General features: G+C 44.8%; 1 protein-coding gene, 1 non-coding gene and 1 pseudogene across 2 annotated transcripts; all 3 read right to left on the bottom strand.

Annotated features, from left to right (window-relative positions):
* Positions 1-7441: 7441 nt before the first annotated feature.
* ANKH (ANKH inorganic pyrophosphate transport regulator) lies at positions 7442-169463 on the bottom strand. Its single transcript, XM_043887771.1, has 12 exons — positions 168966-169463; positions 78069-78285; positions 63297-63415; positions 59076-59159; positions 52277-52447; positions 49942-50076; positions 46605-46697; positions 43264-43359; positions 12928-13057; positions 10620-10743; positions 9864-9963; positions 7442-9480 (listed from the first exon to the last, which is right to left on the bottom strand). Exons 1-12 carry the CDS (start codon positions 169059-169061, stop codon positions 9367-9369), a joined length of 1479 nt encoding a protein of 492 aa, XP_043743706.1. The 5' UTR covers positions 169062-169463; the 3' UTR covers positions 7442-9366.
* Positions 169464-204788: 35325 nt separating this feature from the next.
* Positions 204789-204891, bottom strand: LOC122683974. Its single transcript, XR_006337884.1, has one exon. It is a non-coding gene; the product is annotated as a U6 spliceosomal RNA (small nuclear RNA).
* Positions 204892-235618: 30727 nt separating this feature from the next.
* LOC122683663 lies at positions 235619-235960 on the bottom strand (annotated as a pseudogene).
* Between the last annotated feature and the right edge of the window lie 13088 nt (positions 235961-249048).

Here is a 249048-nt window from a genome sequence, read left to right as displayed (position 1 = left end):
CTAGTGAGAGAGAGGGAGGGCCAGCCTGGAGGAGCAGGGTTTGATGGGGCAGGAGGAGGTGGGCAGGCTGCTGGGAACGGTTGTGCAGGTTGCACACTGCCAAACTGGATGCCATTCATGGTCCAGGAGGACACGTGAGCTTGGAGAAGGAAAACTATTTTGGAGGCTTTTAGCATCCAGGCCTTAGTTGACCAGGAGCCCCTGAACTAAGCAGTGAAACTGCAGAGGAAGCAAGAGATGTGAGAGATGGGGGAGAGAGAATCACAGGGTGAGTGACTTGACTGAGGGAGGGGCAAGACGCAGTGTGGGTTGGTTTCTGGGTGGGTGCTCATGTGATTCATCTAGTCTGGAGACAGCGTGGGAGGGGTGGTGGGGGAAGGGTGCCAAGGCCCCTGGGGGACCCCTCTGAGGATGGGTTAAGTGGTGACTGGACTGCAGCTCTGGAACAAGTCAGGGCTAGCAAAAGAGCCCCGGGGATCCCCAGCGTGCCCTTGGAGTTGGAAGCAGGCCCAAGTTAGGTCACCCAGGGCATGCATGTAGGACTAGATTCCAACTGAGAAGGGAACCGGTCTGGGGCCCAGGCTGTGGACGCCACTTCGAGTCTTTTTAAGGAATTAGATGGAGTTAGGTAGCTTTGAAGAAACAGGTGGAGAGTGAAGAAGGCAGTTGACATCTGCTCAGTGGCTGCACTGGGGGAGAGGCAGAAGTATAGAGCTGAGCTAGGACGTGGCATTGCCAGGCATTGGGCAGAAATTGCTTTTTGACTCCATCACCCATGAACCTGGGAGCATCTGTTCTGACAGGGCCCCAGGACTGGGGGAGACCGGAGCTGACCACAGCCAGCTCTCGTCAGCCATTTACCTTTAAAGCAAGAGAGCCTGGTACGTGAAGCAAATGAAAAGCATTTTAATATGTAGTATAATGTGAAGTTAGATGAGAACTGTTTTATTTGTTCATTCTATTTTTTGGTCTTTGAATTCAATGGTTCTGAACCTGAAATGGGCTTCCCACTTGGCTCTAGTGATAAAGGACCCACTGGTCAAAGCAGGAGGCCTAAAAGACACAGGTTTGATCTCTAGGTCAGGAAGATCCCCTGGAGGAGGGCATGGCAACCCACTCCAGTGTTCTTGCCTGGAGAATCCCATGGACCGAGGAGCCGTAGCGTCCATAGGGTCACAAGGAGTCGGATGCGACTGAAGCGACTTAGCACACACAAACCTAAGATTAGTCTTTGTTTTGTTCTATCAAGCTCTAGTAGTTTTTCTTTTTTGAAAGCGGCTGGCCTGACTTTCATAGATTTCTTGGCTTGGGCACTTCCAAACTGTTTGGAAGCTCAGCAGACGTGCACCCTCGTCTTCATGTGCCACCGCTGACGGCTCTGCAAATCCTGATGTCACAGCGGATGAGAACTAGAGAAGATCTCGTTCTGTCAGTAGGGCAGAAGAGGCCGATCCAGAGTCACCCAGGAACTTGCCTGGTTCACAGCTGATAAGCAGCAGAGATAGAACTAGGACTCTTGGCTCCTCATTTCTTTTGTTCCTTTTGTGCAAAGACCAGTGTAGTGAACTGTGAAATGAGCATGGTATTTACTGGCTTGCATTGTCCAGGCAGAAGCCTGGAGCTTGTTGGGGGCAGAATGTAATGAAGACAAGTAGGGACACTAGAAGGACGTCGCTGCTGGCTCAGTGGTAAAGAACCTGTCTGCCAATGCAGGAGATGCAGGTTCAATCCCTGGGTTGGGAAGATCCCATGGAGGAGGAAATGGCAGCCACTCCAGTACTGTTGCCTGGGAAATCCCATGGACAAAAGAACCTGGTGGGCTACATACAGTCCATGGGGTCGCAAAGAGTTGGACACGACTGAGCGACTAAACAACAGCGTGGACACTGGAGGTCCTCTGCCATGTGAGGTGGGCAGGGGAGGCAGGCGTGGGCAGGCTGCTGGGAATGGTTGTACAGGTTTGCACTGCAGAACTCTGGGAAGTGTCGTTTACATCATTGCCCAGGGGGACTCGTGAGCCTGGAGAAGGGAAACAGTTTCCTTAGGTGACAAGAGTCCCTGAGCTGAGCCAGTGGGACTAAAGAAGATGCAGGGAGAGGAATGACTGTGCGAGAAACTAGGAGGGAAACTGATCGGGGTTAGGGGGATCCCCCTGGCAGGAGATGGGGGGACTGTGGAGTAGGTTTCTGGGAGAATGACAATGTGATTCACCTGGGGCATCGGGAGAAAGAATGAGAAGGGACAGATTTGTCCCTTGTGGTAGGACTGCTCCCCGTGGGGAAAACTGACAGTGCTTAGGCCAGCACGGCTCCACACCCTGACATCACAGCCAGGCAGGAAGCCACGCTGCATCCCGTGTGTGGGTGGAAAAAAGCATGACCTCTTAGACTTCGGGTCACATTAGAGGCGGTTGTGGGGAAGCGTGCTAGAGGTCACAGTGAGATCTGGGATCTAACTCAAAGAAGTGATGAAACAGTGAAAATACGTGATCTCAAGCAAGTTGGTAGCAGGCTGGCATTCTTGCTGATTCCAGGCAGCTAACAAAGCATTCTCGGGACTTCCCTGGCGGTCCAGTGGCTGAGGCTCCGTGCTCCCAGTGCAGGGGATCCAGGGTTCAATCCCTGGCCAGGGAACTAGATCTTCCCTCAGGCCTCCACTGAAGAGCCCACATGCCACAGCTAAGACCCAGTGCAGACAAATAAATAAATACATATTTAAAGCAAAAACTCGTACTCTATATAATCTTTCATAGGTTAAAAACACGAGAGCCTTCATTCTTTGAGGTTAAGACGTTAGGGTTGAAAGAAGAGAATTGCTTTACACATAAAGACTGCTAAGAGCAGGATTCCTTAGATGTGGGCAGGAAGGGTTTTCACCTTCTGTTCCTAAAGCCCGGCCATCTGGTATCCCCGTTCTAGAAGGGGTGGGGAGAAGCCAGGCCTCAGAGAAGAGCTTTCAATATTAATGCCATGATGGGAAGTAAAAATTCATTTTAATACAGATTAAAATTTGAAGAAATAGGTCATATTTAAATAAGACATAGAGTTTGGGGAAATATCCCAGTGGGCAGAGGTTTCAGCTACCAAGGCAAAGGGTGAAATTTGAATATCTCCTGTACGTTTGGCAAAAAAGGGAAATTGTAGTCAGGATTAGGAAACCACATACTCTGGGGTATGTAAACAGACTAATGGTCAGATTAAGAAAATCAAGAAACTGAAAGCAATCTCAATCATATGCCGACCGTTTAAGTTTTACTTGAAGTAAAAATTATTTGAAAGCTATTTGACAGTATATGTGCACAGATCTCTCCCAAAAAAGTACCCCTCCCCCAAGAAAAGCACATATAAACTCTCTTAACAATGCAAAAACTGACATCTATTTAATACATACACAGCACTTGTTTAAATGCAACATATATTTTACACTGACCTCTACAATCAGTTTTAATCAAAGCTGCGCAAATATTTTAATGTGATTGGTTTCAACAGTTTAAATTAAATCCCCAGTTTTGATAAAAAACTGAAAAGCCTATAAACTGACAGCCATATTTAGAAAAATGACTCCTAGTACATTTGGTTTCATTAAAAAAAATTCTGGATTGCTGCTAATGTTCGGATCTGAAACAAAGAAAGAGGTAATTGTATTTTTCCATTGCAGGACCCTGTACCATGGTCTCCACCACAGATCCGACACAGACTGTTAGACCAGGAAGGAACCTTAGCAAGAGCGGCCTGAGCCTCTCATTATCCGGGTGACCAACATGTGGCTGGAGAGGGGTGAGTGATGTGATTTGGAAGGTCTCCTTAAATGAACAAGCACAGGCTTGTCAGTATTGAACAGAACCCCATTTGTGGCTCTGTCAAGGTTGCTGAAGCTGTATGACTGGTTTCTTGGTTGTTCTAGCTTTAGATACTTGCCTTCCGAATACATCACTAAACAAGCCAAATATAGCCCTGACTCAACTGTATTTGCCCGCAAGCCTTGCGAATGTGGTGCCCCTGGGGGTGTGGCCTGCTTCCTGGTGACTGGTCCATGCGGCAGGTGCTGGTAGGCTAGAGTTGATGTGAACTCTGGGTTCCAGCAGGGTGGCTTGAACTTCTTCAGTATCCAGTTCATCCAAACCGTGGGTCCCCCACATTCATGGCCCCACAACTTCAGGGAACCAGAGTCCACCTGGGCATAGTGTTTTCCACCCCTAAGGCACAATTTCCTGTCCCTAGTCCATGGCTGATGCACATCTGCCTCTAAATCTTATAGTAACGACCGATCTCCATACATCAGTGAATTTCCATGAAGCCAGACGGTTCACAGTAAAAGCATTTTTAGCAGGTTTCTCCCCATCTCCCCCTTCTTTAACCTAAGGAAACCATGTATCCTGGAGAGAGAAAGGCATTCTGGCTCTTGTGAGTTTCTGTTTTACATACACAGATTGCAGACGCTGATGCCACATCTTGCTAGTAAAGTGCACTTTAGGTTAATCTCCTAATTTAAAAAGAGGCCCCAAACAGAAACATGAGCTGAAGCTGTGGGTAGCTGACAGCCATTTATAAAAGTGCATGGATCTCATACAGTCTTTCAGAGACCCTGCTTGATTGCAAAGAAGCAGAAAAAAAATATTCTTCTGGAACCCCTTGTACTGGATGAAGATGATTTGAAAAAAAATAGACTTCGGACACGCATCTTTGGTGCTCTTCTTTGCTCAGAGTACGAGAGATGATGACAACCTTAATAGCCTCCTGTCTGGAGGAGAAAGTGAAGTGTCCAAATGAGATCTCACCATCTCCTCTTCCCTTGTGAGATCAGACAGCAAACTGTAATTCACTACATGTTTTCTGACTTCGGAGTGGGGTGTGGGCTATTCTGATTATGTAATTACATGTTTATTATTGTGCACATTTAGGTAGTTAATTTTAGACATTTACCCTTTAAAAGGGCAGAAGGGTCTTTTCGTGTATTTTTCTTCGATTTTTTCTCGACATCCTGTTTCATGTGTGGTTAGATCAGCTGATGAGTCATGTGATGTTTTGCTGCTTCAAAGGACAGAAATAGAGACCCCAGATAACCCCCCTGAGGAGCATCCTGAATGTTCACCAGACACGTTGCTCAAAAACATGCTTTCCTACTGTTCAAGTGCTTTTTATGAAAGAGCCGAGTGGGGGCCGTGCTTGGGGGTGCGTGTCTCAGAAGGGGCAGGCAGGAGCCTACTTTTAGGGATGGGCTACACGTGAACCCAGACATCTCAACACTTACAAATCGCCACGAGCTATAAAGCCTTGCTTCTAGCAATTTTGGTTATATTCTTAAAAAAAAAAAAAAAAGATTTAGAACTTAGAACATGACAGCCCCTTTCCTGGACCGTGCATTGCTTTGATTGATGAAAACTTCATCCTAAGTTTAGAGGTCAGCTCACTTGCAAAGGGGCGTCCCCAATGGCTCAGAAAACATAAGAGACATGGGTTCGATCCCTGGGTCAGGAAAATGCCCTGGAGGAGGACATGGCAATCTATTTCAGTATTCTTGCCTGGAGAATCCCATGGACAGAGGAGCCAGGCGGGCTACAGTTCATAGGGTTGCAGAGTCGGGATGACTGAAGTGCCTGAGCATGCATGGACCTGCAAAGAGGCCAGAAACCTGGGTAATTGGTACATACCAGTTCATGCTGTCTTAGGCACTGGTCTGCATAGAGAGTTACAGATGGAGAAAAAAATGTTTAAATATAAGAAAATATTTTTCAAGGTAATGTCATTTGATACAACAATATAAATACTTGCTCAGTCTCTCTCCCACTTCAGTTTGAAGTAAGAAAAAGAATCCAGTCAGAGAACTGTTGAGTGTTTAAACAGATGTGTTTCTGGGAATTAAGGGTATAAAAATGTGCATCTCCCCCTACCCCTTCCTTCCAAAAGACCCCCAAATGAGGAGGATGAGTCAGGAGGGTAGGAAGCCATTAAGTTTTACACTTCTTGCTCTAAAGTGTCATTGAATAACTTTTCTGATGTTAGGGACATGCAGTAATTATCCTAACCCCAAGAGAGACCAGACAAGGCTGCCGGGAGGACCACAGAGCTGGCCCTTGGCTGGGAAGTGCCCTGGACTACTCTGTAGAGCTGGACCAGAGTGGACCCCCTGGGCCTATCTCCTCGTGGGCCTCCTGTGGTTATATATTGGGAGAACTCAGGGAGTGATAAAGTCTACTGTAGCCATGTTTACATGGTCCCACTTGACGTATTTTAAACCAACGCTGAAAATTTCTGAGAGTAATTGGCTGTCTCTGGACATTGCCAGAGCCAAATCACCTGCTAGAGCTAAAATTAAAAAAAAAAAAAAAAAAGCAAAACAAAACATACATGCAAAATCGAGAAGATGGACTCTGGAACAAGAGCAGCCGAGGCAGGCGTTGAATGGGCACCCCCTGGCTTTTAAACACGGTGACGTAAACCGGCGGCCTTCGTGCCCACATTAGAGTGCCAAGCAGGCGAGGGGCCCCAGCCATCGTGCAAACCGGGTGTGCAGACCTCTCGGGGAGCCCTAAGCTGAGTGGTGGCTGGCAGGTCCCGCCCCGTCCTGACTTTCCTGGAGCAAGCCCGGACGGCTTCCTCCTGGCTCAGATCTTAGTGTTTCATCGACACCTGGGACGCTGAGGTCCCGCTTGGAGTCCACCGAGATGCCTTGAGAATGACCTCAGTGGTGCCCCCCCAGAAAGCAGAGGCCACATGACCAGCTGCTCTTGACCCGAGCTGGCCCAGAGAAGGCCTTCAAGATGGGGAGACCACTGTGAGTGGTCCGTGCTCACTTCTTAGCATCTAAATAAAAGCAGCTGTGTGTCTACAGGCATGGGTCCCCCACTGAGAAAGCCACTTCTGGTCTTTTCATGATCCTTGACCTGAGACTCTCCAGGTAGGGCGCCCCCTGTCAGCTGAGTCACGTGCATGAGAAAAGAAACCTGTGTGGGGGGGAATGTTTCTTTGGGGGAGCCAAGTCAAAGGGGTGCCCCACCGTCCCCCTGAAATGTGGGAAGGAGACTCATCCCCATTCCTCTCCTGCCTGTCTTGGTTAGAACAGCTGCAGAAGAACCTGCTGGTGGTAGGTTTTGCTTTATGAGCTAAGGTGTGTGCTTGGGAGCCCAAGCTGTGACGTGAATGACTTAAGCAGCCCAAGCAAATGGAGGAAGGGCCGTGCACCTCAGGAGAAAGATTTGTACAACTGTTGCCCTGTCGTTGTGGCCTGGGTCTGGGCGTCCTTCCTGTGTTTTCTGAAACACTAACAAAATACCACAGTCCGTCCTTCCTTATCACCGAAGACGTCTCCTGTTGTTAATGCCGTGTTCTAGCTGCATAATGAAGACTCTAGCTGGTCTGCCCCGATCTGGAGGGAACGGATTGCTTTTTCAAGGTACTCTTTAGGTTCCAACCCCACAAGCATGAAATACTAGTCACACATGTTAAAAAATACTGCCGTTTAATTTTCTAGTCACGTATTTTAAAAAAGCCGATACAATTAGATTTTCTCCCCCATCTTCTCAGATCTGCCCCCTGCAACCACCCCAAAGTGATGCGTCTTAATTCTAAGCGGAAAAACCACTCAGAGGAAGCCCATGAGAATTTGTCCCCCAGTGGTCACCGGGTGTCCAGACGTGTGAACGAACCCTGTGAATGTTCATGGCTGACTCTGAGCCCTTACATTCTTTTTTTCTATGAGGAATGATATGATTACATGGCACTGAAAGCAATAAACGCAAAAGGCTTGACTTTTTCTTCTTTGCCCTGTGAGCGTATATTTCTATTCCCACTACGGTCTACATCAGCTGACCCATTTACATCCCTGTTACTCATAATGAAAAATAGTTCTCTTGTCACTGACTGACCCTTACATTTGTATACAAATGACAGAGTGTAAAACCACTGCAAACAAGACATACTGTTCATCGATACAACACGTTTCCACTGCAGGTATGTTGAGCACACAGGCAATCACTGTATTGTATTAGAGACGTTTTATTGAAAATGCGAAAATAGGAAATGTATTATAGCCTAAAATAAATTACATAACATATACAGTATATATTTATATCTTTAAAATATTTTTGTGTTTAGGTTCTTTCCGTCTAGGAATTTTGACTAAATCAAGAATTAAGTGAACCGTGTCCATAATTTTTTAAAGAAAAAACCCGCTTTCCAAAACTTAGAAAAATATACTGCACTGAATGGATTTCAAATGTGTCATTTCAGGGAATATCACATAGTGACTTTGCTGTTGTTTATAAAATGTCTTGCTGTCTCATGTGACGTGAGAGGCGAGTACAGAAGAACACTTGGAATTACCTGTACCCCAGGGTTAGGACTAACAATGGCAGAACCAGGTCATAAATCTACTTCCAAAGCGACGACATAGCAACCTGGCATTAGAATGCTAGATTATGATTTAAAGCTTCAGTTCACTTTATAAAGACTAAAATGTAAAGTTAGAATGCTCCTTCTCCCTCGCTTTAGTGCCATCTTCAGGAAAGGTGAGTGAAAAACAAGCCTTCGGGGAAACTCATGCCCAGGGACGCGGTGATGGGGGGACAGGCTTTGGGACAACTTTGACAAGGCAGCTCTCGTATGTACACGGCTGGTGTGACAGCGAGCGCACACGCAGGTCCACGAAGCGGCCAGGTGAATGCTGTCGTTGGCGTGTTGTGGGTGTGCTGCTCCGGGGGCACCTCTAACCTTCCCGCCGGAGATTATTTCCGGCCGTCCATCGGTCCAGCGCGTTTGCACATCCATTCCTCAGCGCGGACGGCCACCTCGGGCAGCAGCCGGACCCCGCCCTCAGCCCGGGTGTGGCAGGCGGTTTCAGGACGCCACGGTGGGAGGCCTCTGGGCCACAGCCCTTGGCACAGCCACGTGACCGGGAAGCCAATCAAAGAAAGCCGAGGGGTCACCTGGTGATTCTTGAGCGATGCGAGGGGACAGGGTGAGCCTGCGGCCTGCCAGGCGGTGGTGGCTGAGGGGGCGCTGGACGGCACAGCCGCGGTCCTTTGGTTCCAAGTGGAGATTGTCCGAGGACGGGTGGGGGGGTGGGGGGCGACTACAAGGCGGCTATGTCTTTGGGGTTTTCACGAAGCGGGGGCATGAAGTCAGTTGTTTTGTTTCCACAAAGCAGTGGTGAGACCGTTCCACAGGTCCCCTCATCAGCATGGGCACACCCGGTATGCCAGAGTGTCCGTGAAACCTTTAGATCAAGGCCTCTTTTGTTACCCAAACAGGAAACCAAAAAAAAAAAAAAAAAAAGTGGAAGAAAACACGTCGGGGAGGAGCAGATGGCGGCGCTGGGGCATCACCTGGGCTGTCCCTGCGGCGCCCGGTCGGGGGGTGGGGGGCGGCCTCATTCCTGCTCCTCCCGCATCTCCACGATGTCCGTGCCCTCCTCCGCCGGAGGTATGTCCGTCATCGCCGAGTCCTCCCCCTCGGCGGCCGACTCGTTCTCCATCTTCTTTTTCTAGACCAGAGAAGACGCATCAGCGGGGGCTGGGGCTGGGGCGGGGGGGACACAGCGTGGCAGAGGTCTCAGGGGACCCCTCTCCATGGACTTGGATTTTGTTTATGGTTGGGGGCGACCTCGTCAAGCCTGCAGTTTTAGGTCCGCGGGTGCTCCTTTCAGCAGGCTGACTCGGGACTTGGCTGTGTGCCTGGGTTAGTGAGGCACCGGCGGGGGTGGGGGGCTTCCTGTCTCCCATCTCCCCTCCCATCATCTGTGGAGACCTGGCACTGCCCGAGGACGCCACCTCCCGATGCCCTCCCCTCTCTTCCTCGTCATGGCCACGGGCAGCCTCCTACACCAGGGGCGAGCCAGGCCGGGGTGCGGTTCTGTCGCCCTCTCACCTGTTTCCGATAGACGTAGCATGCTGCTATGGCGACCATGGTGGATTCTCCCACAAACCCCGCGAGGAGGGAGCCCACGCCCAGGGTGGCTCCGTGTACCCTGGGAACGAGAACGCAAAGGGCATCTGTCTGTTAGAGCCCCGCGGAAGCACAGAGAACCAAAATCCAGAAAAGGTGTAGGCGACAGATGGGTCGGACGATTGCCTTCGAGATCCGCCTGTTAGCGGTGCACCTAATAAATATTCCATCTGGGTGGGAGAGCGCCCTGGGACCCCCCTCCGGGCTCTGAGACTCCCACTCCTGCTCCAGGTCTCAGCTCAGCATCTGCTGCGGGAGGGGCACGTCTCCCCGCCCGCCCCGTGCGCCTGCAGCATCCCGCCCCTCCTCCCTGTGGAGTGCAGTTTCCCAATAGACGGGGTCCCAGGAGAGTGGGGATCCCTGAGAACAAGGGCAACACCCTCGCTCGCTCCCTTGCCTTTTTCACCTTGCCCCTGACCGCCACACCACAGTGGATGCTCAGTGCTGACCGTGTGTGGGTGGGCCTGACCCCCGAAAGTGCTTTTCTAGAATGGATCTCAACGGCCTCTAACCTGGTCTCCCTGGCAGAGAAACAAGGCATCACTCAGCATTTCTAACTCGAGACATGCTTGGGGATTTCCCATGAAAAAAAGCTGATTTGATCTTCTGGACAGAGTGCCTCGGTGAGAGCAGGATCCCATAGCTCCCCCCGCCCCCCCGCCCCCCCTTCACACGTACCCCAGGTAGGGCAGGACCACGAGGCTGGTGATGAGAACAATGATCCGCAGCACGGAGCTGGGCGCCAGGACGAAGGTCTTTTTCAGGGTCATCAGCCACCCGGTCAGATGGGCCCTCACGGTGACTGGAGGGAGAGCCAAGGACTGGTCCGCAATGTCCCCCCACCCCCCGAGCCCAACCGCGGCAGCACATCCCGGGTCCCCGGAGCGGCGGGGTGGGACCCAGGCCCTGCGGCTGCCGCCCTGGGCCCACCTTCCTGCCGGGTTCCTGATCCTCTGGGTTTGGAGGAGCCCCGCCCCCCGCCCCCACCCAACCTACCCTCCAGCCCCCGACCCTGCTCCGGGCGCAGCATAGGTCTTTAAGTGTCCTTTTCCCACTGTGATCACCACCCCTGGGCCGGGGTTGGGGGATGGAGGGGTGGTGCTCCCACCCCCTCATCCCCACCCAGCCTCAAGCTCCCATAACGCCTGTCTCGGAAAACTCAAGAGAAGAGCGGCGACTTGACGGTGGTCCAGTTTGATTCCCGAGCGGGGAAGCTGGACTGGTCGCCGGGTTTCCCAGCGCATGTGGGCGGGGCGAAGAAGGGGCGGGGCGAAGGAGGCCCGGCTCACTTCCGGGTTTCTTTCCCAGCCTCCAGACTGCCGGCTCAGGTCGGCTCCATCTGTCCACACCTCACAAAGACCTCACAGCGGGTTCCCCGTACCCCATCTCCCCAGCCTGATCTGTGAGCTTCGGGAGCCAGGCAGGGCACCGGCCCTAGAGCCCAGGAGGGGCTCCACGGAGGGTGTGTCAGTGACCACCGGCTGATCTTGGTGGACATTTCAGTTCAGTTGCTCAGTCGTGTCCGACTCTGCGACCCCATGGATTGCAGCACGCCAGGCCAGTGTCCATCACCAACTACCGGAGTTTACTCAAACTCATGTCCACAGTTTACTCGACTCATGTCCATTGAGTCGGTGATGCCATCCAACCATCTCATCCTCTGTTGTCCCCTTCTCCTGCCTTCTTTCCCAGCATCAAGGTCTTTTTCAATGAGTCAGTTCTTCGCATCAGGGGGCTAAAGTATTGGAATTTCAGCTTCAGCATCAGTCCTTTCAATGAATATTCAGGACTGATTTCCTTTAGGATGGACTGGTTTGTTCTCCTTGCAGTCCAAGGGACTCTCAAGAGTCTTCTCCAACACCACAGTTCAAAAGCATCAGTTCTTCAGTGCTCAGCTTTCTTTGTGAATCAACTCTCACATCCATACAGGACTACTGGAAAAACCATAGCTTTGACTAGACGGACCTTGGCAGACCTTTAGGTTTAATCTGAAACTGGGCAGGGTTTGAGGAAAGAGGAGGTCTGGTCCTTTATCCCAGGTAGGGGCAGCAGGAGGCACAGACCTATGGAGGGGGAGGAAGCGCTCACTCCTGGGGTAAACGCTCGTGTCCAGTTTGGAGGAAGAATTTGCAGTCTGACGTCGTGCTCCTCCAGCTCCTGGTGGAAGAGTTGAATTTTGAGGTCCAGGCGCTCACTTGGGTTTGGCTGCACAGGCAGGATGCTAACCTGACGGGCCCAAAGCCAGCAGGTTGCAAAGATAGGTGGAGTCGGCTGTCTTCAAGCCCTTGGTTTGACAGATGAGGAAGGGGCGTGAAGAGGAGATTCAGAGTCCTACCCCAGTCCTAGCTCCTAGGGACCTCCAGCCCCTCCTCAGTTCCAGACTGGGGAGTCCAGTCAACAGCTCCTGCCTTGATCTCCAGGTGGTGCCAACCCTCGGGTCCCTCAGTGTCCCGCCCCAACCCCAAAGACCAGGCAACACCCCAGGCAGCCGCCAGGAATGCTTGACATCTAGGAGCAGGGGCAGTTCCTGGTCTGACTTGGGAACAACTCAGGATGGCAGGTGAGCTATCAGCCCCGGTGTCGACTGGCCCCACGGCCCATTTCTGACCACAGCTTTGCCCCTGGATTCTTTTCTCCAGCAGTCCTTTTAGAATTTCAATAGGTGCATAGATTTGTGTCACCAGTCGCCACAGTGAAGACAGGGAATGGTTCCACTGCCCCTGAAACGACTCATGCTGTCCCTTCATGTTCTTTCTACTGAGTCTGCAACCACTGTCCTTTAAGAAACAAATTATGCCTGTTCGACTAGCTTCTCAAACTTTCGACCTGCTGGATAATATCCTTGCATCTTTTTAATCCACTGTGAAACTTAACAGTGTATACATTTAATTTGCTTGGCACAGAACTGGTAATGTTTCTAAAGAAAGAAAACTGAATTAGGTGTGAGAGTGATTAGGAATTTTTCTTTCATTCTGTTTTCCTTTACCTGGAACGGGGAAGAAGGAGAAGATACGCAAGGGAACAACGCAGAGTTCTGCAAAGGCAAAGTCCACGCCGATGATGTCTATCAGAATCTTCTCGGAAACGTTGGGAGTCCAGAACATCACAAAACAGAGCTGCCAGGGGAAAAAGGGCAGGAAGCAAGGTATTATTAGAAAAAGGTGTAAAGGAGTGAAATGTGACAGGTATTACATGGTCCCTGAGGAGCTAGGAAAGTGAACGTGCCCAACCGGGGGGCTGGCACATGGGTCCTCAAGTGCCACTGCCTTGCTCTCTTCTTACCTGACACAGGTAAGACCCTGGCCCATTCATCACACCTGCCCCACAGGGAGCCTGGCAGGGGGACCCAGGTGGGAGGCAGGCATCTGAGCATGTAGCCACACCAATGTGGAAAGTTTACATAGGCTGCTGGACAACTCAGTTCAGGGTGAACATGTGTATTAACATAATTTTTACAACTTTAACCAAATAATAAAAAGTGATCTGAAAGTATCTGCATGCATGCAGAACTCCACTGAATCAGATCTGGGAGTAGGAGAAGGGGTGGGGCAGGCTGGGAGAAAAGCCACTACTGGGGGCCAGCCCCTAGGGGACTAACTTTTTAAGCTTTAGGTAGGTATAATCGATAGAAAAACTGAATTTAAAAATGTAACGATATAACTTTGGAAGAGAGTGTTAGACAAATGCCAATTTGTCTAACACTTGGCCAAGTTAAATGCCAATTTCATAAAATACTTCTCTGCTTTTCTTAAGATGCAAGTGATTCTTCTCTAAGATGAAAGTGAATACATTATAAAGTGAATTGCAGTCTTTCGCTGGTGGCTCAGCAGTGAAGAATCTGCCTGCCAATGCAGGAGATACAAGAGACTCGAGTTAGATCCCTGGGTCAGGAAGATCCCCTGGAGAAGGAAATGGCAACCCACTCCAGTATTCTTGCTGGGAAATCGCCTGGACAGAGGCGCCTTGGCGGGCCATAGTCCATGGGGTTGCGAAGTGTTGGACACGATACAACAACAGAAATAGAGCTCTGAAGTTTTAGAATATGGGCTCCTCTGTCCGTGGAATTTTCCAGGCAAGAATACTGGAGTGGGCTGCCATTTCCTCCTCCGGGGCATCTTCCTGACCCAGGGATCGAACCACGTCTCCTGCAGGTGTGTTGGAGGAGGTGTTGGCAGGTGTGTTCCTTTCCACTGGCACCACCTGGGAAGCCCATAATAACGATCAGGCTTTGGGTAAATTAAGTTTCGTGAAATTAGACTGGTCCTATTACCATGGAGAAGGAAATGGCAACCCACTCCAGTGTTCTTGCCTGGAGAATCCCATGGATAGAGGAGCCTGGTGGGCTACAGTCCACGGGGTCGCGAAGAGTCGGACACGACTGAGCGACTTCACTTTATTACCATGTCATGTTGAAATTCATCAAAAAGCACCTTGGTGGATCTATTATAAACATGTTTCACTTTTATAAATGCAATGGAACTTTTATTCTATCTTGTATTTTTCAACATCTGCGAAAATATTCCATTTGATTTTCAAGGATGACGGACATACTATCATTTAATCCTATTGCTTGATGCCAGTACTTCCACTGCATATTTGACAAGAAGGGAAAAATACCTCCTTAGATCTAACAACTCAGAGCTCAGAGGCTTTATTACTGAGTGGCCTGGACAAGTGGCCCTGCCATCTTTTCCCACTGCAAAGCTGGTTACCAGTTAGGCATTCATGCCTACAGCCGAGGTGTGGTGGCAATTTCACAGGACACCTTCATAACCACACTGAGCACAGCGCTGGGACTCAGCTCCTATTCTTGACTGGTAGCTAGATCGTCCCTCCTTCCAAATATTTCCCACAGCTATAAAGCATTAAGTGCTAAGTGAATATCACCCAACTCTGGACTTGATCAGGACTTATGGAGGATAAGCTATCCGGGCTTTCCTCACTGGCTGGAGTGAGCTCTCTAGGCTGCATTCTGCTAAAAAAAAATTTAAACTTCCAGGAAAGTCATAGGCAGGCTTTACTTAGTTTGTAACCAATGATTATTTGAATATGAGATAATGCAGTCTCTCTGTGCCTTGCAAAATCACTGTAAAGTGGCTTTTAAATGACAACAAGCTGAGGAAATAGAAGGGGGGAACTGCATGTCAGAAGGAAGGTGTGAGCGAGCACCTGCGACCAAGGTTAGTTCCTCCCACCAGCTTCTCGGCACCGATAATGTCCACCTGGAGGCTTTCCGCTGCCCTGGAGGAGGAAGTCCAACCTCAGGCCTCAAGATACTGAGTGCATCCATATGACCGGAGACACTGCCATAAGTACCCTGAGCAGGTGACTCTAGTTCTGGTCCCTTGAGAGCAAAGCAGTAAGGCTTGATGGATCTCTAATAGAGCTTCTCAGGAGGGAGGCTTGTTGTTAGACCTAAGGAGGTATTTTTCCCTTCTTGTCAAATATGCAGTGGAAGTACTAGCATCAGGCAATAGGATTAAATGATAGTACGTCCATCAACCTTGAAAATCAAATGGAATATTTCCCCAGATGTTGAAAAATACAAGATAGAATAAAAGTTCCATTGCATTTATTGATACATCATTTCTAAAATTCACAGTGTGGTTTAACTTGGTACCAGTAAGCCCCTCTCTTCTCCACGTGGTACCCGTCTGTGCCAAGCACACCCTACAAGCCCCTATCAAGGCCATGTGCCATCCAGATGCTTCTTCAGAGTTTTCAGCCCCATGCACCTCCAGCCTAGGTTGGATCTTTCTGTTTAGTCGCTCAGTCGTGTCCGACTCTTTATGACACCATGGACTGTAGCCCACCAGGCTCCCCTGTCTGTAGAATTTTCCAGGCCAGATTACTGGAGTGGGTTGCCGTTCTAGAGCAAAGTAACTGAATACTCTCAGTCTGATCTGGGCCTCAGCAATCACAGGTTTAAAGAGAAGAAATACCACATGGATCAATGCTTCCTTTCCTTATCTCCCTAAAGTCTCTCAATTTGACTCTTAGCCTTCGCCAATCTGACCCATGCTTCCATTGTGAAAATGCTCCTTGCCTTCCAGCTTGCTTCTTAAAAAAAAAAAAAAAAAAGACTGGTTCCAGTCTTTTGCCCAGAAAGGAATACATGCAACTCAGAATTAGGTATACTGTTGGTTACAAGCTGCAACACCTATTTGCAGGTCAAAATTTTCCAAGAAATGTACTGAGCCCTAGCATTGTAATCAGATGAGATTTAACCAGTCTGTTTGAGAGAACAGGAAACTCTAGAAGGTAACCTAACAAAGACTATTTCAGGAAAAGTGTCTTTCTGATGCATTCACTAGAGTAGTTTCAACTTAGCTTATGCCCTCTGAGTTGACCAGAACATGCTGTGTTCTTCAAATATTTGCAGAGCCTAATGACATTGACTTTTCCAAACCAGAACACAAACCTAATAAACTGCTGACAGTGAAGACGATTTGTTTCTTGGAGTCGCTGCAGGGTTAGGTTTTCTGCTGCTGAGTTTGCAGTCAACATTATCTCATTAGGAAGCAGCCAGCAAAACAGAACAACCCACTCCATGCCCAGATCTTGGTTTTTCTGTTTATTCTCTAATAAAAAGAACCAGGGCTCCTTGGAGAAACAACTTATTCTAGGACTAGGGTGGGAAATGTACAAGATGATCAGCTTGAAATACAGGAACCCAGAAGAGAGAGATCCCAATAGCAAAGCTGGAGGTGTCAGAACAACTAAAAATGATGGAGTTGTGACCACAGCACACGATAAACACTCATATACAGATACAACTTTCCTGGGGCCACAGTGGTAAAGAATCCGCCTGCCAGTGCTGGAGATGCAGGTTCAATTCCTGGGTCGGGAAGATCCCCTGGAGAAGGAAATGGCAACCCACTCCAGTATTCTTGTCTGGGAAATCCCATGGACAGAGGAGCCTGGTGGGCTACAGTCCACGGGGTTGCACAGAGTCGGACATGAGTTAGCGACTAAACAACAACGAAGAACTATACTGATATAAGTAAACAAATGGGGAGACTTACCTGGTGGTCCAGTGGTTAAGAATCCAGCAGGGAACATGGGTTTGATCCCTGGTCTGGGAACTAAGATCCCATATGCCTCGGAGCAGCTAAGCACATGAACCACAACGAAAGATCCCACGTGATCCAATAAAGATCCCAAGCACCACAACTAACACCCAGCGCAGCCAAATAGTAACAAATTAAGTAAACAAATAGGGACAGATCTCTAGCACAGAATTCCAAGTAATGTATGGAGCTACTTCCCTGGTGGCTCAGACGGTAAAGCGTCTGCCTGCAATGTGGGAGACCTGGGTTCAATCCCTAGGTCAGAAAGATCCCCTGGAGAAGGGAATGGCAACCCACTCCAGTACTCTTGCCTGGAAAATTCCATGGACAGAGGAGCCTGATAGGCTACAGTCCATGGAGTCGCAAAGGGTCGGCCATGACTGAGCGACTTCACTTTCACTCTCCTCTCAGGGAGGTGGGGCATATCACCCCACTTCTGAAGTGTGAGCTGATGACTGTAACTTCCCTCTAGAAAGAGGACAGGGAGAAAACCTGGCAAATATGGTCTTGGCCGTCAAAATTACATCATCAGTGACAAGTCACATTGATAGCATGCTCTCCTGATAAGATGGGATGAGAATGGCCATTTACCTCTGTGGTTTTCCCCTGGAAAGCCTATAAGCCCAGTCTAACCATGAGAAAAACCCCGGACAAACCCAAATTGAGGACCTAACCAGCAGTCCTTGAAACTAACAAGGCCACAAAGACCAGCCAAGTCTGAGGAACTCTCACAGACCAGACAAGGGTAAGGAGACATGGTAACATGGATAGGATCCTAGAACAGACAAAGGACGTGAAGAAAAAGCTTGTGAAATCTGAATAAACTGGCATGCATGCATGCTCAGCCTTGTCCGACTCTCTGCCATCTTTTGGACAGTAGCCCACCAGGCTCCTCTGTCCAGGGAAGTTTTCCAGGCAAGAATACTGGAATACCCCATTCCTTCTTCAGGGGCTCTTCCTGACCCAGGGGTTGAACCCCTGTCTCATGCATTGACAGGCAGATTCTTTACCACTTGGCCACCTGGGAAGCCTGAATAAACTGTGTGGTTTAGTTGATTATAATGTACAGGGGTTGGTTCCTTAGTTGTGACAAATGTACCATAGCAGTGTAAGACCAAGTGTGGGGTGAAGGGTCTGTGCTATCTTCACAAGGCTTCTGTAAGTCTAAAATAATTCTAGGCAATTCTCTGCCAGTCCACCTGGTCTTCCCAGGTGGTGCTAGTGGTAAAGAACCTGCCTGGCAATGCAGGAGACCCAAGAGACCCAGGTTCGATCTCCAAGTCAAGAAGATCCCCTGGAGAAGGGATAGGGATTCAGTATTCTTGGGCTATCCTGGTGGCTCAGATGGTAAAGAGTCCGCCTGCAATGCGGGAGACCTGGGTTCGATCCCTGGGTTGGGAAGATCCCCTGGAAGGGGGCAGGGCAGCTCACTCCAGTATTCTTGCCTGGAGAATCCCATGGACAGAGGAACCTGGCGGGCTACAGTCCATGGGGTCACAAAGAGTTGGACATGACCGAGCGACTAAGCACAGCAGAGCTAGGTTCCCAAATAGGTGAGAGTGTGCAGGAAGAGTGAAGGAAGCCCCGACAGAAATAACACTTCTGGGCCTAAGATGCTACACTCTGACTCAACATGACTGGAATCACACAAGGGGCATCTCTCTCAAGATCTTCCTCATCTGGAGTCAGTCCCTGACCACCCTTGGACTGAGTCTCCTTTCCAAGAACTCGGGATTGGAATTCGAAGAAGCTAATGGTCTCCATCAGCATTTGAACTCAGAGAACAACCAAACCCAGCATGTTGGGACATCCGTTCCCACACGTCCAGAGAGGACTCCTTTCCATGAAAGAGCACTACCAAGGACTCAGGTTTTCACTTAATTTCCAGAAGCTGTTGGCCATGCTTTTGAGGAACTCACAAAGCTGTCTCCATTACCCTAAGTAATCAGGATTAGCACTGTCAGACATTCTGATGCCCTGCAGTTAGAAGAAGTGAACTACACTGCAGCTGTTTTGAATTAAAATAGTCCGCCCTGGGCATCAGTTTTATTTGGAGGTTTTACTGAGAAAGAAGGGTTCAACTTATGTTTAATTAGGTTTAAGTCTCCACTGGGTAAACCAGTGGTTAACTCTCAACAATGCCACATGCAAGGTGGTGGTTACAGGCCTGGCTCAGGATTGTGCGCTAGATAAAAAAGTTGATTTACACTCTGGCGCCAGCTCCTTAGTGCACCTCGGATGACCAGATTACAGCATGTCTGTGGCCCAGGCTGAGGGGCCCGAGATCTGTACAAAATGCTCCCATCAGTGCCAAGCACAGCGTAGGTGATCGATCTTAGCTGTCATCATCGTAAAAGGCTTCCTGGGACCACAATATAGCGCTCATTGTGGGGTCATCGGCGGGTGTTGAGCTTAGCATCGATTTTATTTTCCTCTTTGTGCTTTTTCATTTTCCACAAAAACCGTGTCTTCTTTTTCTGGTTCAGAAAATATTTTAGAATAAAAGAGAACCCTCTTACTGTCTTTACAGATTAAGTCAATCAGGGCTTCCCTGGTGGATCAGACAGTGAAGAATCTGCCCGCAGTGCGGGAGACCCAGGTTTGATCCTTGGGTCAGGAAGACCTGCTGGAGAAGATCCACTCCAGCATTCTTGCCTGGAAAATCCCATGGACAGAGGAGCCTGGTGGACTACACAGTCCACGCGGCCGCAAAGAGTCAGACACACCTAAGCAACTAACACTTTCCCTTCACTTTTCATCCGCGCTGCTGACAGGGACGGGAGCAGTCTTACTTCCGAGGGAGGAGCACCTTTCAGAGGTGGCTGACGGCTCAACGTTTACAGCGAGGGTCTCGGAAGTGCCTCTAATGTCTGATTTGATTTACTTGGGGATGGGGGTGGAGGGCAAAACAAGGCTGGACACTGTCGGATACCCACACGCCTGTCTGGCCTGTTCTCAGAGAGAGCTGACGGAGGCCAGAGGAATGCCATCGGGCCTTCTGACTCTCAGCTGCACTTCGTGTTGTCTGTCCTCATGGGGGTGGAGGGTGGGGTGGGGGCGTTTCTGAAGGGTTTTGTAGGTCATGGTTGTGACTCTGGGAGCCTTGGGACATTGTGGATTGGAAGAGTGATATGATTGGATTGTTACTTTGACAGGCTCTCCAACCCGGAAGACTCATTGGAAGGACGGATGCTGAAGCTGACGCTCCAATCCTTTGGCCACTTGATGCGAAGAGACAACTCATTGGAAAAGACCCTGATCCTGGGAAAGATTGAAGGCAGGAGGAGAAGGGGATGCCAGAGGATGAGATGGTTGGATGGCATCACTGACTCAATGGACCACTGACCCAGCCTCTGAAACGGTGAACAGTCACGTGGGCATGGAGACAAAGGGGCATCATTGGAGCAGGTGATGGAAAAAAATACTTCAGTGCACGAGGTAGGACCGTGAGTATTACAACAGGGTACAGTGAGGAGCTACATATAAAGGGGGACTTTTAATGTCAGGTCAGGCCAATAAAAATTTTAGTAAACTGAAACAGATGGAGTAAACCACATCTATTACTGAGAGAAACAGAGCTTGGTTTTCGGTTAAGCCGGAGAGCATGGCAAGGCTTTTTAGAAAGTGTTTGTGTACTCCCTAATATTCTCGGTGTGGCTAGTTGATAGCTACAGTTATTATTATACATCTACCTGGAATACTTTCTCACAGGGGGGCTGATGCAACCATCAATGGTTACAGCACATTTCTGATAAAAATACATTTTCAGATTTAAAAAATCTATTTAAGAGTATGAAAATGAAATCATCTGTCATCATTTAGACTTAGTGAAACTGCCATATACACATAAGAGCAGTTGGTGCACCTTTCAGATATAAGATGATTAAAATTCTTGGTAACACTAACTAACACTTGGTAAGTGTTAGTTGCTCAGTCATGTCTGACTCTTTGTGACCCCATGTATGGTGTGTAGCCCGCCAGGCTCCTCTGTCCATGGAATTCTCCATGCAAGAATACTGGAGCGGGTAGCCATTCTCTTCTCCAGGGGATCTTCCCAGCCCAGGGACTGAACCCCGGTCTCCTGCACTGCAGGCAGATTCTCTACCATCTGAGCCACCAGGAAAGAACTGATTGGTAGGAGTTGGTGGAAAGAAACAATATGCTTCAAACAGCAGGGGGCGCCCTGCACCAAGCCCGCAGATGGAGCTCTGGTTGTTCACTTGTGCCCATCCCATCTCTGCAGAATGTTCTTCCCTTACACGATTTGAAGAATGTCTAGAGAGTTCCAACCTTAGCTTATGCTGAGCCTTTACTTTTTTGACTGTTAACAGTCAAATTGGAGCTTGCTAGAGGCTGGGAGTGGGGATGAGGGGATGGAGAATTATTGTTTAACGGGTAGAGAGTTTCACTTTCCCAAGATGCAGAGTTCTGGGGACGGATGGCAGTGACAGGTGCAGTACTGAACTTAAGCAGGGGCTAAGTTCAGTGCTAAGTTATATGTGAGGTGTTTTTTTTTTTTTAACCACAGTTTCTATTGGAACCTCTTTATAACAACCCAATATGCTTGTTCATCTGCTAATTATTTTAAAAATGCACTGTGGACTGTTTGTGGGAATGTAAACTATGACAAAGACTATGGAGAACAGTATGGATGTTCCTCAAAACACTAGAGTTGCATATGATCCTGCGATTCCACTCCTGAGCACATATCTGGACAAAACTATAATTTGAAAAGATACATGCATCCCTATGTTCATGGCAGCACTGTCTACAACAGCCAAGACATGGAGACAACCTGAATGTCCATGAACAGATGAATGCATAAAGAAGCTGTGGTGTGTATATATATTAGAATACTACTCAGCCATAAGAAGGATGCCATTTGCAGCAACATGGATGGGCCTAGAAGTTATCATGCTAAACGAAAAGAAAGAAAGAAAGTGCAGCCGCTCAGTCGTGTCCGACTCTTTGTGACCCCATGGACTGTAGCCCGCCAGATTCCTCTGTCCATGGAATTCTCCGGGGAAGAATACTGGAGTGCATTGCCATTCCCTTCTCCATATAGTAAGTGAAGTAAGTCAGAAGGAGAAAGACAAATACCACATGATATCATTTATATGTGGAATCTAAACCATGACACAAATGAACTGATCTAGGAAACAGAAACAGACTCACAGACGTAAAGAACCGACCTGTGGGTGCCAAGGGGGAGGAGGGGTGGAGAAGGGATGGATTGGGAGTTTGGGATTAGCAGATGCGAACTATTATATATAAAATGAATAAACTACAGGGTCCTACTACTGTATAGCACAAGGAACTACATTCAATATCCTGTGATAAACCACAATGGAAAAGAATGTGAAAATGTGTGTGTGTGTATATATATACATACATACATAAATATATATATATATAATGACTGAATTGCTCTACTCCAATACTTTGACCACCTGATGTGAAGAGCTGACTCATTGGAAAAGACCCTGATGCTGGGAAAGACTGAAGGCAGGAGGAGAAGGGGATGACAGAGGATGAGATGGTTGGATGGCATCACTGACTCGACGGACATGAGTTTGGGTAGACTCCGGGAGTTGGTGATGGACAGGGAGGCCTGGTGTGCTGCAGTCCATGGAGTCGCAAAGAGTCGGACACGACTGAGTGACTGAACTAACTGTAAATCAACTATACATCAATAAAATAAATGTTAAGAAAAGAATGCACGTGTGGATTTGTACTGTCATTCTATTACAAGATAGAGATTTGGGGACAAGTCTCAACTTTTTGTCTCCCCCAAACAGGCTAACTGATCCCTCAAATCTCCAACTAATGATGACTTAAAAAGTGAACGCTGGACTACTGAAGTTTTGGAGAGAAGCGTGAAGGTGGGCAGAGGTGGAGTTCAGGGGAAAAGCACTTACTCTTATCAGCAATTTACTGTATGCCAAGAGCTTTCCTTTGATGTTGTTCAGTCACTAAGTCATGTCTGACTGTTTGTGACCCCATGAACTGCAGCACGCCAGGCTCTTCTGTCCTCCACTATGTCCCACATTTGCTCAAATTCATATCCGTTGAGTCAGTGATGCTATTCCACCATCTCATCCTCTGCTGCCCCCTTCTCCTTTCACCTTCAATCCTTCCCAACATCAGGCTCTTTTCCAATGATGTCATTCAACCCTTAGCCCAACCCTAGGATCGTGGTATTGTTGAGTGGGGCCAGGAGTTCGACCCTGGCCGTGGGGACTCAGAAGCCTTGCTCCCCCATGTTTCTGGGGTGTCTGAAGGTGCTCAGCTGGCCAATGGCACCCAGTACCCAGAGACTGAGAGGGGCACCAGATGAGAAAGTCTTCACTTCAGCACCTTCGGTCCTTTTCGTCCTTACCCCACCCCGCCCCCATCCACAAGAGGTCCTTCTCTTCTCCTGGATAATCTGAACAATGAGAAAGCAGTCTCGGGGCACGGGGGTGGGGCGGCCAGCAGAAACAAAGCCGCAAACAGGCCGTCCTTGTTGGCGACACAGACAGGACCAGCATGGTACCACGGCTGGAATAAGGCTCGTAGTGTTCACCACCCCGGCGGCTGAGGGACAGCTCGTGGGTCCAGTGCAGTCACAGGAGTGAGCCTGGGTCACCCTCAAGAACTAATCATTTTTTTTTTGGTTTTTGAAGATTTTTTGATGTGGATCATTTTTGAAGTCTTTACTGAATTTTTTATAATATTGCTTCTCTTTAGGTTTTGCTTTTCGGCCCTGAGACATGTAGACTCTTAGCTTCCTGACCAGGGATCCAGCTGGTACCCCCTGCGTTGGAAGGCAAAGTCTTAGCCACTGAACGACCAGGGAAGTCCCGCAGTGACCTTTTAACTCTGAGCACAGGAGGTGGTCCTATGGGATGGTGGCTTTTGCTCTTCCTTAGCTCAGATTTTGGGCCTTTCCAGCACCTATGAGAAGGACTCAAGGCTGAATGCTTGGCTGAGATGCAGCTATGACTAGAGTGATGCAACTAATTAAAGGGGATTCTTGCTGTGCTCGTTGGATGCTGACGTGTGGACGCAGACACATCCTATCCTGTGACGCATCAACAGAGGCGAAGTAATGTGCAGACCAGAGCACGTGAGACTGTCCATTATATTTGTTGTTGTTCAGTCACTTGGTCATGTCTGACTCTTTGCGATCCCATGGACTTCTGCACGCGAGGCTTCCCTGTCCTTCACCTCTCCTGGAACCTACTCAAACTCATGTCCATTGAGTCAGTGATGCCCTCCAATCACCTCATCCTCTGTTGTCCCCTTCCCCTCCTGCCTTCAGTCTTTTCCAGCATCAGGGTCTTTTCCAATGAGTCGGCTCTTCGCATCAGGTGGTGGAAGTATTGGAGCTTCAGCTTCAACACAATATGGACATGGAAATAGTGGGGCTCACCTTGAACTGCAAGATGCAACACTGATCCTTTTTAAAAAAACCTTTTTCACTGGAGCAGAGTCGCTTTACAATGCCGTGTTGGTTTCTGCTGTATAGCAAACTGAATCAGCTCTATAATCCCCTCTTTTTTGGATTTTTCTTCCCATACAGGTCACCATGGAGCACCGAGTGGAAAAACTGATCCTTACGTGATGAACAAGTCCCCTAGCTGCGGGAAACTGAGGCTGTGACAGGCAGGGCTGGACGAGCCTCCTGTGACTGGTAGGCCGGGCATTTTCTGGTGTTTTCTACCGGCAGCCGCCCTTAGCTCAGCTGCGCAGGCCTCGCGGGGAGCAGGTGGCCGGAGCTGGCCTGGCGGGATTAGAGGTGCTATAAATACTACCACCGTCAGTGAGCTCGCTGCCTTTCAAAGGTGGTGGCCACTCGGTGGGAGGTGGGGCAGAGGGGACGCGGCAGAGCGGAGTCGTCTGCATCTGTGGGATTTGTGCTTCCCAGGACTCACCTAATGTGAACAGCAGAAGCAGCATTTCAAGATTAGCTGAATCTCCCCCCAAGGGATTATCTCAGTGTGTCCCAGAGGAAGACGCTGATGGAGTAGATTTTTTTTTTGACTGCTTCCTTCTCTGATAGAAAGCCTTTTTGCTTTCTTTCCCTGAGGGAGGGTCCCTCTGAGGCCCTGAAGTTCTGAAGCTTTAGGACACAAATGTTTTAAACGTGAAACCTCAGCCCTTTATGTTCTGCAGTGGCCACCATCTCCTGGACGGCATGTGATTTCCGTGCTGGCCTTGGCAAGACGAGACAGGCACCTAACGGTGTTGCAATTCCAAGCTCGGTTATTACAGAGCACACGCTCACCTCCTCCCTCTCCGGCAACCTGCCAGCTAACCCCTCCCCGATGAGGCTGAGCTCGGAGGCCGGGGACCAAGACGAAGAACAGTCTCATTGGATGGGATCACAGCCATCAGGGAGGGGATGGCCACTCACGTGGGAGTGACCACGTCCTGTTAAGCTCACAATAACCAGGGAAATTGAAAAAAAAATGAAATATAGCGATTTCAAAATTGGTGAGAAAGAGGCAAGGAAGATCAAATAAAACCAGAGTTTCTGAAAGGAGCTGGAATGCTCTCGGAAGAGAAATTCCTGCCTACCTGCCACAACTAGAAAGAACAGGTGGTCCCCAGGCTGCTCTTGGGGGTGGGGAGGGAATGTGCCAGGTGGGGAGGAGGTATCTGCCATCTCCCTGCCTTGGTCTGCCAGCTCACAGGCTCTCTCTTCCCCAGTTCCTGGGAGGTGAGCCCAGATGAAGTCTAAGAACTACCACCTCCAAGGGCTTGCAATCTTGTGGACGAATAAAGTCAGGAGGGTGAAGCCCAGATGGGTGCAAGTGCTGAGATCCAGAAAAGAGCTTTAAACAATATGTTCAAGGTAAGAAAAAGAAAGGGAAAGAACCACTAGGGTCCAAGGATACATTCCAAGCCCCCCAGCTCTGAGTTTGCCTTTTCCATGAAGGAGGGTCACCTTAAAACAGGTAAGCAAACATGGTTAAAAGGAATTTGAAGACCAAAAGTAATGAGAGGGAGCAAAGCACTTTGTCTGTGCAAGTCCTAGATAGCTAACAGCATCTGTACTGAAAACACTTGTAGACGTGGCAGAAAAAGTGACTGCAGAGATTCTAGGAGCTCGAGGTGGGCAAACCCCCTGAAGATGGATTCGAGAAGGGGCCAGCCCCCGACCACCATAGGAATATGGACAACCGGGTCTTACCAGCTCTTGTGTTCCACCTTCTAACTGGCCTATATGGCTAAATGAAAAGGCCCATGTAGCCTTAGGCTGCACTGATGAGAATTATAAAGTCAAAACCAGACCAATTCACTCCATTAGCTCAGGTCAGACCTGATTCGGAGTTTGTGCTCCATGTTCTCAGAGGAGAATCAACAGGAACAATTCAAAGAGCGGAACCGAAACACCACAGGGTCTGGAAGCCAGGCTGTTAAAAGGTATCGAAATAGGCTCTGGCTATTTGAAGGGCTGCCACTGAAAGGTGGATTAGATGGACTCTGTGGCAAACGGCGGGCTTCCCTGGTGGCTCAGCAGGTTAAAGAATCTGCCTGCAAGGCAGGAGCCACAGGAGACATGGGTTCGACCCCTGGGTGGGGAAGATCCCCTGTAGAAGGGCATGACAACCCACTCCAGTGTTCTTGCCTGGAGAATCCCATGGACAGAGGAGCCTGGTGGGCCACAGTCCACGGGGTCATACAGAGTCGGGCACAACTGAGTGACTGAGCATGCAGGCATGTGGCAAAGGACAGAAAGACGAGGATGACGCCCCATCAGCCCTTCATCCGGGGGACATCATGTCACCACCTCCTCCCTGCTTCCTAGGTGGTCGGATTCTAATTACTTCTACAGTTTTGATTCTACAGGGACCTACTGGTTTCCGCAGCAATCAGTTTGTTATTATGACAGTGTGCTTTATACGTGTATTCGGTCAAAAAATAATTACTGGGCACCTGTCCCATGCCAGGCACTGGGTATATATTGGATTGGTTAAAAAGTTTGTTCAGGTGTTTCCATCGGACGTCATGGAAAAACCTGAATGTACTTTTTGGCCAACTCGACACAACAGCACACAGGGCGGAGGTGATGCCAGCCTCACGGTGTCCCTGCAACGACAGAGCGTGGCGTCGTGATGGGGGGCTCGGGGACAGCAGCGGCCGCAGGGTGTGGGAGGCCGGCTGACCATGTCCAGTCCCAGTCCCAGGTGCTGGCCGAGGAGGTGGGGAGCGGGTTTCAGGCAAAAGAGACGACGTGGGCAGAAGCTTGGGCAAGAGAACACACAACGTGATCCTGCAGTCCCAAGCGCTCTGTGCGGCTGGAATGGGGAGCAGGACGTTGAGATGGGCCTGGTGTTGTGTGCTTCAGGTCTGGGTTTACGTTGGTACCAGGGAGCCAGTGGAGGGGCCGTATGCCGTCCGCTCCACGAGGGCTGGTTTGGACGCGGTGTGCGCGGAGCCCCCCTGGGAGTTGTGGTCCCAGAGGAGGGGGAGCTATATGAGCAGAAACAAGGGTGTGCTTAGTCGCTCAGTCGTGTCCGACTCTTTGCGACCCCATGGACTGCAGCCTGCCAGGCTCCTCTGTCTATGGGGATTCTCCAGGCAAGAATACCAGAGTGGGTTGCCATGCCCTCCTCCAGGGGATCTTCCCAACCTAGGGATCGAACCCAGGTCTTCATCATTGCAGGCAGATTCTTTACCAGCTGAGCCACCAGGGATCCAAGGAGTGGATCGCCAAGAATCCTGGAGTGGGTAGCCTATCCCTTCTCCAGGGAATCTTCCCGACCCAGGAATCGGGGTCTCCTGCATCACAGGTGAATTCTTTACCAGCTGAGCTACCTGGGAAGCCCAGAAAGAGGGATACAAGGTGGCAAATGCAGAAGAGGGAGGTCCCAGGGGTGTTTAGGAGGAGGCCAAGACAGGGTTCTGTGCCCAAGTGGACCTCAGGGTGAGGAAAAGGGCCAAGCCCGGGAGGAGCCCAGGCTTCTGGTTCTGGCAACTCCAGGCAGAAGTCCATGCTGGTCTCTGAAACACGGTATGCAGAGGGGAAAGAGTGCCAGCCATAAGCACCCTTTGGGACAGGATGGGCGGGCGCCTGAGGGAAATCAAAGCACATCTCTGCGAAGGAGGCAGTTAGTGTTTGGGTGAGAAGCTCGGGAGAGAGATGGGAGGCAAAGATGCTGCTTCAGGAAATCAGCCAGACGGGCAGCCAGAGTCACATTCTGCAGAAGGAGGGCTGAGGAGGGAGGAGGCTGTTTGGACAGAGGGAGGTGTCCACCTAGAGTGAGGAAGAGGAATGTTCCAGCCAGGAGCCTGTGAAGGGATACTCAGAAAAGAAAGTGAAAGTGAAGTTGCTCAGTTGTGTCTGACTCTTTGCAACCCCATGGATTGTAGCGCATGGAATTTTCCAGGCAAGAGAACTGGAGTAGGTTGCCATTTCCTTCTCCAGGGGATCTTCCTGACTCAGGGATTGAACCCGGGTCTCCTGCATTGCAGGCAGAGGCTTTACCTCTGAGCCACCAGGGAAGATAGAAAGGAAGACGGCAAAGCAGCTGAGTGGAGAGCCGCCAAAGCTGCGGGAGATGAGCCAAGGTTGTGGACGGCGGCCGCCCCAAGACATGGGGCATGAGAACCGGATGCTGTCCGTGGGAGCCGAGGCCTGAGCGCGTGGGGGCCGGGGCCAGCTCTCTAGGGGGACACCGGCAAACAGGGGCAAGAACGCAGCCCAGAGGGACGACTAAGGAAGGAACAGGTGTCCCCCGCTCCCGAAGGAGGAGGCAGGTGGGCTGCAGTGGGGACCACAGATGGCCCAGGTGGGGAGCACAGATGGGGGCCCGCAGCGGTGGGAGGGGTGGACGAGAGGTGCTTCTGCGTAATTCTCTCGAGGAGCTTGGATGCCACAGAGAAGAGAAATGTAGGGGCCTGCTGGATAAAGGTTTTCATGGTTTCTTTAAGATTTTTTCAAAAGTTGGGAGCCTTGAGCATATTTAAACACAGAAACGAAGGAGCGATTTGGGAGAGGCTGACATCGGAGAGAGGGAGACACTGAGACAGAGTCCCTGGCCAGGAAGAATGGGTGAGATTGTGCAGGTGGGCACACGCGGAGGTGTCTTTCAGATGGGGGGCGTCGGGTGGGGGTGGTGTGTGTTCACGCCTCCAAGGCTGCAAACACACAGGGGGTCCTGGGCTTCAGGACATCCTGATTGCTGTAAATGTGACCCCTCAGTCCAAAACAGCATCTCCCTCCTCCTCTCTGCCTTTACTTCATTTTTTCTCCCGAGCAGCTGAGACTACTGTAGAAGGCTGCGTGCATGCATGCGTGTGCAGTCACTTCAGCTGCGTTCGACTCTTTGCGACCCTATGGACTCAAGCTCCCCTCCAGGCTCCTCTGTCCATGGGATTCTCCAGGCAAGAATACTGGAGTGGGTTGCCATTCCCTTCTCCAGGGGATCTTCCTGACCCAGGGGTCAAACCTGAGTCTCCTGTACTGCAGGCAGATTCTTTACCATCTGAGCCACCAGGGAAGAACTAAAGTGAAAGTCAAAGTGAAGTCGCTCAGTCATGTCTGACTCTTTGCGACCCCATGGCCTGTAGCCTACCAGGCTTCTCCGTCCATGGGATTCTCCAGGCAAGAATACTGGAGTGGGCTACCATTTCCTTCTCCAGGAGATCTTCCCAACCCAGGGGTTGAACTCGGGTCTCCCACATTGTAGGCAGACACTTTACCGTCTGAGCCACCAGGGAAGTTGGGAAGAACTAAGGCCCACCCAAATAATCCAGGATGATTTTGTCATCAGGAGATCCTTAGTCACATCTTCAGGGTCTCTTTTGCCATGGCAGGTAACACATTCTTGGGTTCTGGGGATTAGAAGATGGATGTCTTTGGGGACCATCATTCTGTGGGCCCGTCACCTCTGAGTTCACAGGCTGGACCTTCGTCCCGGAGCTCACTCTCTCAGGCTTCTTCGTCAGCACACATGCGACGAATGTGCATTAAGTGCTAAGTCGCTTGAGTCGTGTCTGACTCTTTTCGACCCCATGGGCTGTAGCCCGCCAGGCTCCTCTGTCCATGGGATTCTCCAGGCAAGAATCCTGGAGGGAGTTGCCATGCCCTCCTCCAGAGGATCTTCCCGACCCAGGGATCCAACCCACCTCTCTTATGTCTCCAGCACTGCCGGCATTTCTTTACCGCCGAGCCACTGGGGAAGCCCAGAAGGCTGCATAATGGGCCCTCAAAGAGATGCTCCCACCCTCATCACCAGAACAAGGATTCATCACTGTATATGGTAACAGAGATGATGAAATTAAGGCCCTGGCGCTAAGAGTGCCTGGGCAGGCCCTAAATACCATCACAAGTGTCCTGATGCTAGAAAGAATGGCATGTAGAGGAGGAGGTGATAAGAAGATCAAGGATGAGACTAATTCGGCCAAGGAATGCCAGCCGCCACCAGGAGCTACAAGAGGCAAGGCCTGGATTCTTTTCTAAACCTGCCGGAGGGAGTCTGCCCTGCTAGCGCCTCGAATTCAGCCCAGTGAACTGAATTTCAACTTCCGGCCTCCAGAACTAGGAGGGAATACATTTCTGTTGTTCTAAGCCATCAGGTTTGTGGCCATTTGTTACAGAAGCCACAGGGAACTAACACACTATGCAACACCGCCGTATGTGTCAATTGCCTGTCTTCTCCATGAGATTACAAACCCCTCTAATAAAAGAGACAGTGTGTGTCTGTTTCACTGGGGTAGCCGTGGAGCCTGGTGTGGAGCAGGGGCTCAGGCATTTGCTTCGAACGACCGCATGAATAAACATGCACATGCTCTTTCTCTGGGGAGCTGTGTTGTAAATGGAAAAACTCTAAGCCAGGGCTCCCCAACCTGATGATCTGAGGTGGGGCTGATGCAATAATAACAGAAATAAAGTGCATGATACATGTAAAGGGCCCGAATCATCCTGAGACCATCCCAACTCACCCCACACCAGTCTGTGGAAAAACTGCCTTCCATGAAACTGATCTCTAGTGCCAAAGATGCTGGGGACCACTGCTCTAAGTGTCATCCATCCCACTGGAAGTGTTCCATCATCCAGGCTTTAGACAAGTTTGACAATGCTTCCGTGAGGGCTCAAAAAATCTTTCCTACTGGCATTTCTAATATTTGGTTGGTGTGTACAGATTTATCAGATCTAAGCCAAAGGACGAAATACATCAATTTCTCTCTTTCAGAGCTCACTAAAGCTTGTGGGTAATGGCATGAATGTGTGCTCAGTCACTCAGTTTTCCTTGTGACCCTATAGACTAGTCCCCCAGGCTCCTCCATCCATGTGACTCTCCAGGCAAGAATACCATTTCCTCCTCCAGGGGATCTTCCCAACCTAAGGACTGAACCTGCATCTCCCGTGTCTCTTGCATTAGCAGGTAGATTTTTCACCACTGAGCCTCCTGGGAAGCCCCGTCGGTAAGGGACATTTCTGAATTAGCAGGACAACCAAAGCTTAGAAAGAGCAGTGTCAACACCTGGCATTGGAGACTGTAAACAGGAAGGACATGGGGACATCAGAAGAGCTTTCCCAAGTTCTCAGGGAGAAAAACATGCAATATGCGTCTCATGTGTGGGTGAAGTCTGTCTAGAGAAAGAAAGTATGAATCTATCAAGAGGTTAAATTTATTTTAAACACCGCAAAGAAAAAACACATCCCACATAAATTTGGAAGGGTATTATAGGTATCACTAGAAGAATTCACAAAATTATTCACTGGCATTGGATATACCAGTAGCTGTTTATTTACACGCAGCCCTCCTTCCGTTTCATGGGAGCCATTGTGTCTGGGGACCACAGAGGAGGGAGCTGGCCTTCTCTGCTTCCAGCGTGCCAGGCGTGATGCTAAGCTATTACTCCTCTGAAAAGTCTCAGAAGGTGGGTATTCTTATCATGCCTGCATGGCAGCTGGGGAAGTCGAGGCTTGCAGTATTCAGTGACCTCCCAGTGGGTGAGTGGTGGGGTCAGGGTTTGAACCCAGGCCCGGGGGCCCCTAGACCCACACTCATATGAGCGCTGAGCCTTGTGGCCCCAAATTCAAGCCTAAGCTAACCCCTCCCTGGCTCTCTGCCCCCTCCCCAACCCATCCCTTTTAAATCCAAATCCACAAAGAGGGCAGTCAAGTGTCACAAGAGCCCAGGGCCACTTGGCACAACTCACAGCCCTGCCTTTGAACCCGTCTCCGGTTCAGAGGGGCTGGCTCTCCAAACCTTCTTGTTTTCTGTTTGTTTTGGTAAGGGCCAATTCATTCCTCAAGCCACATGGGTTAAGAGCCGTGTCTGTGGGAGGATTAAAGGCAGGCCTTTGAGAGCTGTCTGGTTTCTGATTAACGATGAGCAGCTTTCCCAGGCACTATTATTTGCCACACGTGTTTTTTCTCAGCATCACACTACGGTTCTTTGAGGTTCACCCTGGGCTCAGAAGGTACAAAAGGACTCCCAGAATAATCTCCTGAAGCAACGTAATCATGTTTCCTTCACTGCCTGAACAAGCAGGCACTCCCACCCAGAGCTGGGAACAGAGCGAAACTCTTTAAGCTAAAACTTTATTTAAGATAAAATAAAAGAACATGTTCAGCAAAGGCCATGGATCAGTTAGCTAAAGGCAACTGTACTTCCCTGTTCACTCTCTCAGTCTGAATGCAGATACAAGACACCTAAGCTCTGGGAGAGGTTATCAGTTCAGTTCAGTTGCTCAGTCGTGTCCGACTCTTTGTGATCCTATGAATTGCAGCACGCCAGGCCTCCCTGTCCATCACCAACTCCCAGAGTTTACTCAGACTCATGTCCATCGAGTCGGTGATGCCATCCACCCATCTCATCCGCTGTTGTCCCCTTCTCCTCCATAGGTATAGCAGGTGTTAAATTCTCCACTGACTGTTTTCTTAAGACATCTCTGTTCTTGTGTATTTCCAGCTTCTCCAGGTGAGAACTTGAATCCCAGGTTTGCTTAGAAATATTGTTTGTGCAGGTCAGCACTGTTCCCAAATTTCTGCGCTTAATTATGTCTTTGCGGATGGGGCTTGTGGGTGGGGAGGGGAGAGGGTGGGAGGGTGTTGGTATCATAGCATCCCATAGAAGTACCAGTGTGTGATTTATTCCTTTGAGCAAACTCCGGGAGATGGTGAAGGACAGGGAAACCTGGCGTGCTATAGTCCATGGGACCGAAGAGAGTTGGACACAACTCAGTGAACAACAACCATGCTTCTGGGAAATACTTCTGTGTAACCAGGACGATACCTGATTGTTTTCTCTTATTTCTGGGTCCAGCGGTCTCTAGCCTCACTCAACACAAAATGACCACTGAGCACGCCAATCAGCATTTTCTGTCCTCTCGCGCTCATTTCAGTAAGTCTATTCAGTGTTTCTTGAGATAATTTACCAAAAAAAGTGTTTGAAATATTTCACATCGGCTCTGCTGACTCCCCGCATGTCCTTGTCAGCATGGATGGACAGGACATCAGAGTTCCAGGTCACCAGGAAGGTGCTCATGTTCATCGCCCAAAGCACCAGGGAGTGAGAGCAGACGCTGAAATCAGAAAACCATTCGGCTACCAACAGCACGGCCTCATTTTGTCCACACATCAGCCGATGTCTGGGTCCTGTATGCTATAATGGGACCATCAGATAAGAAGAAAAATACTCCCTACTTCTGTTATCTTTAAACTGTAAGTGCATGTATCCATGCTAAGTCATTTCAGTCGTGTCTGACTCTGTGCGACCCTATGGACTGTAGCCCACCAGGCTCCTCTGTCCATGGGATTCTCCAGGCAAGAATACTGGAGTGGGTCACTCTGCCCTCCTCCAGGGGATCTTCCTGACCCAGGGATCAAACCCATGTCTCTTATGTCTCCTGCTTTGGCAGGCAGGTTCTTTACTACTAGCGCCACCTGCGAAGCCCAGGCATCTCAGTCTTTAAGTTGAGATGAATAAAAAACGATTTAAAAAAAGCCACAGACAGACATAAAATACAATTCCTGGAAGTCTGAGTTGATCCCCACTGGGTTATTCGGCCACTGGGTGGAATGATTCCTGACTGCTGTCTTTCTCTGATAAATCTGCTTTTGCACGGGGAAAGCCTGGGAGTGGAGCCTGGGAACCACATCCTCGATGTGAGGCTGGGGTCTGGCAGGCAGCACGTGCAGAAGCCGGAGAAGAACGCACTTGTCTTCCCCTTGGTTCCCAAGCCCTTGCAGGTGGCGGGTCTGCACCCTGTTCTTTGCAGAACCCAGGTGTGTACTGATAGGTAAAACTGAAACTAAGTAATTTTTACAATTTCGTGCCAAATCAGATACTACTGTTTATGCAGGAAGCAGCAGAAGCCATCAAGATCTTGAGACAATTTTCAGGGTGGGGGTGGGGGGGGTGGGGGGGGGATAAACACAACAGGATAAAATACTAGCAACTTAATTTCTTCCCTGAAAATTGTAAACGTGTTTCAACTTTTCAGGGTTAGTGATGCTGGGTCTGCAGGGTGTGGGTGAGCCAGCACTGGATTGTTCAACTAATAGTAAGCAGAATAAAACCAAAAAGCAAAGAGACCCAACTTGAATACTGGTACTTCTACTGGATACTACGATGCCAACAACCACACCCTCCCAAAAGCCCCATCAGCAAGGATGTAACTAAGCACATAAATCTTGACAAGTGTGTTAGTCACTCAGTCGTGCCCGACTCTTCACAACCCCATGGACTGTAGCCCACCAAGCTACTCAGTCCATGGGATTTCCCAGGCAAGAATAATGGAGTGGGTTGCCATTTCCTTCTCCAGGGGATCTTCCCGACCCAGGAATCGAACCTGGGTCTCCCGCATTGCCGGCGGACTCTACTGCCTGAGCTTGGGACAGTGCTAACCTGCAAGAAGAATATTTCTAAGCAATTCCTACACTCAGATCCTTACTTCAAGAAGCTGGAAACACAAGAATACAGATGTCCTGTGGAAATAGAAAGTGGGGAATTTCAAAAGAAAGCAAATGAGTTGGATAGTTTGTTGTTTAGTCACTAAACCGTGTCCAACTCTTGGGACCCCATGGGCTGTAGCCTGTCAGGCTCCTCAGGTTCCTCCAGGCAAGAATACTGGAGTGGGTTGCCATTTCCTTCTCCAGGGAATCTTTCCAACCCAGGGATCAAGCCCGTATCTCTTGCATTGGCAGGTGGAGTCTGTACCACTGGGCCACCAGGGAAGCCCCTAGTTGACTAGTTAGGTCTGGTCAACCAATCCCCGTGGCCTTAAATGACACGACGGTGCCTCTCTTTCAGAAACATCAGTGTATGAGTTTGCTAGAGCTGCTGTAACAAAGAACTACAAACTGGGCCGCCTAACAGCACGTTATCGTCTCTCAGGCCGGGAGTGACGCCAAAGTCAAGGTGTCGGCAGGGCCACGCTCCCTCTGAAGGCCCAGGGAAGGGTCTGCTCCAGGCCTCCCAGCTTCCAGCAGCTTCCAGCATCACTCCGGTCTCCATATGGCACCCTCCTTGTGCCTGTGTATCCACATCCCACCCCCCAAGAACACCAGTCAGATGGAACAGGGGTCCTCACCTGAACCCTATTTCCAAATAAGGTCTCATTCCAAGGTGATGGAGCTAGAACTTCAATATAGGACTTTGGAGTGGACACAATTCAACACATAACCATCAGAATAGAACACTTGGGATTGAGTACAGAGTCATACTTTCCCTTTTTACCACCCACTGACGTCAAAAAGCAAGGCTCAGGGTGGATCCAGAGTAAAAACCTATTTTAAATGTTTTAAAAAAAATAACCAGATCCTTAAGTTGTAACACCAACTGGCCTCAGATACCCCTGTATCCTACTGTGAGGTGCTTTGGTTGGATGCTGAAGCTGAAGCTCCAATACTTTGGCCACTGGATGCGAAGAGCTGGAAAAGATCCCGATGCTGGGAAAGATTGAAGGCGGGAGGAGAGGGGGACGACAGAGGATGAGATGGTTGGATGGCATCACCAACTCAATGGACATGAGTTTGAGCAAACTCCAGGAAATGGTGAAAGACAAGGAAGCCTCATGTGTTGCAGTCCGTGGGGTTGCAAAGAGTCAGACACGACTGAGCAACTGGACAACGACAGCAACAACATGGTTGGATGGCAAGGCTGCCTCTCTCTCTGCCCTAAGTGACAGCCACACACACGTGCACACACACACATACACACACACACCCCACCCCACCCCACCACCCCCACCACCACCCCCATCAAACAGCCTCCATTTGTTGAAGCTGGGGGAGGCCAGTGGGGTGCAGCCTGGAGGCCTTGGCACGGCCCCACGACCTCAGCAGGATCTGAACCTGGGGCCAGGAAGCTCACCCTGGAGCGGCCTAGCGAGAGACCCCCTTCACACCCGCCTTCCTGAAACAGCCGAGTTCACCCACATCAGCTGTTGGAAACAGTCTATTCAGGCCACGGACAATTCGTCGCAGTTACTCATTTCTTAAGAACCTGCCTCTTTTAAACTCTTCTAAAGTTTACAGAGGGCTTCCCAGGCTGTGGTAAAGAACCTGCCTACCAATGCAGGAGACGTAAGAGCCTCAGGTTCGATCCCTGGGTCAGGAAGATTCCCCTGGAGGAGGGCATGGCAACCCACCCCAGTATTCTTGCCTGGAGAATCCCACAGACAGAGGAGCCTGGCAGGCTACAGTCCATGGGGTCTCAGAGAGTCGGACATGAGTGAAGCGACTTAGCACACACATGGTTTATAGCAATTGCTATTGGAAGGACTGGCGAGGCCTGGGGTGGGGGGGTGGGGTGGCACTGGGGGGTCTCTGGGGCCTTCCCATCCTCCCCGCTGTCTGCTGAACTCACCTCCGTCACTCTGCTCCGTCTCCTCTGATGTTCCAGCGCCCCTTTCTCTTCCAGACCCCGAGGTCCCTCCCCTTCTCCTGCTGACCTCACTCTCCGTCTCTCTGACACTGTCTCTCCCTCTCCTCTGCTCCTAGCTCTTCCCCTCCGGCCTTTCCAAGTCCGACATCCAGGGGTGCTGAGTGTCACTGTGTAGGTCGTTCACTGCATACAAGTGCTTTGGGGGCTCTTCCTGCCAACATCCCTCTGCGTGGACGCTGTTCCCCTTTTGTGTGAAGGGGGTTGGGGAGGTTCAGCAGCAGCCAAGCCAGTGCTTTGCAAGGATTCTTCCCCCCCTCTCTTGAGACAGAGGGGCCCCCCCTCTCTTGGCAATGGCTCCCCCACACTAGAGTGGCAGAGAGTGTAAGAAAACAGCAGATGCTGAAAAAATGGCATTGTGGAGGAAAAATGGAAACTGGTCAACTAAAATCATCTAAAGCTGCTAAAACTTGCCTACTTAATATGATTTGCTACGAATTTTAGGAAAAAAAAAAACAACTCCCTGGTGGCTCAGATGGTAAAAGAATACACCTGTGATGTGGGAGAGACCCAGGTTCAAACCCTGGGTTGGGAAGATTCCCCTGGAGAAGGGGATGGGAACCCAACTCCAGTATTCCTTCCTGGAGAATCCCATGGACAGAGGAGCTTGGTGGGCTACAGTCCATGTGGTCGCAAAGAGTTGGACACAATTGAGTGACTAATACTTTAGAAAAAAAAGACCATGCGTTTGGGGTACCAAATTGGCAAGTTTGGTACATTTAGCAAGTTCATCCGTTCACTTCATCACACTGGCCTCACATCTAGGAATATGGGGGTCTGGTAGCTTTTGGAGTGCTTCTCTGCACCACCAAGGCTATTGAAAAGACATATCCTACCCTGGTTAGTGGTTTCTATTCTATCCCCAAGGCTGGGATTCAGGAGGCAATCATGATCCGTTCCAAGGGGCTGTGTTTCTGTAAGTTTAGCGTTATCAGTGCCTCTCCCCAAGAGGAAGGAACACCGCTCCTGCCTCCTTCACAAGCTCATGGCCACCACCCTCTGTCTGCGATCACCACAACTGTCTACTAGAGAAACGCAGCCTCTCAGGACACGCTGAGCGTCACCGGGCTTTATAATTGGTCACGTTAGGGATGGAGACCATGGCTCTGCCGGAAGGTTCTGGGCAAACCCGGCTGCTTGCTTCTGACCCCAGCGCCAGTGACAGCCTTGTGCTCCGTGGTGCTACCTTGTCCTGACAGCGCGGATCGCTGGCCTCCTCTGAGTGGCCACTACACCACACTCGCTCCCACCATGCGGCATGCCTTCTGAAGCTGTTCTTTCAACCTTATTTAAAGAGCGCATATTTTTGCACTATGTGTTCCTTCACCCCAAACAGCAGTGTGTCCGCCTGCAGTCACCTTGCTAGCCCTGGTCTGCATCGTGCCTGCTCCTTTGTTGCTATTGAGGGGATTAATTTATATCAGGGGGTTCTTACTATTTTGAAGTTCATCTTTCAGATCAGCTAAAGCTCTCCCTCTTCACCCTCATTCCCATCAAATGGTCTAAAGAAGCCAATTACTGATTTTCTGAGTTTCCTAAAGGCAGGGAAGCAAGATGCTCCTTGGGACAAACTTCTGCTTTCCTACCTTATACACTTCCTAAATCCACTTCCTCTTCCAACTGGGCAGAAGGCATTCTAGGCTGCTTGTCTTGAAGCCCAGTGGTTCAGACAAACTCTCAGATAAGAAAATGAGGGAAGAATGAACTTTCAGAGTCAGGGGTTCACTCCAAATTAAACTGAAAATCTATACGAGGGAATAAGCGTATACATGCATTGTGGCATGCTGAAATATTAGTCTCATGTTGTTGCTCAGTTGTGTTCAACTCTGCAACCCCAGGGACTGCAGAAAGCCAGGCCTCCCTGTCCCTCACTATCTCCCAGTTTGCCCAAGTTCATGTCGATTGAATCGGTGATGCTATCCAACCATCTCATCCTCTGTCGCCCCCTTCTCCTTTTGCCTTCAATGTTTCCCAGCACCAGGGTCTCTTATTAACTGTCAAAAGTATTTTTCACAGGCAAAGACAGACATTGAACTGAACATGTCAGGGCCTGAAGAATGGGCCCATTCTGACTGCAAGATGAGTTTCTGCTCTGGACAATATAGGTTTTCCTTCGAAAAGCAGTTAGCATCATTGGGTCACTGAGTGTCTGCAGCATTTGTGGAGCCAGCTCTTCTCAAAGTCCCAGAGAGAAGAGTCACTAATACCCAAAGTACCAGCGCTTGGCAAAGCGCTCTAATCCTAGGCAATGCAGAGAAAGCTCTGGAACCATCAGAAGGCTCACACTTTGTATAGAATATCGCCCACTGCAATAAGCATGATGTATCTATCCTAAGTGCTCTGCAATGTTAATTTCCTGATACGATGCAGTTTAAAAATTAAAAAAGTGAAAATAGACTCTCAGGTAAAGGGCCTCATAAGAGCTTTAAGATAACCTCAGTATAAATAAGGAGATTGTGGCTCAGGAGGGGTGAATGCCATCGGCACCTTTCTGATCCTTATCTCACAGGTAAGTATTAATTGATTCCTGTGTTTGCATTCTGTTTATTGTGCCCTTTCTGTGTCAGCAGGATGCTAGGCCCTGGGGATAAGGTGACTAACACACAGATCCTGCCTAGGGAAGTTCAAGGCCTACAAGATATAATAGATGTGAAGAATGAACATGGTAAGTGCTATAAAAAGCTGTATGCACTATAGTGACAGCATAACAACGAATTTAGGGGGGAAACCCTTATATTTTTTCTATATACCTTTTAATGCAATTCCTGGTGGCTCAGTGGTAAAGAATCCACCTGCCAATGCAGGAGATGCAGGTTCGATCGCTAGGTTAGGAGGATCTCCTGGAGAAGGAAAGGGCAACCCACTCCAGTATTCTGGCCTGGAAAGTCGTATGGACAGAGGAGCCTGGTGGGCTACAGTCCACGGGATCATCAAGACTAGGACATGACTGAGTATGCACGCAGGCCAGCTTCTAGCCAAGATGTTAGAGCCAACTGAAGGAGGACCAGTTGATCGAGTCGTTATAAAGTATCTGTGCTCACTCGCTCAGTTATGTCCAACTCTTTGCAACCCCATGGACTGTAGCCCACCAGATTCCTCTGTCCATGGAATTTTCCAGGCCAGAACACTGAAGTGGGCGGCCATTTCCTACTCCAGGCGGTCTTCCCGACCCAAGGATCGAACACGCGTCTTTGCGTGTCCTTCATTAGCAGCCAGATTCTTTAGCACCACCTGGGAAGCCAATGTATCTGAGACACGCTGTAATACCACTGTTTGTATTGTTGAAGAAACCACTGCTTCAGGCGTGCTGGCAAGTGCCTCAGTGCACAGCCTCAGTGCCAGGGATCTGCTCCTATTTGCTGGAACAGCACAGTTCAGAGAAAAAGGCCCTGGAGAAGGAGCTTGGAAGGGGGGCTTTTAGGTGGTGCTATTTCAGGCAGACCTCGGAGATAATGCAGGTTTTGGTCTAGACTTCCCTGGTGGCTTGGATGGTAAGGAATCTGTCTGCAATGCAGGAAACCTGGGTTCGATCTCTGGGAAGGGAAGATCCTCTGGGGAAGGAAACAGCAATCCACTCCAGTATTCTTTCTTGGAGAATTCTACAGACAGAGGAGGCTGGTGGGCTACAGTCCATGGGGTCACAAAGAGTTGGACACAACTGAGTGACTAACACTTTCACACTTTCACTTTTTACTGCCCCAGTATAATGAATATTGCGATAAAGCAAGAATAAAAGTTTAAGCTTTATTAAATACATGTATCGACATCCCTTGGAACTATTTCAGGCCATCACTGTAAAGTGAATATTGCAATATAGTGAGTCACACGAATTTTTTGGTTTCCCAGTGCACATAAAAGTTATTTGCTGTAGCTAAGTTGCTAAGTCGTGTGCGACTCTTTGCAACCCCATTGGCAGGCGGATTCTTTACTACCGAGCCTCCTGGGAAGCCCTTTCCATAAGTCAGGTTTACCCTATACTGTAGTCTGGGCTTCTCAGGTGGCTTAGTGGTAAAGAATCTGCCTGCCAATATAGGAGACTCCGGTTTGATCCTTGGGTCAGGAAGATCCCCTGGAGAAGGAAATGGCAACCCACTCCAGTATTCTTGCCTGGGAAATCCCACGGACAGAGGTGAGCTACAGTTCACACGGTCAGGATCTCAAAGAGTCGAACACAGCTGAAGCAACTTAGCACACACACACAGATAGTAGGATTAGAATAATTAAATAACTAAAACCTCTCTATGGGAAATCGAAGCATTTTTCTAGTTTATATTAGAAAAGCTAATAAAATTATCAGTGGTTATCACTTCAAAATACACTTGCTGCTTTTGTTTGAGAAGTACAGAGTATTGCCTGTGAACTGAAGGAAGGAAGGAATATCCGTAAACTCAATCTGGTAATGTTCTCCATCAGACTTGACCGTAACTGAGGGAGGAGGTCCAAGCAGAGTGAGAGGAGACAGAGGAGCCAGACCCTGACCGCAGAGTGAGCAACAGCCCAGAGCTTCCAGCTTCTGGTGTGGATGGTGTCCAAGTCACAGACCCTGGCATCCGAACCAACTCGACTCTCAACTTCCAGTCACTTCATGCAGGCTCCAAAAGCTGAGGTCTGCTCCGGGAATAGAAACCTTCTCTGTTTTTCCCAAAATCCTCTTTTAAACGGTTTCAAGGTTGTACAGTGTTTTGCTAATGTTTGAGGGAACTATGGAAAAATTTGCACACTGTAGGGAGAAACAATACAACCAGGAGAACAGGGCTGCCTGGGGTGACCTACCTGACTCAGGCAGGCGTGCTATCAGAGGTCTCCCCACCCTGGGGAGGCGGCCTGGAATATGCTTCTGACATCCCCCTGCAGTTTCCCAGTTTCATGAGGGATAGACTGAGAGGAAGGGCTGGGCTGGGGTGATGGGGTGGCCACGGATGCCGAGTCATGACCCAGTGTCAGAGGTCTTAGGTGATGGGCTATAGACCTTGTGTTGTCCTTGAGGAGTTTATTCAGGTGTTGGGTCAAAGGATCAAATATTAAGCTATGGGTTTTGAAAAAAAAAAATCCAAGCAAGGTTTAAAATGTGTGTCAGACTTGATTTTAAGGGACCCCTCTTAGGGCTCATCTAGCTAAGTGGTTCTTGTGATAATGGCCAGTGACAACGCTCACAAAGTACCTCTCATCACTTGTCCCCAAACCTCTTATTGTCTTATGTCCTCGGTATCAGTCATTTATGATGGGAATTGCACACACTCAGCTATTTCTGTTATGTTTTTTTCCATTAAGCTGTAAAAATGGAGAATTTCTACAGGACTTAAACATGTAGTCACCACAACAAACAAGGAACTGAGTTCAAAAGATCCCTATTTCTTTTTAGCCTCTACTCATCTCCATCTTTAGAACTCACAGAGCACAGTCTACGATGTGAAGTTGTTTATAAATGTCATTATTATTTTCTTGCTACTGTTGACGAATGTTATAAGCAATCTTAAGTCATATACTGTGTGCTTTGGATTATAGAGCATGTTGGAATTTTTTTCCCGTGTGTTTTGAAGATATCTCCTACATCCGCACTGCCCAGGTAGGTTGATAAAGGGTGTGAACTGCTCATTTAAGGCTGTGCAGCGTCACCGACAGGCCCTGCCAATGAGGAGGCGCTAGCCACTCTTGTTCACACCTCGATCCTTGAAGACGGCACAGGGTTTTGGATCCTGTAGGTGCCTGGTAAGTATATCGTGAATGATGGCTCCATAGGAAGGATACAGCAGCGTAAACATAAAAAGAAGGGAACTTTTACCAGTGAAACAAATCATACCAATTAAATTTGGAAAAGATACAGTTGACTCTGGGTGTTTAAAGATAGGCTGGAAATTATTCAGTAAGACAGAATATCATTGAGAAAGGCAAAGCCTGCCTTCCTTCAGCATGTAAGAAGCCCCTTACAGAAATGCCAGAAGTTGGCCCTCTATTCTTAGACTCGATGAAAGCGAAAGTTGCTTAGTCGTGCCTGACACTTTCCGACCCCATGGACTGTAGCCTGCCAGGCTCCTCTGCCCAAGGAATTCTCCAGGCAAGAACACTGGAGTGGATGGCCATTTCCTTTCTCCAGGGGATCTTCCCAAACCAGGGATCGAACCCAGGTCTCCTGTCTTGCGGGCAGGTTCTTTACTATCTGAGCCACTGGGTGAAGTGTAGACTCAACGCCATCCTTGATTAACAGTTGTTTGTATTTTGGGATGAAAATATCTAGGAGAGGTTGTCACCTTATCTAACACAGCACTGCACTATGGAATACAAGACTTCTCCCTTTGAAATGGCAATTTCCTCTTTTCTAAAAACAGACACAGAGGCGGGGGCCGGGGGTGGGTCTGTCCTTACCGTCAGCGACAAGGCCATGCAGACGAACGTGAACTTCTTGATGTGGGCTGCTGTGACCGTGTTGCTTGTGCTCACCAGTTTATTGCTGGGGTTATTCTGGGGGGGCAAGAAAAGGCTCCAGGTTATCGTGGGCTGACCACTCACGCTTCTTACCGAACATCTCGTTTCTGTTTGATTTGACGCATCTGAAGCATGGATGTCAAGGGACAGCTTGGAAGACCGCTGCCACTGGACGTCTCTCTCGAGACAGCTGTCAGGCTTCTGGACTCCTAACCAGAAGGAGTTCTGGACTGAACTGCCCAGCAGTGTCTCTGGGGTCAGTCCCCTCTCCAGGGCGCTGGGTGCCCACCCACCTAATTCAGGGCTCTATCCTTTCCTGCAGTGTCTGACCACCCTGGGCTCTGCAGGCAGGCAGGGATGGCAACTGAGCCTGTATCGGGGTCACATGTCAAGACTCCTGTGAGGGGCACATTTGCCCCCTGGGATAAAGGACTGGGTGTTTCATCCATCTCTTTAGCTCCTGCAACTCAGCACCATCTCTCTTAAGTAAAGAAGATGCTCCAACAGTCCTTGTTAAATTGAAATGTGAGCACATTTCACTGACACATACCTGAGGCTGGCTGATGCCATCTCAGCGTCATTGCTAAGTGTACCTGCCACTCAATCAAAACCCTTGATTGAGGGTCAAGTGTCTGGTCCTCGACTGTGAACAGAAGCTGAGAAAAAACAACGCCCACCTCGTTATGTATCCAGTGAGCCCCAGAGTTGACTCATGGAAACAAACAACAAGCCCCTGGCTCCCATGTCAGCCTAATGACAGATGTACAAGTGGACGTGTTACAGGTCCCACTTGATGTTTGCTTCCCATCAGAGGCTGAGACAGACTCTGGAAGCCCTTCTCCTTTATGCCGCCCGTGCAAACCTCTGGCGGGGTTTCCATTTTCTTCACTCCAGCACACCTGCTTTTCCTGGAAAACAGACTGCCATGCTGGCACAGTGCCCATCACAGCACGTGGGACATCTCTTCATCTCCTCTCCCCCAGGGATCTGCAAGGGTGGTCCCCTGGTGGGCTGGGTGAGAAGGGGTCCCACCTCCAAATGTACATGCCCCCCCTCAATCTCCCCGTGGTGACAGCCGCAGGCCCCAGCTCCCTCAATGTGCTTTGATTTTTAAGACAGCAAATATGTTTGCCAATATGGTTGGAGTAAACCGGCACGTATCATTAGCTCAGCATCAGTGTCTCGTCTTGCTTGCCCCGTGGGCTTTTTCGCAGAGATACACTCTTTTGCAGATGATAACCGAACACTAGAGAAAATGTGAAAGAGTGGAAAACTCTCCCATCTCCCTGTTTAGCTAGAAACATCAGAAGTTATGCAAGAAATGTTAAATCTCTAAGTCTGGAACCCACAAGCAGGCTAAGGATTTTCAACTGTCAATGCAGCAAATTCCGGAAGTCCACACAGAGGTGTCTAAGATCTGGGTGAATAGACAGCATTCATGGGAATGGCCGGAGTGGTGCGGTGGAATGCGTGGTGACAATGGGGAGGTTTCATAAGTATCCTGATTTCCTCCAGCATCAGGCTCAAGAGATGCTCCTTAAAGGGATTTTTTTCATAGCATCTAACCTCTGTAATCGTGAATAAAACAATGTTTTTCTTGGCTGCTCTTAGCGAAATTGTATAGGGCTGCATTGTTAAGTTTAATCATTTCAAGGTAGCCAGAACCGATTTCAGATGAGACGATCACAGCCAGGAGGTTCAGAACACATGTAGAACCCTGCTATTGGATTTTATTATATAGTCTTATTCTCCAAGAGCTAAACATTTAGCAATAAGACTTATATCCATTTTGGTTTTCAAGGACTTACTTCTATATACATGTTTCTTGACATGAAAATACTGATTTGTCTCCATAAATTGACTTAAACCCAGTCCAACATAGCTCTCTGCTGCACGTGGCTCAGACCTTCTGATCCACTCTTGGGTTTGGGAAGCAGGAATCAAAGGCAATTTTTGGGACACGCTCTGCATCCTGATGCTCCAAGTGAATGTTGGCAAGTGGTGGAGCGTCCAACTCATTGTTTACTGGGGAAGTTCCAGCCTCGTAAAGAGTTCTGAACGAGAGCCTCCCTCTCTCATGTGCGGCTCTGTGGGGGCGATCCCTGACTTGCCTGGAGGGGAGCTGCTACTCACAGGTGACTGGTTATGGGTGGGGGGAGAGAGGCAGGTAATCTGCGGGGGACGCTGGTGAACAGCGTCACCTCTCAGGGCTCTTTCGGGATCAGATTAAAATGATGTCAGTAGTGACTCTGAGCTAGTTCTACAGAAATTCAAACAGTTGCTATTAAGAGTACAAGGGGCAGGCTGTTTGCTTTTTCCCTATTTTTCCATTTTAAAACATTGCATACAATCTTTGGGGGGCGGGGTCTCTTTTTCTACTTATTTGTTTTAGGTTGAACGTTTACAGGTTCAAATAATTACACTTGAATGAAATAGGCATTTCTCAAATGACCTGCAGGTCAGTCTTGACACGGTCTCAGGTTACATGTCTGAAGACTTATTGCCTCCCTGCAACGTCAGCAGAAGCTTTCAGCTGGAATAAGTTCATCCCCGTCCTGAATATTCATTGGAAGGACTGATGCTGAAGCTGAAACTCCAATACTGTGGCCACCTGATGCGAAGAGCTGACTCATTGGAAAAGACCCTGATGCTGGGAAAGATTGAAGGTGGGAGGAGAAGGGGATGACAGAGGATGAGAGGGTTGGATGGTATCACTGACTCAATGGTCATGAGTCTGAGTAAACTCCGGGATTGGTGATGAACAGGGAAGCCTGGTGTGCTGCAGTTCATGGGGTCACAGAGAGTCGGACTTGACTGAGCGACTGAACTGAACTGAACTAGCCTGCACCCAGGGTGTGCATGTACCCCCTCGAAAGAAAGCCATAAGCTTATGAACTCAAGCTGTACCTTCACATCAGCTATGAGGTCAGTAAAAATAAACAAACAAAAAGCAACAAACCACAGAAACGAAAACTACATATTAATTTTTTTGAGAGTATCATTTCCCTTTTGCAAATAATTTCTCAACAGGAGTAACCTAGAAGTGAGGACCGGTTTGGAGACACGTCCTGGGAGCTGCATCAAGGCAAGCATCAATTCACCTCTGTGATTTCCGGAGGGACGTGTTCCACAATTACCTCCGCCAGCCCCAATGCTACATCAACCCTGCAGAGGGAGGTGAGGCTGAGAGACACCGAGGTGTCCATCACCGGAGATCGCTGTCTCTCAAACGCTAATTTTAAAGAGAGTGTTTCGGAAACCGCGCCGCATGGGGTTCTCACCTTGTCAAAAGCAGGGTAGACAGCACGGATTTCTGTCAACCAGCCATATGGCATGTGACCCACGGGGTATGTGGCCGTCAGAATTGCCACAGCCTGCAAGAGGAAGAGCCGGCAGTTAGCAAGGCATCCGCAGAGAGCATCTCCAGCCTCTGCCTGCCGCCTGCCACGTGGCAGCGCGAGCCGTCTCAGCTACAGCCCCCTGACAGGTCATTCCATCCCGGGTGACAGCATGGCCAGCCTTGCGACGGCCCTGGAGCAGAAGGAAGGGGCAGAGGTCCCCTGTATCCTGGGGAGCGGGCTGAGCAGGTCCAGAGTGTGCACCTGAGACTAGGAGGGAGGATGCATCTTGTTTAGATACGTTTATCTAGGTCCCGATCGCTGATTGAAAAGCCAAGATTTCAACCCTGGTCCGCCAGGTTCTCACAGAGCCAAACGGAACCCTCTTGTCTAGCCCGATTCTTGAGTCTCCAAATGCCATTCTGAGCTCCACCCTTGCTCTCTGAACACTCGGCACTCAGGGACCACCTCTCTGCCTCCACGCCATCCTTCAGGGAAGCTGACGGTGTGCACCTGTTGGTGGCTTTATGGTACTCGCCACCCAACTCAACTCCCTTCCAGTCTGTTCAGCCTAGGAGAGCCCAACTCTGATGTTTAACTTGAGAAAACGAATACTTCTCACAGGAAGCCAAGCAGGTTCTTCCAGGAATATGAGAGTTTCATTTCTTTGTTGCTGTTGTTCAGTCTAAGTCGTGTTCCACTCTTTGTGACCCCATGGACTGCAGCACGCCAAGCTTCCCTGTCCTTCACCATCTCCTGGAGCTTGCTCAAATTCATGTCCATCGAGTCAGTGATGCCATCCAACCATCTCATCCTCTGTCATCCCCTTCTCCTCCCCAGCGTCTTCAGTCTTTCCCGGCATCAGGATGCTTTCCAATGAGTCAACTCTTCGCATCAGGTGGCCAAAGGATTGGAGCTTCAGCTTCAGCATCAGTCCTTCCAATGAATATTCAGGGTTGACTTCCTTTAGGATGGGCTGGTTTGATCTCCTTGCTGTCCAAAGGACTCTCAAGCGTCTTCTCCAGCAGCACATTTTGAAAGCATCAATTCTTCAGTGCTCAGCCTTCTTTATGGACCCATTCTCCTGTCCGTACATGACTACTGGAAAAACCACAGCTTTGACTATACGGACCTTAGCTGGCAAAGAGATGTCTCTACTTTTTACTGCGCTTTCTAGGCTTGTCATAGCTTTTCCTCCAGGGAGCAAGCATCTTTTAATTTCATGGTTGCAGTCACCCTTCATTTCGATGCCAGGAGTGTGAATGAGGTAGGTCTCCAGCCGGTGAAGACACTGCTCTGAGGAGCAGGTGGTGGAATCAGGCAGATCTGGATTCCAGCGTCACTCCATCACTTCCCAGGTGTGTGTGAAGAGAAGCATAAACCCTCTCAGGCCCCCTCTCTGTTCCTCCAGCAAAACCGTGAGACTAACAACAACCACAGCACAGGGGTGTTGGGAGTCAATGAGATGTATGCAAGTGCCAACACCATCAGAAGCAGACGATTAATTCATGTCAATTCTGTTCCCCTATGCTGAGGTCTGTCTCTATGCACTGAAGTCCATTTAGAAATGATTCTAACATACAAATTGTCTTAGTTTTTTTTTTTGTTTGTTTTGTTTTGTTTTAGGGGAAGATGGAATTCTAGCACACAGGTGATTGGTGGAGGGGGTGGTCCCATACTTTTTACAGGGCAGCTAAAACAAAAGTATTAGGTAAAAAAGCTGCCATGTTACAGAAGCCACCCCAGAGGACATTTGTTGAGTCAAGAAAACAAAATCCAGGAACCCACAGAGGCAAGAGAAAGCATTCAGCTTGTGATTTATGTACTTCTCTTTCCAGGCCAACATGAGCTGCTTCCCAGGACATGGAACCTGGCAAGAGACCCCGGCCTGGAGACGTGCTGAAAGCGCATTCAAGGGCAGTTGTGTAAACAGGAGGCCTTCGGGAGCGGCCACTGGCCTTCCTGAAGGATCAGCAGTCCCAGAGCCAGAATTAATTCCCCAGAAGGCAGCAGATGAGCAAACAAATGAAGTCTTTCTATTTGTTCATACCATACTGGCATGACGGAAAATAAATAAAAAATGCTCCGACTCTCTCCCTGGAGCAGCTGCCAGTTTCCAGATCAATTTCTTGAGTTGTGAGTAAATAGAGGAGACCCTCCTTTGAAGGAGGGCAGGTTGCCGAAGAGTGCGTGAAGCCACAGTAGGCTGGGTGGTACATGCAGGAGGCGGAGCAAGGACAGGTGAGGGGAGGTGGGTCAGAACACAGAGGCATCAGCCCTCGCCTTCTGGGTACTTCTGCGCACGGCCGGTCCCATCGTCCTCTGTGACCACAGTGAAGAGGCTCCATGCTGACTCCATGGGAAAATGGAGAGGCCACTAATGGGAGAAAGAAAACCTGGATTCTAACACAGTCCAGCTTCTTGCTACTTTTGTGTCCTTACCTAGGTTTTTTTCATGTGGTAAAAGAGAAGGACAAATAAGATATCTTCTTCCATACTCATTACACTCGTTCAGTCGCTTAGACGCGTCCTACTTTTTGCGACTCCATGGACTGCAGCACACCAGGCTTTCCGGTCCTTCACTATCTCCCAGGCATTTGCTCAAACTCATCTCATCCTGTGTCGTCCCCTTCTCCTCCCACCCTCAATCTTTCCCAGCATCAGGATCTTTTCCCATGAGTCGGCTCTTTGTATCAGGTGGCCAAAGTATTTGGAGCTTCAGCATCAATCCTTCCAATGAATATTCAGGACCGATCTCCTTTAGGATGGACTGGCTGGATCTTCTTGCAGTCCAAGGGACTCTCATGAGTCTTCTCCAACACCACAGTTTGAAAGCATCAATTCTTTGGTGATCAGCCTTCTGTATGGTCCAACTCTCACATCCATATACAACTACTGGAAAAACCATAGCTTTGATTATACAGACGTGTGTTGGCAAAGTGATGTATCTGCTTTTTATTACGCTGTCTAGGTTTGTCTAGCTTTTCTTCCAAGGAGCAAGCGTCTTTTAATTTCATGGCTGCAGTCACCGTCCACAGTGATTTTGGAGTCCAAGAAAATAAAGTCTGTCACTGTTTCCATACTCATAAAAAAACAAAATCACATGATTCTAAGTCACGGATGGAGATCAATGCTTCCTTGTGTGAAGGTATCACAGAACTTAGTATCACAGAATTTCTTAGCTCTCAGGAGGAACTGGAAACAAATTTGTCAGCCACCTCCCCGCCCCCATTTGTTACACGGTGACTTTGGGCACCCATGTTCCCAGAAGGTGCCTTACCTCCGTAGCTGCAGAACTGCCACCGAGGTCCCGGGAAACAAAGAGGTTCACAATGGGCCTACTGATTCTCTGTGTGGCCAAGATGAGCGCCAGAGGCCACCAGAAACTCAGCATCTTTCTTATTGTTGCATCTCCCTGTATCAACAAAATGGGATAAAAGTTCGCTGAACTCGAGAAGAACAGAAAAAAATAATTCAGAATCAAAGCCTTTTCTTTTGATGTCAACCATGAGTCAATTCACTATACTTAAAAATAATGTAGGAAAAGCCTCTGTAGACAAGCCAAGTTGAATTAAAATAAATTGTACTGTCTTATTAGAATTGAACTTAGACAACTGGCAAGCTCCCATGAAATCAAAACACACCTTTAAGCTTGATGGATTCAAACCACTATTGTCTAAACAGGGCAATACTAACCCAAGCAGAACCCAGCTTCACAGCCTGAGAAACAGGTTGGAAAAGTTCTTGTTTACATCATAAAACTGACTGGCTAGAAGCCATGTTAGTAAGAGGTAACTCACAGAAATAAAACATTATTGTAATTTATTTTGGAATCAGTGTGGTCAAGAATGTGCCTAATTATTTAGGCACTCTATAAGTCTATGACAGAGGTTCCTAATCTCAAGGTTCTGACAGAAGTCATGTAAATGTTCAGAAGCATAAGCAAAATAAAAGCATAGTAAAGAGAAGGCTATTTATTAACAATTCCACAGCAAAGACAGGCACTGTCTTTAACACCTGGCTTTTATCAAGTGATTTTGGTTTTGATTCTTCACAAAGGTAAGTGTTGTATCCTGGAGCCATCTCAGTCACTTTATTTCCTTTTGCTGGCAGCTGAATGTTAAGATGGATTGCTGCCATCAAGACCAATCTGATGTGGTGGCCCTCATGATGGAAATATCTCAATCTATTATTGATGGCCTGACTTCAGATCAAGGTGAGTGCTCAGTACAAGGACTGTTTTGACATGACAAAAGTAACATGTGGTCAAAGGTGGGATCAGGGTTAGAGTGTGGTAATGTACTCAATTTATATATAAATTGAAATTGCTAGTCATTCAGTCATGTCTGAGTCTTTGCAACCCCACAGACTATAGCTTGCTAGGCTCCTCTGTCCCTGAGATTTCCCAGGCAAGAATACTGGAGTGAGTAGCTATTCCCTTCTCTAGAGGATCTTCCTGACCCAGGAATCGAACCTGGGTCTCCTGCATTGCAGGCAGATTCTTTATTGTCTGAACCACCAGAGAAGCTCTATATATACATATACATGTATATATACACATACACACACATTCATGTACATATATACATACCACTTTGCATGCTAAGTGGCTTCAGTCATGTCTGAGTCTTGTGATCCCATGGACTGTAGCCTGCCGGGCTCTTCTTGTCCATGGGATTCTCCAGGCAAGAATACTGGAGTGGGTTGCCATGCCCTCCTCCAGGCGATTTTCCCGACCCAGGGATAGAGTGGTCTATTTATGTTTATATATAAAGTCATATTTATTTGAATTATAGCTGGATAGATACCAACCCAATTGATACCAGAGGGTAGAGAAGATTAGCATACATATAAATTAGATACTGTTTACACCGGTGATGAAAAGAACGCTTTGGTCACCTGGGTAAGATTATACGTTGCTTGTACCATATTCACTTTTGGACGCACAGGCCAATCTCTGCCTCCATAAGGAGGGCTTCTGAGACCACATCCGTCTCTTCCTTCTCTTAGTCTCAGAGGGAAACTCTTGTATTCCTACTGTGGGCTCCGTGCTGTCTTGTCTGAATATTGTTCCTGTGTTGGTGACTAAGCCAAATGGGACATAAAGCTGACTGAGGCCACAGACCATATTTAAAATTTCCTGTGTCACCTAAACCCTCCCCAACTCTCTCCGTAGAAGGTGCCTGAATGAGTGTGTTTAGCCAGTACAGAAAGCCCAGACACAGCCTGGATCCCTGCTGTGAAATTAAACAAATGTGAGTTCAACGGTACCAGGGCTCCTGAAATCTTTGTTGATCACAGAGTGGCTTCCTTCTGACCACAGAGTAAGAAGAACCATCCACATCGTGTTTCCTCCTGGGCCTGACATGACTCACCGTGACTCAGTCTTCTGGTACGGAGAGAAGAGGGCTGGAGAGTGGCCTCTAGGGTCTCTCCCATCTCCAGAGTTCCTCACCTCTCCAGCTCTTTCTCCCTGTGGACCTGAGCACCTGACCTTGGGATAGGACGCCCCAGAGCACGTGCCTGTTAGGCTGATGTGTCGGGTCACAGGGGTAGGATCAAACTGTGTCCCCGCGGGTGCACAGACAGGCTGTCCTCGGGGTCTAGGCACCTACCCCCAGCTCCGGCCCGCTCCTGTCCGGGATGATGTCGTGGATGTTTTTGTAGTAGCCCAGACAGAGCGTGGTGCAGCGCACAAGGGCGCCCATGTACAAGGACAGGATGGGGATGAGCAGCGGCTCCCTGCATTCCAGGTGACTGTGAAGCAGAATGGCTACAAAAACGACCTGAGAGGTGGGGAAACAGACAGTCATCAGGGAGGCGACGGAACCAATTAACAGAAGCCCAGCCCAACCTCTTGCACCCAGAACTGAGATGGATCTCTGAGCAAAAGCCTTGACGCTGGAGGTGAGGACAGCAGGACCTGGGGCTACCGCGCAATGCTTCTCTCGGAGAATCCAGGGTCAGGTGTCTGGGAAGCACTGGAAGAACACACGGTCACTCTGTTATGTTCACCACTAAGTATTTTTTCTAAGGCAACTGCATATCTGGTTAAGGTTATTGCTAAAGACTACCCAGAAGCTTTGGTTTCCCAGACCCTAAACGATGCAGAAGAGTTTTTCCCTCTCCAGGTACACATGTAATCCACGCCTGAGGACCTAAGTGACCTTCCACAAAGGACAGAATAGTGACCAATGATGGGACACAGAAAAACAGCCATTTACATTTACTACGTGGATTCCACTAAACATGCTGCGAAAGCCGCTAGTATTTATTAATATAAAACCAGACAATCAAAATTGAAGATATTGACTTACAAAAGTGGCATAGGTCAAAAAAATACAAAGTCAGCAGGGATTGAAATAACAGTAAAGTGTCAATCTCTATTGAATGGTACAGGATCTAAAGCAAATTTATCAAACTATTTAACCTCTCATCCTTTGGAAATGAGGGAATCAGTCCAGCCTCTGGGCAGAGTCCTGGGAGTCCCATCTTGGGAAAATCCCTGAGGAATAGTGGGTGCAGAGGTAGGAAAATAGGGGAGGGGAGAGAGTATCTGAGCTACATCAGCCTTCTCGGCCAATCATCCATGGAAGAACAGGCTTGTGAAATATACCTCCGCTAAGTGGGCCTGACCAAAGGAGGCGTATTCTGATCACTGCATTCTCAAGAAACGACCGGTGACAGAACGTTAAAAAAGAAGCTGGAGAATGAGCATGATTCGTCAAATGAGTGCATTCAATTGCTACGGGGAACAGAGCAATCCAGAGGAACTTTGGAAGGAAAGAAAAGTATCAGACGTTAGAGGTGGTCAGCTTATCTCACAAACTGACATGTGTGCTGGGGCTGTTGTTCTTAAACCACTAAATGCGACAGAACCAGTCAGAGATGTCCTCAGGGGAATGCAGACGACAGAGCTGTGACCCGGCCGCCTGGACAGGACGTGGCTGCCCGGAGCACGGATGACGTGAGTGTCCATTCACGCTCCCAATCACACACTCACGTTCACGCTCACTGAGGATACAGTGGAGCCCACTGATGTAAGGAAAGATGCCTGTGACTGTCTCCATGCCTGCTGCTTCCCGGGGGAACAAATGTTCCGTATTAACTGAAGCGTGGCAAAGACCAGCTGAGCAAAGCCTTGTTAAGGTCCCATTGTGTTTGGAACAGAAGATTGAGTTTTGCGATGTGGCCAAGATGCCCATTTGTTTCTCTAACTAATCAGAAACTAGTATGTCTGCAGCAGGCTTCACATTTGACATACACAAACCTATGGTGTTAATGAAGATGACAGTGTTTAGAGATTGAGAACATGTTGGAGGGAAAATGAATATGTGAAGACGACCCCCTCCTCTGCCAAGTCCAGGAAGGCTCCTGGTGGCGCCGTCAGGATGGCCAGATGAGCAGAACCAAGGAAGGGGATCTGGACGTGAAGGAAAAGGGAGGGGGAGGTATGCAGAGGACCAGAAGGAGGAGCAGAGTGGGCTAGAGTGGGACAGAGGGAGGCAGGAGACATTCGGCCTGGACCAGTCCAAAGCCAGAGTGATGGTTTTGTCAGCCTCCCTCGTGTTGTTAATAGCTTGATGCCATGTGGTCCAACACTTACTGTACATCTTACATCTTCACCGTGGGTTGGGTCAGTTATATTTAAAACAATACCTGGCCCTTTTGATTTTCAATCCAGAATTAAGATTTTTGAATCTGATACAGCCATCAAAACTGTATCAGGTTATTTTGAGAGCGGAACCTACAGACTGAGTAGTGAGGATTTTCCCAGGGAGAGCCTGCTCTGGGCTGGGGATTCAGTGATGGATAAGGTAGTCCCAGACCCTGTTCTCCTGGAGCAGACAACCTTACGGGGAAGACAGGAGTCGTGGTCAACCCCTGACAAGGCCCATGAAGGGAAGAGGGCAGCGGTGCTGGTAGTGGGGAGGAGGCTGTGGAGTGAAGGGGGTCGCCCCGGGGGGGTGCATCTGAGCGGAGACTCAGAGCCCAGGCAGCTGGCTGGCAGTGGGTGGCGGGAGCCGGTGGTGGGTGGGGAGAGCAGAGGCCAGGGCATTCCCTGGGGGAATTCCCAGGGGGAGGGGCTCGGCCGCATCCAGTCTGGAAGGGAGGACCAGGCCCTGGAGGACAGAGAGCGAGGGGACAGAGGAGAGTGGTTGGGCTGGGGAGGAAGCAGGGCTGGTGGATTTTCAGCCCCTCTCAGCCTGTGATCAGGATACTGGCTTTTTATCTCAGGAACACCAGGAGGCAATCTGAGAGCAGGTTCGAGGAGGGGGTGAGGTGGCCAGAATGTCACATAGAATCGATTACTGTGGCCCCAGTGGGAAAGGAGGGAGGAGACCCAGAGCAGAGGGCCAGGCCTGGGCACAGGAGGCATCTCTAAGGATCCAGGTGGGAGGGCTGACCTCTCAGAACAGAGCAGCAGAGATGGGGAGGAGAGGGCTGACAAGGAAGCATCTAGGATTAAATGTTTTAGACAGATGGGAATGAAGAGGGATGCTGCTAGGGTGGCTCCCGGGTTTCTGAGCAGATGGTAGGGGCAGAGATTCATTCAAAAATGCAGTCATCAAGATCATGAAGATTATGAATTGAGGCTTACCATGCCTATGAAGGATCTGAATGGAAATATAGAGACATTCAGATGCCTTGTCTAGAGCCCAGAGCAGAGGGCTTGGCTGCAGACATTTATTTGGTGAATATCAGTCATGTTACAGATGGTATAATTGCGGGGCACCCATCAGATTCTTCATGAATAGAATACACAGTGAGGAGACATGGGTCTTGAGGAACTTCAGTATTTACACATCAATAGATGATCTGGGCTGTCAGAAGTAGAAGAAAAACCAGGATATGTTGGTGTGAGAGCCAGTGGGAAGGCGTGTTTCATGGAGGAGGGCGCAGTCAACAGAATGAAGAGTTACTGAGACATCCACCAAGTCAATGGAAACTGTTGCACTGGATTCAGCGGCAGGCAGGTCATTAGTGAGACCTGTGTGGGTGAGCTGATGGGAGTGGAAGTCAGTCTGCAGTAGGTAAAAGAAGGAAAGAGAAGGGAAGAAATGGAGACCCTGAGTGGAAACCACCTTTCTGAAAGGTTTGGCTGTGAAAAAATAGAATTGTAGCTACAGAGGTACATAGGAACCAGAAAAAGCTTGTTGCTGATGCTGTGGTTGTGGTTGTTTTAAGATGGCAGAAGTCTGAGCATGTTTCCACGTCAAGAGAAATGATCCAGGGGAGAGAGAAGGAATCACTCATAACTGATGAATAAGGTTCCCCAGAAAGCAGGACAGGACAGGCTCCCAGGCGCTGGAGGAAGAAGGGGCGTGGCACCAAGGAGGGACATGACCTTTCCTGTAATGGGGGGAGCAGGGGTGATGCCAGGGTCTGAAAGCAGGCAGGTGGGTTTGAGGTCCTCAGTGTAGTGGGCAGTGAGGTCATCTTCTGGGGACAGTGAGGTGGGTGGGGACCCTCAGACATGGTCACTAGAGTCAGCTGAGGGGAGTGATGAGATTGTGAATTTATACTGCAATCAGTTTGTCCCACTGTGAAACTTTTTGCAGGAGCACTTGCTACCTGGGTACAAGTGGTGCAACGTGCACACCACTGCGTGGTTCATGACTGGGATCTTTGGGATCTTGCCAGAAGGCTGAGATGGAAAGGCAGGAGACAAGGGGACTTAAGTAGTGCAACCACATTACTCAACTGGTATCCTGGGATCCCATCTCTGGGGTCTGAGCTGACTTCAGAAGGCCAGGGCTGATGACAGCAGATAGGGGAAAGGACTGGGGGTCCCAGCGAGGCCCAACAACCCCAGCCCCCCCCCCCCCACCAAAATTTTACTTGATACTAAGCAAGCTAAGAAAGTCCAGGTGATCATGAATAAATACAAAGCATATGATTATTAAATAATGGTGACACAGAAAACTATATCATGTTGGAACCAAACCAAGAGCTTTGTTTTGGTATTATGATATGAAATTAATTAGCTTACTAAAAATTACTTTTTAAACAGGAGTTGGCACTGAAACTCAAGGCATTACAAGCTGTTTTCATGTTATCACTGGTGATCACTCCCTTCCTATCTATGCCAAGGTGGTATTTCAAGGGACTTTGCCTAGAACTCTATGTGATTTCAATATCTTTAGACCATAGAATTTTTGCACCTTGTTTTATGTCCCTGGATATGTTCCAATGTCTCCTAGTTTATAGTCTATGGGAACTTGTATATAATTTGTATCCTACTGCTGTGTGAAAATTGTATAAATCTTAATTATGTTGAATTGGTTCATGGTGCTTTATAGGTCTACCATATTCTTCTACCTTTCCAAATATTCATTTTATTAGTTTTTTGGGAGTTTGATATTGAAACTCCAACCAAAGATCTTAATCAGTTCAGTTCAGTCACTCAGTTGTGTCTGACTCTTTGCAACCCCATGAACCACAGCATGCCAGGCCTCCCTGTCCAACACCAGCTCCCAGAGTCCACCCAAACCTATTCCATTGAGTCGGTGATGCCATCCAACCATCTCATCCTGTGTTGTCCTCTTCTCTTCCTGCCCTCAATCTTTCCCAGCATCAGGGTCTTTCCCAATGAGTCAGCTCTTCACATCAGGTGGCCAAAGTACTGGAGTTTCAGCTTCAGAATCAATCCTTCCAATGAATATTCAGGACTAATTTCCTTTAGGATGGACTGGTTGGATCTCCTTAGTGAAACTATATGTAATTTTGTTCTGTATTTTCCAAGTCTCCTGTAAATGCATTATCATACTTTCATAATTTTAAAAATGAAAATAAGATAAATACCTTTAAAAATGTTTTCAAAAAAGGATTTTGTCTGGGATCTATTTATTCATTACCAGATCTGGTAATTAACAAATGCTTTCAAGTAATGAGAGGAATGAAGATGCGGGTGGGAGTGAGAGCAAAAGACTTACGAATAAAAATTGAATTTATTCCCTCAACCAACTCAAGCTATAAGGTTTAAGCTATAAGGTAGGAACTCAAGCTTTAAGGTTTAAAATAACTACATCACCAGGAACAGCCTGAGAACAGATGGCACCTGAATCCAGCTTCCATTGCCCCAACTAACCAGGTATGTTTATTCTGAAATTTCGAGCCCTCCCAGCAGGCAGGGGTCAGTACTAGTTTTAAAATTAAGAAGGAAAAAGGCTGTAAATTTTTAAGGGATATGATTTCTTTCTTTTACTCTTGGATGCTTGCTGTATTTATCTAAGGCAAAGATGTGTGTTTTTCTTTTTGCCTTTGAGGATATGGCATTTACAAATGCTCACTCAGATGTCAATGCTCATGTTGAAAAAGAGAGGTGTTCCCTTAATTTCCAAGTAAGTGATTAGCATGAATGAGACAGTTCAGTTCATCCCTCAGAGGATGAATCAAAAGTAAGACCAAGCAAAAAAATCTCTAATAACTCAACAAGAAAATTAACAGAGATACATCAAAGAATGATGTTAGAGAGTATTCAGGCATGTGCTAGAAAACACACACACACTCATACACACACACACACACATAAAGTTAGCAGGAAGCAATTTAAATTACTTTAAATAGTGATCCATGGAGTCAATGCAATTAATTTGGAAATTTAATTCTTGGCCTTTAGGGAGGTACTAACAGTTGAACAGTAGATTATTTCAAAAAGGTGGTTGAAAGACTAGCATGCTCAGCAGGGAAAAACCAGGAAGAACCATGTGGACATGTTCACAGCATGGAATTGAGAATTGGAAAGCAAGTTTAGAAATCAGTTTGCCTCCTTCTCCATAAAGAGATCATTCTCCAAGTCCCCAGTTGTAGGAACTAAGTCTAACTTACAGACTATAGGAATTAAATATCTTCTGCTAAAATCTGTCATGGTATCTTTGATGGAAGAAGAAAGGATGGAGCATGGAAACCAGGGCTGGTGCCAGACCCTGGGGAAACTGGACAGAAGTAGCATGTTCTCAGACTCAATTTCCTGATTGTAAGTTTGGGGGAAAGATGCCTGAATTGCCCAGGTGGCAATGACAATTAAAGACTAATTTCTAGGGGCGCTCTCCTAAACCTAGCCCTGAGTGACTCGGCCACACAGAGGCCCGTGTGTCCACCCGGTCAGGTACACAGTGATCCCATGACCACCTGCTAGCCATGGCTTTAGAGTCATTTCACATGCAAGAGCCTTGACAATAAAGGTCAAAACCTCTGATAGTGAAATTCAATTCCCACAATCCCCCCTTTTCGCAAGATGCTACACACTGTAGTCACAGGAGGGTTCGTTTGCTCATTCATTTAACAAGCATTTATCAAAGTCCATGTTTGATCTGAATCAGGTAGGGATGCACTGCAGAGTGGATGGATGTAAGTGAGGCATCGGCCAGTTCTGTCCATCACCTAAAAGGACACACACACCACACTCACCTGAGCTATGACGTCAGAGATTGAGGCACATCCGACCAGGAAACTGTATTTGTGTTTTAAGAGAATGCCAGCATGGGTCCATGCCTGCCGGGAAGGAGAGATTTGGGCATGAGATACATTCAGGATTAGGTTACTTCTGGTTCTTATGAGTTCCTGGGTGTTCTTGAAATAGACTTTATACCCACCCACCTCCCAACCTTAGTAGCACAAGTTTAATGAATCTTTGATTGATAGAATGCTTGTAACTTAACCTGGTACCCAGGACCAAGTGAGGTTTTTTTTTTTTTCCCCAATTATTTTTATTAGTTGGAGGCTAATTACTTTACAATATTGTAGTGGTTTTTGCCATACATTGACATGAATCAGCCATGGATTTACATGTGTTCCCCATGTTGAACCCCTCTCCCACCTCCCTCCCCATCCCATCCCTCTGGGTCATCCCAGTGCACCAGCCCCGAGCACCCAAGTGAGGTTTTTAAGTGGAACCAGTGACCACATAGTATTTGTTTGGTGCCAATTATCTGAAGACTAGTGTACTGGTTCATGGGCTTGGCAGGAAATCTGGGTGAATACCAGGAATGGGGACCAGTGTGAATCACAAACCACAGCTTTCTGGTCTGTGAAGCGGGTTCCAATGAGGACTTAAAACGGGTTCTGAGTTGCTGCAGTCATCACAGGCTCCCACTGACTGATCAGGGTTCTACTATTTCCTTCTCTTTAAGTTTGGGCAGGATCTGATCTGACACTTTGTGCCTTTGAGGGGAATTAAGAGGAAGGTGCTAGAATGCCTGCAGACAACGAAAAGCCTAGGGAATGGCAGGTTTGGAGAAGGTTTGAAGTTCAAAGTAGGATCTGTTTCAGTATCATCTTTCTAACAAGTAAAGGTCAATCTGAACTGACACAGAAATAACATTTCACATGCGCTAAACAGTGTGAGCAGATACGAACTAAACACCTAGGGAATAACCTAGGTCTGTGTCAAGACTACACAGCTGCGGCTGCTGCCACTTCCTCCTCAGCTCACAGGTCCCAAGGTGCCAAATATGAAAAGAAAGGCAAAGTGTAGATGACATTTGTAAATTGTGGCTTGTGGCCTCGCTTTACCGACTGAAAGTGATCTGGATGATAAGCTTCAAAAATATTCTCTCTCCAACTAATACATTAGGGCCACGCTGTAGGGTGTGTGTGTGTGTGTGTTTGGGGGAGATGTTGTGTATTATTTTGGTCTTTATCAGTAATCTCTTACTACTGGTCTTTTGGGGGAGTGAGTTGGTAGATGAAATATGGAAGAAAAGAGTGCTGATCACAAATGTTTTGAGTTTTGAGAACTTCTGCGGCAAATAAGTTACAGAAAGGAAGTGGTACACAGGGCACGAAAGAGTCTGTGGGTCATTTTGGTCCTGAGTTCCCTGTAGTTCTTCTATGTGTTTGCAGAGTCCCAGTGCAGATAGCAGGAAGGGCATTAGGGCGGAATCTCAGACTCTGCCTAGGAAGCTGGGTTTTTACTCTCTTAGGCTATCACCCCATTCAGTTCTCTCACTGCTTTGAGGGCACTGTGGTGCCACCTCAGTCCAGTCTGGGCCCTGTGGGGACTCTGCTTCCACACACCCCAAGTCCTTGGCCTTTTTCTTTTGGAGGCAGGGGGCACAGAGGTGGAAGGTATGTGTCAGCTACCAGAGTAAACACACCTGGTGATAAGTAAGAAAAAGAAAATCCAGGTACAAGTGTTCTGATGGCCAAATTCTTAGCCTAAAGTCATGTCAGGACAACTGAAAATCAGAACCTTCGGTGTTAACTGAGGGTTTAGTATCTAAGGCTCCCCCACACTGCTAGGAAGCCGTCAGATTCAGTAAGGTTGTGCCCATTAACCCAGCTGCGGGCACAGTGAGACTTCTGATGACATTTGAGAGGACAGACCACATGCATTTATATTAGTACCTTGCCTCCTTCCTCTGAGGATTTGGGGCTGCAGCCTTAACCTTGACACAGAGGTATACTCACCTCACACATCTAAAGTATATAGAACTGGAGGAGAGGGGTGGTTAAACAAAACAAAACAAAACAAAACCTATATAGCCATAAAATCAAAGGCCATCTTCTTAAAAGAAGTGCCTTGTTGCATGCTAATGATTTGTGTTTACTTTCATGTATGTCTAAAATTTTTCATAATAAAAAATTCTTAAAAATAAGAAAAAACCTATACAGATGATCATATTTTAAAGTTTTCTTCCAAGGGTAATTTAAAATGGATCCTAAAGAAAGGGTTTATTTTCCACCATTAGCCATTATGAGAGATATATGTATGTGTGTGTGTGTGTGTGTATATATATACACACACACATACATATATATATATTTTTTGCTAAGTCTCTTTTATATCTACAACACAGATGAATAGGAAAAAAGCATTCTTTGAGAACTCTTCAGTATCAGGACAAAGAATTTAATCTATGGAAGCGAGTCATCCTTAGCTACTCTAGCAAAGCTGGTTATTAAAGTAATAAAGCCTTATCAGTATATTCAAGTGAGTCTTATTGTAAAAAGCTTTGGGTGCTTATACCACACAAGTGGTAAGTTTATCTGAAAGCTATCCTGATCTCTTGAGCCTGAATATATCAGAAAAGAATTTATATTTGAATCAAATTTTCAAGGGAGCTCTCTTGTCTCCTGCCAGAACTTGTGGCAAATACAGACAATTCTCATAAAATAAACTGATAAGATGGACTGGTTAAAAGTCAGTGAGTGGTCAATTGGAACCCTTCCGCACAGCTGGTGGAGAGGTAAAACAGTGCAGCTGCTCCATCAGTATGATCAAGCCTCAAAAACTTAAAAACAGAATTATTACATGATTTAGCAATTCTTCCTATGGGTATATACTCAAAAGAATTACAGCAAGAACTCAAAGGGATATTTGTACACTCATCTTCCTAGTGGCAGTATTCATAGCAGACAAATGTGGAAATAACCCAGATGCCCACGGATGGATGAAAGGATAAACAAAATACGGCTTATACATACAGGAAATATTATTCAGCCTTAGAAAAGGACATTCTGACACAGGCTACAACATGGGTGAACTTTGAAGATATTCTGTGAAGTGAAATAAGCCAAAGAGCCACAAAAAGACAAACACTGTATCATTCTATTCATGAGGCACCAAGAGTAGTTGAGTTCACAGACATATAAGTGAGAGCGGTGGGTGCCAGGGACTGGGGGAGGGTGGGGAGTTGGTGTTCAGTGGGGAGGATGGAGAGAGCTGAGCGTGGATGGTGGGGATGGGAGAAGAGCAATGTGAAAGCACCCAAGGCCACTCAACTGCACTTAACAACGGTTCAGATGGGAAATTTCACATTATATGAAAATTCCTCCAGTGAGAAAAGTATGGAGGGCAGTGAAGACAGCCTCAAGGGTGTTGATCATTTTGGAGGGAGTTCAGTTCAGTCCTTCAGTCGTGTCTGACTCTTTGCAACTCCAAGGACCACAGCTCATCAGGCCTCCCTGTCCATCACCAACTAATGGGGTTTACTCAAACTCATGTCCATTGAGTCGGTGATGCTATCCAACCATCTCATCCTCTGTTGTCCCCTTCTCCTCTGCCTTCAATCTTTCCCAGCATCATGGTCTTTTCAAATGAGTCAGCTCTTCGCATCAGGTGGCCAAAGTATTGGAGTTTCAGCTTCAACATCAGTCCTTCCAATGAACACTCATGACTGATTTCCTTTAGGAAGGACTGGTTGGATCTCTTCACAGTCCAAGGGACTCTCAAGATTCTTTTCCAACACCACAGTTCAAAAACACCAATTGTTCGGCACTCAGCTTTCTTTATAGTCCAACTCTCACATCCATACATGACCACTGGTAAAACCATAGCCTTGACCAGACGGACCTTTGTTGGCAAAGTAATGTCTCTGCTTTTTAACATACTGTCTAGGCTAGTCATAACTTTCCTGCCAAGGAGTAAGCAGATCTGTTGTAGGAAGTAAGTGGACCCATTTCCATTTCCGGATTGCCAGGGGCTGGGGAAGGGGTGGATGGGGAGTCAGTGTTTAACGGGAATAGAGTCAGTATCCCAGGATGAAAAGAGTTCTGAAGATTCACAACAATGTGACTATACTATACGTCATTGAACCACACACATAAAAATGGTTAAAATGATAAGTTTTAGGTTATGTATTTTTTACCATAATTAAAAAAAAAGTGCCAACGATCTTCCCTACTCACCATCGCATCCATAAAAGGGAAGGCAGCAAGATACAGGAAGGCCCTTCTTGTTTTGTTCCCCACTGACTCATCCACATGGTGCAATTTATTGATGATGTAGTAGCCTAAGTCACTATATGCTGCAAACAAAAATACATGGCAATATTTAGAAAAAGTTATCCTTATAAGCTTTTTATCTCAAAAGTTTAAAAACAATTTTAAAGATAATATCTTTTTTTTTTTTGGTAAAAAAAATTCTAGATAAGCAAAAGGATGAAAATCATCTACAATCTCATCCATCCTTCTGCCCAGAAGGGGTCACAGTCGACACTCTGGGTGTTAATCATCCAGGTGTTTTATGGGTGTTATGTGGTAGAGTATGCGTGGCTGTTTCAACATAAAAATGGCATCATACTACATACATACTCTTTTGTGAACCATAAACATCTTTCCATAACATGCTTCTGTATTTGATTGGTTGTACTGAATTCCTTTTTGCAGGTTTATTTAGTATCACTTGCTCAATCTCCTATTATTATATATTTAGGTTGTTTCCATTCTTTTGATATTATAAAAGAATGCTTGATGGCTAGTTTGAAAGCTCAATGCCTATGTAGTTGTTGTTTAGTTGCTAAGTCATGTCTGACTCTTTTGCTGCCCCATGGAGTCTAGCCCACCAAGCTCCTCTGTTAATGGAATTTCCCAGGCAAGAATAGGGGAGTGGGTTGCCATTTCCTTCTCAAGGGATCAAACCTGCATCTCCTGCATTGGCAGGGGGGTTCTTTACCACTAAGCCACCAGGGCAGCCCTCAATGTCTGTAGGTATTCTAAATTATTTACTAAGAGAAAATTCCCATGTGTTAATATGCCTTTTCTTTATTAAGTTTAATGAGTCTACGACATTATGCTGCTTCCAGGTGTACAACACAGTGATTCAACAAAACATGGCTTTCCAATAAAAATTTAAAGGTAGCTATTCACTGTTTGTAATTCCTTTTGTTTCATTTTTCCCAGGAAGGCAAAAATTGTGGGGGATGGAAACTGTGGGTATAGTTTGCCCAGCGGAAAAATGCTGTCTCTGTGCTTTCCAAGTCCCTCCAATGTGAGGATTTGGGACCAGTGTGTAGCTAGAACATAAAGGGCTTTAACCAACAAAGGCTGAATGAATGTGTATGTGCCAAAGGGTGAAAAAGGTAGAAAGAGAAAAATTTCATAATGTATGAACCTTATAAGCACTCTGACACTGATTTCTGTGTGTGTGTGTGTGTGTGTGTGTGTGTGTGTGTGTATTTGTCTATGACTCTTTGTGACCCCATGGACTGAGGCTCTCCAGGCTTCTCTGTCCATGGAATTCTCCAGGCAAGAATACTTGACTGGGTAGCCATTCCCTTCTCCAGGAGATCTTCCCAACCCAGGGATCGAACCTGGGTCTCCTGCACCACAGGCAGATTCTCTACTGTCTGAGCCACCAGGAAAGCCCCCTGACATTTTAATAAAGGTTAAATAAAATATTGACTATTTTCTACCTCATTGATACAAAGTTTAGACTATCTAGGAAAACAATAATCTTTGTGTTTTCATAGTGTTTTACATGGTGCTCTAATAGTAGGGTTCCTGCTGTGTTCACTCTTTCATTAATATGAATATTTATGTACTTGAGAAGTGCAGAAGCTGCTTTGAAATCAGAAAGGAGGTCAAATGCAGAGTCTCTCTTACTTTTTTGTGAAACAACCAGAATCCCTTCCTCCATTTCAAAGGGTGGGGAACGATTTGTTACTATTTGTTGTTGTCGTTGTTCAGTTGCTAAGTTGTTTCCGACTCTTTGTGGGCTTATTACCATATTAATTGGTAAAAAGAAATAATCCTCCATCTTTTGTCGGGATTAGCCTGGAATTATGAGGATGTTGAATTAAGCATGCTCTTCAGGATGAAAACAAAGATATTTAAATGCACAAATGGGAATCCCAGTGGGAGTGAAGTATGAGTGATTTCAAGAGGTACGGGGCTAAGACGACTGAGTCATACAGAGAACAGGCTGGTGAGGGAGGCAAATGCAGGCGAGGAGAGCTGAATCCCAGAGGAGGAGCACAGGTGGAAATCAAAAGGCGAACTGCCAGGTGAGCCCAGGTGTCAGGTGCGGAGCGTGGTGGGACCAGCAGAACCACTGAGGCAACAGGAAGGGAAAACCAGGAGGAGGCTGGCACTTGGCAGAAAGAGCAAAGAAGGGAGAAGTGGGATTAGTTATGGCCAGGGACCAGGGAGGCAGCTGTGATGTCCTGCTTGGATCAGAAGGTATGAAGGTGACCTGACCCTCTGAGGCAGGGAGGGAGCCCTCCAGACCCACTTTGCAGCGACGTGAGAAGTGCATTCAGATCTGAGATGAGCCGATGAAACCTAAAGCCGGGATGAAGATGTTACTGAACCACACACACGGCTTACCGTGAGTGCTGAGACTTGGAAATCATGGCCCTGTTGATCTGTACTTGCCTTTTCATTGCCGGTCAAGTTCATTGTGTGGAGATCCCCCAAGAGATGTCCTGATCCTGCCCCTTTGCCCCTCCTGGCAGAGGCAGCTGCCAATGGTAAAGGCAGCCACGCTGGGCAAACAGAGCCATGCCAAGGGCAGGAGCACAGGGCTGGCTATGAATAGCTCAGGAACTAAAATTCCCTGGTAAAGGTTAGAGCTGATATAAATGCCAGCTGAGCGGACCTGACTGGATGGCCAAAGTGGGGACCTGGAGACCGGAGAAAGGCTGAGATTCAGAGGGTGATGTATGGGTTGACCTCTGTCCCTTCACAATTCATTTGTTGACTCCTAGCCCTTAGGACCTCAGAAGGTGACCTGATTTGGCCTCAGGATCTTTAGAGGTATAATTAGTGAAGGTCGGGTGACCCTGGGGCTTCCCTGGTGGCTCAGATGGTAAAGAATTTGCCTTTAGTGCAGGAGACTCGGGTTCGATCCCTGGGTGGGGAAGATCCCCTGGAGAGGGAAATGGCAACCCACTCCAGTATTCTGGCCTGGAAAATCCCATGGACAGAGGAGCCTGGTGGGCGACAGTCCGTGGGATTGAAGAGTTGGACATGACTGAGCGACCAAGCACACACTTGCAGGGTGACGCTGAAGGACAGTGGGCTCCCAGCCCAAGGCACCTGGTGTCCTAAACGGGGAATTTGGAGAGCTATGGAAATGTGCGCAAGGACAAGCTCACGAGACCATCGAGGCAGAGATCAGGGAGATGCCTCCTCAAGCCAAAGGACACTACATACCACAAACCCCCTGAAGCTGGAGAGGGGCCTGGGACAGGTTCTCGGTCATGGCCTCTGAAGGAACCAACCTCACCGCCACTGCCTCGACCTTCCAGCCTCCAGACTGTGAGGCTACACACTTCTGCTGTCTGTGGTGCTTTGCTAGGACAGTGTTTGCTAGCAAACTCATACAGGTGGCTTCTAGAAAGGATAGCATTCTTTCCCCAGGAGACTCTAGGGTAGCAGCCGGAAAAGAAAGGTCGTGTGAGTTTGAGAAGCTGTGAGCAGGGCGTGCACTTGGCTCATGGGGTCTGAGTGTATAGGGGTCAGTATAAATCAGTTTTTCTACTTCTGTGAATATACCTAAGTATTGCCACTGTTGCTGTTTAGTTGCTAAGTCGTGTCTGACTCTTTTGCGACCCCATAGACTGTCACCTACCAGGCTCCTCTATCCGGGGGATTTCCCAGGCAAGAATACTGGAGTGGGTTGCCATTTCCTTCTCCCATGTCATCTTCCCGACCCAGGGATCGAATCCAGGTCCCTGCATGGCAGGCAGACTCTTTACTGTCTGAGCCACCTGGGAAGCCCATACCCAAGTATACCAACTTATTAGAATATTTGAACTAAAACATTAAAAACAGTGCCTTTACGCAGAGCAATGAAGAGCAAACATCTAAAGTTGATGAGGGTCTGCAGGACTGCTGGGTGCTGCGCTCAGCCAAACCTCTGCTTCCGCCAGGATGTCCACCCTCCTCGTTTCGTTCAGACTGCAGCTCAGGGGTCCCCAGGTACCAGGGTACCTTCAGACCAATGGGCCTGAGGATGCTTTTGCTTCTTTTTACTTCCTGTCCTCTTTTAGCTACTAGAGGAAAATTCTGGAGGCCATGGAAAGAAGCTTTTCTTCCCGTTTTTCTTCCTTCCTTTTACTCCTCCCCTATGCGATAGAAAAAGAGTCTGATTATAACTACAAAGGTTGTTTCCACCCTGGGAGTCGGGAATGTTCAATTTCAGCAGCTGTTTTTCACCTAATATCCCCTCACCCTCCCCTCTGTGTCCCAGAGCTGTTTCTGGCTGGAGCTGGAGGCTGGGGGTAATTTGTTTAAAGTGCTTTGCATCGAGTCTATAATTACCAGGCTAGCTGCCTTCATGACATTTAGTAACCTTCAACTTTTATAAACGGCCTTACTAAGACTGTTCTGAAATAGCCTATATTCCTTATGAAAAGTAGAACATTAGAAAGAGAAATTAAGCGAGGCTTTTGAATAGATGTAAATGGACTTCACGGCCTGGCTGCAGCAAGAGGACACGGACTTGACCTATTTACAGGTATCTGAGTTGCGGAAACAGAAACAGGAGGGGCCGCCATTCAAATCCCTAGCTCCTCCTACCTCAGCCCACTGGAGTGGTGGACTCTCCCAGAATCAGTGGTTCTCAAACTTGTTCATCCAGAGTAACCAGTGCTTGTTGCAAAATACCATGAAATATTGGTATTAATCAAAACAAGTCTCATTACCTATGATTTTCTGATGGGAACTGAGGAAAAAGCCTTCTTCCCATTTTAGGGAAAGGTTAATATGTGTATTTCCGAGAGGCAAATTTGGGAACCCTTGTTGCTGTTGTTTAGTTGCTAAGCTGTGTCCGACTCTTTGCAACCCCATGGACTGCAGCACACCAACCTCTTCTGTCCTTCACCATCCCCCGGAGTTTGCTCAAACTCATGTCCATTGAGTTGGTGATGCCATCCAACCATCTCATCCTCTGTTGTTCCCTTCTCCTCTTGCCTTCAATCTTTCCCAGCATCAGGGTCATATATATATACATTATATATATGCTATGTATTATAGCACATAATACAAAAGATATATACTATAGTACAGGAAACTATACTCAATATCTTATAATAACCTATACTGGAAAAGAGTCTGAAAAATAATATATATGTACAACAATCACTTTGCAGTACATTTGAAGCTAATGAAGAGAGGTGAAAGTTGCTTAGTCGTGTCCAACTCTTTGTGACCCTGTGGACTATATAATCCATGGAATTCTCCAGGCCAGAATACTGGAGTGGGTAGCCTTTCCCTTCTCTAGGGGATCTTCCCAACCCAGGGACCAAACCCAGGTCTCCCGCATTGCAGGTGGATTCTTTACCAGCTTAGTCACAATATCTCAATTAAAAAAGACTCGATTGAGTGGGTAGCATAATAATTTATTGCACGATTTCTGCTTCTCCCTAGAGAACATGCCTTACGTCTGAAATCCCAGGATCTAGGCCAATATTTTCCATATAGCAGGTATTCAGTCTCTATGGAAGGAATAAATGCATGAATCCATAATTCTGCCAAGAAGTGAGTGGAGTAGGCTGATGGCTATAGTGTCCTCCACTCTTCTCTCCTCCTTACGTCCCTACCCTGCATGTGATTTTGTAGTTCCTTCTGTCAAAAGCTGCAGTCAATTTCCCTCCTCCTGGAACCTGGGCTGGCCTGTGACTTGTCCTGGCCAGGAGTGTGCAGTGGCCGTGAAGTTGAGCCGCATCTGATTCTTGGCCCAAGAGACCCTGTGTGTCTCTATCCATCACTGGAGGTACTGGCACAGCTGTTTAAGCAAGCTCGGGCTGGTGGAGGAGGATGAGAGGCGATGTGCAACAGAACTCAGCTGTCCATAGAGCCGTCTGGACCAGTCTACTGTCACACACAGCACCTGGTGAGCCCACCAAGACCAGCAGAGTCTCCTTTGGATTCAGCTGACCACAGAGGCATAAACACGGCCAAGTGCAAAACAACCTACCTATGGTCTAGTGAGCAAGAATGAAAGCTTGTTTTCTGAGTCAGTGAGTACCGAAGTGATTGCTACATGGCAATAAGTCATGAGACTATACAGACCGGCCTGTCCATTCCTAGCACCCTTGCTGGTTTAAATGATATCAAGTTGTACCAATTTACTCTTTACAGGATTGGTTTATAATCCATGAATAATGGACAGCTTTGTGGACAAGGGAACAAGGACAAACAGAATCTCTTGAGAAACTGTAGAAGCAGAGGAAACTATACAAGTTTTGTTCCTCTGAGCTCTGCGGATTGCCTGGACTCCTCTGTGGCATGGAAGAGGCCTTGCAGCTCGCTGGAAGGAATAAGTGTGGAAAGAAATAAACAAATCCACAGCAGTGGTTTCTACCTCTGTGTGAATTAGGAGGCCAGGCCATACTATAATTTCCGTCCATGTGAAGTTGACTTGGACCCAACGAAACCAAATACAAGGTTGGCAAATTTTCCTCTCTTTTATAGATAAAGAGGGAGAAACAGGATAATATCTGACTCTTGGGTTAAATTAAGGTCTCAGGTTGGCAAATCTCATGACTTGCATTTTTGTAAAATGGGGTCTCATAGATGAGTTCATGACTACTTAGAGTAGCAGCTACAATTTAGCTTGAGTAGAAGTATTAGTCACTCAGTCATGCCCAACTCTTTGGGACCCCCATGGACTGTAGATTGCCAGGCTCCTCTGTCCATGGAATTCTCCAGGCAAGAATACTGGACTGAGTTGCCATTTCCTTCTCCAGGGGATCTTCCTGACCCAGGGACTGAACCTGGGCCTCCTGCATGGCAGGTGGATTCTTTACAGTCTGAGACACCAGGGAAGCCCATAATTTAGCTTAAAAGGGACACTTACTGGCAGTTGCCCAACAAATGACAAGAACAAAAAGCCAGGAATATTTTCAAGGCTCCTGAAATTTGGGTGTCTTGAGCCAGGCCACAGGTGCACAGAGAACAGACATCAACTTTTTGGCCAGTGGATTTCTGGATTTCAAGTCTGTCAGTTCAACAAATTCTGAGTGCCTACTCCTCTGACTAATTGTATAAGGTTTGGGGCGGGAATTTTTCTGGAACCATCTTTTCCTCAGAATCTCCCCCACAAATTCCTGGGGAAGTGCCTGTCTGGTCAGTGAGAATCACCCCAGTCATATCAGGGGAAACCCCCAACCATGTGCAAAACTCTCAAGGATGGGAGAACACTTGGCTTACCAGCTGGGTCCAAAAAGAATAAGAAATCAGAGAAAATGAATATGAAACACACAAGGGAAAAAAAACTTATTTCAAATGTAATAAACAAATATAATATAAAGGACCTGGTGAAAGATCTCTCTTTTATTGGGACAAACACAAAAACCCTACAAAGGATGACTCTACAAAGGAGATTTGGGTCCTCTCTGACCTAAGTCTATAACATCTTACTGTAACTCGCCAATGGATGTCCAGATATAATACCAGGTAAGCAAAGGAAAGGAGAGACATTTGAAACTGCGTTGCTCAAAGCCAGAGATGCTCCCATTTGAAATCTCTTCCAAGTAAGAAGATCCTGCAGGAACTCATAGATGACTAGTAGATACCGAAAACTTTGAAATGTCGAAGTTCATCCAAATTGGGGGAAAAAACTCTTAAGAGATCATGCTGGGAATCATGACTTCTCCAATGGGAAATACACAATCTTTGGAAAGAAAAAATCTCAGAGTAATTAGCTAAGGCATTAGTTCATAACCAAGGAGACTATGCAGAATGACAAAATACATTCAACTTTTCTAAGTAATAAAAATTTCTTTAGTGACCATAAGGTTATAAAGCAGTAAGCAGAACATATAGATTTGCCTTGTTGTTAAGGCTGTATTAAACATACTTATATAAGCATCTGTTGGATCATCGAGAAAGCAAGAGAGTTTCAGAAAAACATCTACTTCTGTTTCATTGACTAAGCCAAAGCCTTTGACTGTGTGGATCACAACAAACTATGGAAAAATCTTAAAGAGATGGTAATACCAGACCACCTGACCTGCCTCCTGAGAAATCTGTATGCAGGTCCAGAAGCAACAGTTAGAACTGGACATGGAACAACAGACTGGTTTAAAATTGGGAAAGGAGTATGTTAAAGCTTTATATCGTCACCCTGCTTATTTAACTTATATGCAGAGTACATCATGCCAAATGCTGGGCTGGACGAAGCACAAGCTGAAATCAAGACCGCTGGGAGAAATATCAATAACCTTGGATATGCAGATGACACCACCCTTATGGCAGAAACAGAAGAGGAACTAAAGAGCCTTCTGATGAAAGTGAAAGAGGAGAGTGAAAAAGGTGGCTTATAACTCAACATTCAGAAAACTAAGATCATGGCATCCAGTCCCATCACTTCATGGCAAATAGATGGGGAAACAAAGGAAAGAGTAAGAGACTATTTTTTTGGGCTCCAAAATCACTGCAGATAGTGACTGTAGCCATGAAATTAAAAGATGCTTGCTCCTTGGAAGTAAGCTATGACCAACCTAGAAAGCACATTAAAAAGCAGAGACATCACTTTGCCAACAAAGGTCTGTCTGGTCAAAGCTTTGGTTTTTCCAGTAGTCATGTATGTATGTGAGAGTTGGACTATAAAGAAAGCTGAGCGCTGAAGAATTGATGCTTTTGAACTGTGGTGTTGGAGAAGACTCTTGAGAGTCCCTTGGACTGCAAGGAGATCCAACCAGTCAGTCCTGAATATTCATTGGAAGGACTGATGCTGAAGCGGAAACTTCAATACTTTGGCCACCTGATGTGAAGAACTGATTCATTGGAAAAGACCCTGATGCTGGGAAGGATTGAAGGCAGGAGGAGAAGGGGACAACAGAGGATGAGATGGTTGGATGGCATCACCAACTCAATGGACATGAGTTTGAGCAAGCTCCGGGAGATGGTGAAGGACAGGGAAGCCTGGTGTGCTGTAGTCCAAGGAGTCACAAAGAGTCGGACACGACTGAGCGACTGAGTTGAACTGATATGAACACTAGGATAAATCTGCTTTATTTCATATAGTTGTCACTGAGATGCCACAAAAAAGTGCCCGCTGGTATCAAAGGCTCTCCAAGGGACCCAGGAGCAGCTGTAGGGCTAAGTGCCTAGTGCCCTCTCTGCTGGTCCTCTTTCTCCTTGGCCCTTTCCTGCTCTCCTTCCCTTTCTCTCTTCTTCCCGCTTTGCCACCTGTGTTGTCTAATGGGCTCTTCCATAGTCTCAGGCTGCACATCTCCTATGCTTGGTTACCTGCCCCAGTCCTAGCATCAGACATCCACCTGGCACCTGTGACATTCAACACGGAACTCTTTTTCCTGCTTTATTGTCCCCTGATTTATAAATGCGTGGTGGCTGTGTGCCTCCCACACTGTCCCCCCCCACCCAACAGCCCTTCTCTTGCCTTCTCTGCTGTCGCTGTGCTCACTCAAATCTGCTTTTGATTCCTCCAAGTTTGACTCTGGTTTCCTTCTACCATCTCGCTTTTCTTTTTAAAAATATTTATTTATTTATTTTACAGTAGGTTCTCATTAGTTATCTATTTTATACATAGCAGTGTGTGTGTATATATATATATATCAATCCCAATTTCCCATATGATCCAGCAATCCCACTCCTGGGCAAATGCCTGGAAAAAACCGTAATTTAGAAAGATACATGCATCCCAATGTTCAGTGCAGCACTATTTACAACAGGCAGGACATGGAAGCAATCTAAATGCCCACCAACAGACAGATGAATAAAGATGTGGTACACATAGAATGGGATATTACTCAGCCATAAAAAGGAACGGAATTGTGCTGTTTGCAGAGAATGTGGATAGATCCAGAGACTGTCATACAGAGTGAAGTTTAAGTCAGAAAGAGAAAAATAAATGCTACATATTACCGTATCGTAAAAATTCTGACAGGCTGAAAATAGCTTTTGCTTCTAGAAATTCATGCTGAACATGCACACTTTCCCATTAACTACATCTCCTTGAGAAGAAGGGTGTATCTGGCCACCATCTGTTTTGTATTTATCTCACTTCTGTATCCAACTTATCATTAGTAGGACTTAAATGACATGCACATGCTATTTGTTCAAAAAGCAATTTGTTGGACCACTGATAGAACAGACGGGGATTGGATTATATTAAAAATGAGTTAAACAAAGAGCAATTCTTACTCTCACTCCCTTTTAATCAAAGCCCCCAAAATTCAAAGCAGGAAGGTCAGCTCCACTAATACTAGTGGTGTGTCTTCTTAGAATTAACAAGAATGCTAATAATATCATAAGGAAAATGGTTGAGTTTTATCTATAAATGTGTTTGAATAAAGAAGTATATTCATTAAAAGTACATATGACATCTTGCTGGGGAAAGTACTTATGATGGTAAAGAATAAAATGAAGAAACAGGTAAATTAGGAAACAAAGCAAAAAGAAATCAAGGCGTTGGCCATTAAACTGAAAAAACGCCCAACAGGGTGGTGGTGTTAAAGGCACAGCCTGAGGTTGGACGGAATTAAGGAATCGTAATAGATAAGAAGAGTCACCATTTGTAATCTTATGTGGCGACAGCAAAATAGTCATTTAGAGCACTGAGTCAAACTCGCCAGTCCATCTTGTATCAAAGATAAGGGAAAAATTAGAAAGGGATGTGTGATCCACATATGTCACTAGTGGTAAAGAACCTGTGTGCCAACGCAGGAGATGTAGGAGACGCGGGTTTGATTCCTGGAGGAGGGCACGGCAATAACCCACACTAGTATTCTTGCCTGGAGAATCCCAAGGACAGAGGAACATGGTGGGCTACAGTCCACAGGGTCGCAAAGAGTCGGACACGATGAAGCAACTGACCACTGCACGTGCTGAAATTCAACTCAGGCTTTCAGAGCCAGTTAGAAGATGACCGAGTCCCTCGGACTGCAAGGAGATCAAACCAATCAAGCCTGAATACTCATTGGAAGGACGGATGCTGAAGCCGAACCTCCAATCCTTTGGCCACCTGATGTGAAGAGCTGACTCACTGGAAAAGATCTTGATGCTGGGAAAGACTGAAGGCAGGAGGAGAAGGGGGCAACAGAGGATGAGATGGTTGGATGGCATCACCAGTTCAATAGAAATGAGCTTGAGCAAACTCCGGGGGGATGGTGAGGGACAGGGAAGCCTGGCGTGCTGCAGTCCATGAGGTCGCACAGAGTGGGACATGAATGTGTGACTGAATAACAACAGAAGCTGACTCACCTCATGAGCTTTTCAGAACCCACCCCTAAGAGAAAGAATCTCTTCCTCCCCTCTGCTCTCAAATGTCCTTACACAAATGCGATGGAAAAGTCAGAAGGTCTTGATAAAAGAGATAAATCCATTAAGGGGATAAGGGAATAGCACCTAAAAAGGAACATTTAAGGCAATAAGACTGGTTTCGCCTGAACAAAGGAATATAAAGAAACTAGGTTTCTAGCCTAGATCACTCTGGTTCCTCTCTCTGTGAGTTAAGCTGGTGAACTGGTAACACCTTGCTTCTTGCACTGACTCTAAGCCTTACTGAGAGCTGCTCCTGTGAGGAATACATACTCATTTCACTCTCAGGCCAAGCAAATACAATTAGACGACTGCTTGAGAGCAGATAATGGCTTCTCAAGTCAAATATACCTGGAATATTTGCTTTTCTGTTTTATCTATCACTGTTTCCTTGTCCCAGGCACAGACATCCGAGAGCTGACTGTTCAAGTAGAGATGTCAGTAGCTGTTTTTAGCACGACCAAGACATGAGAAATGGGTTTTAGTGTCTAGTGTAGGTGACACATTGAAACGTGGAAACTAAATGGGTGGATGTTTACTGATGATGGGAAAATTATGTTGGAAAAGGTGGCAAAGAGATCAACATCCTATCTGGAGCTTGTGGTCAAGGTTCTGGGAAACAATTGGCAATATCTGAGGACAGAAAAGCTTGTGTACTCAAGTCACTTCAGTTGTGTCCGACTCTTGGCAACCCCAGGGACTGTACCCTGCCAGGCTCCTCTGTCCACAGGATCTACCTGCCAAGAATACTGGAGTGGGTTGCCATGTCCTCCTCCAGGGGATCTTTCCCATCCAGGGATTGAACCCTCATCTCCTGTGTCTCCTGCACTGCAGGCGATTTTTTATTCTTGAGTCACCAGGGAAGCCCCAGAAACGCTTATAGCATTATTAAAAAAATAACAAACAAACAAAAAAAAAACAGGAGACAAGAAGATAAGCAAATATGTCTGATGCGGCAGACAAGGCAAGAGGAGAATTAAATCCTTAGACAGAAAACTGAAATGAGACCAATATACTACAGGTGGAAAAATGATTAAATTTTGAGTTGTAAATGTTTGAAAGAAATTGATACGTGCTTCTGTAGTGACTGTGGAAAGCATTTGTTTGGGGGGGGTGGGAATGCTATATAGTAACTGTAAAAATATCAACAGTGATAAAAACAATTGTTAAATATCTGGAGGTAGAACCATTTTGGTTCAAATTTAAGATTTTAGGATTCCATTTTCAAGTTGAAAAACTGGGATTTAAATTAGAAAATGACTTCAAATTTTATTTCAGTGACCAAATTGTTCCTCCCAACAGTGTCAATAACACAGAAAACTCAAGTTTTCCTTAATTACAGACAGCTAGTAATTAGCTGTGAGTCCCAAAGTCTCATTCCCTCATAAAACAGGAAATGTTGGGTTTATTTGGAAGGAATTTTATAAAAAGGAACTAATTTGTCTCCCTTTTTTAGGCAAAAACTTATTTAGACCCTCTCATTTCATGTATGTCATTTTCTCAGATACCCATGGTGGCGGTGGTGGTAGCTTAGTCGTTAAACCGTGTCCGACTCTTGCAACCCGTGGACTGCAGCCCACCAGGCTCCTCTGCACATGGGATTTCCCAGGCAAGAATGCTGCGGTAGGTTGCCATTTCCTTCTCCACGGGATCCTCCTGACCTAGGGATTGAACCCGGGTCTCCTGAATTGCAGGCAGATTCTTCACTGACTGAGCCACTGTACCGTCTATGAACATGGCCCAGGTGAATTCTTGTTGCCGGAGTTTCCTTTAAAACTCAGTAGAGAGCTCAGTATTCAGGGTGTAAGCTGAGAGAAAGAAAGGCATCTCCTCCCCACCCCACGCCCTGAAGCTCTCAGTCCAAATGAAAACAATCAACAGCAACACTTGGTCTGGATATTTGGCCCAAGGGAAGCATCTTCTTGTCCTCATTGTTCTTAGCACAAAATCCTATGCTCTATTCAAAATGAAACCCACAAAGAGCTGGCTCTATTTCCAGATTCACAATTGCATGAGTAAACTAGAGTTGACACCTGAGTACAGAGGAAACGGTGTGGGTTAATCTCCTGGCTCTTCACTCACCACGGACATTCATGGTTCTCAGGCAACCAGTGCCAAGCTGAAGACACACAACGGGTTTGTAAAGTGTTGGTCACGGGCTTCACGTAACTTGGTTTAGTAGGTGTGTCATTCAACTTTTAGGCCAGGTGAGCTGAGCTGTTTTGAAGTCTATAGGTTCTGAAATCATGCCCTTAAGGGTTTTTATCACCACCAGGAAGGCAGCAGAAGTAGAGCTCTGACTCTAAAGGAAGGGGCTTTCCAACCACGGGTCAGTCACTCTGTGTGACCTAATTTTCTTGTTAGATGCAAAGAATGTTATGCCCAGAGTGTTGTGTCTTGTCTAAAACAGAAGCATAAGGTCCTAAAATGAGATAATTTTAATACAGAAGACAATTTCATTTGTTTTCAATGCTGATAAGCATTAATCTTAAATAATGCTCATTCTGTTTTTATTCTTAAGAGTAAGTGAGTCTGATAAAGTAGATAAGCACCACGGTCCTACTCTATCTTGTAATAAACTATAAAGGAATAGAATCTGAAAAAGTTATATATATATAGCTGAATCAGTGTGCTATACACCTGAAATTAACACAATACTGTAAAATCAGTGACTATACTTTAATTTGAAAAAAAGAGGTTAAGTAATGTCTGTCTCTAACAAAAGCTCCTGACATTTTTTTTTTAATCCTTGTGTGTGAGTATGCATTGTGCTTAGTCGCTCAGCCATGTCTGACTCTATTTGACCTCAAGGACTGTAGCCCGCCAGGCTCCTCTGTCCATGGGATTCTCCAGGCAAGAATCCTGGAGTGGGTAGCCATTCCCTTCTCCAGGGGATCTTCCTAAGCAGGGATTAAACCCTGGTCTTCTGCATTGCAGATGGATTCTTTATAGTCTGAGCCACCAGGGAAGCCTTACCAACAGTGAGTGAGGTTGCTCAGTCATGTCCGACTCTTTGTGACCCCTTGGACTGTAGCCCACCAGGCTCTAATCCATGGGATTTTCCAGGCAAGAGTACTGGAGTGGGTTGCCATTTCCTTCTCCAGGAGATTTTCCCGACCCAGAGATTGAACCTGGGTCTCCCGCATTGTAGGCAGACGCTTTACCGTCTCAGCTACCAGGGAAGTCCTAAATCTGATCATATATTAATGAAACTCCTCTCTCTCTGACACAGGGTTTGGGAACCAGAGACATACAGCTTCCCAGAGAAAGGACATCTCTTTTTTTTTTTTTGTCTTAGAAGCACCGACAACTCCATTCCTCCCAGCCCTTAAAACTCTCATGATAATAATTATGGAAGAAATCACTTACTACAATAAATACATGTAAATAGATTAAGAGGAACAAGGAGTTGGCAAGGCTGGATTCTTAAGGGACAACCGACAGCCTTACCTATGAGGGTGTGGAAGACGGCGGCAATGGCCCCGGCCACCACCATGCACAGAACAGCTTTGGTCCTGTCCCGCTTGCTGTTCACAAACACCAGGCCCACGTTCTTGAAGTCACTCATGGGCCCTGTGAAGAACTTCATTAAGGAGTACGCCAGCCCGTAGCTGGCCAGCATCTCCACTGCATCTTCCTTGACAGCAGCGATCCCCCGGTTCAAGGCCTGTGGAGGGGAGAGACCCACAGACAGCATTAGAAACATCGTCTCCTCTCCCACAATAAAGCGCAGCAGGTTGTGTTCCCATGGGAATGCTAGGCAGCTTATAGGGTAAATCTCACTGTGATTTGATAAAGGTTATTTATTTTCATTTTCATCCATATTAGCTTCAGTTTGAAATATCTTCTTGTGGGGGAGACAGCTGTCCGCTATCTCCTATGAAATTCCTATGAAAGGAATAGAAAAAACCCAACAAGTGTTCCATGTTAATATCAGAAAATAATTCTAAGATGTTCTGGTTAAAAGGTTAACATGTTAAATTTTATTTGCAGGCTGAATCTACACAATAGCAACAGGCATTTTGGAAATGGGTCAACCAGTTTATATGGAGTGGGTGATGGGTCCTTTTTTCCCTGTGTGTGTATGTGTGAAATACTGTACTTATGTATGTATCCTTCATAGCAAAATATAAGTTCTATGTCATGAAAATGGGTATTGATGGAATTTTTACACCACCTGTGGATGCTATTCACCTGATTCTTACTGTACTTTAATTTGAAATACATTCCTGATCTTTGTGCAGACAAATAGGAAAAGAAAATCTTTAAACTAAATACATTGTTTTTGAATAATTCTTGCTGGAGATGTGGCCACAGAATATTTTGTTTTAACCATCCCCTATGAGGGACCACCCCTCTGAGGTTCTAACTCTTCCACCTACTATATGAATAAATTGGGGCCACCAGGGTGCCCCAGTGGTAAAGAATCCACTTGCCAATGTAGGAGACACAGAGCCTCGGGTTCGATCCCTGAGCCTGGAAGATCCTCGGGGGGAGAGAATGGCTACCCACTTCAGTGTTCTTGCCTGGAGAATTCCATGGACAGAGGAGCTAGATGGGTTACAGTCTACAGGGTTGCAAAGAGTGGGATACGACTGTGAGATGGAGCACACAGACGAATAAATTAGATCGGAGCTTATGGGAATGGATGTCAAAGTAGAAGACCTTTGTTTTAAAAATGTCACCAGATGGCTGCTATCAAAAAGTCTACAAACAATAAATGCTGGAGAGGGTGTGGAGAAAAGGGAACCCTCTTACACTGTTGGTGGGAATGCAAACTAGTACAGCCACTATGGAGAACAGTGTGGAGATTCCTTAAAAAACTGGAAATAGAACTGCCATATGAGCCAGCAATCCTGCTGCTGGGCATACACACTGAGGAAACCAGATCTGAAAGAGACACGTGCACCCCAGTGCTCATTGCAGCACTGTTTATAATAGCCAGGACATGGAAGCAACCTAGATGCCCATCAGCAGACGAATGGATAAGGAAGCTGTGGTACATATACACAATGGGATATTACTCAGTCACTAAAAACAATGCATTTAGATCAGTTCTTATGAGGTGGATGAAACTGAAGCCTGTTATACACAGTGAAGTAAGTCAGAAAGAAAAACACCCACACAGTATACTAATGCATATATATGGAATTTAGAAAGATGGTAATGATGACCCTATATGCCAGACAGCAAAAGAGACACAGATGTATAGAACAGTCTTTCGGATTCTGTGGGAGAAGGCGAGGGTGGGATGATTTGAGAGAATAGGATTGAAATATGTATATTATCATATGTGAAACAGATCGCCAGTCCAGGTTTGATTCATGAGACAGGGCGCTCAGGGCTGGTGCACTGGGATGACCTTGAGGGACGGGATGGGGAGGGAGGTGGGAGGGGGGTTCAGGATGGGGGACACATGTACACCCACGGCTGATTCATGCCAAAGTATGGCAAAACCCACTACAATATTGTAAAGCAATTAGCCTCCAATTAAAAGAAAGAAAGAAAATAAATAAATAAATAAATACAACTTTCTGACTACAGTAAATAAATAAATAAATAAAAATGTCATCAGAATATCACCTCTGTCTTTCGGAACAGGCAACTGCCTGGGCAGGAGATCAACTTTCTGTATACACTTTTCATTCTTTTAATTTAGTTTTTATTGAAGTATAGGTAATTCATAATGCTGTGTTAGATTCTGGTGTGTAACTAAGTGATTCAGTTAAACATATTCTTTTCCAGATTCTTTTCAATTATTGTTTATTACAAGATACTGAATATAGTTTCCTGTACTCTACAGTTAATCCTTGTGGTTATCTATTTTATATATAGTAGGGTGTATCTGTTAATCCCGAACTCCTAATTTATCCCTCTCCCACCTCCTTTCCTCTTTGGGAACCATGTTTGTTTTCTGTCTGTGAGTTTGTTTCTGTTTCATAAATAAGTTCACTTGTATCATTGTTTTAGATTCCACTTAGAAGTGATATCATGTGTTTTTGTATTTTTCTCTCTGACTTTATTTACTCTGATAATCTCTAGATATATCCATACAGGCTGCAAAGGGCATTATTGCATTCTTCTTTATGACTAATATTCCGTCGTATATACACTTTTAAAATAGACTTAATTTCTGGGATTAGTTTTAGGGTCACAGTAAAGTGGAGCAGAAAGTACAGAGAGCCGCCACATTGCCCCTTCCCCAAGCACACAGCGTCCCTATAGAGAGCTACGCTGACTGCAGTCCATGAACCTACACTGACGCGTCATTATCACTCAGCATCCACTGCTGACACTGGGGTTCACGCTTGGTGTTGTACATTCCAGGGATTCTGACAAGTGTCCCTGACGTTTACCTACCATTATATAGCTGAACAATGCAAAGCACTGTTAGCAAACAATGTATTTATTGTAGAAAATACCAATGTGTAAGGTTATTCTAGAAAAATCTATAATAAAAGTATATGATACTTGTAGAAATTCAGTGTCATTCTTCTGACAGGTGGTGTTATATAAGGTGCCATATCCTCTGTACTCAGTCATGTCTGACTCTTTGTGACCCCACGGACCATAGCCCACCAGGCTATGGATTTCCCAGGCAAGAATACTGGAGTGGGTTGACATTCCTCCTCCAGTGGATCTTCCCAACCTAGGGATCAAACCCGCATCTCCTGTGTCTCCTGCATTGCAGACAGATTCCTTACCCGCTGAGCCAATAACATTTGTGTGATTATATAAGGTAGTTTTTGATAAATGCTTCCAATTATATCTCTCATTCTCTTTTCCTTTTTTCCGGTAATAACTTAAAATTTTCCATCAGAACTTTCATACCTGACATGATGCCCTCCTTAGGAACAAATTTTCCTTCTACCAAAGCTGATCTAATATCTTGTCAGCCTGAAGCAAACTAAAAACCAACAAGCTCTTTGACAATAAATCCTGTGTTCAAAAGGTGTATGGTGTCAGAGGACTCCTGCTATGTGTCAAGATCTATCGCTCAATAATCTTCCCAGATTAATTTCCTTTTGGACCTCTACAGTAGATGTGGTTGATTTCCCACCCAGACGCCCCTTTCTGGTCAGCACATCCATCCCCAGGTCCTGGGACTTGGCCACTCAAGGCTCACAGCAGCCTCCTTCTCAGGAAACACTGCTCCCAGCCACTTTGGGTTGGTTAGGGCACTTCTGACCCCTCCAGGCAGCACCCAGACAATGAGGGGCTGACACAGGGATATACAAGATCACCTCCCCTGCCTTCCTGTGGGATCAATGCTGGTACAATTCATGCTCCAGACCCCCTGTGGGATCAGGTGGGAGGCAGTCTTCAGTGGAGACCACATCCTTTTTTAATTTTCCCCACCACCCAGGGCTTCCCGCTCCCCTTCTCCTGAGAGCACACACTCAATAAATCAGTCACATGAAAATTTCCCAAGGCAGGTTCTGTTTCCAGGGACCCCCGCTCAATACAGCTTCTAATTACGTTTCTTGCAGTCATAGAGAACAGTGTACGGTTTGTTCTTTTTCCTTCTCATCCTTCCCCACTCTATGACTGTAAACTGCTTGCTTTTCATTGCTAAAATTGTGTTCAAATTTAAATATATAGTATATATAATTAAGGGCTTCCCAGGTGGCACTAGTGGTAAGGAACCTACCTGCCAATGCAGGAGATTTAAGAGATGTGGCTTTGACCCCTGGGTTGGGAAGATCCCTTGGAGTAGGAAAAAGCAACCCACTCCAGAATTCTTGCCTGGAGAATCCCATGGACAGAGGAGCCTGGCAGGTTACAGTCCATGGGGTCGCAAAGAATCTGACATGACTGAAATGACTTAGCATGCACTTAAATATATAATTAATGATATCAGTATAATATCATTAATATATAATGATATATTACATATTAGCACAAGTTTTAAAATAATGTAGGATTAGTCTTTTTAGGTGTCTTGCTGGCAAAACTTTATTCTTTGCTAAAAAGGCATCAATTTGGCTGGGGCATCCAGAGTAATGCTATTTCCACCAACTCTTCCTTGACAGGGTCCTAAACCCAGTGCTGAGGCAGGAGAGAAAAATGAATTACATAAGGAACGATAGCTCTGTCAGCAAGACTGGGTGTGAACACTCCGATAAGCTCAACAATTATGGTAATTTGAGGAAAAAGCACAGGGTTTAGAGCCATGCTGACTTGATTGGATCTGCTTCTATCACAGTACTTGTTCTCGCTGAAATAATAGATCTTAGATCGTCTATAAGTAGCATACAGGGCACCACGCACAACTGGCCTAGAAAAGCACTTGAAAGCAAGGATTTATGCCTATGTTGTTTACCACCACACTCTTACCACCTTGCTACACTGTGTGTGAGGGTATACCTAGTCTCTCAACCGTGTCTGACTCTTTGAGACCCTATGGACTCTAGCCCATCAGGCTCCTCCGCCCGTGGGATTTTCCAGGCAAGAATACTGAAGCGGGTTGCCATTTCCTACTCCGGGGGATCTTCCCCACCCAGGATCGAACCTGCGTCTCTTGAGTCTCTTGAGTCTCCTGCATTGGCAGGCGGATTCTTTACCACTGTGCCACCTGGGAAGGGCCCCTCGCTACATGATAAACATTCAAGCATTTGTTTGATGAATGAATGAATTAGGTATTTTCTACTAGGAATTTCAATGTTGATACTAATTTGTGTACACTTGGGAAAAAAAATCACATTTTGATTATAAGATGATGTTATTGCCTGTAAGAGCTAATATTTTAACATTTTTATTGGCCATACTAAATGTATGCTGTGATGAGAAAGCAAATCCTGACTTTAAGAAGCATTAAAACACAAGGAAAAGAGCTTAGAATTGAGGAGATTTGCTATGCTAATAGTATGAGCCTTTTTATTATTGCCATTTGTAGTACTTCCCTCAGTTTGTTCACTTCCTAACTTTATGATTTTCTTTTGATACCGGAAATATGAAGTCAATCCTTCCTTTCATGGAGTTTCTCTCCATACTTCTGGACTTTGTCATTCTTACTCATCCTTAGCTAAGGCAATTTTGTTTAGCTTATAGTCTCATTTGCACATTTAACTTTCTGCTCCTCCTGGAACTTATACTGTGAGGTATGGCTTGAAATTAATTTTCTTATAATAATTTACCTCTTCAAAATCAGTTTGAATAAAGCACCTATCGCCTATTTATTTGTGATGCTTTCTCATCAGCCATTAGTTCTCATGCGCCCTTCTGTCACCTACTGTTTGCTTTATCTGTCACCTACTGTTTGCTTTATCTGTCATTTGCTTACCCTGTTTTTCTTCATGGCATGTTCATTACCTGACATTATATTGTCTATTTACTTGTCATTTGTCTTCGTGTTTACCCTATCCATTGGATGTAAGCTCCAGGGCCCAGAGAACTTTGGTTCACAGCACATCCCCAGTCCTAAACGTAACAGGTGATCACATGACAGGTGAGCGATGAGGGTTTGAAGGCATGAAGTGAACTACACACAAATAGTATAAACACTTCCTGCGACGGACACTGAAGAAATGAAATCACTGAGCTGGAGATTCCTGGGAGGAGTCTATTCAGATGAACCAGACAAGCAAACCCCTTCAAAGAGGTGACATTTGAGCTGAGAGTTGAAGAACAAGAATGAACCCGCCGTAGGAAGAGCTAGAGGAAGACCCAGGCCTGCAGGAGGGCATCCAATGAGAGTAGAGGGGATATAATGTGAATTTGGAAGAGTAGGTAGCGCTCAGGTCATTCCGGGTCACAGTAAAGAACATGGGGCTTTGATCTAAGAGCAGTGGGAAGCCATCAAAGGGTCGGAGCCCAGGTGGGAATGACCATCCTCCTGGCTGCAGGCACGGATGTGGCCTGGAGGGGGACAGACAGAGCAGGAAGTGAGGAGTTCAGTGGTGAACTCCGGATCACATGGTGATCCAGAGAAGAGAAGGCGATAGTTTGGAAGAGGGTGTATGGGGAGAGGGAGAGAAGCTGATGGACTAGAGAGCTTTTTGTGTACTTTTTTTAAAATTTAATTTTTATTACAGCATAGTTGCCTTACAATGTTTGTTTCTGTTGTACAGCAAAGCGAATCAGTTATATGTACACATAGCCCCTCTTTTTTTGGATTTCCTTCCCATTAAGGCCACACAGAGCATTGAGTAGAGTTCCCTATACTATGACAGTAGGTTCTCATCAGTTATCAATAGTGAGTATATGTATCGAGAGTGTATATATGTCAATTCCAATCTCTCAATTCATTCCTCCCACTGCCCTGACTTGAGAGCGTTGGGGAGGTAAAATAAATGAGTCTAATGATGGACTACCTGGTGGGTGTGAGGAAAAGGGAGAAGTGTTTAGTTTTTTTGGCTTGAGTCACTGCTCAAATGGTGTTACTAGTTACTGAGTGAGGGCACTTCAGGAGGGAAGACTGGGGAGGAAAATACAAGATTCCCACTGGGGAGTCCCCTGTTGGGTGTGAGACACCGGTAGGATTCCATACACAGAAATCAGGTAAGACAGTTGGCTATGTGAGCCTGGAGTCCAGGGGATGTCTGGGCTGTGGACATTTGGAGGCCATCAGCATATAGATAGTATTTAAAGGCAGGGAACTAAATGAGATCATCTGGCCAGGGTACAGATGGAAAGGAGTCTGAGATTCAACCTTGTATCTTTCTAGAAATACATGTAAACAAACCTTCCCTGTTACCTTGGGGTTGTGAGGATGCCGTGGTTCAGCAGCCATCAGTTAGCTAGCAGCGTCCTGGCCAGGTCACTTGTGAACACGGCTGCATCTCTGGCCAAGACCAGGAAGAATGGCGGCCGAGGCTGGGAAAGAGCAAGCACTGTGGTCTTGAAATCCAGCTACGGAAGTGTCTGAGATGTCTTTGGAAAGAATTAGGCCTGGAGTCACAATTCTGTCCCTAGAGAGTGGCAAGTACAGTGGTTCACCTGTTCAAATCAAGTGTCTAAGGACTCACAAGCTTTCCAGAGTAAAGACACTTTAGGGCCACATCTACCAGGACTCCAACCACTATAAATATAAGCTGCCCTTCAACCCAGCCTGGTTCTGGGCCCAGATGGCTGGCACACGGCCCTCATCACATTTCAGATCAGCATTTTCTGTGCTGCGGGTCCTTGGCAGCATGCAACGTCTGACTTCAGAAGGTTTTCCTGGGGTCTTACCTGCCTTCTTATCTCCCAGTATCTGCCAGGTTCATGGTGTTCTAGGGTTTAAATTTTTTCCTCCCGAAAGTCAGCAAAATGACAGGATATTACAAAGTGGGGGGAAAAAAAAGAAAAAGAAAAAAACAAAACAAAACAAAACAGAAAAACCTACGAAAACCCACAACCTCCAGGGAAATGGCTCACAAATCCCATGTGATCTCTCTGGTATGAACTGTCTTAGATCGTTAAACCCTAAAAGAGATCCTGACATTTTAAACTTGGGCTCTAGAGACCAGAAACATCTTGAAACTGCAGACTGAGTGTCTTCAAACTAAGAGTCACTGCCTCGCCCCAATCCTGCCCATCATTTCACACCAATGTGAACAGCAGGCGTCCCTCGCTAGCTGGGTGCTGGGTAGAGCGCTGTTCCCCCTACCCCTACCCCAGGAATAGGTCCAGACAGGTGATCTCTCCTGTCCGGGAGATCTGGGGCTCTTCCTCAGGGCATTGAGGTGCTTCAGGGCTGCATCCTGTTCACAGACCGTGGGCTCCGTAAACATTGCCCTCAGCGTCTGGGACAGTGTCCAGCACATGCGTAGATGACATCTATAAAATCTATGAATAATAATTACAATAATATAAATATAAATTATATAACTAATTATAAATAAATATTTGTGCACCGAGTGACCTCTCACAATGGCCACTCGTGACTGACCTCGCTTGTCTGTCTGATCTCGGCTCTCTACGCTTGCCTGGCGCTGTGTTTTATGAATCCATGCTCAGTTGCTTCAGCCATGTCTGACGCTTTGAGACCCCCTGGAGAGTAGTCTGCCAGGCTCCTCTGTCCATGGGATTCTCCAGACAAGAAGACCGGACTGAGTTGCCATTTCCTCCTCCAGGGGAATCTTTCTGACTCAGGGATCGAAGTTGGTTCTTCTGCGTTGCAGGTGGATTCCTTACTGCTGAGCCACTGGGAAGTACACCTGAGCTATTCATGGTTTTCTGAATATGCCGTGTTCTCTTTCAGCTACAGGTCTTCGCTCAAGTTCTTCTCTCCACACGGGATCACCTTTACCTCTGCCCGGCCTCACTTGCTAGTAAACTCACAATCCGTTCGGGCACCACATTGTGGAAGGTGCCCCGCTGTGCTCCCTGGTGCCCTAACCCAGGTCCCAGGCCCGTGCTCACTGGGCCGCACTGGGGTTGCCTGGTTACTCAGCTGCTTACCAGCTTTCCTATGTCTACCCAGCACCAGGCATGCCGCATGGCCAAAATTCAGTATGTGAACCAAAAAAAAAAAACCGTATTAACTAACATCCAGCTGATGTATCTTGCCCTTCATAAAATCCTCCGATGGCAGGTTTGGTTTTTCCGGGTAAATAAACCTATTTTTGGTAGAACTGATGTATTTGAAATATGCAAAGAGATGGCAGTGACAGTGTACACCTTCCCGTAGCTCTGATATTTTCTCACGAGACAGGCAAGCATCGCCCCTGCTATTTCTACCGTGTCACAGGGGCACCCAGTAAGTACTGGATAAGGTGACTCCTTAACTGTAGACAGATGGACATAAATAGGATTTAACATTGGACCACATGATTAGACTCAAGTGTAAAGCTTAAGCAAAGTTTTTTTCCGGCTCCTTTTCCCCCCACGTCCTTTGGATGTCAAGCTGTCCCCCTGTGAAGTCAAATCCTATAACAGAAGTCAGCTGCCACGAAAAGAAAGTCAGAAGTTTATATTTGAAGGAGAACCTTCTCGGAGAAGCTGAGAGAACCCCGCGAAGAGCTAAGTGTGCCCTGAAAGGTAAGCAGGGGGATAATCTCCAAATTCAGAAAGATGGGTGCTTGTAAGGGTAAGCAGGCTTGGGGAGAGAGGGCCACCCAGTTCAGCAGTGCCAAGGACAGCTGGATGCCAATCTTGTAATTGACATTTATGGTCACACGCTAAGAAAATGATCATGTTGCTCATATAGAAACGGCTCTTCAAATTTTTCCACAACAAGGTGCTGAGTTGACACCAATGAATTTATCTACAGAACACACTTGTGGTTGCCAAGGTGTGGGGAGGAGGGGCAGGAGGGGCATACTGTGAGTTCAGGGTGGTGTCCGACTCTCTGCGACCCCACGGACTGTAGCCTACCTGGCTCCTCCGTCCATGGAATTTTCCAGGCAAGAGTACTGGAGTGGGTTGCCATTTCCTTCTCCAGGGGACCTTCCCTACCCAGGGATTGAACCCTGGTCTCCCGCATTGCAGGCAGACACTTTACCATCTGAGCCGCCTGGGAATCCCGAGTTTAGGATTAGCAGATGCAAACTATGACATATAGAATGGATAAACAACAAGGTCCTACTGTATAGTACAGAGAACTATATTTAATATCCTGTGATAAATCATAAGGGAAAAGAATATAAAAAAGAAGGTGTATATAGGTAAAACTGAATCACTTGGCTGTACAGTGGAAATTAACACAACATTGTAAAGCACTATACTTCAAAAAAAAAATACGGCTGTCAGAAAAAGGCATTGAGTTGGAAACTGGTTTTGTTCCCTAAAATAACAGATTATTACATAAAATGCTGCAAGTCGCTTTACTTTACTTCTAGTGAGATGAATACTTCCTTTACTTGCCTCACCCTGGATTAGAAAAACCAGTGGGACAAGGGATGGGGAATGTTCTGTCTGGCTAGATTGTCATTTAATCTCTTTGATAAAAGACTACTCCTCTGTCTATAGCTTCAACCATCGCATTACACGTTCTATGACATGGACATGGAGCAAACTCAGTATTACTGTGGCAAAAGAAATATCATTAAAACTTTTTTCTCAAACCTAAGGTCCTCAGAAAATTTGCTTTTGTGGGAAAGTGGAAAATTCAGAAGGACGTGTGTAGCAGAGCTACCTACGGGAACAGCGTCTTCCAGTGACATGGATAATCGGCACCTTGAATTTCAATCCTCTCACAGAGTCTGGGTTCCTGTAATTTTCCACTCTTATTGTTCTGTTTGTCTGTATTTTAAAGAGTGGTTTGGGTTAAATTAGATCATTTGTCTTCCTGGTAGTTTTCCAGCCATGTTTTATTTTCTCAAGGGTCTATACCCCTCTAAAGGAGACAGCCTCGCTCTGTCTATGGAGCTCTGGCCAAGAGCTTGACACCCACACATGAGGTTGTGGTTTAAGGGGAGTGGTGGTAAAATGAAGCCTGGTCGCTTTGGTCATCAGAGTCATGGCTCCGGGCAGCACCGTCCGTATTTAGTGCTTCCTGAAGACTGGGAGACAACACAGGGGCAAATCCAAAATATAACACTGCTTTTCTCTGTCACTTCTCACACCTGGAGAGGAGTTTCTATAAAGAACAAATTACCTAACAGATACCAAATTTGGCAAACTCAGTTTTCTATTGTTGGTTTCTTCAATACTTCAGGGAAAACAATAAGCATTTTACTTTTGATCTTTTACTCCAGAAATACGTTAGTTCACTCAAGGATAAATTTTAGTGTCACAGGACCCTCCTCAAGTCCTCTTGATCTTTCATTTGAACATGAAGCTTAGGGTTCCCTGGTGGCTCAGATGGCAAAGAATCTGCCTGCAATGCAGGAGACCCGGGTTCAATTCCTGGGTCAGCGAGATACCATGGAGAAGGGAATGGCAACCCACTCCAGTATTCTTGCCTGGAGAATTCCATGGACAGAGAGCCTGGCAAGCTACAGTTCATGGGGTAGCAAAGAGTCGGACACGACTGAGTTACTAACACTACTTATCTAAACTTAACTTTAATACAAGATGTTGGGAGGCTTGACAAGGAAGAAATATTACTATGAAAATTCTAGTGTACTTTAAAAAACCAACACTTGCCATGCTATTTAAGAGTCCTTACGTATTCCTCACCTTGATCTCACATCTTTACTATTAAAATTCCATATTTCCTACTAGTTTTTAATACTTAGAAAGTTACATGATCCCCAAATGATGCTAATTCTTGGTTAACATGTCAAGATTATATCCATCCCACTTTAAAACCAAGTTTAAAATGCTTTTATATTCAAAAGACAGAATAACAACCAACACAACAACAACTCCATGAACAACAGCCTAGAATAGTCTGACTCTGGGATCTGGGGAGTCTTCTTACTAACTTTCTATGCTTTCTTTCTGCCTACATACCAGGTGGTGCAGTGGTATAGAATCTGCCTGCTAGTGCAGAAGACACAGGAACTGTGGGTTTGGTCCCTGGGATGGGGGAAGATCCCCAATAGAAGGAAATGGAAACCCCACTCCAGTATTCTCACCTGGAAAATTCCACAGATGGAAGAGCCTGGCAGGCTACAGTCCATGGCATCGCAAAGAGTCAGACATGACTGAGCATATACTTATGTATTCTGCCTATTTAATACTCTCTTCATGATTAGGAATAGATTTTTTTTCTTGATTCTTCTTGCATCTTAAATTTGGCTGTAGACCTCTGAGCAAGCAGCTCTGAAGCTCCATTCCTTTTCCTGACTCAACTGCAACATTCTGAAATGTCATCAGTGCGCTTCTATTGACATTTACAAATGTATTTATTCTAAGAGAAGAAAAAGCAAATGACGATTTGCACGTGGAGCTTATGAAATCCAATGACCACCATAGTAACGATGATGGAAATGTCTTGGAAGCTAACATTTCCTGGGTCTTGCGCTGTGACAGACACCGTTCTAAGAGCTTCACTTCTCCTGTCCACTCCATCAGGGATGTACTATTATTTCCCAGCTTACTGGCGAGAACACTGGTACGTGGAGAGACTAAACCACTTTGTCTAAGAGGCACAGAGCTGGGAGAAGAAGCCAGAACATCTTGACCTCTGGGCTTAAGATCTTAACCATCATTCTATTATCCTGAACCGAGCCCTCCTTTCACTTTGAAATAGATTTCACAGTCAGGGCCAAATGCTTACTTTAAACAGAGAGGATTAGCTGAGCAGAACACAAAGAACTTTGGGATGAAGACTGATTTTTATGGAAAATTCCAAAGACGTGGAAGCAAGATTATTTTCTAAACTGTAATCTGTTGCAAGCACTACAAGGGTAAAAGTGGAAGATGAAAGGAGGGATGCTGAAGTCATCATATATCTGAGCCATGCTAAGAAGATGAGGCTAAGAGAAATCAGGTCACTAATGCTCTGGCATGAGCACCACACTTAAACAGTACGGGCGAAACCCGGGAACACAGACCAGGTGGGCTGTCTCCCCGAGCTTATGTACCAGTTCCATCACTAGGGTGGCAGAAACGCTAAGAGGCTCTCCAGCTTTCGAGAGACACCACTTGAGAAAGTCTCTGATCTTCCTTTACACTTGGGATAATGTATCATCCTAGAATCTTTAGCTTGTGCAGAATTCCTACTGGATTCTCAACTGTGGGATTCATTTATTGCTGCTCAAGGTTCAGCTATGACTCACTGCTGGTATTTATGTAACTAGCACACACCAAGTTTTATGAAAGATCTCTAAGGGTCTGGGGCTTTTGAACTGACTGATTTTTGGAGGGGACTGCTCACAGTTCAAAATTAGTCATTAAACAGGTTAGTCCTTCCAGCCCACGGATGCACACACTGGTGCACGGCCACACACACACACTGAGAAAGGAATCCCAACACAATTCAAGTAGGTGATAGATAATGGGATAGAGCCACGCCACTGTTTTCTTTGCTGTGTGTGAATAAGCTTGTCATGACCTCCCCCTGCTAATTATTGACCCGATTTTGAGATTCTAGGTAAAGTATAAATCATCTCACTGAGTAAACTGTTAAGAACACAAAACAAGGACAGACCAAGAGTGTCATTGTCGCAAAAGCAAACCAAGCAAGAGACAAACGGTGTCAGCAGTTGTAGCAAGGGCTCAAGAATTACATGTTCTGAATTTATGTTGTCTTTGGGTTCAAATCCTGGATGAGCCCAATGTTTGGGGGTTTCCCTGGTGGCTCGGATGGTAAAGTGTCTGCCTGCAATGCGGGAGACATGGGTTTGATCTCCAGGGTTAGAGCCCCTGGAGAAGGAAATGGCAACCCACTCCAGTCTTCTTGCCTGGAAAAATCTCATGGATGGAGGAGCCTGGTAGGCTACAGTCCATGGGGTCGCAGAGAGTCGGACATGGCTGAGCAATTCACTTGCTCTCTTGCTTGCCTTTACAACTATAACCATGTTCTGTGATGAATATTTTTCACCAGAAAAGTGATATGATAAAGGAATAAGCTATAGAAAAGTGTGAGTAAAATTGAACTGCTTTGAGAATTTCTAAAGAGAGAATGAATTCATTTTTGTACTTGCTATTTCATGTACAGAATAATGAGCCAGTAAATGCACATGCTGAGCTTCCTTCTGTGAATCCAGATTCACTATAATTCAGGTTTGGGATCTTGGGAATTCAGAATAGACTGAAGTGCTGTCTTGCTCCAGCCCTTTTGCCTACATGAATGAGGGGACGAAGGGACCCAATGAAAGGAGACACATGGGCCCTGTCCACTTGGCCCTCATAACCCTGAGGATGCTGCAGCCACAGAAATATATTGGCTGGGTGTACAATAATTTATTCCAGGAATGTGACTTATGGATCACATGAAGAATACCAACCTCTTACATAGGCAGTGTGGCAGAGTCTTGAATGTACCTTCACATGTTATCTTACTGGCTGTATATAACAATGCTACAACAACAGGGTAAGCATGGAAAATTCCCATTTTATAGAGAAGGGGTTCAAAGAGATTCTGTGACTTGCCCAAGCTCTTGGTTAATACATGGTGTGGCCCAAACCAGAAGCCAGGGAGATCGAGAGCATGGCACTCCTTCCTCCATCAACACTAGACGGAGGATGGCAGGTGGGGGGGGGGGGTAGGTGGGATAAACATCCCCCCGCAATGCCCACCCAGATGGTTAAATTAAATACTAGAAGCAAATCTTCCTAAAGGAAATCATTACTTTTTTCTGATGGCAGTGTAGTTTGGAGAATCTAAGAGCCTTAGGTAGGTTAGGCTGAGTGAAGACTCCCTTGAGGTCTTTCCCTTTGAAAGGAGTCTAGGGTGGGCTCCTGGCTTCAAGTGATGCTGCTGTAGATGGGAGAGCGTGGCCGGGTCAGCCTTGACCCTGCAGTCTGGCAGAGAAGTTCTGCAGGGTGAGTGACTCAGAAAGCTCCCTGCATAGAAGCTTCCTGTAAGCACCTGAGAAGTGCATCGGTTAAAGTATTGGATTGGCCAAAATCTTTGTTTTTGTAACATCTTATGGGCTTCCCAGCTAGTGGTAAAGAACCTGCTGCCCAGTGCAGGAGACGTAGAGATGTGGGTTCGATCCCCTGGAGGAGGGCATAGCAACCCACTCCAGTATTCTTGTGGAGAATCCCATGGACAAGAGTCACCTGGTGGGTTACAGTTCATGGGGCTGCAAAGAGTTGGACATGACTGAGCGACTTAGCACACACACACACATGGAAAAACCCAAATGAACTTTCTGACCAACCCAACAGCACAACCCCATTCAAGATCCCAGTGATTCCGAACATGAAGACCTTGATGTCCCTGCTGACAATGGGACAGGAGCTTGGGCCCCCTCTGGCTCCAGACAGGCCTACTGGGCACACCATGCGCTCCTTCCATGCCTCCAGTCCTGGTGAAGATGCAGCACAAAAGGAAATTTCACACAGTACTGGCTGGAGTGTCAACTCTAATCCTTGGCAAAGGAAGATGTCAAAAGGTATTACCATTTAGAGCATACCATCTCTTTAATCCAGTAATGTCCTGTTAGAATCTATCCAAACAAAATAAAGCCCGAGTACAGGATGCCTCTCAAACAAAGGCATTCATTAAAGCATTCTTTGCAATGGCAGACAGTTGCCAACAATCTGTCTGTCTGCCAATATGGGAAAGGCTAAGTAATTATGGTTATTATTTGCTGCGTATATGGTCGGCATGCTGACCAGCAATCACAGAGCTTGAGGTGCAACTAAATGTATCCAACTGGAAATAAGCTCATGATCACAGTGTGAAGCAGAACGTTGTACTGTAAGCAATATAGTATTCTATATGCAGTATGTATTCTCACTCCACTAAAAAAAATTTTTTTAAAAAGATCCTCACAAATGGGTAAATACATGGGTATGAACAGAGAGAAAGTTGGAGAGTGACATATACCAAACTCTTAATACTGTTTATTTTAGGAGAAATGGGATGAAGGGAGGCAGGAAGAGGAAAATGATCAGCTTGACTCTCATATCTATATAGCTTTCCTTGTGACAAAGACCATATGTTACTTTGATGGTTTAAAATGAAAAATGAATACACAGAAGATAGATGAAATAATCTAATTCTTAGCAGGCAAAACCAGGGAACCACTCCACAGAGCAAAGTTTTTTTTTGGGGCGGGGGGGTCACACTGTGGCATGCAGGATCTTAGTTCCTTGATCAGGGATTGAACCTGTGACCCCTGCAATGGAAGGGTGTAGTTCTAACCTCTGTACAACCAGGGAAGTCCCTTTCGATAAATTATCAGTGTGCTTTTGTGATGACCTGGGATGATACCTCTTAGAAGGGTTCCTCTTGTTCATCTCACTTGAAAGACACCCTGATTTCTGACAGCTTAAACACGAGGCTGAATTCTAGAAGCTGTGTGCCGTCCAAAGACAGTGCAAGTCTCCAAAATCTAGACCTCTGAGCAAGAGAAAAGACAGATCTGCTCTTGTTTAACTCGCCCTCCTGCTGCCGCTTGTTCAAGCCCTTTGTTACCTACTTCTACCTCCCACCAGACCTTCCCTGGGGGCTCAGACAGTAAAGAATCTGCCCGCAATGCAGGAGACCCGGGTTCGATCCCTGGGTTGGGAAGATCCCCCTGGAGAAAGGAGTGGCAACCCACTCCAGTATTTTTGCCTGGAGAATTCCATGGACACAGCCTGGTGAGTTACAGTTTATGGGGTTGCAAAGAGTCAGACATGGCTAAGCGACTGAACAACAATAGCAGCCTTTTTGACTTTCGTGCTTAAGTCACGATATACTTACAAACAGGTGACACCACAATTATAACACAGTCTGACGACAGCAGAAAGGCACTGAGCCTAGCCTGCAGGGGCAGGGAAGGTTTCTTGGAGTTCTGTGAACTTCACTATTACTGCTCCCCTTGGGAAGACCTTGACCTCTGAATTTCCCTGCTGTGCTAGCCCTCAATCCCAGCTGAAAGGCCAGTGTCTGCCATCCTCTGAGATCAAGGTCAAATCTTTCTTCCCACCAGGAACCCCTCTCTAATCAGTTTCAGCCATATGATTGCTCCTGTCATGAGAAATTATTGTCATCATTTATTTATTCATGGAATGATTTCATTCACTCACATATAATAAGTCAGTATGGATGATCTGCCTGGCACTGTGCTCTTTATTGACCAATAAACATCATACGATAGTCAAACAGACAGTTAATCTTTTATGGCCACCATGTCATGTCATAAGGGCTTCCCTGACAGCTCAGTTTGTAAAGAATCCGCCTATAATGCAGGAGACCCCGGTTTGATTCCTGGGTCTAGAAGATCCGCTGGAGAAGGGATAGGCTACCCACTCCAGTATTCTTGGGCTTTCCTGGTGGCTCAGCTGCTAAAGAATCCGCCTGCAGTGTGAGAGACCTGTGTTCTATTCCTGGGTTGGGAAGATCCCCTGGAGAAGGGAAAGGCTACCCACTCCTGTATTCTGGCCTGGAGAATTCCATGGACTGTATAGTACATGACTGAGTGACTTTCACTTTCTTTCACTTTCATGTCATGTACGCTGATCAACAGAGAGCATGGGGCCAGGCAAATAAGCTGTACGCACTAAGTGTATTTGAGCATTTCTTTATATTCCCCACAAACCTTTCAATTAGGGGCTTGAGCCTGGCAGGATGCAGTCCATGGGGGTTGCAAGAGTCAGACACGAATTTCTTGCAAACGAACAAAAACGAATCGCTCTTCAGTGAAAGTCCTGAGGATTAGGGCCGTTTTGTATGACAAGGAGGGGGTCAAGACTCAAGGAGCTGAAGATGGAAAAAGCAGTGGGGGAGAGGGAGAGCGAACACAAAGGTGGAGAGAGAAACACAGAAGGATGATTGATGCAAACAGTGCTAAGATACAAACACAGCAGCGCACCTCCACAAGCCAGACAGACAGGATGATAATTCTAACTGGTCAGAATGAGCGGAAAAGAACTTTAGAATAAAGGTATATGGAATGAGACCTAAATAGTTGTGCAAAAAGAAATGTACAAAAACTATACTCTTTGGGTAAAACTACATCTAAACTCATTTGGCATTGCGTATAACAGCATTTATAGAAGAGTTTAAGAATCATTCCAACCTCAACGGTAGAACTGTTTTACCAAGCCTGAACCTTGGGCTTCCTTATGGCTTAAACACTTGTTTTTGAAACCAACTTTAGTATCCCCACCATACATTTAGGTCCACTTCAAGTACTTTAAACTCACGTGTCCCAGAGTGCTGGTGACGAAGTTGCTAAGTTCCTTGGCTAGAAATTCTTTGAAGTGCTGAAGATTTTGACTTGATAACCTCTCCTTAACACTTAGGAATAAACCAAAGCAAACATTTCTTCCTATTTCACGGAGAGTAAAAGGGAATTTCTAAAGGCTGTCTGTTAAGTTTCTAAATGGCAAAGTGCAGATGTTTCTTTCTTTTTTTTTTTTTTAAATTGCACATTAAGATAAAACCAATGAGAGCTCTGGACTTTGAGGAGTAAGTAGATTTCTTATTGTGTAACTCTGACAGTACATTTTAATCTGTTTTAAAGCTTTAAGATTCCTTTCAACTACTCAATGATGCTTCTTGACAAGTAAAATGATTAAAATTTCCCCTTTGATCCTGCTAAAAAGACCATTTCTACAGAATAAAAGCTTTTTCTCTATAGTCACTTACTGCTATGTGAAGAGGAAAGTCCATTGAATGGATAAAAAAATGACCAAGTTTTTTTGGTCACCTAATTTCTAACCCTCTCAAATACAGTTCCATATGACTGCACCACATGTGTTCCTGACTGATGCAAAAAAGTGAAGAATTCAAAGAGAAAAACATGGATCAGGGAAAAACAGGAAGTCCCAACTTTGAAAAACACTGAATCCACCTTTTCGGCAAACCACAAAGAGATTAGACAAACCAAGTATTTGTTGACATTGGCTGTAAATTTTGGAAGGGACTAGAACCTTAAAATATATCTGGAATGAGACCCAAATCCCCTTTTCACTGGTTCTTTTCTTTTGGAAAATACATTTTAAAGGAACTGCTAAGGAGAAATACAAATTTACATATTCATCCCTGTAGAGATTAGCATTATGATATGAAGTTCTGTTTTCAAGAGCTGTCCTAAGTGTGTATAGGTGCGTGTGCAAGCCATCTTCTCAAGACTTCTCACAGTTTATTTAATTCTTTTGAAAACCCAGCGAGGTAGGGAGTCTTAGCTTTTGTGCGAGATGGAGAGACTGAAACTCACAGGGAAAAAATAATTCTCCCAAGTCAGAAAGCTATCTGTGGCAGAGCTGGGTCTTTGGCCTGGAAATCCAGCGGATTGAGCCGGGGAGCATGTGGCCATCACTGAGATCTGGGTTTCCCCTCGTCCTAGCTGTGTTCTTTTGGGCACATGACTTTGCCTCTCTGAGATGCACAGTGCTTAGCAAAATGGGAATGCTTGCCCCAGTGGGTCTCCTGTAGGACAGATTTTAGGATTAACTGAGATTATGTCCATTAAAGTGCTTAGTACCAAAAGAGGCAAATCACCAACCCTTTCTCCCTCCCCCCAGATAAAAACTCTGGAGATATGATGCTGTGGACATCTGCCCTAACCTAAGCCAGGGCACATGAGGGACCTCCAAGGCCCCCCTGGGACCTCAGGATGCCACTGTGTTTTATTCTCGGTCAGAGCTCAGATGCTCAGTCATGTCTGACTCTTTGCAATGCAGGGACTGTAGTCCGCCAGGCTCCTCTGTCCATGGGGTTCTTCATGCAAGAATACTGGAGTGGGGTGCCATTTCTTCCTCTAGGGGATCTTCCTGAACCAGCGATCAAACCTGTGTCTCTTATGTCTCTGCATTGGCAGGCAGATTCTTTACCACTAGTGCCAACTGCGAAGCCCTTATTCTATTCTATTTATCTCATTATTCTTAATTAATTTTTTTATTTTAAAAATGTTTTATTTTTAAAGCCATTTTTATATTCATTTATTTATTTCTGGCCATACTGTGCAGCATGTCAGATCTTAGTTCCCCAACCAGGGATCAAACCTGTGCCACCTTCATTGGAAGCATGGAGTCTCCACCACTGGACCACAGGGAAGTCCCAGGATGCAATTTTAGTTCAGGGCAGACTGAAAATTATTCCTGAAGACCTGGGGCAGGTCTGGAATTAACTTGCTTTTCAGAGTGGCCACAGCCTGCGGAGAGATTCAGGCTCCGAATTCTATCCTAATGCACTGGGTTGCACCCACACGGCCTGCAGTGTGATCTCAGGGGGTTGGTGAAGGACTCTATTTCTGGGTGATGATGAGCTCAGTCCTCTAGAAATGACTGTGATGACTCAAACTGTATGAAACTTCAGGCTTTCCATCAGTGAGCCGGTGAGGGGCGGCAGGAAGGCAGCATTGGTAGGTGCTTTGTGATTTCCATAAAAATGCAAAGATACAGATTCAATGTAGTAATTCCCAAAGTGCGTTCTTCACCAAGTGCTGCCTAACCAGGCTCCTTCAGCCTTGATAACCCCTTCCTGCCTCTCATTATTTATACACGTTTCCCTTGCTTAAAAGGTAAGTGGACATGGGTTCTGAATAAATTCAGCCATGCAGTCACAAGCAGCAGTAGCAAAGCAAAACCAAGAAAACTCCCCAATTACTCAATATACATCCTCATTAATCTGTCAGCTTTAGAAGGAAACATGCAGTGTGTCACGCAGCATGGGTTTCACACGTTCGAAAGCAGCTTTCAGCGATAGCTCATTAAGTCAGACATCCACCCAGGCCCTCCCAGCTCTGACCTTCCACCTGGTAAATCTTGGCCAGGCAGGGGCTGTGTGGACCTGGCCTGTCGGCAATTGCTTGGTTAGAAAGACGGTTCAGTAGTTTTCACATGCCCAGGGCCATTGAGCATACAAAAGAGACTGGAGATGAGGTCTCTGCCTCCAAGGAGGTTAGAGAACACAGAACCAGTAAAGAGTGACTGGGACTTCCCAGGTGGCGCTAGTGGTAAAGAACCTGCCCGCCAGTGCAGGAGACATAAGAGATGTGGGTTCGGTCCCTGGCTCGGGAAGATCCCCTGGAGGAGGGCATGGCAACCCACTCTAGTATCCTTGCCTGGGAAATCCCAGGGACAGAGGAGCCTAGCTGGCAACAGTCCAAGGGGTTGCAAAGAGACACAACTGAAGTGACTTAGCACACGTGCAAAGAGTGATCAAAATGCTAAACAGTGGTAAGATAAGGACTGGCAGTGAGACAGTTGGTCAGCGACAGCCCCCACGTGTGCTGGAGAAGACGGGAAGGGTTCTGCGGTGGCAAGCAGTGGGGAGGGCTCTGGGTGGGGGTTTGGAGTGATGGAGCAGAGCCTGCTCAGGGCTCATGGAGAAGAGGCTGGGCCTGGGGGGTGGGAGGATGAGAGGTCGGGTGAGGTCAGGGGCGTTTAGAGGGGATGTGACTGGCAGCTGGAAAGACTGAGGGCTTGTGAGCGTCCAGTTTTGAAGGTTGATCTGGTAGGAATGTGTGTAATGGGCTAGCGTGAGAAGGAAAGAGCCAGAAAACCACCCCTTATCACAACAGGCCAGGGAACAGGTATTCAGTCCAGGACCCAAGAGCCAACATTCATTTTGATGCAACAAATGAGATCTGCTTCTCACGTGCCTTGAACACCCCTCTCTCGGGTCAGTCTCCCAGAGGGTGGGACCTTATCCAGCTTGTCAATCAACACTGATGAAAGAAAAGAACAGGTCAGGATTTCTAGCTGAGGTGCAGCAGAGGAGGGGTGGGGTGGGAACTGCCTGAAACTGGGCACCCGGAGCACACAAGCTGGAAACAGCGCCTGGGACTAACCATTCTCCAAGTTATGTAAACCAAAAATAAAACAACAGTTACAGCAGAGCCTAAAAAAAAAGAGAGCGAGAGAAAGAAAGATGGACATTCTTAGCAAGTTATATTCTTGCCTGGAGAATCCCATGGACAGAGCACTGGTGGGCTACAGTCCCTGGGGTCACAAAGAATCGGACATGACTTAGCGATTAAACAACAACAATCTTTAGGTAAGGATGTTTGACCAGGGCCAGGCAGCCTTGACCTTGACATCTAAGGATCCTGGACTTGAAAAAATGCCCACAGTGGGGTGGGGTGGGAGGGACGCTCACGAGGGCAGGGATGGATGTATACATATGGCTGATTCACGTCGTTGTATAGCAGAAACTAACAGACCATTGTAAAGCAATTATCCTCCAATTAAAAATAAATGCGATTTTTTTCTACTTAGTTCTAGGGGCTCTCCCCACTGAAATTTTTCATTGAGCTTCATCTATACATAAACATAAAAAATGTTGAAGTAAAAAAAAAAGGAAAAGAAAATTGCCCATAGGGATACCATGAGTTGCTGCAGCCTCAATAGATTCTGCACCGTGTGCAGTGACCGCTCACGAGACCTCGTTTATCTCTGCAGCATGCGTGGCCACGGACCTCATCCTCAGCACCCCCACCTCTGGCGGCTTTGTTCAACAGCTCCTGGGAATTTCCTGCAGCCCTGAGGGGTTGTGCACAGGGCTGGCAGAGGGATGGAGGCCAGTGAGACACCTGACATCCAGCAGTTTACTGCTGAGGTTAGTTTGCACACTCAGGCTAAGTGGGAAGAGATGCACAGGTTACTGAGAGGCGGCACACATCATCCAAGGGCCAGGTGGCCCGGAGCGGGAGATTTACGAGATCGGGGACACAGAATAAGATGGCAGGAAAGGTGACAGGCTAGAAGGGACCCTGATGCTGCTCAGCTTTACTGCCTCTGCTCCGCACGTGAGAAGCCTCATTCCAAGCGAGTCTGCCCTGGACATCTGCAGGGGACACCAAGCGGCCCCAGCCGGCTCACCCGCTAGGACCACTAGCCGGCTGGGACCATTTGGTGTCCTCTGGCAGGGCAGCCGGCAAGGTCCTGGCAGGAGCCTTGGCTTGCCCTGTTTGCTCTCTCATGGGGCAGTAAGTCTGCTTCCTTCTGCCATCACTGCTTTTCTTTGTTGATTGATGAATGGGGTGACCGCCCACGGAGGGAAAAATGTGTCTCTCTAAGGGTTAGAAGTGGTGCTCACAGAGGATGCATTTGAGTGTGCAAAGCTAACGTGTTTGCAAAGCGGACGCTTATCTGATGGCAAACTTCTGCAGGGGTAAACAGCAATATCGCCAGGGATCTGTTGACCCTGGGGAGAACCAGGTCCCGTGAGATGCAGCTGGAATCTGTGTGGCTGCCCTGTTCTCCCCAGTGAAGGGCACCACGGTGTCTGTGGCCCGGGAGGACCTCACGGTTTCGAGCAGGGAAGCGCTGTCGGGAAATGCTGGGAACACCAGCTGTTCTGAGGCAGCAAAACCCATGTGCAAAGGAGGCTTATTTTAGCTACAGTGGAGGCCTGGAGAAAGGTGAATTACTCAAGCTGGAAGTAAAACGTGCAGCTTCCTGAGTGCCCAGCCCCGCCTCGGCATCGACGGCGAAGCCAAGAAAGGCGGACGTGGGGTTGCCAAAAAAACCCTTGACCTGAAGGCAGCTGATGCGGCCCTGGAGCCCTGAGGATGTTCTAACGAAATCCTCCTTTGCTCTCTCTCTCCTTTCTTCGTTGTCACCCTAATTACTGAACAGTTCTTCCACAGAAAATCCTTTTGCTTGCTGTTAGATCGGTTTAAAGATAAATCACCCCAGGTTTACTAATGGCTGCAATTTGTAAAAGCGCTGTGGTTAAAAGCTGACCCCCACAGACAGATCACTTCCTAAGGTGCTGCTGAATTATTTTTCCCATGGAGGTGATAAACCTAACACGCAAATGACAGAGCTGGTGACAAATCATGCGGCAAGTGTGCTTTTTAACAGATACAGCCTTAAGATCTGGAACGGACCAGTCTTCTTTTCTTGGAATTGCATTGAGGCTGCACTTAGCACTACCTTGTCCTAAAACTTCGAAGAAACCCACACTGCGTTCGCGTCAGCATCTGGTGAGGCAGTGGAAATAGAACTGCTTTTGTGCTTTGGGAGGCATGCTCTTGTGTTTCCCTTTGCTGGGCTGTATGTTTCCGGAGGCAGCGGAACTAGAAGGCGCGGAAATCGTGTGTACTCTGCTACTTGGCTGAGTGACCCCAAACGCCTGGATCCAGGTGTGGTCCAAAGCTTATCCACCGCACCTCACCCCTCACATGCTGCTGCAAAATGGAGCTCTTTTCTGAAGCTGGAGTTTTCATGTTCATGCACAGAAACATTTACTATTTTCCCTGCGGCATTTTAATGACAACACATAATTCGGTCACTGGTTTGGAGCCCCTGAAACTCCAATCCTTTGACCATCTGATGCGAAGAACTGACTCCTTGGAAAAGGTGCTGATGCTGGGAAAGAATGAAGGCAGGAGGAGAAGGGGACGACCAATGATGAGATGGTTGGATGGCATCACCGACTTGATGGACATGAGTTTGAGCAAGCTCTGGGAGCTGGTGGACTGGGAAGTCTGGCGTGCTGCAGTCCATGGAATTGCAAAGAGTCGGACACGACTGAGCAACTGAACTGAACTTGGAGCCCCTATCACCAAACATCAAAATTAAGCAAGAAGAGGGTGGAAACAATTGACCTTAAAGGAGAGTAAAATTCAACTGTGATCTACTAAGCATTGTTGTTTGCTATTTGAACAGGCATTTTTTTGTTTTTTTTGCATTTGAAAAAAGAAAGATACAGCTTCTTCTTCTAAACTAGAGAATTCTCTTAACAATATTTTGTGGTTCTTAAACTCACTTTAAGTGAAAATAAGTCCCAAACCATGTGAAATTGACTAATGAGCATAGGAAAAAATGAAGAAGGAAAATGCTGGATTCTTGAAGAAGCCCTCACCCTTTTCAAATGAGAACTCACAAGACATATTGCAAAAGCAGATTGTAGCACAAAATATACAAAGGCAAATATCCTGAGATGAGCCCAGAGACTGTGAGGCTGGTTAATTACTCCTCTTGCAACGTAATAACACCTTATTAGTATTTTGTTCCTTGGAGCCTAGTAGAGTTAAAATTATATTGGACATATTTTCCTTTCAGATTGTCAAGTGAATCGCTGCCAAAAAAAGATTCTTTTTCATGTGATATTTCTTACAAAGAAATTTGTATCTGTGCTCTTTGGGTCTCATTTTGATGTATATATCTTAGAAGGTTTAACAGAATAACTGGACAAAAAGGTTTCTTTTTTCCAGGCTGTTCCATTTCAGTTCAGTTCAGTAGCTCAGTCGTGTCTGACTTTTTGCGACCCCATGGACTGTAGCACACCGGCCTTCCCTGTCCTTCACTATCTCTCGGCGTTTGCTCAATTCTCTGGAAACAAACTCCATTGCTTCCACTCTGTCCCTAACGTTTGACCTGGTGATTACCAACGTCACTCTAGGTTTGGAAACTGACAAGCACACGCAAGGTTTCTGAAAGTATGTTCCAGGAACACTTGTTTCCTGGATGTTAATGTGCTAAATATAAAAAAGCACAAGGCAGGCAAATAACTTTAGGATACAGAGTTGAACATTTTTTTTTTTTAGAACTTCTCAAAGCTTTTATATGCCCATCTGTATTATAAATCTCTAAGGGGACAATGGTATTAGAGAGTTTCCCAGGTGATTCTGTGTACAGAGTCCTGTTTTTGAAGCACATGTCACACTGCTGACTTTTCTAAATAGGATATGCTCTTGCGAGGTGTGTACGCACAGCTGGGGAAATGAATACTGAGGGTAGGGTATTTTTTTGAACAGGAGAATAAAGACGTGTCACCAGTGCTCACTGATGATCAAACAGGGTGACACTGTTAGGAGCTGCAGGCGCCCTTGGATCTGGTTCCTGCTCTGGCATGAGTGGCTTTGGGGTCTGGAGAACCAGTGGCTTGCCTGGCATGATTCAGATGGCCTCTGAGGTTTTCTGACTTCCCTGGTGGCTCAGATGGTAAAGCGCCTGCCTACAATGCGGGAGACTCGGGTTCGATCCCTGGGTCAGGAAGATACCCTGGAGAAGGAGATGGCAACCCACTCCAGTATTCTTGCCTGGAAAATCCCATGGACGGAGGAGCCTGGTGGGCTACAGTCCACAGGGTCACAAAGAGTCAGACATGACTGAGCGACTTTACTTCACTTCTTGGGGTTTTCTAATTGTGTGATTCTTGATATTTGCATGACAGCTGGAGGTTATTAAGGACTCCCAAAATCTGGCTTAGCCTCTCTTGCTTTAGGTATTTTTCTGCCGTATCTAGTTTCCCTTTTCGTGCTGTTCATGGGGTTCTTGAGGCAAGAATAGTCAAATCTATGGTTTTTCCAGTACTCGTGTATGGATGTGAAAGGTGGACCATAAAGAAGGCTGCACATAGAATAGATGCTTTCGAATTATGGTGCTGGAGAAGACTCTTGAGAGTCCCTTGGACTTTAAGGAGATCAAACCAGTCAATCCTAAAGGAAATCAGTCCTGAATATCCATTGGAAGGACTGATGCTGAAGCTGAGCTCCAATACTTTGGCCACCTGATGCAAAGAACCTACTCATTGGCAAAGACCCTGATGCTGGGAAAGATTGAGAGCAGGAGGAGAAGGGGGAGACAGAGGATGAGATGGTTGGAGGGCATCACTGACTCAATGGACACTAATTTGAGCAAACTCCAGGAAATAGTGGAAGACAGAGGAGCCTGGCATGCTGCAGTCCATGGGGTCACAAAGAGTCAGACACGACCTAGCAACTAAACAACAACAACAACAACATCTAGTTTGCATGGAATCTGCCTCCCTGGTTCTTAATTACCTTGTTAGTATCTACCGGCCTAATCTATACACTTCTTTTCTGCACTAGATAGTAATTCACATTGACTAGTTGCCATATATTATCAAGGCTAGATGTATATAGAACTTTCTATATACATAGATAGCTTCATCTGACTGCAAAAATATTCACTTTGCCTTCCCAGACAAAGTTAAGACCACACTGTCACTGGATAGCACATGCCACTAGCTGTTCTCCCAGGTAAACTTAACTTGCAATCAAATCAGATGTCAGTCAACAGATAGTTTCGAAAATCTTCCATTTCAGTGGTCTGTGCTCTTAAGTCTTTTGATTAGCAGAGACATTTTGAGAAGATACATATAAAATTAATAGGTAATTTCTGACTCCTTCGAAATCTAGGTGGGGAGAAAAGATAAACTTACAAAACTTATACAAGTAGACATAGTTACATGCAACCAGGGTGCAATTTTGTAGCCATAATTTTCAATTGTTCTACACTTCTGTCATCTCAATGCATCTGGGTCAAAAACACTAAAGGTACAAGCTGCCTAATTCAGTAGTTGTTGAATAAAATGAAACTATTAATCAGTTAAAGAGAATTATTCTCCATGTGTCACCTCTCCTCACTCACTACCTGCCCCCTGGGGTACCTCCCCCCCAAAAAAAAACCCAATGAAACTCTAAACATCCTGTCACAAAATTTATTTGCAAAAGCAGAAACAGTCTACGTAAGCCGACTGCTTGAACAGGGTTTAAAACAAGGGACTTTAATGTTTTATTTTATTTTATTTTGTTGATTAATATTTATTTTTCCATTTATTTTTATTAGTTGGAGGCTAATTACTTTACAATATTGCAGTGGTTTTTGCCATACGTTGACATGAATCAGCCATGGATTTACATGTATTCCCCACCCTGATCCCCCCTCCCACCTCCCTCACCATCCCATCCCTCTGGGTCTTCCCAGTGCACCAGCCCGGAGCACTTGTCTCATGCATCCAACCTGGGCTGGTGATCTGTTTCACCCTTGATAGTATACTTGTTTCAATGCTGTTATCTCTGAACATAATGTTTTAAATGCACTGTTCATCTCAACTTTTAGTAATTACCGTTAATGATGATCTCAGAGTCCACCAGAGCACTCCCCCTTTGGCAGTGTCTGGGGAGCATTTGCTGTTTGACCACCAGGCACCAGGAACCCTTTTCTCAGGAAGTGAGGGGAGGGATGCTCACTGTGGCTACAGCAAGAGGTCACCCTCCCGCTAGGAGGGCAGGGATGACTCTGCGAGCATCAGGAGCCCAGCAGCGCCAGTTCCTGTGTGTGTTGATCTTGGAGGCCCTTCTAATGGGAATGAGCCAAAGCGGCTCTTCCATCAGATGGGATCCATCCTCCTGACAGTGGTAACTGTCCCCTTGTGACCTCGTGTGTGAAGTACAGGAAAGAAATGTGGGAAAGACAGTGAATCCCTGAACTTACACCTGAGGCAGTGACAAAGCAGAAAGAGAGTAAACACGCAGTATCTTGGCACTGCAGCGTTATTTTACATACGAAATCACAACTTTGGTCGTTGTGAATTCAAAGGATATAGTTCTACCTTAAAAAAAAAAAAGAAACTCTTCTTTTTAAAAAAAAAAAAACTTCCATGTGATGAAAATGAAAATTTTCTTGCACTTCTTTCTCATTAGCCCAGTCTTAAACCCACCACCACAGAGTCACAGCTACACAGATGGAATCCCTTCCTACATCGTCGATGTCAAGTTCATGAGCGCTAAGGAATGGAGTACTTCTCCATTGTTCAGGTACCAATTTCCATAACCTGTCCCGGTTGTGAGAAAGGCAAGACTATTCAAATATTTTGCATTTTTATATGTACATCTTTATGTGGACCTTCACTGTTTATAAATCTTTAAGTTATAAATCTTTAAAAATCAGATCCCTGATTGGCACGTCCCCTGAGTGCATGCCAGGTCACTTCAGTCATGTCTGACTCTTTGCGACCCTTTAGACTGTCGCCCGCCCGGCTCCTCTGTCCACGGGATTCTCCAGGCAAGAATCCTGGAGTGGGCTGCCATGCCCTCCTCTAGGGGATCTTCCCGACCCAGGGATTGAACCATGCCTCCTGCACTGCAGGTGGGTTCTTTACCACCTGAGCCACCGGGGAAGCCCAGGAATATTGGAGTGGGTAGCCTATCCCTTCTCCAGGGAATCTTCCCGGCCCAGGAATCAAACCCATGTCTCCTGTGTCTCTGGCACTGCAGGCAGATTCTTTACCCACTAAGCCACCTGGGAAGCCCACTGTGTCCCCTACAGTAAGCCTATATGGCAGCAAAGTGGCACAGGTAAGGGGAGTATTTAAGTGCTTCAATGAGATGTGTCTCCATCACAACACAAAGCTCTGATTCCCCTGCCCCCTCCCACCTTGTTTTCTATTTCTCCTTGAAATCAACTGTTCCTGGGACAAAATGGTGCCTTTCTATAGAGATGCAAGGCAGAAGCTTGTCCTGCAGATGTTCAAGTCTTAACCTTCTGAGTTTCCCAGATTTTTCAGGCTAAGGCCGGGGACCACTTAGATGAGAAGCCTCCAAAGAAAACTCTGGACCCACACAGGAAGTGGAGTGGATGACTCAACAGGACGGCTCCTTCCTGAGTCAGCCCAGTTGGTCTCAATGTGACCCTGGAGTGGGCACCGGGCTCCTGAAGCCAAAATAGTATTAAGATCTGAAACCTAGCTTTTGCTCACAAAGGAGCCTAAACAGGAAGTCAGGTTCTGATGCCAGCTGAACTGCAGCCACAGACACTGACTCTGCTCTCAGTCTCTGCCGGCGCTGTTGCCCATTATTCTGACTTTTCAGAGGCTATGTACCACCAAGAGTTTCTGAATTCCACCCAAGAAAGGGAAGATGCAAGACACAAATCTGAGTTGCATGGAAGAGAATAACACTCGTGAAAGACACAAATTATTAACTTTTAAGATGCAAAGTAGAATAATGTTGAGCATGTTTGTACCTGGTTACTCTGATAAGTTTGTCTAGGATTAACGTTCATTGATTTTGTGTTTAAAGCATCCAAGTGACAAGACCAGCTACATTAACCATGAATTCGGTGCCTGGCCATTTATTCCCATATTTCAGGTTTCAGGAATCTCTTGCAACCTTGAGAGACTGAAGGGACAAATGTATGTTTAACATCCACTTTCCATGCCCTCAGGAAGCATTACTTGTCCTTGGCTCCCTGACTTCCATGGTGGACTTTTTGTTTCTAAATTAAAAAGTCAGAAAAGAACAAAAGATTTAGTATGAGATTAAACCTTGTGAATCACTGTCAAGGTCATTTTTTTTTTTTTACCTCTTCTACATTGCGACCACTGGATGGTACAGTGCATTCATAAAATTCCAGATTCAATGCTCTCATTTCCATGGTGACAAAATGTCACCTGACAGAGAATTATGATTTCAGCGGGGCACCGTGGGGTGAAGAAGGTAGGAGGGAAATAAATGGACGATTAAAAGCAAAAGATAAATTGTGTTCCTGCACGTACAGCTCATGATTCCTCCAGCACAAGCCCACAAAGCCTCCTGAATGAGGGGACCTCCTGCCCCGCACCCCCAGCAGCATCTTGCATTCCCACTGCTCTGCGTTGGCTGTAACGAAACAGTTACTTGGCTGGCAAAAATCTCAACACTGCCAATGAAACAAGCTCAGCCACTTTATGACCTGACTCACACAGAAGAGAAAGAAAGGGCTGACCAAGCTCCACAGCCCAGAGACAAGGGAGGTGGAAGAGGAGAAACCAGTAGTCTGGGCGCCTGGACTCTTTCTTCCCTGACGACTCTACCTAGACTAGACACATTATTCTTTTCCAGATGAAAAAGTCCTCATGCACAACTGTGAAAAGTCAGTGGGAGGCAGGGTTGCTGGTTTCAGCTCATAAAACCCCCAGCATACTGTAGAGACCTTTGAGTTGCCTGTGAGTGTGCACTGTTGGAACTAAGAGCAAAATAGCAGTCTGATGACCTTACCCACTGTCCCCCAAAGCAAGCCAACAATTAACCTTGTGTGATACCACAAGAATAAAAAGAATATTGAAACTTCTATCTTCAGTCACTGAGTTTTTAGCTTACTAACATTTGAACACATTTCTGTTTCAGAGGAAACTCCTTTCTTTGGAGTCCTAGGGTCTAATGCAAAGAGAAACTCTGAGCACTTTCTGTTAAGTTTTTGTTTTCTGCTGAGTAAAATTTTGACCGCTATGAACCCTTTTCCAAGTTAAACAATTCACATCTGCATGGCAACAAGGTCCTAGAGCTGGAATATCTCATACACATTTTTATAAGACTCATGCTTGATATTATCCATCTTTATTCAACTTCTCCTTAATTCTTCAAGGTCCAAAGAACAACAGGAAAATACATGGCACATTATATGTATTATATATGTTGCTCATTAGAAGTCCTTCTTCAAGAATGAACATAGAAAATAATGTACTTTTCTATTTCAGTTCACGGTTCCCTCAGAACCTTTTTATTCCTTTTCCCCTCTATAAAATTCTTGATAGGATACTTAATTTTTTTTTCTCAAAGAAGACATATTTAACAAAGACATCTCAAAGACACATACCTAATTATAAAAAGTAAAACACATTCTTATGTTTAGTATCCTGATGGTCGTGGTGGTGGTTTAGTCGCTAAGTTGTGTCTAACTCTTCTGTGACCCCATGGACTGCAGCCCGCCAGGCTCCTCTGTCCATGGGATTTCCCAGGCAAGAATACTGGAGTGGGTTGCCATTTCCTCCTTCAGGGGATCTTCCCGACCCAGGGATTGAACCCACATCTCCTGTACTGGCAGACTGATTCTTTAGCTGCTGAGACACCAGGGAAGCCCTTAGTATCTTGATAGGCTACTTTAAATCATTTGATGCTGAAGATAGTTTTTTACTGCTAGCAATATTTATTTTTAAAAACATAGCAATAGGGCATCAAGAATTATGAAAACCACCAAGGGAAAACTGATTTCTCTTTAAAAGTTAATGCTTCCTCAAATTAAAATCAAAACCAAAAAGTCATTTTCTACCAAAATGTAAGTAAACTGGGTAAATGTTTCTGATTTGAACCATGTTCTCAATAGGCCCCTTCCCTCTGCCCTCGTTAATATACTGGCCAATTCCTCCCCCTAGAGCTCCCTTGACTGTTACACAAATCTCTAATGATGCCTCTCGGTCCAGAAACAAACTGTATGGGGCATTACAGGACACACACACACACACATTCTTTCCCTCTCTCTTAAACACTAAACAAGCAATACTCAGCCTTGTAGCTGACAAGACTCTCTCATCAGACAGACTCCTTTGAGCCCTGTTTCCACTATGTCTCATTGACCTTGGCCTGCTGAGTCATTTGCAGTGACAATCCTGCCATGTCAGTTTATCAAGAATTCTCCTACCCTTGATATCTGATTACCCTCAATATCTGATGAAATACCTTATCCACCTCACTTGGCCTGCCTTGAGCAAGGCCTGTAAGGCCAGGTTAGCAAGGATCCTCCATCCTTTTGTTCATTTTATCTGTTTTTGTTTTTTGTTTGATTTACAGGCTGCACCGTGTAGCATGTGGGATCTAGTTGCCCAATCAGGGATCAAACCGTGTCTCCTGCCTTGAGAGTGTGGAGTCCTAACCACAGGACAGCCATGCAAGTCCCAAGGATCCCCCCATCCTTGATGTCTCCTCTTTGTAATTGTCCATCCCTGAGCCCCCTCCTCAGTTCATCAGCTGGAAATTTCCACTTGGCCTGCTGGACTCATAGTTGAGCTTGATCTCTTGCCTCTATTACAACAGTGCTAACCCCCTAATGCAATACTGTTGTTGCTCAGTTGCTAAGTTGTGTCCGACTCTTTGTGACCCCATGAACTGCAGCACACCAGGCTTCCTTGTCCTTTATGATCTCCCTGAGTTTGCTCAAACTCATGTCCACTGAGTCAGTGATGCCATCCAACCATCTCATCCTCTATTGCCCCCTTCTCTAGTGCAATAGTCCTGAATAAAATCTTTCTTATCATTTTAACAAATACCAGACTAATTTTTCCCTTAACCTGAGGGGCAATCAAAAGATGAATAAAGTATATATGCCCTCAAGCAACTGACTGTCTGGACGTGGAAAGAGACCTGAGGTACAAGCAACATGAATACAAGGCAGCAATGCATTGAGTGCTATGGACGGTTAACACTACAGGCAAAGTGCTGCGTTTTAATTTTATTTTGTGTGATCATCCTTGTCATTTTTATATATGGTTGAACAGGTTCTTATGAGCATTACCCATTTTTCAGTGCATGTAAAGGTTTTAGGATGTTACGATGAGGTGTTGAAATTGGCTCACAGATACTCTCGAGGGTATGAATTTCAGCAAGAAGACTGTGCAGATATACAATGCCAAGCGAAGCCTGAACTCCCCTGGGGAATATTAAGTTGGCAAAATAACTCAGATGGCAGAGTTATTTTGGCCAAAATATAAATACAGAAGAGTCACAAGAAGAAAGGTGAATTAAATGGAATCAAAACGTGTAGCAGTTGCCTCAGCTGTGTAGTGCTAAGGTGGTCACAAAGTTCCATGTCATGCTGGAAACTCCTGATGTGAAAAGGATCGATACTTATGTCAATGCCTGGAGCCTCCCCGTGGACCCCTGGGTGGGGCTACCCTCAGAGGCTAAGCTTTACAGGCACTTGGTCACCAACCAGTGAATCTGCCACAGCTCAGCAGCTCCAATCCACATTTCTTGGCTCCCTACTGGCTTCCCTACACTGCTCCAGAGACAGCTTCTTAAAGCATGGACAAAATCATGCCACTCCCATCTTCAAAACCCAGTAAGGACCCCACCGCCTACAACCATAAGTCTAAACTACCTGTGTCTGATTTGCGTTAGGTCCTTTTCCAGCTGATTCTTCTGCCCGCCTTTCTCTGCATCCTGCCCAGGTCCCGAGCCTCACTTCCTTCCTGCTTTGCTTGGATTGATTCCTCAGGCCACGCACACTTCTCTCCTAATTCCCCCTTATTCTTCAACATGCAGCTCAGGTGCTAAGGTCTTTGAGACGGCATTTCTGCCTCTCACATCAGAGTCAATCATTCTTTTCTTCAATACAGTTTTCACAGACAATTGTCAATATTTACATGGCATTTATTTCATTTATATATAGCTTTATAAAGTTAGTTACTTATATGTTTGCCTGCTCCACTAGATCATAAATCACATGAGTGCAGAAGACTCTGTGTGTGTGGGGTGTGTGTGTGTGTATGTGTATGAGAAGGAGAGAGACAGAGACAGAGGGAATGAGAGAGAGATCAATGTACTAGCTTCTGGCAAATATCAAGTAACTAAAAATGTAAATATAATAAATGGACCCCAAAGTGGAAGGATTAAGGCAGATCTCTTTTTTTAAGCTCAACATGTAGTCTGTTTCTGACACAAAGGCATATTTTATAGCATTCTTTGACTCAACTCAAGGATACACCCTGGGTCTATTTATTTAAGAATTTATCTGAACAGCTCATACTTTCAACCTACAGCATCTTCTGGGTTATTAAGTTTACGAAAAGTTTCCCAAACCAATTCTTTATCTCCCTCCCTCTCCTCTCTAGATAAAAATATACTTCCTTCAAATTTCATGGGGGCTGGTGAGGGAAACTGAGTCCTAAATCCAGAACACCAATATTTATTAAACAAGGCCACTCCATACTTGAAAATAGAACTGGAATATTTAATAGAGTTTTCACCTTTCTAGTCTAAAGAGTCCTGACCTCTGAAGTATGTTCTAATTCATCAGCATCTTATCTCTGTCCTTTTCAACATTTCATTTCGTCCTTTTTGGCGATTCTGTAATTATACACAGACAAACCATGCTTAGAACATTAGGCCTGTGGCTCCTTAGAAAAATAAGGGGAACATTTTCTGCTTCATTTTCAATACCTTCCAGCTAATGAAATATACACATCTCTGGCAGGACCTCTGGGCTGACTTGTTCAAGAGAGATAAACAAGTCTCCTGGGTTGTACCACAGGTGAAGATTTAACAAGTGATGCTCACTCTGCTGTAATCAAAGGGATTCCCTCCCTATAAACTCACTAGTTAACAATGTGCACACACGTGAATGGGTATGTGTGTGCAAGTGCATGTGTTATAACAGGACAAAGCCACAGCCTTCACAATTCTTATCAACAGCCATGCTCATTATCTGTAATCTTAACTATTTCACCATGTACTTCCTCCCAAGGGTTATTATCAACACATAAGAGATCTTGATTTTCCATATGATTCTGAATCCATATGATTTCCAGAGAACCCCATGGGTTCTACATTTCCCTGGAGATATGCTAATTCTTTGGCCAAAGTCAGTTCTAATGAACGGTAGAGTCTTTATTAGCTCCTGCCAAGGAGTATTCTTTACTTATAAGATAATATAACCACAGCTTAGCCACTTCTAGACAAGTAGAGCAAGGAATACTGGGGGTCCATACAGAGACAGGGGCCACAGGGCAGACAGAAACAGAGGGTCAGCGAGCACAGAGACACCAACCCCAGAGACCAACCACTGCTGAGAACAAGCTGGAAAGGATTCCAAATGGAATCCTGTTGAGTCTAGTTATTCTAAAAATCAGCTTGCTCAGACTTTTAATGTAAAGATCAAGGGTTCCAGTTAAAAAGCTAGTAATGTCCCAAGGTGGGTGGGTTATTCTTACATTGGGTTAGCCAAAAAGTTTGTTAAGGTTTTCTGTAAGATCTTACGGAAAAACCCAAACAAACTTTTGGCTAATCCATACATGGCCAAGTCCGAGTTCCGGTCCCTACATTTTTCTATTTGCAGGCCCCATTCACTGGACTGTTCAGTTCTGCTAAAGGTATTGTTGGTGTATCAGCTGACAACACACTGAAGATAAGATGGTGAGAAAGTATTCCTGACCTACAGATGCACTCCCCCTGTTGTTATTCTAATGTGGAGACCTATTATGCTGAATTTTCCTTTTCCCAACCTAAAAGCATTTTTGCTTTGCTGACCTAAAGCAGTTGAAGGAAGGAGGTGGTTGTCTTAGGACAGGATATTCCACTTCTGGATCTGCCATATCTGAGTGTGTTACTTTCATCAAGGAACCTCTTGGGGACTCAGTTTCCTTACATACAAAATAAAGGAGGGCTGTTTTAGAAGCTCCAAGAAAAGAGAGAGGAGCTACTTTAAATGAACCTAAGTTTAGCTTCTTCTAAACCTCAGATAACTGGATGGGTGGTTTGTTTTTTTTTTTCCTCACTGTGCTTTCGCTGCCAAAGGATCTAATTTAGCACCCGGGGTGATCTGGAGCATAGGAAAGGAACAGGACCTAGTGTGAGAGAGAAGAGAAAGGCTCAGATTAGAGACTGTCAAGTTTAGAAGAGGGAAGAAATCATGACTGCCTCACAAAGGAGGCAGAAGGCTTGTTGATGACTTGTTCTCTGGATCTCTTCTCTCACAAAAGGTTTTTATTCGGGTGTCAGTGTTTTCACGAGGCCGTGAGTTTCGGCCGCCTTCCTTGGAACAGGAATGTCGAGTGTATCTGACTGTTTCTCAGTGGAGGCTCTGTAATAGGCTGGTCTGAAACCAAGAAAAGCTTCTCAAAAATTCACCCGACCAAGAGGCAGGGCAGTCAACACGACAAGCCACGGGCTTTGGCCACTATGCAATGTGATGGCAAAACAAACTCTCCCACAGGGAAAAGAAAAACACTCACTTGGGATGTGAGGAAAGACAGGGTCAGGGACCAGGCACATGAGCTTTTACCTAATTTTATGGATCTTGGCTCTCCTACACATATTGCCGTGAGTTAATGCTGGGTTAATTTTTTAAATTAAAAAATAATATACAATCTGCTTTGATGACTCCATGGCATGTTATTTTCTAAATTCGAACATTTCACTGGACAAATTGCATCAATGCCTTTAGACATGGGCTCTCCTCTTTCTGTTGTTTTTGCCAAATAGACAGATGGAAAGGATGTATCGTGTAGAAGCCTCGGATTGGACACCGTGGGGTAGAAATGATGAATCAAAGCTTACGGATTCTGTTTGGCTTTCCATGGCGCACTTTGGCAGCCTTGGGGTACATGTGTCAGAGCTTGTCTGACTCTGCATGCTGGGTGACGGTGGGAGGATTCTGTGTGTGTCGCTAAAACACAGGGGAGAAAACACGAGTGTAAGTGAGTGAGATGCTAGGATGGAACTAGGAAGAGCCAAAAGGGAACGAAAGAGAAAAAATGAACTGACAAGGATGCCAGAAAGAACAGAGATTATTTCTTAACTATCATGAGATAAAATACAATTGTTCTGTTGAATTCATCCTCCACCCGCTATATACTCTGCACCCACCAGAGACTGTCCAACCGGCCTCCTTCTTACTCCTCTGCCCTCCTTCTGTATTTATCTTATATAGAAAGAGTCAAGAGGTCAGTCTCTTGACCCTCACCACCACTTTGTAGAGATTCACAATGTGGAGAATCAAAAGACTGCTTATTTCTTCAGGGCATTTTGTCTAGAGAATCATTCCCAGAAGGTGGCTGTGCCGCAGGCCCGGCTACATCACCTGTACCACCAGCATCCAGTAGAAAGAGATTTCACCTGGAGAGAGGGGTCATCCACATGTTCATTGTGAAAGATAAAGAGCTCGTTATAATAATAGCATTCAAATCTAAAATTTAAGAGCAGATGCAGAAAGGGCACCATTTTAAGACCAACATCTATCAAATTAGTCAGCCCATCACAGTTATGATTCATGACGTGTCCTGATGAAGGCTTTAGCTTTGTCCTCTCGCCTACTTTACTCCATGTGGAAGTCCAGGCTTTGCCCAAACTCCATCTCCAGGTCTTTTCTGCTCTTCAGCAGGACCAGCAAGGGGAGAAAGCTGGCCCCCACCCCCATCATCTACCTCTCCTTGAACTATCCAGTTTTATAAAAAGAATATTTTTTTAATGAGGCAGAAGAAATAAAAGGATCATAAGCAGGTAAGTAAGCTCAACTGGCCTCCACACTACCCCCCGTCACATGGCTGTGACTTTTCTGATGTGAATATGTGATTCTGCCCTGGCTTCTTTCAGAAAGAAATAAAAAGTGTCACTGAATCACTATCATTCTGGTCTATAGCCTGTTGAGATGTGCATACAGTACACACTCAGTACATGATCCTTTAGCAAAAGCCACAATACAGAACTTTTATTTCATTGCTTTGGCAGAGTCATTTTTGAAAAGAGATTGCTTTTTTAAAAATCATGAAATATCTTATTCTATTTTCTGTAAGATAGTAAAGAAACTTGACCGAACGAAGTTTTTGGTCAATCTAATAAAAACAAACAGAAATTTGTTGAGGTTTTAACATGGAGATTGAGAGTAGTTTCACTGTAAGACTCAACTCTGAACAGGGAATGAATGATCAGGCCGCTGGCATGAACTGGCCCTAGTTGGTTACAGAAGGGCACCGCTGGTGTCCAGAAAGAGCTGGTCCAGCTGTGGAAGGTGCCTCTTTGGGAAGTTATCTTCAGAAAAACGAAATACTGAAACTACATGTTATTCTGCTGTCTTTCTCTCTTTTGCATAACTTTTAAAATAACTAAACCTTGAGGAAAGACATTCTGGCAGGAAACAGACTGATACAGAAACCTGTGAACCCATATCTTAATCTAGGACAATACTGGTGTTAGGCAGTCAGGAAGGTGGGCAACATGGGTCAGGGCTGTCTAAAGAAATAAGCCCTCCCGATGAGTCTGGCATTTATACAGGTTCTCTCTGCTGTTAGAAAGCCATTCAAAGGTTAAATGGAATGCTTTCTCATCTTCATTTTAGTATCCACTGAGAGAGCCACTTTCCAAGCCACCTCCTATGGACTTCCTGCAAGTAGGTTAAAACAAATTAAGCCTGATGTTGAATTAAGTTTGCAGCTCAGTAGAGAAGGAAATGGCAACCCACTCCAGTGTTCTTGCCTGGAGAATCCCAGGGACAGAGGAGCCTGGTGGGCTGCCGTCTATGGGGTCGCAGAGTCGGACACAACTGAAGCGACTTAGCAGCAGCGGCAGCAGAGAACATCACGGGAGATATACCTGCCCACATATTTGGAGGCGAACCCTGTGCTGTAAACTGAAAACACCTCACTCCTGCAGAAACAGTTAAGACTAGGGAAATCTTGTAGTGCATAAATAAGATTTTTATAGTTTTAGGCCAGCTTTTACACATTGGTGGTGCACACATGTGTGCTAAAGTCACTTCAGTAGTGCCCGATTCTTTACGACCCTATGGACTGTAGCCCAGCAGGCTCCTCTGTCCACGGGATTCTCCGGGCAAGAACACTGGAGTGGGTTGCTGTGCCCTCCTCCAGGGGATCTTCCTGACCCAGGAATTGAACTTGTGTCTCTTGTGGCTCCTGTATTGCAGGCAGACTCTTACTGCTGAGCACCCGGGAAGCCCACACATTGGTGGTAAGTATAATAAAGTGTCTACATAAAATAAGGGTAATAGATGAGTGTACTTGCTAAATAAGTATGAACTTCAGTTCTAACCATAGGTGTGACTTTAGCTAAAGTGCTGCTTATATGGAATGAAATAAGAACTTACTGTGTACCATTATACAATAAAATTAACCCAAAGTTTTAATACATGGGATTCCAATGCAACTCATTATCTTGTTGGGGGAAAGTTATTCTTATTTACTTTTTTACTGAAGTATAGATGATAGGAAAAGTTATTCTGACACTTGTTAAAACAGTAAAGGAGATATTATTCAGAACTATAGCACTAGGGGGGTCATAATGGGCAACAGATCAAGCTCATCACGGGTCAGGAAGATCCCCTAGAGGAGGAAATGACAACCCACTCCAATGTTCTTGCCTGGTGAATCCCATGGACAGAGAAGCCTGGTGGGCTACAGTCCATGGGGTCACAAAGAGTCACACACATCTGAGCGGCTAAACAACAATTGCACTAGGGGGTCAACACTGTTGTAATGGATGGGAGATCAAGTTCGGCTCTAGACACAGCAAGACAAGTAGGGATTTACAGGCAATGAGCAGAGAGAGGGGTCAGTGGATGGAAAATCACTGTGAGGAGACAGCAAGGATGGGGGATTCTTGCTAAGAGCAGGTCAAGAGCTTATCCATCAAAGTTGGGGGATGTGGAACTTGGCTGGATATTGAGGTGATTAGACAGCAAAGGCGGGTGATTTCTCTATAAACTGACATAGCAGGACTCTTGCTAAAGGCAAGCCAGGCAAGGACAGACACTGAAGGTCAAGGTTCAGGCCTTGTTCAGAAGAAAGCTGGCTAAATACTTGGTGAAGGAGAGAATCTTCATCAATTTCTCTCCAGTATTCTTGCCTGGAGAACTCTATGGACAGAGGAGCCTGGCAGGCTACAGTCCACAGGGTCTCCAAGAGTCAGACATGACAGAAGCGATTTAGAATGCACATACCATAAGTGTAAGCTGCGTGCATGCTCAGTTGCTCAGTCATGCCAAACTGTTTGCAACCCCATAGACTGGAGCCCGCCAGGCTCCTCTGTCCGTGGGATTCTCCAGGCAAGAATACTGGAGCAGGTTGCCATTTTCCTCTGCCAGGGGATCTTCCCGATACAGGGATGGAACCTGCATCTCCTGCATTGGCAGGTGGATTCTTTACCACCAAGCTGCCTGGGAAGCCTCCTAAGTTTAAGTTATTAATCTTCAAAAAGATGCAAAGACTTTATGCGAGCCTGACATCTCAAGGATGATACATTTGTAGGTTTGTAGAGACATTTGGGCTGCCGTCTATGGGATCACACAGAGTCGGACATGGCTGAAGTGACTTAGCAGCAGAGACATTCCATGATAATTCCAAGCACATTTCACTATCAGTTATCCTGTGAGGGTAATAGCCTAGCAAGACCTCCATCTCCAATCAATAGTACTAAGCTCAAAGGTCTTAGCTTCTTCACAGTGAGGGCCATCTGGTTGGCAACAACTCTTAATTGGTCACAAAGACAGAGTCTGTTACCACCTTACTTAGAATTACAGTAAAAACCCTTGGACTCCCAAAACAGAATGACATAAAATAGCCCATATTTCAGAGGAAACACTGAGGGAGGAAAATCATCACAAATAAAGATTCCATGACAGGTTTTGGCTAGTTTTTGTTAATTATGGTCATACTTGCTGTTAGCAAGGGCTTCAAAGCATTTGAAATGGCATTAATGCCCCAATGACCATATTAAATAAGAACATATGCCTTCATTAGTCAAAACTTCCACGTTTTCAGTGGGAAAAGGCCCAATACAATAAAAACAACTGTTTGCCAAAAAGGGATATGATAACTAAGGAAGTTTTGGAACTATTAACTGAAGTCTTTAATTTCTACTGGATCACTTCCCTGTAGCTATGGCAACAGCAGACCCAGAAAAAGGAGTGAAAAAAAGGAATCCTTTACATTAAGGTTCTCACATGTTGCTTTTTAATTTCCTTTAAGTAATGACAAACATTAAATCACTGTTTGTTTGCTTTTCCATGAAAATAAAGTCAATCCTTCTACAGAGCAGCATTTGACCTGTATAAATCAACAATTAAAAAAAAATTAAAGTTCTATTTTCCAGAAAGTCCTGTCAACATTTTGATTGGACAGGATGGCAGCTGAACTGACATTTCTTTTTCTGTAAATGAGCAGACATTTCATATGATTCTTTCTTCTTCCTATCTGAAGCTGCCATCAAGCCATTAGTGGATTTCCTTTGTGAAAACATTAGACCTGGGCTGTTCAGTGCAGCAACCACTGGCCATGTGTGGCTCATAGGGCATCTGAACTGTGATCAGTCTGATCTGAAATGTGCTCCAAGTGTAAAACGCACACTGGCTATCAGAGTCTTGGTACAAAAAAATAAATGTCTCCTTAATAGTTTTAGTTTGATTACATGTTGAAAGGATAGTATTTGATATATTAAGTTAAAGAAACTATAGCACTTTTCTTTCACCTTGTAAATGGGGCTACTAGAAAATTTTGAATTATATCTGCAGTTCACGTGACATTAGTGTTGGACAGTGCTGCATCGGTCTAGATCTTTGGGGGGAGGCTGCTTTCCCAACCATCTGAACAGAATGAATAGTTCACACTTCAGAAATAGCACACCAGCAGAATCACATAATGACCCTACAATGGGCCCATCTGTTCAGTCACTGATTTAACTCTGTTACATAATCTTTTCACTGTATATTTAAAGATAGCGGCCTTTTTCATGATATACAGAATGCATTCAGAAGCAATGAAAACAGCAATAGTATTAATAAAAACCCTGCCGATAAACGACAGAAATTTCATGACCACAAAACTGTAAATCCGAGTAATACATGAAAACCACTCTGCCCTTTCTTGCACCCTAAGTACCTATCATTAAATACCACTAATACATACTGTACTCATTTGTGGTTATCTGGGCTTGGAGAAATTAAGAACACCCATTATGAAATTTTACAACACTAAATGAAATCAAACTTTCAACTATACCTCTGACACTGACCCTGTTTGTTGCAAAGGGCAAAGTATGAACTTCAGAGGTTACCGCTAATAGTTGCTTAGGCCATTGGAAAACTGAATCCATATGATTTTATGCCTATAATAGAAAAAAAATAATAACTTTAGTTCATGTAATTGATTGATCCTAAGTGCTTTGAACTGTGATTCATTTAAATGTCAGTGTGCCTATTTCCCGGAATATCAGGACTAACTGTAGCAGTAATTTAAAAAATAAAAATAATTTTTAAATAAGGAGAGAGACCTAGGGTATGAAATCTACAACTGACTGTGGAAATGAACAGTTTACAACATTTGATGGCAAGAAAGCCATCAGAGGGTGGAGTACGAGTAGGGGATCCTCTTACAAATAATTCAATAATTGAAAGACTGAGAGAGGAAAAGCGGATTATTTTCGAGCAGACTGGGGAGCAAAATGACTTTTAAGTTCACAGCCTCTGACGCATAAGAAGTCATTTCCACATTTAAACTTTCCTTTCTTCCTGTGGTGCCGTTGCTTAGAAAAACAGGCAGCAGACAGAAACCCGCTGAACAAGTAGGTGGTAGCAAGAATATCTTATACTGACGAAGAGTCTGCAGAACCTTCAGAATGAAGACAAGCACCATCTCTGTAATATTTTTTTCTCCACAAATATGAAGGCTGAAATGATTGAGCTCCAGGAGGACCATCCTTCCTTGAAAGAGGGAAGAAAGAACGGGTTCTGATGAAATGTGAATAGGAAAAAATTAAAAAGTGATGGAAAACATATATCTACCCCCTCTTCCCCCCAGATCTCTAAGGGGTTTGGCAGGGGGATTATAGCTGTGTAGACCTAGCCTAGAAATTAAGTGTCTGTTGCAGGCACCCTACTCTTGATTAGAAATCCAAACCCAAACAGGACTAGAAGCCTAAAGGGGAATAATGACAGCGATTTGTCCTAGAGCACAGAGAAAAGAGGTTTCTTTCCTAGTGTTAAAATTGAGCTGCGTTTGAATGAGACAAGGGGTGAAATGCATGTCCATGGTCATGAAATCGAAAACACAGCAGCCCGATGTGCCATAAGAACCAAAAACACCCTCAGTTTAACTCATGGAATGAGAACAACCATATTGGGTTATGCATCACAAAAATAAGCAGTCATTTCTCACTTTAACATAAAATTATGTTTGCTGATATTTCCCAGAGAAGAGACACAGATACTGCATGGTCATAATTTTGAAACCCTGATTATATGGTGCATATTTTCTTGCATGATGGATTCTCAGAGTTGTTATTTGCTACTACATTAAAATCAAAGGATATAGAGGGATTTATGAAGTTTTGTTTTTAATTTCAAAAAAGTTTTCTTGTTTCTTAAGAAAAATCTTACCTAAAGCATTCCTGCTTATAGGAAACATATAGCAAAATATACTGTTATATTTTAAAAATTAGTCATTTCTAAACAATGCCAAATAATCTACACAGAGAAAAGTCCTGCAGTTTGTGCAATTAACCTGCTGATATAGGTAACCACTTGTTCCTGGTTCCTGATATGTTAAGAGGATCCCCAGCTCTCAAGAATGAGGTTCCAAGTCCCAAGTCGCTATTGGCCAAGAAGTTTATAAGATGGTATGGAAAAACCCTAATGAACTTTTTGGCCAACACAATATATTACCAATGTCAACAGTTCAAGAAGCTGGCCCTGGATACTTGCATTTCCTGGTCCTTGCCTTCAGCTTGGCCTTGGAGCTCACCTCAGTACCCCAGGGCTCTGGTTCCACACCCTCTAAGGCAACCAATGTCACCTTCTCAATTCAATGAAGATCACTCGGAAGAAAAAAATATGATCAGGAAAATTATAACTTCATGCAGCGGAAGATACTCTGAGGTCTAGCGGTGAAATCAGTAATAGATAGCTCTGATGGTTAGTCTAAATTCTCCTCTTTTTTTTTTTTTTGTTTTAAAAGATTTATTTATTTATTTTTGGCTATGCTGGGTCTTCGCTGCTTCGCGGACTTTTCTCTGGGTGTGGTGAGTCGGGGCTACTCTCCAGTTGGGGTGTGCTGGCTTCTCACCGCAACGGCTCCTCCTGTCTTAAAGCGCAGCTTCAACAGTTGTGGCACCCAGGCTTAGCGGCTCCATATGTGGGATCTTCCCGGACCAGGTATTGAACCCCTGTCTCCTGCATTGGCAGGCAGATTCTTTCCCACTGAGCCATCCAGGAAGCCCCTCCTATTTTTATAAAATGAGCCCGTGGCCCTAAATTCTCCTTAGGTAGATATTCTCCTTATTTAGCCGCCACACTGAGACTTTTCGAAAGGCAGATGAGGCCAGGCACAGCTGGGCACACGTCCAGCTGTCTTGAGGCTTGGCCAACAGTGTAGGTTCCCCGGCACACAGAAATTCTAATTACTCAGCTATTCCGTGGCCTATCAAAAGCCTTTGTCCTATCACACATCTGCTGCTTCCATCTGACATCTGTTTAAATCGCAGCTTTTTCACTGCTTTTACAAGCTTCTCTTACTTCCATGGAGGGACTTGCAGTCTATGGAACTGATAAAGATGGCAAGGAGCTGACTCATTTTAACTGATCATGCAGAATCTCTTAATAAGCTGGTGACTCAAAGATCAGTCTTCATGCGGTCCACCTAGAGGGGCTCACAGAATTGTGCTTTTACCTTTTTTCTTTAGGGTGCTATACTCAAAAGATAAAAGCACACATACCAGTGGCATTAGATTATTTAACCTCTGTGATTAAAATGGTAAGATCCCATGCAAGTAAGGAAACTGATTTTTCAAGGAATATCTAAACAGATACCAGGTTAAGACAGAAAAGCTACTTTTTCAGAGTAATGCAGAGCATGCATGGTTAACCTGGTAATAAACACAGCATGTTCAGCTAAGCAAATAAACTAAAATAAACCAAAGGATAAAGTACACACCAATGTGTGTTTTTCCATGCACATATGTGTCAGGTTTCCCCGAGAAACAACCCAGCTTATGACAAATTAATGACTGCTGTATCAGGTAGAGTGAACACCCTATCCTGGATTTAGTCACTTCTGTTGTATAGCTAGACTTGGTTTCCTAAGAAGAAAAGAGTTGAGGACTTTAAATTTGCTCTCTAGAAAATTTTGTTAATTTCTGCTAATCCTGTGATTCTTCACATATATATATATCAATTTATATATTTAGAGAGAGAGAGAGAGACATATTACAAGTGAAAATATATATTTTTTTCATTTGGATTAACAACTTCTCCATAATTCACTTTCTTCATCAAATTCAGACAACTCTGGTACTACACCGTAAGGGCTGTGGTGGAGACTGAATAAATTAATTTCTTCTTATTAAATAAGGTAAAATAAGCATGTACATTGCTTAGTATGATGGTATACAGTATATGCTCCATAAATGTTAGCTTTCATTATTACTTTACTCAGAAGTGGTAATGGAATTGAAGTTCTGCTTGAACATTAGAATTTGAGCATTGTCCACCAAACAAGGGAGTAGATTTTCCCATTCATTTTCAAAATTAAGCTGAAAAAATGCTTATGCTTCATAGTGAAAACCATAAACCAAAGTCAAAATCATCTATTTGCTATTGGTTTATCCAAGTTCTGACCAATATTCACATTCTTCTCTGCTTCCCGGGCACATAGCTAAACTGCATTTCCCAGTCTGCTCGGCAGGTATGTGGGGCCATGTGACCCGTTTTGGCCAAGGAATTGTGGGAGAAGTACCAAATGTGAAATCAAGTCAACAGGATGTGGGAGAAGTAATGAAGCAAGTGAAATACGGGAGTGTGGGAGAAGTTCTGGTCTCTAAGAACTCCTGAGCAAACACACCTCTTTCCTTATCTGCCAGTTGGATGCTGAAGATCACTGAACTCAAAATATGCCCAGAAGATGCCCTAGAATATGAACTATGATATACAAGGGACCTAGATTCCTGGATGTCTGCATAGAGCGCAGCCACTTCATTGACAAGGGCAGTGGCACCAACAAGAAAGAAACTTTTAGCAGGCTAAGTGACAGATGTCTGTATTTTTTTTTGCTCCGGGTATTATCAGACCCTAATCCATTGTCTTTCCCTCCTGAAGGCATGATTATAATCTCATAACAGTAACAGCTAATACTTTCACCATGTGTCAAACACTGTTCTAAGTGCTTTCACACAAGAACTCTTATAATTCTCCTGACAATCCTATGAGGAGGGTAGACACGAAAAATGTTTCCTATGAGACAAGGAAAATGAACACAAGGAGTTCAATAATTACCTAAGGTATCTGGCCAATGTAAGTTGACGAACTAGGGTGCAAACTACAGTCTAGATCTAGAGTTGGTATTCTCAACTACTAGAATATATTGTCTCTTAAATATAAATGTGCACACATTACACCCACATCTTTAGGATTATCCACCTGGGTGTTACATAGGGTCTAGGCACAGCTGAGAAGAAGGCTGGTTATCAATAAAGGACTCCCACGGCAACCTTTCATAGTCCACCCCAGTTCCTGCGTTAAGTGGGTACCTTGTCATTCTTTTTGCTTCCTGGGACTCCTAATTTAAGAATCTTGTTAGAAAAAGGAACCACAGTAATCCCACCACACAATGAAGCTGTTCATGGCAGGTCACCTTGGCTACCACCCAACGATGACTTCTATCATAAAAACAGGTTTGTCTTTACTGGAATGCAATTCTCTGAACCCCCACCACAGGATAAAAACCATTGATAATATGCTCTCTGGTGAGGATCTCATTATATGGAAAATTTACCTGTGAAAATGTTTCATGGCCTAGACTCTAGCCACGCTGCAGGAAAAGATCAACTTACCAAAATATGGCATTGATTCCCGATCAGAGGTAGAAGAACAAGCTAGCAAATGACTTCACCCAAGTCATATGTCCCTATTTTTAAGGTTTGAATTACTCAAGGGATTTGCTTATAGGGCAATGACTCAGAAGAAGCAATTTCAGAGCATGAACCTCTACCACAGTTTTAGTTAACGGATGACTTTTGTTGTATATTATAATGAAGAGGGATAATAGAATCCAGAAGAACTAGTCAAACATTCACTACCACCCCATGAAATATATTTTCTATTATCTTTTCACCAGCTCTTTACAGAGGAGGAAGCAGGTTGAGACAAGTTAAATGACTTAATCAAGGTCACACCATGAGTGAGTGGCAAAGCCTGCACTTGAATTCAAGTGAATTCACCGGTATTTTCAACCACTACCATACTGTGTCCAACCAGAAACACTTATTTTGATATGCACATGATGTCTGTTCTCCTTCCTCATCTTGGTGGTCAGATTTCTAGAAATAATCCAATCAAACCATTAAAAGCGGAACAGACAGTACAGTCAGGAGCCCGTTTCTACTGGAGAATATCAGAGTTCTACAAATAACACAGCCTCTCTCTGAGATATAGAAAGAAAAGTGTCAAATTCCCACTTTATAAATAAACGACCAAATGCTTAGGAAAAATGCATTTGGACACGTTGCCTGTCTTTGTGCAGTGAATCAACAGGAATGTTTGACATAGGATCTAGAATTCACTTCAGCCAGCATTGCCCAACCTTTACACATCAGTCTTTGAAACTGCCTTCCTTCAAAAAAAAAAAAATCAAAGTACAGTTCAAAGTTTATTAGACATGTCTTGTGTTTTAGAAAAGGGACCTGAAACAAATATAAGCTGTTTTCCCCATCCTCAAGACCTGTAAAATACGTAATACATGAGTAAGTTATGTGTCTTCATCAAAGTTTGTTAACTCTTTTCTAACCGACTAATAATTTCAGCCAAGAAAATATCAACCTAGCCTCTAAAATGATCCATGATCTATCAGATGGGGAATTATTAGTACAGGATTTCTGATCCTGGTTTTGCAATTTTTAGATGTGGGGAAGAAGCCACCCATCTATTCTTTATCTGTGAGATGGATGGAGGGATGAATTAAGGTCAGGAAAGTACAGTGTTTTAAGTTGAAAAGCACTTCATTAAATGATAGACTAAAGTCACGATGACAGACTGAATAGATACTTAAGGATAACCATTAAGCAGGTTGTTTTTTTTTTTTTTAATGGGCATAGTAAGCAAGATTGTTAGGCAGAAGTCTTTTTGGGTATTTGAGGCTGCCCCTCAAAACAATCTTCTTTTGTGCCTGGGCTCATGGGACAAGTGTTTTCCTAACGCAGGGCCCTATCACGTGGAGAACACACTGCCTGTGGCCAGACCCTGATGCTGGCACTCCCTTGCCGCTTGCACACACCCACACCACTTACACACATCCACACTGCTTACACACACCCACATTGCAACCCTGGATGGTGGGGATGGCAGGAGTGGGAGTCGTCCCCGTGCTCAGTGAAGAGGCCAAATCAAACACCCTCCCAGGGTCTGGGGGAAGGAAGAGCAGGAAATCAGTGGGAGGGAAGACACTCCCCAGGGCTTGGGAGATTTCCACGTTGTGGGCTGGGGAGGATGAGAGTGTGTGTGTGAATGTGTGTGTGTGTGTGTGTGTGTGTGTGTGTGTGTGTAGAGAGATGGGGATGTGAGATTGCCGCTTTGGGGGTAAAAAGCCGTGTGTGTGTGTGTGTGTGTGTGTGTGTAGAGAGATGGGGATGTGAGATTGCCGCTTTGGGGGTAAAAAGCCGTGTGTGTGTGTGTGTGTGTGTGTGTGTGTGTGTGTGTAGAGAGATGGGGATGTGAGATTGCCGCTTTGGGGGTAAAAAGCCGTGTGTGTGTGTGTGTGTGTGTGTGTGTGTGTGTGTAGAGAGATGGGGATGTGAGATTGCCGCTTTGGGGGTAAAAAGCTGTGTGTGTGTGTGTGTGTGTGTGTGTGTGTGTGTGTGTGTGTGTGTGTGTGTGTAGAGAGATGGGGATGTGAGATTGCCGCTTTGGGGGTAAAAAGCCGTGTGTGTGTGTGTGTGTGTGTGTGTGTGTGTGTGTGTGTAGAGAGATGGGGATGTGAGATTGCCGCTTTGGGGGTAAAAAGCCGTGTGTGTGTGTGTGTGTGTGTGTGTGTGTGTGTGTGTGTGTGTGTGTAGAGAGATGGGGATGTGAGATTGCCGCTTTGGGGGTAAAAAGCCGTGTGTGTGTGTGTGTGTGTGTGTGTGTGTGTGTGTGTGTGTGTGTGTAGAGAGATGGAAAGCCGTGTGTGTGTGTGTGTGTGTGTGTGTGTGTGTGTGTGTGTGTGTGTGTGTGTGTGTGTAGAGAGATGGGGATGTGAGATTGCCGCTTTGGGGGTAAAAAGCCGTGTGTGTGTGTGTGTGTGTGTGTGTGTGTGTGTGTGTGTGTGTGTGTGTGTGTGTAGAGAGATGGGGATGTGAGATTGCCGCTTTGGGGGTAAAAAGCCGTGTGTGTGTGTGTAAGCCTTCATGGAGAAGTGGTTCAACTATCCTCTCCACCCCCCCACTCTTTTTAAGGACATAGTTTTAGATGAAGGGACTTTTTTGGATCAACAGAATTCAAGGGAAACTGTAATTTTGAATATTCCCAAAGCTGGACCTCATATAAGGTGACACATCCAAACGCATTTAAAGCTGTTTTAAAATTTTTACAAGGCAATCTCTCATGTATTCTTATTTATTTTTTACATTAAGACATATTATTTGTAGTACCACTGTTGGTGCATTTAAAAGCAATATTCTGTGGGATTTCCCTGGCGGTCCAGTGGTTAAGAATCCATCTTGCAGTGCAGGGGAGGTGGGTTCAATCCCTGGTCCAGGAAGATCCCACACGCCACAGAAGGGCTAAGCCCATGTGCCACAACTACTAAGCCAGAGCGCCACAATGAGCCTGCGCAATGCAATGAGGGGCCCCCATGCGCCAGTAAGCCCTAACACAGCCAAATCAATAAATAAATGTTAAAAAAAAAATAAAAAAGCAATATTCTACAACTTTTACACCCCCCAGAAGCCCCTACGCCTGGCTGCAGCTTCCCCTGTGGAACTCCGCCCCTGTCGGGGGGGAAGGGCAGGAACAAATGGGACCCGGGGTTCCTTTCTGATCCCCAGGCTCCCCTTCCCGATACCTGACATCACCCTTCTCCACTGTCCTTCCTGAAAAGCCAGCCTCCCCCACTAGCTTGCTGCACTCACACTCTAAAGGCAGAGTGGGCAGGAAAAGGCTGAGGACACGAGGAAGGATGCCGGCAAGGAAGGGCTGGAGGGTTTCTTCATTCTGTCAGACCCCTGCGGGCTGCTTCATCAGGCACTGGATTGCTCCTACAGCGTCCTGGAGGGCATGGCAACCCACTCCAGTATTCTGGCTTGGAGAGTCCCATGGACAGAGGAGCCTGGAGGGCCACAGTCCATAGGGTTGCAGAGAGTCGGACACTACTGAAGTGACTTAGCAGGCACTTTCAGGGTCCTGTGTGACCCCACATTGCCTGCCTGATGGCATCCTTTCAGTTGATTTACTGCTTTGGCATTCTGGACACAAAGCGGGAGGCTGCTGGCTTTTGTTGTTGATGATTTGCTGATTTTGAAAAAGTCATAGAACCCTATTTCTTTCAACAGATGTTTAAATATATGCTAATCATTTGCAAAGGTCAGGTTTCAAGAAAAAAATCTTTGAAGATGATTTTACTCTAGTCAACCCAACGGTGCCCAAACTTAGTTGATCACAGGGTCCGCTGTGCACCAAAGGTAAATTGTCTAGCAGCGTATTCTGGGCAATTTGCTCAACTAAGGGATTCACAGAACTGAAAACAAGTGGTATTTTTTCTACAGCTAGTATATTAATCTTGCTAGTTGAGGAAAAGCAGGTACCAAATCATAGATTATTTCCCATAATCTTTTTCATCACCAAGTTGAATGTAGAAAACAAAGAAGACAAACTTTAAAGAACAAAGATTAATCATTTATGAAAAATGTTCTGCTTTTAAAACTTAACCTAAGTTTTGAGGGGGGGGGAAGTACTTGCCAGTGAAATACCCAATGCTGCCCTTGTATTTCTCAAGGGCACTGATACCAAAAGTGCTCAGCTCTCCTCAAAATCACAGTGAAATTTCCTGGCAGCCTTCTACAAAAAAAAACCCAATTTTTAGATCAATAACCTCCAAATACAAGGTTTTAAAAATATTTTCTGGTCTGAAAATCATATGAAGAAAGTAGTCTTTAAGCAGTTACCATCCCAAAATAAAATGCAATTCAAAAATTAAAACACAACAAAAAGTATTTAAAAGTTGTTAAAAGATTGCTGTCATAGACATAAATTTTATTGTCATGGTGGAAATTCTGACAGTTTTCCACACGTAAATAAATATCATTCCCACTACTGTGCTCTGTTATAAGATCCCTAAATAGTTGCAATGACAGAAAAAATATTTCCCGACAATAAGCAAGCAGTATCCTTGCCAAAAAATTAAATAACCAAAGTCAATGATCCAATTGCCAGTTAATAGTGCTAGAGGTTACACACAGAGAAAAAAAGTCAAAATAAACAGGTTACACTTAGTAAATAAGCAGATTTATAGACGGGTTCCAGTCATCTAAAAGCACAGCATGAGAATAAAACAACAAACTCGCATGGATTGATTTAAAATTGCTTCCAGAGGAAACAGAGGAGGTAAGTTTCCAAAGGTTGAAGCAGTGCCAGTTAATCTTCATACTTTAGTTTTCTAGTTCTAAAATGGGAATAAGGATATCTGTCCTGAGGATTTTCCTGCTGGTCAAGTGGCCAACACTTCCAGCTCTCCACGCAGGGGACCCTGGTTTGATCCCTGGTCGGCAAACAGATTCCACACGCTGCATCTAAGACCTGGCAGAGCCAAATAAATAAAATCTTTCAAAAAGGGATTTGTTCCACTGTGAAAGCAATGAAAAAGTAGGGAAGAATATGACTATTGAGATCTTGGGAAAGGCATCAACACCTAACCTTGCTGAAATGGAGAAATCGGACTCATTTACAGAAATTACTTCCAGCGACCTTCCACTGGACAATTAAAATATATCTAGCCACAACCAAATAAGCGTGTGGCCAGAGACAATTTCTGGTGCTTAACATGTTTTCAGTTCCTTGATAGAATCACACAGTTGCTTCCATGGGCCCCAAGCTCGGCCAACTTGACTCTTATTCCTGTGTCTCAGACAGAGAGCAGTTGGGCAGCAAATAGAATCACCATGAGGTCAGTGGGCTCCTCCCACGCATCTTAAGGCTCTTGATAGATCATAAGTCTCAAAGCGGGTGAAGACTCATTCTATTCTTAAATCATAGTGTAGCCATACATTTTGGAAGTTCCACCAGAAAAGACTGGAAACAAGAATTGACGTCACAACTCATGAAAAATGAGGTATCTATCTTGATATTCTCTCACCCCCTTTTCTGTAGAGCTCAGGTCTTGGGGTGGAAACGGGGCAGGGGTTCATTTGCTGACAAGGGAGTAAGCTATTCATAGTAATTGGTGAGAGACTGGCCAAAGCTCTCACCAACTAAAAACAAAGAAAACCCGCATGATATAAAAGCTATGAATTGAGTTTATTCGGTGTCGAACTGAGGACCATGTGTAGGTGCTAAGTTGCTTCAGTCATGTCCTACTCTCTGCGACCCCATGGACTCCTCTGCACCGGGCTCCTCTGCCTATGGATTTCTTTAAGCAAGAATACTGGAGTGGGCTGCCATGCCCTCCTCCAGGGGATCTTCCCAACCCAGGAAAGAACCTGCCTCTCCTGTGGTTTCTGCATCACAGGCCGATTCTCTACTGCTGAGCCACCCAGGAAACCCACTGAGGACTAAAACCTGGGAGATAGTCTTTCAGACATCTCTGAGGAACTGTCCTGAAGAGAGGGGTGGGGAGGTCAGTATACATATGATCTTGACAAAGGGGGACGTGCAGTCAAGCCTACATCTCCGTAGAAGATTTCTGCTAGTCACGAGGAGCAAGATGTCTCCATTCATGACTTCAGTGCTTTTTGAGATATGAGACGATGAAAGAAATTCGGTTCATCAAATTCTTCCGAAACTGTCTAACTCCCTGAAGGCCTGTTCTGCCAGTTTTTCCCAGAGCACAGTGTCTTGTTCTTGATCTCCACCCTGAATTCCTTTCGGGGTGTGTTGGAAGTCTGAGGCTACAGTGATTGATGACCTAATTCTTGTAGAGCTGGATGGTGAGTGACATCCCTTAGTTGGCACCTGTGTAGCATACTGGGCTGTTTGCAATACCGGTATCCCCCTGCTATCCGAAAGCACGGCATGCCAGTGAAATCCTTCTGAAGCCAAAATGATGCAAAGTGAAGATGCAATTACCTTTAAGACACATTTTGCTAATGGGTGCACAGAATAAATTGAGATGAAGCATGGATGCTCACAGACATGTTCAAAGCTACGGCGGCTGGATGCTGAGTTGCCGAGTATGGGTCTCAGCGAAGGAGCTTGGAGGTGCTGCGCTCCCTGCCCTACGTGTAAGCTGCTCTACAACGGCTTGTGGAGAAACTAATGCTGAATGAACTTTTTGCTTTTTGACTTATTTCCTAAATTTGAAAATCCTCTTTGGATTTCTTTCAGTTAGCAGAAAGGTCCTAATGGAGGTCTTTCATAAAAGTGAAGTGGCCCAAAACGAACTTTCAAAAAGTGGGGTACCCACTTTGACGGTTCCCTGAACCCATCCTTGTAACACCTGGAGCTTGCTCTTCCCTGGGCCGGGGTATAGGGTTCTAGAGTTGATTTCCAAGGCTATGGGAGTTAAAAAATAAAAAAAAATGAGGGGTGAGGGTCACATTAAACATTCAGGACTGAAAAAGCTGCTGCAGAAGCTTAAAAGCAAGTGATGATATTTGCCAGAGACCTTTGAAAATAGCTAAGATGCTACCCCTCGTGGACTGGCCTATGCTGTGCCCAAGGGAGATGAGCCAGGCTGACCTAAGGCCCTGCCCAGCGCATCAGATTCCCTAAGAAGAGAATGACCTGGTGCATAGTCACAGCCCCCTGGTGGGTCATTCCTGTGTCTAAAATATCTAAGTTCAAAGGCACTGTCTGGGGCTCTGCCATCCTTCATAACGCACTCCCTTCTCTCCCCTGGGTTAAAACACTTCTCAGTAACCAACAACCTCAGTCTTGGCAGCAGGAAGGAATTAGGAAAGCAAACAGCACCCTCGAGGGGCTCGAGCATGATGACACACAGGCATTCCATGCTGCCCTGGCTTCAACTCAGAGGGTGGTTCCCCTTCCTCAAAATTCATCAGCATCTTTAAAGCATGCGGAGGACTACGGTGATTTTACATACCATCCTGAAGTACAAGGAAAGAAGGACTGAGGATGGGGCAGAGAACAAGAGCTCTGGGCTGCCGTGAGGGCGCAGAGGAGAACACTGCTGTCTGACCTGGACGAGTCATCTGCCAACTTTAACTCCAGTTTCCCTGTCTGTAAGACAGAGATAATCCCAGGAGCCACAACAGGGGGAAACATCCATTTAAAATACTCAGTTGTTGACTGGTTTAGAGCAATAAGTGCTCCATCGTGGAGATGTTCATTGGAGTTGGTGAGAGTGGTAAAGAATCCACTGCCAATGCAGGAGACATAGGAGATGTAAGAGATGTGAGTGTGATCCCAGATCCCCTGGAGGAGGGAATGGCAACCCACTCCAGTATTCTTGTCTGGTTGCTAATTACAGTCAAGGCAAGCATGTTCAAAGACAGGGAGAAAAGGGCAGTGTTAGGGGGAAAACCTGCATATACTGATGATGAAATTCCTTGAGACTCTTAAAAAAAAATGTTAAAATCTACTGTGTGGCCTCAGGCAAGTCACCTATGGTCTCTTTGCCTTACTTCCTCCTTTGGAAAAAGAAGTTCCCAACAATCACGGTGTGGTCAGGTTATTTAGCAGATGAATGGATTAATACACAAAAAGCACTTAGAGCCATTACCTGGAACAGAGTCAGGGCGATTTGACTTTTTGTAATGATTACCATCCTTAAGACAAAGCAAAGCACCATCCTCAACTAAGTCAGCCAAGGGAGAGAGGAAAAGGTTGTTTATTTCACTAACGTTTACAAATTAAGCAGGTTTAATCATGACTCCTAATACTCCATGCAGTTCAGTTCAGTTCAGTCGCTCAGTCGCGTCCAATTCTGTGACCCCATGGACTGCAGCGCACCAGGCTTCCCTGTCCATCACCATTTCCCAGAGCTTACTCAAACTCATGTCCATCGAGTTGGTGATGCCAACCAACCATCTCTTCCTCTTCTCCTCCTGCCTTCAGTCTTTCCCAACATCAGGGTCTTTTCCAGTGAGTCAGTTCTTCACATCAGGTGGCCAAAGTATTGGAGTTTCAGCTTCAACATCAGTCCCTCCAATGAACATTCAGGACTGATCTCCTCTAGGATGGACTGGTTGATCTCCTTGCAGGTCAAGGGACTCTCAACACTACAGCTCAAAAGCATCAATTCTTCGGTGCTCAGTTTTCTTTATAGTCCAACTCTGACATCTATACATGACTACTGGAAAAACCATAGCTTTGACTAGATGGGCCTTTGTCGGTAATGTCTCTGCTTTTTAATGTTCTGTCTAGGTTGGTCATAGCTTTTCTTCCAAGAAGTAAGCGTCTTTTAATACTAGTACAACTAATTTTTATGGTGATATGCTTTCAAGACTTTTTTTTGAGTTATAATTCTGGATTTGGACAGAGATGATTAAATTGTAAAGTACTGCCATAAATATTTTTAATTCTGTTGAGACTGAGACATGTTGCTAAAAGAGATGAATGTGTGCCTCTAGGTAATCATTCAGTTTGTGTCTTGGAAGAGCCTGTCCCATTGCAAAAGGAAAACCGGACAGTCTGTGCCCATGGCTCGCTCTGTGCAGTTGAAATGCTTCTCTGACATTGAAGAACAAAACTACCATTAGGCCACCAGTCCTTCTTACAGGAGGTATGCTGGTGATACAAAGCACCGAGTCCTATACAAACCCTTTGAGGCGTCCACCTCATCCTGCTCCCCCATCATTTAATTTCAAGCCACGGGAAGGTCCAGAAACACCCGTGTTGTGTTACTACGGGTTGGGGGCTTGTAAGATTCTAGCAGATGCTCCTGCTGACTGCAAATTCCGTTTCCTGCTTGCCTTTCTGCTCAACCAGGCACCTTCTGTCTTCTGACAGGATCACATTCGGGGGGTAATCCCTTCTCCCTTTAGAAAACCACAAATACATTTTACTCCAGAGCTCTTCCTCCCTGCAAGCCTGCAGGGGCCACTCCCCTGCCTGGGTGTCAGGAGGGGAGAAGCTCCAACACAAACAACTGGTCCCCAAAGGACTGTTTGCTTAATTCCACTGGGATTGTGTTATTTGGCAGATGCTTCTTTGCACACTTTCTGATAAAGGGAAGCTTAGAAACAGTTTATTTTTTCAATAAATTACTTAACAAGCACAACAAAAATACTCCATAACATGAAATTTTTCTGCCAAGGTATGCAAACTGCAGGTGTGCCCAGGTAAAAACCCAACCCAAGCCCTCCCAGCCACTAAGGTGTGCCTGTGTTGGCCATGCAACAGGTCATTATCCACATGAAGACAAAGAACTTGAAGGGCCTAAGCACTGAGGACTCCAATGTCTGTAAATATCATGAGAATCTCTTTGAACAATAAGGCAACTAGAAAGCTATTTGTGAACATCTCAGCAAAGTCCCTTAAAGTGATTTTGATCTGATCATCCCAATGAGTCTTTACTTCAGTTTAGCAAACTGAGCCTAGTCTTATGCTACTTTAAGGGGAAAGGTCTAGAAAATACAGCAAGAGATGTATGAGTGAGTTTCCATAGTGACCACATGCATGCTAAGTTGCTCAGTCATGTCCAACTCTTTGCAACCTTTTGGACTGTAACCCACTAGCTCCTCTGTCCATGGGATTCTCCACGGAAGAATACTGAAGTGGGTTGCCAAGCCCGCCTCCAGGGGATCTTCCCAACCCAGGGATCAAACCTGCATCTCTTACATCTCCTGAATTAGCAGACAGGCTTTTTATCACTGAGGCCACCTGGGAATCTCCATAGTGACCACAGCATCTAACATTTTTACTTCCTGACTTGTACCCTTGAGTTTAAACCCTAAGTGTGGAGAGTAGTGAAGACAGAAAGCTTCACTACTCTCTTCATTACTGTGAAAAGGATGCTAAGACAGGGAGTAAAACTTCATAATTTGAAAGGGCGGGCATTCACGTGCATACACCGCCCCCCGCCGCCCCCCCCCCCCCCACTCATGGTTTTGTCTTACTGACTTGGTCTTTTTAAAGAATATTGTACCAGCATATTCTGTCAAGTTTAAGCATGTAGCCTCAATTCTTAGAGTTTTATCAGTTAAGAACAAAAACCAGAGAGAGTCCTTTTTTTTTTTAATCTTTAGTTTTAAAAACGGGCTTTTGTCTGGTTCTGCTTTCAAGACCGGTTAGATTTTGATCAGTCTCCAAACTCCTATTACCATCAGGCTGAAATCAAGACTAGAAAACGCCAAGCCCTAGATTTTCCTTTTCCTAGAAGAAATTACCAAACACTGGATAACAGAATGCAAGTCCTAAGGGCAGCCAGCTTTTAGCCGATCATTCTCAATATTCTAACTTTGCAGCATGAATAAGACACTTTACACAAGTCATGGATGTCCGTGAAGTGAAAGTAAAAGTCTCTCTGTCATGTCCAGCTCTTTGCGACCCCATGGACTATACAGTTCATGGAATTTCCAGGCCAGAATACCAGAGTGGGTAGCCTTTCCCTTCTCCAGGGGATCTTCCCAACCCAGGGATCAAACCCAGGTCTCCCACATTGCAGGCAGATTCTCTACCAGCTGAGCCACAAGGGAAGCCCCGGATATCTGTGGGACCCAGCATTTACCTTGACCTATGAAGGAATGTAAGACATATTCCCCATCAGAGGTAGGAATTTCACCTTGACCATGTCAAGATCATGTCAAGTACCATGTCATGTACCTCTGTCAATTACCATGTAACCAATCACACATCAAACCAGTGAAAATGACCAATGTCTGACTTTTTTGTAATCTTACATAATAAATGTCTAGGCTGGCCTCATCCAAGACACACAGCCATGCCCTTCTGTGACTATCCCAGAAAATTTCTGAGAATAAGCAAGAGAATATACGTGACATTCTTAATGTCTCAAAAGGGGAGGGGGTTCTTGCCACACAAGCAACGGATGATACCATTTGGTTTTCATCCTTACCACACCTCATATCTCCTATAAACCGTCTGTTCATGAAGAGATCCCAATACTCTTTTCAATTCTCAAGAGGTGGAGCATTTGGCCAAAGCTAAGAATTCCCCCAACACTTGGCTTTCCTCTTTCTGTTTCATCCAAGTTATGGTTCAGAGATTTTAAAGAAGGAACATTACTCCAGCGAAGTATATGTGTCCACCATTTTCTATTTTATGCTAGGACAAACATATTAAGAACCATATTAAGAAAGTTGTTTCTGCTATAATTTTCTAGGAAGGAGGGGGCTGTGAAACATGAAAAAATCACGAACATGGATCCTTCTTTTCTGGATTCAGAGCACAACCAAATTTTGATTTTTTAAAACCTGCATTCACATAAATTTGAAATTGAATAATCTATTTATGAGCTTAATTGATCTGCACCTTTTATTGATTTGTGAGTTACTCTTTTTTCATTAGATATCTTCTTTTTAAATTTTTTAAAAAGACATCTTTTTATTGTGGTATATTTAGTAGGTGTGTTAATGTGTTCACTTTGATATTCTGACATACACATATGCCAGTCAAGCCATCACCACTATCAAAATAATGCAAATGCTTGCTCCCACTTTTTTTAAAAATTGAGATATAATTGACATACAATATCATATTCATTTTAGGTATAAACTATGTTGTTTTTTGTTATTTAGTTGTTAAGTTATATTTGACCCTTTTGCAACTGTAGCCCATTAAGCTCCTTTATCCATGGAATTTTCCAGGCAAGAATACTGTAGCAGGTTGCCATTTCCTTCTCCAGGAGATCTTCCTGACCCAGGGGATAGAACCCATGTCTCCTGCATTGCAGACAGATTCTTTTACCACTGCGCCACCAGGGAAGCCCAAGTGTAAACTATAATGATTTATACTTATATATTGCTAAATGATCACTGCAATAAGTTTAGTTGATATCCATCACCACACATCGTTACAACCGTTTATCTTGTGATAAGAACTTTTAAGATCTACTCTCTTGGCGACAGGGCTTCCCAGGTGGCTAAGTAGTAGAGAATCCACCTGCCAAGGCAGGAGATGCAGGAGAACACAGGTTTAATCCCTGGGTCGGGAAGATCCCCTGGAGGAGGAAATGGCAATCCACTCCAGTATTCTTGTCTGGAGAATCCCATGGACAGAAGAGCCTGGCGAACTACAGTCCATGGGGTGATAGAGAGACAGATGCGACTGTGCACGCATACATGCTCTTAGCAACTCTCCAACATACAGTGCAATATTATTAACCGCAGTGTGACAGTTACTCTAATGATTTAGTTTCTAGCTTTAAGCAAAGGCAAATGCTTTTGAATTTGCTACATAAGATGGCTTCTGGCAATGACAAATGAGCTGATTTAGTAAGTACCGAATTTTCAGATACGCTTTCAAATACCACTGACTTGTCAGAGCTCTCTCTGACTCACTAATGATTCCTCAGGCAGCCTCAGAGTCTGTCCCAAAGGAGAAGGTTTGGACACCGAGATAGCCAAGGTGCATCCCAGAAGGTGATGCCAAGGGCATCTGTGAAACAGAAGATAAATGGAAAACAGGGAAGTTCCCACTGAGTGAAGCCTCAGTAAGAAAACCCACAGCTCCTCCAAATCAGTGTGCCTTTTGACAGGCTAATACTTAATTGATTTTTTCCTTCACCCTACAGCACAAGAGATGCAGGTTCAACCCCTGGGTCAGGAAGATCCCGTGGAGAAGGGCATGGCAACCCATTCCAGTATTCTTTGCGGGGAGCGGCTTGAAAGAGCTGACTCTGGGAGCTGCCTTGATTGATTATCAAGGGTCTGTTCGCAGACATAGCTCTCTGTCCCGCCACCCCTCTGAAATTTACTATCCAAGTTAACTCCTAACAGACCATTAGTGAGCCTTGAATGCACACAAGGTACAGATAGATGGCTTTGCACGACTGCCCTTAAGATAAGTAGGATGTCTTTGGCGCCGTGAGAGAGCTCTGGTGATTGTTATCTTAAAGATGATGTGTACATGGGGAAGAATTTTCTTTGGGATGCCTCTCTTCTTGGTTTAGTATATATGTAACCCTGAGAAATAAAGAATCATCGTTGACTGCAGCGATCCTCTCGACCCCATCTGTTCTGTCTCCTTATTTCTTAGCCTAAAGGAACGCGTCGTGTTGCTCGCTGAAATCTTCCGGCTGGCCCGGCAATTCTTGCCTGAAGAATTGCAAGGACAAAGGAGACTGGCATGGACAGTCCAAGGGGTCGCCAAGAGTCGGACACGACTGAGTGATTAACACTTTTTCACTTTTGACAGGCTAATACTTAATTATGATTTTTTCCTTCACCCTACAGCACACGTCTGGAATTGTCCTAAAAGTTTTGAGGGGGAATGCATATGACTGACACGCATAAGGGGACTAATTGTCAAACCACTGCCTTTACATTCTTCAGGGAGAAGTGTTGTGTTGTGAGCTAAGTTGCTTCAGCCGTGTCTGACTCTTTGCGACCCCATGGACTGTAGCCCACCAGGTTCCTCTGTCCATGAGATTCTCCAGGCCAGAATACTGGAGTAGGTTGATATGCCCTCCTCCAGGGGATCTTCCCTGGAAGGATCTAACCTGCGTCTCTTAGGTCTCCTGCATTGGAAGGCAGGTTCTTTATGACCGGCGCCACCTGGGAAGCCCCATTAGAGAGAAATGAGCAAACAAAATGTTTAGAGGGACGAAGAGCTAACACAAGGTTTTTGAAGAAGAAACACGGCCTCCTCAATCTGGACAAATATTTCAAGTGCTTTCAAATGCCTGAAAGAGGTCCAAAGGAAAATAATTAAAGCATAGAATTTTTTTTTAAATTTATTTTTAATTGCAGTAAAAATAAACATAAACTTTACCATTTTAACCACTTTAAAGTGGGAAGTTCAGTGACATGAAGTGCGTTCACATTATTGTACAAGCATTACTGCCATCCATTTTCAGAACGTTCTTCGCCTTGCAGAACTGAAACTGAACTCATCAAACACTAACTTCCCTCCCCCAGCCCCACCTTGCCCCAACAAGTACCATTCTCCTTCTGTCTCTGATTTTGCCCCTCTAGGTACTTCGTGAGTGGAATCATACAGTATTTGACTTTTTGAGATTGGCTTATTTCAGGTTAGTGACGTCGTGAAGGTTCAACAATATGTGGGCACTGTGTTTTCCCCAAATCCTAGAGTTCTAGAATTGGATATCAATTCTGAAGTTCTAAGGAGTTAGGTTTTGTTTGTTTATTTTTTGTTTTTTTGGTTTTAGAAAAATTAAATGGACTAGTGCTTTACAAAAGAATAACAAGCATTGAGCAATTTCTACCCCCAGGAGGTAGTAAAAGGCTAACTAGATCAACCGTTTTATCTGGATAACTAGATAAAATCAGATGAATTCCTAGGTAACAGATGCATAGAAGGCTACGTATTGTGAGGAAATTTACAGTGTCTCCTCTTTTTAAGGTAGATTTGGTTAAAAAAGAGTTGGGGGAGGTTCTTTGTAATCCTGATCTCACCTGAGACCCCTTTGAGGCTGGGAGTGGGGTTTCCTAGCCAGCTGACGGCCTTGCCAATCAATTCCCACCTGTCCGTCTGGAGACTGCTGGCGTGTTTTAGGCGGCAGTGAAGCACATGGAAAGCTCCGCGCTCCAGCAGATCTGAAGGCCAAGGACACAGACCAGCTCTGACCAAGCACCTCCCTCAAGGAGCCTGGCCTGCAGGGTCCACACCAGTCCAGGGGCCTCTTTCTGAGCCCTGGGACCGGCTAGTTGTTCAGGCTTGGCCAGCACGGTTGGGCCGAGAGGACACACAGGTAGGTAAGCCTTGCCTAGTTCTTCCCGGGGAACAAGCTCTGTCTCACTCTGCACGTGTTAGTCACTCAAGTCACATCCAACTCTTTGTGACCCCATGGACTGCAGTCCTCCAGGCTCCTCTGTCCATGGGATTCTTCAGGCAAGAATACTGGCGTGGGTAGCCATTCCCTTCTCCAGGGGTTCTTCCCGACCCGGGGATCGAACCCGGGTCTCCTGTATTGCAGGCAGATTCTTTACCATCTAAACCATCAGGGAAGCCCGTCTCACTCTGCATAGATGCAGAGAAAGGAAAGTGAGTTGACCATCCAGGTGGCCTACTGAGCCTTTAGTTTGCAGCACCCTGGGAAAACACTAGCTAAGTTTCTTGGGCAGAACTCGAATTCACTGGCAGGCGCAGGGAATGGGAATTTTCTTCAGTCTCCCAAGTCCCCTCTGTTCACTAGGTGCTCATGAGCCATGACTGAGCAGTCACGTCACCAGTGGATGACGGTTTTCCATCCCTTTCCTTTCAGTAACAGCGCTTAGAGCAGAATGTTCTGGACATGCAATGCAGAACACATGAAGATGCCTAGAGAGAAAAATCTGTCCTCCCCGCCATCTCCTCTGTTCTTACGTGGTTCCGCTGCAGGACAGCAGAGTCTTGGGGAGCTTCATGGCAAGGCGGGCACTGAGCAGCAGCCAGAGCGCTGGGTGATGAGAACACCCTGAGGATGGTGTGTTGCCTGCCCTGAGGCGGTGGAAGCCCATCTCCTCGGCCATTCAGCTCCCCAACCGTGTCCCTTGATTCTCATTTCTCTCTACCATGTTGTTCAGTCCTTAAGTCAGATCTGATTCTTTGCAACCCCGTGGACTACAGCACACAGGCCTCCCTGTCCATCACCAACTCCTGGAGTTTACCAAACTCATGTCCATCGAGTCCATGATGCCATCCAACCATCTCATCCTCTGTCGTCCCCTTGTCCTCCCGCCCTCGATCTCTCCCAGCGTCAGGGTCTTTTCCAATGAGTTGGCTCTTCGCATCAGGTGGTCAAAGTATTGGAGTTTCAGCTTCAGCACCTGTCCTTCCAATGAATACTCAGAGTTGATTTAGACCCCAACAAATGGGAGCCTCTGCTGATGAGTCTACTATAGGGGTTGGCCAAAAGGAAAATAAAAGAGCCCACCTCCGAGGAGCAGAAGAGGTGAACCATGCAACCCTGAAGCAAGAGTGGGTTGCCAGGACCAGGTCTGCCTGAGCCTGAAGAGCAGCGGATGGGAGGGAGGAAACTCAGGTGGAAGGTGGGTTCTTCTCTCTCCTGGATGTGTCCTGGTTTGTCCCGTAACGTAAGCTCTGGGTGGCGGGAGATATGGGTCTTCGCCAAAAGAAGACAATGCAAGAGAAGTGTTAAGAAAAACCTTCCAGGGTTAATGAAATCCCAACTTTCCAAACTGACCGCCAGGCAGGACCGCTCACATACAGGGAGCATGCATTGTGCACACACAGTAAGTAAATATACCTGGGATCTATTTAGACACCTGAATGTCTACTGGTTTTTCCAGTGGTCATGTATGAATGTAAGAGTTGCACTATAAAGAAAGCTGAGCACCAAAAAATTGATGCTTTTGAACTGTGGTGTTGGAGAAGACTCTGGAGAGTCCCTTGGACTGCAAGGAGATCTAACCAGTCCATTCTAAAGGAAATCAGTCCTGAATATTCAATGGAAGGACTGATGTTGAAGCTGAAACTCCAATACTTTGGCCACCTGATGCGAAGAACTGACTCATTTGAAAAGACCCTGATGCTGGGAAAGATTGAAGGTGGGATGAGAAGGAGACAACAGAGGATGAGATGGTTGGATGGCATCATGGACTCAATGGACATGAGTTTGAGTAAGCTCCGGGAGTTGGTGATGGACAGGGAGGTCTGACGTGCTGCAGTCCATGGAATTGCAAAGAGTCGGACACAACTGAGTAACTGAACTGACTGAATGTGACCTTTTTGTAATGGACACAATGCTTTTCTCTCCCTCTGTGAATCCACGGCGGGGGCGGGGGGTGAAGGGGAAAGAGCAGGGTGTTCTTGCATCATCCCCACCATTCTGAGCTGCAGTCCACTTCACACTCACCACAGAGCAAACAAACCCCTTGGCCGCAGAGCAGAACAACTTCCGTAGCCAGGCCGTTGGGTCTGTCTTCCTCTGCCTCACGCCTTTCTTCCCCTGAATTCAGGTATAATCTAAAGCCTTTTGAATTTTTTTACTATCCCCAAGGTTGGCAGTTTTGGGACAACTCTAATGTCTTATGTTTCTCTCTGTAGTCCATTCTTTCTCCTCACAACAGGCTCGCTTACTTCCTAAATGCCCAATTGTGTTTCACTTGCCAAGTTTCCCTGATCTTACTTTGGGCCCAACGTTGTTTCCAGATACATGTACTATTTCAGCCTTTTTTTGCCAACCTTCCTGACTATCAGCTCAAAAGCAACTGTCAAACTTTAATTTAGAAGAGGTCCTCAACCTAAAGGAAGACATGAATGCTGGGACTTCCCCTGGTGGTCCAGTGGTTAAGACTTCACTTTCCAGTGTAGGGGTGTGTGTGTTCGATCCCTGATTGGGATGCTTAGGATCCCACATGCCTTGGGGCCAAAAAAAACCAGAACATAAAACAGAAGCAGTGCTGTAACAAAATCAATAAAGACTTTAAAAATGGTCCGTATGGAAAAAAAAATCTTAAGGAAAAAAAAAGACACGAAAGCTATTTTGATCTTGACTGTAGCTTACAAGGGCTTCCGTTGTAGCTTCTAACTCTCCAGGCTTGTCCTCACTTTGGTGAGTTTTCACTGTGGCTGTTTAGATTCAACTAAAGGGTGGCTTCCTTGGTGGCTCAGTGGTAAAGAACCCACCTGCGATGCAGGAGCCCTAGGAAACATGGGTTCGATCCCTGGGTCAGGAAGATCCCCTGGAGGAGGGCATGGCAAGCCACTCCAGTGTTCTTGCCTGGAGAATCCCATGGACAGAGGAGTCTGGCGGGCTATGGTCCATAGGGTCACAGAGTTGGACATGACTAAGGCAGCTTAGCAGGCAGGTATCACACCCAAGGGGTTATAGCTGTAACTCAGAGATCTGGGGACACAGAGGAAGTCAGAGATGACTTTATATTTGCCAGGCCATCTGGACTCAGTCCACTGTGTAACGTTCTGTTTCGCCATGGCCCAGCTTGAAGAGCAAGCAGATTAGGACTTGTTCATCGGCACAGTCTCCAAACTTTAAGGATTTTTCGTGTTTGCTTTGAATGTGAGAGTTATTTCTGTCTTTCTTGGCGCCCTGCCCCCAGCCTTTCCTTTATGTATAACAAGCTCTTTGTCTGGGTCCGAGAATTCTGGTGCTTCTAGGACTGTCTTCCAGGGAGGATTGGAGCCGCTTGGGTTGGTATCAATTTTCTACTTAAAAATGTTTCCCTCGGGGGAGAAATGACTTACCAACCTATCATATTATCAACCTCTTCCTGCTCTTCTATTCCTGTTTAGCTCAGCGGGAGAGAGGAACACAAACCTTTCTTTACAACTGAACTTTCAGGGAGGACTTTAATAAGATATCTGATCATTTACCATTCAGATGAATGGTGCTGACAGAAACGTGCCTTCCAATAAATCTTCCATTTGTTTTATTTTGGCAAAGAACAAAAATGAGTATTGTTTGACCTGTTTATGTAATTAGTGAATCTGGTGAGAGTCTAGTTTGGGTGGATAAACGAGTCCAGAGCTGTCTATCTACCCTCTATCCTGTACCTGAAGCCACTACCCTGAGGTTTAAAGCAGTGGTCCCCAACCTTTTTGGCACCTGGGACCAGTTTCATGGAAGGCAATTTGCCATGGATGGTGGGGGGGGGGCGCAGGAGGAGAAGATATGGGGATAATTCAAGCACATGACATGTACTGTGCACTTTAGTTCTATTATTATTTCAGCAACTCCACCTCAGATCATCAGTCATTAGATCCCAGAGGTTGGGGACTCCTGGTTTAAAGGTTTTGCTGCTGGTAGAAGAAAATAGGATGGCTTTGGTTCGTTTTACATTTCCTGGTTTCATTAAGAAAGGACAAGGACAAAAAGGCAATGTAAAGTGATCAAACAAAATGAGTATGTGTGTGTTTAGGTGCCAGAGTCCAGGAGTTCCTCATAAGACTTGAGTACCTGCTGCTTTTATCACATAGGGCCACACACTTAGGGACTTCCCTGGTGGCTGAGTGGTTAAAAAAAAAAAAAAAAACAACAAAAACCTGCCTGCAAAGCAGGAGCTGCAAAAGATTCAGGTTCGATCCCTTCCCAGGGAAGGAGAGATCCCCCGAATAAGGGCATGGCAACCCACTCCAGTATACTTGCCTGGAGAATCTCACGGACAGAGGAACCTAGTGGGCTACAGTCCATGGGGCTGCAAAGAGTTGAACACAACTAAAGCAACTTGGCACCCCCAAGAATACATGCACGCACGCCACAAACTTACAGGGTCTTCTGAACCCCCCTACACAAAGAGCTGGGTTGACAATGACTTGAGAGGAATTTTTTCTTTGTTCTGGCCCTAGGAGAAGCAATACAGGGTTGCCCAAGTTCCCCTGGGATTCCAGTCCACCAAGGGAATCAGACAGAGCCTAACTGGACTCTCCCCACACTGGGCTCTCTGTCCGACGACACTGGTCAATGGCCAGAGGTGCAAGGGGACCTAAGGTAAGTCTGATCAGAGATGTACCAAAGGTAACAGATTAATCCTGGTGCTGCAACCTGGACACAGAAAAATCTCCTTGTGGGCTTTTCACCATCTAAGAGAGCCCAGGAAAACTCTTATTTTGACACAGCCAAATTCTAACCTTGTGAGTTGTTGCTTAGTCACTAAGTCATGTCTGACTCTTTCATGACTCCATGGACTGTAGCCCGCCAGGCTCCTCTGCCCATGGGATTCTCCAGGCAAGAATACTGGAGTGGGTTGCCATGCCCTCCTCCAGGGGAATCTTCCCAACCCAGGGATAGAACCTGCATCTCCTGCATTGGCAGGCTGGTTCTTGACTGCCTGAGCCAAAGGAAGCCCAACCTTTGAGTATCTTTTGGTAAATCATGCTCTTAGCACCATGTCAAAGTGCCAGGAAGTGGCTTTGATTCCTAAAGTTTACAGACTGTTACCAAGGTGTCCAAGAACACTATTTCCATGAGTCAAGGGTTTAAGAAGGCATTCCTATCGTTTACACGGATTCAGTGTAACCGTCAGTGGAGTTTGGACTCTGATATAAAGCGGGCAAGATTTATTTAATAACCACTTCTAAGTGCTTTTTCAGTCATTCAGCCTTCCAGGGGATTTCTTTGGCAGTTATTTCCTATGTGGGCAATGGGATGGGAGTTCAAGAGGAAATGAAAAGTCATGGCTAAGCAACTGATTATTGTTTCTTGGGCTGTTTCTATGAGAGACCAAGTCTACTTCATCCAGCACAACTCGTTTGAGAGAAAACACGCATACCTAACACACTATGAAATGCACTAAGAATAAACCTCAAGTTCGGGGCTTTTCAAACCCGCAGATTGTCCTGTAAGATGAAGGGCTTGTCTTCAGAATCAGCGTGTTGTTCTCAGGGAGAGGAAGCGGCCGATAAACCACGAAAGGCACAGTGTTAGTTGACAAGAGCTAAACCTTTATTATTTCCATTGATACTTGCGGGGGAGGGGGGGTGGTGCGGGGAGAAAGAGAGGTCAAAGTAGGCACCCCAAAATGAGTGATGACATGGCCAATAAAGAAGACAGAGATGACTGAGGGGAAAATAAGTTGTTTCTGGTCTTGAAAGGCAGTCTTTGCTGCAGAAGCTGCGCCGTGGTGCTCCGGATAACAGCTGTGTATGAGCAGGCCCTGACAGCAGAAGAAAGGAAGGTACCCTGTCTTCCTGTAGGACCGGCGGCTTTAGCCAAGAGAAGCAGCCAGCTCCCAGCGCTGCTAAGCGAACAAAAGGGTTGTCATCAAGAAGGATGATGTCTATCCAGGGCTTCATCTGTGCTCCCGGGGAGCAGCCCTACCGGGGGCTGATGCTATCACTTCAGCTGTCCTCTGGGTCCACAACCGCCAGGGCGACATCAACTTACAATCTTACTGCTCAGGCTGACGGAGCACAGAGGTTGGCAGAGGGACAGATGCCATTCGTCCTGGGCCTGCAGACAGGGGCCCAGCCTCTCTGACAAGCTGAGGATGGAGAGCAAGGGAGGACCGTGTGTTTCTAAATAACCACAGCTCGTTAGGAGATCCCACAAAAAACTGCAATGGAAAAATTCAGGAAGGATGCTCAGTTTGCTTTTTTTTTTTTTTAATGGGACACTCTGTTCTTTGATGATGAGAAACTTCAAATGTCATGACTGCACCTTTCGCAAGAGTGACTGTTAGGAAGCAGATGACAGCTCATTATGAGAAAAGGTAAGGGATAAATTATTTTTCATGATCTATTGAAAGGAAAAGAGTGTTTCATCTCTCTCTACCCTCCCCGGCATCTCACCCCCCTCCCCACTAAAAACAAACAGAAAAACTACAAAATGCAAACACACCTCAGAGGAGATAAAAGCAGCGAAAATGCTTCCAAGCTTAGGAGCTGTCCACCCTGAAAAGGGACAACAGCACATGCATAAAACAGTTATCTCTGTATTTTGGAAAACCACACTGACATGCAGACGAGAGGAGCGGGCAGTCACTGGGGGATTAATTGTATTGTTCTCATCCAGTCTGGGTTGCATGCTTTGTTTTCGAAGTCCTACCATCAGCTTTATGGCAAATCCATGCTTTGCTTTCTAAGGTTTCTGTTCTGTGTTGTTTCTTTCCTTTTTTAAAATTAGCTCCACCCTATTAAAAAGAAAATCTAGCTTATTTCAAACAACCTGTAAATATTTTACATCAGGCTAAGGGAAACCTCAAATGACAGAAAACGAATAGAATGTTGCCGAGTTATGTACTTGATGATTTAATAACCTCAGAAGGGAAATAAATGCAAACAAGTACATGTCATATCACGGGGAAAAGAGAACAGAGTTTAGTTTACCAAACAGTGCTGGGTTTTAAAAACATACCACTCTTATTTCCACGGTTTTCCCTTTGGACTTGCACCTCAACCTCAGTTGCTAAGGAACTGCATATACTGGAGATCAGATTTCTTCTTTATAAACTTGATGCAGTGGTGAAGTCCCAAATGCATTTTGTCTCTTGCCGTCTCATTTAGATTTTGGGGAGGAAAGCATTCAAGTTCTATTCCTGATCACATTTTCTCCCTCTGTGTAAATAGTAAATGATGTAAAGAAATCATGATGTAACGAAATCATGATGTAACAAAATCAGAATCCCTTCTGAGTAGGAAATGGCAACCCCCTCCAGTATTCTTGCCTGGAGGATTCCATGCACAGAGGAGCCTGGTGGGCTAGAGTCCATGGGGTCGCAAAGAGTTGGACATGACTGAGCACACATAGCAAGGGACTTTCCCCTCCTACAGCATTAAATAGAGAGAGCGCTTATAAACTGTGATTACTAAACCTTATTTGTACAGAAATTTTGGCAGGTTATTAGGCTAAATGTTGGGAAAGATTGAAGGCGGGAGGAGAAGGGGACGACAGAGGATGAGATGGTTGGATGGCATCACCGACTCAATGGACATGAGTGTGGGTAAACTCCGGGAGTTGGTGATGGACAGGGAGGCCTGGCATGCTGCAGTCCATGGGGTCACAAAGAGTTAGACGTGACTGAGCGACTGAACTCAACTGAAGGCTAAATGTTGGACAGATAGAGGTAGGGAAAGCGAGCTGAATAGCAACAGTGTTTGGTAGCTATCTGTCACTGTCACTCCAGTGTTATTCCGTTCCAATCCCATGCTATAACATGTAATATTGCCATTGCCATGACATACAATATGGCATATTCAGAGTGTTTTGGTTTGGCCACAGCCCTCTCTGATGACCCAAAAAGTGCAGAATGCTCTTTCTTAGGAGACAATAGCTAATATTATAATGCTGTTCTTCACATTAGATCTGGATCTTCTCAGTCTAATTCTCGCCATGGTTGTGCAGGGTGATTCCTCTGCCCTGGATGAAGATAGCTGTCAATCAAACAAGATCCTCGTGCACTGAGATACTGGTCTAATGTGCATCGCTAACGAGGAGTTGGTCTTTGTGGACTCTCAGGGTTGAGGGCTGGATTGGTCGGGGGTCTCCTGGGCACTCTCCCCCACCTCCCTGGGACGATGCGCCTTGTACGGTTAAGACCATCTCCGCATCAGGCGGGCACTCCAGTGGTCACAAATCACCCCCCTTCCCCTCGGGGGCTGAAATCACCTTCCCGATAAGGCATCATTCTGTATGTTTTATTTCACCAGAGAAGGATTTCTCACCCAAACACAAGAATAACTGTTTTTCAAGGTATTCAATCTTCCAGGTGTCTACTTAAGACCAGCTGACAAGCCCAAATATCAAGTCTGTGCTGCTAGTAATCCCCTCCAGATTCATCACTGTTTCAGCTGCTTCCTGGCTGGGAGAGGAGGGAGGCCACCCTGGTTGAACACTGAGACGACAGCCCCATCAACCCTGAGCAAATCGCAGGTGTCACGTGGCTTATGTTGTCAGGAAGGGGGTTCACTGCACCCAGTTACCTCACTCGTGCCTTCTGAGGCTCCTGAAAGCTGTAGGAAGGGGAGCCCAGAGCTCGCCTTCCTCACAGTAGGTAGGTGGCATCAGTTGCCCTCAGGGGTTCGTGGGGGGATGGGGAAACAGACATGTAACCATGGAGATGCCGTGGACGGTAGAGATGGACCAGGTGCAGAGGGCAACAGAGCCTGGAGGCCCTGGGAAGGGTGGAACGAAGGCTGCTCACTTCTGGAGCCAGCTGCCGGGAAAAGGCAAGAAACTCAGCCGGGCAGAAACCTGGGGAGACTAATCTGAAATTAATGAATGCTTGGAAGGAAAAAAAAAAAGCTTAAAAAAAGAGAGAGAGACATGATTTATGAAAAGGTGCCGAAAGCAAGGAAACTGCAGTCTTTCAGAAGGTACAGCCAATGAGAGCCCAGGAAGCCCACATGGAGTGGGTTTTTTTTTTTTTTCTTTTCACTTGATTAGATTTGAAGACAGTGATACTCTGCCGCATAGATAAGGGAAAGGACCAGGAGGCACTCACGTTCAGAGGAGAGAGGGAGGGGCAGGAGGAGACTGTCTGCGGTTTGGGGAAGGCAGAGCTGCAGGCAGGGATGCTGAAGGACAGAGCAGTGAATAAACAAGAGGATAGGCTTCCAGGAGGACAGGGTGGAGCCAGCACGGCTAAGCCTGGGCTGTGACCCCACTTCAGTGCTGGAGGGGAAGCACGCATACTCGTTCTGAGGATAGAGCAGACCCTCGAACAGGAGGAAGAAGAGGAGGCTTAGTCCAGCGAGACGCACAGGGAAGGAAGGCGGTCCTCCAGCTGTGATCTGCTGACCCGAGCATAAATCCCCTGCTCCCAAGAGCTCCCTACAGCTCATGCCAATTTCTGTAACGCCAAGACTGGACTCCGTACTCCTCCATGCTCAAGGGGACCCCTGTGAAGAAGCATCATCCAGGGCACAGAAGGAAGATGAGGCTCGCCTCAGAGAGGGGAGGGGGTGGTGAGGGCTGGGGACCACTGGGTTCTCATGTCCAGGTTCATCTTCCACAGCCATCCCCTGCTGATGGCTTCAGATTCTCCCCAAAAGGGTCACCCAACATGCCCGGGGGTTGTGCCACAACTATTGCATTCAATGAGAATATATTTTATAAACTGTGAAGTGCTCTCCAAATGTGAAGTGTGCCCCAGGGAAGGGAAAGGGCAATGTTCATTTTGTTGCATGAAAATTGAGACCCGCCCCCCAGGTTTGGGGGAGAATGGATACATGTATATGTATGGCTGAGTCCCTTCACTGTTCGGCTGGAACTATCACAGCATTGTTAATTGGCTACACCCCCATACAAAATGTTTTGGTGTTTAAAAAAAGAAAGCTGATCATGTGATTTTTATCCTTCCTTTTGTTGCTGTCGTGCACCACACTGGTTGATATGCAAGTGTTAAATCACCCTCATAATCCTGGAATAAATCCAACTGGATCATGAAAGAAAAAAACAACAACAAAGAGAAAAAACGAGTCCCCCTCAATCTGAGTTCCCTTGCCGAGTTGATGATTAATCTCTCTATCCAAAACTTTATTCCCCTCCTTGTCCCCTCTGACCTTAATCCTAGGTAACTGAACAATCAGCGACCATAATCAGAAGACTAAAACTGCCGCTGTTAATGCCGTTACCGTACTATAATCGCTATTGTAGATATAATCATTAACACACGGACTCAGGTGGCTTCTCCAGAGCAAGATAAGCTAACAGACCCCCAAGCCATGGAACACCTGGCCAGAGAAGGCAAAGGGGTGGGGAACACCCTGAACCCCTACGGCTACAATCAAGCGATGGCAGGAGACGTCGCGAGATGATGATTGACCCCAGCTTCTCGGTTCTTCCCCTTTAAAAACAGCCCCAGCCGAAAGACCAAGTGGCTGCGGATCTGAGGCTGTCTGCCGCTCCCTTGCCTGACGCCCTGCAACAAACCCTAACTTTGCTGCAAACGCCTGCTCGCAGAGTTTGGCTTTCTGTGCTGCAGGCACACCAGTCCCTGCTCATTTACAGCATCCTGAGAAAAGACTGACCATTTCTGCTGAACTTAAAAAAAAAAAAAAACAACCTGGGTTAAACATTTGTTTTACACCCCCCTTTTAATTTAAGGTATTTATAACAACCTTGGCTGACTCCTAGAAAAAGAAACAAACAAATGTATTTGGACATATACATATATATATCCATATATACACACACACACACATACACACACACACACACACACACAGGGCTTCCCTCATGGCTTAGACAGTAAAGAATCTGTCTGCAATGCTCAGGAGACCTGGGTTCGATTCCTGGGTGGGGAAGATCCGCTGGAGAAGGGAATGGCAACCCACTCCAGTATTCTTGCCTGGAGAATCCCATGGACAGAGGAGCCTGGTGGGCTACAGTCCAGGGGCGTGCAAAGAGTCAGGCACAGCTGAGCTACTAACACATACATATACACATATACACACATGGGCTTCCCTGATAGCTCAGTTGGTAAAGAATCCACCTGCAATGCAGGAGACCCAGGTTTGATTCCTGGGTCGGAGATCCCCTGGAGAAGGAAATGGATATCCACTCCAGTATTCTTGCCTGGAGAATCCCATGGACAGAGGACCCTGGTAGGTTCCCAGCCCATGGAGTTGCAAGAGTTGGACACAACTAAACCACCACCACCACACACACACACATACACACACACACATATTAGAGGTATTCCTTTTACAATACGGATATGGTCCAATTACAGAAAATATTTTCACTTCCCCCAAGTCTCATCTCAGTTCTCAGCTTCCCAGTAGCTTATTGGTGTCTTACTATTAAATGCTTCATTTTGACTATTTTTCAAGAAGATATCAATTGCAATGAAGGCACAGGTAAGCCTACATCAATAAATATCAGTAGTTGTTTTAAAATGTTATTCTCACTAGAAAACTTAGTGATAACACACTTAAAATCAGAATTTAAATGCCACTTACAGACTAACTGCAGAAAAGGAACATGATATAGAAGTGGCAAGGCCCGTGAAAACCAGCTAGGCACCTAAGACATGTTCAGTCTCTTGGTTGTGTCCCACTCTTTTACAATCACATGGACTAGAGCCCGACGGGCTCCTTTGTCCATTGGATTATCCTGGTAAGAATACTGGAGTGGTTAGGTCACAATAAATTAGAGAGCAGGGAGGATGAATTCTGAAGTCCAGGGAGCTACTGATTGTGACCAGCAGAGCAATTATTTCTCTAGCCATAAAGAAATCAGAGTTATTTTCCACATGAAAACATTTAAAATTGCCTTCCCCGTCCCACTAGCAGGGGAGGCTCAGCTCTGCAGACTTTAGATGCCTCCAGGTTACAGGCAGTGGTTTCCCATGGAAGTGGATGAAGGCACGTGACCTTCCTCTTATCCCCATCCCCACCCCACCCCCACCCCAGCTGCCCTGGGTCCCCAACACCAGCAGGAAGCAGGGGTCCCACAGCAGTCTACAGGGGCGTCCAGCCTCATACTCTCCGTTTCTCGCACAGTTCATCCAGGGGAATCTGCCCAGTCCCTCCTGTTAATTCCACTCCAGGAAATCTGTTTCACATCTCTCTTCCAAGTCTTGTCAAGTCATCCTCCAAGGACTGTCGGACACTCCCGTTTATGAGTTCTCAAATGACCATGATTACAGCTAATGAGGCACGGGGATGGAAAAGACATTCTGATTTTAAATTCACCCAGTCTCGAAGGCCTGGGGACCCATCTCTTCCCCTCCCAACTGCCAGCACCTTCCCTACGTTTTACGAAGCCAACTGTTTGTAAAGTTAATTAAGATAAACAATATTTTTCAGCATCACTGCTTTCCCCAATGACTACTATTCTAACAGCATGATTTTCTACTACTTTTTGGTGCAAATAGATAATATTTTAATAACGTTAGGGGTTATGTAACTTTGGTCGACTGGCCTGGAAATCTTCCCACAATTTATCATATTATTTTTAGAGTAAAATGTATTCTCAATAAGGTTTATGAATTACAACCAGGCTGTAAGCTGCAGACTATACCAAATACAAACACACAAATAAATATAAAACCATAAAAAGAACCCCTCTAAGGTTGGTCCCCTCTCTGCCGTTTACCCAGTAAACATTTAATATACAGAGAGATGGAGCAAAATTATGGAGCCTCATCAAATTTAATTCCAGATGGCACCTCTCTGCTGTCACCAGGCACCGAGTCTAACTGTAATAGTATCCTTAGCACAGCACAATGATGAAGCAGATAAACATGCTTCCCCCAAAGTCCTAGATGTATTCCAATGCCAAATATTCAGAAGTGTTTCTGAATTTTCCAATCATTGTTTCCTTTAAGGCAAATGGCTGAGAAATGACTGTATTACAATAAAGCATTTTTACGTTGTGAAGGAAAAAAATGAATACTCATAGTATGTGCATTTAGGTAAAAATGCAAAAAGCTCCCATTTAGGGATAACATGATGGAGCTGCCCCTTTGAGAGCAAGGGCAGGAGAGAGAGAGACAAACAGCAGCAATGTGATCCGGATACTATTTATCGCCGTTCCCACCGTTATGCATAACTTGTCTTCTCTCTCAGGCAAGCAAGTCTGAAACATGTCACTAAATCCAGTCATCAATGAATTAACACGACTGAGATGGAACTCATTCTCTTCATTCCAAACCAGCTCTTTTAAAGTTGAGTAACATCACCATCGGCTTCACCTTCTCCTAGCCCACCCGATCGGCGGTCAAGGCCGTTTGACTCTAGACATCATGTCTCTTGTAGCCCTCCCTCCCTGCCCCGGCCCTGCTCCAGGTCATCCGCTTCTGTCTGTCTGGTGGGGGCCACCAGAGCATCTCGATTGGTTTCCCCGTCTCTGTTCTCACCTCCGTCTCATTCATTAGCCACACTGGAACCAAAGCCACCTTTCAAACAGGCAAATCCAAGCAAACCACACCCCCACTGAGAACCCTTCAAAATTCCCCACTGCCCTAACCATCAAGGCAGAACTTCTTACCCTGACTGAGTGGGTCCTCCCCCATCTGGGTTCCGCTCACCTTGCCACCCGCCCTCCTGCCTGCTCCTGGCTTGTCCCGTGTCCCAGTCATATCAAGCATCTGCCATTTTTCACCTGGAATTCTCTTGCTTTCCAGAAGCAAGATCTCTAGATCTCTGGTCTCAGCTTGACCTGACACTTACGGTCCTGGGGTAAACACCCTATTCTTCTTCTATCTCAGACTTGATCACATCCTTTGATAGGGGCCTGCCTGTCTGCTTGCCTTTCTGGGTTAATTATTGCACCTGCAAGGGCTGAGTCAGTCTTTTTCCTATTTCATCTTTAGTGACTAGCACCGGACCTGCCACATCGCAGGTGTTCAAGAAACACCTGTTGAAGGAACACATTCATGAAGACACCCTTGCCCACTGTGTCCCATATTATCCATTAACAGTGAAATGATGCTCCATTTAATAGTGAAAACACTCCAAAATTACGTACTAAGCACCTAAGAAAGAGGGTGACAACTTTCAACTCATTAAGCAGCCCCCATACTTGGTTTCAAACCTCTTGGTTTGTTACTGCCAGAAAGTGAAAGTTGCTCAGTCGTGTTTGACTCTTTGATTCTCCAGGCCAGAATACTGGAGTGGGTAGTTGTTTCCTTCTCCAGGGGAGCTTCCTGACCCAGGAATCAAACCAGGGTCTCCTGCATTGCAGGTGGATTCTTTACCATCTGAGCCACCAGGGAAGCCTTTTGAAAAAGGCTTGGTCCTGTTTGTATGTCTAGATTAGAGAAGCAGTCAGTGGTCCCTGTAACCACCCTCCCCCAAATCTGTGCCAAACAACCACCTATGATTAAGAGCAAATGGAAATTTAACCTATCATTTCAAAAAGCACATTACCTAAGTCTTAGTAACTCAACTAAAACAAACAAACAAAAAAGTATTACTGAGTAGATGCAGCCATAAACATCTTTCCCCCAAAGTGGGGGAACCCAGCAGAAATATTGCTGACACACATGTTGTAAAAGCCAAGTATTTCCAGCATCTGTCCTCTAGCATACTTCTGCTTGCCCCTAACTGGCCCTAGTTTAACAAGTCCCCTTAAGGCAAGGCACAGATTCAATACAAGGGAAGAAAGGTCAGCTCTAGTCAAGGATGGGTGAAAATAAACAGGCGTAGCAGCAGCCTGCCTGGCATAAAGCCCTAGCATATTGCTTTACATATTTTTCAAAGCTCTTCATATTTTTCAAAGCTCTTCTGTGTCCAGTGTCTGGGTGGTCTACATTTTCAAAAGAAGGGATAGAAACCCTCTACACCCATTTAACAACTGGGAAAACTGAAGGCCCCAGAAGTCAAGGCCTTTGCTCAAGGTCACAGAGCTGGGGGGCGGGGGGGGGGGGCGGGGTGGTGCACAGACGGAGGAGGTCATGTGCAGGGGGCCTGGCAGAAGTGGAAGTTCTTTCCCTCAGCCATGCTGAGGTGAGCTTGCAGCGCTTCTAGAAACTACAGAGGAGAAACCACAGGAATCCAGTGCATCTCTCAATCAGCTTGAACCATCTCCCTTGGTCCACGCGGCCCCTTTTCTCCAAAGTGGGCTCTAAATAGCAAGGTGATTGGGTTAAAGGAAGAAGTCACAGCCAAGGAGAGTAGAAAAGAGAAGAGGACCTTTTATCTTCCCTTTCCCCTAAATATCACTAGCTTCGCCCTTCCTTAGAACACAGGCAACTCCAAACATTCTCATCTGAGACTCCAGGCATGAGCCACCGGTCAGAGGAGCCTGGCGGCTCTGCAGAGGCTCAATGACCCGGCACAGCTATTCAATCTTTTCGTCTTTAAAGTGGGGGTGGGGACACCCCCACAGTACACGCCAGGTGTCTCAGGCAGGACCTGACACCTTGGAAGATGGGTTACTTTTCCTTCCCTCTCCCATGAATTCACACAAGAAGTTTGGGAAGCACACTTCTTGAGCATCACTGGATTCATTAAAAAAAAAGAAAAAGAAAAAAAAAAGCCCTTTTCTCTGCCTTGAAACCTGCAGGGACAGGCATCTTCCCAGACATAGAAGAGTCAAACCAACTCACTCCCTCTTCCTTCCCGGGCTCATGTCCAGCCCCAAGCGGGCGCGTAGTTGGACTTTCCTGGTGGCTCAGACAGTAAAGAATCTGCCTGACATGTGGGAGACCCAGGTTCGATCCCAGGGTCGGGAAGTTTCTGTAGAGAAAGAAATGGCAACCTGCTCCAGTCTTCCTGCCTGGAGAATTCCATGGAGAGACGAGCCTGGTGGGCTACAGTCCCTGGGGTGGCAAAGAGTTGGACACGATTAAGCAACTACCTCTTTCACTTTGGGCAGTGAATGTATTGATACATGCTCCCTGGAAAGAATGTATGGCCTGCAAGAATTTAAAAGTATTACATGATGAAACACTGCATTGATCTCTTGGCATTTAAACCATGCTTTTCATACAAGAAGTCACTTGAAGGAGTTCAGTACCACGTGGCTTTGAGAGAACTAGAACACCGATTCTAATATTGAGGTGGGAGTGCCCACTCAGGCTGGGTCCGCATCCAATGGGCGACTGCAGGAGAAACCGGGTCAACTGGGACAGCCGTGCGGGGTCACACACAGGGGAAGCCTTGGGAAGGGGCACCAGCCCACAGGCATTTCTAGTGTTAATCCAAAGAGATAATCGGAAACACAGATTCCTGAGCAAACATGTTTCAGAGCACTGTTCGTAACAGAACGGAACAGAAATCCAGCTGCAGAGGGTCAGTTAATTTGGGAATAGCGTATCCTTGTGAAAGAATGCCATTTGAGATGAATACTGAAAACTCAAGGGAAACTTGCCTCTGAGGTAAAATGGAAAAAGGCTGCAATTTTGTTTTAGAATATACAGACAGAAAAGAAATGAGAAGGGCAAGCACTAAGATAATAAACAGCACTAGTTCTAGGTGCTGGGGGGAGATGCGTCTAGACACTATGGTATATATTTTTATTTTCTTCTCTAAGAAGAAAAGTGAAAGTGTTAGTTGCTCAGTCATGTCTGACTCTTTGCGACCCCATGGACTGCCGGGCTCCTCTGTCCATGGGATTTTCCAGGCAAGAACACTGGAGTGGGTTGCCATTCCCTTCTCCAGGGGATCTTCCTCACCCAGGGATTGAACCCGGGTCTCCTGCACTGTAGGCAGATTCTTTACCTTCTGAGCTATCAGAGAAGCCCTTTCTTTTCTATACTTTTATTTTCCTTCTTTATACAATGACTACAACTAGAATAAAACTAATAAACTTTTTTTTTTTTTTAAAGAGAGGCCCTCTTCAAAAGCCATTGGCTTTCCGAGCAGCTTATGCAGTTCATGAAAATTTTAAAATTTTGATAAAATATACATAACATAAAATTTATTATGTTCACCATTTAAAGTAGCATTCCCCAACTTCTCTGGCACCAGGGCCTGGTTTTGTGGAAGACAATTTTTTCCACAGACGGGGTCGGGGGGGGGGGATGGTTTGGGAATGATTCAAGTGCATTATATTTATTGTCACTTTATTTCTATTATTCTTACATCAGCTCCACCTCAGATCATCAGGCATTAAGATCTCGAAGGCTGAGGATCCCTGATTTAGAAGTGTACAGTTCAGTGGAATTAGGTACATTCACAGTATTGTGTAACCGTCACCACCATCCATCTTCAGAACTTTGTCTCCAAACTGAAACTCTGTACCCATTACACAATAGCTCGAATTCCTCCCTCCCTTAAGCCCTAGTAACTGCTATTCCACCCTCTGCCTCTATGATGTAAGACTGTCTGAGGTACTGCATACAGGTAGAGGCATCCACATACACAAAAGCATGTCCTTTTGTGTCTGGCTTATGTCACATAGCATCAAAGTTCATCCATGCTGTTGCATACATCGTGATTTCATTTCTGTTTTAGGACTGGAAAGAGTCCATCGTATGTACGTACCACCTTTCATTTTATGATGCCAGCTTTCTAAGCAGACTTTAATTTTGAAGCATATCTGAAAATCAAAATGATCATATAACTGACGGGTGTACACTCATTGAAGAATTAAAAGCACCAAACAGTACCAAATAAGGAGAAAAGTTATTTCACACGGAAAGTCAAATTGTCCACCTGCCTTACACCCACTGAAATCCACAAGATTGAGCCCTTTTTTGCAGCAGGCAAGAGTAACAGGGCTACCGTCTGTAATAGCAATGAGAGGTCTCAAACTCAGTTATCTGGGACCGAAGGCATGCGTGTCGCTTTGTCCGAGCAATTAAAAAGGCTCCCACAGCACCTGGAACAGCAGCTGGCCCCTGGGAGAGGGGGCACCAGAAACCTCCCTATCTTGACTGGTGTGTGTGCGTTTAGTTGCCTAGTTGTGCACAACTCTGTGCGACGCTTTAGACTGAAGCCCAACAGGCTCCCCTGTCCGTGGGATTTTTCAGGCAAGCATGCTCGAGCAGGTTGCCATATTCTTTTCCGGGGGATCTTCCTGAGCCGGGGATCGAACTCACATCTCCTGGGTCTCCTGCATTGCAGGCGGACTCTTCACCCACTGAGCCATCAGGGTGTGGGTTATATACGGGTATACATTTGTCATCGCTCAAAACTCATGGACCTGTTCACGTAAGATCTGTACATTTCACTGCATATAAATGGAAAAAGGAAAGAAAAACAGCCTCCTCCCCTGAAAGAGGACATATGAAGCCTGAAAGCAATTAATCATGAATTTTAGAAAAACAAAAACGGTTCTGCATCTCAGCCACCAATCGCTCGGGGCCCTACAGTGGATCTTTGGAACTAAGTCCAGGCTCCTAAAACACTGGCTCATCCAGGGAAGCCTGGTAAACACTTGGGCCAAACTGCCAACAGCGCCAGGGAGCCTCCCTGGGTTTGGTAAGCAGCCCAAGAGGTGTGAGGTGCAGGTGGTGTTGACACGCAAAGATGTGAGGCTCAGTGTGGGAGGCCAGGAGGTCCACCCTGACCTCACGTGGGACTCCAGGTGATGCAACCCTACAAAGGAAACGGGAGGGGGTGGAACCATAACTGTCCCAAGAAAAAACAAGCTCCCTGGGAGAGCTCCAGGGAAACAACTGAATGTGAGTCTAAAGCAGAGCAGAGACCTCTGACTCCCTGTTTGGGATCAAGCAGGTGGCAAGGGGTCTTTTCAGTTGCTTCTGCATTGGACTTGGCTAGGATCCTGAAGAGGTAGCAGCTACCACTCTCTTATGAAGCATGGTTATTTGTTACCCTCCTCTGTGCTGTCTGTCATTATAAAATGTCAAGTTTAGGCCACACGTCGTGGGAGGCAGCTGTGTCCCAGCCACGGTGAATTTCCTGCCAAACCATTTAAAGCACTCAGATGACTTTCTTTCTCTTTTTTTGTAATCTGCTATTTTAGATTCTCCACATCACCATTCCCCTGTATTAAAATGCACAACCCGGTGGCCAGCAGATCTTGGGGTTGTTCACAGAGCAGCGGTCAACAGTATACATACTTCTTATCATCCTAAAGACACCTCGGAGAACACTAAACAGCCACACCTATGCCAATTGGCAAATGAAAAAAAAATGACTCAGAAACTTCCCTAGACTTAATGGTATATTTCTTAAAAAAAAAAATGACAAAAAACTGAGCAGGGATGCTGACAAGCTTATTGATGTGGGTTCATTATTATTTGGCTTCCCCTGGGCAGCTCAGTGGTAAAGAATCTACCTGCAATACAGAAACTGCAAAAGGCATGGGTTCAATCCCTGGGTCAGGAAGATCCCCTGGAGGAGGGAATGGCTACCCACTCCAGTATTCTTGCCTGGAGAATCCCATGGACAGAGGAGCCTGGTGGGCTACATTCCATAGGGTTGCAAAGAGTTGGACACGATTGAAGCGACTTAGCCCACACGCATTATTCTTTAGTTAAGAAAATCAGGAGTGACCGGCTCTCACCATGTAAATGCTTATGCTGGACCACAATCCTGAAAGTTCCCCCACCCAAACCAACCCTTCCTGGGTGCCTCACAAGGTAAGTTACCTTTACTTCTCACATCCCGGGAAGATCACGGCCACAGAGACAACGCCTGTCCCTCTCATCTTGGCTCAGTTAGCTCCTTTAATCTGCTGGTACACATTCTGCGTTCCAGCCATTTAGTTCCAGTTGCACGCCCTGAGGAGTCTCAGCCTCACCTTTCTAGTCATCCTTGAAAGTTCTCAGCCAGAGTCCTACTTTTGCTGTTCACTTCCTCCCAGCCTGGAGTCAGAGGTCCCCAGGGCCAGCCGCAGTCCCCATCCAGGTGGGATGAAAACGGCTGCCGTCCACCCAGCCCCTTATCCACCCCCAGCTTGGGGACAGAGATGCGGACTCACTTCGGTAAGAGGGCTGCACATTCATACTGACAAACCCACCTACAGGAAGACAGCCTTGCAACAGTGCCGGGCGTCAGTCTCACGGAAAGCCTTGCCAATCTTGTGATATGAAAACCCCATGAAAAATGTAAAAGCCGGCTAGACCCTGTGAGCTGTAACTGAGACCAAAAGATACTCCCCCAGTAGAAACGAAGCTGGTCCATCTGCCCTGGGGACCACATGGCATTTCCTGGACCAGATGTACACGCTCATTATCTAGTGGAATCAATACCACCTTTGCCCTGACAAATAAGTAAGTTATTTCCCTTCCCAAGATGGACTTGGAAAACATTTTTGGCATGGAGAAGCAACTATATAGAACCAGAAAGTTGTGAGGCAGAAATCATCAGCTGACTTGAGATAACTGCAGTCTTGGTCATTACAAGCGCATTTGCTCTCAGCATTGTGAATGGTACTTGGTTGTTGGCATTGCAGCTGAATGACCCCCAAACCATAGAAACAGCAAAAATAAAACAGAGGGACTTGCCAGAGGGTCCAGGGGTTAAACTCCGATCTTCCAGTGAAAGGGGCATAGGTTTGATCCCTGGTTAGGGAACTAAGGGGGTCTTCCAGGTGGTGCGAGTGGTAAAGAACCCACGTGCCAATGCAGAAGATACATGAGATGTGGGTTTGATTGATCCCGGGGTCAGGAAGATCCCTTGGAGCATGCAAGCTACTCCACTATTTTTGCCTGGAAAATTCCATGGACAGAGGAGCCTGGCGGGCTACAGACCATGGGGTTGCAAAGAGTTGGACATGACTGACTGACACATGCATGCAGGAACTAAGATCCCAAATGCCACAAGGGATCATCCCAATGACCAAAAATATGTATTGAAAACAAAACAAAAACCAGGCACAAAACCTGGGGTTTATACGGCTTGATGTGAAGTCCACCAGTTTCCCTGTCCTGTGACTTCTGTTCTTCTCTCTATGGTGGTTTAGTCACTAAGTCGTGTCCAACTCTTGTGACCCGTGGACTGTAGCCTGCCAGGCTCCTCTGTCCACGGGATTCTCACCTCTATAGACAGGTGGTATCCACTTTGAGGACAGGAGGGTTTGGAGAGAAGGAGGCAGGGGAGACAAGCTGTGAAAACTACCTCTTTACGGCTTACTATTTCATCGCCAAGACCACACACTCATTGTATGCTGCTTTGAGTGCTGAATACCTTGCTTCACCTTATCACAAACTGCAGTGTGCAATGAGGCATCATGCTCTGTGATGCTCTGACTGCAAAAGTGTTTCCAGTATGTTTTCTCAACTAGGACCTGATTTGGGAGCAGGGGCTGTGTCAAATGCTTCTCTTATTCAAATGTCACCTACCTGACACTGACTCTAGAATCTCTCTAGAAGAGAAACAAAATTAGGCCAGGACAGGAGGGCTAGTGTCACAAAGTATATATGCTTTTTTTTCCCCCAAGGGAGGCCTCCAAAATTATATATTCTTCATTTTTTTCATGGACTTCTAATGGATTTGAGTTTCTAGGGTCCAGAGCAGATCCAAAGCAGAAAATGAAAAAGCAAGTATTCAACATGTATTTGCTATTTTCATTCATTATTATCTTATTAGTTTTATTTTATCTGGCCAAACAGATAAATTATTATTTATATTTTATTTATTTTAATAATAAAATATTATTTTATTTTACTGCAGTAACAAGTAATCACTTGGGTGTCAAACTGCCTGGCACTGAGCAGAACACATTTCTTCCTCAGTGAGACCATCTTCATCTTTTTTCTCTTTCAAATATCCACAGCAAAGCCGTCCTTAACATTTTAAGTGTCATGGCATAGGTCTTTGTGACCTCATGAACTGTAGCCCTCCAGGCTCTTCTGTCCATGAGATTCTCCAGGCAAGAATACAGGAGGGGGTGGCCCTACTCTCCTCCAGGGGGTCTTCCCCACCCAGGAATCAAACCAGTGTCTCTTAGGTTTCCAGCATTAGCAGGAGGGTTCTTTACCAATAGTGCCACCTTTAAGTGTCAATAAAATAAAATATTATTTTATTTAAACTGGCCAAACTCTTTGTTAAGTATTTTGAATATCACCTGTCAGTGGATACCTTGTCAGCTGATTGCCTTGCACAACATTCACAAGCCACCAGAAAGACGTTCTTTGTGATTTGCATATAGTATTTATTTAATATGGCAGAAAAATGTGCAACATAGCTTTCCAGCAATAACAATCTCATGCTACAGAAAGAAAACCAGCGATCTGCATTTTAAGGGATAAGCTTCGATTATCATGAAAATGCACTCACAGAGAGATAGCTCATATCCAGAAAATGCAGCATTATGGCAACACCGCATCAACTAATAAAGTTACAGGTGCTAAAAAAATTACCGAGTTGATTTTTTAAAATGTAGACATGACCCAAGTCACTCTGGTATAAGTTTAACAAGTGTATTTATTCTGACTTACACAGGACATTAAAGGAATGACTTTCCACATATGACGTCTCGCCTCTCATCCCAACATAACCTACCCCAATTGCCCCAGATCAGACAAGGGAGAGTGAAAAGACACGGAAACCAATTACTGGCCACAAATATGAAACTGGGCTTGTCACATCAAAAAAGTGAAATGGTACCATAAATGGTATTATTTGGTATACTTTTAAAACTGCTTTTAAAGAATTTGATGTATTACTAGAGAAAGATTTAGATACTGTCTTGACGCATGAAGTGTTAGATTACCTTCTGCAGGAAGAAGTGTTCTGACAAAGTAGTAATTAGGTTGCTCATCAAACCACCCCAATAAATAAATGAGTAAAGAAACGAACCACAAGATTATATCTTTGAGGTCCTAGAAATAATCTACTTACCTAAGTACAATGAAAGAGAGGTACTGTAAATGCAAATACATCAGTACATCTAAAGAAAACTGGGAAAACACAGTGGAGAAGTAACTGTCAATTGAACTAAGGAGGGCCACAGTGTCCTTGACTAAATACAGACTGCCAGTGACCTCATTTTCTATGTATGGATGAGAAACTGAAATAGGCATCAAATTATGCCAGGCATAAAGCCCAAGGCAATCAGAGAAAACACATTATCTACCTATTACACAAAGATGTCCACTAAGTTTACACTGGAAAAAGCAAACAAAAAAACCTCAGCATTTAAATAGGAGAATACACAGCAAGGGAAATTATGCATGTTCATACAATCACAAATTATGCTGCTATTTAAAACCACAGTTAAATACTTTAAGTGATATGGGGAAAATACCTGTGTGTTCAGTGAAACATATATACATATATATGTATATATATCTCCTTAATCATGTAAAAAAAAAAGGCAGGAGATATCTAAAATATTAAAGGGGTTTTTCTTCACAGTAGCTTTAGAGGTAATCTACATTTCCCCCAATTTTTTTTAACATGTAACCAAACTTTGGGGGCTTCCCAGGTGGCACAGTGGTGAAGAATCCACCTACCAATGCAGGAAATGCAAGAGATTGGGTCAATCCTTGGGTCAGGAAGATCACCTGGAGAAAGAAATGGCAACCCACTCCGGTATTCTTCCCTGGAAAATCCCATGGACAGAGGAGCCTGGTGGGCTAGAGTCCATGGGTTCGAAAAGAGTGGAACACGGCTGAGCCCACAAGCAAACCGAACATTAAATGGCATATGTTACTTTAATAATTCGAAAACAGAAATGTTGTTTTGATATTTAGTCCATGAGGACAGAACAGACTGAAGGCGGAAAAAAGTCTCTCACCTACAGTCACTTAGAAACTCATTCTGGGATCACCTTTTCTGTCTGTCAGTACTTTGGAAAGTGAAACATGCAATGGCCACTTCTGTTATTACTGAGGGCAAGCTCTCCCTGGGGATATCTCTTTCATCACTTAACGACCTTAGATGAAGTGGGTAGTACCATGTACAACATTCACTTAAAAAACATTCCCATACCTCCTGGAGACCTTTTTAAAATTGGGTTGGGCTGGAGTTAATTTCTCTACTAGTAGACAAGGGGAATATTTATTAAGCTACTTTTCTGGGGCTTCTCTCTCTCTCTCTTTTTTTCCATTTTGTGATGTTAGTAATTTGAAACCCTCTTATACCATGGAAACCTAACTAAAGGTTTCACAAGTAAGAAAGGGGGCTGGGTGAAACATTCCTGTCACACATCTTACTCTAGTAATTAACAATTCATATGCAAAACTCTTCGCTCACAGATAACTTGGGTCTTTCATGTACCATATTGGTCCCAACCAAATTGATTGATTCACTCAGGGTTATCTGAAATAACCTGCAGTAACAAGTAATCACTTGGGTGTCAAACTGCCTGGCACTGAGCAGAACACATTTCTTCCTCAGTGAGACCATCTTCATCTTTTTTCTCTTTCAAATATCCACAGCAAAGCCGTCCTTAACATTTTAAGTGTCATGGCATAGGTCTTTGTGACCTCATGAACTGTAGCCCTCCAGGCTCTTCTGTCCATGAGATTCTCCAGGCAAGAATACAGGAGGGGGTGGCCCTACTCTCCTCCAGGGGGTCTTCCCCACCCAGGAATCAAACCAGTGTCTCTTAGGTTTCCAGCATTAGCAGGAGGGTTCTTTACCAATAGTGCCACCTTTAAGTGTCAATAGATACCTTAAAAAATAAATTACTGATTTAGTCTACATAATTTGGTGAACTTGGCTTTTAAGGAATTCAAGGACGTTGTATCAAGTTTGATTTTAAACAGAAATCACAGCCCTCTGAATACAGTGACATCAAATGGACATTTGCAGACACTTCTGAAGAAATACATCGTTCAAAACTTATCTCTGCATCTTCCTTCTTTCCTGAGCAATCTGTACCGCTCGAATCATAAAGACCAAGTGATTTCTGCACAATTTGGGGCAATATCAGTTGTTTCTTACCTTTTCCCCTCACTTTTAACCAAAGGCTATGCTGATCTCGTTAAAGTAAGATACAGAGTTGATTTAATTAATGATCTAGATAATTGAGCCTTTCTTACATGACCCTGTTGGTCACAATCTCCTTTTCCTGAAAGACCTTGTTATGACCATCCTACATCTGTTGAGTCTTTTAAAATTCAAAATACGACAGCTAAGATTACATCTAAACCAAATCTGGGACTTAGAAAAGCCAGAACTTGCTTCTAAATTTCTAAGAAAACTCCTGGGGTGGCTCTCAGTGCATAAGCAGAGACCAGAATGGCTCAGGGCCAGGGAGATACGGTTTGAACGCTGAGTCTGCCCCGCACTGCCTGTGTGAACTTATGCCTTAACACGCCTGGGCCTCTGATTCCTTTCTCACATATAACACGTGCTGAGACGTTACAAATACAAATGAAGTGCTCGATGAACGGAAATAATGAATCCTTTTGAGTCTTAATCTGTAAAAATATAGGTAAAATGATAATTTCACATATAGTACAATTTTCAGTGTTCGACACACCTAAAGGGTTCTACAAACATTATTTTAGTTTCTGCAATAAAGGATGTGTTATCTTTCTTTCTTTCTTCTTCTTCTTCCTTTTCGCACACTGCATGGCATGTGGGATCTTAGTTCCCTGACCGGGGGTCAAACCCTTGTCCCCTGCATTGGAATCTCAGAGTCTTAACCACTGGACCGTCAGGGAAGTCCATTTTTTTCTATGATGCCTATGCTTAATATTAAGAAGCAGGTCATTCTACTCCATATAGCCTGTTTTGTTTCAGTGTAGAATTCAACACGTGCCCCGTCCTCCAAATTACTGCCACCATCAAAACCAAAAAGTGTGATGCGAGATTTTGTTAGAATAAATATTCCATAATATTCGGGTTTCTTCCTTGGTTGACCTTAACAGTACAGGAAAAGATATACAAAACAGATAATGTCCACGGAAAACCATCAGGAGGCCCTGGATGGACTGTCACAGGCTTTTTCACAGCGCCTTCCCCCCCAACACTAACAGCCCTGAGATGACTATAATAACTTCACACGGTCACATGGGCAGCTTATTCAAATTTCACTGGAATCTTGCTTATAGCTGGATTTTCATTTTAAAAGTTCTGTCCACATTTTCTAAAGAAACCACAAACGGAGATGTTTATGAACAGAAAAACCTTCACCTAAGAAACATTTAAAATGATTTCAGTATCCTTTCGTTCTTGAGACTTAAAAGCTAATGAGATATTATAGAAATTGGAAAAAAAAAAAAGCTAATGAGATGCTTTATTTCTGAATTTTGGGTTTCTTCATCCTCTCGAAAGCTTGTGTACCAGGGGCTGTTTCGACCTCTGGACACCCATGTCACCTGCCTACTTGAGGAATAGTAAATTACTGAAATGTGAATCACTGTTCACCCAGAGCAAGGTGTAACACACCTGCCTGCTTGGAAAGAAGGTAGAAACCTACATGCGTCCATCCGTCTAGAGAACTAGATAAGCCTCCATGTAAGAGCTGCATACTTTCAGAAGTCTAAAGTAGACGCATATTTGCATATAATGGGATCATTTTTCCTCCTCTTTATTGTGCCTCAAAGCAGTTGGGCTAAAATGTTGTTTTGTTCAGGACCCACCTAAGACCCAGTCACTCTTTAGCTCACACTGTTAATCTTCCCCTTCAGTTTTACAATAAGAAAAAGTCAGTTTTGTTCTTTGCACACTGCCCTATTTTGTCAAATTATCATCTGATGCCAGAAGGCAAAGCAAGGTTTTGGAAACATATCAATTTCTTCCCTCCATCTCTCTACTCTCAACTTTGATAAACTGTCTCTACCACCAGGCAGCCTGTAACCTCATAAATACACTGGCACTTAAGGGATAAGGGCTTCAAAAAAAAAAACAAAAAAACACTTGTTGATAAAACTTGCTTCTGTAAAACAAGATGACTCTTTTAGCACTTTGCTTATGTCACCTACAAGAGGAGTTTAGCGTCTCAAGGATGAGTTTCAATTAGACCCACTAGGATAGACTGATTGTATGGCTTCTTTCATGTCTAGCCTCCCTTTTATGACCTCAGGGAGGCGCCTTTCTTTACAGTAAAGTAAAATTCTTAATTATATCACCTTGCATTAAATCAAGGCAAATGTGAGGCAACACTGTGGTATGTTTCAGGCCGTTTAATTATGGCAAAGAATACTCATTTCTCCCAGTTATCCCTATAACACACACACACACACACACACACACACACTACAGTTCAGGAAGAAGGGATCAGTTGAGCAACCTCAGAGCCTTTAGGGCAGCTCTGAGAAGATAAGAAAATAGTAAAAGGTTAAGGTGAACACATAGAACTTAAGTCGTGTAAAATGTGCAATGTAATAAGTTCAGGCCTAAAAACCTTTCCAAAGATTAAAGGAAATGCCCAAAGTCACCAGTCAATTATGCAAGAAGGGGAGGGGAGGGGGGGAGGTGGAGCCTTTGGGGGACCCTGGGGAGGTGCTGGCAGAGCAAAGTGGCAACAGAAAAGACATAATATTTCATCAAAAGAACTAAGCTGGTTTCCTAGCTAGACAGAGGTCTCCAGAGGCTTTGCTACTTCGTGAACACTTGTCCGCAATAAAATTCCAAGTAAAAAAGTAGCTTTTAAGGTGGGCTAAGCATTCTGGTAGCTAAACAGTTGCATCAGTCAAAAGTTCTGAGCACAGAGAGACAAAGGAAGCAGATACTCACCAAAAGGAGGAGTCAAATGTATCCCCTTTTGAAAAACTATTTTAGTTTTTTTTCTTTTTTAACTAAAGGTGCATCTAAATAGATGCTTTTTCTACACAAACATCCTTTCAAGTCTGTTGACTTAAAGGAAAAGAAATACGGTAGGACAATGGCAGGTGCTGCTCAATCACTCCCTGGGGCCATTCGGACACCTGCCCATCAAGGTGACAGGCGCTGCCCCCTCCCAACACTCTTTCCCAGCCTTAAAAATGCAACCGCATCCCGCAAGAGGCCTGCGAAAACGGTCCCCACCGGCGGAGTGGGAAGTGCCAAGCACCAAAGCCCCGCTGCTGGAGTCTGCAGCGCTCGATTTGCAATGACGCCACATGGAGAGAAATGGGGGAAAACAGGAAAAAGAAACAAGGATGAGAAGGCAACAAACAAAAATGTGCGCCCCTTCTTTGGTGATCCAAGACGGAAAAAAAAAAAAAAAAAGAAGAAGAAAGAAAGAAACCCAAAACTAGAGATGGTCAATGGTTAGCTTATCAGAACACATTTGGGACAGCTCTAATCCATACACAAGCTTTAAAAAAAAAAAAAAAAAAGTAGTAGTACCTGGGAAATCAACTTGAACACATTCTAATGCAAAATTCCCCCCATCATCACCATCACCACAAACTCGGGATAAATAAAATCGCCGGCACTCAAGCTATTAGAAACATTTTACTCACAAACCAGAGGTTTACATAATCACAAATTACATAATACTCCTTCCGTGCACGAAAAACCTTTCTATAGGTGAAGCTCCAAGCCCTCCGGGCTTTTCATGTTTTCCAGCGAGAGCTGGAAAAGTCTGCTGAATAATTGGGGGGAGGAGGGAGGGGGAATGGAATGCCGGAAAGTCATCTTTGACAAGCTGTCAACCCCACCAAATGTTCTAGGATTTTAAAAAGAGCCTCGCGGAGCAGGTGACTCGCCTCTGTCCCCATCCACTAAATGCCCGGGCATCTGAGGCCAAGGCAGGGGAGCAAGGAGCTGGGCGCGGGGTGCAGAGTGCGGGGCGCCGCTGCCCAGTGCGGGGGTGAGGGGGTGGCCGGGGCTTACCTGCTCCCCGAAGTCGATGGCTATGTTGGTGATACCCAGGGGCACCAGGAACCGGATCAGGGGCCAGTAGTGCGTGAGCGCCGGGAATTTCACCATAGTCCCCGCCGTGGGCTGACCCCACACACATCTGCCGCCGCGAGGGGACTGTGCCGGGAGGCGCGGGCCGGGCGGGGGCGCGGGAGGACGCGGAGGCCGGGTCCGGAGGGGCCTCGGGGCGGCGGCGGTGGCGGCGGCTCCTCCTCGCGGCTGCGGCGCCCTCTCTCCAAGCGCGGCTGCTCTAGCAGGAGATCCTCAAGCTCAAGTCCATCCCTGCTGCCCTCCCACACAACAAAGATCTGCCGGGAAAAAAAAGAGGAGGGACAGCAGCGGCGGCGGCGGCGGCGGCGGCGGCGGCGGCGGCGGGAGGCTCTGCTGACAGCGGCTCCATTATAAGCGCTCTGGGCCCGGAAATAAATAACCGCGCGCACGAGGCGCTGCCGCCGCCGCCGCCGCCGCCGCCGCGCGGAGGAAATCAGGGGCGGGCGCGGAGGCGCGGACACGGCCGGCGGCCCCGGGGGCGGAGGGGCGGGCGGCGAACTGGGGATGGGGCCGGGCCGGGCCGGGCCGGGCCGGGGCGGGCGGGCGGCGCCCTCCTTCCCGGCGCCGCCGTCTGCGCGCCGCTCGGCCGCGGGGGGCGCTGCGCACGCACGGGCCGCGCGGTGCCCCGGACGCGGCGTGGGGGCGGCGGCGCGGGGCTGCGGGGAAAGCGGGCTGGAGGGGGCCGGGCGCTAGCGCGGCCTGCACACGAGGGCGCCGCCGGGGGGATGCCTGAGGAGGACAGCGCACCCAGCGATCGTGAGGCCCCGGGGCCGCCTCGGCTCCCTGGCCGGGCCCTGACTCCCGAGCCCCGCGGGGCCAGAGAGGGGGCTGGGGTCCCCGCGCTGTCCCGGGAAGAGCTGGGACGTGTGGGAGACAGGCGGCTGGAGCGCGGATGCTCGGGAAGGGATGGGGCGCGCAGGGGCCGGGAAGGAGCGGGTTTGGGAGGACTCCCCCCCAACCTCCCATAGCGGAGGCCGCTCCAGCCCATCCCCGGTTGGCCGCCTAGAGCGGGGCGGGGACCTGCTTGGGGCCCACCTGGGCAGCTGGGGGCCCGGGAGAGATGGAGGCTTCGCTCTGGGCGGGCGGGAGACACCCAGAAAACAAGCATCTCTCTCTCAGGGTGTCCAGGGGCGACGGGGACCCGCATCTCGGGGCGGGGACGGGAAGGGGGTGGAATGCGCTCAGGGATGCGGGCCTCGTGCCCAAAGGCGCCCAGACTGGGCGCGCCGGCGTTTGGGGGGCCCAGACCGGTCCCCAGCCGACTTTGCCAACTGTGAGCTGAGGTTCCTCTGCCGACGTCACGATTGTAAACAACAAAGCAAAACTCGAAAAGTCTGTCTCTTTTTAGTATAGAAGGAGAAGGAAAGAAAAATCTGTTTTATGACACTTGCCCCAGTGATTTCAGGGTAAATAAGAGCTGTGCTGAATGTTTTACCTAAAAATTCAGAACTGTGAGCCAGGCAGCAAAAGCCAACATCCAGCATGGCTATCTGCTCTGGTGCGCTGTGACCCGAGGGCCCAGGCCCGCAACGTGAGGCATCTCATGAAGGGAGAGGGTGCGTGGAAATCACTGTACCTTAAAGGAGGATACAGAAGACCTTCTGTGCACGTCTACATTCATAGGTGTGTAACCTGTGTGCTCACAAACGCCCTGCACTTGGAGCTGTGCCCTGTTAAATGCTCTGCCTCCGGAAATTCATAATTTTTGAATGAGGGGTTGGTATGTCTGCATGTATTTTAGCCTGTCTTTCTCATATTATTTTGCACTCCCTCCCCCATCTCTTAAAGTTTACTTAGCATAGTAAATAAATTAATTATTAGAAGTAATAAAGTAATTGTACACCCAGGCACAAGCCTGTTACCTCCCATTTAGGGTTGTTAAGCTTTTGTTGGTAGTAAGCTTGCGACCTCCACCTCCTGGGTTCAGGTATTTCACAATTATTTGAAAGTACTAGATGTTTTCCTTACTTCCATGAAATATTTCCATTTTCTATTTTTTTTTTAAATTTTAAAACACCTTTTAAAATTCCAGACAGAATAAGGTCTTGAGAAATAGGAAGCTCATTTACCTTGCAGCTCTGATGTAACATCATATTACATGCCCTATAATTAAAATTAAAATTCTGGTAATTATTTGTTGTGTTATATATGTCAAATAGTATTATTTAAGAGATTTCCCAGCAAAACAGGAAGTTCTTGTGTATAGGACTCTCTTCAATAGGAAGTTCCTCAAAGGTATGTTTTACTATCCTTGGCTCTTGTTTTAAGTGGACCAAGAGAGCCTATTATTTAAAGGATATTCAGGGAAGGAGTTTTTTCCTATAGCAAATATTACCTTGTGGTTTATCCATTCTGTCGACTAGCAATTTTACTTAAAGCAGTCTAATTACACCGACCTTTGTCTAGCATGCGGGGTTGATAAGGTTCTCAATCGATCCTCAGCAAGTTTAGTTTGCCTTGGTTGGTCCCTGGACAAGGACCAACCGCACGGCTGTTGCTGCTGCAAACACATAGCTTTTGTCTTAGGAAGGAACAGTGAAAAAGTTCCAGTGAATCAATGAGCGGTCATCATCCTTGTTTGAGTATTCTAAGTGTGCTTTTTTTTTTTAAGTAAATGATTTAATTGTGTCATCTGGCTTTGCATTTCAGTCACACTTTGACAACATGAAACTGAATGGAACAGTTAATTACTTTTTTTTTCCTGTCAAAGATTCAAAATCAGATTTCATAGGGAGTTTTTGGCCTTTCTCTCACTGTCTTCCTCTTTTTAACCTAGCAGTTGTTTGAAAGCATAACTCCAGAATACTGGTGATGGTAATGAATAGGAAGTTTTTCTAAACTACCCAGAAGCCAATAAGAGATCACAAAATCATTTAAATTAGATTCAGAGTATTACCTTTCAGAGGGTACAGTTTTACTGTCAAAATGTACAAAGTTTTTAGTTTAGAGTTGATTGCTTTTGGCTAATGATCATTACCAGATGCTAACAGGTGACTTATTGGAAAAGACCCTGATGCTGGAAAAGATTGAAGGCAGAAGAGGGAGACAGAGGTTGAGATGGTTGAATAGCATCACCAGTTCAATGGACATAAACTTTCACAAACTCCAGGAGACGGTGAGGGACAGGGAAGCCTGGCTTGTTGCCGTCCATGGGGTCGAGAAGAGTCGGATGCGACTTGATGACTGAAACACAAACATCATTACAGGATCTACAGACCCTATATCCAACAGTGTAAGAAAAAATTGTGTACCTACCAGAAACAGTGCTGGAAAAAATATGTTCAACTATTAACAGTGGTTAGTTATAGCTGCATAGTGTTATTTCCTTTTATACTTTACAGTATTAAACACAATGGGCATATATAAGTTCATAAAGAGAAAATGAGTTCTAAAAAATATTTATGAAACTTCCTTAGAAGTACAAGTTAGCGTTGATTACAAAGCATGGAAAAATTTACTCTTCCCAAAACAATTTCATAGAAGACCAGCAATATACTATGATTTTAATGCCTGAAATTATTAATACCCAGTTTTGAAGACTCTAATGCAAAAAGAGAAACTAAAAGTTACATACATGTCTGGTTTACTTTTTTCTGCTTTTGAGCATAAGTGAATATGCTCAAATTACCCTCAAAGGTGGGCTTCCCAGGTGGTGCTAGGGGTAAAGAACCTGTCTGCAATGTGGAAGACTCAAGAGACACTAAGTTCAATCCCTAGGTCAGGAAGATGCCCTGGAGGAGGGAATGCCTACCTACTCCAGTATTCTTGCCTGGAAAATCCCATGGACAGAGGATCCTTGGTGGGCTACAGTCCATAGGGTCACAATGAGTCAGACATGACTGAAGCGACTGAGCTCGCACACACCCTCAAGGAATATCTGCTGCAAAGGACAGAATAAAAGATCATGTTTAAGATCACACAGTTCTAGGACTCTACTGTTCGGGTCCTTGATTTGAGGAGCCCAATGGCTTCCAGTTGGAAAGACAGCAATGGACTTCATCTGGCAGCAGTTGTCATAAATATTTGTGTAAGATTAACCTCAAAGATTTATCTATTAATACACGGTGTGTGTGCTCCTTTACTTAGTCATGTCCGACTCTTCACAATCCCACGGGCTGTAGCCCACTGGGATCCTCTCTCCATGGAATTTTCCAGGCAAGAATACTGGAGTGGGTTGCCATGTCCTACTCCAGGGGATCTTCCCAACCCAGGGATTGAACCCAGGTCTCCTGCATCTCCTGCACTTGCAGGTAGATTCTTTACCACTGAGCCACTTGGGAATATCAATACATGGGTCACACAGAATTATCCAATATCATGTATTTAGTATAACCAATTTTTTAATAAAGTAGTGAGGAAGAATTTTAATTAATATTATTTTTATTTTTTGGTTTCACTGGGTCTTCATTGCTGCTTGGAGGCTTCCCCTAGTTGGGGTGAGTGGGGCTATTCTCTCGCGGTGCAAGAGCTTCTCACTGCAGTGGCTTCTTTTGTGGCAGGGCACAGGCTCGAGGTGAAGAAGCTCGGTAGTTGTGGTTTCAGGACTTGGGTTTTCTGGGGCAGGTGGAATCTTCCCAGACAAGGGATTGAACCAGTGTCTTCTGCATTAGGAGGTGGACTCTTATCCACTATTCCACCAGAAAAGCCCTAATAGACAGTTTTGATGGAAGATTTAAACCCAGATGTCGGTGTCCAGTTTTGAAGTGATCAAAAAGCCCTCCCAAATCGAGCAGACTAGATATAAATTCCAGCTTTATGGTCCTACATCTGGGCCTAGTGCAGTGTTAGTACATGGCTCACTGTGAATGGGCTGAGGGGGAGCTTCTGATTCTAGACTATGTAATTGTGTTCATGTAAATATTGACCTCTTTCATGATGTCATTATTTCTGCCCATATCCAAACTTCCAGAGAGCAAAAAGTTCTGCCCCAAACTTCAAGTTTTACTTTCACCACCTCTGTGTCCTTCCAGCCCAAAGTCTACTTATAATTTGCTTGGTTTAATTTTCAAAGCCAATTTTCGCTCTCAGCATATCCCCACAGTTGGAGGTAGGAGGTGGGTGGCGTAAGTAAATTATCCTGAAATTGAGCTTTTGCTGTGAATAAGCTAGAATTTGCTAGTTAAAATTTGTCATAAGTTACAGTTCTCTAGACTTGTGATTGCCTCTGGGAGTGGGGAGGGGGATGGATCAGGAGATTGGGGTTAGCAGATGCAAACTGTTACATACAAAATGGATGAACAACAAAGGCCTACTGTATAGCACAAGGAACTGTAATCAATACCTGTGATAAACCATAATGGAAAGGAATGTGAAAAAGAATATACATGTATAACTGAGTCACTTTGCTGTACAGCTGAAATTAAGCACAACATTATAAACAATTATGTTTCAGTAAAAATTTTTAAAAAGTTATAGTTCTCACTTTTAATAACTTCTTTAATATTATTTTTTAAAGGGACCACACAGATGCTTCTAAATGTGCTGTAAAGATGAGTGGAAATTTCTACATACTAATATAAAGTTGTAAAATAATACGACAGAGGATAAGGTGGTTGGATGGCATCACCAACTCAATGGACATGAGTTTGAGTAAGCTCCAGGAATTCCCTGATGGACAGGGAAGCCTGGCGTGCTGCAGTCCATGGGGTGGCAAAGAGTCAGACATGACTGAGTGGAACTGAATATAGAATGATCTTCAGACTATTTTTTTTAATTAATTAATTTTATTTTTTATGTTTGCTCGCCCTGGGTCTTCATTTTTGCGAGTGGGCTTTCTCTAGTTGTGGCGAGCAGGGGTGGTGTGTGGGCTTCTGATTGCAGTGGCTTCTCCTGTTGCGGAGTGCAATCCCTTGGCAAGTGAGCTTCATTAGTTGCAGCACGTGGGATCAGTAGTTGTGGTGTGTGGTCCTAGTGTAAGTGGTCTTCAGTAGTTGCGGCACATGGCTTAGTCCCTTGAAAGCATGTGGAATCTTCCGGAGCAGAGATCGAATCCATGTCTCCTGCATTGGCAGGTGGATTCTTACGCTCTGCGCCACCAGGGACATCCCTGCAGACTATTTTGATAAGTGAAAAAAAGCAAGGTGCCAATCTCAAATGGTTTGCTACTGGGCGCTAAAAAAGGAGAGCTATATGAATATGGCTGTGTGTACCTGTGTGTACTTGCTTACATTTGTGAAAAGACACATTGGAAGTATAAACAAAAATTTTTCCAATGTTTATTTATGAGGAAAAAAGTAAGAGACCAATGTGGAACAGGGAAGGAAGAAGAATTTCTCTGAATGTAACTTATTATCAAATTTTGGCTTTGGAATCTTTTATGTCTTACGTGTTGAAACAAAATTAAATCAAAAGAAGACAATATGGACAGCAGAAATAAAAATCTCATGCCTGTTTTTTTCTTGTTTATTTCTCTTTTATTCTGAGAACAGGATTTGAGACAGATTTAATCAGAGTACAGATGTATGCCTTATGCATTTTATTTTTATTTTTCTATAATTGTTGTTTAGCTGCTAAGTTGTGTCCAGCTCTTCACAAGTCTATGGACTGTAGCATGCCAGGCTCCTCTGTCTTGCAGAGGAATTTGCTCAAATTCATGTCCATTGAGTCAGTAATGTTATCTAAGCATCTCATCCTCTGCTGCCCTCTTCTCCTCTCACCTTCAGTCTTTCCCAGCATCAGGGTCTTTTCCAGTGAGTCTGGTCTTCAGATCAGGTGGCCAAACTATTGGAGCTTCAGCTTCAGCATTAGTCCTTCCTATGAATATTCAGAATGGATTTCCTTTAGGATTGATTGGTTTGATCTCCTTGCTGTCCAAAGTACTCAAAGTTTACTCCAGCACCACAATTTGAAAGCATCAATTCTTGGGTGCTCAGCTTTCTTTATGGTCCAACTCCCACATCCATACATGACTAGTGGAAAAATTATAGCTTTATTGGCAAAGTGATGTCTCTGCTTTTTAATACGCTGTCCAGGTTTGTCATAGCTTTTCTTCCAGGGAGCAAATGTCTTTTAATTTCATGGCTGCAGTTACCATCCACAGTGATTTTGAAGCCCAAGAAAATAATATCAGTCATTGCTTCCACTTTTCCCTCTTCCATTTGCCATGAAATGACGGAACCAGATGCCATAATGTTAGTTTTTTGAATGTTGGGTTTTAAGCCAACTTTTTCACTCTCCTCTTTTACCCACACCAAGAGGCTCTTTAGTTCCTCTTTGCTTTCTGCCATTAGAGTCGTATTGTCTGTATATTTGAAGTTATTGATATTTCTCCCAGCAATCTTGATTCTAGCCTGTGATTCATCCAGCCCGTCGTTTCTCATGATGTACTCTGCATACAAGTTAAATAATGAATCAGGGTGACAATATATAGCCTTGTCATATTCCTTTCCCAATTATGAACCAGTCAGTTGTTTCATGTAAGGTTCTAACTGTTGCTTCTTGTGTTGCATACAGGTTTCTCAGGAGACAGGTAAGGTGGTCTGATTCCCCCTCTCTTTAAGAATTTTACACAGTTTGTTGTGATCCACACAGTCAAAGGCTTTAGCATAGTAAGTGAAGTAGATGTTTTTCTGGAACTCCCTTGCTTCCTCATGCTCCAAAGGCTTGCTTTCTCCATGCTCCAAAGAATGTTGGCAATTTGATCTCTGATAACTATCAATACAATAGTTCTAAATAAAAACATGAGAGAAAATCTCTGTGACCTGAGGTTAGGCCAAGATATACATCAAAAGCGCAAACCATATGCAAAGGTGTCCTGAATTGGACTTCAGAATTTAAAACTTCTCTTTGAAAGTATGGTTAAGGAAATTAATACCAGCCACAGACTGTGAAAAATATTTACAAAATATATATCTGATAAAGGGCTTGTATCCAGAGTCATACACACACACACACACACACACACACACACTCTTTCAAAACACAATAATAGAAATCCATATAACCCAATTAAGCAATGGGTAAAAATGTGAAAATCTGCCTCATTAAAGAAGATGGAAAGAAGGCAAACAAGCACATGAAAAGACTGCCAGCTTCACTAGTTAGTCACTAGAGAAATACACACTCAAACCATTAAATACCTATAAGAATGGGTAAAATTAAAAACAAGGAAACAAGCAGAAAACACCAAATGTCACCAAGTGCTGGTGAGGAGTCAGAGCAGACTGGACTCTCATACACCACAGGTGGGAATACAAAATGGTATAACCAACTGCTTGGGAAAGCAGTTTGAGAGTTTCTAATAAACACGTATCAAACAACCCCTTTCTAGGTATTTACCCAAGAGAAATGAAAGTATATGTCCAGAAAAAGACCTGCTGGTGAATCTTTGTAGCAGCCTTTACTCATAATTACCAACAACTGCAAAAAACACAAATGGCCATTAGTTGGTGAATGGATAAATAAATTGTGATATATCCATATATGGAATCCTACTGAGCAATAAAACCATAAACCATTGATGGGTGCAACAAAATTGATGAATCTCAATTGCATTATTAGGACCAAAAGAAGTTAGAGGCTATATGATAATATTTTTATGACATTATGGCCTTCCCTGGTGGCTCAGATGGGAAAAAAGCCATCTGCAATGCAGGAGACCCTGGTTAGATTCCTGGTGCCTCAGAGTCGGACACAACTTGAGTGACTAAGCGCTCACACAAATGACATTATGGAAAATACAAAATTATAGGACAGAAATTGGACAAATAGTTGCCAATGGCTGGAGATCTGAAAGGATTGTCTATAAGATGGTATAAATGAACTTTTAGGATGATGGAAATATTCTATATTTTGACTGTGGTTGTGGTTCCCCAATGCAGAGAACCATCCACCTAAAAAGGGTGATTATTTTATGTATATAAATTATTATCTTGATAAACCACCTTTATCAAATAAACAAATAAAAACAAATAAACAAAACAAATAAAATATAATTCCTTCTTTCCTGGAACAGCTATTAAACAAATAAATATAAATGTGTAAATAAATATACAATTCAGTTCCGTTCAGTTCAGTTACTCAGTCGTGTCCGACTCTTTGCGACCCCATGGACCACAGCACGCCAGGCCTCCCTGTCCATCACCAACTCCTGGAGTTTACCCAAACTCATGTCCATTGAGTCGGTGATGCCATCCAACCACCTCATCCTCTGTTGTTCCCTTCTCCTCCTGCCCTCAATCTTTCCCAGCATCAGGGTCTTTTCAAATAAGTCAGCTCTTTGCATCAGGTGGCTAAAGTATTGGAGTTTCAGCTTCAACATCAGTCCTTCCAAAGAACACTCAGTACTGATCTCCTTTAGGATCGGCTGGTTGGATCTCCTTTCAGTCCAAGGGACTCTCAAGAGTATGTAAATATACAGTTACATACTGTACTTAACAATACAGCTGGCCACCTCAGCAAGGGCTGGATAAGGAAGTTTCCAATTTATGTTTGAATATTGTGCTGTGCTGTGCTTAGTCGCTCAGTTGTGTCCAACTCTTTACAATCCCATGCACCAAGCCAGCCAGGCTCCTCTGTCCATGGGGATTCTCCAGGCAAGAATACTGGAGTGGGTTGCCTTGCCCTCCTCCAGGGGATCTTCCCAGCCCAGGGATGGAACCCAGGTCTGCCACATTGCAGGCAGATCCTTTACTGTCTGAGCCACCAGGAAAGCCCAAGAATACTAGAGCGGGTAGCCTATCCCTTCTCCAGGGAAACTTCCCAAACCAGGAATCAAACCAGGATCTCCTGCATTGCAGGTAGATTCTTTACCACCTGAGCTACCAGGGAAGCCCAGAAATAGGTATACGAGGTGGCAAATGGAGAAAAGGGAGGTTTGATTGATATTAATTTATTGCTAAACCAATTAATTTGCTTTAGAATTTGGTAGTCTTCTATTTGCTATATTACAAGTAATAGCTAAATTACAACTTTTCTGTGTGCTGGACACTACACTAGATTCTTTACATACATCATCTTATTTAATCCTCAGAGTAATCCTATACATTTGCTACTATTACCCTCTCCGTTTAAGGCTGTGGAAGCATGAATACGTAAGTTCAGCAAATTGTCTAAAGTCTTACAACAAATAAGGAGCAAGGTTGGTACTGAACCCAGACCTGCATGACTTAAAAGACATTGATCCCCATGCCAGGGTGTTTTAAATGTTGTTTGCTTACCATGCAGAATCCCAGTCCTCGCTCAGAGTCTGGCATTCAGGCTGAAGAACACAGGGAGTCTGGGGGGCTGCATTTTCACAAGCACCTCACAAGATCCTAGCCAGTTCTCCCCATTCAGACCATCTCCCCTAATCTGTAGTCTGTATGGTCAGTAGAGTTGTGTGGATCATTAAAGAGACTCAGAACCCCATGATAGCAAAACTGCAAGAAATTTTGAAGACTGTTTAGACCAGTGGCAAAGCTCCTGCTTTAGGTTGAAAAGAGAAAAGGCAATGGACTCCTGGGTGTAGAGCAGCCGTGCTGGTGGTTTCTCAGAAATGGGGGCCTGAGGATGTCTTGGGAGCAAGGCCTGTGTCCCCAGGCTTGAGAGAAGAGACAGAAGGAAGTCAGGGTTCCCCCAAGCTGGGGGCAAGTCACTCATTAGAGCAGCGACAAGCAGGGGCTTGTCATCAAGCCGGGGCTGCCTTGATAACAGCCCCTCCGGATGCTGTGCCCTTTGCAAAGTACTTTTCATGTGAATTACATTCCTTGCTCAAGGCAGAAGGGAGGAAGCGCGAAGGGAGAAAGGGCTTCACCTGGTGTCTCAGACAGTAGAGAATCTGCCTCTTCTGCGGGAGACCTGGGTTCAGTCCCTGGGTTGGGAAGATTCCCTGGAGGAGGGCATGGCAACCCACTCCATATTCTTGCCTAGAGAATCCCCATGGACAGAGGAGCTTGGCAGGCTGCAATCCATGGGGTCACAAAGAGTTGGATATGACTGAGCGATTAAGCACACATTCCTTGCTCACAATTGATCTCTGAGAAGGTATATGGGTTGAATTTCTTGATTGAATGTAAGAGAAATCAGTTTAAACTAGCCGAAGTTGAAAAGAGGGATTTCTGATGAAGGTATAGGTATAGCTCACAGGACCCAGGCCTCAGGAAGGGCCTGGAACGAGGGACTGAGCATCGTCGGGACTCTCTCTGCATCTCTAATCCTGATTTCTCGCGCTCTTTTCCCCCCTGCCCTCTTTTCTTCCTTTCCTCTTCTCTCTCCTCTCTTATCCTTTGCCTTTCTGGTCCTCATGGTGGTTAGAAAATGCCCAGCCACAGCTCCTGAGCTTAGATTGTCAGGTTCTTTTTGGTCCCAGGTCTGTATTTCATCAAGAGGGACCCTGAGTGAGTCAGCTTTGGTCAGGTGCTCACCCTGATTCAATCAGAGGAGTCGGGGATGGGTCCTAACGTCCCCAGTGACTACTGGGAGCCCCAGAGAGGAGCTAGCAGACAGCCCAACAGGTGTTTAGTGCATGGCCCCTGCACGCCGGCTATGTAACACCTATATACATCATCCCACATACAGTTTTTCAAAGTGGGCCTGCTTAACAAGGCCCACTATTCTAGTTACAGCTGCAAATGTATACTCTCCTTCCCCTAAAGGCAGACAACTCAAGCTCATGGCTGGCTGCTCTGTGCAGAAGTGAGGCCTATGTTTCGTAGACAATCTCATCTTTGCCATAGAAAGCAGTAGCCACCCTTTTGCCATTTAGGTGTTGGTCTCAGATTCCAGGGAGTAGGTATCCTTGGAGGCCATTATTTAGCCCACCGCAAGTAGCTTTGTTTAAAAGTTAGAACAAAACAGATGAAGGTAAAAGCTTTCAAAGACATTTATTATTTGTTTATTTATGGCCACACCATGTGGCACCTGTGATCCTAGTTTCTCATCCGGGGTCAAATCCACGCCCCCTGCGATGGAAGCCCAGAGTCTTAACCACTGGACCACAAGGGAAGTCCCCAGGTGAAATTAATTTTAGTCATATATTTTATTTAACTGAATGTAACCAAAACATTGCTTCTCTAGTGAAAGTGAAAGTCACTCAGTCATGTCCGACTCTTTGGGACCCCATGGACTATAGAGTCCATGGAATTGTCCAGGCCAGAATACTGGAGTGGGTAGCCTTTCCCTTCTCCAGGGGATCTTCCCAATCCAGGGATCGAACCCAGGTCCTCCCACATTGCAGGTGGATTCTTTACCATCTGAACCACCTGGTAAAGACCCTGCCTGCCAATACAGTTCCCTGGTCTCTCTGCATCTTATGTCAAGGATTTCTTGAGCTGGGACACAGCTGCATGGGGTCACGCTCCAGTGAAGGGACCCTGTCCAGGTCTCTCTTTTTATAGAGTGGGATTTGCCCAGGGGGATAAACTTCCCCCTAGGCAAGATGCCAGCTGACTAGGGGAGGGCTGGGAAAGGCCAGCTGTGTGGTCCTAGAGACCCTGAGAGCTCCTTGGGCATGGCAAGTGGAATTCAGGTGTGGCCTCTTGCTATCAGAGAACTGGCCTGGAAGGACTGCATCCTTGGACCCATCACCTTGTTGCCAGGAAATAAAAGTGCAGGAAAGCACCCACAGCTGTCGATGGGTGGTCCTGCTTTGTCTTCAGAGCTGAAAATGGTGGCTATAGGCTTCCCAGGTTATGCAGTGGTAAGATAACCTGCCTGCCAATGTGAAGGACCCAAGAAATGCTGGTTCAATCCCTGGGTTGGGAAGATCCCCTGGAGAAGGAAGTGGCAACCCACTCCAGTATTCTTGCCTGGAGAATCCCATGGACAGAGGAGCCTGGTGGGCTACAGTCCATAGTGTCGAAAAGAAGTGGATACAACTGAGCAAGGACACAGAGAGGACTTTAGGTCTCCAGTTTTCTCCCAGCTTCTGTTCTCTTCTGCAGCTTCTAATTTGGCCACATCCATGCGGGGTTTGACCCGGGGTCGCCGTCTGAGGTGGACTGAGCTAGGGATTGCGTATGCAGCAGGACCCTGTTGGCCTGAGATCAGGCGGTGTGCGAGCTGGGCCAAGTCTGTGGCCGGTCGGGGACCCTGACACACCAGGATGTGGTTCCTGTGGCCGAGGGAAGGAAAATCCTGTAGTTTCAGGAGCAGTCGGAGTGGCCTGGCCCGAGGTGGAGGCCGTGGTGGGGCAGTTCATGGAGAGGCTTGTTTGGGGTGGAGAAGAATTGCTAAGTTGTTTATTTTCGGGGTGAGCTGCTCCACCCAAGAACATCTCAGGCATGTCTTCAAGGCTGTAGCTTCTCCAGAGAGGCTCTGCTTTGCCCGAGTCAGTGATTTTTGTCTCCTTCTGTCTAAGAAACCTGCCAGTTTGTCTCCCAGAGAGTGTTTTGCCCTCTGATAGGATGGGAATTCTGGTGACTCGGGGCCTAGACAGAGTCCTCTTGGCCTTTGGGTTAGTAATTTTCCAATTCCCTGCAGAGCTGGGGCCGCAGGTGGGTGTCTGACCTGAGCTTGACACCCTAAGTAGCTCCGTCAGCTGCAGGCGCCGGGGTGTCTGCACAGACCAGGCCTCCCTGACAGGTCTTATCTGGGGTGGCTTGGCTGCCTCCCAGGCCAGGGGAGCCATGTACCCGAGGCCTCATTCGGGAGTCAAGAAAAACATCTTGTCTTTGCCCCAAGGTTTCCTGAGGACCCTGCTAAGGCTTTTTGAAGGTGTGTTAACAGTGATGCGTCACTTGTGTGCTCATCTCTCCTTGACGTGCCCACACAGATTATGTGGTCCAAAGCTCAAAACAACGGGCAGGTCAATAACCAGTTGCATTTGGTGTGGATCTATTATTGTAACAGTTTTCAGTGCAAACTCTGGGACCAGCTTATTTGGTTTGCCTTTCTCAAAGTTTGCCTAACTTTCCCTGATGAAATTCCCCGTATTTCAGTCGTGTCTGACTCTGCGACCCGTGGGCTGTAGCCTGCCAGGCTCCTCTGTCCGTGGGATTTCCCAGGCAAGCACAATGGAGTGGGAAGTCGTTCCCTCCTCCAGGGGATCTTCCCAACCCAGTGACTGAATCCAGGACTCCCATATTGAAGGCAGATTCTTTACCATCTGAGCCACCAGGGAAGCCCATTTAAATATGTACAATCTCCAAAACAACACAATAGACATTAGTAAGTAGCTCAGTGGTAAAGGAATCTGCCTGCCATTGCAGGTTCGATCCCTGGTCAGAGAAGATCCCCTGGAGTAGGAAATGGCAACCCATTCCAGTATTCTTTCTTGGAAAATCCCATGAGCAAAGGAGCCCGATGGGCTACAGCCATGGGATGACAAAGAGTCGAACAGAACTAAGCCCTGACACCTAACTTTTCCCTATGAAACCCCCCCTATTTAAATGTGTGCAATCTCCAAAACAACACAATGGTCATTAAAGGTAAGATCGGTTGTGTTTTCTGAACCCCGAATACCGTTTTGGGCTGCTTTTTAGTCTGGGAGGTGTAATTTTGAGGCAGAAATATTTACGTTTTAGCTGGTGAGTGAAAAGGACAGAACACGTTATTGGAATTGAGGCTGTCCGATAACATTGTTCAGGACATGTGATGGCCATAGCTGAAGACAATTCCGCCAACCATCCTCCTTATCTGTGTATCTGGCGGAACCAAACTCCGTGACAAGTAGAAGAGGGTTGGCTGTTGACATTCTTTCTCGCCACGATGGTAATCTTTATCATTGTCTTCTGACTCTTCTTAGGTTTCAGGGGAGAGGCTTGGGAATGGCAGGGAGAGGTCTAAAAAGTTGAAGGGCCAGGAGGAAAGGCAGGGCGTGGAAAACACCTAGACAAATAATAATTAAAAATAAAAAGAACAAGTACAGCAGAAGGTAATATTTATTAGTTACGTACTTTGTCTCAGGTGGCTTGGGATTTATTTATTTATTAAATAAATAATCAGATTTATTTATTTAGTAAATAAATAAATTTATTATAAATAAATATTTATACTATTATATTATTTTATTTATTTATTCATATTATATTTATTTATATTATATAAAATTTGTATATTTATTTATATTATATTTATTTATTTTATTTATTTATTATATATATTTATTTATATAAATATAAAATTTATATATTTATTTATATTATAAATAAATATTTATAATGAATAAATTTATTTATTAAATAAATAAATAATAAATAGTTTATTTATTTATTAAATAAATAATTAAGAATAAAAAGAACAAGTACAGCAGAAGGTAATATTTATTAGTTACGTACTATGCTCAGGGCTTTAGATGTAGAACCTCATTCATTGATTCATTTGTGGATTCACTTATTCATTCCTTTATTCCATTGTTCAACAGTTATCAATGTGCCAGGCAGTGTTCTAGGTACCAAGGATGCTGCAACGAATGCAACAAAGTCCTTGTTTCCTAGAGCTAACTTTCTAGTAGGGCCAAAGCCAACCAGCATACATATAATGCAAAGTAGATGAGTCCTAGGAAGAAAACTATCCTGAACACGGGATAAAGGTGGACAGAGGGTGTGTCAGGAAGTTGCTCTGTTAAGTGGGTATCTGTCTACTTCCCAGGCAGAGGGAACAGCAGTTCCCTGATTCTTAGAAGGGCAAGGCATGTTGACGGAGGGTGGAAGGGGGACAGGGATTGGGGACGAAGGTAGCTAGGGATTTGAGTGGAATGGGGAAGCTCTTGGAGATTATAGCAGGCACACGTTTTGATGTAGGTTTGAAAGGAATTGCACTGCTTCTTTAGTGGAGAAAAGGTTAGGTCGAGGGTAAGGATGGGAGCAGGAAGCCCAGTTAGGAAGTTCCTGCAGTCATCTAGGAGGAAGATGGTGATGGTTCGCAGTCATGACCTAAAGTTGGAGGAGGTGAGAAGTGGTAGATTGTGGAAATACTCTGGAGTTACGATGAACATATTTGCTGATGGATTTGGATGTGAGCTGAGAGCAAGAGAAGAAGCATGTTGTGACTTGAGTCCAAATTAGCCTCTCCATTTACTGTCCTGGACATCTAGCGGGAAGGAGCAGCTTTGGAGACACAGGTCAAGAGTTTGGTATGGACATGCCACCTTTGTGATGCTTCTTACACATCGGGCGGTGTCCAAAAGAGAGCTGAGCAGCCCAGTGGATCAAGAACTCCCAGGGGAGGCTGGTTGTTTAGATTCAGGTGTCATCAGCAAAAAAATGAAAAAGGGCTTTCTGAAGTCACGGATCTAGAAGACGCCATCAAGGGAGCGAGAAGAGGCCCAAGGTGCTCCAGCATTCCTGCTTAGAGAAGGGACGCCTGCTGAGGAGAGTCCAGACAGGTGGGAGGGAAACCAGGTGCTTATGGTGACGGTAAATCAAGAACCTGACCAACGATGTCCACTGCCCGAATCAGTTGAGGGAGATGGAAACAGAATTGATCTCACGGTCAAGCCACTTTTATATCCTTCATCTTGAAACCTTGTGTGGTGGGCACTGTTTTTCTTTACACTTTACCAGTGAGAAAGCCATGGCTCAGAGAGGCTGAGTCATTTGCCAGTTGGAGATGGAGCTGGGGCACAGCAAACCCGCTGAATCCAGAGACTCCCTAGGGCTACCCTGGGAAGGACACATTCCCTTCTCTACTTCCAGTATAGTCCTGGGCTTTATAACCTCACCTGCCAGGTAAACACTGCTCCAGGGAGGGAAACTTTCTCAGTTGCACTCAGAAGACGACAGATTACTGCAGAGTCTTCAGAAAGAATGATTCAAACTGAGGACAGAGAGAGGATAATGTAGTGCACTTAAGAGACACCTGTCTCCCTACTTATATTCAGTTTGGGCTCATGATTGCTTTAAAAATGTCTTATTAGCGTGAAAGAGAAGAGGAAAAAGCTCAAAATAGAAAGTGTTTATACCAAAAAAAAACCAAAAAAACAAAAACCTAGTGGGGGATTTGCAGTCTTTTCTGGCAGATTGCAGGCTACAAAACAGATTTGTGGGTGAAGTCTAGGCTCTTTGCATTCATTCGTTCTTTGTTTCCTCTCCTCTATGCTTAATGCCCATTTAAGAAAAGTCAATTAGGATACTATAGAAATAGCATAAGTAACCCTCAGCCTGAGATAATGTTATCTATTGACTACAAGCCATTTTATGTGAAAAGGCATCTTTATCTTTCAGGAAAATAAAGTGGCTGATGCACTGCCCCACTTTATATATAATTTTCTAATTCTATATTCTTAAAATCAGTAATACTCAGGATCTAGATTTTCAAATCTGGGTGAATCTAGAGTAAGGTAAGTTTTATAGGCTGCATGTGGGCTTCCGTGGTGGCTCAGCAGTAAAGAATCCCCCTGCCAGTGTGGACACGTGCCTTAGATTGATCCCCAGGCTGGAAAGATCCCCTGGAGAAGGAAATGGCAACCCACTCCAGTATTCTTGCTTGGAGAATCCCATGGACAGAGGAGCCTGGTGGGCTACAGTCCATGAGGTTGCAAAAGAGTTGGATACAGCTTAGCAACTAAACAACAACATCAACAGGCTGTAGGCAGCAGCACAGTTTGTGCGTGGTGGTTACAAAATGAAAGGTCTTTCATTTCAGTGTGAATTCGTTTCCTGTGGCTGCCATGACAAAGCACCATAGACTGGGGTTCTGAAGATAACAGGCATTTATTCTCTAGCCATCCCGGAGGCCTGAAGTTGGAAATCAGTGAGGCCAGGCCGTGCCTTTCCCTCTGCTGGAGGCTGAGACGTTCCCTGGCTCATGGCTGCCCAGTTCTGATCTCTGCAGTGTCTTCATGTGGCTTCTCCCTTGAGTCTCCCGAGTCTCAAATCTCCTCCGACTTTTCCTGATAAGGACCTTATCCTTGGATTGGCATGCGTGCTTGCTAAGTCGCTTCAGTCATGTCTGACTCTTTGCGACTGCATGGGCAATAACCCTCCAGGCTCCTCTGTCCATGGGATTCTCCACGCAAGGATACTGGAGTGGGTTGCTGTGCCCTCTTTCAGGGGATCTTCCGGACCCAGGGATCGAACCGTTGTCTCCGGCCTATACCTGCATTGGCGGGCAAGCTCTTCACCACTAGTGTCACTTGGGAAGTCCCTTGGATTTAGGGTCCAGCAAAGACCCATTTCTCCAAATAAGGTCACAGTCACAGCTTCTGAGGCTGAAGATGAGGACATAGATTTTTGGAGGTTCTACAGAAATCTTAACACAGTGTTAGACCCCAAGGTGGTGGGAAGGACTCCGAGGCCCAGGATATAGTCTTCTCTCTGATGTTTAGTTTTGTAACTTAACGCACAACACCGCAATCAAGAGACTGTAACACACGTGTGTCAGAAGTTTCCGGAACCATGAGAGAGAGGCGAGGATGCTCACTCTGCACTCCTCCCTTGCAGGCATCCACACCCTGCAGAACCGCAGAAAGAGAATGTGCTCTGGATCAGACCCACCTGGGTTGAAACTCCTTCTGCCACTCACCGGTGGTGTGACCTTGGCCGTTGATTTAACTTGACCTCCATCTCTTCAACTGTGAAATGTGAGTTGCAGCACTGACTTCGGAGTATCCCTGAGAAGATCCAAAGAGCTGTCCAGTGTCCAGTCCCCAGCACAAGCCTAGTTGGTTTTGAGGGGCCACACCCCCGCTTCTCTCCATGCCAAGCCAGGCGGCCCGTACACCCTTCCTGATGCCTTCAGGACTCAGCTTGTTCTGTTGGGCGAAGTGAGAGCTCCGGTCTGGTTCCTCAAATCCTGCCCCTGCCAGTTGCTCTGTTTAGGGTCTCTGTTCCCACAACAGGTTTCTGATTCACTCACTCAATCCTGCCCCGAGGTTACGAGAACTTTTCTCATCTGTTCCTCAGAAATCCCTGGCGTTTAGATTTACCTACCCAGTTCAAATATTAGTTCAACTATTAATATTAGTTCAATTATTAAGAAGAGGTGGCAAGAATACACAGAAGAACTATACAAAAAAGATCTTCATGACCCAGATAATCACAATGGTGTGATCACTCACCTAGAGCCAGACATCCTGGAATGCGAAGTCAAGTGGGCCTTAGGAAGCATCACTACGAACACAGCTAGTGGAGGTGATGGAATTCCAGTTGAGCTATTTCAAATCCTGAAAGATGATGCTGTGAAAGTGCTGCACTCAATATGTCAGTAAATCTGGAATACTCAGCAGTGGCCACAGGACTGGAAAAGGTCAGTTTTCATTCCAATCCCTAAGAAAGGCAATGCCAAAGAATGCTCAAACTACCACACAATTGCAGTCATCTCACCTGCTAGCAAAGTAATGCTCAAAAATCTCCAAGCCAGACTTCAGCAATATGTGAGCTGAGAACTTTCAGATGTTCAAGCTGGCTTTAGAAAAGGCAGAGGAACCAGAGATCAAGTTGCCAACATCCGCTGGATCATTGAAAAAGCAAGAGAGTTCCAGAAAAACATCTACTTCTGCTTTATTGACTATGCCAAAGCCTTTGGTTGTGTGGATCACAACAAACTGTGGAAAATTCTGAAAGAGATGGGAATACCAGACCACCTGACCTGCCTCCTGAGAAACTTGTATGCAGGTCAGGAAGCAACAGTTAGAACTGGACATGGAACAACAGACTGGTTCCATATTGGGAAAGGAGTACGTTGAGGCTGTGTATTGTCACCCTGCTTGTTTAACTTATATGTAGAGTACATCATGAGAAATGCCTGGCTGGATGAAGCACAAGCTGGAATCTGGATTTCTGGGAGAGATATCAATAACCTCAGATATGCAGATGACACCACCCTTATGGCAGAAAGCGAAGAAGAACTAAATGAAACACTTGGTGAAAGTGAAAGAGGAGAATGAAAAAGTTGTCTTAAAACTCAACATTCAGAAAACTAAGATCATGGCATCCAGTCCCATCACTTCATAGCAAATAGATGGGGAAACAATGGAAACAGCGGCTGACTTTATTTTGGGGGGGGCTCCAAAATCACTGCAGATGGTGACTGCAAACCATAAAATTAAAAGACGCTTGCTCCTTGGAAGAAAAGCTATGACCAACCTAGACAGCATATTAAAAAACAGAGACATTACTTTGCCAATAAAGGTCTGTCTAGTCAAGGCTATGGTTTTTCCAGTAGTCATGTATGGGTTTGAGAGTTGGACTACAAAGGAAGCTAAGCACTGAAGAATTGATGCTTTTGTACTGTGGTGTTGGAGAAGACTCTTGAGAGTCCCTTGGACTGCAAGGAGATCCAGCCAGTCAATCTTAAAGGAAATCAGTCCTGAATATTCATTGGAAAGACCAATGCTGAAGCTGAAACGCCAGTACTTTGGCCACCTGATGTGAAGAACCAACTCATTGGTAAAGACTCTGATGCCGGGAAAGGTTGAAGGCAGGAGAGAAGGGGATGACAGAGGATGAGATGGTTGGATGGCATCACTGACACGATGGACATGACTTTGAGTAGGCTCCAGGAGTTGGTGATGGACAGGGAAGCCTGGCATACCACAGTCCGTGGGGTCACAAAGAACTGGACACAGCTGAGTGACTGAACTGACCCAGTTCAATCTGGGCTTCCATGGTAGCTCAGCTGGTAAAGAATCCGCCTGCAATGTGGGAGACCTGGGTTTGATCCCTTGGTTGGGAAGATCCCCTGGAGATGGGAATGTCTACCCACTCCAACATTCTGGCCTGGAGAATTCCATGGGTAGAGGAGCCTGGCAGGCTACAGTCCATGGGGTTTCAAAGAGTTGGGCATGACTGAGTGACTTTAAAAAGCAAACAAACAAAAAACCCCAGATCAATCTAGTACTCCACTAAGGGCCCAGTAATTCTTTTGCTTTGTTTTAATTGCATATCCATATCCATTAAGATTTTGCTCTCACTCAACCTGCCCTTCGCTTTTCTTTGTGCTCTCAATGCTCTGCAAGCCCCTTGGCTTCCAATCTTTATCCCTCTTTTAACATTGGTTTCATTGCATCTGGCCATCTGCTTGTGGGTCTTCTCCTTTAAACCATGAGCTCCTTGAAGGAAAAAATGTTGACTTTTGACTCTGTGTCTTTAAGGCATCAGGTGGGCTTGAGAAGAATACAAACAAGAGTGTAATAGTCCTGGGTGACTACTTCAGATGTTTCTGAGCTAGCCATTGATAATTAGGGGACCCAGAGCTAGGCTTCCAGTGGCTGTCCATGTACTGAAGGCAGCAAGCAGTAGGCTTGGTTGGCAGCTCAGAACTGCGGCCTGAATGGGGCTGCTAGTTATGGGACTGGAAATAAAGGCCATTGTGACTAATTCACATGGCCTGTCTTTTCAGTTGTGGCAGATGATGCATTGCTCGGCTTCAGGGAGGGACCCTGGACTTGAAACCTGACGATGTATGTGTGGACCCAGCAAGCCATCTAACATCTCTGAACTCTAGCCTTCCACTGTGTTAAAAAAACAAACAAAACAAAACACAATTATAAGTTGTTTGGGGCTATAAATAAGATCATGGATATACATGCAAGTAAATGTTATTCAATTTCAATGTGTAATGTAAGATAGTCGGGTAGTCATAAGTCACATACCTCTGGGGTAGCCCTGCTCTCTGTTCCGTATCTATTATTCTTTAATGCATAGTGGTGAGAAATGAATGCCAAGAAATGAAAGTAAAGTCAATCCAAGTCAGTAGGAGGGTTTTGATGATGGTCACTTCTGGTTCAGCGGTCGTCTTTTGTTCACTGAGAGTTAGGCAAGGGTAGTGTCTCAGACCTTTGCTTGTTCACCAAGAGTGAGGTTAGGGTAGCATGTCTGAGACCTTTGTTTTTTCACTAAGAGTGAGGCTAGGGATGCATATCTCAGACCATTGTGTAGTTGCCCAGCCCCTGGGGAGCTTGTGGGAATGCAGTCTTTCATTTAGTTGCTCTTGGCTGGGACCTGAAATTCTACATTTCCAGCAAGTTCCCGGATGATGCGGATCCTGCTGGGTGGAGGACCACACTTTGAGTAGCAAGGAGCAGGGCAGTAGCCTGGGATTCACTCACCCAAATACTCTGATTTTCTCTCAAGATCTACATGCAGGGTTTTCCCAAGGTTAGCAGCTCTAACTTCTTTTCCTTTTTTTGCTAAGAATTCATTTTCTTCAGGTCAGAATTCACAGTGAAGAATCTTCTCAGGGCAACCCAAACAGGATGGAGACAGTAAGACAGAGGGAAACTACTGCTTTGATGAACCGTTTCTTCAACCACTAAATGTACTGACCCAGGGGCTTTTTCCCCCATACTTTAACATTTCCAGTCTAGCACTACAGATCAGTCTAGGACTCATCTAGTTAGTTGCTCAGTCGTGTCTGACTCCTTGCGACTGTAAAGGGAAGCCCACCAGGCTTTTCTGTCCATGGGATTCTCCAGGCAAGAACACTGGAGTGGGTTGCCATGCCCTCCTCCAGGAGATCCTCCCTACCCAGGGATTGAACCTGTGTCTCTTGCGTCTCCTGCACTTTGCTCTGATTCCACCTACCCTACTTCTCTTTTCTTTGTGCTCTCAATTCTCTACAAGCCCCATGGCTTCCAATCTTTACCTCTATTTTAGCACTGGTTTCATTGAATCCAGCCATCCTCTTGTGGGTCTTCTCCTTTACACCGTGAGCTCCTTGAAGACAAAATGGTGACTTTTAACTCTGTGTCTTTGAGGTCTTTAACATTGTCTGACATGAGAGACAACTCCAGATCTAGCAAATGACTGGTTTGTTGGAACAAATGACCAGTTTGTTTAAACAAACACCCTTTTGCTAATCCTCATTTATTCCTCTTAACAACTCCATGAATTTTTGCTGTCTCTCCCCTTCATAGACCTGGTAATGGGAGCTTAGAAATGTTAAGTGACATACCTAAGCCTCACCCAGTTAGCAAGTGATGGAATTGAGTCTGGGTGAAGGTATGTCTGGCTCGCTGGTCCAATTTCTTTCTAACCACTTTGGAATGACTGAATGAATAAATGCATCCATAGTGAACTTTGTTTACCATGACCTGCAGAGTGTAGGTGGTTAATCACAGCTTTGGCCAGACGTGTCAACATCCAGAGTGAAGGCTTCCAAGTGCTGGTCCTTGGGCCAGTGCCAGGTCAGGACCAAAGATTCACCAGTGTTTGATAGGAGGAAAACATGAGCACAAAATTAAATTTATATAATTAAAGAACTGCCTTCATGATGAGACCACGTCAATTCTTTTCTGATATTCAAGTGACCTTCTTTTCACAAGATAATGGCAAGAATAATCATTAGTTATTACTATATTTTAACATTCTTACTAGGAAAATTAGACCAACCCCACTGAGTTGAAAATCCTACTTCTTAAAAGTGTACCAACACTTAAAAGTAGACTTCTGTGAAGTCCCCAAATCTGGGAATGACTGCTCTAGAGAAACGACAGGCAACAGAGTCTCTATTTGAGGTTAAAAAGGCAGGTGCCTTCAATGGATGACTTTGAGATTGGAATAAAATTTCCTGCTCATAAATATCCTTTTTTTCCACCTTGCCTTGCTGACTCTGAGCAGCTGTTGATAGTAAGACCACAAATCCATGAAAGGAACACCTCTTTAATTTGGGCAAAATGGTGGCAGGTTTTCTCTTGTAAAGAGTTCTGCTTGAAGGGCCACTCTTTCAGGTGCTTGGAGAGCATACATTTCTAAAGACTGAGAGTCAGGCTACCAGAATTTCTAACTGGGAACATGGTGAGTGAAGGGTGAGGAGAGGGGGGAAATAGGGCCCTGACCAAGAAGACCAGGGAAATTTGGTTGAAGGATCAGGGCTAGAGAGAAGAAGTCTCAAATAATGGGCACACCCAGAAAAATATTGAACAAATATCCAGAAGACAGAAGTATGGGAAGGTCAGATTTTACTTTTTATTCTGTTTCAAAGCAAAATCCCCAATCAAAATAAACACAGCCACCAAAAGTCCCATGATATCATCAGGAATGGGCCACTTTCCGCGTGGAAGTGTCAGATGAGCTGAGGGAATTCTTCCAGTTTCTCTAATTCAGAGAAAAGAGTCGAGCAGGATCTCTTTCTCGTTGTGTTCATATCATCGTCTGGTGATTGAAATGACTGACAGGATAAGTACAGGTAATTATTACATCTTTTCCTTACATTTCACAACATTCAGCCCTACCTAACAGAACTGATCTGGTACCCACAAGTATGAAAAGAACATCCATGTGTAGAGCAGTGGATCACAAAATAAAAAAAGAGCTAGGCAGGCCCCACAACTCCAGGAAAAGCTTGGTGTGTGGGGGACCTCATTTTTATTGTTCCCTTGGTGAGTCATGAATCACAGCACCCAATAAACTCTTGGTACACTTTTCAGATGAGCAGAATTCACCATCCTGATAGTAACATTATCCTTCATTGCTAAGTAGCTCAAAAGTTAAAAAGTCATCTTTGTAAGGTAGCAGACATCAGAGCAACATCAGACTGTATATGATTAGAACAATAAGCTATCTTGCTGTAGAATGGGTTTATTATATCTATTGTGTAACTGCATTTTTTTTCTGATCCAGCTACTGTAGACATTAGTAATGACAGAATCAAATCTGGTGTTATTTCACATCTGTAAATTTTTCAGTAATTATAAGGAGTCAAGGATTTCTGGCTAGTGAAGGAGAGAATGGTCCAGGAATATTCCTTCTCTATGAGAGAGCTACTTCACTGTGGCTCAGTGGTAAAGAATCTGCCTGCTACAGCAGGAGACATGGGTTAGATCCCTGGGTCAGGGAGATCCCCTGGAGAAGGAAATGGCAACCCACTCCAGTATTCTTGCCTGGGAAATTCGATGGACAGAGGAGCCTGGCAGTCTATAGTCCCTGGGGTTGCAAAAGAATCAGACACGACTTAGTGATTAGATAACAACGAGAGACCTGACCCCATTATTGAGCCTAAATGTGTATGTCTTGGTTGATTTGTGGGTAAGTGTGGGATTGAAGTGTTCACAGATTTTGCTTGTGAGTGGATCTTTCCATTGAATACACCACAACAATGACGTAAAGTGTCTTTTTCCCAGGAAAGTGTCTGAGATATGGTGATGTGATGGCAAGAAAGATAAAACCTCTACTCTTATGCAAACTAGATGGGAATGTAAGATGCTTTTGTACCTGAAGGTGGAAAACAATGTGTGGAGGGAGATACGGAGGAAGTGAGAAGGGCAAGTTTCTCCGAGTAAGGTCTTGGAGGCAGCTTCATGGCATGTGTGGTATTTCCATTGAGCCTTTGGGGATGGGGTCTAGGAAGCCGATTGGTTAACACTGACTATCTTGGTAAAGATTAGGGCACATCCGATGTGAGGAGTACATTCCTGAACTGCGAAGGAGCATGAAAGTCCAGGCTTTTTCCATGGGGTCACGTGGGCAGGTGGGACACAGGGATCCTAGTGATAACACCGGAGAGACAGGTTGAAGACAAGGTGGTGGTGGGAGCTTTGACATCCAGACCGAAGAGTTTGACTTTTGTTCTGTACGTGACTATTGCAGACAGATACTCTTATGTGCCTACCCAGTAGCTATGACTTGCTTGCTTTTTTTCCCTTGTGCTAACAGAGCCACAATGATCATAAACTTCCCATTTTATAGACAATCAGTGTCTGTAAAATGGTTTTGTGGGTGTTTGATCAGAGGAATAGTGCTTGAGTTGATTTGTCCTTCATACAGACAACCCTGGTCGGGGTGGCGGCGGGGGGGGGGGGGGGTGGGGGGCGGCGGCGGTGATGGGTGGAGAGAGAAAACCTTGACCAGCCAGAAAGATAAAAATGAAGACCATGGACCATAGCAGCAGACACACCCAGGAACCTTCTAGAATCTAAAAGCATACAAAAATCACCTCCAAAAGAGTAGAAAGGGAACAACTTCCTGACCACTCTGGAATGATAAGAACACATTTATTTTAATTTGGTTCTTTCTAAGGGACAGCATAAACCACCACGGAACTCTAAGATCTGTACTAACCGAGGGGAGAAGCCACCAGAAGGCTCTCGCCATGTGCTTTGCCCTCTGTTCTTGGCAGAAGCTTTAACTGTGTTAAACAGAAAGGCACTGTGCTGTGTTGAACTGTGTATCTACCGAAAGATACGCTCAATGCCCCTGGTACCTGCGAATGTAACTTTATTTGGAAATAGAGTCTTCGTAGATGTAATCAAATGAAGATGAGGTTTAAGAAAGTAAATGCTAAGACTTCTCATTACACGGAAAAGAACTGTGTTTTTCTTCTTTTGCATCTATCTGAGATGAAAGATGTTAACTAGATTAATCGTAGTAATTATTTCACAATATATGTAAGTCATCATGCTGGACATGTTCAACTTACAGTGCTGTGTGTCAGTAATGTCTCAATAAAACTGGAAAAAAAGGTTAAGATGAAGTCACACTGGATTGAAAGGCATTTAAAATGTGTCTCATAAGCAGCATATAGATTGCTTGTCATTCAGCATGACAATCTGCATCTTATCATCACAGTGATTGGTCTAGGTGCTAGCTTCATGAGATTGTCATAACAAATCAACGCAAACTAAATGCCTTCACTGAAACTTATTCTCTCAAAGGCATGGATGCTAGAAGTTCAAAATTAAGTGTCAGCAGGACCAGGCGTCCTTAAAAGGCTCTAAGAAAGAATACATCTTTGCCTGTTGTATGTTCTGAGGGTTGCAATAATTCTTGGTTTTCCTTGGCTTGTGGCAGAATAATGCCAATCTTTGCTCCATTGACCTTTTTGTACAAAAAAAACAAAACAAAATCCTAAACCCAACCCCTGTATCTGGGTCCAAATCTCCCCTTCTTCTAAGGACACCAGACTTTGGATTTAAGGCCCATCCTAATCCAGTGTGGGCTTCCCTGGTTGCCCAGATGGTAGAGAGTCTGCCTGCAAGGCAGGAGACTGGGGTTCAATCTCTGAGTCACAAAGATCCCCTGGGTAAGGGAATGGTAACCCACTCCAGTATTCTTGTCTGGATAATCCCATGGACAGAGGAGCCTGGTGGGCTACAGGCCATGGGATCAAAAAGAGTGGAACATGACTGATGTGACTTAGCACACACACACTAGTTACACAGACATTTTATAAAGACAGAGGGTGAAAAACTTGCAGCTTTACTACTTAATTTCATGACCCTCAATGCTTTGGCAGAAAGGTATTAGTGCCAGAAAAAAGGAAGAAAGGGATCAGGACACTTAGGATTTGAGGGGCTCAAGAAATATATAAACCAAGACAAGATCAGAATTATAAACGCAAAGATTGATTTGGGGGGGACGGTGGTTAAGAAACCATAGCAGTGTGAACCGTGGAGCCAGTGTGGATGATGACCACAGATTGGAGTCAGAGTCCAGACCCCAGGAAGCCTCACATCTCTCCCTCATAGCAGGTGAGAGGTGAGATTGTAGAAAGAAAAATGAGATAAGGAGTTGGCTAATGGAAAATTCCGAGAGGCCTTGGGCACAGAGGTTAAGAGTGTGGACTTCGGAGTCACACTGTCTAAATTTGAATCCACTTGCCTGTGTAACCACAGGCACAGAACCTAACTTCTCTGTGCCTCCTCCTCCAAGTCTTGAGGCGTAAACAAATTCATAAGATTCCTGGTGCTTGCTATTTCTAGGAAGAAGCATGTCAGGTATCTAGTGGTTGGTGTCCAGGCAATAGCAGGTATCAGCAAAGGTCAGGGAAGACAGAGCGTGCCTGGTTAGGGACATCTGGGCCTCCAGGTCCTCTTCAGAGCACGAGAGAGCTCCAAGGCAGGTGGCCTCCGGAGGGCCCGGGGCGAAGAGCGAGAAACCGGAGTGTGAAGCAGCAGCTCTCCTTTCTCAGACTCAGTGTAACCTCCATCATCAGCTTTGCCCATCTTTTAAGCTTAATGACCTTTTTCTGATGATGATGGTTCTACATTGCAGTGTTATTTGTAGTAGATACAGACTGGAAACAGCCTAAAAGTCTGTCAGTAAGGGAATAGATTAAAGGTGGTATATTTGATGAATACTCTACAGCAGGCTTCCCAGGTGGCTCGGTGGTAATGAGCTAATGCAGGAGACGCAAGAGACGCAGGTTGGATCCTTGGGTCAGGAAGAGCCCCCTGGAGGAGGAAATGGCAACCCACTCCAGTATTCTTGTCTGGAAAATTTCCATGGACAGAGTAGCCTGGCAGGCTACAGCCCAGGGGGTTGCAAAGAGTTGGATGTGACTGAGCACGAACACATGGGTGCACCGCAGCAGTTAAAGTAAATGAATTAGTTCAGTACATAGCAACCTGAATGGCTCTTGAAAATCTAATGATAGTGAAAAAAGTGACGGTGTGATCGAGTTTATTTATGAAAGCACAAAGTATAGAGGAGTATGCAATCAGAAATGAGATGGAGGCATTCTCAAGAAGAGAGGGGTCTGGACTAGGAGCAAAGTACGCTCCAACTTCATCTAGAACATCTCTTGCTGGTGTTCAGTTGCTAAGTTGTGTCTGACTCTTCGTGACCCCATGGACCGTAGCACGCTAGGCTCCTCTGTCCTCTACTATCTCCCAGAGTTTGCTCAAATTCATGTCCATTGAGTCAGTGATGCTGTCCACCCAGCTTGTCCTCTGTCATCCCCGTCTCCTCCTGCCTTCAATCTTTCCCAGCATCAGGGTCTTTTCTAATGAGTCGGCTCTTTGCATAAGGTGGCCAAAGTATGCTGAGCTTCAGCTTCAGCATCAGTCCTTCCAGTGAATATTCAGGATTGATTTCCTTTAGGATTGACTGGTTTTATCTCTTTGCTCTCAAGAGTCTTCTCCAGAACCACAGTTCGAAAACATCAATTCTTTGACACTCACCCTACTTTATGGTCCAGCTCTCACATCTGCATGTGACTACTGGAAAAACCATAGCTTTGGCTAGATGAACCTTTGTCAGCAAAGTGATGCCTCTACTTTTAATATGCTGTCTCGTTGTTCAGTTGCTCACTCGTGTCTGACTCTTCACGCTGTATAGGTTTGTCATAGCTTTCCTTCCAAGGAACAGCCTATTACATCATTAAATTTTTGAAGCAAAAACAAAAGTTAATTTTGGGTGGAGGGTCCGTTACTTTCCTGTACTTTCTTCTATTTTTAAAAACGTTTCCTGCCCATTGTAGAAAATAAAGTATAGGAAAAGCAAGTAACTAGCATGTAGATATTATCACTTATCATTTTGTCCTGTGACTATGTGTATGTAGACGTGTATTTAAAATTAGACTGTCTGTATATACAGTTTTGTAAGATGTTTTTTAAACTTCATGGATTATATTTTCCTATGTCATCAAATGTTCTTTAAAGATACGATTTTCAATGACTGCAAAATAGTTCATCTTTTGTATATGCTATAATTATTCCATCATTTTCCCATGACTGGATCTATAAACTATTATAAACTATTGGGTTAGCCAAAATTTTCATTCGTGTTTTTCTGTAACATCTTGCAGAAAAACTCAAGTGAAATTTTTATGTTTTTGGCCAACTCAGTATGTCTGACTTTTTGGCTCTGTAAATAATGAGGCTTTATTATGTAAAAATTATTGTCAGATAATATATATATATCATATATATATAAAATTGTATAACTAATTATATAATTATATATAACCTACATAATTAATTGATAATATAATTAATATGTAATTAGTGTAATTATTATATAATTGTATATTTCTGATTATTCCATTAAGATACAGTTCTAGGAATAGAATTATGGGTTCAAGATGCATGGGCATTTTTAAGGTTATTGATAAGTAACTCCATGGACTATAGCTCACCAGGCTCCTCCATCCATGGAATTCTCCAGTCAAGAATACTGGAGTGCATTGTCATTCTCTTCTCCAGGGGATCTTCCCGACTGAGGGACTGAAGCTGGGTCTTCTGCATTGCAGGCAGATTCTTTACCATCTGAGCCACTAGGGAGGCCCATTAATGCAGATTGACAAATTAGTTTCCAAAAGACAGGAACAGTTGACAGTCCCTCCAGTTCTATATGAGGCAGCTGCTGATCTTGAAGAAAGTGAAAGAAAGAAAGTGAAGTTGTTCAGTTGTGTCTGACTCTTTGCGACCCCTTGAACTGTAGCCCACCTGGCTCCTCTATTCATGGGATTCTCCAGGCAAGAGTACTGGAGTGGGTTGTCATTTCCTTCTCCAGGGGATCTTCCCGACTCAGGGATCAAACCTGAGTCTCCCACATCGTAGGCAGACGCTTTTACCATCTGAGCCACCAGGGAATGCAGATCTTAAAGTTCCATAAATTGGATAAAACTCCTAACCCACTCCACCTCCACTGCAAATTTGATTTTCCTGGTCCTCCAGTCATATTTTCTTTTGGATTTCCTCTAGCAGTAGTTTCGAGCTCAGGAAGAGAGTGGCCTCTGGCTGGAAGACAGGCGTGGTGGGCGATTCCCCTAATATTTGCTCCCGTGGGAGGCTCTCTGAGCCAACCTCCTCCCTCCGAGGAGCTCAGTCACTTCCAGGCATTGGGGTGAGGGCCAGTCTTATTACTGCTCAGCACCTCCTACTCTGTGGCTGACACCTACGCTGTGGCCTGCCTTCAGAGGAAAGATAACCTGTTATTTTGTACTTGTTGCTGTCTTATGGCAATAGGAAGCCAGTGATGCTGTTCTCAGCAAAAACACAGATTCATCCTAAGAGGCTGTCCTTTTCGAAATGGGATAATCCTGCCCCAGTGTTCCCTGACTGGCAAGAATCTCTTCCATATAGGAACATCTGTCTGTATCTGAAATTAATTCTAGTCACGGGGCTACTGATGAGTATCAGAAGGTTCAGTAGAAGAATTAATGGTTTAATCCTGGCCTATCAATTGATGGGTAACATATATTTATTGGGCTTTCCCTGGTGGCTCAGCAATAAAGAATCTGCCTGCTGATGGAGGAGACATGGGTCCCATCCCTGGGTTGGGAAGTTCCCCTGGATAAGAAAATTGGCAACCCACTCCAGTATTGTTTCCATGGGAAATCCTGTGGAAACAGGAGCCTGGTGGTCTGCAGTTCATGGGGTCACAGGATCAGACCAAACAACAAAACAACAAACATATGTTTGTTACAGATCATGTATTTACTTCTAGGATATCTGTAGAGATAAGCTACACCTATTATGAAAGAGCCTCTCACCTTGTGATACTGTGTTGCTCTTAAACCTACATTGACATAAAACAAATTATTTGCACATTTCACTGTCATCATACGATTTCAGATATTTTAAAGTTAAAAAAAAAAAAATAGCTGACTCCTACTGCTCTTTGGATAAATAGACACAGTCTCACCATAACCCTCAAGCCTGTCTGGTTTCACTGTGGGCAAACTCCCCTCTTCAAAACCTCTTTCACCTTCTTCCTAGATCTCAAACTCAACACTCTCCCTCTGACCTCAGGGCCTTTGCACATGCAGTTTCCACAGTATGGGATAGTCTGCTTCCTCCTGCCTTGTTCCAGACCCAGCAGATCTCTCCCCAGGGCACTCCTTTGCCAGTCTTAGTAGAATATTTCAGATGAGCTCAAAAAAAAAAAAAAAAATCTTCAGGAAAGGCTGTCCCTCAGACCCCAGACTATGTCTGGACCCTCTGATTAATGTTATCATAACATGGTGTGGTTTTGCTTGTGATGATTTGTAGTTTGCCATCCAATGTTTGCCTATGTCTTTGCTGTTTGAAGGCTGTCTCTCTCATTGCTCTTCTGTGTTCCACGGCAAAGAGGCTGCTTTTCTTACCATCAGAAGCATGCTGGCCGACAAAATGTGGGGCAGACAGCTGCTGAGTCACTGCTTGTCAAATAAATAAATGGGTACCGACTAAGATGGCTGATGGCTTGGTTGGGTTAGTGCGCTGGCTGAGCATCCTTGCGTGCAATCTCCTCATAAGGCAATGAACTATTTCTCAAGCCATAGAAGAGTGTCACTCAGAGTAGAGCCTTTAAGACAGCTGGGCAGGTTTGCTTACCTGCTTTCTTGTCTACTCGTGATGGGAAATTGTTACTTCGTGTGCCTCTCATTTAAAAACAAAGACAGTGTCTTCGCTTTTCCCTCCATCCTGAGACATCAACATCATCATCATTATTTTTTTTAGAAAGCAAGCTTTTTTAAATTTACTTCTTAGTTGGAGGGAAATTACTATGCAATGTTGTGTTGGTTTCTGCCATACAGCAATGCAAATAAGCCATAATTTTATAGATATCCCCTCCCTCCTCAGCCTTCCTCCGCTTCCCCCATCTCCCATCCTTCTAGTTCATCACAGAGTGCCATTTTGGGCTCCCTGTGTTATATAGCAACTTCTAACCAGCTATCGGTTTTATACATGGCAATGTATATATGCTAAGACATCATTATTAAATGACATAATTTAATAGTAACTTTTCAGAGGGAAAAACCAAATATATCCCCCGAAATATTGCTCCCACATTAAATATATATATATACATATATATATATATACATAGATTGTAAAACACCCAATCCTGGATGTGTTAACATGTTATAAAAAGGTGAACATCTTTGAATTTAGACAAAATTGGCAGTCCTACCACAAAGGCTGGTTATGAATATTAAAACAGATGAAGGCATATGAAGTGTATTGCTAAGTGTCTGGGACACAGTGTTCAATAAAATGATACTTATTAGTAAGCTTATTACTTACTATTATTCCTATCATTTTACTTTGAGAAGGTTAACTTGAGTTTATCCTGTGGGTTGTAGATTCCCAGTGACATTAAAGGGCCCGTGTTCTTGTTGGGAGGAAAAAATTTTCCTCCACCCTTCTAGCTTCTTCTGACTGCTTTAAGAACCAAATTAACAGGAGACAGATTAACAGGAGAAAATCAAACAAATGTTTAATAACAGGTATTCATGGGAGAAACCTAGGAAAAGTGAGTAAGTCACCTAAATGGCTAAACCCCTCACCTTAAATGCCATTCTCAGCTAAAGACAAAAGAGGATGTTGAGGGTGCGTACAGCCTGTTACAAGAGGTGACCAGGAGAAGTGCAGTAAGCAAGGGTAAGGGTGCTGTGCAGATTTACTTCTGTAGAGACATGTTCATCCTCTTCTCCTGGTCCAGGGAGGGAGACACCTTTACAAGTGGAGAATTCCCTTATAAATGTAAATAGTTCTTACAAAAGGGTGACTTCTACTTGATTTTCAGTTTTTCCCCTTGTTTGCTGTTTCTTAGAAAATGTGGTTTTGATTTGCATTTCTCTGATAATGAGTGATGTTGAGCATCTTTTCATGGCTGATTCATGTCAATGTATGACAAAAACCACTACAATATAAAAATAAATAAATAAATTAAAAAAAAAAGAAAAAGAACATGTGCTCAGTTGATCAGCCCTGTCCCATCTTTGCGACCCCATGGATGGTAGCCTGCCCTCCAGCCTCCTCTCTCCATGGGATTTTTCCAGGCACAAATACTGGAGTAGGTTGCCATAACCTCCTCCAGGAGATCTTCCCCACCCAGGGATCAAACCCGCATCCTGCATTGGCAGTTGAATTCTTTACCAGTAGCACCACCTTAACCAGCTTAAGATAATTAATATGCCAAAAAGACATATTTAAGGGTGTCAAAATTCTGCTCCCCTCCACCTTGCCTGTCTGGGTGAATGCAATCTCCCCAGTACTCAGGCCTCAGTAAGCTCAGTGACACGCAGGAGCTAGGCATCACGGTGGAGGTCCCAGAGCAAGCTGAACCGTGAATCCCAAGTTGTTTGGACTCCGCCTCCGGTGTGATCATGAATGAAGGGAAAGAAGCCCGGAGGGTGAGTCTCTAGCCTTCCTCAGACAGTCAGCACTCCGTCTCCAGCTCCTTTTCTAAAGAAAAGCCCCCGTTTGGTGGGCCAGGATGTTCATGTTGTCTTTTCCGTGTTTTCACAAAGTAACACGGGAGTGTATTTATTCTGAGAGATCTTGGTTGGGCATTTCCGGTCCCACTGCCGCCCCCTGGCCCAGACTTTAGGGGCTTGCCCCCAGGCAGTCACTTCCCACCCCACTCCACACTTTCCTGCCTGCAACCCGCCCAGTTTAATTCAATTCAGTACAAACAAGCACCTGATGTCCTTGGAGTCATCTAACCTAAGGCGGGCCCCCTTCTCACTCCCCTTCCCCGTCTGGCTGAAAAAGCTCACCGTCATGGGAAACATAATTCTCATTCACATGGAGGGAATAGTCACTGCCTTTGGTTAGTCTGGTGTGTGAAGCTTTCCCAAGTCAGAGCCCACTCGAACTTCCCAGACTTTCTTCTGCTTTCCCCTGCTCTGTTCCTGACTCCCTGCCCTTCCCATCTCTCACTCTCTTCTGCTCTCTGGAATAATCTCCTTCACTCTAATCTCCCTTAGCACCGTCGGGGCTTGTCCTGCGGCCCTTGATTCTATGCTTCTAGCTTGGGGTGTAATCAGACATGCACACGGCTGGTGACTCTTCTAGATGATAAACTCCTTGAAAGAAGAAAATCCACCCCACTTCTCCTTATATTGTAGTTTTTAACTACAGTACACGGAGAAATGTGTACAGGACCTTTTGGTTTCTGAAACATCAAAAGGAACAGTAATTAAGTATCCTTTACGAGTCGCAGAAATTAACTATGCAAGAAAGAAAAAAAGGTGCCCAGTGGAGGGATCTTTGTTGAGCAAGTCATTTCTTCTTCTGTGTGTTTTCCCTTTGAACTCATTTAACGGTGCAAAGGGGCTTTTCTTTTTGCTGATGGGCAGAGCAGAGAGGTAAATGCTGACAGATGATGCTATTTTGGGCTTTCCCAGTGGCACTAGTTGTAAAGAATTCGACTTCCAGTGCAGGAGGCGCAAGAGACTTGGGTTTGATCCCTGGGTGGGTAGATCCCCTGGAGAAGGAAATGATAATCCACTCCACTATTCTTGCCTGGAGAATTCCATGAACAGAGGAGCCTGGTGGGCTGTAGTCCATGAGGTCACAAAGAGTCGGACACGGCTGAGCGACTGATACAACTACACTGATGCTATTTTAGCTCTGTGTCCATTCATGCATGGATCCCATGCTCAGAAGGCAGCCAGTATACTTTAAATTAACACCAATGCTTTACTGTATGAAGGGTGGGTTGAATTCGGATGTGCTACTGAGCCAAACCTGGGTCTGCTTGCCCTCCGGTAGCAGTCAAACCAATCTGCTGACACAGGCTTGTGATGAAGGAGAGGGCGGTATTTATTATCAGGCTCCAGACAAGGAGTCCAGGCAGCATGAATGCTCAAAAACTTGAACTCTGGGATGGGTTTCAGGAAAACATTTTTAAAGGCCACGTGAGGGACGAGGTCACTGGGTCTGTGATCAGCTCGTGCACAATTCTTTGATTGTTTGATGATGAGGTAATAGGACCATGTCACAGGAGTTAACATTATCAGTCCTTGGGCTCCAGTAGGTCTGGGGGCTATGTGCTCATGGTCATTAAGTAGTTAACTTTTTCCATTTGGTGGGAGTTTTGGCATCTGTGAAAGGACTCAGCCGATTTGCATCAGATACTGTTATCTAGGTAATTCAGAGGGGCGTTAAGGCAGAGGACACGGGGGGATGGGTCTGTCCTGGGAAGTCTCCCCCGGGGGATGGGATCAGCTGGGCAGGGTCCTGGATTTAGGGCACAGCCAGGCAGGGTTCTGCCTCCCCGGTGCCCAGTCGCTTTAGCTGGTGTCTGACTCTTTGTGACCACAAGGACCTTTAGCCTGACTGGCTCCTCTGGCCATGGGATTTCCCAGGCAAGAATACTAGAGTGGGTTGCCATGGCCTCCTCCAGGGGTCTTCCTGACCCAGGGATCCAAGCAGCATCTCTTGTATCTCCTGCACTGGCAGCTGTGTTCTTTACCCCTAGTGCCATCTGGAAAGCAACTCCCACCCTGCCCCCACCAGAGATGGAGGGCTTCACAAACTTGCGTGTCGTCCTTGCACAGGGGCCATGCTAATCATCTCTGCATCATTCCAGTGTTAGTGTCTGTGCAGCTGAAGCAAAAACTCTGTCTCCCCACAGCTGCCCTCTTCTCAGCCGCAGTTCCTGAGGGGAAAGAGTAGTCACTGAACATTCTCATCTTTCAGAGCTAAGCTGACTCTACCTACGTTTAAGGAAACGGGTGTCACAGACACGTTTTCATAGCCAATGACACAGTGATACCTGCAAGTGGAAGTTCTTGGCATTTTAGGGCTCCTGAACAAAAGAGTTGTATAAGTAACATAGCCTGTTGGGTTTTCCATGTTATGTGTTTCATGGCTCCGTGGAGTTTTAGGTGTTCTCTTGAATGTAATGACTTATTGCACATGTCTACTGAAACCAAATGCACAACCGAAGGGCAGTTTCAGTTTTGTTTGGGGACCTGACTAAGGACAATGGCCCAGGAGATAGCCTCTCAGATAGCTCTGAGAAACTGCTCCAGAGAAGTGGGAAGAGCCGGTATATACCTACATACATATGTATTTGGGGGGGGGGGGCCGCTGGGAAATACATTTAGTGAAGCATAAAAATATTACTGCTAGTCACAAGGGCTTCCCTGGTGGCTCAGTGGTAAAGAATCTGCCTGCAATGCAGGAGACGCAGGAGACCTGGGTTTGAACCCTGGGTCAGGAAGATCCCCCTAGAGGAGAAAATGGCAACCCACTCCAGTATTCTTGCCTGGAAATCCCACGGAGAGAAGAGCTGAGTGAGCTACAGTCCATACGGTCACAAAGAGTCGGAGAAGACTAAAGGGACTGAGCATGCAAGTTAGTCACAAAGAACAGACATCTCAGTTAATGATTTTCGTGCTTTTCTCTGTGTGGGAGAATGCAAGAACCTGGACCTGAGGTCTCCTTAGATATGCATCTTTACTAGCTAGGGGCCCATTTATCCAAAGCACAAAACGCTCCCTCCTTTTTTTTTTTTCCCCCATTTTGAATTCCCCTCAGGGTGCGATGTCCTAGGTGATACAATGAGTTGGGACTTAACCATTTGTATAAGGGGATGATGATCAATACTCTTTGTTCTTCCTGTTTACACATGTTTTAAAATTGTGCATGGGATATAGTTTCTAAACCCAATCTCTTTCCTCTTTCAGTGACCAAGTAACATGGTGTTTATCTTGTAGCAGATGTGTTTCTAAGTATCAACAGGCTCTGAAGAATGAAGTCAACAGTATGGTTGATTTTCAGATTTCTTTCTTTTTCTTTTTTTTTTAATTTGTTTTTATTAGTTGGAGGTTAATTACTTTACAGTATTGTAGTGGTTTTTGCCATACATTGACATGAATCAGCCATGGATTTACATGTATTCCCCATCCTGATCCTCCCTCCCTCAGATTTCTTTCAATGCCTGCAAAGTCAAAATAGAATTCTGAATTCACCACAAAAAGCTGAAAAGTCCCAGGAAATGTTAGGACAGGCTCGGGGGGTTGGGGGATCTGAATTTCAACCTCAACCTGGAGTTGACTGAACGTGGTGATCTAGAGCATATTGTTTTTTCTCCCACTTTTGGCCTCTCCAGGCTATAAAGCAGAGGCAATGGTGACAGCCCCCCTTCCTCCCAAGGCTGTGATATGGAATATATCCTCAGACTAAAAGGTGACACAGATGTTTGAATGAAGTAGCGGGCCTACAGTGTTTCTAGGTGCTGTTATTTTTAGGTAGACCCCTTGTAAAAAATTTCCATCTCAGTGATAGGTGAAAAGTTGCTCATCCACTAGTCCATAAGAATCATTTATCTTTCCTTCCTTCCCTGCATCATCACCTTCATTTTCAGACACTGCAGAAATGGCCTTGTTTTCAATGGCAGACATAATCGGAGTGGCCATTTGGTCTGTGTGTTCTGCGTCACCCCATCCCCTTCGAGCTATGAGCTGGTTCTTAGTGGTGGGGATGAGGTTGCTGCCACAGTGCCGGCCTCTCAGATAATGATACACCATAGAATTCTTTCAGGGCATGAGGTTTTAGGGCAAGGTACTCCTGAATCTAATTTTTCCTGCATTATTTTAACCAGATGCTAATAAGAATCGACAGGAGACTGACCTCAAACTGTGGAAAATTTCTCAGGTTGAAGCTATTCAACGAGAAATGTCATTCTCTAGCCATTGCAGAGTCCTGTGATTTTTATCAGAATAGAGTTATTTGCCTTAAGGATTTTTCTAAACCTATTACTTTCCTATAAAAGACTTTTCAATTGAAATAATACATTTCTCATTATGTAGTTACTTTCATTGCTGGAGAGTCTAAATACTTGAAAAATGTCTTAAACTTCTATTCAAGGACCATTTTCACCACCGCAAAATTCACAGAGGGTGATATACAGTGACTGTTTTAATACCTTGATGCCATATTAATAAAATCCAGATGTAATAAGAAAAGAAAGGATCCTATATCTTAATAATATCACAGTGCTCTTTCAGAAATGCTGAATAATCACTGTGGCTGGAGTTAGAGAGGGAAGGGCGTACCATTATTTGAAGAACATCATATGGTGCCTAACGACTTAGAGAAAGCATGGCAACACTTTCTATCTTATCTGAAATGTACCCCTCCTTCAGATCAGCTCTGTGGGGATAATACTTTTCAAGACCACATTTTCTCATCTGCCTTTTGTTTTTTCATGTCCATGAAAGACACTAGCTTTAGGGTGGATCTCACATAATCACCGATGATCATTGCATCTCAACCCTTTCCCCCTACATTGCAAAGTCCATCCTTGAGGGGTTGCAAACTTATCTATTCATGGGTCTGCTTAATCCATTGGAACTGCCAGCCTTGTCAGTGATCTGAAAGCTTATATAGTCTTGTGATTTGCAGGTGACTTCCCAGGTGACTCAGTGGAAAAGAATCCACCTGGAAATCTGAAGATGTGGGTTAGATCCCTGGGTCAGGAAGATCCCCTGGAGGGGGAATTGGCAACCCACTCCAGTATTCTTGTCTGGAAAATCTCAAGGACAGAGGAGTCTAGCAGGCTGTAGTCCATGGGGTCGTAAAGAGTCGGACATGACTGAGCATGCACACACACACCCAGGCACTAGTCTGGCTGCAATACTACCATCATTCAAAATAACACATTGTAGAATTTCAGCACCTTTTATTTAAAACATTAAAAAATGTTTTGTAGGAGGTGATTTTTCAATCTTACTTGTAAAGTGAGAAAACACTCAAAGAGTATCAACTGTAAGGTTAGAAAAGGAATCTCTAGAAACATGTGTTCTAGCAAAATGGGACTTTTTAGAACTGATATATTTTTACTTTAGAATAGTTGATAAGTCAATAGTTAAGTTTTCCTTCCTTCCTTCAAGAAAGGATTCCCTGAGTATTAGCAATATTTTTGGCATGCACAGTTATGTCATTCCTAAGCTATCAGTGCCTGGAATCATTCATTTTAATACATAAGGAGAATTTCCTCTGGCTATAGTGGAAAAAAAAAAAGGTTAAATTGTTTTCTTAAGATTGTACTAAAGTTCATGGTAATTGTGTCACAGCAAATGCTTGAGTTCTTTGTGTTTTTATCACATATTTTAGCAAAGGATTCAGTTTGTGCTAGTATTTTTGCTCAACGGGCACATGCCTTGCCCTACCGATCAGATACTTGGTTGCTAGTGGGTTCAGAGAACATCTTAGAGTTCCTTTGCCAGTGGTCTTTCAGCATGTTGGGGATCAGGGGGCAGAAGGCATGTATTTCAGGAAACAGGCCAGTCCACTGGAACTGTCTGTCAGCATCAATTGTGTCATAGATGATGCCATTGCCACATCTGAAATTTAGTGCTCAAAGGAAAACCGTGATGCAACATAGGATGGAAAATAGGTGTGTCAAGTGGGAAAACCATCTTCTAAAGATTCCTGAGATCATATTTTTACTTGTGTTGTCACTTATCTTTTTGAGGTATGTGAGTGAACAGCTATTGAGTGATAGAGAAATTATCCTGTGAATGATGTCATGGATTTGAGAGCTCGCTAACCCCTGGCGATGATGACTTGAGGTTTCTTCACCTTTTTTCATCTCTTTCTTACCAGTATTCTGTATATATGAGACAGCAGATCTTCTTGGAGGCCAAGGACTATGGTAGCATTTCCCCTAACCGACTATTCTTCTTGGAACGCTAGTTAGTCTTGCAAAATTTAATAGTTGTTTCATGGGAAAAAATTTTCCTGGCTGTATTAGTCAAGTTTCTGCAGAAAAACGGAACTGTTTTGTTGTTCAGTCGCTCAGTCAGGTCCAGCTCTTTGAGACCCCGTGGATTGCAGCATGCCAGGCTTCTCTGTCCTTCCCTACCCCTCAGAGTTTGCACTAACTCATGTCCATTGAGTCGATGATGCCATCCAACATCTCATTCTCTGTCATCCCCTTCTCCTGCCTTCAATCTTTCCAGCATCAGGGTCTTTTCCAATAAGTCAGCTCTTTGTATCAAGTGACCAAAGTATTAGAGTTTTAGTTTCGGCATCAGTCCTTCCAATGAATATTCAGGGCTTTCCAGGTGGCTCAGATGGCAAAGAATCTGCCTGCAATGCAGGAGACATGGGTTGGATCCCTGAGTCAGGAAGACCCCCTGGAGAAGGAAATGGCAACCCACTCCAGTATTCTTGCCTGGAGAATTCCATGGACAAAGGACCCTGGTAGGCTACAGTCCATGGGGTCACAAAGAGTCAGACATGACCGAGGGACTAATGGAAGTGATGAATGTGTATTAAAATAGAAGGGGATTTATTGTAAGGAACTGGCTCGCATGATCATGCAGGTTGACAAGTCCAAAATCTGCAGTGTGGGCCTGCAGGCTCCAGACCCAGGAGAGCTGATGGTGCAAAATGAAGCCTGAAGTCATTTTGTTGAAAAATTTCCTCCTGCTTGAGAAAGACTGGTCTTTTGCTCTATTCAGGCCTTCAACTGATTGGTTGAGGCCTATGCACATTGTGGAGGTGAATTTGCTTTGTTCAAGGTTTACTGCTTTAAACATTAGTGTCAAAGTGTTAGTTGCTCAGTCATGTCCTACTCTTTGCAACCCCATGGACTGTAGCCCACCAGGCTGTTTGGTCTGTGGGATTCTCCAGGCAAGAATACAGTAGTGGGTTGCCATTTCCCCAGGGAATCTTCCCAATGCAGAGATCTAACCCGGTCTCCTGCATTACAGGTGGATTCTTTACAACCTGAACCACCAAAGAAGCCACTTTAAATATTAACCTCTTTCAAAAACACCCTCCAAGGTGACAAATACTACTAACCATCACAAGTCCACTTCTTGTCAACATGGCACTTACATGCATCTCTTTATATCATAGAAAAAGAACTAAGAGGGGAGAAGGCAGACATTTGCTTAATACACACCTATGCGCACACACATATTCATAACAAAATAACATGATGCACTCATGACACACGAAGTCCTCATTTCTGCAGCTGGTCCTGGCAGTTGCTGGTATTCATAACTACCTTCTTCCACTCCCCATTCTGTGTTCTCTTTGCCTTCAGCAAGCACCTCAGCTGGTTGTGGTTCTCTGCCTGGTGTGGTAACCCAGAATTCCATTCCTGAAGAATCTAGGTCATTAGTAGTTATACCTTGATTGGGTTGTTATAGGTTTTCAGTGACCTTAATCACAGGGTGTGGAAATACTTGGAGATACTCTCAGAAATCTCCTGCGGCTTCCCAGGTGGTTCAATGGTAAAAAACCTGCCGGCCAATGCAGGAGACCTGGGTTTGATCCCTGGATCAGGAAGATCCCCTGGAGGAGGAAACGGTAACCCACTCCAGTACTCTGGCCTTGAAAATTCCATGGACAGAGGAGCCTGGTGGGCTATAGTCCCTTGGGGTAATACTTGGAGATAACCTAAGAAATCTCCTTTATACCAGGCATACTCTTCCTTTGCAGCCCAAGTTCACCTGCTAGTCAAGACCAGTCACTCCAGCCAGCCGAGTGACTTCCTAGTCTGTCTATTTCATGCCTTTTCAGAGGCATGAAAAGCCCAAGGTGGTGGTCTTAACTTCTAGAGCAATGGAATCATTGCTGGATTTCCTGGTACGGTTTTCGCCTCTTTGTAACCATGACCTCTTAGCAGATATTATAAGGTCACGAGGAAAGGAAGGAAAAATTTTTCACATGTGTTACTACAATTCAGTCCAGTTCAGTTCAGTCGCTCAGTCACGTCCGACTGTTTGCGACCCCATGAATCGCAGCACGCCAGGCCTCCCTGTCCATCCCCAACTCCCGGAGTTTACTCAAACTCATGTCCATCGAGTCGGTGATGCCATCCAGCCATCTCATCCTCTGTCATCCCCTTCTCCTCCTGCCCCCAATCCCTCCCAGCATCAGGGTCTTTTCCAATGAGTCAACTCTTCGCATGAGGTGGCCAAAGTACTGGAGTTTCAGCTTCAGCATCAGTCCTTCCAATGAATACCCGGGACTGATCTCCTTTAGGATGGACTGGTTGGATCTCCTTGCAGTCCAAAGGACTCTCCAAGAGTCTTCTCCAACACCACAGTTCAAAAGCCTCAATTCTTTGGCGCTCAGCTTTCTTCACAGTCCAACTATCACATCCATACATGACCACTGGAAAAACCATAGCCTTGACCTGACGGACCTCTGTTGGCAAAGTAATGTCTCTGCTTTTTAATATGTGTTACTATGGATGATAGTACATGATGCTGCTCTCATTCCTACCCTCGATTCCTGGATCAATGGACTCTTTCAGAGAAATAACACCATTCATTGGACACTGACTCAGAGCATATACAGTCTCCTGGAGAACCTTGCCCCAACCCTGCCAGGTATTGCTAACTACTTGGCACTGTAATTGAGTCTTTTTATATATATATATATAATTGAAGTATAGTTGATTTACAGTATTAATTTCAGGTATTCAGTATGGTGGTTCAAAATTTTTAATGACTATACTTCATTGAAAGTTATAAAATATTCACTGTAGTCCCTATACTTTGCAATATATTCTCGTGGCTTATTTATTTTAAACATAGCAGTTTGTACTTTTTTTTCCCATTGTTTATTTTTTCCCATTTTTATTTAAAAATTTTTTAATGGGAGGGAAATTAGTTTACAAAGTTGTGTTGGGTTCTGCCGTATAACAACTCTAATCAGCCATAACTATACACATATCTCCTCCCTCTTGAGTCTCCCAGGCATCCCCTGCCACTCTAGGTCATCACAGAGTGCTGGGCTGAGCTCCCTGTTGTTTGTACTTCTTAATCCCCTACTCCTATTTTGCCCCTCCCCTCCTCCCTCTCCCCACTAGTGATTGCTGGTTTGTCTGTTCTCTTGTGGCTAAGTCTTTGGCCATTCCACCATTCTATCAATCTAGCCTCTTCAAGATGATGCAGAACATGGTAAGATGAGTGACTTCCATGAGCACGGGCCCGTGGCCATGCTTCATTTGCTGTGAAGTGAGCTCCTGGATCAGAAGCAATACTGTGTGGATATCATGATGGTGTCTAAGGCCTCCTGTAAGTTCACGGATGGTAGTTTTGGCAGAAGGATTATATGCAGGGGAAGCAAATTCATATCCAAAGAAAGTGTTATTTCAGTAAAAACAAAATGCTGCCCCCTTCCATGATGGAATGGGCACAGTGAAACCATCCTGCCACCAGTGGTTGGCTTATCACCCCACATCCGGTACCAAAATTTGTATTAGTCAGGGAATACAACTGAGAAGAGATATCTCTCTATATCTGTCTATCTATCTGCTTATCTAACTATCTATCAACCAATTTGTTGTAAGGAATTAGCTCATGCAATGATGGAGGCTGACAAGTCAATATGCGTTGTTCTGGTAGGCTTGAGATTCAGGAGAACAGACGATGTAGCTCCTATCTGAAGCTTGGAGACGAAAGAGAGCCAATGGCACAGATGAGGAATGAAGGCCTGCTCCTGGAGTATTATTCCCTCTTGTACTGGGAGGCTGATTTTTTGTTCTACTAGGTCTTTAGCTGATTGGATGAGGCCAATCACATTATGGAGGGAAATCTATTTTACTCAAAGTTCACCAATTTAAAAGTTAATCTCATTCAAAAATTCCCTCCAAGTTAACCATCACTCTGGGGGGGAAAAGTGTTATAAAATGTTACTGTTCTCTTATGGAGGGAGAATCACTGTGCACATTAATGGCCCTGAGAAATCCTGCAGTGAAAATGCTTTTCCACATTTGTATAAGCCCATGTTTGGTGGCTCAGATGGTAGAGAGTCTGCCTGCAATGCAGGAGACTCAGCTTTGATCCCTGGTTTGGGAAGATCCCCTGGAGAGGGAATGGCAACCCCCTCCAATATTCTTGCCTGGAGAATTCCATGGACAGGGCCTAATGGGCTACAGTCCATGGGGTCACAAAGAGTCAGACATGACTGAGCAACACACACACACACACACACACACACACACACATATCTTTCTTAAACATATTTTTTAACAGGAAACTGTTTCTCTGTTTTTTTCCTTGAAAACGTATTGACCTCTTGCTGGATACCAATGTTCAGAGAAACACAATCATGGAAAAAGCTAGTCTATGGAATGGTGCTGATTTAAGTAACTGGCTCATTTGGGGATTAAATTGATGATATCAACTTCATTAACTGAATCTAGAAACCCAAATGGATATTTATGCATTCGATTTGTTGGAAGCTTACTATTAACTCTGGTACCAATGGATGGAAAGTGAGATACAGAAATGGGGGTGGGAGTGTGTACTTTCAAGATCATGGACGAACATGATTATGTCTAAGCAGATTGGGGAGGAAGGCCCCACTGCCGGTTTTGCCTCATTTCTTGATGAAAAGCCCAGCTGAAGCAAAGAACAATGGCAGAGAGGGCATGATGGCTGCCATTTACAAGCTATGCGTGTCGATTTGGTCCCCAGCATGGGATTCCACACACAGCTGGCGAGACGTGAAGCATCAGGCACACTTATGATTATTGTCGGCACTAACAATCTCCATCTGAGAAAGACACAAAAAGAAAGGGAATCGTACGTAAAAGAAAACATAGCCATTGTTTTGTTTTTTTCCCCACTTGCATACTCATAGGCTTATGATTTCTTTCTCAACTCAAGGAAAGAATGAAACATCTTAAATCTTATCCTCCCGGAAAATTGATGAGTAAGTGTCTGAGGGATGAAAGGCATGGAAATGTGATATTATTTGATAAAAATTTCCTGAAGTCTGGATTCAGGAATTTGATAGTCCCACTTGGATCCCAGGCAGCTGTCATGCTGTATAACTTTATATAAAACCAAATATGAAGCTTGTCCAGCTACCTCATCAGTGATTATCATGTTGAGATAGTAATGTCTTCACCAGGGGTGTTATCTCCTTTGTCTATTGACCCAAACTCAGCCACCATTCCTGGTCCTCAATGGCAGAAGGGGACATTGAAGAGAGGCAGGTGGAGTGGAGGGGTGGGGAGTAGAAAATTGAGGGTTCAGAAAAAATGTTCTTGAAAAGGACAATCACTGAGAAGGTGACTTGCAGGCTAAATTATGGAGCATAGGTTTAACCCACCCCAAAGATGTGGAAAGGGCTTCCCAGGTGGCTCAGTGGTAAAGAATCCACCTGCCAATGCAGGAGATGCGGGTGTGATCCCTGGGTCAGGAAGATCCCCTGGAGAAGGAAATGGCAACCCACTGCAGGTATTCTTGCCTGGGAAATCCCATGGACAGAGGAGCCTGCCAGGGTACAGTCCATGGGATTGCAAAAGAATCAGACACTACTTAACAACTAAACGGCAACAACAAGATGTGGATAAGCAATGAAGAATTTTATTCAGGAGTGATGAATAGATACACGTTAAAACCACTCCAATATCCATTGAAGTACGGATTAGAGGATGGGGGTGGTTATGCGGGTTCTGGTGAGAGTAGGTCCAGGTATGCCTTGTGGGTACCGATCTTTTCTTTTTTTTTTCTCATCTTCAGGGAATTTATTTTTCTTTCTTTCTTTTTTCTTCAGTTCATAAAAAAGAATTTTTTTCACAACTATATATAATTACACTGTTTAAATAAGAAGACAGCTTCTGGAGAGGGTCTTCCCTGGTGGCTCAGTGGTAATAGAATCTGCCTGCAATGCATGAACCACAGGTTCGATCCTTGAGTTGGAAAGATCCTCTGGGACAGGGCAGGACAATCCATTCCAGTATTTTTGCCTGGAGACTCCCCATGGGCAGAGGAGCCTGGGAGGCTACAGTCCATGGGCTTGCAAAGAGTTGGACATGACTGAGTGACTTAGCATATGGCACAGCACAGTTTCTGGAGAACGTACAAGTCCTTGTTTAAAGTCCAGTCTGTTTTGCTCTATTGTGGGCTTCTAGGACCTGAACAAACTCACAGGCCATTTGCTAATTAAAGAATAAGGTCAGTACTGAGCCCAGTTTTGGCACCTTCTGGAATGGCTGACGCCCCCCAGCTCCCACATTCCCCTCTACATAACCAGCAAGGACTCTCGCTTGCTTGGGCTGTTACCTGGTTTTCAGCTAGCTGTCTGTCTCCCCGGAATGTGATGGGCAGGTTTGGGGGCAGCTGCCCGACATGCCCGATAGGATCCCCCTGGTACCTGGGTTAGGGGCGGGCGTGGAGGTGTGACACACCCCAGAAAGTAGCAGAGTTCATGCAGCTTGAGGTCAGCTTTACAGAAGAAGGAGACAGAGAGAAACTGGCAGAGAAATTGCTTCCCACCCGCCACCCCCGCCATCTTTCCTGTGACGCTATGGTTCCCAATGACCCAGAGTCAAGGTGATGCTGTGGCCATCTTGGTAACAGCCTTCGATTTGTTCCCTCCTTCTTCGTTTCATTCTGCTTTCCCCTTCATTCACGAAAGCCTCCACAGGATGAGCTTTGCCTCAGGGCTCTCTTTTCCAGGGAAGTCAGCCAGAATAACAGCAGCGAACGGACCCGGATGTCATTTTGGTTCAGAGGTGGGTTCACAAGGGAAGCCAGCATAGCTAAGGGGAGTGGAATTAAAGCCTCCAACAGGAGAGCTTTTAGCTCAGTTTGCTGCCCAAGCAGCAAGAGCCCTTTGACTGCATTTTGAGAGGATTGAGATGAACAACCATGACTGGGGCTCCCTCCTTCAAGAGGTACTGGCAAGCTGCCTGTGGCTCTGGGCTGGGTCAGGTTGCCACACCTCCTGGGCTCATCTTCAGGTGACCCCTTCAGCTCAGCACTCCCTTCCCATCTGCATTGTATGCATCTCCAGCTCAGCTCTAATTAGCAACCTGCTAACGTTTTCTCCATGTTGTTTTTGTTGCATTTTAAACAGGCTGAACTGCTTGTTTGCTCTGTTCCAGTTTTGTTGTTGTTTTTCGGTCACTAAATCATGTCCCAGTCTTTGTGACCCCATGGATTGCAGCACACCAGACTCCTTTGTCCTCCACTGTCTCCCGGAGTTGGCTCAAATTCATGTCCATTCAGTTGGTGATGTTATCTAATCATTTCATCCTCTGCCGCCCTCTTCTCCTTTTGCCCTTAGCCTTATTGTTTTTTTTTGGTAAGGACTTAGGTTACAAAGTTGCATAGGTTTGGCGTGGTCTGCCCAACCCTATTTTTCTCATAAACTGTCATTTTAGTGCCTGATTTTTGAGAAGGTGAGGGTGTGTTCAGGTATGCTTATGTTGCAATCCAGCAGAAGTGTCCTTGTCTCTTTGCAAGTAAACAGGAAGCAAAGACTTGTTGAGTAAAATGCATTTAAAATATTTCTTGGGTTATGGAAAGTGACTTATTCAACTTTTTTAAACCTTTCTGTTTATGTCAGGGAAGATTTAAAGCTCTCATCTTGCAGCTGATTAAAAAAATGGTTTTTCCACATTTGAGTTGGTTTTAATGAGGTGGATGAACCTAGAGCCTATTATACAGAGTGAAGTCAGAAAGAGACAAAGAAATATCATCTATATGCATGTATACATGGAATCTAGAAAAATGGTCCTAATGAACCTGTTTGCAAGGCAGCAATGGAGATACAGACTTAGAGAACAGGCTTGTGGACACAGTGGGGGGTAAAAGGGATGATTTGAGAGAGTAGCATGGAAACATATACATTACCATATGTAAAGGAGATAGCCAGTGTGAATTTGCTGTCTGATGCATGGAGCAAACCAGTGTTCTGTGACAACCTAGAGGGGTGGGATGGGGTGGGTGGTGGGAGAGAGGTTCAAGAGGGAGGGGACATATGTATACCTGTGGCTCATTCATGTTGATATCAGTATGGCAGAAACCAACGCAATCTTGTAAAGCAATTATCCTTCAATTAAAAATACATAAAAAAATTTTAAATGCCCTCCGAAATAGAATTTCCCCACGACAACGGTGCATCTCTGGATAACAGGGGCTGAATATCTTTGCCCCTTGCTGTACCCTGGGATGCTGGACTCAGTGGGTTACATACATTGTCACTTTCCTGCCATCTGGCTCCCTGTTGGGTCCAGCCAGTGGGACGCAAATGAGGGGAAAGGTAGATGGGCGAAGGGTGAGGTGGGGCACCCACAATTTTGTTAACCTTCTAGGTTTATGGGTGCCACCTAGTTCTTGCTGTGATCCTGCTGGCTAGGCAATTTTCTTTGAAGGTTTGTGTATTTGCCAACCTTCAGTAGGTGAATGAGTAAAGCAACTCATTAACTCTTTGCTCTGTTCATCCTTGACTAATAAGAAATTCATAAGAAATAGGAGAGGGAGATATTTCACTATGTCTTTAAATAAGAGTGAAGAGCACCTCCTCTTTGGCAAATGAATATCTGGAAAAAATGACACTAAAAAATACATTTGGAAAAGTGCCATTTTGCACATGATTCCATCTGTCTTTTGATGATTCAGAGGTCTTTCAGTAGACAGCAGTGTCTCAAGAGCCATAGTCACGTAACAATTATAATAGTACTAAAGATGTATGGAAATTCTGGTTAATAGAAAACCAGAGAGTAGGGTCTTCTATACTTTGGGTAAAATAATCCTGTGTCTACTATAAAAATTCCCTGTGAACACTGCTAAGTTACAAATAAAATGGAAGTACAGCAAAAGGACTCCACAATAGGTTTTCCTCTTTTTAAATAACATCAGAAAGATTTGTTGATTCTCTCCCATGTTACAGACACCATTAAGGTGTGTTTATCAAATTTCCTTTCATCTCCAGGGCGGCCCAACAAATCGGGTTCTATTATCTCTGTTTTATAGATGAGGAAACAGGCTCCGAAGAATTCAGTTAACAAGTCCAAGATCACACACCTGGGTAGGGGCAAAGCCTGAATTAGAAGCCAGGTCTGTTTGATTCCAAAGTCCAAACTCTTGCTCTAGAACAACTGTCATTTCAAGGAATGGGAATTTGAGAATTCACTTCTTGGCTTCTCTGACCTTTCATGGAGGAGGAAGTTCAACCCAGCTGGTGATGGCAACCACTGCTTTCTTCCTTTGTTTTTTCCTCCTAGGCAGAACTGATTCTTATGAATCAGGCCTTGTGGTCTGTCATTACCCACTGCAACAGCATAATGCACCAACATTAGTCAGCAAGACTAATTCTTCATGGTAATGGCAGCAGCCGCTGGGCTGGGAGACCCCACGGTTGAACTTTTCACCTGAGGAAATGGTAGGAAGCCATTTTTTTTTTCAGGTGATCACTTACAATGCTGTGTATTAAATTATAGCACTTCAGAACTGGAAGGGAATGCTTATAATGAAATCAATAATTTTTACTTACTCCTGAAAACCCTTCTGAAAATGTAGACTACACTTGGCAGGCAAGGAAAAAAAGCAATCTTTATTTTTCATGTCCCATAAACAAGGCAACAAACTCTGCGTGAGAAGGTAAAATAAAGGCTTATTTCACATCCCTGAGACTTATATCTGAGTAGGTGTTAGATTCTGAAGGGTGACTCAGACTTGCGAAGTTAATTCGGGCTAGCTGAGTGGCTGTGGAAGGCCGTGGGGGAGAGCCTGGCCGAAGGAGTTGTGTTGGCGGGCATCCATCCACATGTCCCTTGCTTAGAGCCTGCTGTGGTTGACAAGCCAGTGAAGCAGCAGAGGTTTTGAGAGCAAGGGTGCTGAAGAGAGACTGCCTGGGTTCCCATCCTGACCCCCTCTGTGCCTCAATTTCTATTCTTGTCAGTAACAAGCATGTGCACCTGAGGGATTGCTTGGAGCCTTGAGTCACATAGGTGAGGAACCCAAATCAGTACTTTGAACTGGGTTAAACCATATATGTGTCAGTGACCATGATTACAAGTCTCAGTTTTCAGAGGCTCAGAGAAGTGAATCAATTTGTCTAAGGCCACACAGCTAGCAAAACTCCACGGACAGAAGAGCCTGGTGGGCTTCAGTCCATGGAGGGGTTGCAAAGAATTGGACATGAGTGAGCACACACACACACACACACACACACACACACAGAGCTAGCAAGGGAATGAATTGTGACCTGACCCAGGTCTCCCGAAATCCAAAGCTCATCCCTCTGTCCTGGGCAGAGAAAAGTGACTGGGGAGAGCTGCTGTAAAGACTGAGGATGCTCAGCTGACATCCTTGGGCTGATACTTCATGTCTTAGGGAGGGGATACTCTCAAGAGGCAATCCCAGGGGCTGCCGGGACAGGTGGATGGTATGGAGCCCCTCATTTTGGAACTGCCCAGGGCATCAGGGAATGAGTTTGTGGTGCCAAAGGCAAAAGTCAGAGCTGAAATCCAGACCCATCTGAGATCCCACTCAAAAGAATTCGGCAGACACACAGTTTGATGATCAGGAGACAAATGAGTGGGTTCTGGCAATTTTCCTGGCAGAGGGCTATGAAGGATAAAAGACCTGCAGAATCTATTTGATGTGCTATTTGCTCAGTGTTCTGTCTTTTAGTTCCTCGAACAGTGCCTGGAGCATTCTTGGCGCTCACTGAATATTTATTAAACAAATGGATGAAGGGATGGAGGCAGGGAAGAAAGTGAAAGTGTCTGTCACTGCCGTATCTGACACTTCGCGACCCCATGGACTGTAGCCCACCAGGCTCCTCTGTCCATGAAATTCTCCAGGCAAGAATACTGGAGTGGGAGTGGAGAAGAATACATTCTCTTCTCCAGGAGCAGAGCTTTAAGGAACCTCACCCGGTATCTCCAGGCTGGGGCCAAATGTGAGCCCCGGGGCAGCTGGCGGCAAAGCTGGGTGTGTTAAAGGGCAGGCTCTCTCCAGCCTCTCACACTTCCCCTTTGCCTTCTCCCCCAGCGTGGGTGGAAGTACTTAGATCCACCCATCGGGGACCATGGGGGCTTTCAGGACACCCAAGGAGGGTGAACCCCTGGCGTGTCCATTTTCACTTCCTAGGTTTGAAAGATTCCTGGAGCCTTAATAAAAAGCACATCGTGCATCCAGCTGGAGATGGTGGTGGAGCAGCATTTGGGAGGCTGTTTCAGTAAGGCAGGTGAGAACCACGAGGGCTGGAATTCAAACACAGGTGGTGAGGATGGCCTGGAGGTGATGTGTTCTGGAAATATTTGAAGGGAGGATCGTCAGCACTTATTGGACTCATCACATCCTGCCCTGAGGCCTTAGATGTCCCCGAATAAAGTGAGTTTATAGTTTCCAGCTGAGAATGCTGGCGAGACACCAGCTATTGCTAGGAACTGGCTTTTTTAGAATGGCCACTATACTCGTTGACTTTGAATTTCTGGGTACCCATTTGTTTGGTTCTGCAGTGTGTTTCTTTCCATACTTTATAAAGACCTGTTGAAATGGCATTTAATTCAGAGCTTTTGCACCTATGAAGTCACTGTAGCTTTTTCCTACTAACCTAGCACTGAAGCCCCTCTCCGTCTCTCTCTCTCTCTTCCCCTCCCTCTCCTTCCACCATCTTTCTGCTTTAGCCATAACTGGCTCCACATGTGAAAGTGTTAGTCACTCAGTTGTGTCTGACTCTTTGCGACCCCGTGGACTGTAGCTTGCTAGGCTCCTCTGTCCGTGGAATTCTCCAGGCAAGAATACTGGAGTGGGTGGCCATTCCCTTCTTCAGGGCTTCACATATTGCAGGACATCCTGACCTATAACTTTGATTCTAATCCCAGGAAGGGACAACTTGTGTAGCTCAGCGGTACCCTGAAAATGCTTTCATGGTTCCTTAGCCCCTATCCCTGGGGCGGCAGGAGATAGAGGCACCCGTATCTAAAGGTAAAGGGTAAAATTCATGTCTGGTGTCAGCACCCCTGTCGTTCTAAAGGCAGGTTCTCACTCGTTCCTGTGCTCCTCCCATGAATTCTCCAGCGCTTTCCTCCACCTGGGAAGCCTCCTCAGGGTAGCGCTGCAATCTCTAACAGCTTCAGGGCCTGCCCTTGCTCTGGGGAGTGACATCTGCTTGCCCGGAATTGTCCGCCCATCCCAGGACAGTCGCTCGGAACAAGGTGGAGGGCAGACCACGCTCAGTCCACCTATAGATCTATTTTGTGTCATCTTCTACAGACTTGCCCCTTTTCCATTACTAGTTTTCTGTAAAAAAAAAAAAAAGTGAAAATGTTAGTTGTTAAGTTGTGTCCAGCTCTTCACGAACCCATGGACTGTAGCCCACCAGGCTCTTCTGTCCACAAGATTTCCTAGGCAAGAATACTGGAGTGAGTTACCATTTCCTTCTCCAGGGGATCTTCCCAATCCAGGGATTGAACCCGGGTCTCCTGCATTGTAGGCTATTCTTTACCGTCTGAGCTACCAATTTTCCATGCTTGGTTCCAATCTAGAGGCTCTTCTGATCTGCACCTTCCTGCTCCCTTGGACTCCTGAGTGCAGGCTTCCTGGACACGACTCTACCCAGGTTCTGACCTAGGCTCACTGCCCAGCTTCGACCTCTGTATGCCACTCCCCAGCTTGGAACCTTCTCTGTGCCGTCTGCTTTGGTCTGGGGACCCCAGTGTTTGTCAAGCCATTGCCCTTTCCCTATTGGTCCTGTCGTGCAGTTCTTCATGTCCCCAGATGGCATGAAGCTGTTTGCCCCTACTCGAGTCCGTTTGGCTAAAAGGAGGTGTGCCCTAGTTCCTGCATTGCTATGTAGGACACCCCTTCTGGGCACCTTTCAGTCATTCCAGGATTTGGGCCTGAGATTTCTAAACTCTGCCTCTTCCATCACTCACCAGAACATGAAGCTCTAACTTACACGGAAATTTCATACAGTGAACTCAGCTTCATGGATCACACCTTAAGAGAGATATAAGCTGTGCTCATTGGTCTGTGTACAAGGAGTGCATCTGCTTACTTGAGTACCTCCTATTTTCTCTCTTGGAGGGTGTGCATGCATGCTAAGTTGCCTCCGTTGTGTCCAACTCTTTGAGACCTTGTGGACCGTAGCCCACCAGGCTCCTCTGTTGATGGGGATTCTCCAGGCAAGAATACTGGAGTGGGTTGTCAAGTCCTCCTCCAGGGGATCTTCCTGACCCAGGGCTGGAACCCCCGTCTCTTGTGTCCCCTGCATTCACACGTGGGTTCTTTACCACTGGCACCCCCTGGGACAGGAGTTACTTTTTTGCTTCAATTACCTGGTAATATCACCAAAGTCACCACTTACATTATAATGCAGCCAAGAATCAGCTTAGAGACAATGAATGCTATTAGTGATTACTGAAAGATGACTCTTTTTGTGCAGCGGAAGCAGTATTATGGAAAATATTCTTGTGTTTCATCTTCTGTACTTTTGGATGTTGCTTTGTCCCTGATCAGCCCAAGGAAGGCACCTGCCTCATGGGTGTGCTGCTAGGGTGACTGATAGGGATTTGTTGACATTACAACAGAGATGTCAAGGGAAATTAGAAAGAATTAAAATGCATCCTGTGACACTCTAAAGTTTTTCCTGCCAAACTGTAAGCTTGAGGATTTTGCTGCAAGAGGATTCCCAAGTTGACGTATCAGTTTCTGAAACCCAGCCCTTCTGTTTCTGAAGAAATAGACATGGGGTCTTCCCCCTATCCTGCACTTCATTGAGGAATAATTGACAATTAAAAATTACATGTATTTAAGGTGGAATTATATGTATTTAAGGTATACAATTGATGATTTTACATATGTATACATTGTGGAATGATCACCGTAATCAAGTTAATTAACATATACATTACCTCACGCAATTACTTCTTTGTGTGTGTGCTGAGAACATTTAAGTTATACCCTTCTAAACAAGTTTCAAGTTACAATTTTTCTATTTCTGAGCTTCCTGGTGGCTCAGATGGTAAAGAATCTGCTTGCAGTGCAGGAGACCTGGGATTGATCCCTGGGTTGGAAAGATCCCCTGGAGAAGGGAATGACTGCCTACTCCAGTATTCTTGTCTGGAGAATTCCATGGACAGAGGAGTCCGGTGAGCTTACAGCTGAGAATATTTAAGATATACCCTCCTGGACATACATATACCTATGGCTGATTCACTTTAGTGTTTGGCAGAAACTGACAAAATTCCGTAAAGTAATTATCCTTCAACTAAAAAATAAATTTAAAAAATAGTTATATCCTCCTAAGCAAGTTTAAAGTTACAAAAGTTTCAGTATTGTTAGTTATAGTCACCCCACTGTGCATTAGATCCCCAGAACTTATTCATCTTGCATAACTAAAACTTCATATCCCTGACCAACATCTTCCTCTTTCTCCCTCCACCAGCTCCTGCCAACTACCATTCTACTCCCCATTTTAGATTCCATGCATAAGTCCATTCATGCAGTATTTGTCTTTGTGCATCTAAACTTATTTCACTTAGCGTTACGTTTTCTAGGTTTACTTATGATCTCACAAATGGCAGGATTTCTCTTTCTTTTTGAAGGCTGAATAATATTCCACCATGCATGCATGAGCTTCCCAGCTGGCTCAGCAGTAAAGAACTTGCCTGCCACTGCAGATGTGGGTTCAATCCTGGGTTGGGAAGATGCCTTGGAGGAGGAAAGGGCAACCCACTCCAGTATTCTTGCCTGAAAAATCCCATGGACAGAGGAGCCTGGTGGGCTACAGTCCATGGGGTTGCAAAAGAGACATGACTGAGTGACTGAACACACACACAAAGCACGTTGTTTTAGAACGCATTTGCTTGTCAGTGAACACTTAGGTTGTTTATGGATTGTGTCTATATTGAACAATGCTGGCAATGAATATGAGGGTGCCGATATCACTTCAATATCTTGATTTCAGTTGTTTTGGGTTTGTGCCCAGAAGTGGGATTGCTGAATCATCTGATGATTCTATTTTTAATCTTTTGTGGAACCTCCATACAGTTTCCATAGTGGCTGTACTGATTTACATTACATCACATCTACATTGCAATATATTCCTACCAATGTTGTGCAAGAGTTCCCTTTTCTCTATTTGATCTCCATCACCTCTTTCTGGGAGAGAATCCAGAGAAAGGATGGGAGTTATATATTGACAAATTGAAGAGATGCAGAAAGTGTGGGCCTTTTACTCCAACTTTATCTTTGGAGCTGTGGGAGCAGACCGTCTTGTAGATGCTCCATGATGAGCATGGGGACCTCCCCATCAAAGTAAACTAAGAAACACAGACTGGACTGGGATTTCATTAGCCTGAGTTTCTCTGGATTCTGGAGGAGCATGCATGGGGCTCAGAATTTCCTTCTGGCTTCTGCTGGTGGGAGCAGGAGGGGAATGCAGAAGGGAGCTGAGTTTGGGGCCATCAGGTCAGCCCAGGTCTCCCTGTGGTGAGGGGGTAGATGGTCCTTTAGCAGAGGCCAGGATGGACCACTCAGGCTACAGATGAAAGGACAATTTGCTGACAACTCCAATGCTCCGCTGACTGAGGGACTGGGAGGCAGGTCAGCAAGAAGGGAACGCCTGACCAGGTGTTACTAATGGTTCATTTGACCTGAAGAAGGAAGCTGAGAGTATGGTACACATGATCACATTGTCGTTAATCACATAATCTGGAAAGTTGTGCTTTACGACTTGATGGTGGTCGCATGGTTGCTAGAATTATCATCTTGACTTGTTCTCTGCCGCTTCTCAATTTTTTAAGATGTATTTTATTGTGAGAAAGTTAGTTTTATAAAAAGGAAAAAAGAAAGCTATTTTAAAAAATAAATAACAGTGACTTCCTGGGTGATCCAATGGTTAAGACGTCACTTTCCAATGCAGGGGGTGTGGGTTCAATCCCTGGGTGGGGAGGATCCCCAGGAGGAGGGCACAGCAACCCACTCCAGTATTCTTGCCTGGAGAATCCCATGAACAGAGGAGCCTGGTGGGCTACAGTTCATGGGGTTGCAAAGAGTTGAACACAACTGAAGTGACTTAGCACACAAGCACACATCTCCAGGGACTCTTCCCAACCCAGGGATCGAAACTGTGTCTCAGGCATCTCCTGCAATAGCAGGTGGGTTCTTACCACTAGTGCTACCCAGGAAGCCCGAACATCATATACATGCATATGAATATTTAGAGGCCTAAGTATGTAAATACACTTACAGGCATTTCACCTCTGCAGTTTGTCTTTTGTACTCGCTCCATCTCCTGGAAAGCCTTGTCTCTTAACTGACATAACTCCAATTCGTTTTTTACATGGCTCTATAACATTCTATGGTGTTGTCATATGATAATTTATTCATCCATCTGTGAGACTTCTGAACATTTCTTTTTGCTTGATTCTTAGAGGTGGTGGCTATTTGGCTACTGTCATTTGAAAGCTTACTACATGTTCTATATTTCAAGTAAGTTTAGCAATTAAGTTTTATTAATCTGATAATGTTAACACACCTAGACTTTTATCCACTTACTTCTAATGACATTCAAATGTGTTACTATTCTATTTTAGGGCCAAGAGAATGGTCCTTGATTAATGTGAATGCTATGGAGGAAAATGATAAGAGAATTAATGATTACATATTTGAAAATATTATGTAAAACAAATTTCAGTTTCATTCGCGGTTCCTAAAAAATTCTTTAATAAGACGTGTGTAAGGAATTTCTCTGGAGATATTAAATCTAGGCCACAATCAAGAAGGTGGTGACTTCAATTTGAATTAATCCATTTCAAAAAATGAGCTTGATCTTCAGAAGACAATGAAGTTTTTATAGTCTAATTGGAAATTTCATTGCAGTCATTGCATATAGTATTTTGCATTCAGATGTAGGTCATATCTGATTTTTAGAGATTAGTAAGGTACTATTACTTACTAGTGAAAGAGGAGAATGAAAAAGTTGGCTTAAAGCTTGACATTCAGAAAACTAAGATCATGGCATCTGGTCCCATCACTTCATGGCAGATAGATGGGGAAACAGTGGAAACAGTGACAGACTTTATTTTTCTGGGCTCCAAAATCACTGCAGATGGTGATTGCAGCAATGAAATTAAAAGACACTTACTCCTTGGAAGGAAAGTTATGACCAACCTAGACAGTATATTAAAAAGCAGAGACATTACTTTGCCAACAAAGGTCCACCTAGTCAAGGCTATGGTTTTTCCAGTGGTCATGTGTGGATGTGAGAGTTGGACTATAAAGAAAGCTGAGTGCCGAAAAATTGATGCTTTTGAACTGTGGTGTTGGAGAAGACTCTTGAGAGTCCCTTGGACTGCAAGGAGATCCAAACTGTCCATCCTAAAGGAGATCAGTCCTGGGTGTTCATTGGAAGGTCTGATGTTGAACCTGAAACTCCAATACTTTGGCCACTTGATGCGTAGAGCTGGCTCATTTGAGAAGACCCTGCTGCTGGGAAAGATTGAGGGCAGGAGGAGAAGGGGACAACAGAGGATGAGATGGTTGGATGGCATCATTGACTCGATGGACATGAGTTTGGATGGACTCTGGGAGTTGGTGATGGACAGGGAGGCCTGGCGTGCTGTGGTTCATGGGGTCGCAAAGGGTTGGACACGACTGAGTGACTGAACTGAACTGAAGGTACTATTAGCTTCTCATTGTCAAGCTCTTCTTGATTTTTCTAGCAATTAGCTTATGCTCAAAAGATTTGAGTTACATCACCAATACTCAAACAAGGTAACTCTTCTCTATATATCTAAATCTTTTGGACAGGTTCAGTTCTGTTGCTCAGTCATGTCCGATTCTTTGCGACCTCATGGACTGCACGCAGCACACCAGGCCTCCCTGTCCTTCACCAACTCCCAGAGTCCATCCAAACCCATGTCCATCGAGTCGATGATGCCATCTAACCATCTCATCCTCTGTGGTCCCTCCTCCTCCTGCCTTCAATCTTTCCCAGCATCAGGGTCTTTTCCAATGAGTCAGTTTTTTGTATCAGGTGGCTGAAGTATTGGAGCTTCAACTTCAGCATCAGTCCTTCCAATGAATACTCGGGACTGATTTCCTTCAGGATTGGCTGGTTTGATCTCCTTGCAGTTCAAGGGACTCTCAAGAGTCTTCTCCAACAACACAGTTCAAAAGCATCAATTCTTTGGCACTCAGCTGTCTCTATGGTCCATCTCTCACATTCACACATGACTACTGGAAAAACCATAGCTTTGACTAAGGTTCGGTTCAGTTCAGTTCAGTTCAGTCACTCAGTCATGTCCGACTGTTTGTGACCCCATGAATCAAAGCACGCCAGGCCTCCCTGTCCATCACCAACTCTTGGAGTTTACTCAAACTCATGCCCATTGAGTCGGTGATGACATCAAGCCATCTCATCCTCTGTCATCCCCTTCTCCTCCTGCCCCCAATCCCTCCCAGCATCAGGGTCTTTTCCAATGAGTCAACTCTTTGCATGAGGTGGTCAAAGTACTGGAGTTTCAGCTTCAGCATCAGTCCTTCCAATGAACACCCAGGACTGATCTCCCTTAGGATGGACTGGTTGGATCTCCTTGCAGTCCAAGGGACTCTCAAGAGTCTTCTCCAACACCACAGTTCAAAAGCAACAGTTTTTTGGTGCTCAGCTTTCTTCACAGTCCAACTCTTACGGCCATACATGACCACTGGAAAAACCATAGCCTTGACCAGATGGACCTTTGTTGGCAAAGTAATGTCTAAGATTATATACATCTAAAAAATAAGAAGTAAAAATGTTAGTCACTAAGTTGTGTCCAACTCTTTGGGACCCCATGGGTTGTAGACCACCAGGCTCCTCTGTCCCTGGAATTCTCCAGGCAAGAATACTGGAGTGGGTTGCCGTGCCCTCTTCCAGGGGAATTTTCTGACCCAGGGATCAAACTTGCATCTCTAAAGCCTCCTGCTTTTGCAGGCAAGCTCTTTACCATTGGCACCACTTGGGAAGCCCACGGGAGTGGGTAGCCATTCCCTTCTCTTCCCAAAGGATCTTCCCAAAGCAGGGATTGAACTGTCCTGAACTGTAGGTGAATTCTTTAAGATATGAACCACCACCAGGGAAGCCCATATACATCTAAACTCTTTTAATTTTTTTTTTTTTTTGGCCATTTTTGGGTTGTGAATTTCTGTTTGATGGTGGGTGAAGATGATCCTGTTTATTTAACTTGATAAGAATTTAAAATCATGTCAACTAAACAAGATTAAAACCAATATTGCTTAGTTAACCCCCTGATGACAGTTTTTGAATCATTTCTATTATTTTAGCTGCAGGAAAGTGAGGTTGTTAGCCTGTTATACTTGCTTTAAATGTATAATTATGGCTTCTATTACAAACAGAAATTGTGAAACATACTCATCCACTGCCATAAACTTTTGACTATTAAAAACAAACACACAAGAAAACTTTTCACCCTGAAGCTTAAGTTTAAAACCAGGTGTGAGGGCAAAGAAGTTTGCTAATGCTGGAACACGGGCTTTTAGTCACATGGAAAATTTGCAGTACATAATGGATAAAGTTGACTTTAAAAAAAATCACTTTCTTTTTTGTAGGAAATAGAACCAGAGTTACCTGAAAATCTGCCTCAGGTAACTGCAACAGTCATTTGACTCTAGACAGAAGCCAGAGCATCCTTAATACACAATCTATAGACTTAAGTCAAAGGGAAATTGAAGGTTAGGTAAAGCTAACAGCCTGTAGAGAGTGGCAGGGTCCCCTTTGTAATAACAGTGCTTAATCACTACCTTTGCCTTCTGGATGTTTTTCTACTATTGCGTCTCATCTCCAAGGCAGGCCAGGGAAGGTGGGATGCAGGCAGCTGTGGTGAGAGATTTGATGTAAGAGAGCTTTCTCCACACCCACACATCCCTCCCCAGCGTGGGCTGAGTTCCGGCCAGCCAGCCTTTCCTGACCTCCAAGCTGACTCAGCCAGTGCTGGTAACCTAGTCATATTCCCCGTCTCTGAATTCTGTCCCACAGGCTGGGCTGGTTCCCAGTTCACTAGCACTGGGCCAGTCACCACCATTCTCTCGGGATCTTCAGGTGCTACGCAGAAGTGACCTTGGTATCATCTCCTCATCCTCCTTGCTTTGCTGCTGATGGGACTGAGGTCCAAGGAAGCTAAGAGTTTTGTGATCAGATCCTAAGTGGGTCCACATTTCCCATCCTCCATATCTGTGGGGCTCTCTCTACTACTTGCCTGCTGTTCTCCCTGCTGGAGCCCCATCTCTTTGGAATGACCAGAGTCCTCATCAAGCCAGTGACCCTCAGAAGAATTGCAGTCTTGACCAAGCTGAGTGCAAAATGGTCAGACACCTGTTGGGCTTCCTAGGTAGTGCAATGGTAAAGAATCTGCCTGCCAAGCTGGAGACAAGGGTTTGATCCCTGGCTTGGGAAGATCCCCTAGAGAAGGAAATGGCAACCCACTCCAGTATTCTTGCCTGGAGAATTCCATGGACAGAAGCTACATTCCATGAAGTCGCAAAGAGTTGGACATGAGTAAATGACTAACACTTTGAACAAAGACATGAAAAGATGCTTAGTAGCACTAATCATTGTGCTCACTCACTGTCTTGTCTGACTTTTTGCGACTCCATGGACTCTAGCCCGCCAGGCTCCTCTGTCCATGGTATTCTCCAGGCAAGAATACTGGAGTGGGTTGCCATTCCCTTCTCCAGGGGATCTTCTCAACCCAGGGACTGAACCCAGGTCTCCCACGTTGCAGGCAGATTCTTTACCATCTGAGCCATCAGGGAAGTCAGTGTGCTTGTTGGCTATTTGTAGATCTTTGTGTATAACTTGTTAGGCAAGATGGCTGTGTGGCAGGGTACTGAGGGTGCGGGGCTGCTTTGAATGAGATGACAAGCTGTCCTCTGGGGCCTGAGGCTCTGATGCTCCTGAGAGGATGATGCTGAGAGCACGGGGGTGAGCTGAAAGCAGTCCTTTTGCTTACATCACTGCTTCTCCTGTGGCATCCTGCCCTCCACATCTGCTCTAACATCACCAGCTTTCTCCACCCGCAATGCCCGTCTGTGCATCTCAAGAATATTTAGTGGGTGCTGCTGCCTCTGATTTCATTCAACGTTGAGTTTCTTGACTTGAGAGCTGTTCCATAGAGACAAAATATTATTACTGATACTTCTGGATCGTTAAGACTTCCAGCTGCATTGGCCTCTCTTTTCCTGTAATATTTTCATTACCCGAATGAAGGAAAACTGACTTCTAATTCTGGATAAGGGCTTCCCTGGTGGCTCAGTCAGTAAAGCATCTGCCTGCCATGCGGGGGACCTGGGTTTGATCCCTGGGTTGGGAAGATCCCCTGGAGGAGGGCAAGGCAACCCACTCCAGTATTCTGGCCTGGATATTGTCAAATTATAACAACTCCAGGAGGATGTAGGTAGATTTAAATTGCTTTTAGATAGTTTAAATTCTGGTTGGGTGTAAATTAATTCCAAAAGTTTATTCTTTAATTAAAAAAAAAACAAACAGAAAGTGAACTACATATTTACCTTCTTTTCCTGGAACTTCCCTAAGAAAACGAGAGGGGGAGTGCCAGGTACCAGTAGTGAATGAAATCAAGGCTCTCTTGGAAATACAGGGTTATTATTATAAGAATTAATCACTATGTTTTAAATGAAAGATGTAAGCAAACCTTTGCTGGAAGCAGCATCTGAAGTCCCTTTTCATTAATGTTATTCATCTCATCAAAGAGAATCTTCATTCAAATTATTTTCAAAGTTTCCCTGTTGGTTTCCATGAGATGCCACAGGTTATTCTGTAAAAGGAAATACTAGCCATAGATTTATTTTTTTGCCCTTAAATTGTATTTAAAAATTAGATGTGAGAAGACTGTTTAAGGCATCTGAGATTCCATCCATCACTGACAAGGAGACAACCTTTTATTGACTTACTGTCAAATTGGCATGAGTGTGCTTTGAAGATCACTCATCTGTGCTATGTATCCTGTCTCTCAATTTCAATACGTATTAATCTTGTTATTCCATGCATTAAGGGTGTCAACCAATTTCATTACTCAAATTCACTTCCCAAGATCTACTACTGACAGAGACGTTTAAATGGAAAAATGAGATATTATTGTGGTACTCAGACTGCTTCTACTGTAAATGAGCTGAAACAGGAACACTTTAAAGAAAATATTAATAATCACAGTCTTTGGTTTCTCTAAAAGATGCTGAAGATAAGCTACACATTTCAGAAGAGCCTAATTCATGACTAACCAAACATTACACCACCTTTGGTATAATCACATCTCTGCCTTTGCTATGGTGTACCCATAATAAATAGAAATTTACATGTTATAAATGGCAATGAGAATAAAATAGGCACAATTGGAGTACTGCATAGTTGCTGAGGTCCTGGGATTTAGTATAAGAAAATGAGTTCAAATCCAGACTTCTGCTATTTACTCTTACTTCAAGTGTTATTTAATCTCACTAAACTTTTGTCCTCTCATTTATAGACTGAAAAACTCGGTAGCAGATACATGAAAAGGTTGTTTTGAGGGCAGCTGTAATGTGTTTCAGACAGAGTCTGGTATGTAATAATGGCCTGAGCAGATAGGCTATTGTTATTAGTTATTCACATTGCTTCTTATATCAAGACTGGATATAGCAACATCATTCTTCCTTCTAGCAGTGTATTAAAAATTAAAAATTTTATTTTCCAATTTATTTTTTTGGTCTATTACAAAGTTTACAAATTTCAGATAAATTTGGGATCATTTTTGTAGCAACTCAAGTTAATATTTTATCTTAACTCCTGTCAGGATTTGAGAGTATTTCTCGGTCAAAGGATCGTGGGAAGGTGTGGGTGACATCAGCTATCATTTACTTATATTAAGATTTAAAAAATTGCTAAATGCAGTAAGAAGATTGGAAAATGACTTGCATAGTCATTATATATCATTTTTGATTTAAGCAGGCTCATAGAGTTGGACATTCAAGTTGTTTCTCACATTTTGCTATAGTAGTGAAGGACATGCATAATTTGTAGAAAACAAAATTTAAAAAATAAAAAAATCAAACAAAACTGAGAACCCTTTCTAAATGGCTACAAAATAGACCCCAAAACTTGGAGATATAAAAAAGTGTGACTCATACGTGACTTGTGGGAATGTAAAATGGTTCAGCGACCATGGAAAGCAGCGTGGCAGTTCCTCAAAAATTAAACATAGACTTAGCACATGACCCAGCAATTCCACTCCAAGATCTATACTCCCCCAGACTGGAAACAGATGTTCAGACAGAAACTCATACATGAATGTTCATGGGAGCTCTATTCACAATATCCAAGTGGTGTGAACAACCCAAATATCCAGAAAGAGATCAGTGAATAAACAAATTGTGGTATATCCATGCAATGGAATATTATTTAGCCACAAAAATGAATGAAGCATTGATGCATGCTACAATGAAGTGCCTTGAAACCATGATGCTATGTTGCAGAAGTCAGACATAACTCCACATATTGTTTGATTTCATTTATAAAAAGTATCCAAAATAGGTAAAACCACAGAGACAGCAAGCTGATTAGCAGTGTCTCAGGGTTGAGGGGAAACAGAAAGAGGGTGACTGCTCATGAGTAGGGTGTTTCCCTTTGAAGGGATGAAAATATTCAGGAATTTGATGGTGCCGATGGTTGTACAACATTGTTACGGTCCTAAAATGACAATGAATCGTACACTTTAAAGTGGTTTAATTGATACATTTTCATGTTATGTGTATGCAATACAATTAAAAACAGAATTGCTCCATGGTACCCCCCCAAAATACCAATACATGAAGAACCTGTAATTGGAGATATGCTTTCAAATAATTTGTCTGCTTGATCTTGGAGTCATCTCACCCAAATTGCTTTTGGTCAAATGATTTCCTGCTGAACTCTGAGGAGTCCATTTTCAGCAAATAGTGTTAGGTCTTTTTGCCCCATCCTCCTGGACTAGACTTGATTGAAAAAGCATTTTGATGGAGATAAGAAATCTGTAGTTTAGCTGAGGGGCTGTCAAGGAAATCCATTTCCTAATAGTTGTCTGTTGTTCGTATTCTTCTTCTCAGTCCCTCTTTGACTTTTTCCCATTCCTCTGCATCTTTCCTTTAACTGTTGCTTGTATTTCAGGCTTTCCAAGAATACAGAACATTCTTTCGGTGATGCTTAGAGATGGAAGTGGGTGGTCTTGGTTTTTGTTAGATTGAGACAAGTCCTTAAAAACCTTCACTAGACATATTGGGCTCTGCTGAAGACCTTTTCACGCTTGGATTTATGTCCGTGGGCTTCTCTGGTGGCTCAGCTGGTGAAGAATCTGCCTGCAATGTGGGAGACCTGGGTTCGATCCCTGGGTTGGGAAGATCCCCTGGAGAGGGAAATGGCAACCCACTCCAGTATTCTTGCCTGGAGAATCCCATGGGCAGAGGAGCCTGGCGGGTTACAGTCCGTGGGGGTCGCAGAGAGTTAGACACGACTGAAGCGACTAAGCACGCACCAACAAAGTAAGATTTTTTTCCAATTGAACTGAAATCCTCACAATTAACCATTTTAAAGTACACAATTTAGTAGCAATCAGTACATTCACAGTGTCATGCAATTACCACTTCTCTCTGGTTTCAAAACATTTTCATTACTCCAGAATAACAGCCTGTACATTGACTATTCACTCACCATTCTACCCACCCAGCCAATCCCCTGGGAACCACTTATCTACCTTTATGGATTTTCCTTTTTTAGGTGTTTCATTTAAAAGATTCTTGTAACATGTAAACTTTTGTGCGTGACTTCTTTTACGGAGCATAATGTTTTCAAGGAGATTCAGTGTCGTAGCAAAGGTACATTATTTTTTTGTGAACCAGTGAAGTTGCTCAGTCGTGTCTGACTCTGCGATCCCATGGACTGTAGCCTACTAGGCTCCTTCATCCATGGAATTTTCCAGTCAAGGGTACTGGAGTGGGTTGTCATTTCCTTCTCCAGGGGATCTTCCTAACCCAGGGATCAAACCCAGGTCTCCTGCATTGCAGGCAGACACTTTATCATCTGAGCTACCAGGGAAGCATGGCTCAGTAATATTTTATTATCCCCTGGAGGAGGGCATGGCAACGCACTCCAGTATTCTTGCCTGGAGAATCCCTGTGGACAGAAGAGCCTGGAGGGTTGCAGTCCTTGAAGTTGCAAAGAGTCAGACACGACTGAGCGACTAAGCACATATAGATGTACCACAATTTGTTTATCCATTGACCTCTTTATGGACATTTGAGTTGTTTCCTTTTTTTGACTATTGCAAATACTGCTGCTGTGAACATTGGTGAACATATTTTTGTTTGAACACCTGTTTCTCAGTTCTTTCGGGTAAATACCTAGGAATAGGATTTCTGGATCATATGGTAATTTTGTGTTTAATTTTTTGAGGAATCACCAAATTGTTTTTCACAGTGGCTGCACCCACTGCAATTTTAGATTTCCACAAAATGCATAAGTGTTCTTATTTCTCTATGTCCTTGCCAACACTGATTTTTTTTGTTGTTGTTGGTATAGTCATTATAGGAGATGTCAAGAAGTAGCTCACTGTAGTTGAATTTTTATTTCCATATTGACCAATGTGATTTTCCAGGTGGCTCAGCAGTAAAGAATCAGCCTGCAGTGCAGGAGACGCAGGTTCAATCACTGGGTCAGGAAGATCCCCTGAAGGAGGGCATGGCAACCCACTCCAGTATTCTTGCCTGGAGAATCCCATGGACAGAGGAGTCTGGTGGGCTATGGTCCATAGGATCGCACAAAGTCGGACAGGACTGAAATGATTGAGCACGTACACATGTGATGATCAAAGATGTTGAAAATCTTTCCATGTGCTTGTTGGCCATTTATATATCTTGTTTGGAGCAATGTTATTCATATCTTTTGTCCAGGTTTTAATTGGGTTGTTTGTCTCTTTGTTGTTCAGTTGTAATAGTTTTTTATAATCTAGATGCTGTCTTTGCCAGATATATAATTTGCAAATATTTTGTCTTATTTTGTAGGTTGTCTTTTTGCTCTCTTGATAACATTCTCTGATGCACAAAATATTCTAATGTTTATAAAATTCAATTTTTTTAAAAAAAATTTGTGTTCCCCATCCTGAAACCCTCTTCAACCTCCCTCCCCATCCCATCCCTCTGGGTCATCCCAGTGCACCAGCCCTGAACACCCTGTCTCATGCATCGAACCTGGACTGGCGATCTATTTCACATATGATAATATATATGTTTCAATTCTAATTTTTTCTATAGTTGCTCTTCCTTTTGGCCTCATATCTTAGGTCCTATCACCGAATCCAAAGCCATAAAGATTTACCTCTGTGTTTTCTTCCAATAGCGTTTATTTTTAGACCTTATGCTTATTTAGGTCATTGATCAATTTTGAGTTAACTTTTTATTGTGGAGCAATAAGGGTCTGACTTTATTCTTTTGCATGCATTTATATACTTACCCCATAACATTTTGTTGAGGAGACTATTCTTTTCCCACTTATTTTTTTTTTTTTACAAATTCACAATTTTATTTACTTTTCAATAAGTTTAAATCCTCGAAGGGTACAGCATCACACTGATTCTGTGTCCAATGGTCTTAACAGGAAAGTTGCTTCAGAATTTGGCTTGAACCATGCCACTGTTTCCATGAACACAAGTTATCTTCTCTCAGATTACTCTGGTTTTATTAAGTTTTCCACCAGGAGTTTCTGTGTTGTTCTTTGCTTCGTGCACATAAGCACATCCCTTGCCTGGATAGAACTCAGTTTCATCTCGAGCACATACACCTTGGATTTTCAGGATAGCTGTGTGCTCCCTCTAGTTCTGTAGACCCCGCTTATAGCCAGCAAAAATGGCCTTGGATAACAGTCTTCTAGACACATTTGTCATTTTAGAAGTCCTGTTCTCAGCAGGCCTCCACAGGGTCCAAGGTGGCTAAAGAGCTCCCATTTATTGATCTTGTCACCCTTGTTGAAAGCACTTGAGTGTAGAGTTTTGGATTTATTTCTGGGCTATCATTTCTAGCCCATTGGTCTATAAGTCTATTGTTATGCTAGTACTATACTGTTTTGATTACTGCAGCTTTGAAGTCAGTTTTGAAATTGCAAAATGTGAATCTTCCAATTCTTTCTTCCTTTTTCAATATTGTTTGGACTATTCAGAGCCACTAGCAACTCTATATAGATTTGAGAATAACATTTCTGTTTCTTAAATAAAATGAAATTTTAAGAAGGGTTGTGTTTAATCAGGGCTTCCCTAATAGCTCAGTTGGTAAAGAATCCGTCTGCAATGCAGGAGACCCCAGTTTGATTCCTGGGTCGGGAAGATCTGTTGGAGAAGGGATAGGCTACCCACTCCAGTATTCTTGGGCTTCCCTTGTGGCTCAGCTGGTAAAGAATCTGCCTGCAATGAGGGAGACCTGGGTTTGATCCCTGGATTGGGAAGATCCCTGGAGAAAGAAAAGGCTACCCACTCCAGTATTCTGGCCTGGAGAATTCCATGGACTCTAAAGTCCATGGGGTTGCAAAAAGCTTAAAATCAGTAGAATGCTTTGGGTATACAGCAACTTTAGCAATATTAAGGCTTTCTGTACATGAATGCTGAATGGCTTTTTATTTATTTAGGTCTTCTTTAATTTCTTTCAATAATGTTTTATATAGTTTTCAGATGTACAAGTCTTTCAGCTATGTGCTTAGCTTCATTGCTTGGTTTTCATTCTTTTGGATACTATTGTAAATAGAATTGTTTTCTTAATTTCCTTTTTGGACTGTTCACTGATGATGTACAGAGACGCAGCTGATCTTGTGTGTTGGCTTTCTACCCTGAACTTTGCTGAATTTGCTCATTAGCTCTTGCAATTCTTTTTGTTGGATTCATTGGGATTTTCTGAATATGGAAACATGCCATCTGCAAATATAGTTTTAATTCTTACTTTCCAATTCGGATGTCTTTTGTTATTAATTTTTCCTGCCAAATTACTCCAGCTAAGACTTCCAGTACAGTATTAAATGGGAAAAAGACCAAGATGCCCATTTTCACCACTGCTATTCAACAGTCTACTGAGACTGATGGATTTTGCAGAACATGTTTTGTTTATTCTAATTCGCAAACTAAAGCCAGTGGTTTAATAAAGACCCACTTTTTCTGAGGTTAGGTGTTTTGGCAAATTTGTTATGTAGAACATATCTAAAAAAAGAAATATTGGAAAAGTCCTCTTAGGAGGAATACAAGGACTATACAAAGCTATGTGTCTTACTTGATTAGATCTACTTTGTGATGAAAGACCATTGATTAAAGATCATTTCTAAAATTAGGGCTATTGATTTAGTAAAGTTAGTGTTTTCTTTGGTACCTTGTGGTTATTTCTAGTTTATAATACATCATGAATTAAAAGTGGTGGAAAGAGTAGGGAACTTCCAATAGCTGACACTTGGAGAAATGACAGTTGACAACAAGGGAGAATGGAAGAAAAGCAGAAACAGAAAGAATTTAGTGAAAGGACAAGCTAAATTCTACTACTTCAGTGACCATCACCCTGCACTATGCAATCTGTAACTTACAACCTTGAGTTAGCAGTGAGAGACCATATTATGTTCAATATAACACATTCACTATGTTTAACAAAAAGTCTTATACATGTGAAATTAAAGTTTCTTTGGAAGGGAAAGGTTCAATTTTGTGTATTTTATACTTACATTGCATATTTCATCCCTTCTCAATATCAGGGAAATAAGTCATTATTTGAATGATAAACAGTCTTACACATATTTTTTAATTGAAGTATAGTTGATTTATGGCTTCCCAGGTGGCTCAGTGGTAAAGAATCTGCCTGCCAATTCAGGAGACACAGGTTTGATCCCTGGGTCAGGAAGATCCCCTGGAAAAGAAAGTGGCAACCTACTCCAGTATTCTTGCCTGGGGAATTCCATGGACAGAGGAGACTGGTGGGCTACAGTCCATGGGGTTGCAGAGTTGGACGTGACTGAGCACACACACATACACACATAGTTGATTTAAAATATATTAGTTGCAGGTGTACAATATGATTCAGTATATTTATAAATTATGCTCCATTGAAAGTTATTTAAAAATATTTGTTGTATTCCTTGTGCAGTATAGTATATCTTTGTAGCTTATTTATTTTATATATATATAGTAGTATATAAAATATACCTTTGTACCTCTTTGTACCGCTTAATCCTGTATCCCTATTTTACCTCTCTCACCTCCCCTCTCCCACTGGTAAACACTAGTTTTCGAATGTTTTATTTTTTAGATTCCACATACAAATGATATCATATAGTATTTGTTTTTCTCTGTCTGATTTATTTCACAAAGCATATCCCTGAGATCTATCCATGCTGTTGCAAATGACAGAAGTCCAATCTTAAAGCAATCTTTTAAAACAGAGTTCTCAGACACATTTCTGAAGAAGTAGGTAGGGAAAAGCTGTGAAACATCATAGTAACTCCTCCTTGTGAAAATAGAGTGACAATGAAGAGCCTTCATGGAGGTAAGTTGAGTATAGCTCTACAATAAGTATTTAGACCAATGAACAGATGGTCCTAAGCAGCTAAATCTTTGGGGGCCACGTAATTATTATTCAAACCAGGACCCATTTGAGAAAAGGATGCACTATTAATTATACCAGGTTAAAAGGTATAAATCAGTAGTGTCTTGGGAAGGTGGAGACAGCTGGTCATTCTAATGAAAATGACTTATTCTTCATGTTATTATTGATTTACCATGGGAAAAATTAGTAGAGAAAAAAGTTTATTCTTCAAAGCTCTAAGCAGATTTTCAAAGAAGAGGAAAATGAGGTAAGAGTCTGTTATGTGGTTTCCTTTTTGGCTTTCCTACATGCTTTTCTGGAGTGGTCTATCCTGGTGATGTGCACCTAGACGGAAGTCAACCAAATCAGTTTGATACTGAGTATGGCCAAGACAGAGCTGCCTGAGTTTGGTCCAGGCAAAGACCAGGGTGAAGGGGAGCTTGTTTCAGCCAAAATCTTTTGGGCCATTCTTTTGTCCTTCTTAGACTTCATACCAAAAAAAGGCAGCCTGGGGCCACATCGGTCTCACCAGGGCCCATACAATGAGAAGTCCTAAAATTTGGTTTAACTGCACTTGGTGATACCGGGAAAGATTGAGGGCAGGAGGAGAAGGGGACGACAGAGGATGAGATGGTTGGATGGCGTTACCAACTCCATGGACACAAGTTTGAGTATAACTCCAGGAGTTGGTGATGGACAGGTAGGCCTGGCGTGCTGCAGTCTATGGGGTCGCAAAGAGTCGAACATGACTGGGCGACTGAACTGAACTGAATTGCACTTGGTTCCAGGGATTAGCAGGAAACAAGCAACAACACTCTTCTCATTGGGAATAGTTTTATTCCCTGCCATTTCCTTGATAAGTAAATTTCACAGCAAAGCAATCACCATGTAATAAAAGCTATTACATGATCATACTTAATCATGTGGATGTCTTTTATGATTCCAAGGGCTAAAGGTAGAGATGGTTAAAAACCAGAAATGATTTCGTTTAGGTAAACATGGTGAAAATTACTTGCCTGGCTTCAGGAAGTCCTTACATTTAATTGTCACTCTCCATTATATGATTGTGAGTTTGTGTATCCCTCTGACAAAGACTCAGAGGAAAAGGCTGTTGAAACAATGACAAACGTAATGGGGATCATTCTCTGAGTACCTATTATGTACAAGGTCCAAGTAGTTTGCCTAGAGAAACATGGATCATTAGGCCTCCTTGGTGGCTCAGTGCTAAAGAATCTGCCTGCAAAGCAGGAGATGTGGGTTGGATCCCTGGGTCGGGAAGATCCCCTGGAAAAGGGAATGGCTACCCAGTCCAGTAGTCTAACCTGGGAAATACCATGGACAGAGTAGCTTGGCGGGCTACAGTCTATGGGGTCGCAAAGAGTCAGACTCAACGTTGCGACTAAACCACAACTTTCAGGCAAACTCTTCAGAGTAGACTGTTGGAAACGAAAGTGAAAGTCGCTCAGTCGTGTGGGACTCTTTGCAACCCCATGGGCTATACAGTCCATGGAATTCTCCAGGCCAGAATACTGGAGTGGGTAGCCTTTCCCTTCTCCAGGGGATCTTTCCAACCCAGGGATTGAACCCAGGTCTCCCTCATCACAGGCAGATTCTTTACCAGCTGAGCCACAAGGGAAGCCCAAGAATACTGGAGTGGGTAGCCTATCCCTTCTCCAGGGGATCTTCCTGCATTGCAGGCAGTTTCTTTACCAACTGAGCTATCAGGGAAGCCCTGTAGACTCTTTATAAGCCTGCTTTGTTGATGGAGGTGGCAAAGCTTCTGCCTTTTGCACACCCTGTCATTCACACAAATCATGACCAGTGTGAAGAAACTGATAGTATTGTCCCTGTTCTGTTGTGACACTAATTGACTCATTCTGAAATATCTATGTAGCTTTTCTGGGGAGGTATGTGCAAGATGGAGTGTATCTCTCTTTTTTCCAATTGGAGTACCCACCCCAATGCAAATACTTTCATTACAACACTTTCGTACATAAATTTCAAGGTAGGCCTTTTGAGAAATTATATCTTGGCTTCCAGAACTGTATGTGAGACTGTAATATATTTCCAAATGTTTAGTATCAACAAGATTTAGTGAATGCTGGTATCCCAGAAACTCAAAGAACATTGATAATGACAAAGGAGGCCTCTGAAATGGCCTTTTGTAGGTTCTCCTTTCTCTTCATTTGTTCAAAACTGTTAAAAGTGGGATGCAAAGCTTGGTATTCCATCACTTACCAGTTGTGTGACCTTGAGCAAGTTAATTAGCTTCTCCATACCTCAATTTCCTCTTGGAAAAATAAGTGTAATAATAATGCCTACCTTTGTGGTGATGCATTTTTTTAATTTATTTTTTAAGATTTCTTTTTCTGATGTGGACCATTTAAAAAATCTTTATTGAATTTGTTACAATATCGCTTCTGTTGTTTATGTTCTAGTTTTTTGGCCAGGAGTCATGTGGGATCCTAGCTTGACCAGGGATTGAACCCACACCTCTTGCATTGGAAGGCAAAGTCTTAACCACTGGATCACCAGGGAAGTCCCTGTAGTGATATATTTTAAACCATGCACCCATTTTCTATTTTTTAATTAGATTGAGTCTACAATTCCAACTGAAGATACGGAAATGAAAGAAAATTTCTACTCTTTTTGGAATGGTAGGGGAAAGCCACAGCTGAAATATTCCAAGAGAAGACTGATTATATCTCATGATGACTTTTGCACTAAAAAATAAAAATGAGCCTCAGGGTCTTGAGAGGAGAGAAATGATATCTCTATATCCTGACATCTCTCTCTTGGGCAACTTGATGTCTCCATTCCAGACTGTAGTCAATCTGGGGCTTCCCTTGTGGCACAGTACAAAAGAATCTGTTTGCAATGCAGGAGAAGCAGAAGACACAGATTTGATCCCTGGGTTGGGAAGACCCCCTGGAAGAGGGCATGGCAACCCATTCCAGTATTCCTGCCTGGAGAATCCTGTGGACAGAGGAGCCGGGTGGGCTGCAGTCCACAGAGCTGGAAACGGCTGAAGCTGCTGAGCGTGCACACGTGTAGTCAATGTGGCTGGAATACCATGACCCAGAGCTAAGAGGACAGCTAACTGATTGGAGACATTCCTATCTGTTTGCTGATGAAGGAAACAGTTCTCATCTGATGATAAAGAAATAATTAGCAAGAATTTGTGCTATGAAGTTGATGGAATGAAAAATGTTATTCTTGATGGAAGCTTGTTGGATTAAGACATTGAATCCCTATTTATTTTGTGTCTTCATCTACCAGTCCACAATGGTGGCTGTTTATGGTGTTTATAACTAAAGCCATGCCAATGTGAAGAACCATTCCTATTATTCAATCCTCTGGAGCAAATATTTGAGAACCCCGAGCTTCTAAACTGAGATAATCTGCTGGCAAACTCCTGGCCTGGGCATTTTACCTAAACTGTAATTTGTTTCCCTGGGTGATTGACATCTGCTTAAAATATTATGTGCAGCTTAGCCTCAGTATTTTTCCTTTTCTGTCTTCTGTCCCTTTTTTTTTTACATTTGAATGAACACTTGATGTTATGGCAGAAACAAACCATTATACTTATTATTATGAAGCACAAAAGCATCTAGAAAAATACCTACTGACCATTTACTCATGAACCATGACTAATAGTTATCTAAATGGAATGAAGGGTAATGACTTCAAGAAGTTCATAGGAAAAAAGGGCTCAGTGTCTCATAACAGTGACAATTGAAGGGTTATTTCCTCTCTTTTATAGAAGCTTTAATCTCAAAGTGCTTAGCAAAAGCTCTTTTATATATCCTGGCATAATTCCTTTTTAAAAAATTTTCTTTCTTTCTTATTTAATTGAAGTATAGTTGATTTACAATGTATTATTTTCAAGTATACAGCAGAGTGATTCAGTTATATACTTCTATGTATGCATACATGTATATATATTTATATTATTTTTCAGATTCTTTCCCCTTATAGATTATTGCAAGGTATTAATAGTAGTTCCCTGTACTACACAATACTAATTTCCCTTGTTGCTTATCTATTTTACATTTAGTTGGAATAATTCTTTTTGATAAGACTTGTAATACTGTCCTCAGAAACAGATTATGGAGAAGTGACAAGAATAAGATTGAAGTTGACCAAATTCCTCAAAAGAGATAATTTTTAAATTCATAACTCAGGTCTGTGATGTAGTGATGTCATGAACTCTTCCCCATGCTGTTTCCAACGGCTCCTGTATCATAGGCTTTTGTGAAAATATTTTCCAAACATTCAACCTCAGGACATGTTTCTTGTCTTTGATTTTTAGTTTTTAATATAGTTAGAGAAGACAGAGATCTCTGATAGAGGGTGTCCTTCCATTATACTTTGGAATTAAAAAAGATAAAAATGGTAGATATTTCTTTCATTGACTGCAGTCATCTCTTGAGCTTAATATTTGGTGTCAGGGGAAGATGAATTCCTCAGAGATTGCATTTTAACTTGAGGGTTCAATGAAGTGAAGTACCTAAGTGTAATAAGCAGACACAGGGATCAGAATGCTTGGCTTTTCCCACCACCCCATGGATGGATGAAAGGACTGTCTTGCTGAAAATCTTACCTCCTATGCTTACAGACCTGGGGGGCTTAGAGGCACAGAGTGCATTTCCTTCATTTTCTGTGGATAACTAAGCTATCAAACCAAATCAAATCAAATGTACTTTTTATCTTAGACATTATTTCTGGGTTATCTTTTCATTTCTCAGTATATAGGATGACTCAGCATGTTTGAAACTGTGACATTACCTTGGTTCAAAAATAACTTTCTGAATTCATTATCCCGCTCTTATGTCACAGGCAGAATTTGAGGGAAAAAAGTCATTTGATATATTTTTATTCTATGTTTTAATTCTAATAAGCACCAAAAATAAATAGTAGTTAAGACAAAAAATCCTCGAGTCTATTTGACAGTACACATCAATCCTTGAATTCATATAACACCTCCCTCCCAATTTGATGGTCTCAGGAGAATTGCATGATCTCCAGATATTCAGAGAGACAGGAGCTAAAGGATCATCTGACTTCAAATCCCAAACCTGACAGCTACTTGCATCTGTCGTGTTAAATATAGTTCAGCATCTTCACCTTATTCAACGCTGTGACATTTATCAAGTCCTCACACAAAGGTGTGGGTGGTGCAGAATGACAAGATCATATTATTTAATAGACTCATAAAGTCAACTAAAAATAATGAAGCTTCAGTTTTGATATCATTCGTTTTTTTTGTTTTGTTTAGGGTTTAGATGAATGTTGGTCAACATGCATATATACCACCTGGGGGGGGGGGGCTTACATTTCAGGAAAGGGGCTAATTATCTGAAGTGATTTGTTACTTTGAAATATTGGTATGAGAGAGATTTGTGTAGATGGTCAACTTTTTGTAGAGACAACAAGATATCCTGTTTAATCAACTATAAATGATATTGAAGAGAAACGTTATAGCTTTACAACACATGCATTAGACTCTATAGTTATATAGTAGAATGCATTTGCTCAAAATTCTTGTTTCCACCAGTCCTGCCTTATTTTACTCTAGCATACATCATGAATTAAAAGATATATCAGGATCATGGAGCCAGGAATGGACACCTTAGGATAATTTCTCAGGTGTCTTTGTTTTATTGACATTGCCACCACTGTTAGCTTCCACCTGATGTCATACAAAGCATATCTGTTATCTCCACAGAGTTGTTTAACTTTTGATCTCTCCTTAGGTAGTTGTTTCTTTCAGAAGTCAAAATTTCCCTTCTACTTAAATGCTCACTGACTTTAAGGTACACAGCCTTGAACATGAGCCCTGAACATCTCTAAAGCAAGCTTTCTGTCCAACTCAAAGGCCAGTATTGTACCTTTGTAAAAGCACAGTTGTCATTAGAGTGGTTTTTCCTGTTGTTTTGACTCTGTTGTTGCTTATGATTAGAGACATATATGACTTAAGTCATTGAATTGGTTTTAAATAATCATTAATGATAAATGCATCTATCCTCAAAGTGGGCATTGTATTTGCTCAATTAATAGACCATTTTTGGAATTCCCTTGAGAGGGTTTATTGCCCACACGAGAGAGTGAGTCATTGCTTCACTTCAAAGGTTCGGTCTCTGGTTGTCCCACCCTCTTTCCCGTGTTATTCACCTGACCTTCACCCAGCCTTATCCTGCTTTTTCAGACACTTTAGTTGACTGTTCATGAGTCTGCAAGTAAGTGGGCTCTCTCTCTGGACCCCTTTAGCATCTACAAACAAAACTGCCTGGGAACTAAAGCCATCTTTTCCTAAAACTCTGCTCAACTCAAAGATCCAACAGAATGATTCTTCTCCATCAATCAAATTATTTTCTGAACTCAGTTTGTGTACATGTCCTTGATTTCCTAAATACCACAGCTTTCTTTCCAGCAGCTTCATCTCCCATGGTTCACCCACCCAGAGAGGTGATACAGATTTATGCCTCTATTTACATGTCTTCCTGTCTTGTTCAGAAAAGTAGTAGGGTTTCTAAGTCTCTATCATTACTTGATTAACACCACACTGGGTACTTACACTTTATACAGGCTTGCTCTTCTGCTGTATCCTGAACTTTTTCATTGACATCCTTAAATATTGTATAGTAGTTAACATCAATGTGTAATAATGTTAATTACCAATAATAATTGTGATTCTTGGAACTATCTTTCCCCATATCAAGTCCCTTATATACAGAATTAATGAGATGTTTTTAAAACTAAAAATATTTGAAGGGGCTTTCATATAGTTAAGCTTCATGGGGAATGCCTACTTGTCTTACACATTTAAAGGTTGTCCAAGAATGTTATTTCCATGAGGCTGATGGTTGTGTCTGCTTTTATACACCAATGAATTTCCCGTGCTTAGAATAGTGTTCAGTACACAGTAAGTTCTCAGTGACTATGCAGTCTGCTCTTTAGCTACTTTGGGAAGCTTGAAGATATTGTTGATGGTGCTGGTTTATGAATCCAAGCATGGCAGAGTAGGCATTCTGCCCCAGATCCTGAGTAACTGGGAACCTAGAATCACATTGGCCGCAACATGCCTCGAAAAAGTAAGGTCAAAAGCTGTCTAATGCATTTGCACAGTGAGAGATAAATCAGGAGGCTTTGGTTTCTAGGACATGTTAATGGGATGCAGGTTTAAAATTTGGCCCAGAACAACATTAAATGCCTCTGATTGGATATCATATCCTGGGCAAATATTTGGGAAAATAGAAGGAAAAATTTTCTTCCTGTCTATGATCATATAACCATTTGGATGAAAAGAATGATGCTCTTTTTGGCTCCATTTTAAGAATTATATTTGTTACTGTACACTGTTATATTTTCTGATAGGTGAAAGCTGAGGGACCAGAAGTCATGAGCTTAAACAGCACAGTGGTCTGGATGAGGCTCCAGCTGAGGGAATGTAACCTCAGGTTCTCAAGATACAACTTCCTGGGTGGAAATGAATGAAGAACTGCTGCTTTTCAATATGCCTGATAACCATTTCAGGATGTGTAATAAAGCATTGGCATATGCCGGCCAGGGGAGGGCACCAGGACCATAAAACCATGTACCAAGATAGGCCTTGTGTCTTGTTTTGTATTTTTAATTACTTTAATCACTTCACCTAAAGCAGGAGCTCTGCTACTTTGGCCACCTGATGTGAAGAACTGACTCATTAGAAAAGACCCTGATGATGGGAAAGATTGAAGGTAGGAGAAGGAGACAACACAAGATGAGATGGTTGGATGGCATCACAGACTCAATGGACATAAATCTGAGCAAGCTCCGGGGGTTGGTGATGGATAGGGAGGCCTGGCGTGCTGCAGTCCATGGGGTCGCAAAGAGTTGGATACAACTGAGCGACTGAACTGAACTGAAGATAGGCCTTGTGTCTTGTTTTGTTTTGTATTCTTAATCACTTTAAAAAGATTTACCAGAGTATCAAAGAGTATTCACCCTGTGAAGGGGCTTAGTACACACCCACTGATATTCATCTTGCGAAGACATTCAGTGCTGGTAAATTCCATGAGCTGCTAGCACTGAATAGCTCATTAGAAATAGAGCCAGAGTTTAAATTCAGTAGCGTTTTCCCACTTTACTACTACCTATTTCTTTCTTTAATGTCTCCTCTATGAACATCATTGATCCAGGCTCTAAGAGGAAGAACTTATTTCTGCAGTGCAATCTACAGAAGCTATGTTGGAATAACCAGGGTGAGGCCAAATTCTTCCTGCTGAGGGCTTTTGCCCCGGAAGCCTTGCCCTTTACAATGCCACAATGAGCCTTTGTGGCATTCCTTGGGGAAGTGATCAAGATGCTCGTTTCCATTTCTGGGCTGTTGTGGTGCTTTGGGTGACCCTGACAGAATGAGGAGATTTGGGTTGAAGAGTTTAATTCTTTTTTGCTCAAGCCTTGACGTGGTGTCAATGGGCCAGGAAAAAACAGCACAATTTGTTGACTGTACTATGTAGATTTCTTTAGGGCATTCAGAAAATGGGTTGGAAAAACTGGAATCAGACATAAAGCAACAAAAGGTCACTATCAGTGTGCAGAGAAATTGTATAATGTTTCTGGAAGCAATTTTTTGAGCTTTCATATAGTCCTCTAGCCTTGAAAACTCCCAGTTCAAACTCCAGGCAAAATCAATCCCTTACATATTCCTACACCTGTATATTATTGTAGAAATAACTAACCCCCTCCACATTTCCAGTTGTTTTTATGCAATAGTAAACGCACATTTTTTGTACATTAAAAAATAAACTATTTTCTTTTTTCGATTGAAGTATAGTTGATTTACAATGTTTTAACTGTACAGCAAACTCATATATATATATATATATATATATATATATATATATATATATACACACACACACATATATTCTTCAGATTCTTTTCCATTATAGGTTATTATAAGATATTGAATATAGCTCCCTGTGCTATATAGTAGATCCTAATTGTTTATCTGCTTTGCATATAGCAGTGTGTATCTGTTAATCCCAACTTCCTGATTTATTCCTCCCTCCTCCCAAATATGAACTTTTAAATAGTGTTACAAAAATAGAAAAAGATGCATATTTGGTGAACAGAAGTTACAAATGCCATCTAGGCCAAGATAGAGAACATTACTGGCAATCCAGAAGCCCTCCTCAAGACACTTTTCCCCCAAAAAGTAACCAATATCCTTACTTCAATCACTGGTTGTCGGTTTTGCAAATTTTTGAACTTTCTGTAATTGACCTTGTAAGGTAGGTACGATACACCTTTAGTGTCTGGTATCTATCTTTGATCCAACATTTGCCTGTCCTATGAGAGTCTCTCATTGCCAAGAGCATGTCGTCATTTGAAAACACCACCGTCCGTTTACTGTTGGTGGACTTTGGAGTTTCCAGTTTCCGTAAGCAGAGTATTTCTGTGAGCATGTGAGCATCTTTTGATACACATATGCGCTGTTTCTTCTGGGGATACACTTAGGAGTGGAATATCTCATCGTAGGGGCAACCTGTGTTCAGCTTCAGGGGGTGTGGCTAAACTGTTTTCAACTGATTGTGCTAATTTACACGATCACAGCAGTCTATGGTGAATCCATTTGCTTAACATCCTCGCCTGAAGGAGACACGGGTTCAGTCTCCAATCTGGGAAGATCCTACACACCACAGAGCAACTAAGTCCATGCCCCACAGCTAATGAAGCCTGTGCGCCCTAGAGCCTGTGTCCACAAGGAGAGAAGCCCTGCAATAAGAAGCCGGCGCACCGTCAGGAAGAGTAGACCCTGCTTGCCGCAACTAGAGAAAAGCCCGTGCAGTAGCAAAGACCCAGCGCAGCCAACAATAAATACCAGTCTCTCAGTCGTGTCCAACTCTCTGGGACCCCGTGCACTGTCACCCGCCAGATTCCTCTGTCCACGGGATTTCCCTGGCAAGAATACTGGAGTGGGTTGCCATTTCCTTCTCCAGGGCATCTTCCCGACCCAGGGATTGAACTCAGCTCTCCTGCATTGCAGGCAGACTCTTTACCGTGTAAGCCACCAGGGAAGCCCCCAAAGGCAGAATCTTTATCATCTAAGCCACCAGGGAAGCTCAAAAATAAATGAATAAATAAAACTTTTAAAAAAATCAAGTGACATATGGCACTTGAAAATATGTGGGTTATTTTCAAATATCGTTTGATACTGATTTCTAACATAATTTCACAGTGTTAAGAGAACAGACTCTATGATTTCAACACCTCGAGGCCATGAAGTTTTTGCACTTTATGTCCCTGGATTTGTTCCAGTGGCTCCTAGTTTACAGCCTATGGGAACTTGAATAGAATTTGTACCCTATTGCTGTGTGAAAATTGTATAAATCTTAATTATGTTGACTTGATTCACAGTACTTTTCAGGTCTACTATATC

This window comes from Cervus elaphus, chromosome 25, assembly GCF_910594005.1.
Source record: "Cervus elaphus chromosome 25, mCerEla1.1, whole genome shotgun sequence".
Classification (NCBI taxonomy): Eukaryota; Metazoa; Chordata; class Mammalia; order Artiodactyla; family Cervidae; genus Cervus; species Cervus elaphus.
Note: the sequence above shows the minus strand (reverse complement) of the source record. Positions and strands in the feature narration are given on the sequence as shown.

Bases quoted from the DNA above. Each gene is read 5' to 3' on its own strand.
- ANKH (XM_043887771.1), bottom strand. From the start codon at position 169,061: ATGGTGAAATTCCCGGCGCTCACGCACTACTGGCCCCTGATCCGGTTC. The intron at 43,360-46,604 runs GTGAGAACCCCA...TTGCCCCCCCAG, and splicing joins TCTACCCTGCTTTTGACAAG to AATAACCCCAGCAATAAACT. The intron at 10,744-12,927 runs GTAAAGGAAAAC...CTCTCCCTCCAG, and splicing joins CTCCTTCTTCCCCGTTCCAG to TCACCGTGAGGGCCCATCTG.